This window comes from Leucoraja erinacea, chromosome 2 (genome assembly GCF_028641065.1).
Source record: "Leucoraja erinacea ecotype New England chromosome 2, Leri_hhj_1, whole genome shotgun sequence".
NCBI classification, from domain to species: Eukaryota; Metazoa; Chordata; class Chondrichthyes; order Rajiformes; family Rajidae; genus Leucoraja; species Leucoraja erinaceus.
The window spans coordinates 11795637-12083994 of NC_073378.1; the positions used below are offsets into that span (position 1 = coordinate 11795637).

Sequence of the window (288358 nt, forward strand, 5' to 3'; positions counted from 1 at the left end):
GGATCATTATATACAGATGTAACATTTCCATTTTGAGATCGGGGGGAGGGGGTGTTGGGGGCAAATATGCATCAAGCCGATAGCCTAATCGTTAAAGAGTTAAAAGACAGCCTAATCGATAACGAGCTGAGAAGAGGAATGAGAGCTGCCAAGGAAAGGTATTCTGAGAAGTTGAGGAGCAAGTTCTCAGCTAGTGATTCTTCTTCAGTTTGGAAGGGCATGCAAGAAATCACCAGCTATAGGAGGAAAGCCCCCCGCTCTTTGGACAATCGTCAGCTGACGAACGACCTGAATGAGTTTTACTGCAGGCTTGAAAATCAGAAACGTAACCCTGGTACCCCCTCCCCAACAAACACAGCCAGACCCCAGTCTGCAAAGAATGGACCCTGCACCCTCTCCTTCCCATTCACCTACCTTAATCATCAAGGGAAGACTCCAGTATGAAAAGAGTGGACCCTTTCCCACCCCAACCAACACTTCACACCCACTCACAGCCTGACCTCAGTCGTTTGGCCCATATCCATCTAAATCTGTCCTATCCATGTACGTGTCCAAATGTCTCTTGAACATTAGGATAGTCCCAGCCTTAACTACCTCCTCTAGCAGCTCGTTACATACACCCAGCACCCTTTGTGTGAACAAGCTACCTCAGGTTCCTGTTAATTTTTGAAATATTGGTCATAAATTTGGTGCAAAAATGCTCCCAAATAAGGCTCAGAATGCACCAGAGAGCATCTAAAACCCCTGAGCTTCCAGGGCCCTTAAGCGCGCCCTGGACCCTGGCATTGAAGGACTTCACGCTTTGCGCTCGTGATGTGCGCAGCGCGCACATTATTTCACATTAAATTTTTTGTAATCCTGTCATGCCACCCCCCTTTTTGAAAAGCTTCTTACGGGCCTGTGCAATGGTGCTTTATTTCGCCACATGTGCAAACACACAGGGAAATTATTTTCTTACATATAGTTCGATAAAGTACTGCCATACCGAAGCACATCCCCGATTAGAAAAGTGTACAGAAATAGTCTACTAGCTTGCATGTAAGAGGCGCCAAAGTCCAGTCTAATTCTTTTGAACCGTGCCCGATCCACGCAAGTCCGAGACTGCTGCGGGCTCCGGCCATTAGTCTCCTTGGACGTGTGGGTCGACCTGCGAACCAACGTCCCTCTCCACGCCCGTCTACCTTTGTGCCTCAGGGGCGCTTCCCACAGCCGACATTGGGTGCATCAGGCATTGATTCCCTCTCCTCTGTCACTGGCCTTGCTCCTCGACTGTCGCATTCGTTGTCACTGGCTCCATCCACCACTGGTCTTTGGTGAATGAGTAGGGGACGGCTCGATGGTTCCCGCCCTGCAGGTCGCGGTGTGCCAGGTTCACCTGACGTTCCTTCTCAAACTTATACTCCCCTCCTGTTCCATATCCTTTATTTCTCTTTGTGTCCAAAACACTGGGCATGAATATACAATGACTGAGGTGAATTCCTGACAAAATAAATTCCCTCAAATTTCTGCTGGAAAATTGAATTAAATTTGTCGTTGGTATTGTTGTTGTTGTTTGTCCTCCGTAGTCAAAGAAGACCGTGACTTCAGTGTTTTTGTTTGTGGGTCCGGAGGTGACTGGTGAGACCGATTCGGGCCCGGAAGGCTCGCCCACATACGGGACACAGTTGGGTGGGTGTTGCAGTAGAAGTGGCTCGAGCTTTGCGTGCGACGCGTTTCCTCTGAGCTTCTGCGGTGCGCATCTTCTTAGCTGCACGCGCTCCTGTGGTTATCTTGCTCCGCCCAGCTGGGTGGTACGGGTCCTGAAGTCATGACTTGGATTAAAGTGGGGAAGAAATGCGCAAATCGTCAGCCTCATTCTCTCGTCCGGCCTATCTGGATCCAGTGGCAAGACATAACCAAGACGGCTGGTGATAGGTCAGGATGCAGTGGATGGCCACCAGTGGTCTATGTGAACAATGTGCCCTAATTGCGTTCCACCACGCTTTGCCGGGTCCAACTTCCTACCTGTTGGACCGCCAAATGGTGGTCTCCTCCGCATATTCTGCTGGATCCAGTCTTTCCTGAATAAGGTAATAGCCAAGGCAGTGGAGGTTTGCATTTGATGTTTTCCTTCACCCCTCCACGGTGCTATATGTGCGTGACTTTGTTTAACGTAGGGAGACTGGTGCACAGACAGCCACCCCATGGTCCTTGACAGATCTGGGTCAGGATCCAGCGGCATGGAATCCAAGACGACCGGAGACCGTTTTCTACTGCAGCCTTCATCCGCCTTCCCAGCCGTGGTGACGCTCCACAAAGGTCAGTCATTGTCCTCTGCCTGTTCCACCATTGAGGTCTTGGTTGGATTGCTCTTTGCAAGAACCAATACAAGGATTACTACTGCAAGGACTACACTGGTCTAAGGTTGGGGATGGCAATCAAGACACGCTTTTTCTCCACAAATGTTTATGGAAGTGTTGAGGCCTCTTCAGCAAAACACTGCAGATGTCACGTTAGTAGAAGGTTCATGATTTCTTAATTTCCTTATTACTGGCATTGCCAGATTTCATTATCCATTCCAAGTTACTTCTGAACTAAAGAGTGTTGGAGGAAACCGAAGATCTCATAGAAAACCCGCACAGGTCATGGGGGAGAACATACATATTCTGGAAAGACAAGCACCCATAGTCAGGATTGAACCCATGTCTCTGCCGCGAGACAGTAACTCTACAGCTTACAGTTTTCAAGACAGAGTTAGATTTAGCTCTTAGGGCTAAGGGAATCAAGGGATATGGGGAAAAGGCTGGAACGGGGTACTGATTTTGGATGATCAGCCGTAATCATATTGGCTCGAAGGGCCGGATGGCCTACTCCTGCACCTATTTTCTATGTTTCTATACTATGCTACAGTAATTAAATGTTTTCAATTCACTCGCCATATGTCATTGTTTTTACCAAGGCCCACATTTGTCTTCAATTACTCTTCTGTTGGTAAGTTTTCTTGAATCACTGCAATCTGTACGATGAAGATACAGTGCCTGACTTGGAGCCAAAACTGAATCTGAAGTGGTGGTACTTCCATTTGCCTGCCACTCTTGTTCCATGTGATCGGGTTTGTAGATCTGAGATGCTGCCAAAGAGGAACTGGCTTATTGGAGCCACACATTTCATAGATGGCACAAACTGCAGCCATGGTACATCAGGAATGACGGCATTGGGTGTGCGGCACGACTCATGCCACAGCGGCCACTGCAATCCGTCTGTCTTTTAAAAAATGTTTTGTCTCGTTTGAATGTAGTTTAGTGTTTTTTTTTAAAACTGGGGATGTGTGTGTGGGGGGGGGGGGGGGCTTTTAAAATCTCTTCCCTGTAAGGAGAACCTGACCTTTTCTCTGTCGGGTCTCCGTTGTCGTTGGGGCCTAGCACCGTGGAGCTGCCTCCAACCGGAACGACCTGGGGCTCCAGTCGGGCCGAGATCGGAGCGTGGAGAGCTGTGGTGGCGCGCTGCTGCGCCCCGACCCCGGAGATTCGGAGGCTCCAGCCGCTGGTCTGGTGGACGGTGACACCGGGAGCCCGCGGGTCCCTGGTGGGAGACCGCTTTTCGGGGCTTCCCAACGGCGACTTCTCCCGCCCGAGTTGCAGGGTTGACAATTACCTGGAGCGGGGCCTTACATCATCGCCCGGCGCGGCTTTAAATGGCCACGGGCCTTGCTAGCTCCCGCCGGGGGCCCTAACACCAAGACCCGGAGCATGGCCTTGCATCGCCCGGCGCGGCTTTAATGGTCGCAGGACTTACTTACCATCGCCCGCCGGTGGGCTTTGACTCTGACATCGGGAGGAGAATGAGGAGTGCAGGGGAGAGATAAGACTTTGCCTTCCATCACAGCGAGGAGGAGATTCACTATGATGGATGTTTGTGTAAATTGTGTTGTGTCTTGGTTCTTTTTCTTGTGTGTATGACTGCAGAAACCAAATTTTGTTTGAACCTCAATGAGGTTCAAATGACAACAAATAAATGGTATCATTGTATCATGAACATTGCCTGCCATGTGTAAGCTTTTGTCCTAAATGGTTTTGAGTCTTGTTAGAGCTACAGGCAAATGGAAAGCTTTCCATCAGATTCGTATTTTGCACAAAATGGATGATAGCAAGATTGTAGCAAGATGACATTTTCTCTTATTAGCACTTGCCTGAACATCAGGCCGCCGTGGTGGCGACTGTGGAGGGCTCAAGGGCCCCGACCACGGGTGAACAAAGAGGAAGATGACTGAACTTTATTGCCTTCTCTCACAGTGGGAAACGTTGATTCCTCTGAGTGGGGATGTTCATGTGAAACTCTATCGTGTATTGTGTTCTTTTTATTCATATGGTTGTATGGCAACTCAAATCTCACTGTACCAATTGGTGGACGTGACAATAAATGTAACTTGAACTTGACTTGGAGTGTGAGAGGAAACCAAAGATCTCGAAGAAAACCCACGCAGGTCCCGGGGAGCATATATACGAACTCCATTCAGACAGCACCCGTAGTCAGGGTCGAACCCGGGTCTCCGGCGCTGCATTTGCTGTAAGGCAACAACCTTACCATACTTGAACAACTTGTCTCGATTTGCTGTGTTCCAGTTCACACTATATGCCGTGGGTCTGTTTCTTGCATGAACTTAATTACTGGTCCTTCAGTATCCACCCCCGTAATTTTTAGACATCTGGCAGATTTTACACAGGTGCAAAGAGGTACAAGTTCAGCCACCTCCATCAACCAAGCTGCTATCAAGATAAACCGTGGGTGTTCAGAGTAGTTGTGCTCTATACATGTTATCAATGTGAAACCTGGATCCTGTACCATTGGTCACACAGCAGTCAGAAAGATTACATCAAAGGCATAAACCATCGTTCATGAAAACCAAGTGGTGAGGCAGAGCAAAGAAGAATAAAGTGTTACCACATAGCAACACATAGTGAAAGACAAACAGGTGCAACCTGGACATCTCTACAGATCAGAGGACAATCTTTAGACTTTACTCTAGATTTTAGACTTTAGAAATACAGTGCAGAAACATGCAATTCGGCTCAATGAGTCCGCGCCCACCAGCGATCCCCATATGCCAGCACCATCCTACATAGAAACATAGAAAATAGGAGCAGGAGTAGGCCATTCGGCCCTTCGAGCCTGCACCGCCATTCAATATGATCATGGCTGATCATCCAACTCAGTACCCTGTGCCTGCCTTCTCTCCATACTTCCTGATCCCTTTAGCCACAAGGGCCACATCTAACTTAAATATAGCCAATTAACTGGCCTCAACTACCTTCTGTGGCAGAGAATTCCAGAGATTCACCACTCTCTGTGTGAAAAATGTTTTCCTCATCTCAGTCCTAAGACTTCCCCTTTATCCTTAAACTGTGACCCCTTGTTCTGGACTTCCCCAACATCGGGAACAATCTTCCTGCATCTAGCCTGTCCAACCCCTTAAGAATTTTGTAAGTTTCTATAAGATCCCCCCTCAATCTTCTAAATTCAAGCGAGTACAAGCTGAGTCTATCCAGTCTTTCTTCATATGAAAGTCCTGCCATCCCAGGAATCAGTCTGGCGAACTTTCTCTGTACTCTCTCTTTGGCAAGAATGTCTACACACTAGGGATAATTTACAATTTTTACCGAAGCCAGTTAACCTACAAACCTCCATGTCTTTGGAAACCAGAAGACGCAGAGAAAACCCATGGTGGTCATGGGGAGAATGTACAAACTCCCTACAGACAACACCATAGTCAGGATCAAAGCCGGGTCACTGGTATTATAAGGCAGCAACTCTACCGCTGTGCCGCCCAGGCACATTCGTGCTGAGCCACATTCTGCAAACAGATGATAACAGAGCCAAATATCCGGGCTACCCTTGGCGATGATACAAAGAATTATAATTAACTTAGTGGAAATTTATGGATGAAAGATCATGTAGCCTGAAAATCTATTATGAAGGATAATACCAAAGGTAACATTTGCAACACAGGCAAACAAATCCCATAAAACTTCACCATTCCTTGGCAGCGAAACTGATGGCTTTCAATATGTGCTGTCCATATGTGCTCGATATTGGCAATGACTTTCAATTTTCACTCTTTCCCTACTGCCTCAATTCCCAGTGAAAATTGCCTTTCCTTACTTTGCTCGCCAAAAAACTATTATAATATTGAAGATTGGAGAAAACACAACTGTACCATCAAATTTGTTCCAGTCCCCGCCCGGTCATATTAGTTAGCATTAAGAAGGAATGATTTTTTAGTAAAGGCTTTTTGATCATATCACCTGTTATTGGATTTCACTGTAGTAAATTACAGTCCTATAATGATAATGCTGTTACATGGTGTTATAAGGTCATAAGTGATAGGAGCAGAACTAGGCCATTTGGCCCATCAAGTCTCATCCGCCATGACTGATCTATCTCTCCCTCTGAACCCCATTCTCCTGCCTTCTCCCTATAACCCCTGACACCCGTACTAATCAGGAAACTATCTATCTCTGCTTTAAAAATATCCATTAATTTGACCTCCACAGCCTTTTGGGACAAAGAATTCCACAGATTCACCACTATTCTGACTAAAGAAATTCCTTCTCGTCCCACACCAGGAAGGTCTTGAGGCTCTTCCTTGAACATAATTTCCTTCTATGGCCTTTGTCCAACCATCTGCTAAAAATCCATTTCACTTGTATCAACCTATTACCTGCCAGGCTCCCCCCACCCCCCCTGCAATCACTGACGAAGGGTCTTGACCCAAAACATCACCTATCCATATTGTTCAGAGATGCTGCCTGACCCGCTAAGTTACTCCAGCACTTTGTGTAAGCTGCTGATCTAGATTTATTTAAAGAGATGCAACACATAAATAACAATTCATAATTTTATATTTGGAACATGACATTTAGTACATTTCCTCAAATTTGCTAGCTAGTGGCAGATTCACGCGTGAATTTTAAGTGGTTACAATTCTTACTTGTTAAATTGAACAATGTGAAGGAAATGCACAAAAGTGTGCTTGGGTGCATCATTCAACAAATCAGAAAACACTAAAAATGAGTTTAAAGTTTTTTTTCCATGTGAAATATAACATGACACTTGAAATGTATTCCAAGTTGTTAGAATAAGTTCAGAGCATTAAAACGTTACAAAACAAAATTACCAACATTACAATCTTCTACTTTGCAAAATGCACTTGGCAAACATCAATACAGCACAGCAGGAATTGCTTTGAATCTTGCTTCACCCATTTTAGGAAATAATCTAATCTCTTAGCAGGAAGGTATTGAAAGTGCATAGCTTATTTTGAGCTATGCTACTCAGTTAGCTGCATTAGTAATTTGCATTCCTTCAACTTTGTCTTCATTATGTCTTTACCAGGCTTCGTGAGGAAGGTTGAAAGCAGGTGAGCTGTAGGTGCATGCTACTCTTGAACTTGTTCAGGAGCTCCTCTAGTAATCTAAAATGAAAAGACAATTAGTTCACAGGCCACAGCTAATAATGAGCCAGTATATTTTCTTTTAATGAGCTCTCTAACAGACAGACAACTATTGTCAAGTCAAGTTTAAAATTTAAATTTAATAATTTAAAAATAAATTGGATAGTTATATGGATGGGAAGGGAATGGATGGTTATGGTCTGAGCGCAGGTATATGGGACTAGGGGAGATTATGTGTTCGGCACGGACTAGAAGGGTCGAGATGGCCTGTTTCCGTGCTGTAATTGTTATATGGTTATATGGTTAAGTTTATTTGTTACAACACATCATTGTTGACTCATTAAGAAAAGCAAATTGATTAAAATATTAAGTGACGAGGGAAATTGAGGCATTAGTCAAAAACAAGAAGGACGCATGGGACAGGTACAGGCAGCTGGGATCAAGTGCATCCATGGAGGAGTTTCAGGAACTAAGGAGTAAACTAAAAAAGGAAATCAGAAGGGAAAAAAGGGGCCAGGAGACAGCTCTGGCGGGTAGCATTAAGGACAATCCCAAAAGATTTTATAAATACATATGGGGGGAAAGGGTAACTAGAGAGAGCGAGAGAGAGAGTGGGACCTCTCAGGAATCAAAGCTGTCACCTCTGTGTGGAGCCACAGGAGATGGGCAAGGTCCTAAATGAGTATTTCTCCTCTGTATTTACCGAGGAGAAAGACAGTAGGACGGAGGAGATTGGAGCAGTCACTGGATGTGTCTTGAGAGCAGTCAGGGTTACTGTCGAAGAAGTACTGGAGGTACTGTCGTGTTTGAAGGTAGACAAATCTCCAGGGCCTGATTTGATACATCCGAGGACATTGCGGGAAACTAGAGAGGAAATTGCGGGAGCCCTGGTTGAAATTTACGAGTCGTCCTTAAATACAGGAGAGGTGCCGGAAGACTGGAGGGTGGCAAATGTTGTACCTCTTTTCAAGAAGGGCTGCAGGGAAAATGCTGGGAACTATAGGCTGGGGAGCTTAACATCTATAGTTGGTAAGTTACTGGAAAGTTTTCTGAGGGATAGGGTATACAGGCATTTGGATGGGCAAGGGCTGATTAGAGATAGTCAACATGGTTTTGTACGTGGATAGGTACTTCAGAGGAAAACAAATGCAAGGCTGTAAGAAGGAGGGGAGTGGGACTATGTACTGCCTGGGGCTCAGCCATAATTTAGCCTACATCTCAGGACCCCAGAGTAGGGAAGACCAGTGAAATTGCATCTTCACATCTGGCTTAGATAAGTGTGGCTGTAGGCCATCAATGTACAGCCTATTCAGGTTGGGGAATTGATCCAGCATGATTTTGCATGACAATTTCAATATCATGAGCAATCTGACAGTACCCCATTCCTGCTTTCTCCCCATATCCCTTGATTCCGTTAGCCCTAAGAGCTAAATCTAACATCTCTCGAAAATATCCAGTAAAATTGACCTCCACTGCCTTCTGTGGCAGAAATTTCCACAGATTCACAACTCTCTGAGTGAAAAAGTTTTTCTTCATCTCAATCCTAAATGGCCTATCCCTTATTCGTACACTGTGACCCCTGGTTCTGGACTCTCCCAACATCGGGAACATTTTTCCTGCATCTAGCCTGTCCAATCCCTTAAGAATTTTATATGTTTCTATAAGATCCCCTCTCTTCCTTCTAAATTCCATCATATGTCAGTCCCGCATTCCGGGAATTAACCTGGTGAACCTACGCTGCACTCCCTCAATAGCAAGAATGTCTTTCCTCAAATTAGGAGACCAAAACAGAACGTAATACTCCATATGTGGTCTCACCAGGGCCCTACACAACTGCATTAGGACCTCCTTGCTCCAAGACTCCAATCCTCTCGCTACGAAGGCCAACATGCCATTTGCTTTTTTCACTGCCTGCTGTACCTGCATGCTTATTTTGTGACTGATGTACATGGACACCCAGGTCTCGTTGCACCTCCCCTTTTCAAAATCTGACACCATTCAGATAATAATCTGCCTTCTTGTTCGCGCCACCAAAGTGGATAATATCACATTTAACCACATTATATTGCATCTGCCATGCATCTGCCCACTCACCCAAACAAACCAAGTCACCCTGCAACCTCAGAGCATCCTCCTCGCAGCTCACGCAGCCTTCCAGCTTTATGTCATTCACAAACTTGGAGATGTTACATTTAATTACTTTGTCTAAATTGTTAATATATATTGTAAATATCTGTGGTCCCAGCCTGAGCCCTGCGGCACCCCCTTAGTCACTGCCTGCCATTCTGAAAAGGACTTGTTAATTCCTACTCTTTGCTTCCTGTCTGTAAACTAGTTCTCTATCCATGTCAATACCCTACCCCCAATACCATGTGCTCTAATTTTGCACACCAATCTCTTATATGGGACCTTGTCAAAGTTTTTTTGAAAGTCCAGATACACCACATCCACTGGCTCTCCCTTATCCATTCTACTTGTTACATCCTCAACAAATTCCAGAAGATTAGTCAAGCATGATTTCCCTATCATAAATCAATGCTGACTTTGACCGATCCTGTCACTGCTTTGCAAACACGCAGCTATTACATCTTTGATAGTCCCAAGCATCTTCCCCACTCCCGATGTCAGGCTAACTGGTCTATAGTTCTGTTTTCTCTCTCCCTCCTTTCTTAAAAAGTGGGATTACATTAGCTACCCTCCAATCCACAGGAACTGATCCAGAGTCTGTGGATCTACGATTTCTAGGACTACCTCCTTGAGTACTCTGGGATGCAGATCATCAGGCCCTGGGGATTTATCCGCCTTCAGTCCCAACAGTTTACCTCACACCATTTCCTGACTAATGTGGATTTCATTTCCTTCAGTTCCTCCCTCCCACTAGATCCTCGGTCCCCTATCCCTAGAGAAGTCTGAAGAAGGGTCCTGGCCCAAAATGTCACATATCAATGTTCTCCAAGGACGCTGCCTAACCTGTTGATTTACTCCAACATATTGTGATTTACATATCCCTTCACCTCCTTTCTCACCACCATTCAGAGACCCCAATAGCCCTTCCAGGTGAGACTTCCTTTGTGTGGTCAAGAGTGTTTAATTATTATATGTATCGGCAATGGCACAACAAAAGTCTTTCTAGTTGCAGTGTAACAGTTCTGCTAATGCAATAATAGAGATAAATGTGTAATAATCATAATACAATAAATTAATTAAGGTAACACTAGGTAACCGTGTGACAGCACAGTGGGGCATATGTAGAGCTGCTGCCTTACAGTGCCAGAGACCTGGGTTCGATCCTGACTACGGGAGCTGTCTGTATAGAGTTTGTACGTTCTCCATGTGACTGTGTGGGTTTTCCCCAGGTGCTCTGGTTTCCTCCCACACTACAAAGACTTACAGGTTTGTAGGTTAATTGGCTTTGGTAAAAAAAATTGTAAATTGTCCCTAGTGTGGAGGATAGAGCTAGTGTATGGGGATCGCTGGTCGACACGGACTCGGTGGGCCGAAAGGCCTGTTTCCACGCTGCATCTCTAAAAAAAATCTTATAAAAACTAATCATAATAGTACAAAACCAAAGTCCGTTGAAGGCAGTCCATAGTAGATTGTAATGGCTAAAGTTAGTGTTGTGAAGTGTCTGAGAGCCTAATGGTGGGATATGTATCTTAGCATCTTGCTTTAATAAGAACATTCCACGAGGTTCATTATAAAATTATCCATAAATTACCACAAGTTGTTGGACAGTAAAAAAGTAGTACTATCAAATTCAGGAAACATTGAATTCATCTTCTCACTTTATTTTACTGGATGAGTTTTGAAATGCACTGAGTGTATATTGTGTTCTCCGACAAGTCTAGCAGACTTTGGGAATTTCATTAAGTGTAGATATTACTTCAACTCAAGGTACATTGAAAGATCTTTGAATCAGTGAAAGTAACATAGTCTCTTCTATATAACATTCCAGTTGTTGTGACCAATCTAGCTGCTTCTTTAGCAAATACCCCACAATAATTTTGAAATTATTGTGGGGTATTTGCTAATGAAGGTAATACGACAAAGAAACAGGCCCTTCAGGTCATCAAGACCATGCGAGCCACCATACAACTACTACAGTAACCTGTTATACATTAACATCATAATTATCCATTAAGAACAAATTCTTCCTACATTCCCATCTGTTGGAATATTAATTTGCTTGACCGTGGTAGGAAAGCACATTTACAATGAATTTCAAACCAAGAATATAAGGAATGGGTATTGGTAAATGACTACCACTGTTCAGCAACAATCAATTGGTATACATTTGAAAAACTCTTAAGTTCTTCAATGATAGTAATCATAAAACATTTTCAAAGCTTACTTTTTATGTGCTCCATTGGGAAGCTGAGGCAGTGTTTCAAGAGCTTGTTTGAAGCTAGAACTAGGAAAACAAAGACAGAAAGTTGGATTTCCAAAGAACTGTTAAATATTAAGTTGAATTGTTCAAAAAATCGTTCTAAGTATATTAGTATCTACACGACATCATACAAAATAAAAAATTAATTTGTTAATATTGCCTTTAATTTAATGTACTTTCACATCAGTCTTCCTTGCTGAATATCAATCATAAAATAATGAGTTATATAATAAATAGTGGTTGTTACAGCGCCACCGTGCCACCCTCAAATATGTTGCATTACAGCGCTTGCAGCGCCGGAGGCCCGGGTTCGATCCCGACGACAGGGGCCGTCTGTACGGAGTTTGTACGTTCTCCCCGTGACCGCGTGAGTTTTCTCCGAGATCTTCGGTTTCCCCCCACACTCCAAGGGCGTACAGGTAAGTAGGTTAATTGGCATGGTGTGTTTAAATTGTCCCTAGTGTGTGTAGGATAGTGTTAATGTGCAGGGATCGCTGGTCAGCATGGACTCGCTGAGCCAAAGGGCCTGTTTCCGCTCCGTATCTCTAAACTAAATTTGTAAAAGCAGTTGTGCTTGCTCAGAATTTACAATATTTTGCACAACATGGGCTACTCTACATATGGCCATATATTATTTAAATGCACCAGCTCCTTCTTAACAACTGATATTTGAATGTCGCCATGAATATAACTATTTAAAGGGCCTGTGCCACTTAGGCAATTTTTTAGGTGACCACAGGCGTCTAGGCTGTCGCCTCATGGTCGCCGGGGTGTCGCCTGTATGGTCGTGAGTAGTCTCCTCAGTTGCCCAAAGAGTGGTAGCGTTTTTCTGGCCGCCGCTGGATTTGCAACATGTTGAAACATTTTCAGAGACAATCGGCGACAGTGGGTTTGACGCCAATGAGCGTAGCTTGACTTCTCCTGACGTAGGTGCTGCCGTAGTTGTCGTCAGGTTAACGTAGGTTGTCGCCGGTGCTGAGTTTGTTTTTTTTTGTTGTTAAAGTAATGATTCTGTTTCAAATTTTATGTCGAAGGGGGGTCCAGTAGCCGGTTTTGCGGTGACCTGCTACGACTATGACAGTCGCCGGCAGTCGCCTAAAAATAACCTAAGTGGGACAGGCCCTTAAGCAACCCATTAATACAATGCCTGCATCGTTCTCATCACATTGCTATAGAAGGCAACATCAGAGATTTTCTTTACTTTTTCCAGTAACTGGTTGATGTAAACGTTGTTGGATTGTGTCACTACTTCCTCAATTTAAAATGTTTTTATAATTAATTGAACTATTTTTCCCCCCAAAAATCTCTGCTGAATGTCAAGTAAACAAACAGAAAAATAGTACACATTGAAGTTCCTTCTTACATGCTGTCAGGAGTCAGGAATGAGGAAACGGCATCTCTCAGAGCACATATTTCCAGCTTGGCCTAAACAAAGAAAAAACATCTTACAACATAAGAAACAGAAGCATGTGTAGCCAAATTGCTCCTCCAGTCAGCTCCACCGTTTAATAAGATCAGGATTATTCGGTGAATGCACCACGATTATCTCCTTTGAACCCCTCATGTACAAAAGTCCATCAATCTTGACGGATGTAACAGCAGAGCATGCACCACCCTTTTCAGCAAGAGAATTGCAAATGTTTAAACCCTTTTGGCTAAAACAAATCTCTTCCCTGTGCTCATGGCTTGCCCCTAGTTTGAGGCTGTTCAGTTAGAGTAAACAAACAACTTCTCAGCATCTATCCTTAGAATCTTGTTCATTTCAATGAGAACACCTCGAAGAAAATAGGAGGGTTTCATTCTATTATTGTTTTTTTCCCCCTATTATGAATATATGCTGTTCTGACTCTAGCATCTGTATATGCTTTAGGGAGGAAGGCAATCTGAGAAAAACATACTTTTGCATTCCAATTCCCTTGCAATATAGGGCAACATAACATATGAAAAAGTTACTGTTTTAAAAGAAATATATGTATTTTAAGATAAAAGGAAGTTTAACAGTTGGATTTTTTTGCATTTTTGGGTATTATCCAATGATGCACTGGCCATTGCAAAACATCTCAGTTTGCATATCGCTCAATGTTTAATATGCAACTATAAATTTTTCAACTTCATCCTAGGATTACCCAGCTTGAAAATAAACTATTAAACCCCATCTTCAGTGTAATTCATTTAAAATATATGGATTTATTTCATAGCCCTGTAGAATACATGGCTAGTATAAAGTAGACTCACGGATCAAAGTCTACAGGGACATTTTAGCAGGTTGCATATCTTCCATTGAGAAGAATTAACATGTCACTTGAGGAATAACTATTGACATTTATAGACAGAGCAGATTTTAGCTACATTCTCCCACAAGGCGAGATCTTGATTTTAACTACAAAATGAAAGGCAACATAAAAGGAAGATAGATACTTTTCACTGGGAGGAACAATGCACAGGAAGAAAGGAAAGCTGGGGAAATTAGCCAGAGCTAGTTGTGCACACTTCTAATGGTCAATTCCATATGTCTAACTAACAATGCAAGAGGAATACAAGCAGTACCAGCAAATTTGGTATAAGCAAGTTGAATCAAATGGAGAGCTTTCAGCTAATTGAAGTTCAAGCAATCTATATTCGGGATTAACGGTACATAGCAACATAGAAAATAGGTGCAGGAGTAGGCCATTCAGCCCTTCGATCCATTCGGCCATTCAATATGACCATGGCTGATCATCCAACTCAGTATCCTGTACCTGTCTTCTCTCCATACCCCCTGATCCCTTTAGCCACAAGGGCTACATCTAACTCCGTCTTAAGTATAGCCAATGAACTGCCCTCAACTACCTTCTGTGGCAGAGAATTCCAGAGATTCACCACTCTCTGTGTGAAAAATGTTTTTCACATCTCGGCCCTAAAAGATTTCCCTTTATCCTTAAACTGTGACCCCTTGTTCTGGACTTCCCCAACATCGGGAACAATCTTCCTGCATCTAGCCTGTCCAACCCCTTAAGAATTTTGTAAGTTTCTATAAGATCCCCCCTCAATCTTCTAAATTCTAACGAGTACAAGTCGAGTCTATCCAGTCTTTCATCATATGAAAGTCCTGATATCACAGGAATTAGTCCGGTGAACCTTCTCTGTACTCCCTCTATGGCAAGAATGTTTTTCCTCAGATTAGGAGACCAAAACTGTACGCAATATTCCAGGTGTGGTCTCACCAAGACCCGGTACAACTGCAGTAGAACCTCCCTGCTCCTATACTCAAATCCTTTTGCTATGAATGCTAACATACCATTCGCTTTCTTCACTGCCTGCTGCACCTGCATGCCGACTTTCAGTGACTGGTGTACCATGACACCCAGATCTCGTTGCATCTCCCCTTTTCCTAATCGGCCCCCATTCAGATAATAGTCTACTTTCCTGTTTTTGCCACCAAAGTGGATAAACTCACATTTATTCACATTATACTGCATCTGCCATGCATTTGTCCACTCACCCAACGTAACCAAGTCACCTTGCAGGCTCCTAGCATCCTCCTCACAGCTAACACTGCCCCCGAGCTTCGTATCATCCGCAAACTTGGAGATGTTGCATTCAAGTCCCTCATCCAAATCATTAATATATATAACCATATAACAATTACAGCATGGAAACAGGCCATCTCGGCCCTACAAGTCCGTGCCGACACAACTTTTTTCCCCTTAGTCCCACCTGCCTGCAGTCATACCATAACCCTCCATTCCCTTCTCATCCATATGCCTATCCAATTTATTTTTAAATGATACCAACAAACCTGCCTCCACCACTTCCACTGGAGGCTCATTCCACACCGCCACCACTCTCTGCGTAAAGAAGTTCCCCCTCATGTTACCCCTAAACTCCTGTCCCTTAATTCTGAAGTCATGTCCTCTTGTTTGAATCTTCCCTATTCTCAAAGGGAAAAGCTTGTCCACATCAACTCTGTCTATCCCTCTCATCATTTTAAAGGCCTCTATCAAGTCCCCCCCTAACCTTCTGCGCTCCAGAGAATAAAGACCTAACTTATTCAACCTATCTCTGTAACTTAGTTGTTGAAACCCAGGCAACATTCTAGTAAATCTCCTCTGTACTCTCTTTATTTTGTTGACATCCTTCCTATAATTGGGCGACAAAATTGTACACCATACTCCAGATTTGGTCTCACCAATGCCTTGTACAATTTTAACATTACATCCCAGCTTCTATACTCAATGCTCTGATTTATAAAGGCTAGCATACCAAAAGCTTTCTTTACCACCCTATCTATATGAGATTCCACCTTCAAGGAACTATGCACGGTTATTCCCAGATCCCTCTGTCCAACTGTATTCTTCAATTCCCTAACATTTACCATGTACGTCCTATTTTGATTTGTCCTGCCAAGGTGTAGCACCTCACATTAAACTCCATCTGCCATCTTTCAGCCCATTTTTCCAAATGTCCTAAATCACTCTGTCGACTTTGGAAATCCTCTTCATTATCCACAACACCCCCTATCTTGGTATCATCTGCATACTTACTAATCCAATTTACCACACCTTCATCCAGATCATTGGTGTACATGACAAACAACAAAGGACCCAACACAGATCCCTGAGGCACCCCACTAGTCACCTGCCTACAACCCGATAAACAGCCATCCACCATTACCCTCTGGCTTCTCCCATTCAGCCACTGTTGAATCCATCTTGCTACTCCTGCATTTATACCCAACAATTGAACCTTCTTAACCAACCTTCCATGAGGAACCTTGTCAAAGGTCTTACTAAAGTCCATATAGCCAACATCCACTGCTTTACCCTCGTCAATTTCCCTAGTAACCTCTTCAAAAAATTCAAGAAGATTAGTCAAACATGACCTTTCAGGCACAAATCCATGCTGACTGTTCCTAATCAGACCCTGTTAATCCAGATGCTTATATATATTATATATTCAGTTTATATTTCATCTATTGTGAAAGCCGTAAGGATATCAGCAACACTGCACATTGAGACAAAATAGGCACAAAGTAGAATAATTAAAACATGAAAATCTCTTTAGTGATGTTCCTGAATACATGCATAAAATAGTGGCCTTTAAATACTGTTGCAGCATAGTGTACATATTCATAAAATGTTAGAAACCATGCGCCGTACTGTTTCCAAATTTCTGATAAGTATTTGTTAACCAAAATATAAAATCTTTATTATACAGTGTCTTCTGTTCATATGCCTTTTAATCATTAGCAAATTTATTCCTCAATCGAGATCAATAAAAATAAAATTCAGGACATTGCAAGATCCTGGAGTTGCAAGAGTTTTTTTTAAAAACTTTATAAAAGTTTTCAAGATTAGAAATTGTATCCATATTAGATCTTAGACGGTTAGTCAAACTGTAATTGATAACTGCAAATATGATCAGATAATGACACATTCTGTAATCAGGGTTAGATATCAAAGGCAAAGACATCTCAATTGGTCCCATTTCACAGGTGTATTCATTTCTAAATTGTTGCTGCATATGCAGCTCTGATACTGCTCAGTCTGCAAGTCTCCAGATCATAGCTGCACCTGACTTACAAACCCAAGCTAGAAGGTGAATATTGGCTCAAATTCACAGCACCACCAATCGGATATCCAGTATTTATGACATAATTTCATATCCATGACTGACTCTGATGGGATACCATTACACTGTTGATGAATACATGCATAAAACATTCATCTTTAAGTGCCATTGCAGCATTCAGTACATACTTAAGGATGGGAGAAATCATAAACTATACAGTACAGTTTCCAGATTTCTGATGAGGAAAGCTTTAAGGGGTATTCGATATTTGGCATTCAAAGTCTGGCATGAAGATTCTGTTCATAACTATTTAAAAAAAAATCTATTTCAAACTCATTTCAAGCCTTGCAGAAACAAGTGATTTCAACTTTGCTGCAACTTGTGCTGGATTAAGTTATTTTGAAGAGCGACTGTCACTTTCAGTTTCCCACCCAAAACATGACCAGATGTGGCCTGATAAGTCTCATTCATAGTAATTTCTGTCATTAACTGCTTTATGTTAAAACCACTGTCAGATTAATCCGTTGCTTTCTGCTGACTTCTACAGGGGATAAAAGTTAGATTTTATTACATTGCCTAGAAAGGTTTGAGCAAATGTTACCAAGGACATTGGTGTGAATCTTGTGCATGCTCCACTAGACATTTTCATCCATTGAGATACCATACTTGGTTTAATATCTTGGTATAAGAAATCATCCAAAAGATAGCACTTCCGTCAAAGCACCCCTTGTTCAGAACAGTATAAAAGTGACAACACCGTTGAGCACTGAAGAATGCAACCACTAAACCAATGTTAATACCAAGAAAATGGGAGCATTAAAGAGCAAATACACAAAGTGCTGGAGTAACTCAGTGGGTCAAGCAGCATCTCTGGAGGACATGAATAGGCAACGCTCTAGGTCAGGACGATCATGACCAGAAATGTTGTCTATCTTGAGTCAAAAGAGGGGCTCTGACCCAAAACATTGCCTATATATAGTCTGAAGAAGCATCTGACCTGAAACATAAACTGTCCATGTCCTCCAGGGATGCTGCCTGACCCGCTGAGTTACTCCACATTTTATTGTGTTTTTTGCTCGAGACACAGAATCTGCAGCTCCTTGTGTCTAATTAAAGAGAAAAATGGCACAATGTCCTGAATTGAAGCAGGACTTTCCTTAGTTAAGTAGACATTGTGGAAGGAAAGAAAATTATGTTGCCCTTTAATCAACAAATCAGAAGATTTTGTCACCAGTAGCCCATTGGGTTGAAGATATCACCATCTGAGAGAAGGGGAAGCAGGTAGTTTGTTAAATTCTGGACTATTCATTGATATAACTGAGGAAATGGGTTGGCCATCAGAATCCAGGCTTTGTTACTGAACTCGCAGTGTAAAAAAATTCTGATACGAAGGAAGAAAATCCAGGCTATAGCAAACTGTTTTAGTGATTATAAATTAATTACACTGGTCAAAGAACTGGATTGAATAGAAAAATTACATAAAGGACCATACAAATGCACTATTACCACAGGTGTCATAAAGTTTGAGTTGATGAGCTGGTCTATGTACAAGTGCACTGAATGTTAGCTGCATCAATGCATTTGACAACATCTCATGCCATGCATTGATGCACAGACCAAAACTCTGGTTTCATATTGGATTATCCACGCAGATTTGATGGATTGTGTGGGGATGTGTTTAACATTTCACAATTTTAAATGTTTGAATTTTGTGCACTGAAAAGGAAAGAAAACCACCCCAAGTCTTCAAAACAGCAATGTAATTTTGCAAGTGGACTTAGAACAGAGAACCCCTGGAGTGGAGCTTCGACCGCCGGCCCTGCGGTCTACGGTGCTTCTGGCTGCGGCGCTTCTGGCTGCGGCACGGCGGGGACTTTAAATCTTCGACCACCGGTCTGTGGCCTAAAGCCACAGGTCTCCTGTGGGGAAGAGCCGACTCTGGACTTACCTGGACTTTTACCTGCCTGCACATCTGGACGCCCGCAGCGACAGCTGAGGAGGGTTGAGGTCCCGACCATGGGGGAAAATGGAGGAGGACTGGCCAATTTTTGTGCCTTCCATCACAGTGATGAATGCTGTGGTGGATGTTTGTGTTAAATGTTTAATGTGTATTGTGTGTTCTTTATCATTGTACCGCTGCTGGCAAATTAATTTCACTTGCACTATATGTGCAATGTGAAAAATAAAACCGTATTGTATTGTATTGTATTGTATTGAGAACAGTACAGTACAGGAATGGGCTCCGTTAAACTTCCCCCGTCTCACCTTACAGTTATGTCCTCTAATGTTGGACATTTCCACCTTGGGAAAAAGGTTCTATCTACACCACCTATGCCTCTCATTACTTTGTATACTTCTATCAAGTCTTCCCTCAACCTCCAATCATCTCTTAATGAATTATCATTTTAGAGATGTATCACATTCATTTTACTCACCTATTGACATTGTTTTAATGAAGGACTGGAGGAACAAATGACACACCAACTTAGCCATAATGAAACAGCTCCCACATTATGAAATGTTTATAGCTTAATTATTACAATTAAATAGCCATTCTGAATCAGTGATTATATTTTTTATCTTATGCACATGGCTGAAGGAAAAGTACGTTTAAAGAGACAATACCTGCAATGCTCCATTTTTACTAAAAGATGATACACACTGCATCAGTCGGCTCATTTCTTCAGCAACCGCCTCTATAATATGTGAAAGAACTCTTGGGACAAGGTCCTTAGAAATTGTAAACACCTGTAAGTTCACAAAATAGATGGTGTTAAAAAAAGATACAGTGGTATCTCATGTAATCACACAATCAATCACAATAATACTTTATTAGCCAAGTGTGTTTTGCAACAAACGAGGAATTTCATTTGCCAAGGCAGTCATACAAATGAAAAGCAACGGAACACACAAAAAATACATTTTGACATAAACATCCACCACAGTGACTCCTCCACATTCCTCACTGTGATGGAAGGTGAAAAAAAGAACGTTTCATAAAATGCAAGCAGAATTAGGACATTCAACCCATGTGTCATAGAGTGATACAGTGTGGAAACAGGCCCTGCGGCCCAACTCGCCCAACAATGTCCCAGCTACCCAAGTCCCACTTGCATGCGTTTGGTCCATAAACCTCCAACCCTTTCGATGTACCAGTCCAACTGTTTCTTAAACAATGGGATAGACCCAGCCTCAACTACCTCCTCTTGCAGCTTGTTCCATACACCCACCACCCTCTGTGTGAAAAACTTACCCTTCAGATTCCTATTAAATCTTTTCTATCTAGTCTACTCCACCATTCAATCATGGTGATCTACCTCCGCCTCATAACCAGGTTTTCCTGCCTTCTCCCCATAATCCCTGACACCTGTACTAATCAAGAATCCATCGCTGCCTTAAAAATATCCATTGACGGCCTCCACAGCCTTCTGTGGCAAAGAATTCCACAGATTCATCACCCTCTGACTAAAGAAATTCCTTCTCATCTCCTTCCTAAAGGGACGTCCTTTAATTCTGAGGCTATGATCTCTAGTCCTCGATCCTCGAGTGGTAATATCCTCTACACGTCCACAATATCTCATGATCTCATGTTTCAATGAGACCATCTCTCCATTTCTATGACGTGTGAAGTCTGAGATGATAAATCTTGGCAGCAAGGACAAGAGGCAACAATACAGGACATAAGTAACAGGACACGTCAACACAGCAATTAGTAAAATATATCAGATTCTAAATTTCATAGAAGCATAGAATACCATAAGACACCATAAGCCATTTGGCCTATCGAGTCTAATTCACCATTCGATTATGACTGATCTATTTTTCCCTCTAAACCCTATTCACCTGCCTTCCCCTCACATCCTTTGACACTATTATTAATCGAGGACCTATCAATCTCCGCTTTAAAATTACCCAATGTTGTGGCATCCACAGCTATCTGTGGCAATGTATTCCACAGATTCACCACCCTCTGGCTGAAGAATTTCCTCTTCATCTCCATTCTAAATGTACACCCTTTTATTCTGAGGTTGTGCCCTGTAGTTCCCGACTCTCCCATTACTGGAAAACATCCGTTTCACGTCCACTAAATATAAAAGTGGGAAGGTTAGATTGAATTTATATGAAAGATTGGTTTTTGCACAAATGGAATGCCGTGTTATGTTCTGACATTACACTTGGGAAGAATTAAAAAATGTCTGAGACACAGAAACATTTCAATGGTTCCGGGGAAGAGGGGTTTTAGTAAATGGGGAAATTGGAGTTGTTTTCTATGAGAATTAGAGGAGAACTGGCTAGAGGTGCACAAGATCCAGATACATTTAGACAAGTCAATACAGAAAAGTTAATCCTATTAACATATAATTCAATGTTCAGGGAGTCACAGATTTAAAGCAAGGGGTTAAAGGGGTTCCAGGAGAGGAAACGTTTTTATAATTGCAGAATAGTGGTGATCCAGAACTTCTAGCCTAAAAGGGTAATACAAACAAAATCAAGGAAGTTTTCAAAATTTAAATTTAGTACTGCTCAACAATGTGAAAGAACTGATGCAAGTAAACTCTAACCACAGAAATCCATCAGATGCTTCTTGGTTCCTGCTACTGAGGTGATATTACTTTGATACAGTCAGTATTCGTAATAAAACGTCAAATATTGCATGTTTCCAAATAGATCAAGTTTCTGAAGTAGAGCTAAAATTACACTGCTTTACAAGACATTTTGGACCTTGCCATCACAAAGATATGAAATACGTAGACCTGAAATTAAAATGCAAATTGTAACTATGTTTTAATTGTACCTTAGTTTTATGATCTTACCTCTGCATGCACAGCTATAATATTAACCAAGGCTTCTTTTAAGTAAGTTCTGACACCTAGAAAAATGAATTGAAACAATGTTTAATAAAATACCATGTCAATCATAATTGATTAAACTATTTGATAAACCTATGTATTGAACCAAATGGAAAAAGAAAAGTTAATTCAAGGTGTAGAATTGTTTGTAACAGAGTTATGAGGACACAACATGTTCTCTTATTCTGGGCTCAAGGACTTGAGGTAAATCATTTCCATCCAGGCAATTTGCAATGCCATTTTTTTTTACCCCTCAGCAAACTACCAAAATACACTGAAGTTTTGTCTCGGCAAAGATGTTCCGTATTAACCCATAAAACAAAAATACAAAACAATGGCCCTTATTATTTTGGCCAAGAACAGAGGAGTATTTTCTTTGGAAGCACAAGAACTAGAGAATGGCAAAAGATCAGGTACTATCTTGTTCACCTATCTTCCTGGTAACTACATGATAAAATCAACCATAATAGAATTTCTATCTAATGATAGTATTCAATCCAATCATATCGATCTCCATCAATTAGTCCACACGTGACAGAAATTACATGACAAAAAACACAGTGATGGAGAGACTTTTCCTTCATTGATATAATTTGCTATATTTTGTTTAAAAATGGAAATCACTGTTAATGTGAACATTTTTCTCGCTGTTTCTGACCTCAATATATATTTTCTCAATATTTCCTCTGAAGGAAACAAACAGAACTTAGGAAACCTGCTAACAGTTACCTTTCATGTCGTCAAACCATCAACACTATAAAACAAGTGATAATTTCTGAAGCAATCCTTTCTTGAATAATGCCTAAAAATATGCTGACAATTTCCTTGGTTGCATCTATCATACAATGTGGCTAGCATAAGAGTTGCGGCAGCTGATTAATAGAATTACTGGGACTTAAAAGCTTAAAATGATTGTATAAACACTGTATCCAATTACAAAATACGAGGCATGAAAAAGTAGGTAATGGCACAGTTTTCATTTCAAGATAAAAGTGCAAGAAAGAATATGATAAGTTCATAAATTCATGTTACAGAAGCAGAATTAAGCCATTTGGTGCATCGTCTACTCTGCCATTCAATCATGGCTGATCTATCTTTCCCTCTCAACCCATTCTCCTGCCTTCTCCCCATAACCCTTGACACCCATACAAATCAAGAATCTATCTATCTTTGCCTTAAAAAATATCCATTGACTTAGCCTCCACAACCTTCTGTGGCAATGAATTCCACAGATTCACCACCCTCAAACCAAAGAAATTCCTCCTCATCCCTTCTTAAAGGAATGTCCTTTTATTCTGAGCAATACGGCAAGTTTCAATGAGGTCCCCCCTTATCCTTCTAAACTCCAGAGGCCCAACGCCATCAAACCTTCATCATAGTTAACCCATTTATTCCTGGGATCATGTTCATAAACCTCCTCTGGACCCTCTCCAGCACCAGGACATTCTTCCTCAGATATGGGGCCCAAAATTACTCAATACTCCAAATACGGTCCGACCAGTGCCTATTAAAGCCCCAGCATTACATCCCTGTTTTTATATTCTCGTCCTCTCGAAATAAATGATGGCATTGCGTTTGACTTCCTTACTACCGTTTCGACTTACAAATGATCTTTTTGTGAATCTTGCACCAGCACTCGCAAGCCCCTTTGCACCTCCAATGTTTGAATTCTTTTCCCATTTAGAAAATAGTCTACGCCTTTATTCCTGCTATCAAAATGCATAAATCTACACTTTGCATTGCTGTATTCCATCCGCCACTTTTCTGCCCACTCTCCCAACCTGTCCAAGTCCTTCTGCAGAGTCCCTGCTGTCTCTGCACTACCTGCTCCTCCACTTATCTTCTATCATCTGCAAACTTGACCACAAAGCCTTCAATCCACTCATCCAAATCATTAGCATACAACGTGAGAGTAGTGGCCCAAGCACTGACCTCTGCAGAACACCGTTAGTCATTGGCAACCAACCAGAAAATGCCCCCTTTATTGCCCCTCTTTGCCTTCTGCCACCCAACCAACCTGCTATCCATGTTAGTATCTTCCCTTTGTTTTTCAGAAGCGACATAGTAAAACACAGTAATTTCTTGATTCATGTTCAACTTTTAAGATTGGCTCTTCGGTGGGCAACGACCAAAGGAATAGGTGTTTCTCCCTCGATGTCAGCAAGACCAAGGAGATTGTGATTGACTTCAGGAAACGAAGAGCTACACATACACTGATAGTGCTCAAGTAGAGATGGTTGAACGCTTCTCGGAGTAAATATCACCAGCAATTTGTCCTGGACTACCCATATCGTAGAATGCCCAAGAAAGCACACCGACGCCTCTACCTCCTTAGAAGGCTTAAGAAGTTCAGCAGGTCCCCAACAACTCTCACCACCTTCTCCAGATGCACCATAGAAAGCATTTTATCTGGATGCATCACGGCATGGTTTTGGAACAGCTCCATCCAAGACCGCAATAAATTACAGACCTGTTGACGCAGCCTAGTCCATTAGGCAAACCAACCTCCCTTTCATTGATTCCATTTACGCTTCACGCTGCCGCGGCAAGGCCAGCAGCATAATCAAGGTCCGGTCTCACCCTGGTAACTCCCTCTTCACCTCTCCACCATCAGGCAAGGGGTAGAGAAGATTGAAAACGCAGATTCAGGGACAGTTTCAACCCAACAGTCATCAGGCAACTGAACCGTCGTCCTCTCACCAACTTGAGCACAGTCCTGACCTCCCATCTGTCCTATTGGAGACCTAAGAACTATCTTTAATCATTTTACTGGACTTTATCTTGCACTAAACGTTACACCATATTATCTGTACAGTGCAGGATAAAGGGAATCCTAACTAGTCATTACTTGATAAAGTCGCTTTCGCTATTTCATTTTGAAGAATTCAAAACTGCCCACCTCCTTAGTAATTTTGTTCTTCAGCAATTCATTGATCAAATGTCATGATTACGAACACAAACGAGTGAAAGATGCAGCATAGAAATGGTTCCATAGGCCCATGTTCATGCTGATCATTAACCCATTTACCTTAACCCCATTAAAAAAAATTCATGCCACATTCTCATCAACTGCAGCCAGAATCTACCACTGACCTACACACTTGGGTCAATTAATCTACCCACCCACAATAGACAATAGACAATAGGTGCAGGAGCAGGCCAATTGGCCCTTCGAGCCAGCACCGCCAGCCACTGTGATCATGGCTGATCATCCACAATCAGTATCCCTTTCCTGCTTTCTCCCCATATCCCTTGACTCCGCTATCTTTAAGAGCTCTATCTAACTGTCTCTTGAAAGCATCCAGAAAATTGGCCTCCACTGCCTTCGGAGGCAGAGAATTCCACAGATTCACAACTGTCTGGATGAAAACGTTTTCCTCATCTCCATTCTAAATGTTCTAAATACCCCTTCTTTTAAAACTGTGGCCCCTGGTTCAGTCCTCCAACATTGGGAACATGTTTCCTGCCTCTAGCATGTCCAATCCCTTAACAATCTTATACGTTTCAATAAGATCCCCTCTCATCCTTCTAAATTCCAGTGTATACAAGCCCAGTCACTCCATTCTCTCAACATATGCCAGTCCCGTCATCCCGAGAATTAATCTCGTGAACCTACGCTGCACTCCTTCAATAGTAAGAATGTCCATCCTCAAATTTGGAGACCAAAACTTTAGGATGTGGGCAGACACCATGCAGCCACAAAGAGAACATGCAAACGCCACACGGACATCACCAGAGGTCTATATTGAAGTTTGTTCTCTGTGTACATTCAGAATTATTGGGAACAGCTGCTGTAACTCTGATTTCAACATAGAGGCAAACCAAGGCTTCCTTTTTGTGACAATGGAATGGAAGGGCTCTGAAATAGTGCAAAAACAATAGGGTTGCAAAATTACGGCAAGTAATGTTTAATGTCAGCATACTGTTCCAAACCGTCTTGGTATTCAACACCATGATCAAGTTTAGGATCCTGTTTATTCAGGTTACCCACAAATAAATACCATTCAATATAAAGAATATGTAGCATCTGTAATGAGCCGAGTCATACAACGTCAGGGTACAACACATGTTTATTAAAGTTCACTCACAGCATTCTTCTGCAAGGTGTTACAGTAAACTAGCAGCTACACAGACTAATTACTTCAGCAGGCTTCTGATAATATAAACCACCGCGTAGGGGGAGCTTCTACTAACAAGCACTACAATTGGTTAGTAAGAAATAACCAATCTACATCTTTCCTTGTAGAAACAAAATAAAGCATTGATACATGGTGGTCAAATAATACAGTAGTCGAAACGCTAATAACGCATGTGGGGAAGTATGGCTGATTACACAAGATCTCCATATCTAAGGGGTGGTCTGCGTGCGTGCGTGCGTCCGGCGTGCATGCGGTATAAATCGCATCTCCTCCTTTCACCAGTGAAGCGACCGGGGAAGTGACTGGGGTCGGCACCTGAGACCAGCGGAAGTGGCAAAATAGGCGAGCTGGGCGCTGAATGCCGTGGAGAGACCACGAGGGACACAGTCTGTTGAGCAGTCGGCCCAACAGTAGGAGGGTATATAAAACGTGTGACCTTTGGACACGGAGCAGCAGGACGTGGTTCCTTCACAGGAAGGAGATGTCGACGAAAGCATCTGTAAATACCCCCCGCCTGCGCTTACCGGGTTCTTTAGCAGGGCTGTGGATGTGACCCCCTCGGTCATAGCCCTTGTTGGTCTGGCGACGAACAACCTGTTGACTGGAGAGAGGTTTAAGTGGCTTGCTGGACTTGTCAAAAGATTGTTTTTGTGCATCGCGCTTCAATTGTAGTTGTTTCTGGACCGCGGGTGGTGAACGGACCTGTGGCAGCAACAGCTGCTGGGGTACGGGCAGGGCAGCACGGGTTTGGCGAGACATCAGTCGTTGGGCTGGAGAAACAATATGGGATCGGGGTCAATGTTCCTCAAGTTGAGCAAGTCTTGATAGATGTCGGATTTGGCAAGATAAGAACAATTAGTTGTTTTGCGCTTCGGACAGCCCATTCGGAGAGTCTGTTGGACTGTGGAAACTCAGGGCTGCTGGTGTTATGTCGAACGTCCCATCATTGAACCAAGTTTCTGAAGAGCTGACTGGTGAACTGACTGCCCTTGTCGGATAGGAGGCGTGCAGGGGAACCGTGCATGGAGAAATGGCATCGCAACTTCTGGATGACTGCTTCAGATGTGATGGTTTGGAGTAGGTTTCAAACCAACCCGAATAAGAGTCGACGAGAACCAGATAGTGTTTCCCATGCCATTCGAATATGTCAGTGGCTACCGTGGACAGTCACAGTCACCTGAGGTCATCCAGCTGCTGCTCCAGTTCCCGAACATGTTCATTCAGGGGCTGCGCCTGGACACAATTTCTGCCGGTGTCGTTGTCAGAAGCACCAGCAGTGTCCCTGACCTCCCACATCTTGCAGAAAACACACTGTACCAACTTGCCTGCCATTTTGTTCAATGGACAAAAAAAATCACAAATTTCGAATCAAGTGTAGTCCTCATCAATATCGACCATTCGAATATGGTACATACAAATTACTTCTCATCTGTAATTATGAATCTCTGGAATACTATCCTGAAGGGATATTCAGACAAGATACTTGGAAGGCATTTAAAGAGGAACTCCACATTTTATTTGAAATATTGCGTAATCTAGGACCATTGTGAAATGGCACGCATGAGATGAGACCTAGCGTAGATCAGCTGAGATCATATGGAATGGTTTGATGGGACAAGTGGCCTATTCCTCTTCCTAATTTATTTTCATTTGATGTATGTTTTACCACATTTATGTTTGCTTTATTTAATCACTTGTATGACTATAGGACCAGTGCAAGGGTGACTGCCAAGATCAGCACAATCTGGCCAATAATGGTTTGGAATGTCCTGGGAGCAGCTCGCCATATGCCTCACTGCTAAACATATTTTTGCCAAGAGTGGACCCTAGCAGAAATTTGGCTCAGGGGCGCTAAGTGGAGTCATAGAGCCACACATATGGAAACATGCTCTTTGGCCCAACTTGTCCATTCGATCAAAATGCCCCCATTTAAGCTAGTCTCATTTGCCCACCTTTGGCCATATCCTTCTTAACCTCTTTGGTGACCCTCGGACTATCCTTGATCGGACATTGCTGGCTTTACCTTGCACTAACATTTATTCCCTTATCTTGTATCTATACACAGTAAATTATTTGATTGCAATCATGTATTGTCTTTCTGCTGACTGGCTAGCATGCAACAAAAAGCTTTTCACTGTAGCTCGGTATATTCTTTATTCAGTTCCCAACTGAGATGTCAGATGAGACATCTGATTCTTGTCCTTTACCAATAAAAAACAAAATTAACCACAAAATGATTTCTAATACATCTATTTTGATTCTGCCCGAGTCTGCTCAAGCAAAGGAGTATCCAATTGACGTAATAATCCACAGAAATCAGACTTTCCAATATGAGAGATCATGAGTGTACAGAGAGCCTTGAGTAACTAAAATGTTCTCTTTTTTCATGTTTTGAAACTACATTAGGTGCTTTTCTTTAGAAAAAATAAGGAACAGTGAAGAGATAATGCGTGCACATCCAAAGAGCACTAAGATCATCTGTCGCTTGAAATTTTGCCCACTTCCTTTCCACCACCACTGACTACATTAAGCTAGTTTTTGTATAGTTACATACTACAGATGCACAACCTTTTATCCGAAAGCCTTGGGACCAGACACTTTTCGTAATTCTGAATTTTTCGGCTTTCAGAATGGAAGATTTTTAGCGTAGATTTTAACGGCTGGCTCAGTGGTAGAGTGCTCGGCTCATATCCACAAGGTCGCGAGTTTGCACCTCGATCCCGGCAGTTACTCGATCGCGAGTTTGAGTCTTCAATGTAGTTTTTTCTTGCAGAATAGGAGAGAATAGGGAGGGTTAGGCTGGGATCATTCTCTGCGAGATGATCTTAGTGCGGGAGACAAGTTAGGAGAGGTGTACTGCTGTGGGAACTGGAGTGTTGCCCACCATTCTGATCTGAGATCTCCAGTGCTTGCAGTGGGCCTACGGCGTCAAGTGGCAGTTCGCCCACAGCCACAGCCCGAGCTGCGCCACCCCAAGAACAAGACGTACCTTGCACACCATCAGCTTCTGCCCCTACGGAGAGCGTGTTCCTCTGGAGTTCGAGCGGGGCTGGGCTGGAGTTGCTGATCTGAGATCTCCGTGCTTGCAGTGGGCCTGCGGGTCGGTGTCCCGATGAGGGGGCTGTGGGCGAACTGCCACTTGTCGCCGTAGCGGCTCATCGGAGAGCGGCTTCTGGTGGTCCCGACGTCTCCGGCCAGTTTGCAGTTTTCCTCTGGAGTTGGAACGGGGCTAGGCTGCTGCTGGCTCTGGGTCTCAGGGATCTCTGTGCTTGCAGTGGGCCTGGGGGTCGGTGTCCCGTTGGTCCTGACGTCTCCGGTGACTGGCACTGACCTGCTGGCATCGCCGACGTGAAGACAGTGCAAAGCCCCCGCGCCGGTGCAATGGGCGGGGAGCTGGAGAGGGAGGGAAGGGGTCACACACATGGCCGGGAAGCAGAGGGGTGTAGGTGGGGTGAAACTGAAGGGAGCGACAATCTGCTGCTGCCTGTCCGCTGAGTTAAAAAGTTCCCAACCAAGACTCACGATACACTGTGTATCGTGAGTCTACCGTGGGAACTTTTTAACTCAGCGGGCAGGCAGCAGCAGATTGTCAATTATTAACCCTCCCGCGCAATATACCCTCACCTTCTCTTTTATGAATGGGGATTTAGTTCCCCTTTCTTCGAGGACCGACCGGAGGTTCCGCTGTCACCTCTGCGGGCCACCCTCGGTGAACGTCTTCAAGGACCTTTCTTCAAGGACCGAAAAAATGTCCACTATTCGGAGCTTTTCGTTATTTGGAATTTCAGATAAAAGGTTGTGCACCTGTACAATGCCGTATTAGTCACTTTTCTTGCACATGTATCAAAGAAGGAATATTGATAGGGACTCAAAGAAAGAAGAGAAAAATGTTAAACACGACACTGGAAAGAAATCTAAGTGACTTGTTGAATTGCAGTACACAGTTCTGAAGTGGCTGTTATGAACTGACAAGGGCTGTCTCCCCACAGAAGCTATTTACTTCCGCAGAGAGCTTGGGAAAATCCTGCATTCTGTGACTTCTAAAGACTGACAGAACCTCACAAAAAAGAGCAGATCAACCCCCTGTCCCTGAGTAATCATGCGTACTCATGATAGGAAGATATTTAAGCAAACGACCACAAAGCATTACAAGAATCACTTAAAAATACATGGTGGATAACTTTACATAAAAAAATCAAATACATATATCACCCTCGTCTTAGCTGCTGTGAAAGTCCTTGATAGACATTGTTGCATGACATTTTACTTTGTCTGCTTCAGACAAAGTGTCCCCACCCACACAACACAAGCGCCACTATCTTTGGTATCACATGTGTAGTAAACCCATCAAGCCACTGACTGGAAATTCCTTGTGGACATACTAATGATCATTGTACACACCAGTGACCCAATGGAAAATCAGAGTTAGTCTGAAGACTGCCCCTAAACACTACATTTACAGGAACAAGGGGTCATAAGCCTCCACATCATCCAGTAACCCACAACCTCACAACATATGAATTGCAAAGTGTCATGTTTGTACAATAAACACACATAATTCACACAAAGCAATGAAGGGATTTTTAAGCAAGAGATACAAATGCAACATTGACAGCAAAAAAGGTCACTAGAGTAGGTTGATTACGGGAACTTCAAATCTAAGATGCATAATCCAGCATGATACATAATTGGTCAGCGAAACAAAGTCATGTGCTTGATTAAAAGTGCTAAAAGAACTCTAGATCAGGCAGCATCTCTGGAGTGAATGGCTAATGAGCCTTTAATGTTTCGGAACTGCAGATGCTGGTTTAAAAATACACCGAAGATAGGCATAAAATGCTGAAGTAACTCAGCGTGACAGGCAGCATCTCTGGAGAGAAGGAATGGGTGATGTTTTGAGTCTATCTTTGGTGCCTTTAATGTTGTTGGCTCCAAAGAAAAATTGCAAAGGCTGCAAAGAAGAATAGACAATAGGTGCAGGAGAAGGTCATTCGGCCCTTCGAGCCAGCACCGACATTTAATGTGTTCATGGCTGATCAACCCCAATCAGTACCCCGTTCCTGCCTTCTCCCCATAACCCCTGACTCCGCTATTTTTAAGAGCCCTATCGAGCTCTCTCTTGAAAGCATACAGGGAACCTGCCTCCACCGCCCTCTGAGGCAGCGAATTCCACAGACTCACAACTCTCTGTGAGAAAAAGTGTTTCCTTCTAAATGGCTTACTTCTTATTCTTAACCTGTGGCCCCTGGTTCTGGATTGCAGCGGGATTGTGATCAACTGGTAAATGAGCCAGGGAATGGCAAATTGAATTCAGGTTATTGCGAGGTGCAACATTTTGGGAAATCAAACCAGGGAAGAATTTTCACAGTTAACTGCAGGGGCCTGGAGAGCGTTGAAGATGAGGGATCCAGGAATACAAAACATAGTTCCCTGAAAGTGACATTACGTGATGGAGGAGACTTTTAGCATGCTAGCCTTCATCAGACTGGGCATTGAGTATAGAAGTTGGGATGTTATGTCAGTGAGGCCACACTTATGCCTTAGCATCTACAAACTTCTATGGACTGTGTCTTTGGTGCACTATGGACTTTGTATTTTGTCACTAGTTTTACGGCTATTCATTTATTTAATGTATCTGTGTATTGTGTTTACGGACCTGTTAAGCTACTGCTAGGAGTTTCATTGTTTCAATGTTGGTACTTATAACAATTAAACACCCTTGCCAAGGAAGACTGTGTTCAGTTTTGGTCACCTTGCTATAGGTAATATGCCATTGGGCTGGTAAGAGAAATTATTCTTGACGATGTTGCCAAGATTTGAGGTCTTGAGCGATATGGAGAGGTGGATGGGCTAGACCTTTTGTTCTTGGACCACAGGAGGCTGAGGGGTGATCCTATAGAGATATATAAATCATCAGTGTATAAATGAGGTGTATAAATTATAGAGTAATGCACTTTTTAACCTAGGATGCGAGAAACAAGAACAAGAATGCATAGGTTTAAGGTGAGAGGGGGAAGATTTTAATATGAAGCAGCAGTGCAACTTCGTCTACATAGAGGGTGATGGGTATTTGGAGCAAGCTGCCAGATGAAGTGGATGACGTAGGTACAATAAACCCATTTAAAAGTCATTGGACAGATACGTAGAAAGGAAGGTTTTAGAGGGGTATGGGTCAAACACAGGCAAATGTGACTCGTTTAGATGGGCATCCATGAGCTGGGCCATGTTGTATGCTCAATGTATCTTTGCCCAATGGCTTATTGGAGAAATGCTGCAATGACCTTCCTGAATTTTACTGGATAATCGCTTTTTGGAGGGTAGTGACAATGGAAGATCGCTTGAAGATGAAGAAAAGAGCTGGCCATATACAATCTTCCACTTGTAAAACAAATATACTAACACCTTCCAATTTCCTTTTCATATATGCCTAAATCATATTGCTTCAAAGTACATTTTAGCAATGTTGGAGAAGTGACAGATAATTTGAATATAGCAGGCTGTAATGGTAGATAATCTTGCTTAGCAATGATAATGGAAGGATATTCTCGCCTAGTCCCATATAATCTAGGACAAGGGGATAAACATTGCCTTGGAATTTTTACACAGCTCTCTCATCTTTGCTTCAGTTTCAAGTCTCATCTGCCTAGATCTAGCCTTCATCCATCATAACAATTTGGAAAGTCATACTGAATTGAGAGTTAAATTGAAATATACAGCATGGAAACAGGCCTTTGGGCCCACCTCATCCACGACTACCGATCATACACCTATTCACACTAGTTCTATGTCATCCCACTTTCGCATCCACTCCCTACACAATGAGGGCAATTTACAGAGGCCAATTAACCTGCAAACTTGCATGTCTTTGGAAAGTGGGAGAAAACTGAGCACCCAGAGCAAACCCACGCGGGCACATGGAGAACGTGTAAACTCCATACAGCTACCACCCAACGTCAAAATCACACATGGATCTCTGGTGCTGTAAGGCAGCAGCTCTAATAATGTGCCACTGTGTCACTCTGCCCTGAAAATTTTAGGACAAATCATGAAAGAAATACAAAATACAATACTAAGAGAACCCCTGTGTAAGGGTTATATTTATGCTATTTGGCAGTCTCAAATGCAATTTGACAGTCCCAAGTGTAAAAGAAAACACTGTTCAGAATGAGTGATCTCTTTCTCCAATATAAATAATATAAAGGCTAATGTTATGGAATCGTGTTTATAATCAGATCTCTTTGGGAAAGAGCGCCCTCTAAAGCACACAGGGCAAACTGCAAGATGATCTTTACAGAAAAATACTTACCTTCCACAAATTAGCAGCTGAATTTCTCAATTTAGCAGACATTGAAATGATAACTGAGGAACTGCAGCATTCGGGAAAAAATAAAACAACTATGAAACAAAAAGAATGTAAATGTTGCTCAATCTCTTAAAAATGAAAACCCAAATAAACCAGCAGTATTTTAAATATTATAAAAGTGGAACTTCAAGAAAACCTTCTTGAACACAATTTCTGAAGCTAGTTTCAAGATGAGGCAAAGAAAGGTTGGGAAAGAAATAAAAGTTAAAAATAACATATTTTACAACATTACTTCCCTCAGTGAGAAAATACAAAAACAATTCTACACCAATAAATTAAGTTTAAATATTTCACGATATTTTCACTTCAGGTTCATTATTATGTTCAGATTCAATTCAACATTTTCTGGATCCATAAGCTGCCCCAAATGTTGTTAAAAAAAAACATACCTTGCTCACCACTTTCTGATCCACAATCCAGACCCTAACATGGGGTATCTCACTCAATTTCAACCAAAATAAAAGATTTGCTTCCAATGCATCAAACATAAAACATTATATAAGAACTACTGTACGAACGTAGTTGCAACAGGCAGCTAAACCACCTAGATTAAGCTAAATGCCTATTGTGGAACATGCCTAGGATCTGAAGAAGGATCTCAACATGAAACATCACCCATTCCTGCTTGGCCCACTGAGTTACTCCAGCATTTTGTGTCTTTCCTAGGATCTTCATGCCTACTGTACACTGTCTGAGTGTTAATCCTGGCCAAATTGGAGAGGCTAGGACCCTAAAATTGAGTAAAGGCTTCTGGGCTGCTAGGCCATTTGGTCAATTTAAAAGTGCTTTCTGTAGAAATGGAGACAAACTGCAGAATGGTGCCAGTTTGTCCAGAGCCTAGATCAGAGCTGTAGGAAGAAAATGGGAACATCTGCAGACCCTGACAATTAGGTGCAAAATGGATAGAATGGATTGGATGAATGCAAACCAGACATACACATTGTACGTAATGTTGCAAAGCTTTACTTTGCTGGATGTTGATTGGATTAAATATTGAGCCTTGTCCGGTTTTCTTGCATATCAGGGCACATGTTGCGATGTTCGTTTCCTCAGAGAAACACTGTTTAAATACAATGCATTAGCCACTGTATTATTGGGTTAGGGAAATGTCTGCCATGTACGTGGTTAATCGATATCTGTTATTGAACTATAAAGAGACCACCCCTATGTGGTTCGGTCCCTCGAGGTCTGGGTACCTATAAAAGTCCGCTACCACGAGGTCCTGTGTCGGTCTTCTGGGAGAGCGCTTAGGACTGCGTGACCTTCTGGAGTGTCTCTGTTTGAGCGAGGCCAAGAGGGCTTGGTCAGGCAGATACGAGGATCGAACCCACGGTGGTTAGGTACAGTAGTTGAACTGTAATTGTGTTTTGTCAAAATAAAGTTTAGATGCGCAAGTGCTTGACTCAGTGATTTATGACTGAAACTGGACTGGGGGGGAAGCTTAGAACGAGGTATTTACATGAGCAGCACCAATTCTGAGCCAGAAAACGTCCTCAGGTAACTTTCTAACTCATTGTGTTCATAAGTTCATAAGTTCTCACATTGCTATTTTGCATTTTTGAAAAATTGTGCAGTTGAGTAAATAGTGCTGGCGGAACTGAGGTGAGGAATCTCCACTTAATCAACAGTTATGGGCCTGTCCTTAGACTTTTTCGGCGACTGCCGGCATAGCACGTAGCAGGTTGCCGAAAAATTTCAACATGTTGAAACATGTGGCGACCAGAACAAGGTACGACTGTTTGGGCGATTAATCACGACAATACAAGCTTCAACCCGCGACATGTCGCCGGGGTGTCGCCTGTATGGTCATGAGTAGTTTCCTCAGTCGCCCAAAGAGTCGTAGTATCTTTCTGGTCGCCGCTGGATTTTCTTTCGGTGACTTGCAACGACCTATGACGGGTGCCAGCAGTCGCCGAAAAAGTTGCGTAAGTGGGACAGGCCCATAGCTGCTGCAATGACCCATTACTCATCCCATTAGAGAAAGTTCTGAATGACAAAATGTCACCAGCTCATTTTTGCAGCAGCAAGGGAATTTTCAGGAAAATGCACTGTTTCATCAAGGCAAACAGCAGTGACAAAAGGGCAGATAGATTGCAAAACCAATAATTTCATTTGTGGGAAGCTCATTCTTTACTTGTAGTTCTGTAAAATGCTATTAAATTACAATTAGATCAAGCAGACACAGCCTTGAAATATAGTAACTTCCTCATGGGCTTTCCAATAGCAGCCACATTCATGAAGATTCACACATGTTTTATGGAAATCAATTATCTGTCAAAGGTGAAGTTGCTCTGGTGAATCAACACACTTCCTCAAACAGATTTCTGTGAAAAATGTGAATAAAATAGATTGGAGGCACTACATGAATTTACAGCCTGGTCATAACAATTGTCAGTGTTAAACAAATATGATAAGTAAGTACATATTGTTTCTGGCTTGAATTTTATGTATTTGCCTAGTTTTCTTTTATACAAAAAAATCTTAATGTTGATTGTAGCAACTGTTTTTTTCCTATTTTCCCTGTAGTATGCATTAACTATATATATGAATTAAACATCTTCCAAAATATGAAGTTGGGAAGAGATTGACATATCCTATTTTTAAATACATAGTTGAAGTGTGTACCTTTCAAAACCGGCCAAGATAATGTAATGAACAGTTAACTTTTTGCAGCATGGCCAAGCTCAGTAAAGTGACGTACGGTATGGTGTCACTTTTGTGATGTTGGTACAACAATATAGTGGTAGTAACTATTCAGAACCATTGCTGCAGATTTAGATGGTCTAGATGTTGTGGGAAATGCACTACCTTTAACATTATTGAGGTCTTTCATCAGAGTTTGTTCCTTAATTAAAATTGGGCTGTTTTGTTTACAATCACATAACAGTCTGAAGGCAAAGTCACTGAATAGATTTAAGAGGGAACTAGATTTCTGGGATAATTGCCAAGACTGTGTTGCTAGGCGCAGCAGGTTCAGAGGGACGAAAGGCCTAACCACATTCTTATTTTTTATTAAAGGGAGAATTGATGGTTTTAGAGGTTATCATGACTAGCTTAGTGTCTTCCAGTCCTTTAATTCTCATGTTAAATCTAGACCTAGTTATCTTGCTATAACCTCCCTGTATCTAGATTGCTTAGAGCCATTAATTTTAAACCTGCACAGTAATGTAAACTCTGCATTGCAAACAGTAAATGAGCTACACAGTGTATTTTAGTAATTTACCTCATATTTATTGCCCTTCTACCTGCTTTCTATTCAGAGGTAGAAAGTAATCATTTTCAGGCCAGTTATAAATTATTTGTTTGGAAATTGGCAAATAAAACACGAAGATCTCTAACTTTATGTAACTCTCTTATTCTGTTTGTATATCAGAATGAGGGAATTTCTGCTGTAACTCACTCATTCACCTGTGCTTCTGACTGAGGTTTTTCACCCTCCATAATCAGAGCCTGACCTGACAGGCACATCCCAAAGCCTAGTTATTAACAACATATCACAGACAAAGGAGAATAATTGCCTTCTAACTGACCCCTTCCTGCATATGACCAGGTCTTTTCTAAAATAGATATTCCTTTTGACCTATCTATTCCTGTCAACAACTTCAAATTATCACTTTTTGTTTCTCTATCTTAGTTCTGACAAAGGGTTACTTACCTGACTAGTTCTCTTTTTATTGCCTTACATTCTGCCTATTCTGCTGAATGTTTAAGTCACTGGATGGATTTAAGAGAGAGTTAGAAAGAGCTCTAGGGGCTAGTGGAGTCAAGGGATATGGGGAGAAGGCAGGCACGGGTTATTGATTGGGGACGATCAGCCATGATCACAATGAATGGCGGTGCTGGGTCGAAGGGCCAAATGGCCTCATCCAGCATCTATTTTCTATGTTTCGAGAAGATTCTGTTTTTATCTAAAATATTATTACCTCTTTAAAAAATTAATAACAGGCCAGATGACCAGAAACTACTAGCACCTACACAATTTAATATTCCAAACCAGATTATGTAATCCCCCCCCAAAAAATTACTTGTAACCAACCTAAAAGGTATTGTCTTCCGACACTATAAGGTGAACAGTTAGCAAGGCTGGATGAAAATAAAGTTAAGACAAAGTTAACATTTTTCCTGACAATTCACTGCTTGGGGGAGTGAAACTCTGTCTCCGCTGGTTCATTTCTAAATATTCAAGGTTGACTATCATGAGCCACGTCATTAACAGGATTTTCTACAGCATTATCTATTATCTGTAAATGGCTGTATGAGGAATAATTCAGAGTATGATAATGTAACTAACAATGTTATAGTGGAGAGCACAGTTAATGCAGCAATACAAAAACAACTTCCAGGTAATTTCTGCATTGTTGCTTGAATCAAATGCGTTTCGATGCTACACTGTTTTACCTAGACTTTGTTGCCATGATGTATCATATTTCACACTGTTTGAGGATGGTGTTGGAGCCATCAAATATTTGAGTAACATTGCAAAATCCATATCTAATAATAATAATATCTTTTATTGTCATTGCACATAAGCGCAACGAGATTTGGTTTGCAGCTTCCATCCGATGTCATAACATAAATAACTAATAACATTTGGATTTAGATATCCTGGATTGTAAAAAGAACAGTAAAATAGTCAAAACAGTTCAACAGACTAAAGTGCAGATGTGTCTGTGCGACGTGACCATCTGAGGGAGACAGTCCAGGGGGGATGGGGGGCACTCAGCAGGGCCGGTTCAGAGGCACTATAGCTCTAGGAATGAAGCTGTTCCTGAGTCTTGAGGTTCGGGCGTAAAAGGCCTTGTAACGTCTGCCGGAGGGAAGTAGTTCAAACAGTCCATTACAAGGGTGTGACGAGTCTTTATGGATGCTGACGGCCTTCCTGAGGCACCGTGTGTGGTAGATGCCCTCCAAGGCTGGTAGCTGTGTCCCAATAATCCAATGCGCTCTGTGGACGACGCGCTGAAGAGCTCTCCTCTCCGCATCCGTGCAGCTGAGATACCACACAGAGATGCCATACGTTAATATGTTCCCTGTGGTGCAGCGGTAGAAGGTTGTCAGCAGCTGTTGGGGCAGACCAGTCTTTTTTAATGTTCTCAGGAAGAACAGTCGTTGCTGTGCCTTCTTGACCAGCGCAGCGGTGTTGGTGGACCATGTGAGGTCCTCTGAAATGTGAGTGCCCAGAAACTTAAAGCTGGACACTCTCTCCACACTTTCCCCGTAGATGGAGATTGGGGCTTATTCTCCATTATGGGACCTCCTGAAGTCAATAATCAGCTCCTTGGTCTTGGAGGTGTTTAGTGACAAGTTGTTATGTGTGCACCAGTCCGCCAGGTTCTGCACTTCCGCTCTGTATTTTGTTTCATCACCGTTGGTGATCAGACCAATCACTGTTGTGTCGTCTGCAAACTTCACAATGGTGTTGGTGTCGAATGCAGGAACACAGTCGTGAGGTGAAAAGGGAGTAGCTCATGGGGTTTAGTACACAGCCCTGTGGTGTGCCGGTGCTAAGGGTGATAGTGGAGGACAGATGCGGAACTCTGAAAGGTTTAACTCTTCAATTGGACAGGAACACGTGCTCAATCAAATACATTCCCATAATTGATTGTGAAGATGTTCTCTGCATTTGTAATCCATAAAATTATATCAATAATTAATTTTATTAGATTGTTCTTAAAATATTACATTTATTATATTAAAATATTGCGATACTTAATAGAAATCAGCAATATTTTTGGTATACGCTGGTTTCTGGAATTTGGTTCTCAGAACTTAGAGAAAATACAGAGATTACGGTGAAATTTAGCTGAATGACACCTGAGATGGCCAAGTTCTGCTATGTGAAGAGTAAAGGGGCTGTCCCACTTTCACGACCTAATTCACCATTTTTACTCGTGGACATTTTTCATCATGCTAGAAAAAACGGCACAACCTACTTGATGCCACGAGTGCCTACGACTAGCATCACGGCCTGCTACGACCTACCTACGACCTCCTACGACCATGCCTCGAGCATGAGTCAAGGGCAAACTTGGCAGAGGTCGTGAATTAGGTCGTGAAAGTGGGACAGGCAAAGCATTTTAAGGAGAAGCATTTTTTTAAATGAAGTTTAAATGATCCCTTTCCCCAAAGCCTATATGTAATCTCTGGTTACCTGCACCAACCATGCTCAACGTCTGTTGTTAAATCTGCCCCTGTTTCCCATTCCGACTGCATCCACCAATCCACCTCTCATCACTTGGTTCCACCCGTTACGTACGTTCCTGCCCCACTCCCTCACTTCTTTATACGCACTATCTTCCCTCCACACTTTCAGTCCAGAGGAAGAGTCTAACACTGAAATGTTGACAGTCAATTTCTCTCCACAGATGATGCTTGACCCACTCAGTTCCTCACACACTGATTTTTTTGTGCTAGTTATACAGTAAATGCCATGACGCAAAGCAACAGTTTCTTTGAGCTTACACGAGTCATTTGACTTGAATTGCGAGGGAAAAACAAAAACTTAGTGCTCAAGGCATCTCAGTCAATGACACAAAATTCCAAGAGATCATCTGGTCCAACCAGAAAAAGGTTTGATCACAAAATACCCAGTTTATCATTCCAGCGACAAAGTGCTCACAAACTAAATCAGAGAATGAAAAAGGGGGAAGATTAGAACTCAGGGAATGGACCATATGTGACGCAATTCAATCACTCTTCCTCTCACTGGATGCATTGAGGGCCCTTCACTTCTTCTTTCGACGCTGCCCTGTCAGCTGTCCTCCACCATGACCTTCTGACCCTTGGATGAACTTATTTGCATATTGAGCACTCCACTCATTTCTTCCAAATTAAAGGTGCAACGATGGGAATCTGCGTGAATCCAAGAAATATGTAGAAGGGTCTTTGCGTCAATAAAGTCTCCATCCTCACCCCTTTTCTTATGACCCTTTTCACACAGAGAGTGGTGAATCTCTGGAATTCTCTGCCACAGAAGGTAGTTGAGGCCAGTTCATTGGCAATATTTAAGAGGGAGTTAGATGTGGCCCTTGTGGCTAAAGGGATCAGGGGGTATAGAGAGAAGGCAGGTACAGGATACTGAGTTGGATGATCAGCCATGATCATATCGAATGGCGGTGCAGGCTCGAAGGGCCGAATGACCTACTCCTGCACCTATTTTCTATGTTTCTATATTTCTATAGCAAAAGGATTTGAGTATAAGAGCAGGGAGGTTCTACTGCAGTTGTACAGGGTCTAGGTGAGACCACACCTGGAGTATTGCGTACAGTTTTGGTCTCCTAAACTGAGGAAAGACATTCTTGCCATAGAAGGAGTACAGAGAAGGTTCACCAGACTGATTCCTGGGATGGCAGGACTTTCATATGAAGAAAGACTCGACGTACTCGCTAGAATTTAGAAGATTGAGGGGGGATCTTATACAAACTTACAAAATTCTAAAGGGGTTGGACAGGCTAGATGCAGGAAGATTGTTCCCGATGTTGAGGAAATCCAGATCAAGGGGTCACAGTTTAAGGATAAGGGAGAAGTATTTTAGGACCGAGATGAGAAAAACATTTTTCACACAGAGAGTGGTGAATCTGCGGAATTCTCTGCAACAGAAGGTAGTTGAGGCCAGTTTATTGGCTATATTTAAGAGGGAGTTAGATATGGCCCTTGTGGCTAAAGGGATCAGGGGGTATGGAGAGAAGGCAGGTACAGGATACTGAGTTGGATGATCAGCCATGATCATATTGAATGGCGGTGCAGGCTCGAAGGGCTAAATGGCCTACTCCTGCACCTATTTTCTATGTTTCTATGACCCTGAAGATTTAATTTTTGTTGTTTCCCACACTCAACTTTTACCACCTATTTCCAACCCTGCTTGCACTTTCAGATGGCACATCTCTAAATCTCCCCTTCACCTTTTCAACTTTTTTGAGGATAAGTTTGCAACCAATATCCTTTATGAGCCCACAGACTTCCACAACTATCTTGAGTACACGTTGTCCCAGGCTGCTATAGGCAAGGAGTCCATTCCATTCTCCTAGTTTGTTCAGTGACAATGTAACGGTTTTCTGATGATGACATTCTACATCAATTGCTTCACAGATATCTTACCATTTCCTTAATTGTGGGTTCCTTATGATTATTATTTGTTGGGCTCTCAAATATGTCTTTTCCATTTTGTGAACATCTATTTTACCAATCCTCAATATCCTTGACCAAAGATCGAGTTCCTCTTCTCTTAGCCTTCCATCTCACCGGCCACCACATTCAATAGATGTTCCTTCAGAATTTCCAGCACCTGCATCAGAATGCTTTGTAGGTCATCTCCACTTAGTCCACATGAGAGCACATGAGGTTATTGTCACTTTAATGCTCTCCATTCCTACTCCAAACCATCGCTGTCTTTGTCTTCCTGCACTGTTCCAACTAAAGCCAAATGCAAGCTTGAAAAACAGTTTTTTTTTTCTTTCAACTCGGCATGTTACAGTTGACAAGACTCAGTAATTAATTAAATAATTTCAATCAAGCAATCTTTCACTTGACAACAGAACTGTTCAACAGAGCTGCCCAATTCTAATGAAAAGTCAATTACCTGGTCACTAAGAATTTCCATCAATATCCTTTTAATGGTCAAATTTCCAATATTTGCAATTTTGCTTAAAGTATTACTGATGCTTTACAGAAAGACAACTTTTAACATTTCATTTGCTGTGTATTATTGAACTTTCTATTTTGTTCTGATCAAAACTAGATTAAAATAATAAACACAATTCTGAGAAATACATTCCAAAGAGAAAGCAATGCTACCATTTGTCAGTAGAATGGTTTGAGTTTTAACATCTAGGCTAAATCACCATATCAGCATTTAAAGAAATTGTCACATTGACGCATACATTAGACTATGGCAATGCGATTGGAAAGTTGCACTATTTCATATTTTGTTCTGTTATCAGGTAATTATTACTGAATTGAATTATCCAGAAAATGTGTACAAGCTTAGAATAATCTGGCTGGGAATGAAAGGAACCAAAGCAGCTAACTTGTCAGTTTGTTACACTTAACAGCTTTGAAGTTTAGAAAGTTGTGGGAAGACCTCTGCTCCAAATTAGTCCTGAAGGACATCTGCAGTGTTGGAAATGCTACGGTTTGAAAATATTAAACTATGATCTGCCTGTTGTGGAAAGTACAGTGGGACATTAAATGGTCTATGGCATTGTTAGGACGTCACAAGAAATATATTGTGTCATTCAACGCATTTAAAATTCACAGATCATGCATTCATGCTGTGTTAAATGTACAGTCGTTGCATGCATAATCATTCCACTTTGAGCTGATCAATAAGAAAAGGTTCTTTTGGTATGCCAAGATGCAAAACAAATGCATTTTTTCTTCTTTTTTTATCACAAAAAAACAATTGTTGGAAATCGTGAGGAAGATAACAAAATAACCACAATGTTAACTCACACATGAACAAATCTTTCCAAATTCCCAATAATTCATATTGTTTTTGCTTCTGCATGATCATTAAAGCAACAAAGTTGTTGTCTCAGATGTGATCTCATTAACAACCACTAGAGGACAGATTTCGCCCACTGTACTTAACTATGGCCATCAAATTACTGTAGACTCCCACACACTGCTAATTGGTTCACATTTCCAGTAATTTCCTCTTTCAGTATGAGTGGTCAGTTATGTGGAATCCTATTCAAAGCAATATTTCAAACAGATAGGAGAGAGAATCTACCATCAAATGCAGATCACCTGCACAAGTTCTAGGTAAAGTAGAATGAGGCACTGAGTAATTTGTCAGCAAAATAAAAATTGTTGAAAGTTATTATTCAGCATAGAGGATATGAATGAATAATCACTCTTCTCAACTGCCAAGAAGGGGAATGCGTTCAATTAATTATAGAAAGCAAAATTTGGGTTTTGACTTCCTTGGCACAATTATAACTTTTTGCATTCATTTCCAAATACAATTTTGTATTTTCTTTCAAAAAACATTATTCATAAAATACATGACATCCTATGAAAGAGTCTGTTGCACCAAATTTTAACTACTTCCTTAGAAAGTTTAGAGGGGTGGAAGATTGCAACCTTCACGTGGTCCGTCCTGTTTCGACAAATGAAATCAACCCGGAGTGCATTATCAAATAAGATCAAATAGAACAAGTTGCCCTACAACTTTAGGATGTGCATGCCATACGCAAGAAGAAGAAGAAGAAAGTTTGGAAAGTCTGGCATGTCCCCAACAACCCTCACCAACCTCTACAGATGCGCCGCAGAAAACATTTTATCAGGATGCGTCACAGAATGGTTTGGGAACAGCACCATCCAATAACGATAGAAATTTCAGAGAATTGACGATGTTGCCCAGACCATCACGCAAAACAACCTCCATTACATGGACTCCATCATTGCTTCACGGTGCCTTGGCAAAGACCAGACTCACCCCGGTCACTCCTCCTTCTCCCCTCTTCCATCAGGTAAGAGTTACAGATGTTTGAAATCTGTCCCAGATTCTGGGACAGTCCTTTTGTCAGCCAGGAACCTTTCACCAGTGTGGTCCTGACGTCCCATCTACCTCATTGGAGACCTTTGAACCATCTTTAATCAAATTTTATCTTGCATTAAATGATGTATCCCTTATCCTGTATCTACGCTGTGGATGGCTTCATTGTGATCACGCAGTCTATTTGTTGACTGGATAGCACGCAACAAAAAGTTTTTCCCTCCAGCTCAGTCCATGTGACAATAATAAACTAAACATGACATAGTCACATAGTGTGGAAATGGGTGCTTTGGCCCAACTAGATCATGTCAACTAGCATGCCCATTCTACATTAGTCCTACCTGCCTACGTTTGGCCCATGTCCCTCTGAACCTATCCTATCCATGTAACTGTCCAAATGCTTTTTAAAACATTGTGATAGTACCTGCCGCAACTACCTCCTCTGGGAGTTTGTTTCATATCCTTCCACCCTTTGTATAAAAAAGTTGCCCCTCAGGTTCCTATTAAATCTTGCTCCCTCACCTTGAACTGAAACCATTGAAATTGCATGGAATTTTCTCTGTTAAGTCATGGATTTCTGCACCCTTTTAAAAGTGGACTATTTAGCTTCTCTTTTCCTGCCTCTCATTGTTCTTCGTAGCAAAATGAATCATTGCACACTTCTCTGCAATCATCTTTATCCGCCATACATGCTGTCATTTCATCCTTCTTTCCTAATAGACTCTTCCTTAATAGGTGTTTTAAACCTGACATGTCCATCAACCACAATGCTCTTATCAACTCTCTCTGTTACTCCATCATAGAATTCCAGCTGTATCAGATGTGATTTAATTTGCTATTAATGCCTCTGTCTAGACTTTATTGACATATTCTTGGCCACTGTATTTGTGACAATTGTATTTGTTTCAAATGGCATCTTGAAATGCTTCCTCAACATCAGCTCTTAACTAGATTGGCCTTCAATGGCCGAGTGCATGCTTCAGTTTAACAAACAATGTAACAACTGCAACCCTGCTGTTTGACTCCTATGAACATAGATGATTGTAAAATTAAAGCAGAGGCTCTGGAACCACTACATCTCCTTCTATCAGCAACGTACAATGTATCTTATCAGGACCCAGAAAACATTTCCATCTCAATTGTTATGAGATTTATCCACCTTTTAATGTAGCATTATCTAATCCAATTTCATTCCCATGTCTATCTTACTGTAACCAGACCTTATTCTCAAGTTCTAGCTTTGGATGCCCTTTGGAGACATACAGACATAAAGCTATACAGCACAGAAACAGGGCCTTTGGTTGGCCTTTACATGCCTACAGAGTTGGCATACTGGGCTGGTCCCATTCACCTGGATTTGGCCCATAACCCGCTAAACCCTCCTGTCCATATATTTGTCCAAATGTCTTTTTCCACCATGGCAATGTGTTTGATCCCTATGCAATTTCACTTTGAAAACCTTTGAATGCACTACCCATCGATTTTTAAAATCCTAATCCATGTGAACCAAGACTCATTGTATTTAGAAAATGATGGACTCAACTTCCTGGACATTCCACAGGGATAGGAGAGCTATCCAGGAAAGAGGCGTGTCCACCTTTTGTCTTTTCATCTCTGTCCTTTGTCCAACCAGCTGTCTATCAAAAACCACCCTCACCTGTGTCCACCTATCACTTACTTACCACTTTATCCTTCCCCACCTCTTTTCCAGCTTTCTTCCCCCGACCACAATCAGTCGCAAGAAGCATCCCGATCTGAAACGTTGCCTATCCATCTTCTCCAGAGATGCTGCCTGACCCACAGAGTTACTCCAGCACTTTGGGTCTATTTTGTAAACCGGTTTCCGCACTTCCTCCTGCCTCCAAGGAATTGCATATGCGCAGCCATGACCGCCCCCCCCCCCCCCTTCCCCCCACAAAAAAACCATGAGAACCATTGGCAGCAAATGTTTAGAAATTGGAAGAAAATTAAAAAATAAACACATTGAAGAACTTTGACAAAGTTTAAGACTTATTCCACGTTTTCTCTCTAATCTTATACATCGATGGTGATCACGACTAAGCATTCCACAAAAAGCTTTTGTTATTTTTATAAGCCACATACTAGTGTATTGAGTCAAATAAACAATATTTGTTGCCAAACTACTCTTCTAAGAGCATTCATAAAATGTACCAGGAATATTTGCAGCATCAGGAAAAAAAATCTAATATTAACAAAGCATTTGCTTTGCAAACGCTTTAACACTATGCACTACAACTGCCAACACAAGTTTAAAAATCATCTTTTGGATCAATACATTCTAAATAGTGGAACAATTGGATGAGGGAAAACGAAAGGTGCTCAATCTGCTTGATGAAATGCTAATTCAGAGACAGGAGTCCTTCCAGTTAGAAGATTAAAATCGTTCTGAAATCTCACACTTACAATATGGACACTGCTTAAATTACCCCAACAAAGCATGACTTATACAATAAACTTACAGCATCAAAATGACTCCTAGTATTACCACCGCATAAATGCTTGACAATTTCTTATATCACGATTTTAAAGGTACTAATCTAGTTAAGTTAAATGGAGTTAATGTCTATACTAAATTCTGCCAGACGAACCAAACTTAATTGTCACCCACATTTGCACTAGTAATTTCAAGTTGAAAAAATATTAAGTCTAACAGTTCATTAAAATTTACATGCACAAGAAACTTTTCTCAAGTACTATCATAAAACATTGCCGGTAAATTAATAATGGGTAGACATTATATTAAGATTTATTATTATTTTTTTTTTTTGCAGAAGTACAGCAGTAGAATATTGCATACCTGTAGGCGTAAGACAATCCTTCCAGTCAAAATATCCAGCATAAATCCCAGGCTCAAGAGAGCCAACAATTGGATCTGATTTTAGTTCAATATAGGTTTCAAAGAGTCTCTGGTCCAGATTCTTCACATCATCAATGCTAATCTGCAAACATCACATAATAAAATCTTTAGAGTTTAGCAGCATTTATCATAAATAACATCCAAGATCAGTACTATATACTTATAGCCCAATATCTTAAGTGATGGTGATCCTGTGGCAGGACTAATATGCCTCAGCAAGGGAAGGCCAACCAATCAGTTCCTTTTTTAATGAAGCATGAATGAAAAAAAATGCATTAACATATATACTCCCATTCCGAATCTGACCTTGCTGTCCTGGGCCTCCTCCATGGCCAGAGTGAGGCCCACCGTAAATTGGAGGAGCAGCACCACATATTTCGCTTGGGAAGTTTACACCCCAGCGGTATGAACATTGACTTCTCCAATTTTAGGTAGTCCCTGCTTTCTCCTCCCCTTCCCAGCTACCCCCTCAGCCCACTGTCTCCGCCTCTTCCTTTCTTCTCCCCACCCCACCCACACATCAGTCTGAAGAAGGGTCTCGACCCGAAACGTTGCCTATTTCTTTCGCTCCATAGATGCTGCCTCACCCACTGAGTTTCTCCAGCATTTTTTATCTACCTGTTCTTTACTCCATGTCTCATTAAGAAAATCATACATACCTTGTCTATCACTTTGTGCAAGAAGGAACTGTTGATGCTGGTTTAAACTGAAGATAGACACAAAAAGCTGGAGTAACTCAGCGGGGCAAGCAGCATCTCTGGAGAGGAGGAATGAGTGACATTTTGGGTCGGGTCTGATGAAGGGTCTCGACCCAAAACGTCACCAATTCCTTCTCTCGAGAGATGCTGCCTGTCCCGCTGAGTTACTCCAGCATATAGTGTCAATCTTCTTGTCTATCTCTTTGTGTGGAAGCTCCAAATATGTCAAGGCAAGAGTGTTTTATTTTCATATGTCCCAGATAGAACAATTAAATTCTTACTTGCTGCAGCACAACATAATATATAATCATAATAAATAATATAACAAAAACTCAGAAATAAAAGAGCAAGCAATAACAATGCATTAATTATAATAACAATCTATTGTAGTTCATTGTAGTGTTTAATAGCCTGATGGGTGTTAAAAACATCATTGGGTCTCTGCATCAATACAACTGTTCTGCCAACAGGCTGATTTTTCCACCACAGGAATTTGTGTTGATGCTCAGAAGCCAAGCTGGCCAATGAAGGTATAATTGCGGATCAGAGGTTTTTCCAGTGTGCTGTTTATTGCAGTAAGAATGTGCTGCACTGTTTAAGCCAAGCTTCCTCCAACGCTAAGCTAATGAGATTTATCCTATCTTGCAGGAACTGCATAAGCATGTGTTAAAGCCAACCTAAAGGGCCTGTCCCATTGACGCGACCTTTAAGCGACTGAGAGAAGGGGAGGGAAGGGGAGAGAAGGAGTGGAGACACTTTTAAGAAGCCAGACAACTTTTAATAAAGTTTAGCGGGCGTTTAACCTAACGGTCGGTTTTCCTTGGTCCTGAGAACTCCAATGAGCCAATTAAAATGCCCGGTCAGCGAAGGAGATTGCCTATGGCTGCCTTTGCCTGCAACTACATAGCAACCCCACTACCACTGCACTAGGAGTTCAAAAGAACCATGCCCACCAGTTTTTACTTGCGGAAAATTTTTCAACTACAGGTATCTGAACATTTTTCCTCGACCAAACTAAGGCTGCGAGTATGCGGGAACTTCCCTTGAGCATGAAGGAGAGTTCCAGTGACCTCATAAGACCCCCTAGGACCACGTGTCGACCATGCTGCCAGTTTGAGTCGAGGGCAAACTCTTCTAAACTCGCAGATTAGGTCGCCGCAGTGGGACGGCCCCTTCCTTAATCATCCTAATCTCACATATTGCTTGCACCTATTCACTCTGTCTCTCCTCGCCGTCTCAGTTTATACAGATTGCTGAACAGACAGATTTCTTATCATTGCACTCATCATCCAGGATAAAGAACAGGATTAATATCCAGAAATGTAATGATACCAGCCACATAAATACTGTGGTTAGAAGAGCAGATAAGGGGCGAGGCAGTATAAGACTAATTCCCCCAAGGCCATTCCAAAGCACACAACAAACAAGGCAGCAGTGTGCTACCACACAATTTCCACTAGTCTAGGTGATTGTGGTGGCAGCAATAATTAGGAAACTTTATGTTCCGTTTTGAGACTCTTGCTGTCATCACTCTTTCCCTCCACCACTAGGTGAACCGCGGTCACGTGCATTTTATAAGGCGCTCATTGTGGTTTGGCAAACTTTTACAAACGTGATCTTCTGCCACTTAGAAAAAAAAAAATATTCAGGTGCATATTAAAACTGCACCTCCATTTTCCTGCAAATCACACCCAACCCGTCATTTAAAATGCATTACATAAAACATAGAAAATTACAGCACAGGAACGGACCTGCAGACCACAATACCTGTGCCGAGCATGACGCCAACCTAAACTAATCTCATTAGCCTGCACTTGATCCACACCCTTCCATTCCCTGCACACCCACGTGCCCATCTTAGAGCATCTTTAATGCCACTATTGTATCTACTTCCACACTGCCCCCTGGCAGCACGTCCCAGGTATCTTAGGGGTAAAAAAAACCAACTTGCCCCGCACTTCCCCTTTAAACTTTACCCCTTTCACCGTAAAGCTAAGACTGAAGAAGGTCCATCTGTCTCCTCAGATTCTGGTGAACTTCTACCGCTGCACCATCGAGAGCATACTTACCAACTGACCGGAAAGCACTGCAGAGGGTGGTGAAAACTGCCCAACACATCACCGGTTCCTCGCTCCCCTCCATTGAGTCTGTCCAAAGCAAGCGTTGTCTGCGAAGGGCACTCAGCATCGCCAAGGACTGCTCTCACCCCAACCACAGACTGTTTACCCTCCTACCATCCGAGAGGCGCTACAGGTCTCTCCGTTGCCGGACCAGCAGGTCCAGGAACAGCTTCTTCCCTGCGGCTGTCACACTACTCAACAATGTACCTCGGTGACTGCCAATCACCCCCCCCCCCCCCCCCCCCCCCCCCCCCCCCCCCCCCCCCCCCCCCCCCCCCCCCCCCCCCCCCCGAACACCTCCTCCCACAGGAAAACACTATGACTGTACTCATGTAAATAGATTTATTTATTGAAATCATATAATCAAATCGCTCTTCCAGGGAGATGCTAACTGCATTTCGTTGTCTCTGTACTGTACACTGACAATGACAATTAAAGTTGAATCTGAACCTAAATCTGAGTCTACTACAGAGACAACGAAATGCATTTATGACATTTCCACTCTGGGGAAAAAGGTTGGACTGACTATATCTATGCCTCTCATAATTTTATATACTTCTATTAGGTCTCCCCCGAGCCTGTAACACTTCATAGAAAATAATGCAATGTTTGTCCATCCTCTAGTTACAGCTTATATCCTCTAATCCAGGCAGCAGTTATAGTAAACATCTTTTGTACACTCTCCAAAGACTCCGCACTTTTCCTGTAATAGGGCAACCAGGCAATATTCCAAATGAGGCCTAACCAAAGTCATGATTTCCTTACTCATATACCCATTGCTCCGACTCATGAAGGCAAGCGTACCATATGCCTTCTTTACCACTCTATCAGTTTGCGTTGCAACTTTCAGTGAGCTATGGACTTGGATCCCTAGATCCTTCTGTGCATTAGTGATGTTAAGAGTCTTCCCATTAACTGTATACTTTCCCCTTACATTTGACCTCCCAAAGTGCAACACCACATAGTTAGAAACATAGAAAATAGGTGCAGGAGTAGGCCATTCGGCCCTTCGAGCCAGCACCACCATTCAATATGATCATGGCTGATCATCCAAAATCAGTACCCCGTTCTGGCTTTTTCCCCATTTCCCTCGATTCCCTCAGCCCTAAGAGCTAAATCTAACTCTCTCTTGAAAACATCAAGTGAATTGGCCTCCACTGCCTTCTGTGACGGAGAATTCCACAAATTCTCAACTCTCTGGGTGAAAAAGGTTTTCCTCATCTCAGTCCTAAATGGCCTTAAACTGTTCTTAAACAGTTCTTAAACTGTAACCCCTAGATCTGGACTCCCCTAACATCGGCACGATTTTTCTTGCATCTACCCTGTCCAATCCTCTAAGAATATTATATGTTGCTCGGCTTAAACTCCGTCTGTGATTTCTCCACCCTTGTCTGTAGCTGTTCTATATCCCACCGTATACTTTGACAATCTTCCTCAAGATCCACAACTCCAACAATCATGGTGTCATCTGCAAACTTACCAATTAACCCATTCACATTCAAGTCCAAGTCATTTATATTTATCTCAATTGCAATCAGCCATTTGACCTCAAAATTCTGGATCTCCTTGCAGAACGGTAAAGATGGATGTAGCTCAATTAGATGGCTCATTTCCCCCCCCCCCCCAAAAGTTATTATAGAAGAAAATACATACTGGTCTTGTCAGCAATTACCTCGCCCCACAAATAATTGAATGAATAGGTAGTCCATTTTATGACGACTGCATTTAAATCCAGGAAAATGTCAGGATTGCATTTTTATTTTCATTCAGTTAAAACTGAGCTTTTGTTACCTTCCCTTCTTCCATAAAGACATTTATTCGATACATATTTAAATATTGGACAAAAGATAAAGCGCAGAATCTGGAAAACTTTACTTTAAAGGTTCAAAGGTATTTTATTGTAACGTGTACCAATTAAGGTACAGTGATATTCGATTTACCATACAGCCAAACTAAAAAAAGCAACAAGACACCCAACAACATAAAAGTTAACATAAACATCCACCACAGGATTCCACATTCCTCACTGTGGATGAAAGGCAATAAAGTCTAATCTTCTTCCCTCCTTACAAATTGTAGGAGTGCAAATGATTTAAAACTCGCTGCCATTAAGGACAAAGGAAACAGAGTTGATCAGGCTCTCAAAAGAGATTCTATTTGGAGTAAGCGGAGAAATGCAAATGACTGGAGTCTTCAACCAAGACCGGCATGATAGACCTAATAGATTCCTATGATTCTATGGTGATTCAAAGTTCAATTAAATATAAATTATTCCCTTTCAGTGCAGGATGTAAGTTAGCAAAGTTACAGAAGTATTACTTGGATCGTTGGGCAAAATATGGCAAATGATGATAGTAACTGTACTGGTCAGAAGCAAAAAAAGCACAATAAGTACGGGAGTCACTCAGCAAGTAACTCTGGAGAACCTGGATAGGTGACGTTTTCAGGTCAGGACTCTTCTTCAGACTGATTACGGTGGGGGGGGGGGGGGGGGGGGGTGGTAGAAGACTGGAAGAGAGATGGGGGCAGGACAAAGTCTGGCTAGTGATTGGTGGATACAAAAACAAGGAGGGGGGGGGGGGGGGGGGGGGATTACTGGAAAATGGCTAGATAAAAACCAGAGATGAAAACACAACAAGTGTGAGATGACGAGATAGCAGTGGAGCAAATGGAGCAAATTTTGAAGCCAGAGGAAGGCGTATAAGTGGAAGGAGATGGGGGGGGGGGGGGGGGGGGGAAGAAATGGGTCTGCATCCAGGTGGGCAAAGGGAAGAGAGTGAGGAAAAGATGGGGGCTGTTGGTACCTAAAGTTGGAGAAATCAATATTCATACTGTTAGGTTGTAAGCTACCAAAGCAGAATGAGGTTGTGTTCTTCAGAGAAACTAAGGGACTCCCCCATCCTCTCACAAAAAAAACAGTCCAGCCGCAACTCCTGCTCAGTCATCACACAATGTTTTCCATGAAAGAGGGGGTTGCAGTAATTCATGATTCAGAGAGTAATTACAGTTTAACATGCGTTACATTTTCAAAGTAATCGATGATAATAAGTCACAATAACAGGATCTGGTTTAGGTTAATCAGATCGTTAGTAGTCGTTTTTTTGAACTGCTTTCACCAGAAGTAGCACTTCCAGTATTAAGCCCACGTTCACACAATTATTCACCACAAATTCTTTCCATTTCAGTTGAAACAGTTGTTCGCCATATCATTCTCACACATTGCTACATTTTTTGACTGGTCAGGTCGGGATGATTAGCTGAATTTTAGCAATCATTTAAAATTAAGCTGGCTTTATAACTTTCTGTGGCAGATGTAGCCAATAGGAGTCTGAGAGGTTACTGGTTCAGCAATGCTAAAATTGGCATTTGTAAAATGAATTTTTTTACAGTTTTTAATATAATTAACAAAAGTTGACAAAACAAAAATCAAGATTTTTAAGGTCATCTTCATAAAGTTGATGCTTAGCAGGTGCAATATTTTTTATTAGTTACTTTTAAAAATTGAAATATAAATACAATCAGTAAATTAATGAACACCAGGAATCATCTTGTTAAACAGAGACAAAGGTGTCCAAGCCCATTATTCTCTGAAAGTGGCAACATATTTCTAAACAGTGACAAACATGGCATATGGTCCACCGTATGCCTTCATTGGTCAGGGCACAGAACAGAAGAGTTAGGATATGATGTTGCAACTTAACAAATCACTGGTTAAGCCACGCAGAGTATCGTGTGCAGTTCTCGTCACCAAGCTATAGAAAGGATGTGATTGCACTCCAGAGAGTACACCAGAATGTTGCTGGGTTGGAGGGCAAGGTTGGCTAGGCTGGGCGTATTTTCCCTGGAATGAAGGAGGCCGAGGGGTGACCCGAAAGAAACATGTAAGATTATGAGGGGTAAAGATACGGTGGATAGTGAAAATATTTTTTCCAATTGTACGGGTATAGGGAACAAGAAGGTCTAGGTTAATAAATTTTACATGCTTAAGGTGAGAGATAAGAGTTTTAAGAGGGATCTGAGGAGTAAGCTTTCAAAAAATCCCCAATAAGTGGTTGATATCTGGAACATGCTAGCAGAGGAAGTGGTGATATCAGATACAATCACTATTTAAAAGAAACACTACCAGGGCAAGGGCATAGAAGGACACGGTCTTTGTGCTGGAAAATGGGGTTAATGTAGGTGGGGAAACTAGGTCTGCATGGACATGCTGGAAATCAGATAGCTTTTATGGAAAGATTACGGGTGCTATAGTTTGCACGTTCTCTCTGTGATAATGTGGATTTTTTCAGAGGGCACCAGTTTCACCCACCTTCTGAAAATGTGCAGGTTTGTAGGTTAATTTGTAGGTAAATTGCCCCTAGTGTGTCGGATGGAAAAGTGGAATAACATAGAACTCGTGTACAGCGATCGATGGTTGGCATGGACTCCGTGGGCCGAAGGGCCTGTTTCCATGCTGTATCTCTGAACTAAACTAAATATTTCCCTCATTTACCTTTGCAACCAACCTTTACAAACCCAATCAAGGTTTAGGTTTAGGTTTATTATTGTCACGTGTACCAAGGTACAGCGAAAAGCTTTGTTTTGCATGCTAACACGATACGAGGGGAAGAAGTGGTTACTGAGACTGGTGGTGCGAGTTTTCAAGCTTCTGTACTTTCTGCCAGACAGGAACAAGGAGTAGGCCGAATGATGAGGAAGGGACAGTCTTTGATTATGTTCACTGCTTTTCTGAGGCAGGGTGAAGTGCAGATGGAGTCAATGGTGGAAAGTCTGGTCTGTGCGACGAACAGCGCTACATTCACAACTATCTGCAATTTCTTGTGGTCTTGTGCTGTTCCCAAACCAATCTGGATGCAACCCGAGAGTATGCTTTCAATGAACCATTAAGCTATGTGCAAGATGAAAGGCCATATACAAGGAGTATCCATACCCACAGAATAGTGAGATTAATTTCTGCTCTTAGTCTCAGTGCTCTCCAGTGGCAGAGCTCAAGGTCAGATTGTCTGGATCCCAAGTCCAAAAAGTTCTTTGTTTTGTGCCATAATGTGCAGGCATGAAAGTCAGGAACACACAGACCCATGCAATACTGGGAGTGGAAGCATGAACCAATTCAGTGCTGCAGCTGATACCAGAACAGCAGCACAAAAACAACACAACAGATGTTTGGCAGCACTGTTCACCGACTACACCAAACTAAAACACAGGCCCATTTAGATGTGCAAGACTGTATTGTTTTTAGATATTGGTATGAGCATAACAAAATATCACTAATATATGAAGTATCAAACCAAAGGATTGGAATTCTATTAATCTGTAAAATGTACTAAGTGATTTCTATGAAGCAAATGGTAAACTGGCAATGATGGCTGTGTAAGAAGGAACTGCAGATGCTGGTTTAAACCAAAGATAGACACAAAAAGCTGGAGTAACTTAGCGGGACAGGCAGCATCTCTGTAGAGAAGGAATGTATGGCGCATCATAACCAAAGATAGACACAAAAAGCTGGAGCAACTCAGTGGGACAGGCAGCATCTCTGGAGCGAAGGAATGGGTGACATGTCGGGTCGAGATCCTTCTGCAGACTGAGATTCAGGGGAGACGGAGTCTAGAGATATGGAAGGGCAAGGTGAGAAAATGACAGATCAAAGCAGACGATGTTAAAGGAAATGTAGAATGGTTCATTGTTAGCTGAGGGAAAGGTGACAAGGAGGAATACAAACAGTAAAACTAATCAGAAGGACAGAGAAACTAGTCAGAGAACAAGCATGGGGGTGGGACGGAAAGAGAGGGAAAGCAAGGGTTACTAGAAGTTTAAGAAATCAATATTCATACCACAGGGTTGTAAGCTGCCCAAGTGAATTATGAGCATGACATAGTGCAAAACTATTGTTTTGGGCTAAATAGTAACGTGTTGAGTCTTTAACATAAGTGTAAGAAGTCAATAAATTATCAAAGTTAAAGAAAGATTACTGCACTGGAGTGAAATGTCCATCTTATTTTTAAACATAAAACTTGTATTTTTGGAAACCATCATAACGAAAGTCATAACATAAAGACGGGAACGTGTTTCATTTAACAGAAAATGATTCATTTTTATGAAGAAAGGAGTAAACACCATCATTCACCACAACATTTTTTTTAATTTGAAAATCTACTCGGACAATGATATTGCTATTGCTGTTGTACTAAATGAATATCACTGCCAACGTTCAAAAGAAGACTGCTATTTTTGCATTGACATTGTCAAGAAAATGCTAACAACGTTTTGGAACTTACGAGGAGGGGAATTCTAGATAAATTCAAGGAGGATAAAACATATTTAGTCATGTATGATGAGAAAAGGTTAATTATGGTTAACTAAGGTTGATTAACAGACTACAGGGCTTTTAGGAAAGAGTGAACATAAACTGATAGAATTTGACAGTGATAAAGCTTCCTTAATCAACATATAGAAGGTCCTACAGGAGAGAGCATAAAGGGCCTGTCCCACGAGCATGCGACTGCATGCAGCAAGCGCGACCAAACCGGAAGCGGGGGCCGCGCGGAGGTCGAATGAGTGACGTGAAGTTCGAGCGAAGTCCGCGGGAAGTTCGCGCGTAACTTACGAGGTCAAGACGCTGTGTACGCCGTCAAGATGCTGCGTATGCCCATCTGCATACGGCTCGTTGCCTCACGGAATTTTTGAACACTGTCAGTTTTCCGCGCGATGTTGGGACCAGCTCCGCACAACTCCATACGGCTCCGGCGATCGAAGTGGGACCGGCCCCGCGTGGGCGTACGGCTCAAGTGACCACGTTAGGTCGCTATTGCCGCATGCAGTCGCATGCTCGTGGGACAGGCCCTTAATATTGATCCTTCTCTTAGGGAACGAGGTAAGTGACTGTCAATGGGCAAGCAGTTTGGGACCAATGACCATAACTCTGTTAGCTTTAATGTAGTTATGGAAGAGGACAGGACTACCAAGGTTACTAGAGAGTATTCTGAGGGTTAGATACTCATGTATTCAGATTGACAACGACTGAGGAGGGATAGTCAGTACAGTTTTGTACGTGGGAGACAGTGACTCATGAATCTGATTGACTTTTTTGAAGATGTGACCAAAAAGGTTCATGAGGGCCATGCTGTAGATGGAAATATTGATTTCAGTAAGGCTGCTCAGGAAGGTTAGATCACCTGTGATTCAAGGTGAGCTAGCTGACTGGATAGAAAATTGGTTTCATGGAAGGAACCAGAGTTTCTTTCTACGCTGGAAGATTCCAGGTTGTTTTTTCGGTCCGGAGGCCTGTGGCTAGTCGTGTGCCAGGTTTTGGTGCTGGGCCAATTGTTGTATGTCATCCATATCAATGATTTGAATGAGAAAGTACAAGGCATGTAAGTTTACAAATAACACTAAGGTGAATAGTATTGTAGATAGTGGTTGTCAAAAATTGTAGCGGGTTCTTGATCGGTTGAGCAAGTGGGCTGGGGAATGGTTAAAGAGTCATAGAGTGATACAATGTGGAAACAAGACCCTATGGCCCAACTCGCCCACACCAGCCAACAACGTCCCAGCTACACTAGTCCCACTTGCCTGCGTTTTGGTCGATATCCCTCCAAACCTGTCTTATCCATGTACTAGTTCAACTGTTTCTTAAACGATGGGATAGTCCCAGCCTCAACTACCTCCTCTGGCAGCTTGTTCCATACACCCACCACCCTCTGTGTGAAAATGTTACCCCTCGGATTCCTTATAACCATATAACAATTACAGCACGGAAATAGGCCATCTCGGCCCTACAAGTCCGTGCCGAACACTTATTTTCCCCTAGTCCCATCTACCTGCACTCAGACCATAACCCTCCATTAAATTTTTTCCCCTTCACCTTGAACCTATGTCCTCTGATCCTCGATTCCCCTACTCTGGGCAAAATACTCTGTTCATCTACCCGATCTGTTGCTCTCATGATTTTGTATATCTCTATAAGATAGACAATAGACAATAGGTGCAGGAGTAGGCCATTCGGCCCTTCGAGCCAGCACCGCCATTCAATGTGATCATGGCTGATCATCCACAATCAGTACCCCGTTCCTGCCTTCTCCCATATCCCCTGACTCCGCTATCTTTAAGAGCCCTATCTAGCTCTCTCTTGAAAGTGTCCAGAGAACCAGCCTCGACCGCCCTCTGAGGCAGAGAATTCCACAGACTCACCACTCTTTGTGAGAAAAAGTGTTTCCTCGTCTCTGTTCTAAATGGCTTACTCCTTATTCTTAAACTGTGGCCCCTGGTTCTGGACTCCCCCAACATTGGGAACATGTTTCCTGCCTCTAGCATGTCCAAATACTTAACAATCTTATATGCTTCAATAAGATACCCTCTCATCCTTCTGAACTCCAGAATGTACAAGCCCAGCTGCTACATTCTCTCAACATATGACAGTCCCGCCATCCCGGGAATTAACCTTGTCAACCTACGCTGCACTCCCTCAATAGCAAGAAAGTCCTTCCTCAAATTAGGGGAGCAAAACTGCACACAATACTCCAGATGTGGTCTCACTCGGGCTCTGTACAACTGAAGAAGGACCTCTTTGCTTCTATACTTAGCTATAATAACCTGGAAGCAACATAACTTCCTCAAACTCAACAGCGATAAAACTGAATTCCTCCTCATAGGCTCCAAATCCACACTCAGCAAAATCAATAACCCCACTCTCACCATCGACGGCACCACTGTCTCCCCATCTCCCCAGGCCCGCAACCTTGGCGTGATCTTTGATTCCACTCTCTCCCTTGAGCCTCACATCCGCCATGTCATTAAAAACTCCTGCTTTCACCTCCGCAACATCGCCAAAATCAGACCCTCTCTCACAACTCCCGCTGCTGAAAGACTCATCCATGCCTTCATCTCCTCCCGACTGGACTACTGCAACTCACTTCTCCTTGGCATCAGCTCCACCTACATCAACCGACTCCAACTGGTCCAGAACGCAGCCGCCCGACTCATCACCCACACCAAATCCTGGCATCACATCACTCCAGTCCTCAAACAACTTCACTGGCTTCCCATCTCCTACCGGATCACCTACTAAATCCTGGTCCTCACCTACAAAGCCCTCCACCATCTGGCTCCCCCATATCTTACTGACCTCCTCTCCCCCTACTAACCCTCACGGTCCCTCAGATCCACATCAGCCGGTCTCCTCTCCATCCACAAGTCCAACCTCCGCAGTTTTGGGGACAGAGCTTTTTCCAGGGCAGCTCCCAGGCTTTGGAACTCCCTCCCCCAACTGATCCACAATTCCGTGTCCCTCACCATCTTCCAGTCCCGCCTCAAGACCCATCTCTTTACCTCTGCCTATCCTTAGCCCCACGTCCCCCTCCCTTTTCATCTGTGCTTGAATTGCCTCATACAGGTGCACAACCTTTTATCCGACAGCCTTGGGACCAGACACTTTTCGTAATTCGGAATTTGTCGGCCTTCGGAATGGAAATTTTTTAGCGTAGATTTTAATGGCTGGCTCAGTGGTAGAGTGCTCGGCTCATATCCGCAAGGTCGCGGGTTTGCGCCTTGATCCCGGCAGTTCCTCGGTCGTGAGTTTGAGTCTTCAATGTAGTTTTTTCTTGCAGAATAAATGTCTGTATGAAATGCAGTGTGTTGAATGAATTCCTGAATTTGTAAATGTGCCCGCAGCATTGAATCACCTCTCGCACTCATGTCACCCTAGCGGGGCTACATGCCCTTAGGCGGCCTAAGGCGACATTTTCACACACTTATATCCGTGTGCAGCAGAGGCAACGTGCGTTTGGCGCCAAACGTGAGCTTTGGTGTGCAGATGACATCCTGGAAAAAATGTCCGGTTTCTTCCAGGTAGGCGATATACCCTCCCGGGCAATATGCCCTCCACTTCTCTTTTATGAAGGGGATTTACTTCCCCTTTTTTCCAGGACCGACCAGAGGTTCCGCTGTCACCTCTGCGGGCCGCCCTCGGTGAACGTCCTGTCTCCCTGTCCCTGGGATAGCAGGGGGCGATCAAACAGCACAATACCCCCCTCCCCCTCCAACTCCAGAGGAATCCATTCCCCGATGGGCCGCTACGGCGACAAGTGGCAGTTCGCCCACAGCCCGAGCTGCGCGACCCCAAGAACAAGACGTACCTTGCACACCATCAGCTTCTGCCCCTACATCCAGCCCAGCCCCGCATGTTCCTCTGGAGTTGGAGCGGGGCTGGGCTGGAGTTGTTGATCTGGGATCTCCGTGCTTGCAGTGGGCCTGGGGGTCGATGTCCCGATGAGGGGGCACAGCTCGGGCTGTGGGCGAACTGCCACTTGTCGCCGTAGCGGGCCATCGGGGAGCGGCTTCTGGTGGTCCTGATGTCTCCCACTAGTTTGCAGTTTTCCTCTGGAGTTGGAACGGGGCTGGGCTGCTGCTGGCTGTGGGTCTCTGGGATCTCGTGCTTGCAGTGGGCCTGGGGGTCGGTGCCCCGTTGGTCCTGACGTCTCCGGTGACTGGCATTGTATGCTGGCATCGCAGACGTGAAGACAGTGCAAAGCCCCCACGCCAGTGCAATGGGCGGGGAGCTGGAGAGGGGAGGGAAGGGGTCACACACATGGCCAGGAAGCAGAGGGGTGTAGGTGGGGTGAAACTGAAGGGAGCGACAATCTGCTGCTCCCTGCCCGCTGAGTTAAAAAGTTCCCACGCAAGACTCACGATACACTGTGTATCGTGAGTCTACCGTGGGAACTTTTTAACTCAGCGGGCAGACAGCAGCATATTGTCAATTATTAACCCTCCCGCGCAATATACCCTCACCTTTTCTTTTATGAATGGGGATTTAGTTCCCTTTTCTTCGAGGACCGACCGGAGGTTCCGCTGTCACCTCTGCAGGCCGCCCTCGGTGAACATTTTCAAGGACCTTTCTTCAAGGACTGAAAAAATGTCCGCTATTCGGAGGTTTTCATTATTTGGATCTTCGGATAAAAGGTTGTGCACCTGTATTGTGTTTTGATTTGTCTTTAATTTGTGTACTAGTCATGTCTCTACTATTTATTTCATTCCCCTTACATATTTTTCCTCTATTTGCTAAATTTTTGTAAGGTGTCCTTGAGACTCTTGAAAGGCGACCATAAATAAAATTTATTATTATTATTATTATTATTATTATACTCGACTCCTCTTGTTATAAAGGCCAACATGCCATTCACTTTCTTCACTGCCTGCTGTACCTGCATGCTTATTTTTCGTAGACTGATGAACAAGGGCCCCCTGATCCCGTTGTACTTCCCCTTTTCCCAACTTGACGCCATTTAGATAGTAATCTGCCTTCCTGTTTTTGATACCAAAGTGGATAACCTCACATTTATCCACATTAAACTTCATCTGCCATGCAACTGCCCACTCCCCGAACCTGCCCAAGATCTTCCCTCATCCTCCTGCACTCCATGGAATAGAGACCCAGCCTACTCAACCTCTCCCTATAGCTCACACTCTCTGGGCCTGGCAACATCCTCTTAAATCTTTTCTGAACCCTATCAAGCTTGATAATATCTTACCTATAACATGGTAATATATATGTTACCTCCCAACTTCTGTACTCAATACTCTGGCTGATGAAGGCCAAAGTGCCAAAAGCCTATTTGACCACCTTATCTACCTGCGACTCGACCTTCAAGGAACCATGCACCTGTACTCCCAGATCCCTCTGGTCTACAACACTATCCAGAGGCGTACCATTTACTGTTACTGCCCTTGTTCGATGTCCCGAAATGCAACACCTTACACTTCTTTGTATTAAATTCCATCAACCATTCCTTCGCCCATCTGGCCAATCGATCCAGATCCTGCTGCAATCGTTCACAACCATCTTCACTATCTGCAAAACCACTAACATTTGTATCATCAGCAAAGTTGCTAATCTTGCCCTGTATGTTCTCATCCAAATAATTGATGTAGATGACAAACAGTAATGGGCCCAGTCCCAAATCCTGAGGCAAACCACTAATCTAACCTTCCACCATTACTCTCTGCTTTCTTCCATTGAGCCAATTTGCAATCCATTCAGCTATCTCTCCTTAGATCCCATGCGATATAACCTTCCAGAGCAGCCTACCATGCAAACCTTATCGAACAACTTACTGAAGTCCATGTACACAACATCTACAGCTCTGCCCTCATCAACCTTTTTGGTCACGTCTTCGAAAAAATAAATCAAATTTTTGAGACACGACCTCCCACGTACAAAACCATGCTGACTATCTCTAAACAGCCTTGCCCATCCAAATGCCTGTATATCCTATCCCTCAGAAAACTCTCCAGTAACTTACCACCTATAGACATTAAGTTCACCGGCCTATAGTTCCCAACATTTTTCCTGCAGCCCTTCTTGAAACGAGGTACAACATTTGCCACCATTCAGTCTTCCAGCACCTCTCCTGTATTTAAGGACGACTCGTAAATTTCAACCAGGGCTCCTGCAATTTCCTCCCTAGTTTCCCACAATGTCCTCGGATGTATCAGGCCCCTGGAGATTTGTCTACCTTCAAACACGACAGTACCTTAAGTACTTCTTCGACAGTAACCCTGACTGCTCTGCTCGGTAAATACATTGGAGGACTACTCATTTAGGACTTTGCCCATCTCCTGTGGCTCCATGCAGAGGTGACCGCTTTGACTCCTGAGAGGTCCCATTCTCTCTCTCTAATTACCCTTTTCCTCCTTATGTATTTATAAAATCTTTTGGGATTGTCCTTAATGCTACCTGCCAGAGCTATGCCCAGACCCCTTTTTGTCCTTCTGATTTCATTTTTTTAGTTTACTCCTACGTTCCGAAGCTGCTCCATGGATGCACTTGATCCCAGCTGCCTATACCTGTTCCATGCATCCTTCTTGTTTTTGACCAATGCCTCAATTTCCCTCGTCAGCCAAGCCTCCTTACACTTGCCTGCTTTGCCCTTCACTCTAATGGGGACGTACACATCCTGAGCTGTCTTCCGTACACTTTTAAAAACATCCCACTTGGCCGATGTTCCTTTCGCCTCCAATAACCTGCTCCAGTCAACTTGATCGAGCCCTTCTCGCATACCCTTAGTTCCAATTGAGCATTTTAACACGTGGACCCTCTCCGTCCCTATCCATAACTATCTTAAACCTAATCGAACTGTGGTCACTGGTCCCAAAAATCTCCTTCACACACACTTCATTAACTTGGCCTTCCCAATTTCCCAATACTAGATCTAGCATTGCCCTCTCACCTGTGGGGGCCTCCATATGCTGCTTAAGAAAACTCTCCTGAACACTTTTGAGGAATTGCACCTCATCTAAACCCTTCATGCAATGATTTTCCCAGTCTATATTGGGAAAGTTAAAATCCTCTACTACAACAAACTTATTTGACCTGCAGCTGTCTGCAATCCCTCGGCACGTTTGTTCTTCTAATTCCTGTTGACTATTCGGGGGTCTGTAATACACCCCCAACAAGTTGATCATCCCTTTCTTGTTCCTCAGCTCCACCTATATAGCCTCTCTCGACGAAACGTCCGTAATGTCACTTCTGAACACAGCCGTTACATCCTCCTTAACCAACAATGCAACCCCCCCTCCTCTTTTTCCCTCACCCTGTCTTTCCTGAAGCTCCTGTACCCCGGAACATTGAGCTGTCAGTCCTGCCCCTCTCTTAACCAGGTTTCAGTCATGGCTGCAATGTCCCAGTCGCTCGTATCTATCCCTGCCCTCTCATCTGCCTTACCCTTCTTTTTGTGTCTATCTTCAGTTTAAACCAGCGTCTGCAGTTCCTTTATACACATTATGCTTTCAACAACTCTTCAAATATATATATATCGTACCTGAGCAATTTTCTCTGTGCCTTGGAAACTGTGTTTCACGAACTGTTCAGCCAAATTGTTGAAGGTGTGACTTGCCAAGTAATCACAGTTGCTAAGAACAATCAGTAATCTTTGTTCCTAATGGAATTAAACAAAATATTTAAAGTACTCACCATAAATACGCAGTGACTAATGTTAAAAATTATCCCGTTTTACAAACTCAAAAATTCCTGAGCTTTTTTCCAGTGCTAATTTACTTTCAGTGTTCACAAGAATGTTCATTGCTCTATGGAAATTCAAGGACCAGCATTTTATTACCCACTAGTGAGAGACAAAGGTGCAAATGTAGTTATTTTTGTCAACGGAACAACAACATGCTGTTTAAGTTCTTAAACTAGTTTTCAGGAGCATTCATTATTGATCGGGAAAGGAATGTTTAAATCCAGAAGTGTCAGCTGATGAATTTAAATACCAAGTTTTTAAACCAGTTGGAATATTAAGCTTGTAGCGACAAACATGAAAACTCAAGATTTTTATAAAAATTCATTTGGTTCACAAAGTACCTTCAGGGAAGGATATTTATAACTTAGGTCATTACCTAAAATAGCCCAGCAAGTCAAATAGGAAAAAAAATGGAATGAATAGGAATGAACAATAATTACTGGTTTACATTTCGTTAATGAAGAAAATAAAATCTTGTCTGAAGACTACATATTTTGGGAATATATCAGTCAGCAAATATTAGCAGTATTTCAAAGGTTATTTGAAATGAAGTAACTGCCCGAAGGGAGCCCAATTCAAAGTTGCTGTCATTTCATGTCTGTGTCGTTCTACTCAACTGAACACACAGCATGTGGTTTCTTGCATAAAATGAGTTCTTTTGATCCACCTTTTTTCTTTTACTTTCTAAAGCCATTGTTCAAACAGTATATGTAGACAACAATTAATAGATTTTGTCCATTTCATAATTAATTTCAATTGTAGTTGAGACCCCAGTGAAAAAAACACATCAGATTAGCAACCCAATAGTCTGCACTTCAGAAACGTATTAATATCCTACAATATTTATGCTTAGGAGCTCTAACACACATTAATGTCAACCAACTACCAAACACCTGTCCACAGCAGCTTGGATGAGAGTAAGTGTTGACCACATACCAATGGACAATCCATATTTCTTTTGAAAAACTCAGTTTCTTTATTAAGTGGATGGAAAAGACAAACCATTTCAAATTCATTCTAATTTGTGATTCAAGGATGTAACAAAGCTGATGTTCTGAGAAGAGGAGCTTATTGACATCGGGGCATGAACATTTCATAAACGTTGATGTATTTCAAATCTAAAACAAATTAAAACATTGTCTGCTGGTTGATTGCTTGTTTAACATTATTGATCTCTCAAATTCCTTATGGTTGTCAATGCTTCACATTTTTAAATACAGTTGTTCTCCATTTACTTTCTAACTGCAGTTTTCCTTAGCAGTAACTTTTTGATCCTCTAAATGTCTAACAGTCTTTTTCTTTGCATCTCTATTTTGTTTTGTTCATTAAATTGCTATCCTAATTTATTTTCCGCATCAAGAGTAATAAACCTTGAGTTAGCAAATATCAAGAAGTTAGTTCATCCTGAAACATCCACAATTTTCACAACTATCACATATATATTAAAAAAAATTCTGCTTTGAGTTATATGTATATAGACCTATCCACGTGACTGTGTAGCAAGACACAATTCCCATGTCATCTTTAAATTTGCCAACAATGTCACCATGGTTGGACGAATAACAGCTAACAATGAGTCTGAGTACAGGAGAGAATTGATGACCAAGTTAATGGTGCCACAGCAATATTCTTGGTCTCAACATTAGCAAGAGCAAGGAACTGATTTTTGACTTTAGGAATGGAAAAGCTAGGGATCACAAACTTCTCTTCATCAGCGAGAGAGAGATGGAGCTTTAAGATTCTGGATGTGCACATCTATGAAGTTCTGTCTTGGATCCAGCAGACTAATACAATCACAAACAAATCTCATCAACATTTGACCTTCCTTAGAAGATTTGGTATGTTGCTGACTATCATATTTCCACAGTTGTACAGTAGAGATCATAACAAACGGTTGCCTTATGGCCTGATTTGGAAACTCAAATGCTGAGGAACAAAAGGTACAATAGAGGACAGTAGACACTGCCCGATTCATCGCAGGTATGACCAAAGGGATCTATACGAGGAGCTGCCTCAAAAGGGTATCCATTCTCACCGAAGGCCCACACCACTCAGGCCAAGCTCGTAGATCACTCCAACCATCAAAAGAAGATTTGGGAATCTCAAACGCTGACCACCAGGTTCATGAACAGCTACCATCAGGCACTTGAGCACTGCCAACACAATCTACCACCTCCACAACTACGGTCTTCTACAGATTGTGTTTTTGGTTGCACCATGGACTTTCCTTTTGCACTTTTATGGTTACATAATCTCACTGTTATTAATTTATTGTATTAGTATGATATATTTATTGATGTGTTATTGCATTAATTGGACTGTTCCTGGCCAATGATTTACTCAAGGTAAGGGGTGCACTCTTTCCAAACATTACATGATCTTTAGGTGGGAATGATGGAGCTTCTAACCCAAGAACACCTAATGTTTGTGATTAATTTTCACATTGATCGCCTGGCTATCCTCAACAAACTAGTCCTGTCAGCGCTGTAAGGCAGCAACTCTACTGCTGCGCCACCGTGCCTGCCCCCAAAAATGATCAAACATATTTGCAGTCCCTTGCTTGTGCAATGAACAATGAAACAGATGTCAGTGCTTGGACTGGATGTATTGCCATTACTTATTTGGAGTCGACCAATGGTAAATTAAATTGATTGGACATGATTTGGAAAGGCACACACCATCCCACAGTTGACAGTGCATGTCAGAACGAAAACCAAGCCATGAAGACAAAGGAATAAACTGACTGCATTCAGAACAGAACAATTTTACTTATATTTGTTAATGTTTTGGGAGATTTTAGAAAGGTTACGAGCTGATAATTTACATCAACTGAATCAATTTAGATTATCATTTGATGTTTAAAGAAAAAAATAATTTGAACTGAATCTCTGGGCAGAATATTTTTAAATAAGACAAAGAAGGAAGTTAATTACAATTATGCTTGTTTTTACAAATAATGAACTGCAGCAGTACTTACTGGGCTAGGAATGAAGTTCTCGTGCAAGTTTCCAAGCAAGTCTGGGGATGAAATATCTAATGGGAGGCTGGTGAGACTAGAAAGAGAGGAAAACACAAATGTTCTTATAATAAACTGGTTAACGTTGCCCAGATATATGAATAAAGAGTCAAAAAAAGCAGGCACCATTGTTATCCATTAAAAAAAAATCTACTCCACTGCTATTAGCCAAACTTATTTGCTGTACAGATACAGAATAATTACTGTTTGACACACAACTACAAACATTTATCTATGTCTACTTTAAATACTTCTAATCATCTCGCTCCCACAACCTATTGGGGTGAAGGATTCTAGAGATTCACCACTGTCCTAGGCAGCTCAGCCCCATAATGTTGAAGGTATGTGCGTTCATTCAGGTTCACTCACCTATAGTGTAAACATTCTGACACCTACCCTGTCGTGCCCCCTCAGGATTACTAATAGTTCAATAAAATCACTCTGCATTTTCAAAAACACCACAGAATATAGATCTATTCTCTTTAGCAACACATGACGGATATCTACTTTCTTTAACCACTCGTGTGGTGAAGAACTATTTTTCTTCAAAATAATGTCACAGTAGACTTTAACATCCCACAAATAAGCTCTTGGAGAATAACAAGTTCCCAATGTAGAAACATAAACTGCCAAATTAGATTTAGTTCTCAACTTTCAGTTTTAAAGAAAGGAATCTAGTGCTAAATAAGTCATTCCTTTTTAATCTTTCTTTCTATGGAGAATAATATGCTATAGTTCTAATAAATAGGCAAAAGCAAAGATTTATGTGTATGCCCCTGTCCCACTTAGGAAACCTGAACGGAAACCTCTGGGGACTTTGTGCCCCACCCAAGGTTTCCTGCGGTTCCTGGAGGTTTTCGTTAGTCTCCCTACCTACTTCCACTACCTGCAATCTCTGGCAACCACCTGCAACCTCCGGGAACTGCATGGAAATGTTGGGTCGGGCGCAAAGTCTCCAGAGGTTTCCATTCAGGTTTCCTAAGTGGGACAGGGGCAATAAACTGCAATAGTGGATATTTTATCAAGCATTAGATAACTTGATCATTATTATCTTCACCTAAATATAAAAATACTCACTGTGTACTTTCTGGATCCCCTTCAGTTTTTGTACTCAAGTGCTCCAAGGAATAAATAAAAACCTAACAACGAAAAGTAATAAGGATGGACATTATTTAAAAAAAATGCTACAAACCGTTCGCAAGCAACATACAGTCTAACTGGGCAATCTTATTTACACAATTTGCATTTTACAGCTTGCGACAGGCATTTCAATTTTTGTGAAAAAAATAAATATAGATGTTTGAGTCTTCTATGTAAAAGATGTTGACAACTACAAAGACCTAACAGGCACAGAGAGTGGTGAATCTGTGGAAATCTCTGCCACAGAAGGTAGTTGAGGCCAGTTCTTTGGCTATATTTAAGAGGGAGTTAGATGTGGCCCTTGTGGCTAAAGAGATCAGGGGCTATGGAGAGAAGGCAGGTACGGGATACTGAGTTGGATGATCAGCCAATGATTGAATGGCGGTGCAGGCTCGAAGGGCGGAATGGCCTACTCCTGCATCTATTTTCTATGTACTAATATTTACTTACAAATTCCATCTCTAACATCAACAATTGTCATTACATATATATTTGTCTGTCACCTAATTATGTTTAACTGAGTTTGCAGAATGGAGTCATCCAGCATAGAAACAAACAGTGCTGCCTACCATTACAAACGCCAAGCTCCCATCTACCGATTTCCTATTAATTTAACCCCCCCCCTAATTTCAAATTAATTCTCCTGCCCCCCCCCCCCCCCCCTCCCCCCTCCCCCCCCCCCTCCCCCCCCCCCCTCCCCCCTCCCCCCCACCCCCCACCCAACGACAGTTACACCCAAGATTCTGCTATGTTTTAGGAGTGATCTTTCATGTTTAATTTTACTGCAAGTGCCTTGGTGCTAAACTGAAAATTGACTCTGCCAAATTTCCAGAGCTAAAGGCATTTGTATATCTGAACCAGCAACATTACCTTAGCTAACTTTTGAATAAATGAAAAAATATGAGCGGTAGTCACCTGCATTTGTGGCTTAACCCACCGCTACATACAGTCTGAAGCAAGTCTTGGGCTACCTACTTTGTGGTGCTTTTGGCTGCACCTTGTCTTCCTCGCCAAATACAGTACTAATCTACCCAAATAAGTCAGATTCCTATCCTATTCCCAGAAATCTATTTGTACGTACAAATCAATAAATATACTTTGCCACTAAAATGTTTACACTGCTTTTATATTTTCAATAAAATGTATCCAGTTCATTAAACCCAAGAGACCCATAATGAAAGCAGTAAATGTAGGTGGTCCTTAAAAGTAGCAACACAACTAGAGAGAGTAAATGAAGCATAAGGTATGCTTGCCTTCATTGGTCAGGGCATTAAGTGTACAGTGCATTCAGAAAGTATTCAGACCCCTTCACCTTTTCCGCAATTTGTTACGCTACAGCCTAATTTTAAAATGGATTAAATTATTTCATTTTTTATCATCAATCTACACACAATACCCAGAATGAAAAGGCAAAAACAGAAATTTTTGCAAAGTAATTGAAAATAAATAACTGAAATATCACATTTACATAAGTATTCAGGCCCTTTGCTATGACACGCAAAATTGAGCTTAGGTTCAAGCTGTTTCCATTGAATATCCTTGAGATGTTTCTACAACTTGATTGGAGTCCACCAGTGGTAAATTAAATTGATTGTACATGATTTGGAAAGGCACACATCTGTCTATATAAGGTCCCACAGTTAACAGTGCATGTCAGAGCAAAAACCAAGCCATGAAGGTGAAGGAATTGTCCATAGGCCTCCGAGACAGGATTGTGTCGAGACACAGATCTGGGGAAGGGTATAAAACAATTTCTGCACAATAGCAGGTCCCAAAGAGCACAGTGGCCTCCGTAATTCTTAAATGCTAGTACTTTGGAACCACCAGGACTCTTCATAGAGCTGGCCGCCCGGCCAAACTGAGTAATCGAGGGAGAAGGGCCTTGGTCAGGGAGGTGACCAAGAACCTGATGGTCACTCTGACAGAGCTCCAGAGTTCCTCTGTGGAGATGGGTGAACCTTCCAGAAGGACAACTGTATCTGCAGCACTCCACCAATCATGCCTTTATGGTAGAGGGGCCAGACGGAAGTCACTCCTCAGTAAAAGGCACATGACAGCCCGCTTGGAGTTTGCCAAAAGGCATGAGAAACAAGATTCTCTGGTCTGATGCAACCAAGATTGAACTCTTTGGACGGAATTCCAAGTGTCACATCTGGAGAAAACCAGGCACTGCTCATCACCTGGCCAATACTATACCTACAGTGAAGCATGGTGGTGGCAGCATCATGCTGTGGGGATGTTTATCAGCGGCAGGAACTGGGAGACTAGTCAGGATCGAGGGAAAGATGAACGTAGCAAATTACAGAGAGATCCTTGATGAAAACCTGCTCCAGAGCGTTCTGGACCTCAGACTGGGGCGGAGGGTCACATTCCTACAGGATAACGACTCTAAGCACACAGCCAAGGCAACGCAGGAGTGGCTTCATGACAAGTCTGTGAATGTCCTTGAGTGGCCCAGCCAGAGCCCGGACTTGAACCCGATCGAACTTCTCTGCAGGGATCTGAAAATAGCTGTGCATTGATGCTGCCCATCCAACCTGACAGAGCTTGAGAGGATCTGCAGAGAAGAATGGGAGAAATTACCCAAAAACAGGTGTGCCAAACTTGCAGCGTCAAACCCAAGAAGACATGAGGCTGTAATCACTGCCAAAGGTGCCTCAACAAAGTACTGAGTAAAGGGTCTGAATACTAATGTAAATGTGATATTTCAGTTATTAATTTCTAAACTGTTTTTAGATTAGATTAGATTCCTTTATTGTCATTCAGACCTATAGGTCTGAACGAAATTTTGTTGCCTGCAGTCATACATAATAATAAATAACAAAACATACAATAAACACAAATTAACATCCACCACAGTGAATTCACCAGGAACATCCTCACTGTGATGGAGGCAAAAGTCTTAAAGTCTCTGTCTCGTCCCTCCTTGTTCTCCCTCTGCGCTGAGGCGATCCAGGCCTCCGATGTTTGCTTTTTTATTATGGCGTATTGTGTGTAGATTGATGATTTAAAAAAATGAATTTAATAAATTTTTGAATAAGGCTGTAACGTAACAAAATGTGGAAAAAGTGAAGGGGTCTGAATACTTTCTGAATGCACTTTAAGTGTCAGGAAATCATGATGCTGCTTTGTAAGACTTTCTTTAGGCTGCATTTGGAGTATTGTGTACCGTTCTGGTCAACCCATTACATAAAGGCTTTGCAAAGGGTGCAGAAGAAGTTTACCGGAATTATGCCGAGATTAGAGGATATTAGTTGGCATCATGTTCGACACAAACATTGTACACTCTGCTGTACTCTTCTATATTTTGATTACAGGGAGAACAGACTTGAATTGTTTTCTCTGGAACGCCAGAGGCTAAAAGGGACACCTAATAGAAGTGTATAAACTCATGAGAGGCATTGATTAGATAGACTGTCAGAACCTTTTTCGCAGGATAAAAAAATCAATTAAAAATAGGCCTAGCTTTAAGATGAGTGGAAAAGTTTAAAGGAAAGGTGTGGGATAATTTTTTTTCACGCAGTGGGTAGTGAGCATCTGGAATGGGCTAATGGGCATGGTGATGGAAATAGATATGAAAGTGGGAGACTTTTGGATAGGTATATGGATATGAATATAGTATAGATATGGTATATGGATATGAATGTAGGAATGTGTAGTATATGCAGGCAGGTATGAGTTAGTGGTGGCATCTTGTTCAGCACAGACATTGGGGGCCAAAGGACCCATTCCTGTGCCATACTATTCTACGTAGAATAAAAATAAAGGCACAACAAATGCTGCACAAGAAAACACAATTATCTTTTGATTACTCACCTTCATAATTTTAATGAAAAGTTCATGTACATGCCGTTGGTTCCTCTCATGATGAAAAATCTGAAATACAAAAATAAACACCTGTGGAATTCTTTGCCACTGAAGGCTGTGGAGGCCAAGTCAGTTGATATTTTAAGGCCGAGATAGATAGATTTTTGATTAGTACAGGCATCAGAGTTATGGGGAGAAGGCAGGAGAATGGGGTTAGGAGGGAGAGATAGATCAGACATGATTGAATGGCAGAGTAGACTTGATGGGCCGAATTCTACTCCTATCACTTATGACTTTATGACCAAACGGGCTGCAAAGCAAAAGGTTCCACAATTTCATAGAAATAAAATTGATGTCATTGTAAATTTAAGGCCGGGTTATTCACACGGGATGAAGTAAAAGACAAAAAAAAAATATTAAATTAGAAAAAGGAAATAATAAACTGATGTCTTCGTGAGAAGTCCAGCAATGAAGCACAGTCAGTAATTATACCATAAAGGGAAGTGTGCAAGTTAATGACTTTCATATTTGTGTGGCAATTCTGAAGAACAACCATCTCCGCCTCCCAGTGTAAAATATCAGTTATTCTTTTCCGACAGCTAGCATTCAGTCCAAACTGATTTATCTTCAAGTATTAGATCAGTTATAACGATAATCACTCCCAAACAACTTTATCTCTGGTCCTTTCTGTACACACATCACTCCACTCTCACTATGCACCAACCACAGCAACCAACACATCTGCACACACAGCAGCCCGTGATAACCATAAACTAATCATAAAGTAGCTAATTGAATGTGTAAAGACATAGCAGAGGCAATATAATTTGCAAACATGTGATACACTTGGCTGGATAAAACTGGAAGACCAAACATGTTTTGATAGTTGAGAAATTGAAAAGACTTGGTGCTCATAGACGCACGTATTGGTGCACGAATCATCAAAAGCTAATATCCAGGTTCAACAAACAATTTGGAAAGTAAAGCATATTAACCTTTTACCTTTCATGTAATACGACTAGTTCACCTTCAACCAAGGCTATCCATTAACCAAGAAGTTTTGTAGGCAAGTATAGACATTTTGCTCTTATTATACAGAACCCTGAAGAGACTAAATTTGGACTACTGGATACATATCTGATATCCCTGGAAATTTGGTAGCACAATGGTGCAGCTGGTAGAGCCGATGCCTCACAGCGTCAGAGTCCCAAGTTCGATCTATGGAGTTTGCATGTTGTGCTCTCGCTTCCCCTGTGACCGCATGGGTTTTCCCCTGGGTGCTCTGATTTTCTCCCACATCCCAAAAGATGTGTAGCATGGTTGGTTAATTGCCTCTGGTGTGTCAGTACGCCATAGTTGATGAGAATGTCGGATGAATTAGATAGAGAATGGGATTAATGTAGGATTCGTGTAAATGCATGTGGTTGATGACCAGTGTGGTCTCGACCGGCCAATGGGCCTCTTGCCATGCTGTCTCTCTCAATCTCTAGATTGACTATTGAGAAGGTAGGGTTTGTTGCATGAAGAGAGATTAAAATGACTCGCCATGTAGTCATTTGAATTTATTCAATTGATTCATTCTTATTATTTTATTGAGTCACGTTATGCCTAGATTCCTTGAGGATTTGATAGACCAACGTTCAATTAGCTAAAACATTTTTTACTTCAAGTTCATTCAGAAGTTCATTCAGAATTTGTACTTTCTTTAAAGATGGTAAAAGATGGTAAAGATGTTTTTTTACATCACTGTGTGAACAAAAAATAGTCACCACGGAGAAAGCGTGTGTGAACTTATTCCCCTTAAAGTGATGTTCTTGATTTTAAATCGTCTGATCGAGTTTTGGATCAAATTAAGACATTCTTTCACCTGGAGAACAATGCATGGCTAAATATAACATACAGAGACAGAATGAAAATAAAAACAGAATCGCAAGAAATGTTTCAAGCGACATCTCTCCAGATATGCTTATTATTTACACTGATCGAGGGGAAATTGCTCGCCAACGCTCGAATATTATCCAGAAATGTAACTTACACTGGTTTCCCCAGGCTTGCAATTTATGGTTTCTTTGAGAGATTGGAGGGTTTGCACAACTTGGTGTTCAAACTGAGCAGGCTGGAAAATAAAAATATCACTTTTTCCATTATGTAAACATTATGTAAAAGAGGCAATTATTAATAATTCAGATATCACATTCTCTTATTTTAAATACTAACAACTCCTTCCCTTAATAAATACATACAATTTATTTGGATTTCTTAATATTATCTGCCACAGCTATATGCTGCCCCTTTTGCTCCTCAGTTTCCAAAATTCCTCCAGGGATACACTTGATTACGGCTGCCTATACCCGTCCCTCGCCCTTTTTCCTGACCAGAGCCTCAATTTTTCTCATCATCCAAGTTTCCTTACTCCCACCTGCCTTACCCTTAACTCTAACGGAAACATGCATACCCTGAATTCTCGTCAACACACATAAAAACATATATGCACATTTCTCTGACACATTTATAGTTTTCTTCTTCAAAAAAGTTAATTATGCTTGCTTTACTTTCCAATAGACTTAAAATAATCCGTTTCTACTAACCAAAGAAGTAATTCCTTCATTGTCAACAACCCAATCTTCTTTCTCTGCAAGCCTTTTAACATCTAAATAAGAAACAGATTAATTTAGACATCAATAAAAGAGCGCATCATGCTTTAAAGACCAGACATTTTCCTTGAAACTAAAGAAAAAACATTCATAATGCATCTTATTTGAGAAATTTGAGAGCATTTTAACTTCAGTACTATTTCACATGTTAAAGGGATGCTTATGTTTTAGTTTATTGACAGTCATTCTTTAAGTGACTCATTCACCATGTCATGAGGGAGGACATTCTTGCTATTGAGGGAGTGCAGGTTTACAAGGTTAATTCCCGGGATGGCGGGACTGTCATATGCTGAGAGAATGGAGCGGCTGGGCTTGTAGACTCTGGCGATTAGAAGGATGAGAGGAGATCTCATTGAAACATATAAGATTGTTAAGGGTTTAGACACTCTAGAGGCAGGAAACATGTTCCGATGTTGGGGGAGTCCAGAACCAGGGGCCACAGTTTAAAAATAAGGAGTAAGCCATTTAGAACGGAGACGAGGAAATTTTTTTTCTCACAGAGAGTGGTGAGTCTGTGGAATTCTCTGCCTCAGAGGGCGATGGAGGCAGGTTCTCTGGATGCTTTCAAGAGAGAGCTAGATAAGGACTCTTAAAAATAGCGGAGTCAGGGGATATGGGGAGAAGGCAGGAATGGGGTACTGATTGGGGATGACCAGCCATGATCACATTGAATGGCGGTGCTGGTTCGAAGGGCTGAATAGCCTACTCCTGCACCTATTGTCTATTGAACACATTGCTTGTCTTACCCGCAGATTTAAGCGAAATTCTCAGTAGCACTGGTAAATTATCACTCTTTGGAAAGAAGAGGAATCAGCAAATCTTTGTCCAAACAGCTTTGTCATTCTGCAATTCTTTTCCTAAAGCTTACCCCCCCTAGTTCAGTAAAACACTGTCAAGCACTGGATCAACTAACTCTTTGATCTCACTCAGAAATGAACTCCCTATACGATACCTAACCAACACCGCGGGTCCGATCCTTGTCTCTACTCGTTCAAGCCCTTCAGTCTCATGCAAATAGACACCTCCAGACAGTCAACACAGTCCCAAGTGCATTTCCAGAAGATCCATTTCCTCCGATCCATGTAGAGTCCTTTATTTTATACTGTATCGGACCCGTGGCGCGAAAATACATGGGGGGGGGGGGGGGGGGGGACAACCCCTACACGCCAATCACAAATAAAGATAGTATAATACATTTATTGGCAGTTCCCTAACCCAATCACATAGTACCCCATTACATTGTTTCCACTGAAGGTTCTAGTTGGAAGACACTTCTCCAAAGTAAAGAAACATTTCGCCAGGTAGTATAAACAATTTGAGCAAGGCTCCATGCTTTAAACCAATCACAAGATAACAGTGCAAATACTCTGCAACAGAATTAACAATACTTTACAACACCCCATTCTATAACCAATCCTGATCATGCATTTGCAACCCTGCTCAGCTCTTTCTGCAAAACCCTCATACATGTTAACTTCCTCCCGGGTTCCAGACACACTGGAGCCATCGGACTCATGGCTTTGCAGCTTTTCACAGAAAGAGGACAAGCAGGCTTTGCAAATGCAGAGATCCTCCATTTTATGACATATTTATTTGGCCAATATTATCAATTCAAGGGCAATTCCTCTACTGTCCCCACAGACACTTTGGGGGTGACTACTTTAGATTATATGGAATCCACAGCTTTTCTTTCTGAATAACAACAACTGGGATCAGAACATTTCAATGTACTTGGAATATTCTATGGTTCCACATAATATCAATACCAAACAAAACAACGTTCACCTGCATGACAAATGTCATGTCAACCACATAAAAACAATTTTATTCAATTTTATACATTGGCTGCAAGTCATAACAAACCAATTATTTATATACTTTATGGAGGAAAATACATTAAGTAGTTGAATTATTGGATAGTTCAATTTTTATAGTGTTTTAGAGAGGTATAGTATGGAAGCAGGCACTTCGGCCCACCAGGTTCAGGTCCAACCCCCACCACCCCCCCCACACTAATCCTACACTAATCTAACCCAATGTTATTCTCTCCATGCTGCCATCAATTACCCTCAGATTCTACCACCCACTTATAGATAAGGGGCAATTTACAGCAGCTAATTAACCTACCAACCTACGTGTATTTGGGATGTGGATGAAATCAAGGTCACAGAGAGAATGTGAAAACTGCACACAGTTAGCACTGGAGATTAGGATTGACCCCAGGTCTCTGGCATAGTGAGGGCAGCGCACAACAAGCTACGCCACTGTGCTGCCCCTTCGTTTAAACTAAATGTTGTTTATAATCAATAAACATAGAAAATAGGTGCAGGAGGAGGCCATTCGGCCCTTCGAGCCAGCACCGCCATTCATTGTGATCATGGCTGATCGTCCCCTATCAATAACCCGTGCCTGCCTTCTCCTCATATCCCTTGACTTCACTAGCCCTTAGAGCTCTATCTAACTCTCTCTTAAATCCATCCAGTGACTTGGTCTCCACTGCCCTCTGTGGCAGGGAATTCCATAAATTCACAACTCTCTGGGTGAAAACTTTTTTTCTCACCTCAGTCTTAAAAGACCTCCCCTTTATTCTAAGACTGTGGCCCCTGGTTCTGGACTCGCCCAACATTGCATCTAGCTTGTCCAGTCCTTTTATAATTTTATATGTTTCTATATAATCCCCCTCATCCTTCTAAACTCCAGTGAATACAAGCCTAGACTTTTCAATCTTTCCTCATATGACAGTCCCGCCATCCCAGGGATCAATCTCGTGAACCTACGCTGCACTGCCTCAATCACAAGGATGTCCTTCCTCAAATTAGGAGACCAAAACTGTGCACAATACTCCAGATGTGGTCTCACCAGAGCCCTATACAACTGCAGAAGAACCTCTTTACTCCTATACTGAAATCCTCTTGTTATGAAGGCCAACATTCCATTAGCTTTCTTCACTGCCTGCTGTACCAGTAAGCCAACTTTCAGTGACCGGTGTGCAAGGACGCCCAGGTCTCGTTGCACCTCCCCCTTACCTAACCTAACCCCATTGAGATAAAGAACCCATTGGTCTGAAGAAAGGTTTCGGCCCGAAACGTTGCCTATTTCCTTCGCTCCATAGATGCTGCTGCACCCGCTGAGTTTCTCCAGCATTTTTGTGTACCTCCCATTGAGATAATAATCTGCCCCCTTGTTTTTGCCGCCAAAGTGGATAACCTCACATTTATCTACATGTTCTATTAACTGCTAACCATATATATAATTATTCTGAACATTGGTTAATCTTTTGCTACAGTGCAGTAGAATACACTTTATGGGATTTTGTATTATATTTTAGTTGAAACTGTAACCATAGGTGGAAACACCAACCACATAAATGAGATGTAGATTTGTCCAGAATCTATCTATGAGACAATCTGGCTGGTCAAGGATTTACTTAAGGTAAGGTGTGGGTACAATACCAGGTGGGAAGTAAAAAAGCATTCTTTGAGCTTACCATCAGCAGTCTGCTGCAATGTAATCATCAGACAATGCACTCTCAAATCTAAGATTAGTTCTTGAATTATTTGCAACAGATCATTTGGTATTTCTAGCGCTGTCAGAGATTCGTAATTGAGCCTGTTATTCAATCAAAAGAAAAATAATTAGACAGACTTTCAACCAATTAACCAATTATTTGTTTTCTCAATCAAAGCAAATTGATAAGGAAGGAATCAGCATAAATAGAGCCAGATAGGAAAAAGTGAATCAACGCATGTGTAGACTTCAGCTTTTATGAGGAAGGAAAGAACTGGGGATGAGAGCTGGAAAGATGTTAGATCCTCATTTTAGCAAGCAGAAAGGCTCATAGTGGAAAATGTGGTATTTAGAGCCATGATAAAAAATGGAGAACATTCAGCAAACCAATAACTACAGTGGCATTATAAAATCAGACAGCAAATGAAGAATTCATTCAGCTAATTAATGCTGTTGGCTCTTTGAAAATCTCTGATTACCCAATCAGCTCCATTCACTTGCTCCTTCTCTCACAGCCTTGATAATTTTTCCTTTTTTAAGATAGAATTAATTTCCCATATGCAAGTTACTTTTGAATCTAAATCTACCTCTCTTTTAAATCAAAATATCTCAATGTTTAAAAAAACAAACAAATTTTCATGATTCTATTTTACAATGATCTGAAACAAATGTTAATTCTCAAAATGACAACTTTTCTTAAATTTTATTCCAAGAACATAACCAGTAATTTACTCGACCAATCAAAACAAAAAAATAGATGCTAGGTTTAGATTTATTATTGTCCCGTGCACCAAGGTACAGTGAAAAAGCTTTATTCTGCAAGCTATCCAAAAAAGATCGGATATGGCATAAGTACGTACAAATAAATCAAACTCAATTGCAAGGGAAAGATACAGAATGCAGAATATAGTACCCAGCATTGTAGCGCACCAATTCTATAGATAAAGTCTGATGTCCACAATTGTGGAGAGAAAGGGGTGGAGGAGGGGAGGAAGATAATAAAGCTGGAAGAGAGGAAGGCAGGGCCGTCTGGCAGATTCTACATTGTCCTCTCTACCTGTATTTGTCCAAACAACTGATGGCATTCTGACATTCCCTGATTTTAACATTGTACATGGCAGAAAGAGTTTGGGTATCAGGAGGCGCGACCCTTACTGCACTTGTAGCTACAGTGTATGTATGACATATGGAGTGAACTGAATTTCCTGAAAACTGGCCTCTTTGAAGGTGTGGATCAATATGGAAGGAAGCTGAGATGAATCATCTGCCAAATACTTCTGTTGAAAGTAGCTGCAAATGACTCAGCCTTGTCTTTGCTTCAAATTCTGGCCCCGCCGCGACTCTCCCTCCCATTAGCTGTTTAATTATGTACCGCCATTCATGATTACATGCAGCTAGAATGTAGAGTTTTGATCTTATCTTTGTGTGCTGTATATTCATTTTGTTCTGCAAACCGCATGCTTAAGTTCTGTACTGTAGAGTAATTTCACCATAATGGGGCATCCATTTTAGGTATACCTGGTGCTGTCAGAATTAAAATTATTGGGCCATGAGTTCAGCAGTAGAGATTCAAGAGTTAAATTTATGAACATATCTTCATGGTAAACATTTAAATATCATGTGCATATGTGGCGAAATAAAGCATAATCTGTGATAAAAGTAGAATTCATAAAGAACAACTTGGATGGCATGAGTAGGAGGTAAGTACATTTCACTCATGCCTACTAAAGTACCCTCAGTAGACTTGTTAAAGTGTCACCACTACATTTCTAATTTGAGGAAGGACATTCTTGCTATTGAGGGAGTGCAGCATAGGTTCACAAGGTTAATTCCCAGGATGGCGGGACTGTCATATGATGCAAGAATGGAGCGACTTGGCTTGTATTGACTGGAGTTTAGAAGGATGAGAATATATCTTCTAGAAACATATCAAATTATTAAGAGATTTGACATGCTAGATGCTGGAAACATGTTCCCGACGTTGGGGGAGCCCAAAACCAGGGCACGCAGTTTAAGAATAAAGGGTAGGTCATTTAGAACTGAGACGAGGAAAAACGTTTTCACCCAGAGAGTTGTGAATTTGTGGAATTCTCTGCCTCAGAAGGAGGCCGATTCACTGGATGCATTCAAAAGAGAGTTAGATAGAGCTCTTCGGGCTAGCAGAATCAAGGGACATGGGGAGAAGGTAGGAACAGAGTACTGATTGTGGATGATCAGCCATTATCACATTGAATGGCGGTGCTGGCTCCACGGCCCGAATGGCCTACTCCTGCACCTACCTGTATAGTCTATGTATCTATGGGTTTTTTTAAAGCAATACTATTGTACTAATTAATTCATGCTTATTAAATGATTTGTGGGACCCAATGCTCATGGGTTTGATCAAGATCAGCATCCAGAATAAAATATTACAAAACCAACAGCGTTATAATTTGCTCAGAAATAATTTGATTAACGATTTTCATTCTGACCAGTCCAGACCACTTCCCAAACTTAGTCCAAGCAGACATCAGAAAGGTTAATTCTAGAGGTGCACTGAGAGTGACTGCACTTGGTATCAAAGTGGTATTTGCCCCATTGTGGCCACAAGGAATCCTTGTAAAACTGAAGTCAAAGGGAGCGTCAAAGTTCTAAGAATAGTCTCCTTATAGTAACAACACTGACGGAACCTACAAATGAATGCGATGGGTGTGGGAATGAAAATCAAGAACCCTCTTGAAGTTACAAAACTGAATCTGTCAATGGTAGTCTCAATCAGCCTTACAAAAGGCATACTATTATTGATCCTGAAAGAACATCGAAAAATATTAATGTTGTTTGCTCTCTTATACAAGAGAATAGAAAGTTGTGATTGTATATATGAAAAGACTTACAAGCATTCTTATCATTTCCTGGCTGCAGTTTATTAACAAATTCAACGCAAAGGATGGCAAGTCAGATTATAAAGTTGGTATGACTTTGTATGTGTAATTATGTCTCACAAAAGTTTTTCTGAAGTGGTGACAGAGAATTGACAAGGGTAAGGTGATAGATTTTGACAAGGTCCTGCACGGTAGGCTGGTCTGGAAGGTAAGATTGAGATAATGGAAGTGAAGGATTGTTTTTCAGATTAGCAGCCTGTGACCACTGGTGTGCCACAGGATTGATGTTCCAACTGCATGACATTGGTCAGGCCCTATTTGGAAAATTGTGTACAGGCTGATTACTCTGCTACATGAAATATGTCATTCAACTGGAAAGATTTTCCAGACAGATTTAGATAGATTTTATCTGGTCTGGAAGGGTTGAGTTATTGGGAGAGGCGGGACAGACTGGGTCTTTGTTACCCTCAGGCGTAGGGTACCCTCCCCAAATCACATTTCTCATCAGCAAAATGAAGCAATAGTGGTCCAGAAATAGTGTGCAACTCACACTGTTTGCACACTATACATAGGAAAGGTTTAGAAAGATATGGGTCAAACACACAGGCATGGAGTTTCTTGGTCGGCATGAGCAAGTTGGGCCAAAGGGCATGTTTCCATGCTGTATGGCCCTATGACTACAACTCATATTTTTTTGGTAAGGTCAAAGTAGATTGGAGGGAAAACAGGAATCAACACTCAAAGAATCAGGACGGCTATGATTTTGTGGTGCAGAACCTTCGACATCATCCACTTCTAGCTGTGATCCAGAATGGACAGAAAATTACGCAGTGCAAACTTTCAGAATTGTAATGGGGAACAGAGAATGGTAAATGGACTTTTACTTTCTCAATATTGCTGAATTTACCAATATTGAAATGTTTTTCTTTACAAGAAAACAATGATTTTCACCAGACAGCAAAACAATCCATTTTCAGATCTAACCTACCTCATAGTATGAATAATGTGGGTTAGCCACTGGCCGGAAAGTTCAACTTTTGCTTCCCATCCACCATATTGTTTCAGCTCCGCCTCCACTAGGCTAGATGGAAGAAGAGCTCCTCGGATGAGCTTCATAAGTGAACTTATTACCTCTTGGATCATTTTCTATTAAAAAAAATCAACGCATCACTTCTGCAAGCATGACATAGAAACATAGAAACATAGAAAATAGGTGCAGGAGTAGGCCATTCAGCCCTTCGAGCCTGCACAGCCATTCAATATGATCGTGGCTGATCATCCAACTCCGTATCCTGTACCTGCCTTCTCTCCGTACCCCCTGATACCTTTAGCCACAAGGGCCACATCTAACTCCCTCTTAAAAATAGCCAATGAACTGGCCTCAACTACCTTCTGTGGCAGAAATTACTGATATCATTCTTCTATGAATGGTATCAATAATTTGCTCTTTGCATGCCTGGACTGTCATGTACACACGCAAAGATCCATCCCAAAATACAGTACATAATGGTTTCTGTGAATTCCTTAGGCCATTTTGGCTTAGTAGCAAACCCAGGTAGTAACTCCATCAATATATTTTTAAGTTTGTACAAAGTCATCCATCGAACAACTATTTTCTCTGATCACTGCAACTAAACATTCGTAAAACGTAAGTGCAAGCTCTACAGGCAATACATTACAAAAAATTATATTTCCCTTAGGCTTATTAAAAATGACAAAAGCATTTAAAAACAAATATTTATATACCTTGAAGTCATTTTGTCGGGATCTGGCATTTTTCTTCAATTTCTCAACTTGTTCTGATTTTTCCCCTGTCTTTAGTAACAAGATAAAAGCTAAAATTAAGATGCTAATCAGAATTAAACGCAATTTTTTGAAGTTAATGAGCTGAAGCGAGCTGATGACGTCACAATGGCTCTGCTCCTCACGGCCACTGTTTTCCACGAGCTGCGATTTACGTAACCCCCCCCCGCGTAACACGCACTTGGCCAGCCGGCAGCAGTGTCCCGCCCTCTCCCCCCAGGGCTCTGGATTGAAGCCGCCAAACACGCAAGACAAATCAAGACTGATTATCACATATACGCTACTGGCATTTTAGGGCTTTTGGAAAGGCACCTGGATATTCAGGGAATTGAGAGAGAAGAATCATGTGCAGGCAGACAAGATTAGTTTAACAACATCATGTTCAACAAGGGCCTCTACTTGTGTTATGCTCTATGATTTTAAGCTTTTTTACTCCCACCAGAAGCAACCACTTGGGGGCAGACATAGAAACACAGAAAAATAGGGGCAGGAGTAGGCCATTTGGCCCTTTGAGCCAGCACTGCCATTCAATATGATCATGACTGATCATCTAAAAATGGTTTATGGTGCATCTGTTTGGTTTATTCATTGAGATCTCTATTCATTGATACCTCCAACAAAACTGTATCCTAGTCTCTCCATTAATACACGTCCTTACATTGTTCTGTTAACAATTTAGCATTAGCTCCAAGATATTTTTTTTTTCCATTTTTATGTTATAGCCTGGAAATTTTAATTTTGATACTGTCCCATGGCACTCAGAAAGTTATAAGACCCCTATATATGAAGCCTTCTTGTAAGGTCTGATGAAATGCATGTTCTTCAGTCAGCAGTCTTGTGGAGGCTGACATATCAGGACCCAGGTATTAATAAGTTCACAAAGTGCTTAACCAACTAAAATGGCAAAGCTTATCATAATTAAGCATTTGCAATGCATGTCCAGTTAAATACCTGTTAATGCATTGGCTTCCCAGGTTATCTAAACCTAAATTTTAGTAGCTACTTAAGTTATGATGTCGGATGGAAGCTGCATACCCAAATCTCATTGCACTTATGAGCAATGACAATAAAATGTATTATTATTATTATTATTATAATAATAATTATTATTATTATTATATTATTATTTGGTGATCAGTGGGAAGAAAAATGGATCCATTAATTAATAAAATAACAAACCTCATCACTAGTTAATAGTACTCCAGAATATCGATTTATCTGGCCTAGTGTGGACATTATACAATTTGCATAGAGGATTGACTTTGCTTCAAATTTATGTTGTTTTATTCAGCAGATTGGCAGAAGCTTCAACAAATATCCTTAACTGTCTTTCCAAAATGAAATAGTCAATGTTTTGTCAGGAGAAAACAAAAAGGACAATAGAAAATATCAAAATCATGCTAACAATACCCTTATTTCAGATATGAGACTGACTAGTGCTCAGACAGATGTACAGTGCCATTACAGTACTCTATAATGTTTGGGACAAAGACCCATCATTTCTTTATCTGCCTCTGTACTCCACAATTTGAGATTTGTAATAGAAATAAATCACAATGTGGTTAAAGTGCACATTGTCAGATTTTAATAAAGGCCATTTTTATACATTTTGGTTTCACCATGTAGAAATTACAGCAGTGTTTATACATAGGCTCCCCATTTCAGGGCACCATATTTTTTGGGACACAGCAATGTCATGTAAATGAAAGTAGTCATGTTTAAGGGCCTGTCCCACTATACGAGGCATTTCAAGAGTTCTCCTGAGTATTCCCCCAATTCTAATTCGGAGAATGTCCGTAGCGGGACCGTAAGAGTTCGTGAATGTCTCGTAGTGGCTCGTATGAGTAACGGTAGGTACTCGGGAAATCCGGTAAACTCGTGACGTTTTTTGTAACACTGTGATAAATGTCCACGAGTAAAAAAATACTTGTGATGAAAAAAATTGTTACTTTTTACTCGTTCGAGCCGCTACGAGACATCCACAAGCTCCTTTGGACCCGCTACGGACATTCTCCAAGTTCGAATCAGGGGAAAACTCGGGTGAACTCTTGAATTATCTCGTACAGTGGGACAGGCCCTTAAGTATTTTGTTGCATATCCTTTGCATGCAATGACTGCTTGAAGTCTGCGATTCATGGACATCACCAGTTGCTGGGTGTCTTCTCAGGTGATGCCCTACCAGGCCTGTATTGCAGTCATCTTTAGCTTATGCTTGTTTTAGGGGCTAGTCCCATTCAGTTTTCTCTTCAGCATATAAAAGGCATGCTTAATTGGGTTCAGATCAGGTGATTGACTTGGCCACTCAAGAATTGACCATGTTTTAGCTTTGAAAAACTCCTTTGTTGCTTTAGCAGAATGTTTGGGATCATTGTCTTGCTGTAGAATAAACCGCCAGCCAATGAGTTTTGAGGCATTTGTTTGACCTTGAGCAGATAGGATGTGTCTGTGCACTTCAGAATTCATTATGCTACCACCATCAGCAGTTGTATCATTAATGAAGATGTGAGCCAGTACCTTCAGCACCCATACATGCCCAGGCCGTAACACCCCCACCACCGTGTTTCACAGATGAGGTGGTATGCTTTGGATCTTGGGCAGTTCCTTCTCTCCTCCATACTTTGCTCTTGCCATCACTCTGATATAAGTTAATATTCATCCACAAATATGGTTGCCAGAAATGTGGTTGCTCTTTTCAGTATTTCTTGGCAAACTGTAACCTGGCCATCCTATTTTTGCGGCTAACCAGTGGTTTGCACTTTGCAGTGCAGCCTCTGCATTTATGTTCATGATGTTTTCTGCGGGCAGTAGTCATTGACAAATCCACACTTGACTCCTGAAGAGTGTTTCTGATCTGTCGGACAGGTGTTTGGGGATTTTTCTTTATTATAGAGGGAATTCTTCTGTCATCAGTTGTGGAGGTCTTTCTTGGCCTTCCAGTCCCTTTGCGATTAGTAAGCTCACCAGTGCTCTCTTTCTTCATAATGATGTTCCAAACAATTGATTTTGGTAAGCCTAAGGTTTGGCCGATGTCTCTAACAGTTTTATTCTTGTTTCTCAGTCTCATAATGTCTTCTTTGACTTTCATTGGCACAACATTGGTCCTCATGTTGATAAGCAGCAATAAAAGTTTCCAAAGGTGATGGAAAGACTGGAGGAAAGACTAGGTGCTGAGACCTCTTATAACTGCATTAAGGAGGCAATTAAACACACCTTAGCAATTACAAACACCTATGAAGCCATGTGTCCCAAACATTGTGGTGCCCTGAAATGGGGGGGGGACTATGTATACACATAGCTGTAATTTCTACATGGTGAAACCAAAATGTATAAAAATGGCTTTTATTAAAATCTGACAATGTGCACTTTAGTCACATGTGATTTTTTTCTATTACAAATCTCAAATTGTGGAGTACAGAGGCAAATAAATAAATGATGGGCCTTTGTCCCAAACATTATGGAGGGCACTGTAGCTGCCAGCTTAATTATACAGCATTTGTTTAGTTAGAGATTTCACTACATTGACGGTAACTGGGAAATATTGGACGCAAAGCCAAAGGAAATATGTATAACTGAAGAAAATATTATTTCTAGATCTATTGGCAGGACAAGGAATTAAGAAACCTGTCACTCAAGTTCAAATTTTGAATGGCAGTGATAAATTGTATATGAAGATATGAAAACTAAGTTATGTCCAGATTAAAATAAAAATTTGAAGATAGAAAACAAAGAAAAAATAGTTTTGCTTTAAATCCAATGTGGGAGAAGAGGAGGAAAATGTTTAATCAATTGTAGAAAGAGAGACATCAATGCCGAAGTATTTAATACAGTAAGTTTGAACAAATGAAAATTAATTCTACGGTATCTTTGTTTTAAGTTATTAACTAAATAATGGCAGAGGCTCGCTCATGTATGGTTTCTGTTCCTTGTCAGGCTAAAAATGACTGAACACCACGTGATTAAATAAAATCAGTGATAAAGTTTGCACTTTCCACCAAAAACTGCCTTCCAAGACATTTTGGCTATCATCTTCCTCTTGGGCTTTATTCCATGCTAGCACAGTGCACTATAAAGTTCAAATTTTTTTGGTCTGTTTTGTCAGGTGATATTCACAAAATCCAACAGCACTCTTTACGGGTTTGGAATACTTCTAAGATTGCGGCAGCTTCCTCATTCTTAATATTCCCAGTCGGTGAGTGAAGCTCAGCTCTGCTCATATATCACAAATATCACCTTTATGTGCAGTGTACCAGCAGGCTCCTAAATAGGCTCCAAAGGCCAATAAGCCACAATTGACACAATTTAGGGACTTTTGCAGCAGGAATTTACCTGAGGATGCTACAAATGTGAAGGGTTCTAATTATAAATTATGCCACAGTAGCCAATTGCAGCAGGACTAATAGTAAATAGTAATATTCGTGTTTATGTAATTAGTGCAAGATAATCCATAGCATTTTACATGGGAATGTAGAACTGAGAGTATTTATTTTCACATCTCACTTCTATTCTATGGCAGCAGGTGTACAGAATTCATTTTCTTTCTGTTTAATACATACAACAAATAATATATCAATGAAGTTCTGTATAACTTACTCATGGTCTTGCTCTGAATGTGCTATTTAATCAGTTTTACAAGTGTAAAATCACTCCACATCCAATAACTCTAACATAGTTCTCTGTATACCTATTAAGCTGCGGGGAATGACTCAACACCAATTTAGTTTGCTGCGGGGGGAAAAAAATCAATGGCTAAGGTTGGGATCTTGAGATCAAACGCATTAATTTATTATCAAATCCTGATGAAACTTAAAGCCTTCAATACATTTTTGCATGTACGTGTATGTGCAAATGTGTGCAAGATAGAGATAGGGTACACAAGGAATTGTAGATGCTGGAGTTTTCAGCAAAACACACAAAGTGCTTGAGTAACTCGGCAGATCAGGCAGCATCTCCAGAGGACAGATTTGGGTCAGAACCCTTCTTTAGACATTTTGTATTAGGGGTAGAATGTAGGAGATAGTGAAGACAAAAGGGGAGGGATGGGAAAGTTGGCTCACTGCTGGTCATTTATCTCTATTAATAGTGAATTATGTGTTCAGTTTGTTTTGTGACCCTTTACCAATAGATAAATTATCCACTCAAAAGAACTTACAGAGGCACAGAAAGATAGAAAGCGGGCTCCTCTTAATGACAGCGGAACAGCGACAAATGTATAACACAACAAAGAGTAGCCGGAAGCCAGAGGATTGGGAAACTTTCATAGGACAACAGAAGGAAACAAAACGGGCAATAGGGGCTGAAAAGATGAAGTAAGAAGGGAAGCTGGCCAGGAATATAAAGAAGGACAGTAAAAGCTTCTTTAGATATGTTAAGGGAAAAAGAGTAGCAAAGTCAAATATGGGGCCCTTGAAGGCAGACAGGGGTGAAATTATTATGGGCAACAAGGAAATGGCAGAAGAGTTGAATAGGTACTTCAGATCTGTCTTCACTAAGGAAGACACAATCAATCTCCCAGATGTACTGGAGGACAGAGGATCTAAGGGGGTAGAGGAAATGAAATAAATTTTCATTGGGCGAGAAATAGTAGTGAGTAGGCTAATGGGACTGAAGGATGATAAATCCCCTGGGCCTGATGGTCTGCATCCCAGGGTCCTCAGGGAAGTGGCTCTAGAAATAGTGGATGCATTGGTGATCATTTTCCAATGTTCAATAGATTCAGGATCAGTTCCTGTGGATTGGAGGATAGCTAATGTTATCCCACTTTTCAAGAAAGGAGCGAGAGAAAAAACAGTGAATTACAGACCAGTTAGCCTGACTTCGGTGGTGGGAAAGATGCCGGAGTCAATTATTAAAGAAGTAATAATGGGGCATTTGGATAGCAGTAAAATAATTAGTCCAAGTCAACATGGATTTATGAAAGGGAAATCATGTTTGACTAATCTTCTGGAATTTTTTGAGCATGTGACAAGTAAAATGGATGAAGGGGAGCTAGTGGATGTAGTGTATCTAGACTCTCAGAAAGCCTTTGATAAGGTACCGCAGGTGAGACTGGTGACTAAAATTAGAGCACATGGTATTGGGGGTAGGGTATTGAAATGGATAGAAAATTGGTTGGCAGACTGGAAGCAAAGAGTAGGAGTGAACGGGTCCTTTTCATAATGGCAGGCAGTGGCGAGTGGAGTGCCGCAAGGCTCGGTGTTGGGGCCGCAACTGTTTACCATATATATTAATGATTTGGAAGAGGGAATTAGGAGCAACACTAGCAAGTTTGCGGATGACACAAAGCTGGGTGGCAGTGTGAGCTGTGAAGAGGATGTTAGGAGGTTGCAGGGTGACCTGGACAGGTTGAGTGAGTGGGCAGATGCGTGGCAGATGCAGTATAATATAGATAAATATGAGGTTATCCACTTTGGCGGCAAAAAACAAGGGGGCAGATTATTATCTATCTTAGGATAGGTACGGGGGGGGGGTGGGGTGGGGGGGGGGGGGGGGGGGGGGGGGTGGGGGGGGGGGGTGGGGGGGGGGGGGGGGGGGGGTGGGGGGGGGGGGGGGGGGGGGTAGGATAGGTACGGGGGGGGGGGGGGGGGGGGGGGGGGCAGCAGCGAGACGGGTGTCCTTGTACACCAGTCACTGAAAGTTGGCTTACAGGTACAGCAGGCAGTGAAGACAACTAATGGAATGTTGGTCTTCATAACAAGAAGATTTTAGTATAGTATATTATTATATTATTAGGGACCCTGCTTTTCTCCCTTTATCTACTTCCACTGGGCTCAATTTTAAGAAGGCATGGCATCTCCTTTCACTTTTACGCGGATGATAGCCAGTTGTACATGCCACTCAGGAAAGAAGATAATTATTCCCTAAAATCACTTCTGTCTTGTCTTGAGGACATTAAGTCCTGGATGGCCTTAAACTTTCTGGGACTTAACGAAAAAAAGACAGAAGTGATTTTGTTCGGCTCTAATGGCTGCCGTGAACCTCCCTCTGTTGACTTGGGTCCACTTGCAGTGTTCGTAAAGCCAACAGTTTTAAACCTGGGTTTTATGATGGACGGTGATTTTAAATTAGATAAACAAATAGGCGCAGTGGTTAAGTCCAGCTTCTTTCACCTAAGGAAGCTGGCAAAGGTGAAGCCCATTCTCGAGCGGCAGCATTTTGAAACAGTAATTCACGCCTTTATTTCATCTCGGCTGGATTACTGTAATGCGCTCTACACTGGAGTCTCACGAGCTTCGTTGGCTCGTCTCCAGTTGGTCCAAAATGCTGCCGCTCGCCTTTTAATCGGAACTCGAAAGAGGGAGCACATTACGCCAATTTTGGCCTCCCTTCACTGGCTCCCAGTGCACTTTCGAGTTCATTTTAAAATTCTTTTATTTGTTTTTAAATCATTGAATGGCCTCGCCCCGCCTTACCTCTCTGAGCTGCTCCACCTATATGCTCCTACCCGGTGCCTCAGGTCAGCGGATCAGCTGCTCCTTGAGGTACCAAGGTCTAAGCGGAAGCTCAGAGGAGATAGAGCCTTTTCTGTTGCTGCCCTGGCACTCTGGAACACCTTGCCGCTGCAGATCAGACAGGCCCCTTCACTGTCCATCTTTAAATCCTCCCTAAAAACTCACTTTTATTCACTGGCTTTCGACACTGGCCGAGACATTGTTCCTGTTTTAGTGCTTTTAATGTCTTTTAATTTTTTACTGTTTTTATAGTCCTGTCGTCTTAATGGTTTTAGTAGTTTGTAATAACTTTTTGTTGATTTCCCATGTACAGCACTTTGTGGTAACTGATGTTGTCTAAAAGCGCTTTATAAATAAAGTTATTATTATTATTATTATTATTATTATTATTATTATTATTATAGGTTCTTCTGCAGTTGTATAGGGCTCTGGTGAGACCACATCTGGAGTATTGTGTGCAGTTTTGGTCTCCTAATTTGAGGAAGGACATCCTTGTGATTGAAGCAGTGCAGTGTGGGTTCACGAGATTAATCCCTGGGATGGCGGGACTGTCATATCAGGAAAGATTGAAAAGACTAGGCTTGTATTCACTGGAGTTTAGAAGGATGAGGGCGTATTTTATAGAAACATATAACATTATAAAAGGACTGGACAAGCTAGATGCAGGAAAGATGTTCCCAATGTTGGGCGAGTCCAGAACCAGGGGCCACAGTCTTAGAATAAAGGGGAGGTCATTTAAGACAGGTGAGAAAAAAACTTTTTCACCCAGAGAGTAGTGAATTTATGGAATTCCCTGCCACAGAGGGCAGTGGAGGCCAAGTCACTGGATGGATTTAAGAGAGAGTTAGATAGAGCTCTAGGTGCTAATGGAGTCAAGGGATATGGGGAGAAGGCAGGCACGGGTTATTGATAGGGGACGATCAGCCATGATCAAAATGAATGGTGGTGCTGGCTCGAAGGGCCGAATGGCCTCCTCCTGCACGTATTTTTTATGTTTCTAAATTACAATAAAAAAAAAGTCAAATCTACAAAATCACGTACATTGAATCTCGGCTTGTAACTTAAAAAAAATAAATTAATCTCTATCAGCCAGAGATAATGTTAATCTTGACTTTGTTTCAGAAAGACTGGGTTACTTTATGTGGTGTAACCATATAACAATGAAGACTATTTTGGTTTCCTGTTGCCGTTGACAGAGATTAATTATTGAGCAATGACAGCATGCACTGGCAATCAAATCTAGATGCAGTGATCTACACAGTTTTGATTTATTCTGCTTTATTCTGAAAGTCGTCAAAGGAAAGCATACCAGCTACTTTGTATCATTTAACGTCAGAAGGCCAATTTAATTATGACACGTTGCTTCTTAAGATTGCAAAAACTCAAGGTTACGGGCATCTGTATTTACCTCACTGAAAAGGCTTCCATTCACATAGGATATCCAGAGCTTCCAGAAATTTGGCAGTTGACTGATAACGATTTCTGTTAGATTATCAACAAATGTGACAAGCTGAGGGGCCTTAAAACGCCATGCTGAAAAACAAAACAAAAATGTGCAAACATATTGAACCAGCCTTCTTTTCAAAAATAAATATTTCAAAATATAATCTACGTTTTTTTTTAAATTAGTGTCTAAAACTATCTTGGGGCACATAATTTCACTTAGGTTATGTTTTTGTGATTTAATTTATTAAAATAAAATTGAAAGTCTTCATTCCCCCGATGAGTTCAAAAGGCAGTTTTATCTAAATTTATAATCAGACACTTTTCTTTTGGTCAAAACTCACTGGGCAAATTCTGAACAATAATAACTAACTTATTTCCTTTGGACTGAAACCAGTTTCCTATGGATATTAATATAAACCTGTTTTTTTAACCTTGTCATATAGCATTATAAGAAATTATAATCAAGATTACAGTTATTTGCAGAGCTAAATACATTTTCTCTTCAAAGCTATCAAAAATCTATCCATTATTCGGAGATCTTTTCAATGTGTGGTTCTGGAGCAAAACAAAACAAAGGCGATGGAAGGAAATTCGAGGCAAAACAAAGGAAAACAATTCAATTGATATTTTTTGTTATAATGAAAGTAAATATTTCTCCCTCTAAGTGCTGGTGAAAATTCATTACTCATTACACACTGCAAGCAATCATCATCAAATTATTGTCTTGAAATATTCTACAAATGAATAAATGTGAAAGCTGGTTTCCTGCTTGGAACACTAAAGCAAGAGAATACAGGTCAGATGTTATGTCCTATTGCCAGCACTAATGCGAAGATTTCTCCAGGTATCCCTGAGGGAATCTCGGTTTTTACTGCTGGCACAATCTGAATCGCCCAAGTGCTATTCTGGTGGAGTCCCTACACAGTCTGACAGGGTAGCGTCATTTTCCACGGGCCCTTCAGCTGAGCCTATGCCGTTAACCCCGATGCAAACATAGCAAGAAAAGTACGTAGTTAATCTTGGAGAACAGGAAAATGCTGGAATTTTAAACAAGAAAAAGCAAAAGGCTGGATGTACTAAGGCTAGTCAGCATCTGTGGAGGGAAATGGACAGACATGGGAAACATCATCTGTCCATTTCCCTCCATAGATGCTGCCTGATCCACTGAGTTCCTCCAACTTTTAATTTTTTTTAACATAATTAATGTTATTTTACTTAAATTTGTTTCAAAACTTTTAATTTAGCTTGAGTCAATGAATGCATTTTTAGGTTAAAATCAACTTTTAAAGGTTAAATTTTTTTTAAACAGATCTTTACAGTCGGTAACACCAACACCACTGACAGGCAATGAGTTGGGAGTTGAGTCTGACCCGTTCTTCATATTTCTATGAATTTTGTCAGCTGCCTACTGTACAATAGCCTCGTACTGTGCTGGGTCACACCAAAGTACGAGAGCTAGCATGCCAGTATAAAACTGTACTGAAAGCCATGCTGGAACAGAGAGCTTTTTCACTGCACCTCGGTTATAACTTAAACTACATGATAACTGTAGAGCTTGCTCCAGGGGCAGGTCAGGAAGGTGTGTAAGTTACTTGAGGAGAAGACAATGAAGGGGCAGTGATAGCATGCTCCTGCTGCTCACATCCATAATGGTGGTACAGGCCACGTTTGGGAATTGCTGTTGGATTAATTCAGGTTAGTGAATGCACTGCAATATGTAGGTGGTACACACTGCAGCCATGGTGGACTAATGATGGAGAAATTGACCGTGTAGGCAGTGGATGGGATACCCATCAAGTGGCCTGGATGTTGTCAAGTTTCTTGGCAAGAGGGGAGTATGTCGTAAACCTATTGTGGATTGTAAATGCAAGAAAGGCATTATGGTGTTAGAAATTGAGTTATTCACTGATGAATACCTAGTCTCTGTAGTGTGCTCCTAATGCCACTGTATTTATGTAGCTTGTCCAGTTGTTTTTCTGGTCATTCCTGATATCAGGATGCTGAGAGTGCAAGACAACATGATGGTAATGCCAATAAATATGAAGGGTCAATGATGAGATAGTCAGGTTGCAGATATCCATTGTCTTGCATTTTTTGAGTTGTGAACATGTCTGATAAGGTAGATAGTCAGAGCCTTATTCCCTGGGTGGAAATGTCCAACACTACAGGGCATAGCTATACAATGAGAGAGGGAAAGTTTAATGGACATGAGTGGAGCAGGTTTGTTTTTACACAGAGAGCCTGGAACACATCGAAAGGGGTGGTGGTGGAGGCAGATACAATGATGGCATTTAAGCGGCTTTTAGATCGGCACATGGAAGTGCAGGGAATAGAAGGATATGGATAGTGTACAGGCAAGTGAGATCAGTTCAATGAGGCAGGTGACATCAAGTTCAGCATTAACATTGTGTGCCGAAGGGCTCATGCCTGTGCTGTGCTGTTTAGTTCATAGAAAAATAGAAAATAGGTGCAGGAGTAGGCCATTCGGCCCTTCGAGCCTGCACCGCCATTCAATATGATCATGGCTGATCATCCAACTCAGTATCCTGTACCTGCCTTCTCTCCGTAGCCCCTGATACCTTTAGCCACAAGGGCCACATCTAACTCCCTCTTAAAAATAGCCAATGAACTGGCCTCAACTACCTTCTGTGGCAGAAATTACTGATATCATTCTTCTATGAATGGTATCAATAATTTGCTCTTTGCATGCATGGACTGTCATGTACACACGTAAAGATCCATCCCAAAATACAGTACACAATGGTTTCTGTGAATTCCTTAGTCCATTTTGGCTTAGTAGCAAACCCAGGTAGTAACTCCATCAATATATTTTTAAGTTTGTACAAAGTCATCCATCGAACAACTATTTTCTCTGATCACTGCAACTAAACATTCGTAAAACGTAAGTGCGTGCTCTACAGTTCTTACAATCATCACGAGAAGATTGAAAACTGCTGGCCCTTTTCACTGATGTGGTTTGACTCAGACGACTAATGGGAGAAGGCCGTACGTCACTGTCCAAATCCAGCATAGGGCCGTGGAGAACAGTCGCACCTATACAAACAAACAAACAGGATAATCAATGATGCTGATATCTGCAAGTTGCAACTATAATTTGAGAAATATTTATTGTCAAGGTCTCACAACCATCAAGTACTAAATCTGCATGACATTTGCTTGTTTCAAAACAGTAGTCCCCTGGAAAACCACAAGGTATTCTAATTTTGATCATTCAGAGATAGTAACACATCTTCAAGTTTCTGAACAGTGTGAATGCCATAATTTACTCTTAATTTTGAAACGTAACTTTCACTTTACAAGGAAAATACGGAGCATAGGAATGTGCCAAATGAACAGTTGTGTGTTCAAGATGAACAATAAAAATAACCCCTTTCTCCACAGATTTCAAAATAAACAGGCAAAGCTTCATAATAATCTCATAACCATATAACTAATTAATGATCTGAAGGTTAGGTTATATTATCTATGTCAACACATAGTCATCACAATTTTGTAAAACGTCATTAAATGCTTATTCATTTATTTTATAGTTAGCATTCAAATTTAAGTGGCCATCCAATTTGTATGTATTTCTTAAAATAAAACAAATCAATTCTGAAAATCTGCTTTTGGATTAGTAATTCTGGAGAATGTACTTGTCAATCAAGCTTATCCCACTGAGGTGGTCTTGAGAAGGAAATGACGGCAACATTTATAGTTTTGCAATCACAAAGCACAGTGAACAAATTGCCAACGTTTTCTTTAGCAGATGAGGTTTTTGTAATCGGAAACATTCATTACGACCTATTTTGACACACAAACACAGGTTAGATGATGCAAATGAGCTGAAGCAACTTGGGTTTAGGCAAGTAAAGGGCCTGTCCCACCAGCATGCGATTGCATGCGTCTAGCGCGACCAAACGTGGTGGCTTGAGGCGTACGGCCTCGCGAGGTCGATCCCACTTCTAACCGCGGAGGCGTCTGGAGTTGTGCGGAGCTGGTCCCGACATCATACTCACCAGCTGGGCAGGTGGCGGGCCGAATGAATTTGGACGTCGCACGGCGTCAGCCGGTGACTTCATCACACAACGGCACGCAGGGCCATGACGTCATCGCGCAACGCCACACCACACGCTAGGCGTAAGCCGTCAAGACGCTGCGTACGGCCTCAATGCGGCTGCGGGCCGACAGGCTGTTGTCGCGCGGGATTTTTGGACAGTGCAAGATTTTTGGAGCCCCGCGCGATGTCGGGACCAGCCCCGCACAACTCCATACGCCTCCGGCGATCAAAGTGGGGCCGGCCCCGCGAGGCCGTATGGCTCAAGCGACCATGTTTGGTCGCGCTAGACGCATGCTATCACATGTTGGTGGGACAGGCCATTAACTGCTCTAAACAGATGGATATGTAGATGTCGGGTTAAGGCAGAGCAATGGGCAACACAGTGGCACCGTTTTCTCCAGGTGTTCTGGTTTCCTCCCACACTTCAAAGATGTACAGGTTTATACGTTAATTGGCTTCTGTAAAATTGTGAATTGTCGTTAGTGTGTAGGATAGTGTTAGTGTAGGCAGTAATCGCTGGCCGGCGTAGACTGAAGGGCCTGTTTCCACGTTATATCTCTAAAGCAAAGTCAAGTCAATACCTGGTTCAGCATTAATGTTTCCTTGATGGTCTAAACAAGTTCAGGTTCACACGTATCAGGGATGCAACAAAGAAAATACGAGAATAATGTTCTGCACATGTTTTAACATGAGGCTACAGACTACTGTCTACACCCCTTGCAATCAATCTCATTTAAATTATTGGATATATCAATCTGATATCTCTATTGTAAGGACCAATATTTCCATTTTGCTATTATGTTCTCAACTCAGTAATATTTTACCCCATGCTATTATTTCGAACTATCAAAAAATTATAAAATCAATTTGTTGATTACATGCAAATAATAATTTAATAATTTGCTTTCTCATACGAAGAAAAAACAAATTGTATAATTGCTCAAAAGACGAGGAAGGTAACTGCAAGATTTTAAGAACAGATCATGAATATCAACCTTTATTTTCTTTGTTTGAGTTAATCCTTAAGACTTAAGACTGTGTGTCCAATATATCTCAGGGGAAATATGGTTACATTAACAGAATTCTTTTCATTTTGTATGTGATTATTTTTCATGGATCACAAGGAATGAACATCTAATAGAGAATAGCTGCACACAACTATTGAGCAGAGAAGCAGAACAAAAAACATGGCAAAATAATAATGTCCTGATTGTTATATTGAATATGCACTTTTGATGAACCAGAGTTATCTGCATTGTGTGGGTCTAAACTGTATTTCTTATTTGAGACATGGATAATACCAGTTTAAAAATGCTCTCCTGTTTCACAGGATACCACTGCACTAATTGCACTATTTTCAGATGAATTGTTTAATATGGAATAGTTTTTGATCACATTATATATTACCAATAACTGGAACCAGCCATATGGAACCACAACAACCCATGTTACCCTAAGGATTAATAAACATCTGGAACAAATCACCAGAACACGACTTTAACCCAAGATTAACCACAAGGTAGCGCTGAAACACTGCAAATGTAATGCATATCCCAAAAGCAGAATTTATCCCAGCTGCTACAAACGCACTTGCAATGTGTTGACTTAACATTGCCTGTATTGCTTGCAGTGCCACTCTCAATTTCCTCATGAGGTACACCAGCAACAGAAAAACAACATGCTTGCACCATTGGTGCTGGAACAAGAGGTCCAAATTTTTATCGACCCACCAAAGGTTACAGACTTTCATAGCACCCCAAACACCTTTGGAAATTGTTTCCTGTGCACTGTGACTTACTGCCTGTACTGTGTCCAGACCACCCATGGAATTATATTGGCCAAACAACCATTTTTCTTCAAGTCTGTCTCAATTCAAAATGCTAATATAAGATGCTAATATAATACTTTGGTTATCTATTCAGTGTGAACACCTTTGCAATGGGCTGAAGGGATGTGGTTCAGACATCAATGGTTCTCAAATACTGAAAGCTTCTTTGAAATGTACAGTAAGTACACATGTCGAAAACCAGTTGCTAGGATGACAAATTATAAAGGCATCTTCGAAAGTGAAACTGTCTACATTAACAATTGAAGCTGACATTGCAATATGAACTGTATATTTAGTATGAAATACTGAAATGGTGCCCTCAATCACTGCTTCTGTGTGCTAATTGCTCTAACACACAGTCGCTGATTTCTAATGGGCCTGTCCTACTTGGGCGATTTTTCAGCGGACTGCCGCTACTGTCAAGTTGCCGGCAGTCGCCTGAAGAAACAGCAATTGGAACGGCGACTGTCAGAGTGGAACACACACACACACAAACACATCGCTTCCTTCACCAGCCCGTGTGAATTTTTCAGACAGCACTCTCCCCGCTTGCCCTGTCTAAAAGATTCACACGGTGCAAAGCCAAGGTGATACAGACACACACCACGATGAACAGGAAGGTTGGTGCTGTAATTAAGACGGCTAAAGCACAGTGTACGGTACGTCCTTTAAAGAGAGGGGGGGGGGGGGGGGGGGGAAGAGGGTGGAAAAGGGGGGGGGAAGGAGTGGATACAACTTTTAAGAAGCCAGAGAAACACGGCTGTGAATCTCGGCGGACAATTAACGTATCCTTGGTTCTGAAAACTACTGCTTACCTTTTTTTTCCCCCAATGAGCCAATGAAATTCACCAGTCAGCACCGGCTACAACCTACCAGAACCTCTGAGAACCTTCGACCTCCTGGCAACCCACTAGGACCTCCTGGCGACCCACCTACGGCACAAGAATTATCGCTAATCTCCATGGCGGCTTCGTTCTAGCCGTTAATTTTTCAACATGTTAAAAAATTCACGCCGACCATAATGAGGCCACGTCTAGTTCCCAGAATGAGGGAACTCCTCACGACCATGAAGGCAACTCCCCGGAAACCACCCGTGAAGATGTGGCGACTGCATAGTCTCCTGCAATCACCTAAATGGGACAGGCCCATAACTCATAATGTAAAATGTCTTTTGGATAAAATATTGCCATGGTAAACATAATCTTATGCTGCTCAAATCAAAAAAGGTCTTTTTGCTTTTTTGCTTTGTTAATTACAGAAGAAATATATGTTTTCATGGGGAAGGAATACTAAATTTCTTATTCTTGAATTGTTGTTGTCGAAAGTTTGAAAATGATAAATAATTTGAGACTTAATTGGAAGATATACTGTAAATGCAACAGGCTAGTGTTTAATATAAATGGAATAGGTCATAGTAAAATACACGGTTTACATGAATACAACCATAGACATAGAATGGAATAGTTAAGAGAAGCTTGCTGTTCAGCGACTCTGATATATCATATAATCAAAATATGACAACATAGGCCATATTCCAGCTGATACCAATTACTGGATGATTAGCACCAGTAAGGACTGAAACTCACCGTCAACCTTTCTACTAATGGTGAAAAAAATCTCTGCATTGTCAACATCAATATAAAGTAGACGTGAACAAAGTTATGTCTACTATTTCATTGCAGAAGAGCATGGGATAGCAGAGGACATGGGGCACAGCCAATGGGATAATATATCAAGTTAAAATGCCATTTACATAATATTTCAATCCAGAAATGGGACATAACTTCATAGGTTAGGGCTTTATTCTTTGGAGCGCAGAAGGTTAAGGGGGGACTTGATAGAGGTTTTTAAAATGATGAGAGGGATAGACAGAGTTGACGTGGAAAAGCTTTTCCCACTGAGGGTAGGGAAGATTCAAACAAGGGGACATGACATGAGAATTAAGGGACTGAAGTTTAGGGGTAACATGAGGGGGAACTTCTTTACGAAGAGAGTGGTAGCTGTGTGGAATGAGCTTCCAGTGAAGGTGGTGGAGGCAGGTTCGTTTTTATCATTTAAAAATAAATTGGATAGTTATATGGATGGGAAGGGAATGGAGGGTTATGGCTGAGCGCAGGTATATGGGACTAGGGGAGATTATGTGTTGGGCACGGACTAGAAGGGACGAGATGGCCTGTTTCCGTGCTGTAATTGTTATCTGGTTATATGGTAGGTTGTCAGTGCAGAATTTGATCATTCAATCATTCCTTTGCGTTAAACAGAACATCTCAACTTGACATGGATAGAAAATTGGTTGGCAGACCAGAAGCAAAGAGTAGGAGTGAACGGGTCCTTTTCAGAATGGCAGGCAGTGGTGAGTGGAGTGCCGCAAGGCTCGGTGTTGGGGCCGCAACTGTTTACCATATATATTAATGATTTGGAAGAGGGAATTAGGAGCAACACTAGCAAGTTTGCGGATGACACAAAGATGGGTGGCAGTGTGAACTGTGAAGAGGATGTTAGGAGGTTGCAGGCTGACCTGGACAGGTTGAGTGAGTGGGCAGATGCGTGGCAGATGCAGAATAATACAGATAAATGTGAGGTTATCCACTTTGGCGGCAAAAACAAGGGGGCAGATTATTATCTCAATGGGGTTAGGTTAGGTAAGGAGGAGGTACAGGGAGACCTGGGTGTCCTTGTACACTGAGAGTTGGAGTGCAGGTATAGCAGGCAGTGAAGAAAGCTAATGGAATATTGGCCTTCATAACAAGCGGATTTCAGTATAGGAGGAAGAGGTTCTTCTGCAGTTATATAGGGCTCTGGTGAGACCACATCTGGAGTATTGTGTGCAGTTTTGGTCTCCTAACTTGAGTAAGGACATCCTTGTGATTGAGGCAGTGCAACGTAGGTTCATCAGATTGATCCCTGGGATGGCGGGACTGTCATATGAGGAAAGATTGAAAAGACTAGGCTTGTATTCACTGGAGTTTTGAAGGATGAGGGGAGATCTTATAGAAACATATAAAATTATAAAAGCTAGATTCAGGAAAAATGTTCCCAATGTTGGGCGAGTCCAGAACCAGGGGCCACAGTCTCAGAATAAAGGGGAGGTCATTTAAGGCTGAGATGAGAAAAAAAATTTCACCCAAAGAGTTGCGAATTTATGGAATTCCCTGCCACAGAGGGCAGTGGAGGCCAAATCACGGGATGGATTTAAGAGAGAGTTATATTAGTTAGAGCTCTAGGGGCTAGTGGATGATCAGCCATGATCACAATGAATGGCCGTGCTGGCTCGAAGGGCCGAACTGCCTCCTCCTGCATCTAGTTTCTATGACACTGCACAATATCTATTATGACATAAAATGAGATGATTATATAGAATTACTCCAAGATTATTTAGAAAATGCTTGGACGTTTTGAAAATTGTGGGATGATAAGTGATTCAATATTGGTCTAATCTTGTCAGATTATGTGCTTTAAGCATGGGAGCACCAATGGAATAGTGTTAATGCAATAGCAGTGTTTATTCCAAGGCATATCTTATCATTGCTGATTAAAATTAATTACTGGTCATTATATATGTCGATGGTGAAAAATGGAACACCATTTTTCATTCTGTTCTCAAAAAAATGTCTGCTTGAAAATAAGCAAATGCTCCAAGTTCATTTAAATGAAATAAATCATTTTTTGTCAAGGTTATCTACAAGTAGAAAAATTAGACAAAGATCTACGACCAATTTAAAAAGAACTCAACCTTATCACGTCAGGCTGCCACTGACTACTGAGAATACAAAGAATGGTTTATTTGAAAGAATTTTTCATTTAATAGCCACAAAAAAAGTATTGCTGCATCAACTGAGAAAGTTAGCTAATGTAATGAACAAAAATCAGAACTATTTTGGATAGGAACATAAAAATGTATAGCAAAAGAACAGGCCCTTCATTCCACAATGTCTACAGCAAATACAATGCTAAGGCAAACTACTTTCATCTGCCTGCATATCATCCATACCTCTCCATTCCCTGCTATCCCATGGATATCCATGTCCCTATCTAAAATCCTCGTAAATGTCACTATTGCATCGACTCTCACCGCCACCCGTGCATGGCAATATGCTTCAGGCACCGACCCCCCTTCAGTGTAAAAACACTGGTCCCATACATCTCCTTTAAACTTTCCCCCTTCCACCATGAAGCTAATCCGCCTAGTCTTTGACGTTTCCACCCTGGGATAAAACTTCTGACCGTCTACCCTAACTACACCTCCAACAGATAGACACAAAATGCTGGAGTAACTCAGGCAGCATCTCTGGATAAAACAGATAGGTGATGTTTCGGGTTGGGACCCTTCTTCCCCTTTCATAATTTTATATACTTCTATCAGGTCTCCTCTTAACCTCCGGCAATCCGGAGAAAACTATCCAAGTCTGTCCAACCTCTCTTTTAAAGCTCATAACCTCTAATCTTTCATATGAGGACTTTCATATGAAGAAAGACTGGATAAACTTGGCTTGTACTCACTAGAATTTAGAAGATTGAGGGGGGATCTTATAGAAACTTACAAAATTCTTAAGGGGTTGGACAGGCTAGATGCAGGAAGATTGCTCCCGATGTTGGGGAAGTCCAGGACAAGGGGTCACAGTTTAAGGATAAAGGGGAAATCTTTTTGGACTGAGATGAGAAAAACATTTTTCACACAGAGAGTGGTGAATCTGTGGAATTCTCTGCCACAGAAGGTAGTTGAGGCCAGTTCATTGGCTATATTTAAGAGGAGAGTTAGATGTGACCCTTGTAGCTAAAGGGATCAGGCGGTATGGAGAGAAGGCAGGTACAGGATACTGAGTTGGATGATCAGCCATGATCATACTGAATGGCGGTGCAGGCTCGAAGGGCCGAATGGCCTACTCCTGCACCTAATTTCTATGTCTATGTTTCTATGTTTCTAATCCCTGATAGTGGCAACACGAGTAGAGAGAGTGGTGAATGGAACAGTATGTGATGTCGTCTCCACGGCATTCAGCGCATTCCACTAGGAAGACTCAATATAACAAAATGCCACAGGATGCCACAGAGAAAACGATGAAAACGAAAGAAGCAATTGTGTGAAATGCAGAAAGTTATGGTCTGATCGTTCTGTTCATCCATACTACAAGTAAACAAAACCACCCACACTAGACCCTTCCTATTTGCAAAGATTCAATCTCTTGGGAGATCAAGGTCACTTCACCAAACAAACACTCCCTAAATCCCACTGTAATCAAATGAATTCCAGTAAGTAATAAGTATTCCAGAGGACCTTAAACAATTTTATTAAACAAATAGTACGATCCTGTTCCTGCAACATATTTTTTTGTATATCTTTTGTGTGAAACAATATCAGTCTCCTCAGGAAATTGTTCAGCTCCCTTTTTTAACTTTAAAGGAGCTTTATCCACGGCAAGTCATACATTCACTGGAAAGGTTAATAACACTCTTAAATAAAACTCCCACCATCATAGCAAGACCCGTGTTTATGCAGCTTGTGTCCAAGTGTCCTTTTCCCCCCAAAGTTTGTTCAATTCAATTAATCTATCTGGATGCAGAAAATGTCTAGTTTGTTCACTATTCTAAGTACTTTTATTGCTGTTTTGAAATCTATGCTTTTGAAGATTGTAAAATATCTTCATCCTTTAGACTGGACATTGATCTAACAGTCCCGTTAACTTAGGAGCATGGACTCAACTTATTATGTGCCTTAGTCTGTTTGTTTGAAAGGTGGGCCAAAATATTGGCCATTAGAATTTCACTCTGATAAAGGGCCTGTCCCACTTTCACAACCTAACCTCCGCCGAGTTTGCCCTTGACTCATACTCGCAGCATGGTCGTCACGAGGTTGCAGGTGGTCGTAGGAGGCCGTAGGTAGGTTGTAGGTAGGTCGTGATGCTTGTCGTCTGTACTTGTGGCATCAAGTAGGTCGGGGCGTTTTTCTAGCCTGATGAAAAATGTCCACGAGTAAAAAAGGTTGTGAATTAGGTCTTGAAAGTGTGAGTTGTTGCATTTTGGTGTGTCAAACCAGGCCAGGACTGACACAGTAAATGGTAGAGCCCTGGAGAATGTTACAGAACAAAGAGATTTGGGAGTGCAGTTCCCTAAAAATGGCAAGGAACTATATTGTGAACTCTACATATTCGCCTTTGTTCCATGTATTGTACTCGAGTCTGACTTGATTGTATTTATGTACAATGTTATCTGATCTGATTGGAGAGCATGCCAAACAAACCTTGTCACTGTACATCAGTGCACGGGACAATAATAAACCTAAACGACAGAAGACATTTGGCACACTTGCCTTAATCAGAAAGGGTATTGAATTCAAAGATTGGGACAGCAATCAATCAATCAATCAATCAGTTTTATTCGTCACTTGCACATAAAGTGCAAGTGAAATAAATTTGCCAGCAGCGGTACAATGAAAAAGAACACACAAAAACACAATAAAAATGTAACATAAACATCCACCACAGCATTCATCACTATGGTGGAAGGCACAAAATTTGGCCAGTCCTCCTCCATTTCCCCCGTGGTCGGGACCTCAACCCTCCGCAGCTGCCGCTGCGGGCGTCCAGATGAGTAAAAGTCAAGGTAAGCCCTGAATCGGTGCCTCCCCCACCAGAGACCGCGGCTTCAGGTTGGTGTAGGCCACAGGCCAGCGGTCAAAGATTTAAAGTTCCCGCCGCGCTGCAGCCAGAAGCACTGCAGACCCGGCAGTCGAAGCTCCCCTCCAGGGGTACCCGGCGAGGGACCCCGCTCCTGATGGTACGTCCCCGCCGCGCCCGCGGTAGAAGTTGGCCGCGGGCCGGCGGGGGAGCTTCTACTTCTCCCGGGTCCCCAACGAGGGATCCCAGGCTGCGGACGCCACGCCAGCTGGAGCTCTGCAGACCGCGGCTTCAGGCTGCCGCGGGCCAGCGAACGGAGCGCTCCCCTCCGGCGAGGGATCGCCCGCTCCATGCCAAGAGTCCGCGCTGCGCCCGCGGCTGAAGTCCCGGGGAGCGCCTCCGGGAAAGGCCACACCGATGCTCGATGTTAGGCCACGGGGGAGACAACATGGAAAAAGTCGCCTCTCCGTGGAGGAGCCGACCGAAGCGGTTTCCCCCTTACCCCCCCCACACCACCCCCCCACACAAAACACACAGAGAAACATTAAAAACATACAGTTATAAAACACACTAAAAAATTTTTAATAGTAGAAAAAAACTGACACCCTGCTGGAAGGGCTGCCGGCTTGCAGCACCCCCACCGATCATGCCACAGTTGTACAAGTAATTGGTGAGACCACATTTGTGGTACTCAGAAGTTTAGATTGCCAAACTGTAGGAAGGATGTCCCTTGGTTGTAAGGGGTGCAGGTGAGATGTAAGGAGAAAATGGAGCAGCTGGAACCTATTTAGTTAGTGAGTGAGAGGCTGAGGGATGATCTTATTAAAAACATAGAAACATAGTGCAGGAGTAGGCCATTCAGCCCTTCGATCATGTTCAATATCACTATCCCATTCTTGCTTTTTCCCCCAATCCCTTGATTCCTTTGGCCCTAAGAGCTAAATCTAACTATCTCTTGAAATTGAGAAGTACAAGATCATTAGGGGCATGGATAGAGTGAATATTCAAAGTTTTTTCCCCCAACGTAGTCATATCTGGAATGAGCTGCCAGAGGTAGCTATAGAAGAGGATACAATTATGACTTTTAAAAGACATTTGGACAGATATATGGATCAGAAAGGTTTAAAGGGTTATGTGCTAAATACAGGCAAATGCGTCGCCTAATATGTCAACAGCACGGACAACATGGGCAAAGTGGCCTGTTTCCACGCTGTACTGCTGTATGACTCTCATCAGGTAATGATACTTGAATATGCGGAGTGATTTAGGCAAAGACCTAAGTTTAGTTTATTGTTACATAGTCCAGGAAGCAATGAAATTCCTTATTTACCTGGCATAATCCAAATTTTATACAGGTACAAAATGGTGCTCTTTGTTGTGTCTTCCCTGATTATACATTCCAATATTATGCAATGCTATGCATCCAGTCTTTATTATAGTGGAATGATTGCAGGCCTTTAGCACCACAACCATATCTCTATACTTATAAACCTCTGATCTTGGATGTGTATGTATTTGTACGTGTGTGCGTGTGCGTGCGTGTGCGTGTGCGTGCGCGTGTGTGTTTCACATCTCCTCAAAAACACGACGCGCTAACGGTGATATTTTTACATATTCCGATAGAGATAGAAATTGCCTTATCTGAAAATGTTATGCCTTATTTCTCGAGTTTTTTTTAAATGTTCACAAATCTCGAATAATTTAGAAAAAAACCAAGATAGTCCCGCTGATGACGTCACAATGGATCTGACTGCCTGCCTCTGCTCGCGCTGTGAGTGACGTCACCCCTGTTCTGTCTTCTGTCTTGGATTCTTAACTTTTACTTCTTTGAAAACGTCACTTACCGTTTTTTAAAGTGCTGCTCAGGTCGTGTTGTGCACTCCGCTGGGCTCCTTGAAGTTCTAGAACATGGCAGCGGCGGTCGTTATCATCGTGCGGGTGAGGGTGCAGGGCAGCGCGATGGGAAGGTGACCGTGGCAGCCATTACTCCCTCTGGGAGAGACCGTCTATGGAGACTTGCGATTCCTCCGCCGATCGCAGGGACTCAGGGATCCCCGCTGGTGAACCCGATCCCACCTGGTGATCTCTGGCTGTCACGGGGGACGACCTCCTCTCCGTCTCCCCCGCCCGATTGTCTGTCATGCGGGTGGGCGGGCTTTCCCTCGCGGAAGCCACGATCAGCCGGCCCTCCGCTGCTTTTGACCGTCGTCAGATCGCGCCCGCCCGCGGCCTCCCTCGAGTCTCTGCCGCCCGCACGCTGTGGGCCTCCGTTGCCCGCTCCCCTCCCTCCCCCTCTCACCCTCCCTCCCCCCCGTGTGTGTGGGGGGTGGTTAGGGTGTGTGTGACACCGCATGCCCCCCCCCCCCCCCCCCCCCCCCCCCCTATGAAAGTAGAGGGGGGGACCCAGCGGGTCCCAGTGAAGTCTAATGAACAATAAAACTTCTTTACCTTTCAACAGGCCTACATGCATGCTTGATACTACCAGTAATACTAAGCATTACACGTTATTCATCACCATTCAGTAACATTCCACACTGCATCTAGATCAGGATGTAACGATTTTCTCCTCAAGGATTCTAATATAAACATGTCTTTAAAAAAAGTGAACATCCTTGAGATGTCAAAAATTCATTGAAACACGTTAAAATATCAATAAATAACAATGATATTAAAATATAGTTACTCTTGTAATGCACTTGATTTTATCCACATTGTCAACAGCATCCATAACAGGTTAATGGATACACCCATTCCTACACCAGCCCTTCCTATGGAAACCAAACTGTATCAGGATGCTTTTTTTGATTTCCATGGTTGGTTCAAAATCAAGTCCAGCAAAGGAGCAAGCATTCAGCTACATGCCAGTATCTTACTTACAGGATGTCTCAGATAGATGCCATGTGCATGAACTTTGACCATTTTCTGTGCCATAACAATTCCATGATTCCCTAATAGATTCCTAATTCCATTTCCCTTTGGAACCGTGAATAAAATTCAGTCATATGTAAGCGGCATATGTATCTATTTTGTCAGTCTATCTAAAACCGAAACAAAAATCCAACAAGCATATTCCAAATTTTTGAAGATTCTGCAGTAAACAATAGCTTCACTATCACAATAGGATTCTTTGCATTATAAGTCTTTGCATTATAAGCATTATAATATGGGGATAGAGTGCTGGCATGGATAGAGAAGTGGTTGGCAGACAGGAAACAAAGAGTAGGGATTAACGGGTCCCTTTCAGAATGGCAGGCAGTGACTAGTGGGGTACTGCAAGGCTCAGTGCTGGGACCGCAGCTATTTACAATATACCTCAATGATTTGCATGAAGGGATTCAAAGTAACATTAGCACATTTGCAGATGACACAAAGCTGGGTGGCAGTGTGAACTGTGAGGAGGATGTTATGAGAATGCAGGGTTGGGGAGTGGGCAGATGCATGGCAGATGAAGTTTAATGCAGATAAATGTGAGGTTATCCACTTTGGTAGCAAAAAAAGGAAGGCAGATTATTATCTAAATGGCGTCAAGTTGGGAAAAGGGGAAGTATAACGGGATCTGGGGGTCCTTGTACATCAGCCTATGAAAGTAAGCATGCAGGTACAGCAGGCAGTGAAGAAATAAAGGCAATAAAGGCTATTTTGACTTTGACTTTGAAAGCGAATGGCATGTTGGCCTTTATAACAAGAGGAATCGAATATAGGAGCAAAGGTTCTTCTGCAGTTGTACAGAGCCCAAGTGAGACCACACCTGGAGTATTGTTGGTCCCCTAATTTGAGGAAGGACATTCTTGCTATTGAGGGAGCGCAGCGTAGGTTTACAAGGTTAATTCCCGGGATGGCGGGACTGTCATATGCTGAGAGAATGGAGCAGCTGGGCTTGTACACTCTGGAGTTTAGAAGGATGAGAGGGTATCTCATTGAAACATATAAGATTGTTGAGGGTTTGGATACACTAGAGGCAGGAAACATGTTCCCTATGTTGGGGGAGTCCAGAACCAGGGGCCACGGTTTAAGAATAAGGAGTAAGCCATTTAGAACGAGGAAACACTTTTTCTCACAAAGAGTGGTGAGTCTGTGGAATTCTCTGCCTCAGAGGGCGGTGGAGGCAGGTTCTCTGGATGCTTTCAAGTGAGAGCTAGATAGGGCTCTTAAAAATAGCGGAGTCGGGGGATATGGGGAGAAGCCAGGAATGGGGTACTGATTGGGGATGATCAGCCATGATCACAACGAATGGCGGTGCTGGCTCGAAGGGCCAAATGGCCTACTCCTGCACCTATTGTCTATTGTCTAAGTCTATCCCTCTAAATTGAATTAAATCAGATTTAATGCACAAATATAAAATCATAGCATTCACCTGTTGGCCCATCACACCTGTGCTAGTTCTTTGATATAATCAATTGCCTTCCCTGCTCTTTCTCTAAATTGAATTCACTTCCACCAGCTTTCACTTCAGGTCCAAAACTATTTTTAAATTGAATTTCAGATTTTTCTCATTGCTGTAAATGCATTTTATTCTGCCATTGGAAACAAATTTCCTTCATTTATTCAACTATATACTTGGAAGTATACAATGATATACAAACACACATCTTCAATCCAAAAATTATTCCAATTATTTTAAATGCCAGATTCTGGATTCATAGCAAACATTTTTTAAAGAACAACCACGCAATTCCATGATTGTTTCTTTTTAGTGCCAGGATTCCACAAGCAGATATAACTGGTGTTTGGCTGACCTCTGCAGTTAGCCAGTGATGACAATTAAAAAGAAGGCTTTCACTGTTGGCCTTATAAGGCAAGGCCATATTTGTAGGTCGTCCTCTTGCTCATCACAGGCATGTAAAGACCTATGATAGAGTCGCTGAGCTGTAAAGCACAGAAACAGGCCCTTTGACCCACCTTGACCATGGGGTTATCAGGGTTCTATCATCTACTGTGCAAGGCCTGCCCTGGCTTGACATAATGAAGTGCAACATCAGATACTTCTCAGAATTAAATTTCATTTGCCATTCCTTGACCTACCTTCCAAACTGATCTAGATCTAGTCGTAAACTTAGCTGTCTTCCTTCGCTGTCTATGGAACTTCAATTTAGACATCGCCCGCAAATTCAAGGACATTTTCATCCAAATTGTTAATGTAGATAACAAACAGCAGGCGACCCAGCACCGAACCCTTCAGCACACCACTTGTCACAGGCTTCCAATCAGAAAAACAACTTTCCACAACTATCCTTCGACTTCCTCCTCCAAGTTAATTTTGTATCCAATTGGCTAGCTTGCTTTGGATTCCATGCAATCTAATCTTCCAGCCAGCCTACCTTGTCAAAGGCCTTACTAAAGTCCATACACGTCCACTGCCCAGCACTCATCTTGCGGGCCTCTTCAAAAATAGATTCATGTGACTTGATTTCTCATGGATGTAGCCATGCTAACTATCTCTAATCATTCTGTGTCTATCCAAATGCAGAAAGATCCAGTCCCTGAAAATCCTTCTGACAACTTACCCACAACTGGCGTCAGCCTATAGTTTCCTGGCTTGTCCTTGCTGCCCTTATTAAACAATGTAAACCATTAGTCACCCTCCAGTATTCCAGAACTTCACCTGCGGCAAAAGATGATGCAAATATCTCCGCCAGGGCCTCTGCAACTTCTGCCTAGCTCCCCACAAGGTCCAAGGTTGTACTTTTTAGGCCCTGGGGATTTATCTATGGTAATTTGTTTTAACACTGTCAATACCTCCTCTTTGATAATTTATAAATGATCCAAGATATCACAACCCCTGTGACCTAATCCCTTGGCTTCCATTATCTTATCAGTAAAAAAGGATGAGAAATATTAATGTCATATAGAAAAATAGAAACATAGAAAATAGGTGCAGGAGTAGGCCATTTGGCCCTTCAGGCCTGCACCGCCATTCGATATGATCATGGCTGATCATCCAACTCAGTATCCCATCCCTGCCTTTTCTCCGTACCCCCTGATCCCTTTAGCCACAAGGGCCACATCTAACTCCCTCTTAAATATAGCCAATGAACTGGCCTCAACTACCTTCTGTGGCAGAGAATTCCACAGATTCACCACTCTCTGTGTAAAAAATGATTTTCTCATCTCGGTCCTAAAAGACTTCCCTCTTATCTTTAAACTGTGACCACTAGTTCTGGACTTCCCCAACATCGGGAATAATCTTCCTGCATCTAGCCTGTCGAACCCCTTCAGAATTTTGTAAGTTTCCATAAGATCCCCCCTCAATCTTCTGAATTCTAGCGTGTACAAGCCGAGTCTATCCAGTCTTTCTTCATATGAAAGTCCTGCCATCCCAGGAATCAGTCTGGTGAACCTTCTCTGTACTCCCTCTATGGCAAGAATGTCTTTCCTCAGATTGGGAGACCAAAACTGTACGCAATACTCCAGGTGTGGTCTCACCAAGATCCTGTACAACTCCAGTAGAACCTCCCTGCTCTTATACTCAAATCCTTTTGCTATGAAATCTCCCCTATCTCTTGTCGTTCTGTACAAAGAAGGTGATGCTGATCTTTAAGACATATTCTTTCCATAGCTACCCTTTGACTCTTAATTTACCTCCAAAATCCTTTGTGATTTTCCTTTACCTTATCTGCCAGTTCTATTTCACGTCCTCTTTTTGCCCACCAGATTGCTTTCTTAAGTGTACTCTAACATTTTTTTATACTATGCGGTTTGATTGATCCCAACTGCCTAAATCTGATGTATGTTTCATTAATTTTCCTGATTAGAGCCTCAACGTTACTCTTGGACCAGGGTTCCCTAAACCTGCCAGCCTCGCGCTTCATCCTAACAGAGACGTATTGACCCTGTACTCTTGCTATCTCACTATTGAAATCCTTCAACTTGCCAGCCATCCTTTTACCTGCAAACAGATTTTCCTAATCGACATGTGCAAGTTCACACCCAATTACTCCAAAATCAGCCTTGCACCAATTTAGGACCTTAACTCATGGATATGTCATGCTATAGACAATACTACAATAAATAAAATCTAGTCATCAAATGGAAGTAACCTTTTAGTGATAAGTGCTTATTACTGATATAACTTCTCCAACATGGAAAATGAACTATTCCAAGGATGGTGTCTCTTTCCTTCTCGTATTAACTGCAGTTGGAAACTCTCAAAATTATCACATTTAAAATAACTTTTAAAACCTTTGACATTTTCCCAGAACCATCTCGAATGTCTTCAATCAATATCTTTTCTCTCTGTATTTTAGCTTTTCTGCCAGACCCAACATAAAATTTATCTACTCTAATTACATTACTTTCTCAATCTCCTACTGTTTATTAAAACAATACATAGTTGTCCGCCCTGCTTCTTACACTGCAACAGTATCAGTATGCACTTACAGCAGATCGCCATGAAGAATCAAATGTGCAGTAAAAGCTGACTAAGAGCAAATGCTATTACATACTTGCTGCAACACAATCTGGGTTATTGCAATCATACTCTACCATACACTGACTAAGCATGGATAATGCCATGAAAGATGGATATTTAGACTAATACTTTATAAATGGTTGCATGAGTGATGGACTCTTTCACCTCCCATGTTGAATTCCTCAACATGAAATTCAACTCGGGATACAGAGAAAACTGTTTATTTGTAAAGTATTTTCTCGATTAAGTCTTCAGCTTATAAAAATAAAATGAAGAACATGTGAAACAGTCAGTGGAATAAAAAACTATCCACTGTCACTTGCACCAAATATAATTGCACAGAAGTAATTGAAGTCAATAGAAGCCAAATATTGCAGCAGAGTACAATGCTCATCCATTATGTTCGGACATTACAGCGTTTGTTTAATGCAAGTGACCAAGGATGAAATTTGACCTCAAATGCTTTCATTATTTTACATTACGCAAAATAAAAATACAGATGGAACTATTGGCTTAACTAGTAAGGGCGTCAATGATTATGGGGAGAAGGTAGGAGAATGGGGTTGACAGGGAAAAATAGTTCAGCCATGATCAAATGGTGGAGTAGACTCAATTGGCCAAATGGCCTTATTGTCCTCCGACGTCGTATGGTCTTACATGTGAATGTCTGTAAATATAAACAGTTTGTCAATTTATGACTGAAAAAAATAGGCAAACTTATTTCAAAATTGGTCTATATTTTAATTCCAAAAGCTGTTGGGAGATGTTATCATCCAACAAAACAATGCCTTCAATGGTAAACAGACAGCAATAATTGTGCTGAAATGAAACTGACCATGTGGCAGATATGAACTTTATTCATAAGATAGACACAAAAAGCTGGAGTAACTCAGCAGGGCAGGCAGCACCTCTGGAGAGAAGGAATGGGTGACATTTTGGGTCGAGACCCTTCTTGAGACTAGTTAGGGAAAAGGGAAACGAGAGATATATATGATGATGTAGAGATAAAGAACAATGAATGAAAGATATGGAAAAAAGTAACGATGTAGTATGGAAACAGACCATTCATGACAGTTTAAAACAGCACTGCAACCTCATCTGCCCTATTTGCTTCATTTTAAATGCACTTTGACAATGAGTCAATGTACTTTGATCTGATGAGATTGTGACTTAAGTATAGATGGGCATTGCAGAACATAGATAAAGCAAACAATTTCAAAATCATTACGATACTGGCAAGCAAGTTTCTACAAATATTCTTAATATAAACCTTGGAGACAATTCCACATGCATATCCTCTACAAAATGTTGTAACAACAATGCACCAAATAAAACAATTTAATTAAAACTCTATAATTTTCAAATAAACTTACTCTTTTTCCCTTTCACATAATTCTCTCTGCAGCTCTGCATCAGTTGCAGGATCCACTTATGCTGGGCCATTATACACTTCCAGGCAGGGTCACCTGGTGTGTGAAGTTCGGATAGGTATCTGTGATCATGGTCAAAGCAATGATTAAAATCATGTTAAACTTCAAAACAGATAACAGTTTTCAAGCTGGATTCTTTATTTCTTTCTAGGCCACACACTCTTTGTAGATTTACCATACATTACAAATTGAACCACTGGCTGAATCTAGCAGGTCAGTGCTGCTGTACATACTGCCATTTTGGCAAATTACTTTCACTCATACACGATCATATTTCATGACGTATAGCCTGGCCAAAACAAAACCATATTCTGTGAAACAGCTTTCATCCTTCATGTTTAGCTAAATGATTCAACTAATTTCTGCCTTTACCCAGGTCACTATCATCAGAATAAACGTATAGAGTTATTTACCGAATAGTTTTTTACATAATTTTATACACGAACAAAATCTGAGGAAGAGGCTACAACTTTCTCCATGAAAATAAACACATTCAAGTATTTAGTGCATCTCAGTTTCTATTCAAGAGACCAATGTTGAATTTAACATTCAAAAATACTAGCAAATAGTGTTTTCTTAAAAAAATAAATTTTACAGCGCTTTGTTTAAACAAATGAAGTTCAGGATCATACAGGCTTAAGATCAAAGGTTTCAATCGCTGATTTGTATTGAGCAGGAGAGGAAATACTGGTTGAGCTAACACAGCATAGACAAGGAATGAACAAAGATCTCTTGTTGATCTCAATGCACTCAAAGACAACTGAGGGTGGTGGAAAAGGAGAATCATTAGGAGTTCCTGCTTCTGATAGATGATATTTTATGATCTTGCAAAAAACTAACGCATTTCTAGCAATATTTCACAGCTAGAATAATAAACTCATGGATAAAGCTACTAATCTTCCTTGAGGTCATTGCATTAATTATGCTGTTTTAATCAAACATTTTAAAGATAGTGAAGTTTATTAATTATCATTAATTATTAATTATTAACTATTATTAATACCAAAGGAGACCATGTAGATTGTGTAAAGGAAATTTGCAGAAGTGCCTCCTCTTGAGCACATTTCTCTCATGCAACATCAGAAATAGCACTGAGGTGGAAAAATGAAGTATTCTTATTGATTAGGAAAGATGCATAAATGTGGGAAAGATTAATTCTTCCAATATATTTTTTCCTGCCAAGATCATTTTTTGTAGATGATTTTAATGATTTAGATGGAGGAATTAAAAGTAACATGAGCAAATTTGCAAAAGACATAAAGCTGGGTGGCAGTGTGAACTGTGAAGAGGATGCTATGAGGATGCAGAGTGACTTGGACAGGTTGGGTGAGTGGGCAAATGCATGGTAGATGCAGTATAATGTGGATAAATATGAGGTTATCCACTTTGGAGGCAAGAACAGGAAGGCAGATTACTATCTGAATGGTGTCAGGTTAGGAAAAGGGGAAGTACAATGAGACCTGGGTGTCTGAGTACATCAGTCACTGAAAGGAAGCATGCAGGTACAGCAAGCAGTGAAGAAAGCTAATGGCACGTTTGCTTTCATAAAGAGTGGAGTTGAGTATAGGAGCAAAGAGGTCCTTCTGCAGTTGTACAGAGCCCTGGTGAGACCACACCTGGAGTATTGTGTGGAGTTTTGGTCTCCTAATTTGAGGAAGGACATTCTTCCTATTGAGAGAGTGCAGAGTAGTTCATGAGGTTAATTCCCGGGATGGCGGGACTGTCATATGGTGAAAGAATGGAGCGACTGGGCTTGTATTCACTGGAATTTAGAATGAGAGGGGATCTTATAGAAACAAATAAAATTATTAAGGGATTGGACATGCTAGACACAGGAAACATGTTCCTGATGTTGGGGGAGTCCAGAACCAGGGGCCACAGTTTAAGAATAAGGAGTAGGCCATTTAGAACTTAGATGAGGAAAAACTTTTTCATACAGAGAGTTGTGAATTTGTGGAATTTGCCTCAGAAAGCTGTGACCAATTCACTGGATGCATTCAAAAGAGGGTTAGATCGAGCTCTCAGGTCGGTGGGGGCGCTGTAAGCCGGCAGCCCTGCCAGCAGCTTGTATAATGTTTCATAGTGTGTCTTGTGTGGGGGTGGTGTGGGGGGTAAGGGGGAAAACGTTTTGGTCGCCTCCTTCACGGAGAGGCGACTTTTTCCCATGTCGCCTCCCCCGTGGCCTAACATCGAGGATCGGTGCAGCCTTTCCTGGAGACGTGCCCGGGGCTTCAGCAGCGGGTGCAGCGTGGACTTTCGCTGCGGAGCGGGCGAGCCCTCGCCGGGGGTCGCTGGAGGGGAGCGCTCCGTTCGCTGGCCTGCGGCAGCCTGAAGCCGCGGTCTGCAGAGCTCCAGCTGGCGCGGCGTCCGCAGCCTGGGATCCCTCATTGGGGACCCGGGAGAAGAGCTCCGACTGCCGGCTCGCGGCCTACTTCTACCGCGGGGGCGGCAGGGACCTACCATCAGGAGCGGGGACCCCTGGAGGGGAGCTCCGACCTCCAGCCCTGCAGTCTGCGGTGTTTCTGGCTGCAGTGCAGCGGGGTCTTTAGATCTTCGGCCGCCTGAAGCCGCGGTCTCCGGTGAAGAAGCACCGATTTTGGACTTACCGGGACTTTACCTTGTCTACTTATCTGGACGCCCGCAGTGGTGGCTGCGGAGGGTTGAGGTCCCGACCACAGGGGAAAATGGAAGACTGGCCAGTTTTTGTGCCATCCACCAAAGTGATGAATGCTGTGGTGGATGTTTGTGTTAAATTTTTATTGTGTTTTTGTGTGTTCTTTTTCATTGTACCCCTGCTGGCAAATTCATTTCACTTGCACTTTATGTGCAAGTGACGAATAAAACTGATATTGATTGATATTGATATAAGGCTACAGGAATCAAGGATTATGGGGAGAAGGCAGGAACTGGGTACTGATGGTGGATGATCAGCCATGATCATATTGAATGGCGGTGCTGGCTCAAAGGGCCAAATGGCCTACTCCTGCACCTATTTTCTATGTATCAATGTATCACTCTATTATTGTTCTTTCAGATAAAATTCTGAAAACATGGAAGTAATATTGGAAAATAAGGAAATATCTTTAAAACTTTTGCAGGTCTGCCTGTGAACAACCGATTCAGAAACATGTTAAAAAAAGTCCAGGTCACCTGCCATTTCCAGAACCATTATTTCACCCTGGAATTTCATACCCTTTAAAAAAATAAATGAACATTTGAAGGAAAAATATTTACTCGGCAAATTCTTTTCACAGAGAATACTCCTTTTTCTATCTTCAAAACTACCTTAACAGCCTTATTAATAAAATGAAGCTCACAAAATGTTATAATATTAAAGTTAGCCTTAAAGTTGAGTGCATCTAAAAAAAATCATATTCAATTGATTATGAACCATCTTTTTATGCATTGACTTTACTGATTATCAACTTACACAACAACACAGATATTTAAAGCTTTCAGCTTTCACCACTTCCAGTTTAAATTCCATTTGGAATATTTTGGAGGACCAAGAAACCAAGCTTCAAGTCACAAGAAACTATAAAATCAAAAAAGAGCTGAGATAAAAAATCTAACCAACCCATAAATTAATGTCTAAACTTCTCCAATATTTATTTTAGTAATATCTAATTTAGGTAATTTACTCTTAATTTATTTTATCCACAGACTAGTACACAGATCGAACCATTAGGAAGATGGATTAAGTTTCAGCTGATTTCACCAATAAACTTTCATTTTCTCTTCCTGCCGACTTATTCAGGCTGAATGATTCTTAGCAATATTTTTGATTCGAACCGAGCTCTGTAATGCGTATCTGTTCCATTTTAAGTTCACTTAATTCCACCTCCACAACATTGTCCACCACAGCCCCTAACTCGTATCCATGCTGCTAAAACTGAAATTAATTATCTTCCGGACAATTACCATAAAGCTATGTTTGCTTGCCTTTCATCATTCATCAACGACAGAGTTTAAACAGTTCAATTCATTTCACATCATATCAAGAAAATGCTATGGGATTGGACAACTTCTCAGGTGTAATTATGAAGACCCGTGCTCCTAAACCAGTTGTGCCTCTAACCAAGGTGTTTGAAACGTAGAAAATGGCTGCAGGAGGAGGCCATTCCGTCCTTCGATATGATCATAGCTGATTATCCAAAATCAGTACCCCGTTCCTGCTTTTGCCCCATATCCCTAGATTCCGTTCGCCCTAAGAGCTATATCTAACTCTCTCTTGAAAACATCCAGTGAATTGGCCTCCACTGCCTTCTGTGGCAGAGAATTCCACAGATTCACAACTCTCTGGGTGAAAAGGTTTTTCCTCATCTCAGTCTTAAATTGCCACCCCTGGTTCTGGACTTGCCCAAATCGAGACCATTTTTCCTGCATCTAGCCAGTCCAATCCCTTAAGAATGTGATATGTTTCTATAATATACCCTCTCCTCCTTCTAAATTCCAGTGAATATTAGCCCATTTGACCCATTCCTTCATCATATGCCACTCCTGCCATCCCAGGAACTAACCTGGTGAACCTTCGCTGCACTCCCTCAATAGCAAGAATGTCCTTCCTCAAATTAAGAAACCAAAACTGCACACAATACTCCAGGTGTGATCTCACCAGGGCCCTGTACAACTGCAGAAGGACCTCCTTGATCCTATACTGAAATCCTCTTGCTATGAAGGCCGACATGCCATTTGCTTTCTTCACTGCCTGCTGTACCTGCATGCTTACTTTCAATGACCGATGTACAAGATCAGGCAGATCTCGTTGCACCTCCTCATTTCCTAATCTGACACCATTCATATAATAATCTGCCTTCTTGTTCTTGCCACCATAGCATTTATCCACATATGGCCCATTCTTAGTCACGTGTGTGACCAAAAATGTGATAAATTGTGGAATGCATCTCTTCTAATACACAATACAACACACAATACAATTTATTTGTCACTTGAACCTCATAGAGGCTCAAGTGAAATGTTGTTTCTGCAGTCATACATACAAGAAAAAAAAAGACCCAAGACACAACACAATTTACACAGACATCCATCACAGCGCATCTCCACCTCGCTGTGATGGAAGGCAAAAAAAACGTATCTCTCCCCTGCACTTCCCTCTCCCCCCGATGTCAGAGTCAAAGTCAGAGCCCCCGGCGGGTGATAACAATTGTCCCGTGGCCATTAACGCCGCGCCGGGTGATGCAAGGCCGCGCTCCGGGTCTTGTTGTTGGAGCCCCGGGCGGGCGCTGGCAAAGTCCCGCAGCCGTTAAAGCCGCGCTGGGCGATGATGTCAGGTCCCGCTCCAGGTCATCCTCGACCCCACTACTCGGGCGGGAGAAGTTGCTGTTGCGGAAGCCCCGAAAAGCGGTCTCCCAGCAGGGACCCGCGGGCTCCCGGTGTCACTGTCCACCAGACCTGCGGTAAGCCTCCGAATCTTCGGGGTTGGGTCGCAGCAGCGCGCCACCACCGCTCCTCCCGCTCCGGACTCGGCCAGCTCCGTGATGGTGAGTAGCTCCGCAGCTCCGTGACTGGAGCCCCAGGACGTTCCTGCTGGAGGCCGCTCCACGGTGCAGCCCCAACGACAACGGAGACCCGACAGGGAAAGGTCGGGTTCTCCGTGCAGGGGAAAAATTTTAAAAGTTTCCCCCCCCCCCCACCCCCCGCCCCCCACACACACACACACACACCCCATCAAAAAAATAAAAACTACATTAAAACGGGACAAAAAATAACAAAAAGACAGACGGACTGCAGAGGCCGCTGCGACGTGAGTCGCGCCGCCCACCCAATTCTGAAAGCATTACAGGTATATTGTTTTGGACTGTATATATGATTCATATTTTTTCCAGTTCATCAAGTGAAATATTTATGTTATGCTGACAATGTTTGTTCAGAGTCAGAGGTCAAATATGACTGGTCACGTGTGTGACCTCACATGAAAGCATTTTTTTCCTTAACTCAGTTTTATCTTACAAACTCTTGTGAATTCTAAAAATCTAGAATGTTCGACATGCATTATAGTTCTGTTGGTAGGAAAACAGCAGTGAATAAGATTAATCTCTTACAAGAGTTTTTTATTGTATTGCTTTATGTGATGCCATTTGGTAACGTGTTTGACATTTTGGTTCACTTTCCAAGGAATGGCCTATATTTAGATATAATTATAATACCTCACTATCTCACTAACCTCACTATCATTTTGTCAAGTTTTGACTAGAAGCAGAAAAAGTCCAATCGGACCGATTACCATCTCGTCTAATCTCAATTATCAGTACATCGATGGAGAATGTCGTCGACAGTGTTATCAAGCAGAATCTACTCTCCAATAGCTTTCCCAGCTCGGGTTTCATGAGAATCACTCTGTTCCAGACCTATCACTGCCCTGATCCAAACATGGATTTAAAAAGCTGAATTGCAAAGATGAGGGACTGCCCTCAGCATCAATATAGCATTGGATTGAGTGTAGCATCAAGGACATCTGATGAAACCAAAGTTAATTGGAATCAGAAAAAAAAAACACTCCACTGGCTGAAGTCATGCCTCACACAAAGGAACATCATTGTGTTTGTCAGAGGTTCATCATCCAAGCTCCAGGGCATCACTGCATAAGTTTCATTGAGCAATATCCCTGGCCAAAACATACAGCTTCCTCAATGACTTTCCTTCCATCATCAATTTATTAATAGCTTGCACGATATTCAACCCCACTCGCAATTCTGCAGCACATAAAGCTGTCCATGTCTGCATGCAACAAGACTTGGACAACTTTCATGCATTGGCTGGTAAGTTGTAAGCAAAATTTACAAGACTAAAGTACCAAGCAATGTTCATCTCCAACAAAAGAGGGACTAATCACCTAGACCATATTCAATGGCATCCCATTGCTAAGATCCCATTCTAAGGCATCACCACTGTCCAGCAACTGAACTGGACGTGTCGCATAAATACATGAGAAGGTCAGATGTTGGGTCTTCTGACATCCCAAACGCTTTTGATCATCCACAAGATAAATTGCAAGAGATCTCTCCGCTTCCTGGATGAGTGCAGCTCCAAAATTCTCAAGTTCAAGTCTATCCAGAACAAAGCCATCCACTCCAACAAAACGTTCCAAACACACAATCTTCACGTCATGAAGGATAAGGCCAGCAGTCATCTGGGAACCACAGCCACTTGTAGGTTTCCCTCCACATCACATCATCCTTATTCACATATGGTTGATAAATGGCCGATTAATCTTTGGGATCTGCGAGCAAATTGAATCACCAGACGATACCCATGTGGTCACAGTCAGAACCTGACTGTTTGACCCCAGGTTTGTGGCTCTGTGAGGCACCAGTTAGAACATAGAACAGGAACAGGCCATTTGGCCCTTTGCTGATCATGATGCCAAGTTAAACTAATCTCTACTGTATGTGATCCATATCCCTTCATTCACTGCATATCAGTGTGCATATTTAAAAGCCTCTTAAACACCGCAATCGTATCCGCCTCCACCACCACCACCCCTGGCAACGCATTCTAGGCACCCCGCACTGTCTGTGTAAAAAACGTTGCCCGTACATCTCCTACAAGCTTGCCCCATCTCACCTTAAAGCTATGTCCTCTAGTCTTTAATAATTCTATTAATTACACCATTAGTTACACCAGTTACACATTACCAGTCCCAGGTAATCATTAATTAAACTGTAAATTAGAAACATAGAAACATAGAAAATAGGTGCAGGAGTAGGCCATTCGGCCCTCCGAGCCTGCACCGCCATTCAATATGATCATGGCTGATCATCCAACTCAGTATCCTGTACCTGCCTTCTCTCCATACCCCGATACCTTTAGCCACAATGGCCACATCTAACTCCATCTTAAATATAGCCAATGAACTGGCCTCAACTACCTTCTGTGGCAGAGAATTCCAAAGATTCACCACTCTCTGTGTGAAAAATGTTTTTCTCATCTCGGTCCTAAAAGATTTCCCCCTTATCCTTAAACTGTGACCCCTTGTTCTGGACTTCCCCAACATCGGGAACAATCTTCCTGCATCTAGCCTGTCCAACCCCTTAAGAATTTTGTAAGTTTCTATAAGATCCCCCCCTCAATCTTCTAAATTCTAGTGAGTACAAACCGAGTCTATCCAGTCTTTCTTCATATGAATGTCCTGACATCCCAGGAATCAGTCTGGTGAACCTTCTCTGTACTCCCTCTATGGCAAGAATGTCTTTCCTCAGATTAGGAGGCCAAAACTGTACGCAATACTCCAGGTGTGGTCTCACCAAGACCCTGTACAACTGCAGTAGAACCTACCTGCTCCTATACTCACATCCTTTTGCTATGAATGCTAACATACCATTCGCCTTCTTCACTGCCTGCTGCACCTGCATGCCTACTTTTAATGACTGGTATGCCATGACACCCAGGTCTCGTTGCATCTCCCCTTTTCCTAATCGGCCACCATTCGGATAATAGTCTACTTTCCTGTTTTTGCCACCAAAGTGGATAACCTCACATTTATCCACATTATACTGCATCTGCCATGCACTTGCCCACTCACCCAGCCTACCCAAGTCACCGAGCATCCTCCTCACAGCTAACACTGCCCCCCAGCTTCGTGTCATCCGCAAACGTGGAGATGTTGCATTCAATTCCCTCGTCTAAATCATTAATATATATCGTAAATAGCTGGGGTCCCAGCACTGAGCCTTGCGGTACCCCACTAGTTACTGCCTGCCATTGTGAAAAGGACCCGTTTACTCCTACTCTTTGCTTCTTGTCTGCCAGCCAGTTCTCTATCGACATCAGTACTGATCCCCCAATACCGTGTGCTTTAAGTTTGTATACTAATCTCTTATGTGGGACCTTGTCGAAAGCCTTCTGAAAGTCCAGATATAACACAGCCACTGGTTCTCCCTTATCCACTCTACTAGTTAGATCCTCGAAAAATTCTATAAGATTCGTCAGACATGATTTACCTTTCATAAATCCATGCTGATGTTGTCCAATGATTTCACCACTTTCCAAATGTGTTAGACTAACTGGTCTGGAATTCCCCATTTTCTCTCTCCCTCCCTTTTTAAAAAAGTGGGGTTACATTAGATACCCTCCAATCCTCAGGAACTACACCAGAATCTAAAGAGTTTTGAAAAATTATCACTAATGCATCCACTATGTGTGGGGCTACTTCCTTAAGTAGTTCCAAAGCTTCCAAATTACTCTCTGTGACACCTTCTTGATGGAACAAACAAGACGACGTAATGCTCGTCTCAACAAGTTTTCATATCTTATAAAGCTACAATTATGTATGTGCCACGCATGCACTCACCACACCAAAGTTCTGGAGTAAACTAGAGATCTAATTCATTCCTGGGTACTGACTCAGCCAAAGGCCTCCTGACTCTGAATAGTCATTGCCCCAAATGACCTGGATAAACCCAACGTCCATTCCTAATTGGCTGCCCTACAACCTTTCCCGACCCTCTCACTGAACCACTTTCACTTGTGCATTCTTCATCTAAATGATCCCGTTCCCACCATCTCCTTCTGCCCTTTGGTAAATAAAGATTTCCCTTTGTAAGGTATGCAGTTACATATATTTCCATACAGTTACATAGGATAACAATTATGTTATTGCAATAATTTCATAATTTCAAACAGTGACCCATTGGATCTTCCAATGAGCGACTACAACAAAGAGAATTCCACAAATTCACAACTCTCTGTGTGAAAAGTTCTAAATGGCTCCAGCCTGAAAGTAATCCCTACTTTGTTTTAGGAAATAGAAACATAGAAAATAGGTGCAGGAGTAGGCCATTCGGCCCTTCGATCCATTCAATATGATCATGGCTGATCATCCAACTCAGTATGATTGGGTTATAAAATTAGATAGAAGTATTAGGAGAACACAGGTCTATTTGGCATATTTTCAAGATGTTACATAATTTGTATGCCTTTCTGTGATAGAGCAGAGCTCAGAAAGATGCTCTCCACAGACCCAGCAACTTGGGTTCATTGCTGACTTCCAATGCTGTCTGTGTGGAGTTTTTATTTTTTCCTTGTGACGATGTGGGTTTCTTTTGGGTTCTCCAATATCTTCAGACATCCAGGTTTGCAACTTAATTGGAAATAGAAATTATCCCTCGTGTGTTGGTGAGTGGTGGAATCGGAAGGGATTGAGAGGGAGGTGGGAAAGTTGATGGCAATGGGAGAATACAAATTGTAGTGGGATCGGATTAAAATAAATGGTACATGATGCTTGATGTGGATTCAGTATACCTGATATATCTTTTCTGGTCAAGCAGAGTTGATGGCATCTCAAGTAACTTGTCCATCAGCAGGATCCTCAGTGCATCAATACGTGTCTCTACTTCGGCATAAACTAGTACAGAAGAAAAATGATGAAAAGCATTTATTATCAACCGACTACACTAAAACTGCAAATGCAAAGTCCAGTTAGCATTACACCATCAGAGGAGCAACATTACCTCAAAGGACTGCAATATCTCAAGAAGGTAAGACACTTTTTTAAATACTGAAGATGAACGGAGAATAGAGCATTATCTTGGTGGTACATGATCCACAAGTAATAAAGTACCATATGGGTGGTTGTATTACTCTTTTGTTCAACATGAAACACACAATCGCGGATGACTTAGACAGATTTTATTATATGGATCCCATTATACAGTATACTAATATTCTTCACATAATTGCATTAGAAAACTAATCTGCCATAAAGTGTCGTGTAATTACAGAAAATGGCTTAAAACACACAGATCTAAAGGTATCTGTGGGGAGAGATATAGGGTTAACAATTCAGGTTGGAACTAGACAAAGTTAGATGTTAAATATGTTTTAAGTTACAGGGAAGGAGTGAGGTGGAAATAACAAAGAGAAAACATGTGAATGGGGCGACCAGAGATTGAATAATAAAAGTGGTTTTGGTGCAAACTGAGAAAGGATGGTGGGATTGTGCATCACACTTTATCTGGCTGGAGGATGTGTAGATAGAAGTAACTGAATGAAAACAAAGGATAAAGAGAAAAAAAAATGTCAGTGCTGGATCCACCGTCTAGTGTAAAAAAAAAGATTCAGAGACAAAGATAGCGAGGAAGCTCAATGGTGTATCTGACTAAAATTTCACTGAGATGGAGACGTTGGAGAAAGGAGCAGAAGCCTCTCCTATGAAAAAAAGTTTGGGATCAGAAAGGGGAAATTCAGAAGGGATAGTGAAAACATAGTAATGGCAGTAGGAAGTTATTGAGTACAAATTGTTGAAGTGGTAGTCCTTGATGCTAAAACAAAGGGGAAATTCCTTTATTAAAGCACTAAATTAAGTCTGCACAGGTTTGAGAGCGAGTAAAGGGCCTGTCCCACTTACGTGTCCTTGGCACGCAAATTACGCTACCTCGTGGCCGCGTTGAGGCGCACAGCATCGTATGGCCACGCGGGGCCGGTCCCACTTAGAAGTGCAGAGGGGACGTAGTTGTGCACGACATCACGCGGGGCTCCGAAATTTTTCTAGTGAACAAAATCTTTGCGCGCCAACGGTCTGTCGTGGAACTGACGGCCAAAGTGGGACAGGCCCAAGACCCTTGCGCGATGCAACGTCTCCCCTTCAACAGCAGCAGAAGCAGGCAAATGATCACCGAGCTCGGCCTGGGGCTCACGTCCGTTGCGGTCCAGATCCGCCCCCACTTCTACTCCCAGAGCGGGGCCAATTGAAGATAGACACAAAATGCAGGAGTAACTCAACGGGACCGGCAACATCTCTGGATGAGAAGCAATGGGTGACGTTTCGGGTGAAGGCCCTTCTTTTCAGACTGAAGAAGAGTGTCGACCCGAAATATCATCCATTCCTTCTCTCCAGAGATGCTGCCGGTCCCACTGAGTTACTCCAGCTTTGTGCCCATCTTCAAATGGCGTCACGCGCTCCAGACGGCTGTGCGTACACATGGAATCGCGCCCGACCTTCACGGGACCATCTCGGCTCAACGCGACCACGAGGTCGCTTAATTTGCGTGCCAAGGACACGTAAGTGGGGCAGGCCCTTAAGTTTATGCTGGTTGGAGAAAGAGGTCAAGACCATTCAAGTGCTAATGCACGGAATTAAGTGTGGACCTAAGGATATGTCAAGAAAAATGACTACAAGTAATTTTCTGTAATTCACTAGAAACGGCCAAGATGGTCTGGTACCATGTAATGCAAGTACGTACATACTGAACATATGAGTCATGCAATGCCATTAACCTGCATCTCTACAGGTACATACATAAAAGGTTGTAAGATGCAGTAGATAGTCAACTATTATGGTAAATGACTCCTAAGGTTTATAGTCAATAACTCAAAACTATGGTAATGCCAATAATATCTTAGTACAATTGTTTTGTACAAAGTTCTATATATTCTTGATCAAGACTGATTATGTAACATTACGTAATTGATTATATCTCATTATGTAAAATGATGTGACTGTAAGGTCATCTCACATCATGGTAAGCATCACAGCTTTAAACATCAGATCAGTCACTAGAATGGTAATATATTTTAAATCCTTTAGTTATCGCAAGTAGGTTCAAAAAGCTGGTACATTGCTCTCTATAAAGATAAGCCACTGGAAATGTGAGGTGGAGATCAAAAATAATGATGGAATTTGACATTGAGATGAATGGATTTATTGAAATAGATAAGTTTCAATAAAAATAATGGCACCCCAGAACACTAATAGTTTAGATAACATGATCTTTGCGTCAAATGGCAGTAAAAATGACTATCTAAGAATTGAAATTGATGTGAGGCACCCATCCCATTATATCAATTAAATTCACTCTCAGTACTGAACTTTTAAGTTACTTGCAGTAACTTAGTTAAAGCAGACTACATATATCTCAACTTGAAATTCTGCTACCATCACTGTTCATAGAAACTAGATGCAGGAGGAGGCCAATCGGCCCTTCGAGCCAGCACGTGTTCAGTGTAGTATTTCAAAGCTTAATGATAAGCAAACATTAAAATAAGTTACATGATGTCCTGCACATTTCCTACCTTTTCCAGTACATGTTTTGCTGAATATAAACTACTTCTTACAAGATGGGACAAGTTTTGCAGCCCTTACCTTTTTGAAACACACGGACTTCAGTTTTCCCAAACAGTGACTTAGCCTTTTCATAGTCATTTATAACCACATCGTAATCACCCTGAGGAAACAGGTATTTATCATTTATAAAAGCAAATTAAAGAGGCATCTTAAGATTTTATTTTTAATTGTTACTAGACCAACGGGACCCAACGGGGGTGGGGGGGGGGGGGGGGGGGGGGGGGAAGTGGGGGAGAGGGAGGGGGGGGGGGAGAGGAAGGGGGGGAGGGAGGGGGGGAGGCGGGGAGTGAGGGGGGGGGGGGGGGATGGGGGGGGGGAGGGGGAAAGAGAGGGGAAGGGGAAGGAGGAGGGATGGGGGGGAGAGAGGGAGGGATAGGGAGGGAGAGGAGGGAGGGAGGGAGAGAGGGAGGGATGGATAGGGGGAGGGAGTGAGAGAGAGTGGGAGGGAGAGAGGGGATTGGGGGGAGGGAGGGGGAGGTGGAGAGGGAGGGGAGAGGGGGGGGAGGACGAGAGGAGGGGAGGGGGGGGGGGAGAGGGGGTGGGGGAGAGGAGGGGAGGGGAGGGGAGGGAGGAGGAGGGGAGAGGGAGAGGGGAGAGGGGAGAGGGGAGAGGGGCAGGAGAGAGGGGCAGGAGATGGGGAGAGGGAGAGGGGGAGGTGGAGAGAGAGAGAGAGAGAGGGGAGGAGAGGGAGGAGGGAGAGAGAGAGAAAGGGGGAGCGAGAGAAGGGGGACAGAGAGGAGGTGGAGAAAGAGGGGGAGAGAGAGGAAGGGGAGAGAGAGGAGGGAGAGAGAAACAATAGACAATAGGTGCAGGAGTAGGCCATTCGGCCCTTCGAGCCAGCACCGTCATTCAATGTGATCATGGCTGATCATCCCCAATCGGTACCCCGTTCCTTCCTTCTCCCCATATCCTCTGACTCCGCTATTTTTAAGAGCCCTATCTAGCTCTCTCATGAAAGCATCCAGAGAACCAGCCTCCACCGCCCTCTGAGGCAGAGAATTCCACAGACTCACCTCTCTCTGTGAGAAAAAGTGTTTCCTCATCTCCATTCTAAATGGCTTACTCCTTATTCTTAAACCGTGGCCCCTGGTTCTTGACTCCCCCAACATCGGGAACATGTTACCTGCCTCTAGCATGTCCAAGCCCTTAACAATTTTATATGTTTCAATGAGATGCCATCTCATCCTTCTAAACTCCAGAGTGTACAAGCCCAGTTGCTCCATTCTCTCAGCATATGACAGTTCCGCCATCCCGTTAATTAACCTTGTAAACCTACGCTGCACTCCCTCAATAACAATAATGTCCTTCCTCAAATTAGGGGACCAAAACCGCACACAATACTCCAGGTGTGGTCTCACTAGGGCTCTGTGCAACTGCAGAAGGACCTCTTTGCTCCTATATTAGATTCCTCTAGTTATAAAGGCCAACATGCCTTTCGTTTTCTTCACTGCCTTCTGTACCTGCATGCTTACTTTCATAGACTGACGTCCAAGGACCCCCAGATTACGTTGTACTTCTCCTTTTCCCAACTTGACACCACTTAGATAGTAATCTGCCTTCCTGTTTTTGCTACCAAAGTGGATATCCTCACATTTATCTGCATTAAACTTCATCTGCCATGCATCTGCCCACTCCCCCAAACTGTCCAAGTCACCCTGCACTGGCCTCACAGTTCACACTGCCACCCAGATTTGTGTCATCTGCAAATTTGCTAAGGAGGAGGGGGAGAGAGGGGGGAAGGGGGGAGAGCGAGGAGGAAGAGAGAGGGGGGAAGGGTGGAGAGAGAGGAGGGGAAAGGGGGAGTGGATTGTTGAAATCATGACGTTAATCTGTACCGCGATATGTGGGCAGCTCACTTTTGGCGTCGGCGGATCTGAATGAAAGGGACGGACACACACACACACACACACATTTAACAAGTACTAGACCAAGTGCAGACCCGTTGGGTCTGTTCCCGACATGCGCGGTTGCAAGGGGGGGTGGCCTGACTTCATCGCGCAACGCCACGCGCTAGGCTACGCCATCAAGATGCTGCGTACAACGTAAGACGTCGAGACGCTGCGTACACCCGTCGAGACGCTGCGTACGCTTGTCGAGACGCTGCGTAGGCCCGTCGAGGGCTGACAGGCCGTTGACACGCGGGATTTTTGGAGAGTGCAAGCCCGCGGGGACGCCGAAAAGCAGCGGGTGACCAGCCGATCTGTGCCTTCCGCCAGCATGACAAAGCCGGGCGGGGGGGGAAGTGGACGAGAGCCGGGCGGCAACAACGAGAATCGCTAGTGAAATGTGAAAAATGTCGGTGTTTTTGAAGTGCCGGCCGGCAGCAGCCGTTATGGTGGCTGGTCAGCATGATTTTATTAAAAATGTGTACAGAAAAATGTCTAAATGTAATGAGGAGTGGATATGTGAATGTAAAAGTGAAATCGCTAGCGAAATGGAAAAAGTCTTGGAGTTTTTGCCTGTGGTTTTGGCGGACCAAGGAATTAAAGGCCAAAAATCTAATCTGAAAATCTAATCTGACATACACCCACAAACAAACAAAGACACACACACAGTTTTAAAAGTATACAGATAGATTTTATAAACTTTACCTTTTGAATGTTCCTTTCAATATTAAGAGGAAGGTTAAAGAGAAATTTAAAGCGCTGTAGAACATTTAGTGCATTTCTTGTGGAATCTGCTTTATCCTTACGCCCCAAGACTTCTTGGAACAACGTATCGGCAGTATTACTCGCACCTGGAATGAAAGAAAAAAAAGTGAATGCACCCATACAGCCTAAAATACTGCCAGCTGCAGAAGGACAAAAAACTGTATAGTTTGTCAGAAGATAGACACCTTTCAAAATCTCCCAATCTGTGTAGGAAGGAATTGCAGATGCTGGTTTAAACCAAAGATAGACACGAAAAGCTGGAGTAACTCAGAGGGTCAGACAGCATCTCTGGAGAAAATAAATGGGTGACGTTTTGGGTCGAGACCCTTCTTCCAAACTTTTGAAGAAAAGTCTAGACCCGAAACATCACCTATTCCTTTTCTCCAGAGGTGCTGTCTGACTCGCTGAGTTACTCCAGCTTTTTGTGTTAATCTCCCAACCTACCACATTGCAGATCTTGCACTTTTTTTAAACCTGCACTTTCCCTGTAACTGTAACATTATAGCACTAAATGCAGCACTCTGGTATTTTGCTCTTTGCACTACCAGTTGTACTTGATCATACTCATATACAAAGTTTTTCCATTGTTTCTTGATAGACGTGACAATAATGAACCAATATTAATATCAAATGTACTCAAAACATGTTATAGTATAATTAATTTTGCAGTACAATGATCACTTCCATGAAAAGCAAAATAGAATTTGGGCTCACTCAGCAGTTATCATACACTTCAGTTTCCAGTGATCGCTATCAAATTACCATTCTAACAAAAGCAGTCAGGTAGAAATGTAGCTCATCATCTATGATTGCAATACCTCAAATGATGCAACTAAATGCCTCATGTTCATATCTCTAGTGAACAACAATACATCACATTTTGCAAATATTAACATGAACACATTTCCAATAGTAAAATCTCAATTATAAACACTGTATTCAACATTAAATTAGAGGTACAAGTCATAACTCTTTCCCAACTTCAGATCTTGCAATTTAAATCTGGATTCAGAACATCATAGAAATTAACTGTTATGTAGAGACAATTCCAGACAATTCTGAGCAAGAATCTCATTTTTGTCTGCTTCCAAGTCGATATTCCTTTAATTTTAAAATTACATTGCACAAGTTCAGTTTTGCTACAAAATAGAAACCAATTCAATCAGCATTAAGCTTTAGTTAAATTAAACTGTAATGCATTAGACAGACAAATAAAATAGCAAACTTAATATCTGACAAAGCTCATCTGTCTTAAATATGTATTCGGAACCAGGTGGTAAGTGCAGTTTAATGGCAAATCAGATGAAAAAAGAACAGTAACTGGAACTTAAGAAATGTGTTGCTTTCTATCTAATAAAAGGTTGTAATATTAAGGAACCTTGCTCAAAAGGTACAGTTTCTTCAGATTTTTTGCCAACACTTTTATTTTACATTAGGTTTAGTTGTCAATTTATATTTTTGCTGAATCATAAACCCATATCTGACTCAAGTATAAAAGAAAATAATCACAATCTGAATTGTAAGGTGTTTTTTACACAGTTCATGCATGTTTCTAAAGCATTTCCAAAAAGTCTTCCCCAATAGTCTCTTAAAAAAGCTATCAACAATTTTTAATACCTATTTTAATTTACTTTCAGTTCGATGACTTAAAACAAACATCTAAATTTGGAAAAGCAAATTAAAAAAAAAAGACTAAAATAGATTTGTCGTTCAATGTTTCCAGCAAGGATTGGCATTATTTGGTCTAGTGACTATACTATAAGCAAAGATAGGAGAAAAGCACATCGATCACACTGGGTGGCTTACATGCCATTTTCTCAGTCAGCTCTGTGGGTGGTCAGCGAAAATTTATATGTTATCTATGAAATACCCGCATTTATATTTAGAAGTGCATTATATGCAACATATGCATTGTTTGGAATTTTATGCGCTGTTAAAATAATGATAGAGCCATTTCAATGAAATGTATTTTTCTATAAAGAAACAATATTAACACTCCAACAAAGCTAACCTTATCATTTTGAACCAATTGCAATATTATCCACTTTTAAAGAAATCAGGCCATTTATATAAGTTTATTTACTTAAGTTAAAGTAAAAGTAGCTGTTTATTTACTGTACATTATCATGATTTATTTCTCTTCCAGCAAATTTTAAGAATGTTAAAGAGACATGTCAAATACAGTACTCCTATTTCAGGACAAAAATAACAAAGCCGTATCCACCAACTTCACAAAACCCAACTGAAGCTACAATTTCAGGTTTCCTTTGCCTTTATCTGAATGATTTTAAGACAATTACAAAAAAACGTTTAAAGAGATGGGGGTTTTTTAAATCGTGAACGGGCATTGCCAGGTACTCTGTAACTAAAAGTAAGAAATTACTTACATTTTTCACTTTCGTAAATGCGCTTATTAGCAAACCAGTGAGTGTTCTATCATTATTTTAGTAGCGAATAACGGCTCTGCTTGAATTTGATATCTAATAATATTTTTCACTTAAAATGCATTTCATTAATTTCAACTTCTCTTAACCATTAAAATAGTATTGCCCAGATCATAATATTGAACATAAATTTACTCTTCAGTTACAGCAGTATTAATAATCGAAATGCAAATTTAATTTATATCACAATTATAGTTGAAACGGCTGAACAATTTAACAAAACTATATTTTTCATGTGTTTATGGAAAATAACTCTTTAGGCAAAACACATGAAGAATGTCTCACCAATTATAGAAATTCTACAATACAAGATTCCATTAATTTGAAAGTTTTATATCTCTTTATATACATTATATTCTTACATGAAACATCAGAATAATCACACTTTTCAGTTTAACTACAAAATGGAGACCATTAGTATGGATACTGTTTAATGAAACTTGCTCCCATGCAAATGTATATAAAATTGACCGCATTTTGGTTAAAAATATATATTTTTAAATTATGACTGATATAGGCAATTTATGATTTAACACTTAATGTACGTGCAGAAATAAAAATACACTGTAATATTCATTGTAGTATTAAATGTTGGATGCATTTCTAAATACCAAGATTATAGGTCAGTAAATTGGAAAGTAACTCACCGAACAAAAACTTTTCTTATTTGATAAGTATTCTGTCTATTAAATTCACCACATTTTATCTCAAGGAAAATATTTTAAACACATTTAAAATGCGTTTAAAGTACTGATTTCTAAATTTGTTTACAAGCAGAGACCCAGAATAACAATGCCCATACATAGGTATGGTTGAAAAAGTAGAACTCACGGTTGAGTACATTCTCCAGTTTCTGCGTCATAGATCCTTCCACTTTTTCCGTACCATCCACTTCCAGTTTTTGATGAATAGCTGGAATGAAAAGTACAGTTCATTCAATAGGCAGTCATTTATTTCAAGGTGAAAAGAATATGTACTAGTTTAAACATTTTTTTCCACAAGCACTTTACATTACTTCACCACTTTTGGTTTCTGGATTTAATACAAAAATAATTTCCAATTTCCTTCAGGAAACTAACAAAATTAAGGTTACATAATCTTCAAAATTGTAAAATAACATCTAACAAAGAGCCGTTTTTTCTTATTACCCAAGTATTCTGCCTATTCATTCTCATCGGACAAATATTTTAAACACATTTGAAATGTAATTATGTACTGATGACCAATAATTTCTACAAAAAAAATCCACAGTAAAAAAGGACAAAGAATAAAATGAAAATTACAGATCAATTGAAACTAAAAAAAGATTAAAAAAAAAACTACAACTGAGCATTAAAATTCAACAGAATCCGAGTAGTCAAAAGATCTAAAAGATAGACTTCCCACCTGGTATAAATCCTTATGTAGACTCCCTAAAAGCAATGGAATCATGCTCAGAAAGTTTGTAGGTTTCAAGTAAATCCATGTGCTAATTACACATATGAAAACAACATTAAGGATTTTTCCCCAGTTAGTCGGTAGTACATGGGCTGTGACCGTATCAAAGCAACCAGGATTAATGCTATTCAAGCCAGCTTGTTTTTATCCCCTTGCCTCATGCCTTTTATGACAATATTAATAACTGCAAAAAAAGTTAGATAGGACAGCACTAAGCATTAAATGCTGGAAATATTCAATAAGCTAAGCAGGAACAGCAGAGAAAGAAATACAGTTGAAACATTAACACTCTATCTCTCGCCACAAATGCTGAATATTTACTGCATTGTTTGCTTTGATTGCAGAAGACCAGAATCCAAGATTTTTTATGTTAGCCACACAAAGTGTTACATTTATTTTTTCAGAGTTGGAATATTGGAGAATCTAACAGGATTTGTTAGGCAGCCTGCAGAAAGATAAAGTTCATGTTTCAGATCAAGGCCCTAACATCAGAACTTAAAGGCCATTGACTACAATCTTAACTATCCTTTGCTGCGCCAGATGTGCTGAGTACATCCACCATGTACAGCTTCCCACCCACTGTCCTATTTTGCTTTTGTATCAACATTTTCTATCCTTGCACTGTGAAACATGACAACAAATGCTGGCGTTAAACCATCACAAGTTAAAAAGGTAGTGACTGATCCAGAGATGCCTCCAAGCGTTGCAATGCTTTGGTGCATTTTGCACCATAATTAAAAATCTGGCATCTGACCTTTAGAGTCATTTCTTGCTGTAAAATATCATGAAAATGGTACTGATGTACAAAATGTATTGAATTTAAATGATGTGCTAAGTCATAGGTCCCAACACAAATTATTCTTGATTAAATATTTTGTAATGTAAAATAATATACATTTTTTAGAAATTTATTTTTCAATTTTTACTTTGATTTTGTGTAAATTCTAACCTTAAATTCAGGCCATGAAAAATATTTAAATTGATAATAAATTGAGCTTTTTCTTCACGGATAATTGGCTGTGAGCACGATTCAATGTGGCAGATTGAGCTCAGAGCCAGCTTGATGACATCACTGTTGCTGGATGGCAGTGCTCACATGTGAGAGAATAAAAGACCACGACCGAGGTCTGGCGATCATCTTAACTCCTTCCTTCAAGGTCAGTGGCAAACACTGTTGCCTTGCGAGAGACAAAAAACTGGAGTAACTAGCGGGTCAGGCAGCATCTCTGGAGGAAAGGAATAGGTGACATTTCGGGTCGAGACCCTTCTTCAGAGTCTGAAACATCACCTATTCCTCTTTTGCTTTTGAACCAGCATTCTCCATCCTTGTACTGCATTATGACAGCATTATGACAGCAAATGCTGGCGTAAAACCATCACGAGTTAAAAAGTAATGCCCCTGCCCCACTTAGGAAACCTGAACGGAAACCTCTGGAGACTTTGCACCCCACGCAAGGTTTCCGTGCGGTTCCTGGAGGTTTTTGTCAGTCTCCCTAATGGTCGAAAGTGGTTTCCGCATCTTCTATGTTCTGGCGATTATTTAAAAAAATTCAAAACCGGCCGCGACTAAAAATAGGTTGCCATTTTAACAATCGGTAATTTTTTAGTCGACGCCAGTTGCGATGCTAGTTGAATAGTTCTCAGCGTTATAAATTATAGCGATGTTACAAAACTTACCTTCAGCGGCTCTGCAGTTCTGCCACTGGCCGTGTGCTATACGTTTGCGCCTTTGGGGGGGGGGGGGGGGGGTGGCGGGATTAAAATGCCGTTTTCTCCTGCTTATCGGAGGCGGCTTTCCTCTGGCTGCTAAGCTGCTGAAGAACAATCGATCCCGATTTTTTTATTTATTTAATCGCGAGAAAATTTAATAATTACATTAAAATAAAAAGTGCCTTCTAATGCCCTCAATGTGACGGATCGCATGAGGGGGACAAAACATAATGTAAGTCGTTTATTTTACTTGTTTCTCGGGATGGTTTTAATCTAATTTTCCTCTGCGAAAATGTGATTTGGGCCCCATATGAACCAGTAGTGTTTTTCCTGCGATATGGGGTTCAAATTCACCACGAATGCAACGTTCCAATCGATCGCGTTCCAGAAAAACCCACTCGCAAGATGATTTTAATGCTCTTTATTTTGGACAATCATGTCATAAGAGCACCTAAATCATCTATATTTTGTGTTATTGTCTACCCATAGTCTAAATATCAGTTTTAGTCCCATGTATTGTGCAAAAAAAAAAAAAAATTAATTATATTGAGTGGATGTTTCTCGATTAATTTATGGGAATTAAACATTAAATTCCTTCCATTTGGCATATAAATTCATGGCAGTGAGATTTAAAAATCATGTTATATTGTGAATTCTTGTGTGAATGAGATTAGTTTGTTATTTGGATACTTTAAAAGAAAATCCTTTTCTTAAGAAATTGAATCTACAGGACATTCTTAATGGGAAAGTAGTGGACAGAAAGGCATGTCATGTGTGGTTTGAAGAGTAAAAACTTGTAGTTTACAATGCCAAAATTGAAATGTTGTGGAAAAACAAGGTGTACAGAGTTGCTTATTGGTTACAATCTGAGGAGTATGATGATGCTACTGATTATGATATGCCAATGTACCAGCTAGCAACTGATACAGTCTATTGCTAGAAATTGTCATTTATTTACCTATCTGTTACGTATTTACAGCATATAATATTAAAGTTCTGATCTTGAAAATATCAAATTTTTGAATTTTCAAGGCAGTCTGGGTGTTTATTACTATTTCCGTCACAACGGTCAATTTTGTAATTAACTACAATTAGGTAATTAACTAATTATATACTTTAATTTCAGGTAATCTAAGTAATTCAATATGATCATGGCTGATCATCCACAATCAGTACCCCGTTCCTGCCTTCTCCCCATACCTCCTGATTCCACCGAGTCCGCGCCGACCAGCGATCCCCGCACATTAATACTACCCTACACACACAGCCAATTTACACTTGTACTGAACCAATTAACCTACAAACCTGTATGTCTTTGGAGTGTGGAAGGAAACCAAAGATCTCGGAGAAAACCTACGCTGTTGCAGGGAGAACATACAAACTCCGTACAGACAGCACCTGTAGTCGGGATCGAACCCGGGTCTCTGGCACTGCAAGTGCTGTAAGGCAGCAACTCTACCGCTTCATCACTGTGCAATCCCTTAAGAATTTTATATGTTTCTATAAGATTCCCTCTCATGCTTCTAAATTCCAGTTCATATACAGTAAGTTTGAAACAAAGCTGGTACATAGAACAGTTTGGACAGGAACAGGCTAGATAGGTCTCTTAAAAATAGCGGAGTCAAGGGATATGGGGAGAAGGCAGGAACGGGGAATGATTGGGGATGACCAGCCATGATCACATTGAATGGCGGTGCTGGCTCGAAGGCCCAAATGGCCTACTCCTGCACCTATTGTCTTTGTCTATTTATCGTATACTTTCCATTTGTATTTGACCTCCCAAAATACAATGTCTTTCACTTGTCTGGATAAATCTTCAGCTCTCATTTCTCTGTCCATCTCTCCAACTGGCCTAAATTCAGTTGTATCCTTTGACAATCTTCCTCACTATCCACAATTCGACCAATTGTTGTGTCATGTGCAGACTTGCTAATCAGACCACCTACATTTTTGACCTTGCCTCCTCTTACCAAATTTACAAAAATATTGGATACTTCTGCTAATCTAAAGAAAAAACAACTCGCTCAATGGTCAAACCTTGGGATTTTAAACAAAGCACAAGCAGATCGATTGCGGGCACAACTCCTTATTTACAACATCAATGTTTTCATCTGCTTTCCTAACATGTTCCTATGGCAAGCTAAGGAGGAAAAAATGCAGAATGAAAATTCTGCAATTTACCAACTCGAATCAAGATATTTATCAGCAATAATTTCATTTGTTATTTTAATTCATTCAACTCAAATTACAGATTTGCAAAGGATTGAAGAAAAAAATTAAGTGTGCTGCTCTCAGCTGTATTGTTGCAGCATCCCCCTGATCATTCCACACGTTTCCTTTAACTCCGCATCTTCCCTCACCCCGAGCACCCCATTCACCTCCCCACCGAATTTAGCTTGATCCAATTCAAAGTCACTACTTTAGAGAATTCCTGAATTCAAATCCCCTATTTATATTCAAGGAAAATTTTAAATATTAAAAACAAACGGCCCACTTAAGAAAACAATTATTTGCCAACATTTCATTTTAAACAGGATTAGTAAAACTATTTTTAAACTATACAAGAAAATCAATTGAATGGCACGTATACACAATTTCCCAATACCAAATTAATCCTGCACTGCCTTCCTCCCAAAAAAGATATAAATTCCCATCCTTTTATTATTAGAAACACAAAGATTCCATGAGGTAGCATTTGCAGTTAATAGAATCAAAAATTTAAAACTCAGGAGCCTGGCTAACATGTACTTGGTAGCTGGAACACTTACGGTATCAGGGGTTATGGGGAGAACGCAAGCGAATGTGGTGTGGGAGAGATAGATCAGCCATGATTGAATGGTGGAATAGACTTGATGGGCCGGCTGGCCTGATCCCGTTTCCTATCACTTATGAACTTATGAAAACAATTAATCTTACCGTATAGCACAGAGCTGCAGGTCATAGCTTCTCAATTACAGATACAAGCATGTTTTCAATATTTTGCGTGTCTCTACCCCTACTACCATTGTAATTGTAATTGTAATTGATTTTATTAGCCAAGTATGACAACAAAACAAGTTTGTAAATCATATGAGCAATTTGATTTGCCATACAGTCATACCAAAAAAGCAACTAAAACACGCAACCACATAAAAATTTAACATAAACATCCATCACAGTGGCTCCTCCACATTCCTCACTGTGATGGAAGACAATAAAGTCTTATCTTATTTCCTCCCTTTTCTCCCGCGGTCGGGGTAGTTGAACCATCCGCACTCAGAACGATTGGAGCTCCCGCAGCCTGCGTTCAAAGCTCCCGCATCGGGACAAATGAAGCTCCCGTCATCGGATTGGTCGAAGCTCCTGCCGCTTGGAGCTCCCGAAGCCAGTCCCTAACCAAGGACCGAGAGCTCCACGATGTTAAAGTCCGCAAGCTCCCACGGTTGGAGCTTCCGAAGCCGGTCCCTAACCAAGGAACCGCGAGCTCCAAGATGTTAAATCCGCAAGCTCTGGCGGTTGGAGTTCCCAAGGCCGATCCCCAGCAACTCACCAGAACCTCAATGTTAGGCCGCAGTGCAGGCGGAGGTATGATAAGGAAAATGTTGCATTTCCGTCGAGGAAAGCGATTTAAAAAAAATTCCCCCACCCCCTCCACATAATACAAAACTAAATATACACTAAAACAACATTTAACAACAGACTAAAAGAACAGTAGAGAGAGAAAGGGACGAGACAGACTGTTGGCGAGGCAGCCATTGTACGGCGCCATCCGGTGGTCAAATGGATGAAAATATATTTTTTCATCTCCTGATTAATCCTTTGCCAATATCTTCAAATCTAGATATTGATATTGACCCCCCCCCCGTTAAGAAACGGAGTAAACAGGAAGAAACTGTACTTGCCACAAATAATTCTATGCACATCAATTAGCCCCCTGTCCATCAACTTCATTTGTTCCAAAGTAAACAACCTGATATCCAATCTTTCATCTTTACAATAATTCAATCCTGGCAATATCTCTGGAAATCACCTCTTCTGCGCATCACATATTTCCTGTATTGTTCCCAAAATGGCATAAAGTACTCAATCTGTGGTCTTAACTAGTGTTGTCCCTCAGCTAGTAAGAAGAAAGCATTCCGCACACCTTTTTGTCATCCTGATACCTTTAAGAATCTGTGAGTGTGCACTCGAATCTCAACACTGTTTCTCCAGATCAATTTGATAATTAAAGTATATTCCTTTGAATGAAACTTTGATCACATTTCCAATCCACTACCAAAAATGTAATCTTTGAGTATCTTTCCACATTGGCTTTCTGACATATTTTATTTATTTCCCTGATACGGATCAATCTACAATAAATGTTGGATAGAGGACGTATTCTTGTATGCAGTGCCAACTTTGGACAGAATATAAACATGATTGGCTTGCTTTTTGCTTCTATTACAGTCAGTTTGGCCAGAAACCATTGAACTAATGCCACATTAGGGAACTTCAAGCCAGATTCATTGGCTATTTTAAGATGAGTTAGAGTGGCCCTTGTGGCCAAGGGGATCAGAGGGTATGGAGAGAAGGCAGGTACGGGATACTGAGTTGGATGATCAGCCATGATCATATTGAAGTATTTGGTGCAGGCTCGAAGGGTTCCCTTGGCTACTCTGCACCTTTGAAAATGTTTATCATTTTATTTATTTCCCTGATATGGATCAATATACAATAAATGTTGATTTAGAGGACAGTTTAAAGGGATGCAGTGCCAACTTAGAGTTGACTGCAGGATAAACATTTTTGGCTTGCTTGTTTGTTCTAAGTGATGTCAGTTTGGCCAGAGCAAGTGTTGAATAATGCTGGCTCGGGAGGCTTTGGCAAGAAGGCTAAGCAGAGAGTGACAGCAAGAAAAGGTGAGGTATTTTCTTCGTAGACACAAGGAACTGCAGACGCAGGAAACTATGGCAAAACACAAAGTAACTCAGTGGGACAACAGAGCATCCCTTTGGACTCTGCTTTCTTTGAAAAGATGACAGTGTTGGGTCCATATCCTTCTGATTGATTTAAAGGTACACGTAAAAGCTGGATGAGGTCTGCTTAGAGATAAAACCAGGAGCAAGTGATTTTAGGAGGATACAGGTGTCGAGCCTTTGATTAAGTATTTGAGAAAAGGTGAGGCTCTGGCTCGGGAGACTTTGGCAAGAAGGCTAAGCAGAGAGTGACAGCAAGAAAAGGTGAGGTCCTTTTCGTAGACACACTATTTTCTCTGCAGGAAACTTTCTTCATTTACTCGTTTTCTGGAGTCACACAGTGGGACAGGGAGCATCTTTGGAAGGAATGGATATCTGACATGTTTTTTCTTATTCTTCTGATTTTTTAAGGTACAAAAAAAAAGAAGTTGTACATAAAATGTATTATGAAAATATATATTAGGGACTTTGGTGCCATATGAATGTGGTTACTTCTAAAAAAAAAAAAAATTAAAAAAAGGTTCCATTTAGAAAGGAGACAAAAGGACGCTAGAGGAGTGTAATGTAAATCCAGAGGGAGAACTACAGGTGGAGTAGGTTGTGGGTGAGGGTGCAGGGGGAAGGGGGATGTTACTTGAAAGTGGCGAATTCAATGTTAATTCCATTGGGTTATAGGCTACCCAAGCAGAATATTTGGTGCTGTTCCTCCAGTTTGCGTGTGGCCTCACTCAGGCAATGGAGGAGACCCAGGATAGAAATGTCAGCATGGGACTGGGAAGGGGAATTAAAACGATTAGCAGCTGGGAGATCCAGCAAACCTTTGCGGACTTGGTGCATGGGCTCGGAAAAACAGCTGCCTTTAATACGCTTGGTAGGTCTCGCCTCATATTTAAGAAGGAAATCAGGAGGGCAAAAAGGAGCATGAGATAGCTTTGGCAGATAAGATTATGGAGAATCCAAAGAGATATTAAGCAAAATAGAGTAACTAGAGAGAAAATGGTTTATAAGTCTCCCGGTCCTCACCAGATATATCCATGGATAAAATGAGAAGCTACAGATGTACCTATCATCGTAAGGCATAGTTGGTGCTGGAAGACATGAGAGTGGCTACTGCGCCTCTAATTACAAAGGGCGGCAAGGTGGGAACTATAGACCAGTAAGTCTAACATTGACAAGTTACTGTAGAGGAGTCTCAGTGATAACACATACATGCCTTTGGAAAGTGAGAATTTGATTAATGATAAGTCTGCATAGTTTTGTGCATGGGAGATCATGTCTCACAAGTTTGATTTGATTTTTTCAAAGTCGTAACCCAGAAAGTTGATAACGGCAGGGCCATTGAAGGTTGATGTGGGCAGGGCCATTAACGTAGTCTATATGGACCATCAAGCTCTCTGATTTGGTTCCATATGGTAGGCTGCTCTGGAAGGTTAGATTGCATAGGATTCAATGAGAGTTAGATAACTGGATATAAAGAATTGGCTTCAAGGTTAGAAGGGTGTTGTTGGAAGTTTGTTTTTCACACAATTTCCAGTGTCTAAGTGTATCCCTAAGTGGTCTTGCCCCGTCCTACCTATCTGTACCTGCCTCACCCTTATTCGTAGCCCGCTCTCTCAGGCCAGATGACAAGCTAGTGTATGACTAGTGAGCAATGCCTAAGCGGAAGGTCAGAGGGGACCGTCCCTTTGCTGTGTTGCTCCGAGATTGTAAATCAATTGATTTGGTTAATGAGCCCCATCTCTAGTGAAGGTTTTTATCCAGAATTGAAGCAGGATCTTGATCCGTGGCCTTTGTAGGCCAGTGGGCTGAGGAACAGTTTATTAACTTTTTAATTCAAATCTGCGTTGAGGCGTTGCATTTTATGGGAAGTTGAACAAGGGCAGGACCGTTGCAGTGAATGGTAGGGCCATGGGAAGTGCTATTGAGCAGAGAGAGATAGGAGTACAAGTAAATAGATCCCTGAAAGTGGCATCGCAGGTAGATAGGGTAGTGCAGAGGTTTTTGGCATTCCGGCCTTCATATTATCAGGAAACTGTATAGAACTTGGGACCTTACCTGTTCAAGTCGTACAAGTTGTGCCAAACACAACTAGTGTATGACTAGTGGCATGCCTCAGGGGTCAGTGTTGGTCCCATTGCTGTTTGTCGCATATAAATCAACGATTTGGATGAGCATCATGGAAAGTGAAGGTGGTTATCCAGAATTGCAGCAGGATCTTGATCAGCTAGGCAAGTGGGCCGAGGAACAGCTAATGGATTTTAATTCAAATCAGCGTGAGGCGTTGCAATTTGGGAAGTTGAACAAGAGCAGGACCGTTGCAGTGAATGGTAGGGCCATGGGAAGTGCTATTGAGCAGAGAGAGATAGGAGTACAAGTAAATAGATCCCTGAAAGTGGCATCGCAGGTAGATAGGGTAGTGCAGAGGTTTTTGGCATTCTGACCTTCATAAATCAGGAAACTGTATAGACTTGGGACCTTATGTTCAAGTCGTACAAGTTGTTAATGAGGTTATTCCTTAGAGTCCAGGCGGCCGAGGGGTGATCTTACTTACAGTGGTGTATAAAATAAAGAGATTAAAGGGTGAAAGCAAAGCAAGCATTCTCGGGTAAAGGATTCAAGAACCGGAGGGAATAGGTTTAAGGTGAGAGGGGAACAATTTAATATGAACCCATGGGGGCAACTTTTTAACAGCTGGGTATATATAATGTACAGCCACAGTTGAAGCAGGTACTATGACCGCATGTAATAGACATTTAGACTGATGTATGGACAGGAAAGGTTTAGTAGAATATAAGGACCAAACACAAGCAAATGGGACTAGCTTAGATGGGGCATCTTGGTTGATATGGATGAGTTCAGCGGAAGGACCTGTGTTATATCATTGTATGACTATAAGCAGACAGATATTTTTATTTGTATCTGCTGGTCAAAGGAAGTCTTCAAAAACAGTCTACTTTCATTCCAAAATATATTTTAAAACTTTCCAAGCATTTCTAATTCCGAACTAATTCCGATTCTAAAGTCATTCATTCGTAGTATTTGGTAAGTAAAATTCAAACTGAATCACAGAATAAAGGTATAATTATTAAAATATGACAGCATATTGGGTGCAAAAATACAAGACAATTAGATTTTGAATAACATTCTTAAAAATCTAAATGTATTGGATTTGTTTCCAGAATGGATACCTCAGAAAGCTGAAGCAGCAGCTAAATACCCTGAATGGACCAAAATTCTTTCACATCCTAAAGACATTGTGGCTGAGGTAAATTAGCTACTGTGAATTATCCCTAACGAAGGAAGATGTCAAGAGAATCAGGGGAGAGTCAATGGGCATGCAAAAGTGAATGTATGCAAGGAAACATGTGGAGGGATATAATTAATGGAATTGCTCGGAGAGCTGGCAGAAACTTGATGGGCCAAATGGCTTATTTCTGTTGCAAGAAGATATGAGAAATAAAATTTGAGTTGGACTTTTAGGTTGATGAAGTTCACATCCTTTTTAGCATCTATCTGAAACAATAGACAATAGGTGCAGGAGTAGGCCATTCGGCCCATCGAGCCAGCACCACCATTCAATGTGATCATGGCTTATCATCCACAATCAGTACCCCGTTCCTGCCTTTTCCCCATAACCCCTGACTCCGCTATCAAGAGCCCTATTTAGCTCTCTCTTGAAAGCATCCAGAGAACCCGCCTCCATCGCCCTCTGAGGCAGAGAATTCCACAGACAACGGCACAAAGTTAGAAATAATACTATGAAATTGTCAACCAAGCTAAATGACTGAATGATGCCCTGAGCTGGGTTTTCATTTTTTACTCGGCATCAGGTCAATATCTTAAATTCCTCCATAACCTCCTGGGATTAAATTATAAATTCACTTATTTTTCAGAATTTGTCAGGCATTTTAAACTTTTAAATACACTACTCTTTCTGCATTAAGATCTTTTAAATTCTGTAAATATTCAAACAGAGAGCACTTTAAGTTATTTTTTCACCTGTGCAATAACTTAATATATCAAACTCAAGAATGTAAATATGACTTTTTTTTTAAAAATTTGACACTATAGTAAATTGAATCATAGTTCATCTTTTAGCACATCGACTGTTTTGTTGGCAAAACTCTGGAAATGTCAAATCTATAGATCATTTTTTGGTAAATGTATGAAAGTTGGAGAGCTTGTGTTTTTCTGTAAAGTTCATTCCGAAGTTGAACACAAAGAAACGCTTTATTTCTAAACTCAAATTAAATTCCATTAGGTGTAAGTCTGCTCTGTATTTCTTCAGGCAAAGGTGATCTGAAGCCATGCATCAGGAATCTTGTGGTCTACAACATCAGTCTTCGCTGGAAATACTACAGCTGACCAGGCTGAGTAAAGCATGATCTCTGCTGCCATTTATCCTGACAGCCTGTTTATTTTGGCTAAGTCAACAGCTGCAAGGCATCCACCAGCCTTATGTTTCAGTGTCATGCAATGGGTAAATCCAAGCGTGTACACACTCAAACTTTAGAGGTTTAGAAGAATATGGATTCTCAATGAGGAAAAAGTATGGAATTCCTGGCAACATATTCCTATTTCCAAAATGGATCACACAGAAAACTGGAGGTTCTTAAAAAAAATGTGTTTACCTTTAAATCATGGGTAAAGCAGAATTATCTGATGTAGAATAGGTCAAGTGACTGAGACTTGGAAAGATAATAGCTTATTTCGACAATTAAACAGAGCCTAGAACTTGCTGAAACTCTGACTCTTGACCATTAAGCACATTTGTTCTGAACAAAGAATAAAAGCAAACAGTACAAGTACGAGCAAGCCAACCCATATATTCTTTTGAAGTATTTCTACCCAAAGACTCTCTCAGAAAGACATGAATTTTTTTTTAATGTGGAAATGCTGAAAGTAGCATCTGTTGAAACAGAAACAGAGTTTACTTTTCAGGTCAAAGAACTGTCATCAGAATTGCTATGTCATAAAAGCATGCACGTGAGCTGGAGAGAACAGTGGGAATATGGGATAAGGTGGTTCCTGGGGAATCTAGATGACACCAATGGTGTCAGTGGGAAAGGCTATCAAGAAAAAACATTAACAAATGGAACTGATTGGAGTTTGATTTGCATACTTCTTAATGTGTTTGCAAAACTGATTTCCACTACCCAGAAATAATATCATAAAAATATGAAGGATTAGCAGTTTCTTCCACTCCATCTATATTCAGAGTCAAATATGAGTTTATTACCCAAGCTATGTGGATAAATGTGAGGTTATCCACTTTGCTGACAAGAACAAGGCGGCAGATTGCTATCTGAATGGTGTCAGATTAGGAAAAGGGGAGATGCAACGACCTGGGTGACCTGGGTGTCATGAAAGTAGGCATGCAGGTACAGCAGGCAGTGAAGAAAGCAAATGGCATGTTAGCCTTCATAGTGAGAGGATTGGAGTATAGGAGCAAAGAGTAGTGCAGTGTACAGGGCCCTGGTGTGCCACATCTGGAGTATTGAGGGGGGATCTTGGGGGGATTGAGGGGGGATCTCATAGAAACTTACAAAATTCTTAAGGGGTTGGACAGGCTAGATGCAGGAAGATTATTCCCGATGTTGGGGAAGTCCAGAACAAGGGGTCACAGTTTAAGGATAAGGGGGAAGTCTTTTAGGACAGAGATGATTAAATCATTTTTTACACAGAGTGGTGAATCTGTGGAATTCTCTGATACAGAAGGTAGTTGAGGCCAGTTCATTGGCTATATTTAAGAGGAAGTTAGATGTGGCCCTAGTGGCTAAAGGGATCAGAGGGTATGGAGAGAAGGCAGGTACAGGATACTGAGTTGGATGATCAGCCATGATCATATTGAATGGCGGTGCAGGGCCGAATGGCCTACTCCTGCACCTATTTTCTATGTTTCTATGTTTATATTTTTCACCAGGTTAATTGCCAGGATGGCGGAACTGACATATGATGAAAGAATGGATCGATTGGGCTTATATTCACTGGAATTTAAAAGGATGAGAGGATATCTTATAGAAACATATAAAATTCTTAAGGGATTGGACAGGCTAGATGCAGGATCATGTTCCCGTTGTTGAGGGAGTCCAGAACCAGGGGTCACAGTTTAAGAATAAGGGGTCGGCCATTTAGGACTGAGATAAGGAAACACATTTTCATCCAGAGTTGTGAATCTGTGGATTCTCTGCCACAGAAGGCATTGGAGGCCAATTCGCTAGATATGTTCAAGGGAGAGTTAGGTATAGCTCTTAGGATGAACAGAATCAAGGGATATGGGGAGAAAACAGGTACGGGGTACTGATTTTGGATGATCAACCATGATCATATTGAATGGCGGTGCTGGCTCAAAGGGCTGAATGGCCTACTTCTGCACCAATTTTCAATGTTTCTATCATTGTACTCAATTTTAACAGTTAAACTGCATATTTTAAATCTTAGATGCACAAATGAAGCACATTTTTAAACAGAGGTAAAAAACACAAACAATAAACCTTGTAAGTTGGAGACCATGGGGACTGGCCTCAGCTGTTCCTTTTGGGCAACTGTCCTAACTTTCAAAATATTTACACCAAAAAAAGAATTACGAACAGTCTTGAAAAACATCAGCTATTATGATTAGCTTTGAACCTAAGCAACTGAAAGAATGCCACGAAACTCCTTCAACATTTCAGTGTTCAGCTCTGTTCACCTCACTGTTTTGTAGAATGAATTTCCATTTCATATTAAAAGCCTACTGTAAACTACAAATTTGGCATTTTTTTCAGTTCTATTTACCCAGTATTTGGGCAGTCACAGAAACAAAAAGGATAATTTGCTGTAATATAATGAAGCTTTGAAGAATAATATTAGAAAGAAATGAAGGCAAATGAGGATTAATATAAAGGTATGACCCTCTTGACACTACTGTATATGACGAATGCTAAAATATCCCATGTTGAGCTGTCAGATTTAAGAGTACCATTCGAATGTACATGGAAGGATTTGATCAACCTTGGAAGATAACAGATCTTTTACCAGCAACTTGAATACGCCCTCTCTGAATGCAAAATCAAAGGTTCTTTGAGGACAATGTAAACTTTCATTGTTATGGAAAATATCATTTGATCTGAAGTGCTAAACCTATTTCTCTTTCCACTTATGCTGCTGCCCTGCTAAATGGAAATTACATTTTCTGTTTTTCTTCAGACTATCAACATCAGCAATTTTTTCTTATTCCTTTTCAGTTCTCTTCATTTCACCTGCAGCTCAGAGTAAAGATCACATCAATGGTTGATTCTGCTGCATGGAAAATGTCCCTGAACGCAGGGTAAATGCTTTCTGCCAGGGGGGTCAAGCGTATTGAGTTCAACACTTGCAAATAGATCACCAGCTTTGGTGAGCAAGGAGATGACACAGTGGTCCTGTAATAATTCATGTTGCCCTCCCTTCATTGGCACTGGTTCTTGTTATTTGCTTCACTGTGTTCCTAGCTAAGGGTATTGTTAGCAGAGCATTCTGGCTTCGCTAAGTTGTGTTTGTTATCGGCAATGCAAATTACATAAATGACTAAGATCACGTTGCTTAAGTGAGTGTCTTGTCTTGTAGAAGCAAGGAATTGCAAACGCTGGTTTACAAAAATGGCACAAAGTGCTGGTGTAACTCACCAAAGTGCTGGTGTAACTCAATGGGCCAGGCAGCATCTCTGGGGAGGGGGAAAGGTTTATAGCTACCTAAAGTTGGAAAATTCAATGTTCATACCATTGCATTGTAAGCTACACAAACAGAATATGAAGTGGTGTTTCTCCAGCGTACATGTAGCCTCACTCAAGAAATGGACGAGGCATAGGACAGAAAGGTCAGTATGGGAAGATGAATTAAAATGGTTAGCAAGTTAGCAACCAGGAGATCCAATAGCAGTTGGCGATAAGCGCATGTGTTCAGCTAAACAGTCAATGAGTCTACTCTTGCTCTCACCGATGTACAAGAGGCCACATCGGAAACAATGCATTAGGTAGATGAGGCGCACATGAACCTCTGTCTCACCTGGAAGGACTGCTGGGGTTGCTGGATGGAGGTAAGGGAGGAACCCACGTTTAATGAAGAAAGAGAACTTGGACGCCCTAGCGGGTTCGAGTGTTTACCGTGAAGGTCGGAGAGAAGCAGCAGCCAGAGCAGTGAGAGCAAATATTGGCTGAAAGAAGGTGAGTCAGAGGGAACGAAGATTTAAAATGAGCGCCAAAGGCCCAGGTTCGAGTAATTTACAAATTTGCCCTAAAGTAGTTGATTAGGTAGCAGATGAAAATAAATGCAGCTATAGCGGAGCGGCCTTGTTCAGGTGAAGTGCCTTGGTGAGCAAAGTGCGAGTCTTTGGCTCGAGAGTCTTCAGTGAGGAGGCTGCGACGAGGAGGTGAAGAAGGTGAGAGGCACAAACAATTGGGATTTGACTACTGAAATAATGGCAGGCAAGTTGCTGCAGTGTGACTCTTGCAGGATGTGGAAAGTCAGGGACACTGCCGCTGGTGCCTCTGACAACTACACCCGTGGAAATTGTATCCAGCTGCAGCGTCAGGTAACGCCGCGGTGGTAGGTGACTCAATAGTGAGGTACGGACAGGAGATTCTGTGGCAACAGGCGAGACTCGAGGATGGTGTGTTGCCTCCCTGGTGCCAGGGTCCAAGACCTCAGACCGATTGTTGGGCATCCTCAAGGGGGAAGACGAACGACGTCGGGAAGAAGAGGAAGGAGGTTCTGCAACATGAGCTTAGAGATTTAGGAAGAAGGCTGAAAAGCAGGAATTCTAGGGTGGTTAGCTCTGGTTTGCTTCCAGTACCTCATGCTGGTGAAGGCAGGAACAGGGAGATAGGGGATCCGAATGTGTGGCTGAGGCACTGGTGCAGGGAGCAAGGATTTAGATTTATAGACCACTGGGATCTCTTCTGGGGTAGGATAGACCTGTACAAAAGGGACGGATTACACCTTAACTGGAGGAGGACCAACATCCTGGCAGGCAGGTTTGCATGTGCTACACGGGTGGGTTTAAACTAAATAGCGGGTGGGATGGATCGACAAATTGAAAGTATAAGGATGGAGTTAAAGGGAAAGAGACTACAGGAAAAGTTTCAAAATAGGAACCGGTGTGAGAGGGGAGGTGAATACTAAATTTAAAAAAGTTATATATGAATATACTAAGTATAAGAAATAAAGTGGATGAGCTTGGGGTTCAATTAGAGATTGGTAGGTATGATGTTGTAGAAATTACTGCACGAGGGCCTGAAAATTTGGGCTATACGTCCTATCGAAAAGACAGACAGGTGGGCAGAGGGGGTGGGGTAGCTCTGGTGGTAAGGAATGAAATTCAGAAGATGTAGAGTCAATGTGGATAGAACTGAGAAATTGTAAAAGCAAAAAGACCCTAATGGGAGTTATCTACAGGGCCCCCTAACAGTAGCCTGGATACAGGGTGCAAGTTGCATCAGGAGTTCAAATTGTCATGTAACAAAGGTGGTTATGGGAGATTTCAATATGCAGGTAGATTGGGAAAATCAGGTTGGTACTGGACCCCAAGAAAGAGTTTGTACAGTGCCTCCGAGGTGGATTCTTAGAGCAGCTTGTACTGGAGCCTACCAGGGAGAGGGCAATTCTGGATTTAGTGTTGTGTAATGAACCAAATTTCAGAAGGGAACTCAAGGTAAAGTAACCGTTAAGAGGTAGTGACCATAATATGATAAGTTTTAATCTGCAATTTGAGATGGTGTCAGTATTGCAGTTGGACAAAGGGGATTATGGAGGTATGAGGGAGGAGCTGGCCAAAGTTGACTGGAAAGGGACCCTAGCAGAGATGACGATGGAACAGCAATGGCAGGAATTTCTGTGAGTAATCCAGAAGATGCACAATCATTTCACTTCGAAGAGGAGGAAAGATCCTAAGGGGAGTAAGAGGCAACCGTGGCTGATAAGGGAAGTCAAGGACAGTTTAAAATTAATACAAGATGTATAACACAGCAAAGATGAGTGGGAAGCCAAAGGATTGGGTAACTTTTAAAGAACAACAGAAGGTAACTAAAAAGGCAATACGAAGAGAAAAGATGAGGTAAGAAGTACGAAGGTAAGCTAGCCAAGAATATAAAGGAGGATGGTAAAAGATTCTTTAGGAATGTGGAAAGGAAAAGATTAGGCAAGACAAATGTGGGTCCCTTGAAGACAGAAACTGGTGAATTTATTATAGGGAACAAGGAAATGGCAAACAAGTCGAACAGGTACCTTGGTTCTGTCTTCACCAAGGAAGACACAAAAAATCTCCTAGATGTACTGGGGGACAGAGGATCTAGGGAAATTCACATTAGTCAGGAAATGGTGCTGGGTAGACCGATGGGACTGAAGGCTGATAAATCCCCATGGCCTGATGGTCTGCATCCCAGGGTACTCAAGGAGGTGGCTCGAGAAATCATGGACACATTGGTAATTAATTTCCAATGTTCTATAGATTCAGGATCAGTTCCTGTGGATTGGAGGGGAGTTAATGTTATCCCACTTTTTAAGAAAGGAGGGAGGAAGCAGGGAATTATAGACCAGTTAGCCTGACATCAGTGGTGGGGAAGATGCTGGACTCAATCATTAAAGATGTAATAGCGGTGCATTTGCATAGCAGTAACAGGACCGGTCCAAGTCAGCATGGATTTACAAAGGGGAAATCTTGACTAATCTTCTGGAATTTTTTGATGATGTAACAAGGAAAATGGATAAGGGAGAGCCAGTAGATGTAGTGTATCTGGACTTTCAGAAAGCCTTTGATAAGGTCCCACAGGAGACAGGGCAAAATTAGAGCACATGGTATTGGGAGTGGAGTATTGACATGGATAGAAAATTTGTTGGCAGACAGGAAACAAAGAGTAGGAATTAACGGGTACCTTTCAGAATGGTAGGTAGTGACTAGTGGGGTGCCTCAAGGCTCGGTGCTGGGACTGCAGCTATTTACAATGTATATTAATGATTTAGGTGAAGGATTTAAAATTAACATTAGCAAATTTGCAGATGACACAAAGCTGGGAGGCAGTGTGTACCGTGAAGAGGATACAATGAGAATGCAAGGTGACTTGGATAAGTTGGGTGAATAAAGTGGATAAATGTGAGGTCATCCACTTTGGTGGCAAGAACAAGCAGGCAGATTATTATCTGAATGGTGTCAGATTAGGAAAAGGGCAGGGGCAACGAGACCTTGATTTTATAGAAACATATAAAATTAAGGGATTGGACACGATAGATGCAGGAAACATGTTCCCGATGTTGGGGGGGTCCAGAACCAGGGACCACGGTTTAAGAATAATGGGTAGGCTATTTAGAACTGAGATGAGAAAAAAAATTTCCACCCAGAGAGTTGTGAATTTGTGGAATTCTCAGAAGGCAGCGGAGGTCAATTCATTTGATGCATTCATAAGAAAGTTAGATAGAGCTCAGGGCTAGTGGGATCAAGGGATATGGGGAGAAGGCAGGAACGGGGTACTAATTGTGGATGATCAGCCATGATCACATTGAATGGCGGTGCTGGCTTGAAGGGCCTACTCCTGCACCTATTTTCTACGTATCTAGCATAGCTTCTTTCAAGTCAAGTTTATTCGTCACATACACATACGAGATGTGCAGTGAAATGAAAAGTGGCAATGCTCGCGGATTGTGCAAAAAAACAAACAAACTACAAACAGGATGAAAGAATCACATATTCACATATTACATATTTGTGGGAGGAAAAAAACAGCAATTTTAAAAAGACACCACACAACAGTAAAATGGTACAGTAAAGTTAGTCCCTGGTGAGATGGGAGTTTACATTCCTAAAGATAGCTGTGAAAAGGTGTTTTCCAGATAACTGTGGGAGTCAGTGGGCTTGCAATAGATGTCAGTAGATAGTCTGTCGCCACTATTGTATCTGCCTCAACCACCACACCCAGTAACACATTCCAGGCACTCACTACACCCTCTGTGTAAAAAGCTTGCCCTGTACATCTCCTTTAATCTTTGTCCTATGGATTTTTCCCATCCTGGAAAAAAATGTTGTGACATTTAGGTAAATGCCCCTATCAATGCCCCGACCTATGAATTGCTCCGTTTGCTATATGCCTTCTTTAACACTCTACACCGCTGGAACCTCACTACCAGAGCACACTGCCCTCGGGACGGCTGCTATGGAGAGGAGACGGTCGCCCACCTCTTTGCAGAGTGTGGATTTGCAAAAAGAGTCTGGAGAAGTATGCAAGGGTCCCTGGAACGATTTATCCCGAACAGCTCCGTCACAGAGAACTCTGTGATTTACGGACTGTTCCCAGGGACACATTCAGAGGCTGACATCGAGTGCTGCTGGAGGGTCATCAACTCGGTGAAAGACGCTCTTTGGTCTGCCCGAGCGTTGTTCACCACCCAGCAGAGTGAGTGTCCATCAGGGAATGTTGCCAACTGGCCCGCTGCAGACTGCAGGAGTACGTGCTGAGGGACGCACTGAAGCTTGGTGCAGCCAACAGGTGGGGGAGGACCACAGTCTAGGATCCTTCCGCTGCTGGTCATGGGGGGGGGACAGTATGGTGGAGACGCCCCTCAAAATAAGGGAAGGTATCCCACGCCAGGGGGCCACATGAGTGGCACGGGTGGGGGACAGTTTCGTGGAATTTAAAAGATGTATAAAATGTATTGAACAATTTGCATAGCCTCCGAAAATGTCGGATTAATTTTTCGCACGGTTCACACATTGTATATATTTATTACTTGGGCAGGGGCCACATGAGTGGCACGGGTGGGGGACAGTTTGGTGGAATTTGAAAAATGTAAAAAAAATTTGTATAGTCTCCGAAAATGTCGGATGAATTTTTATTTCGCCCGGTTCATGAATTGTATATATTTATCAATTGAATAAAGTCTATTTTGAAAAAAAACACAAAAAAAAAACTATCTACTTATGTTGCCACTTTCAGGGAGTTATTGACTTGGATCCCAAGATCCTTCTGAACATCAATGATGTTAAGGGTCAAATCATTAAGTGTACATTTTCCGTTTATATTTGACCTTACGTGTGGAATTAACCTCCATTTGACATTTGTCCGCCCAATTTTGTAGCTGATGTATGCTGTCCACGACCCCAGCAGTATTGCTGAGATCTGCAAACTTACTAACTAACCCATCGGTTGAGGTCCATGATGTATTGAGATGTCTCCATGGCATTATGAGGCATGGCCCAGAAGAATATACTGTTGATGTGGTAATGGCTAAGGTACAGTTCAAGAGATCTGTGTCTATTTTCATTTATTTTCCCAATGTCTTGGTGATCTAAGCAAGTGTGCCAGGAGTAGTAATCAGCATATATTCTCTTATAGTTACCAAACAGGTGGATTTGTTGGAAAATGGCTGAAGATGATTTCAAGTTTATTGTGAATCTTCGCCTTTGTTCAAAAATTCATAAGTTCCAGGAGTATAATTCAGCCATTCAGCCCATCAAATCTATTCCGCCATTCAATCAGGGCTGATCTATCAACCCCATTCTCTTGTCATCGCCCCATAACCTCAGACACCCTTACTTATCACAAATCTGTCAATCTCCGCCATAAAAATATCCATTGGCTTGGCCTCCACAGGCATCTGTGGCAATAAATTCCATGGATTCACCCCCTTCTGACTAAATAAATTCCATCTCCAGTGAGGAATTAAGCATTGGCAAGGGTTCACTCACCAAGTTAATAGGGCACTCTAACATTCACATGCAAAGTGCCAGGTTCTTTGCAATCCATTTTATTTTGTAAGTTTCAACTCACCCCCAGCAGCATGCAAGTCGGAGTCCGTTCCTGGCCAGGAGAAAGTAGAGTCTTTTTTCCTAATGGATTCAGCTAAATCTAGATGTACTACTTATAGAGGAGCTGTGCAGTCAAGAAGTCATTTCAACATATTGTTACTTTTGTCTATCTTACCAGCATCTATGTTTTGATGTCTTCCGACATGCCAGTTGACTTGCTTGTAGCATTCCAAATTTCAAGCCTGAGAATTGACTTATTTTATAATTTTATTTTGCTTGGTGCAGCGTTGCAGTTTAATTGCCAGTTTAACACTGAGCTTCACACAGCTCGAGAACCATGTGGACTGTAGAGCAAGCAGAACCCTACTGGCTGGGAACCATCCTTCTGAATGGGATTCAGAAGACCTACAACACCAGAGGCTTTATCTGTTGTCAGAGGTAACCCTTGGCACATAATTTCTCAGCCAATTGTGCAACTGATAAATGCTGCCTACTATGCTGTGTCAACACTGTAAAGCTAAGACGGAGTTCCTCTCCAAGTTGCAAGTCTGGATATTGAACAATTGAAGTCTTGTGTTGCCCAAGCAACAGGGCCAACCTCTATATGTCACTGTCATGATGTAAGCAGAATGGTAGGAATTAATACATCTTGGACCAGTTTGCCTGCAGAAGTGCTGAAAGGATTTCAAAACTGACACTGGATTATATCCAAGACTCCAGCTCAGATTTCTGCTAGAAGCTGCTTCTTTAAGGTCAGAGTTTGCCATGTCCTAGATGAGCAACCCACTTTGTTGCTAGCAATTAGGGATGGACAATAAATGCTGAGAACACAAAGTGCTGGAGTAGCCCAGCGGGTCAAACAGCATCACCAAAGGATGTTTCGGATCTCGATCATTCTTCAGACTGGATAAATATCGACATTGCCAATGATATCATCATTAATTAGAACAAAGCCCAGAATGAGAATATTAAATGGAATTCCCCATAGCCATGTAATGGAACATCGAAGCCAAACAGTGCACCAGTAGATAAACCAGAAAGGGGAGATATTATGGTCATAGTGCCATACGGCATGGAAACAGGCCCTTCATCCCAACTAACCCATGTCGACCAAGAAGCCCCATCTACAGTACTCTTATCTGCCAGCGTTTGGTCTATATCATTCTAAACCTTTCCTATCCAGGCACCTGTATAAATGATCTGGTTCCTATTACATCTTTCCCCTCGCACTTTAAATCTATGTAATCTGGTTCTTGATTCCCCAACTCTGGGTTAAAAAAAACCCTGTTCATTTACTCTATGTATTCTCCTCATTATTGTATAAATCTCTCTAAGATCACCCTCCATCCTCCGACACTCCAAGGACCAAAGCCTTAGCCTGCACAACATCTCCCTAGAGCTCAGGCTCTCGAGTCTTGTCAACCTCTTGTAAAATCTTCACTGCAGCCTTTCCAGCTTAACATCTTTTCTATTACAAGGTGACCAAAACTGAACACAACACTCCAAATGTGGCCTCACCAATGGCTTGTACAACTGAAACTGTAACTTCTCAATAATCTGACTCAAGGCCAATGTGCCGAAAGACTTCTTGACCACCCTATCTACCTGTGACGCCAGCTGCAAGGAACTCCATGCCTGCACTTTTAGATCCTTCAGCTCTACAACACTTCCCCAGAGCCCTGACATTCACTATAAAGTAAGTTGCACCTCCTCCACCCTCATCTACTGTATCCGCTGTTCCAGGTGTGAACTCCTGTACATCCGCGAGACCAAGCGCAGGCTCGATGATCGTTTAGTTGAACACCTCCACTCAGTCCGCCTAAACCTACCTGATCTCCCAGTTGCTCAACACTTTAACTCCCCCTCCCATTCCAACACTGACCTATCTGTCCTGGGTCTTCTACATTGTCAGGGTGAGGCCCAGCACAAATTGGATGAACAGCACCTCATATTTCGCTTGGGTAGTTTACACCCCAGCGGTGTGAACATTGACTTCTCTAAGTTCAAGTAGCCCTTGCTGTCCTTCTTTCTCCATCCCCTCCCCCTTCACCGTTCTCCTACCAGTCTCACTGTCTCTGACTACATTTTATCTCTGTACCGCGCACTCCCCTGGCATCAGTCTGAAGAAGGGTCTTGACCCGAAATGTCACCCATTCCTTCTCTCCAGCGATGCTGCCTGTCCCGCTGAGTTACTACAGCATTTTGTGTCTTTTTTCGATTTAAACCAGCATCTGCGGTTCTTTCCTACATAATCACTGTGAAGATCCTGCTCTGGTTTGACTTCCAAAAATTAACACCTCATAAATATCTGCATATTATATTTGACAAAAGCATGAAACTTGAAACACTTTCCACTTGAGTGAAGAGGGCGGAGAGAACACAAAGAAGATTGTGGATCATGGAATTGCAGATGCTGGTTTACAAAAAAAGACAAAGTCGTGGAGTAACTCAGTGGGTCAGGTAGCATCTCTGGAGAACATGGAGAGATGACATTTTGGTTCAGCATCCTTCTTCATACTGATCATTCTGAAGCAGGTTCCTGATTCAAAACATCACCTAATCATGTTCTCCAGAGATGTATGAGTGACTTTGCGTCATGTAATCTAGATTGTTTAAACAAAGAAAAGTTTTGAAAGAGTACACGGAAAAATACTATTTCATCTGGTTCCTCAAGTGATTTTTAAATTAGATTTATTTTTAAATCAAAAGGATTGTGTCAATGTTGAGAAAAGTCAATTGAATTGCTTGTTTGTTCATCTCTCCCCACTTCAGTCAGAGAAAAAAATGTTCTTGTACTGTATCTTAGAAAAATATATGAACTTGAGGAGAGGTTGTACCAAAACAATTACCTGAAAGAGCATCCTGGGCCTCAAAGAATGTACTAAGGCCTCCTTTCACGTAGGCTAAACTTCCCTCATTCTTCTTGTTTGCCTGTTTCCTCAAAAAAATTGCAGCAACTTTCAGCTGATCAAAGCTAGAATGTAAGAGAGAAGGATGCAGCATATTAATACAAAGGAAAATAAATCTGCTGACTGTAGATGGTAATGTGATAAATTGTTTTAGCCTTTCAACAAGCTTAATAGAAGAAAGGATATTTGAAGAAAAACAAATGGAAGCCAGTCTTTTCTTAAAATAAATTCGGTAAAGGAATTTTGTTGTAATCTCTACAAGCTAATGTATTCAAAACTTGTGGGACATTTAATATTTGATTATTATTGATATCTTAATTATTTGGCACCAAGAGAGAGAGAAAAAAAAAATATATATATATATATAAATATATATTTAAAGAAAACATTCAAGACATTACCATTTTTGGCAAGGTTGCTCTCAAAAGGTTAATGGTGGGCTGCCTTCTTGAATCATTGCCATTTGAATAGCGAAGGGTATTCCAATAGCATTGCATGGGGGTGTCACAATTCTGATCTATCAGAAATGAAGGGACAATATGCCCAATTCTGGATTATGCTTCATTTAAAAGGCGTATTTAGAGGTCATAGTGTTCTTATGCACCTTCTAATTCTGTCCTAGAAACTTAGCATCCTGGTTTGGTAAGTATCCACTCATGATACAAGAAGCATTTTAAGTGAACAAATTCCAGTTTTCACTTTAAAAAAAATGTTATTGTTTTCCAGTGAAAAGATCCCGGATAAAAGAAAAATTCAAATATCCCTGAAATTTACTGAAAAAATACATCTGAATAAATGAAGTCAGCCACATTCATTGCTAGTGTATCTCAGATACTATCTACCATTGTACACAGTTGCATTACTGCTTTTATTAGTTGAATCAAATTCATTTTATTCACCACTATACTCTCGTTCTTTAGTCAGTTAAATGTTTAACAAAACACATTGCTATTTTAATCTGATGCAGTCAAGCTATTATAGCAAAGTTATGGTGCCCATCATCTGCTTGCCACATCTTTTGTTGTTTTATAGGTGGCCGCAGCTAAGCCTGGACTTCCTCTTCCTTTTACCTGTGTTATAAATTTAGACTGTTGAACTCTATGTTTATACTTGTCACAAATTTCAAGCAGGAAATAAATTTTAAACATGATTCTATTTCCTTTATGGGAAGAAAACAGACAAAAGTTAACCAAAACAGAAGAAATCTTAAAGTTCTTCTTTCCCCGATACCTGGGTTTAGCTTGATATATATATATTTTGTTAATGAAACCCATTGTGGTTCAATTTCGAACTATTTTTCTTGCTGCAATACAATTCTCTATTGCACGTGAATTTGAGTTTAAGGTCCGGTAATCTATAAAATGGCTTTCAATTTTTCTTTCCTATTACTGAGAAAACAAGTTCCACAACTCAAGAACCCAGTATTTGCTTCTTCAGGATGGTTTCTGCAGGGAATGTCGTTTCAGGCGCAAATATTTTTGCGGGCAAGACAAAGTGATGCACTGCATAGAATTGAAATCACTTTTAAATTTGAAAAGTATGAAAATGAACAAGATACTGGTAACAATCTGGCAATTATGTAATTTTTCTGGAATACCATCAAATAATATGCAATGAAATGGACAACAATATTAATTTTATTTCTTGATAAGGAGTAATGCTTTGAAAACCATAAATATTCCTTCTATTGTTATTAAATCAGAGAAATTCCAGTTAAATATGTTGTCCAGAAACCACTCACATAATAGAGTGTCTAAATCACTCACATAATAGAGTATCTCGGCGGCGCGACTCACCCGTTGCAGCGGCCCCTACAGCCTGTCTGTCTTTTTTTTATTTTTTGTCTAGTTAAATGTAGTGTTTGGTGTTTTTTAATAGTATTTTTAAATGTGTAAATGTGGGGGGCGGGGGGGGGGAGGGGGAAACTGTTTTAAATCTCTTCCCTGTCCGGGAGACCCGACTTTTTCCCTGTCGGGTCTCGGCTGTCGTTGGGGCCTAGCACCGTGGAGCGGCCTCCAGCCTGAACGAGCCGGGGGCTCGGGAGACTGCGGAGCTGCGGAGCTGCGGACTACTCACCATCGTGGGGCTGGCCGGCCTCGGAGCGTGGGGAGCGGCGGTGACTCGCTGTTGCTGCGACTCGACTCCTGGGGCCCGGAGGCTCCAGCAACGCAGCCGCAGGTCCGGTGGACTGTGACATCGGGAGCTCGCGGGTCCGGGGAGAGAGACCGCTTCCCGGAGCTCCCGCAACGCGACTTCTCCAGCCGGTGTCGCGGGGTTGGAACAACCCGGACCGGGACAGTACATCACCCGGCACGGCTTCATGGCCGTGGGACTCACCATCGCCCGTGGGGGTTCCAACCTTGGACTTTCAGACCGGGAGCGGGGCCGTAAATCGCCCCGCGCGGCCTAAAATGGCCGTGGGACTTATCATCACCCGCCTGGGGGCTTGGACATCGGGAGAGACATGGAGAACAGGGGAGAGAAAAGACTTGCCTTCCATCACAGTGGCTTCACTGTGATGGATGTTTGTGTGAATTTAATTATGTGTATGTCTGTAAGACAGTGTCTTTGTTTGTATGGCTGTGGAAACAACATTTTGTTTGAGTCTCACTGGGGCTCAAATGATAATAAATTTGTATTGTATTGTATTGTAAACCAGGCTTTAGTTAACACTGCATGTTAATCTGAAACAGTACATATGGGAATGATGAGGAAAGACTCAAAATTATCAGGTCAATTAACCAATTTGGAAAGTACATAAGAAAGCAACGTAAGTGTGAACCTCTACACCACTCTGCTCATCCTTTTAGTTCATTTGCAATGAATAGGCTAGTCAAATCTCTGGGATCTTCCGACCATTCAAGGGAAAAGTCAGATGGACATCATTAATGTTGTATATTCGTGTAGTACTGAAATTAGTAAAAGGTCTAGGAGGAAAGTAACAATCGGTGGTAACATAAACTAACTAGTTACAGGTTACATAAAAGCTATCAGGGATTAAAAAAAATATCAAAGATTAATAATACATATTGTTCTTTTATTATTTAGTAATCCAAAAATAGTGCCAGAGCATGAATTTTGTATTTCACAAACAGGTACATTTGTTTGTACCCAGAAATATACTTCAGTCAAGTCAAAATAGGTTAGTTAATCCTTCGAGGACCATCAAAAGCACCTAGTAGGAACAGTTACAGGAAGAAAAGAGTTTGGTAGTATTGCAGAGATAAAAACATTTTTAAGGGTTACAAGTGCCATAGAAACTGGTTGGTAGAATTTTGAAGAAATATTGCTTTATAAATTCAGAAGTGTGTTTGAATACTCTTCAATTATTGACATACGTGCACCTCCAACTCTCAGACAGTTTGATATTGTCCAGAGCAAGCAGTGCAATTGATTGGTGTGCCATCCATTACTCTAAGGATTTCTTTCCTCCACATCTGCACATAACGGCTGCTCTGTGCACCATCTACAAAATACTCAGCAGTTACTCACTTAGGCTACTCTGACAACACTTCCCAAACCTGTGACCTCTTCCACCAAGGATAAGCGCAGCTGGCATATTAGAATGCCACTCGCCGCAGATTCCCCTTCAAGAGGCACACCATTAAGTCTTGGGATTAAATCACTGTTCTTTTAGCATTGCTCGGCCTAAATCCTGAAAAATATATAATTGGAATGAGGTCATGAGCAGAATCACAATGGTTCAAAGTGTCATTTTATTTAAGGGCAATTAGGGATGGGCAATAAATGCTGTTCTTGCATATCCCAAAAGATATATTTTTTAAAAATCCACTTTGGTGGGCAATATAATCTTGAAAACTCAAATTTTCAGAAGGACAGTAAGAAAATGTATCCCAATCATCTAGCATGATAAAAATAAGAGCATAAAATTTCAATGAGGAAAGTGCCTGTGTAACGTATATTAGGATTAGTCTGAGAAAAATGGTGCAAATCGCTGATTACAATCATTTTCAAGATTCTGTCAAAGTGATAAGTGAGTGTATTTAAGAAATGCCCTTATTTGCGATAATATTGGATGGGTAGGATCTTTTGCAAATACTTTGATATTTTCAATGAACATGAGAATTTAAGACATGGGACAGCTGCAAACTAAATGTACAATGCATGTCGCTCACCTTGTAGCAGAGTGATTTTCTATCAGATACCAGGTGGCAGAAAAGTTTTCACTTGTAAAATCACCACTCATACCTTGGAATAATCCTTCCAAGTCCATCTGAGGAATTTTGCCTCTGCAAAATAAATTCAAAGGATATATTCAAAGAAATTGTTAGCTAACTGTTAAACCCACACCAGCAAATGCATCACTAAAACAGGGTTCCTAAAATCATTTTGCAATCCATTATTATTAATAGACTGACATATTTTCACCTACAAAACATGCACGTCATAAAATATGTAAAGAATTAACTTTGCATGGTCAGAATTCTCAAGTGTAGCTGTAATAAAATGGTTATTCTGCAAAAATAACATTTACTGATATATTCCATAAGCACATGATTGCACAATTATCTTAGCAATGCAATTAAATGATTATCCATCTGAAGGTCAGCAGGAACATTTGTGAACTGTACCCTCAATAACACTGATGAATCCATACTGAGGCATGCAGTGTCTATGCCAGAAGGTCTGAGCCAGAATATTGAATTCAAATCAAAAACATTTCTGCTGTTAAGCACTCCAACAATAACTTTTAAATCTAGATAAAATTAAACTCCTGACTTGCAAAAGTGCTATAAAGATTCTTTGGCAGCAAGAAAAACTTGCACCGCTATTAAAAAATTATCCACCAGTCCCAACTTTTACCAGCCTGTATTTACTGCCGGCAATCACTGTAAACGAACCATATCCAACTTGTATTTTCAACCATAGCTCTGGGAAGAGCAAGGCAAATCAGACTGCAAAGTTCTGATAATCAATTTAACCACAGATATGTGCATATCAGAGATAATTATGTTTTAATCATTGAGAACAGTGAACGTTGATGTACGCTTTGTTAATTCATTATCATTTCATTCCCCAAGTGGACGATAGACCAAAGAAATGTAATTTCTCATTTTTGAATGCATGATGTTAAACTCTTTCCGGCAATTAAATAACCAACAAAGTTCTAGATCTTTCTTAAAGTAACACTAATCTAATGGTAGAAATGTGGTTTATCTTATCACTTGCTTTTTTTCCATTAGTATTGTTTGACTTGGAATCCAGTGCACAGAGATTGCTGTTTTTAAATGAATGTAGTAAAAAGTTACTTTCTTCATTATTCAAACATTGCAATTCATTTCGGATTGATGTTGGTTATTTAGTACAAATGTTAAATTCCCATATACTACCTACCAATAGGTGGCACTATGATATTAAATTTGATGTACAATCGTAAAATAATAAGCCTAGAATGATGAAATGATGTTTCAATGTCTGCAGGCAATGGGTGGAGAAAATGCTTGGCGGGTCTAAATATATTCCTTTTAAGCTGAAATACACTCTGATGTTCAAGTTTGATTTGTGTTAATGACCCATGCGGAAAACATGCCAAAACGATGACATATAATCCTATTAATGGTCACTACAGAAATGCATCTGCTTCACCCTAAAGTGTGAGCTTGCCATTATCTGCAAAGTATATTAATATTAAAACAGTTCTTAAATTTTCTGAACAACGTAGATCTAAATCTACTAAGAACTTAATTTCATTCATCCTTAATATATTAATTTAATATATAATTTTTTAAGTTTGCTAATTTTGGAAATGGAGGCATGAAGATGTCTCCAAGTTAAATTTTCACTATATACTTATTGTTCTTGTAATAATTAATACTTTCCTTCAGACATTGCATTTTTCCAAGTGCGCTATGATCTACAACTAATATTTTAGCTCAGAAATGCGGTATATCTGTGCTGTCTTCTTAGATAAAGCAATTTGCGAACATTTTCCACTGCTGGTGGCGGGTTTAAGGTGACTTAAACACATCTATATCTATCTATCTATTTATCTATATATCTATCTATATATCATATCATATATCTATAATGTAAACCTATGTGTATGTGTGTGTGTGTGTGTGTGTGTGTGTGTGTGTGTGTGTGTGTGTGTGTGTGTGTGTGTGTGTGAGTGTTGTGCCTTTGTGTGTGTGTGTGTGTGTGTCAAAAACAGTGTGAAAATGTGTGTGTGTGTGTGTGGAGATTTTCCCTTTTAAATGTATTTCGGTAGCGACTCAAAACGCGGAGATTTCGGATATTTCGGGTAGCGATTTAACTTACGATTTCGGAAGTCAACTCCTCTTTAAATTTGATCAATTTTTTCCCCAGATTTTTAATAAAGTTGTTCACAAAACAGACTGTTTTTAAAAAAATCAAACTGCTGCGACAGCTGAGGACGTCACAATGCCCTTGCTCGCAGCACTGCCCCCCCCCCCCCCCCCCCATCGATAAAAGCAGATGCTCTCATCGCGCAGGTGAGCTTTCCACCACCTCTTCCCCCCCCGTCATCTTTTAGCCTTCCGCTGTGCTGCGGAACAAAGATCCAGAGGGAGTAATGGCCGACAGGGCCACCTTCTCATCGCTTGCTCCACGCAAAGATAACGGCTGCTGCCGCCATGTTCTACGATCGGGTGGGGGAGACGGGGAGGTTTGACAAGCAAGTCGGTGGCCTCCAGCTGCCAGCGAGCGGCGCCTCGAGCGAGGGATGTTTTCTCGCTGCCCGTGCAGCTCGTGAATCCCCGCCCGCATGCTCACTCAGCCGCAGTCCCAGTGTGTGTGTCTCTCATTTTGCCTTGACATTGGTCAATGACATCCTGTCGTTGACCAATCTGACCTTTTTTTTTTAATTTCACAGCTGCCCAGCTGCTGACGTTAAAATAACAGTTATTTTTTTACATCTTCCGGTAGAAATTCTCCTTATGATTTCAAAAATCCAATCCTCTATAAATTTGGTCAATTATTTCCCGAGATATTAACTAAAATTTATCACCAAACTGACATTTTTTAAAAATATAACGGTTTCCCAGCTGCTGACCTGCCCCTTGGCCTCACCCCCCCACCCCCCAGCCTGTCTGCTGAGGGGATGGGTGTGCTGGAGGATGAGGGGGAATAGAGGAGGATAGGGGTAAAAAGAGGGATGGCGAGGCGCAGTTGATGGAGGGTTGCCGTGACTCATGTCACAACGGGGATCTCTGGCATCACAACGGGAACCCCTCAGACGCGCCTGCGCAGTTGGGGGCTTTGGGTCAGTGGTGGAATATTGCCTTGGGGGACAGGCCCAATGGGTCCTTACCTGGTCTAGTCATTTATAATTGCATTAACTTACAAGCTAATTTAGAGCAGTAAAATTGTATCTTGTGCCTCAGAAGTAAACATTAGTTACACCACAGAAGTCCTTGAAGAAAATATTGGTATTTAATTCCAAGAAATTCATAAAACATTCATAACATATATTTTATAAAGTGTTACAATTGGGAAAGAGATTGGTTTAGATAACTCAGCACTAATTTTACCAAAATATAATAATTGAAACAAATTATTACATATTGCAACCTGGGACCCTTGTGGGGTGAAATTGCTATGGATGAAAACTATACAGTAGCTTGAACCAAAGGAAGAAAATTAGTTTAGCAACAACCTTAAATTATATTTCGACCAGAATTGTCCCTAGTGTGTGTGGGATTGAGCTAGTGTACGGGGTGAGCGCTGGCCGGTGCAGGCCCTGGGGGCTGAAGGGCCTGTTTCCACGCTGCATCTCTAAACTAAACTAAACTTGGAAGCAAGATTGGTGGAATGCAGGCACGAGCCGTCAGGGTGGGCAAGGTAAGCACTGCCTACCCTGACTAAAATTATAAAATGGTAATTATTAAATATAAATAACAAAGGCATGGGAGAATAATGCATACCTAAGAGATCGATCTCTTAGGTAGGTATAATTCTCCGTGCCTTCCATCCGCAGTGCATGTAATATGTGAAGGTCTGTGCAGCCAACGTGCCGTCGATGATGCTTCAAGCCGTCAATTTCCAAGGGACTGAAGGCAGCTGAAATACAGTGCATGCGTAGCATCAAGTTTCTTGGCAGGTTTTTCAAACATGGATTGCCATTATCTTAAGAGTATCTTAAGAAACAAAGAGAGAAGAATGGAGTTTGTGTACTAATGATGTGGAAAGTAGATATCTTGGTGCTATATGTTTTCAAATACCTTATTTCCCGGCAATGAAGATGCTATTTTTTAACCAAAAATAAGGCACGAAAATGTACGTGTCTTGGAAGCCGAATTTGGAAGGTTGTTAGCCAAGAAAGATAGACTTGGCTTTCCCTCAGTACAGCAACATCAAGAACAATATTGTTGTACTGAGGGATAGCGAAGTCTATCCTTCATTGCTGGCTGCTGATGGGAAGCGGCTGTACAAGATACAAGATACAAGATAAATTTAATTGTCACGTGTGCCAGATGGCACAGTGAAATGAATTCCCATACAGCCACACAAAAAGGATAGGACTTGGCTTTCCCTCAGTACAGCAACATCAAGAACGATATTGTTGTACTGAGGGATAGCGAAGTCTATCCCTCATTGCTGGCAGCTGATGGGAAGCGGCTGTAAAAGGACAGCGCTGCCGGGGAGAGGAGAAGGAGGGGGTCGGGGATCATGCCGGCAACCCACTTGCCGTGACCCTCCGGGCGCGGAGCCACCACATTGTGGCCGGGGGGAGAAGTAGCTCGGGTCGCCACCTCAGCTCCTCCTGCCGGCCCCCGCTCACCTCTGGCAGTGCTCTCCGTCTGAAAACCTCTCTTCTGCCGTTCGCCGGCCTCACTCATGCCAGCCGCTTGCCGCAAATCCTTAAATTCCGACAGTGCGATCAAGGGACCAATTGAGGTTACTCGGTTGTCGGAATTTAAGGATTTGCAGGAAGCGGCTGACATGAACGAAGCCAGCGAGCGGCAAGTGAGAGATGTTCAGACGGAGAGCACTGCCAGAGGTGAGCGGGCCGGCAGAAGGTACTGAGGTGGCGTCCGCTGTCTGGTCCCAGCAGCCGCTTTGCAACCACCCGAGCTACTTCCCTCCCCGGCCACAATGCGGTAACTCCGCGCCCGGAGCGCCGTGGGAGCGGTGAATGAGTGAGTTACTGGCATGATCCCCGACCCCCTCCTTCTCAATGCTCCTGCTCTCCACACAACTTTACCCCTGACCAGACTCCCCACACACTGTGAAAGGAACTCTCCCCCCAATTGGTCCCTTGAACAAGTATTGTCATTCAATAAACTCACAACTGATTCAACGTCCCAGTTTGTGCTCCTGTTTTTCCCACCATCTCTCCACCTGCCGTCACCCTCCACCCCCCACCCATTCAGTAATTCAGAATGAAGGAGATTTGGAAGCCTTGGGCAAATTGCTTTCTTTATTTTTATTTTTATGAGCATGAGAAATTCTATGTCCCACCAGCCTTCTTTCAAAATTTAGCAACTCAAAATGGGGGTGCGTTTTCATTGCTGGGAAATAAGTAAGTAAGTAAGTTTACTGGCCAAGTATTTACATACAAGGAATTTGCCTTGGTGCTCCGCCCACAAGTAACAACATGACATACCGTGAGCGTTACGAATGACTAAGAAATCACTAGATATTAATAATAATAAAACATTAATGATAAAACACCATTGATCAAGCATGTGAACCAACAATACGGTATTTATTAAGAGATTTCGCTTTTGAAGACTTTATAAAAGTTGACTGACAGCTAACGGAGAGAACAATCTGCGCATGCGCGGTTTAAGATTTTTTTTAAAGCCGACTGACTGCCTACCCTGAGTAATTACTCACGGCATGTGCCTGGTGGAATGGTACAGTGTTTTTAAGTCAGGAATCAGTCAGTCAAGATTCTCTTTGATATCTAAACCTAAAAGACCTCTCCCTGATGTTTAAAATACATTTGTTCAGTTACATTGTTTAGTAGAATATGGGCCAAATGCAGACATAACAGACCTGCATTGCAAGGAATCTTGGTTGGCATGGATGAGTTGGGCCGAATAGTTCCCGTGGCACCGTTGGATAGCTAGTTACTGTCTGCTCACATTAAGTGAGTAAACATTAAATAATTGCACATATGGCTGGGTTAGGCTGTGTGACAATGGGTTTGGTATGAAGGGTCATTGGTAAATGCTCACTTCAGGGAAGGTAAGACTGAGTGTTTAAGAAGGAACTGCAGATGCTGGAAAATCGAAGGTACACAAAAATGCTGGAGAAACTCAGCGGGCGCAGCAGCATCCATGGAGCGAAGGAAATAGGCAACGTTTCGGTGTTGTGGTTAGCAGGAAGGCTTGAAGCTAAAATATAGAAACCACAGATTTGGCCAGGTTTGGTTGCAGTCTCCACTTCTAGAATCTTTCAACTACACAGAATGTCCTCCATTTCCAAGTCGTTTTCACCCATGTTGCAAATGTCATATTATTTTGTTATAAGATTGCTAAGGATTTGGACACACTAGAGGCAGGAAACATGTTCCTGATGTTGGGGGAGTCCAGAACCAGGGGTCAGAGTTTAAGAATAAGGAGTAAGCCATTTAGAACAGAGACGAGGAAACACTTTTTCTCACAGAGAGTGGTGAGTTAGGTCTTTATTCTCTGGAGCGCAGAAGGTTAAGGGGGGACTTGATAGAGGTCTATAAAATGATGAGAGGGATAGACAGAGTTGATGTGGACAAGCTTTTCCCTTTGAGAATAGGGAAGATTCAAACAAGAGGACATGACTTCAGAATTAAGGGACAGAAGTTTAGGGGTAATATGAGGGGGAACTTCTTTACTCAGAGAGTGGTAGCGGTGTGGAATGAGCTTCCAGTGGAAGTGGTGGAGGCAGGTTCATTGGTATCATTTAAAAATAAATTAGATAGGCATATGGATGAGAAGGGAATGGAGGGTTATGGTATGAGTGCAGGCAGGTGGGACTAAGGGGAAAAAAAAAGTTGTTCGGCATGGACTTGTAGGGCCGAGATGGCCTGTTTCCGTGCTGTAATTGTTATATGGTTATATGTTATATGGTCTGTGGAATTCTCTGCCTCAGAGGGCAGTGGAGGCAGGTTCTCTGGATGCTTTCAAGAGAGAGCTAGATAGGGCACTTAAAAATAGCGGAGTCAGGGGAGAAGACAGGAACGGGGTACTGATTGGGGATAATCAGCCTTGCTCACATTGAATGGCGGTGCTGGCTCAAAGGGCCGAATGGCCCACCCCTGCACCTATTGTCTATTGTCTATTACAGGACGAAAATTGAGATGGAAGATGATAATTTCTTACAGACATCTTGTTAAATGGAATTTTAAATCACCAAACATTTGAAGGCTTCTTGGTTAGCAAACAACTTTCAAACCATTAAATCTATATTTGAGACTTTCGCCGAGTGAATGTCTAAACTGATAAGGAAGCTGTCCAGCTGTAAACAAACACATTTCATCCAAGGCCAATGGGGCCTTCATGCATCACTGTGCCCAAGCCAAGAAATAGGAGTGACAACAGGAAGCAGCAACTTTCATAAGGCAAGGGGTAGAAGTATTTTAATTACCACACATCATGCAGGGGTACAACAGTGGCACAAGAGACTGCACATGTTGGAATCTTGAGAAAAACAATAGTTGGGGGCACTGAGCAGTTCAGGCAGCATCTCGGGAGAGAACGGACAGAAGTTATTTCGTATCGGGACCTTTCTTTAGACTGATGGTCCCCACTGTAAGTGACTAAGCCATTTTTGAATGGGAGGAATTATTTTAAATGCAATAATTAAGATTAACCTTTCAGTCGAGTAATTTGTGCGAAGATGAAAGTTGGTGGGAATGACGCATTATTATGAATTAACCACAGTGTACATATATGGTATTCTGAGAAATTGATGATGCATTATAAATTGTGGTTCATACTTGGGGCGATTGCCAAAGGACCAAAAGACAGAGACATTTCACAAAAGCAGAATGCTGCAGCTACTCGAAATTGGAAATAAAAACCAAAAATGTTGGAGTAGTCAAGCAGCATCTCTGAAGACAGAAACAAAGCTGATGTTTCAGATTAATGAACTGATGCAAATTGACCGACCAGAAACATTACCTTTTTTTTCCACATCCTAACTGAAGCAAATTAACAGAGAATCCAAAAAAACATTGTGCAAAGAATGTAAATCATATAATTACAAATGGCTTTCCTCAATGCTTAATTTTTACTTGAATATTACACAGGAATGGGCAGGTTTGCTGGAGTTGTGTATACTGATCTTACAAATAAATCAGAATCGACTATACAAACAGCTAAAACTATTTTGAAGCCATTCTGTTCTGCTACATTTTATCCTGTCAGAAATAGAATAAGATGAACTAGGTACAGAATAAAACAGAATATGTACAGTGGGAATTTAGGCGAGTTAGAATATCCTTAAAATAGACGTTGGAGCACCAGAGCAACAAATTAAATCTAAAGATATCAGATGTGTGAATAAGCGTTGCAGTAGCGAAAGGTTTATGTGGTAATATTTTGGAGGGAGCAAAACATTTCTGATTGGAAGATGTGGGGCTTTAAACCTCAGGGTTGAAAATGAACCCTCAAACTATGGACCCAAGCAAACAATTGAACACCAATAGAACTATAAAGAACAGGGAGCTTTCACTGGGAGCCGAATACAATTTTTTTGATATTTCTAACATACAATTGAAAGAAATCCTGTGATATTCATGAATTAATGTCAAACAAAACAAGCAACATGTCCGCAAATGATGTTGCTCTAGAGTAACTTTAAAATGGGTAAAAGGAGGACATATGAATATCTTGAATGAGAAGTTGAAACTGGAGATGTACTTGCATACAGAGACTTACAGGAATAAAAGCTCAAGAGTAACTTAGAAAAGCCCCATGGAGAAAAAAAAACATTCATAGCGTAAACTCAGCACTGACTAACTCTGGAGATTGTTGTTTAGAGTGTGGTTTTAATGATCTCTTTCAAGATTTGAATTGTGTATCTTGATTTAAAATCTATACGAAGTCTGCCGACATTATTGTTGTTCTGTTTATTATGATATATGCCTACATCATCAGCATGTCTCATTGTAATGCCCATAATGTAAATTCTTTTATCTTAAATTCAGGATATAAATACTATTCACCTTACTCACGAAAAGTAAAGTAAATAAGCTTGCTCCCCTTGCAAAGTTAAGATCGTTTCTGTATGTACATGCTATAGATATACAGTTGCATCAGTCTGTTCCTTACATGTACCAAAAATAAATGGCAAATAAATAAACAATTTGGGCTCACCATGTTAAAAGAAGCTCTATTGTCAGAGGACATTAGCTTCTATTGCTGGTAGATGGCAAGAGAGACTTTTTTTGTAAATATTTATAGAAGTCTATGTACTGTATATATGAAAAATAAAGAGTGGTCACATAACTTGATTTGACTACACACGTCATTGGCATTGCATCTGCACTTTGTGCATGTTATAGTCACATATTGCAATCCATTAAATTAAGATTAATTAATGGTACTTCAACATTATTATTGCAGTGTATCCTGACAAATCAACTGTATCAACTGCTCACTTTTCATGGATTGAAAACTTCCTCCAATTCCCATCAATTCAACTCCAAAAGTGGGAAATCACAGTTGTCTCATTGCTTACTAATATTTATAAATGCAAATAGTTAGTGTGACATGTAATTGCAGACATGGCCACTTGTTTTTGTTTGGAAGTTCCAAATAAAAAATCTTGTCTCTCTCCACACTCAGGAAGGAGATGTCTACCATCCACTCCCTACCCCTCCTTTCAGAAGAATCAGATCACTTAGTATTTCATTTAAAGCAATTATACGGACACTATCAAATGCAGCATTTGCCAAAGTGCCTGTTAACTGGGAAGAATAGGCTGGGTAGGTCACTTCTCCCAGCACAAATCTCAAGTATATTTCTTGAGAGCATTACTTGCCTTTTAGTTGTATGGTACGTATTCCAGTGATAAGTCAGAACCTTGTCCAACCTCATAGCCACTGCTAGTCTTAAATCAGCATCTCTATAAGCCTCTAGTTACAAGAATGATCCCGGGGATGATGGGTTAATGTATGATGAGCGTTTGGCGGTTCTGGACCTGTACTCGCTGGAGTTTAGAAGTACGAAGGAGGACCTCATTGAAACTTACCAAATATTGAAAGACCTGAATAGAGTGGGAGAGTCTAGCTCCAGAGTGCACTGCCTCAGAATTAAGGGACAGACTAATAGAAAGGAGGATTTTCTTCAGCCAGAGGGTGGCGAATCTGTGGAATTCATTGCCACAGATGGCTGTCAAGGTCAAGTCTTTGGGTGTTTATTAAAGTGGAGATTGACAGGTTCTTGAATAGTAAGGGTGTCAAAGGTTACAGGGATAAGTCAGGAGAATGGGGTTGAGAGGGAAATATAGATCAGCCATAGATTGGAAGAGTAGACTTGATGGGACAAATGGTCTACCCCTGCTCCTATGACGAATTTATCATCATATTTTCATTTTCCTACTCCCACCACAAATAAAAAAAATTACTCAGCTGTCCTAAGCCAGGACCACAGGGTAGATAGTCAGTACAAAAGAAACCTCAGAGAATTTTCCATACTTGCTTCATCAGGCATTTAACCACACCTTTAACAAGATCCCTAAATTAAAAAAAAAAGTATTTACAATACTGACTTACCTCCAATGTTCTTTTGATTCATTTGCTGTACATTAAGTACATCCATTCAATTAACAAACATTTATCAAAATCTGTTAATAGCAGAATTTATTACTCACTTGTGTACGTCGATCCCAAGAGGATTAGCTGGACGCAGAGATAAGGGAGAAATCCCTTTATTCCTATCAGTCCGCATGTCATAATAGTTCATTTCTTCAACCCAAACTGCTGATTGATCCAGGATACCTGGAGAAAAACAAACAAACGATAAGAAAAGAGGTCTAGGATTAATGACTAAATGCTTTCTAACTGTTACTGTCAGAATCCATGTGTGGCGAAAAAATTAAACGGGGAAGGCGGCTCAACCGTGGCTGACGAGGAAAATCAAGGATAGTGTTAAATCCAAGGAAGATAAATATTAATTGGCCAAAGGACTGGGAGAAATGTAAAATTCAACAGAGGACAAAGGGGTTAATTAAGAGGGGGGGGGGGAGAGAACAAAAGAAAGCTTGTGGGGAATATAAAACTGACTGGAGAAGCTTCTTTAGATATGTAAAAAGGAAAAGATTAGTAGGTCCTTTACAATCAGAGACAGGTGAATTTATAATGGGAAACAAGGAAATGGCAGACAATTAAATGAGTACTTTGGCTCTGTCTTCACCAAGGAAGACACAAACAATCTCCCAGAAATTCTAGGATACCAAGGATCTAGTGGGAGTGAGACGCTGAATGAAATCCACATTAGTCAGGAAATGGTGTTAGGTAAACTGTTGGGACAAGGCAAATAAAACTCCAGGGCCTGATGGTCTTCATCCCAGGAAACTCAAGGAGGTGGCCATAGAAATCGTGGATGCATTGGTGATAATTTTCCAATGTTCTATAGACTCTGGATCAGTTCCTGTGGACTGGAGGGTCGCTAATGTAACCCCACTTTTTAAGAAAGGAGGGAGAGAGAAAACAGGGAATTATAGACCAGTTAGCCTTACATCGTTAGTGGGGAAGATGCTTGAGTTGATTATTAAAGATGTAATAGCAGCGCATTTGGAATGCAGTGACAGGATCGGTCAAAGTCAGCATGGATTTACTAAGGGAAAATCATGCTCGACTAATCTTCTGGAATTTTTTGAGGATGTAACAAGTAGAATGGAAAAGAGAGAGCCAGTGGATGTGATGTACCTGGACTTTCAAAAAGCCTTTGACAAGGTCCCACACAAAAAATTAGTGTGCAAAGTCAGAGCACATGGTATTGGGGGTGGGGTATTGACATGGATAGAGAACTATGTCTGAAGAAGGGTTTCGGCCCGAAACGTTGCCTATTTCCTTTGCTCCATAGATGCTGCTGCACCCGCTGAGTTTCTCCAGCTTGTTTGTGTACCTATGGATAGAGAACTGCTTGGCAGACAGGAAGCAAAGAGTAGAATTTAACAGGTCCTTTTCAGAATGGCAGGCAGTGACTAGTAGGATGCCGCAAGGCTCGGTGCTGAGACCCCAGTTATTTACAATATTAACGATTTAGATGAGGGAATTACCATACGATATGGTTATGGAGGGAAGTTGGTCTGCCGACAGTCACAACACACAAGGTATGCAAAAACCTGAGCTTAAACGTGAAAACAAAAAGAAAAAGACAGGCGACTGTTGGCTGGCTGCCGTGTGCACAGAGAATTCACTGGAACAAATGAACAAACAAACACAGACTTATGCCCTGAACAGAGGATTCTAAATATAACATCTCCACGTTTGCGGATGACACAAAGCTGGGTGGCAGTGTGAGCTGCGAGGAGGATGCTCATGAGGCTGCAGCAGCCTGCACCGCCATTCAATATGGCTGATCATCCAACTCAGTATCCTGTACCTGCCTTCTCTCCATACCCCCTGATCCCCTTGGAACTGGTGGCAGAGAGTTTCCAGAGATTCACCACTCTCTGTGTGAATAGGTTAGGCTTGGACAGGTGGGCAGATACATGGCAACTGTAGTATAATGTGGATAAATGTGAAGAACAGGATGGCAGATTATTATCTGAATGATGACAGATTAGGAAAAGGGGAGGTGCAACGAGACCTGGGTGTGCTTGTACATCAGTCACTGAACGTATGCATGCAAGTACAGCAGGCAGTGAAGAAAGCTAATGGCATGTTGGCCTTCATTGTGAGAGGATTTGAGTTTAGGAGCAAGGAGGTCCTACTGCAGTTGTACAGGGCCCTGGTGAAAACACATCTGGAGTATTGTGCACATTTTTGGTCTCCTAATTTGAGGAAGGACATTATTGCTATTGAGGGAGTACAGCGTAGGTTCACCAAATTTATTCCCGTGATGGCGGGACAGACATATGATGAAAGGATGGGTCGGCTGGGCTTGTATTCACTGGAATTTAGAAGGATGAGAGGGATTCTTGATGATGGAAACATAAAATTCTTAAAGGGTTGGACAGGCTAGATGCAGGAAAAATGTTCTCGATGTTGGGGAACTCCAGAACCAGGGGTCACTGTTTACGAATAAGAGGTAGGCCATTTAGGATTGACATGAGGAAAAACATCTCTTGGGGTTAAAGGAATCAAGGAATATGGGGAAATAGCAGGAATGGGCTACTGATTTTAGAAGATCAGCCATGATCATATTGAATGGCGGTGCTGGCTCGAAGGGCCGAATGATCTACCCCTGCACCTATTTTTTTATGTTTCTGATGAAAATACTCCATTGTTGATTGTGCTTTTTTTAAGCCAGATGTTTAGATAAATTGAAGGTGTCTAATTTGACCAGGGTTTCTGAATATTTTGTCACTAGAAAAAGAGATTACAAAAAAATATGCAACCAAACTGAAGATCAAAAATATTAATTTTATCCATCAGCATGCAATTATTGAGTTGACTGGAATCCTTCATCATGTATTCCAACTCTTGCTCTTTTAAAATATGAACAGAAAATGCTGGTTATCAGGTAGTGCAAGTAGAAAAAGCAATGTCATAGGTCAATGCACAATCAAAATACCAAGAAGAGATTTATGCAGAGCCACAATGTCATGGTCAATATTATGGGTACTATACTTTCAGAAGATGCAGTCGGGATTTATGAGTGTGATATCAGAGATGAGGAATTTCTGTCCACAGAAGTTGCAACTGTTCTCCTTAGACCAGAGAATACCAAGAACACATTTGATAGGTCTCTTCAAAATCAAGAAAGATTCGGATTCAAAAAGGCTTAAGTGTTTCCAGTGACGGAAGCATAATGAAAAGGATACATAATCAAGACTGGTAAAGGATGACAAACTAGATTAAAATCAACGAGTTCTTCACAGGGGCACGAGTCCAGTCGTCGATGTAGCGGAGAAAGAGTTGGGAGATGGTGTACATTGGGAATAATGACTGTCCGACGTAACAAAAAGGCAGGCATGGCTTGGGCCCATTCGAGTGCCCCATGCAGAACTATTTTTGCACCTGTGCAGAACTCATTGATTTCATTAGCTCTAATTAAACCCAACCCTCAAATTCACTTGGACTATCTCCAACACACCTCTCTCCCCGTTCTTGACCTCTCTGTATCCAACACAGGGGACAGACTATTGACTACAAACCTACCCACTCCCCCAGTTATCTGGTCTACACTTCTGCCCACCCTGCCTCTTGCAAAGATGATATCCACTACTTTCAATTCATCCATCTCCTCCGCATCTGCTCCCATGATGTGATTTTCCAATCGAGGACATCCATTAAATGAATGTGGTTTCCCCTCTGCATTCATAGATGGATCCCTCACCTGCGTCTCCTCTTTGTCCCATAGTTCTGTCCTCGCTCTCCCCACACCTAGATGAAACAAGGATAGGAGTTCCCCAGTTCCTCACCTTTCATCCCACACAACTTCCTCTGACATTTCCAGCATCAGCAACGTGATCCCACCACATCACATATTCCCATCTCTACCCCTTTCCGCAGAGATCGTTCACTCCGCATCTTGTTCACTCAGCCCTTCCCATCCAAACCACCTCCTCCCCAGGTACTTTACTCTGCAACCACAGGAGATGTATCACCTATCCCTATAGCTCCCCCTCGCCTCCTTCCAGGGAGCCCAGCAGTCTTTCCAAGTGAGACAGAGGTTCACGTGCATCTTCTCTAACCTCATCTACTGCATCCGGTGTTCCTGATGTGCCCTCCTGTGCATTGGTGAGACCAAGCATAGACTCAGTGACCGAACGGTTGCACTGGGTCAGCTAGGGCCTACTGGATCTCCCTGTTGCTAAACATCTTAACTCCCCTTCCCATTCCCATAGTTACTTTTCTGTCCAACTCTCCATTGCCAGAGTAAGGCCACATCCAAACCTCTCGGACAATTCACAACCCAATGGTATGAGCAATGAATTCTCCAAGTTTAGGTAACGACCCCACAATAGCCCCCTTCCTCCTCCCCCTTTCTTTCTGTCCCATCGCCAATCCATGTTCTCCAGAGATGTCTCCTAACCCGCTGAGTTACTCCAGCATTTTGTGTCTTTCCTCAGTAAACCTGCATCCGCAGTTCCTTGTTATTACCTTAAAAATTGGCACTTGACAAGTGACATGAGAAAAATATTGCAACCTCAATGTCACCGAGATAACTAAATGTTTGTGGACAGGCAGCAAAATCCAGGCTATCATGATCATAAATGGAATAAACATGAAACATAACAACAAAGAGAATCCCTTCACTCTTAGAGTTATAGTCAGAATCATATAGCCTGGAAACAAGGCTTGCCCACACCGATCAAAATTACACTATCAAGATTACACCAATCTACACAAGTCCCACCTGCCTGCATTTGGTCCATATCCCTGTAAACCTAACCTATCCATATACCTGTTTTAATGTTTCTTAACTGTTGTGATAGTACCTGCCTCAATTAACTCCACCGGCAGCTCATTCCAAACACCCACTACCCTTTGTATAAAAAAGTATACCTCAGGTTCCTATTAAATCTAATCCCCCTCACCTTAAACTTGTGGTTTGCAATTCCGCTACTCTGGGCAAAAGACGGTGCATTTACCTTATGTATTCCTCATGATTTTGTAGAAGATCAACTCTAATTCTCCTGCACTTCAAGGAATAAAGGCCTAGCCCGCTCAACTTCTCCCTCCCGCTCAAGCCTTTGAATCCTGGCAACAACCTCGTAAATCTTCTCTCTACCTTTTCCAGCTTGACAACTTTTTCCTATAACATGATGACCATAACTGAACACAATACTCTAAATATGGCCTCACCAATATCTAATATAATTGCAACATGACCTCCCAATCTTCTATATATTGTCCTCAGACTGATGGCCAATGTGCCAAAAGACTTCTTGACCACCCTTTCTACCTGTGACACCACTTTCAAAGAACTATGTGCCTGTACATAGATCAATTTTAGGGCCCCTGCTTTTCCCACTGTACTTACTTCCTCTGGGTTCCATTCTTAGAAAGCATGGCATCTCTTTTCATTGTTATGCTGATGATAGCCAACTATATATGCCGCTGAGGAAGGAAGATGCCTTTTCTGTCAAATCACTTCTGTCTTGTCTTGAGGACATTAAGTCCTGGATGGCCCTAAACATTCTAGGATTTAATGAAAAGAAGACAGAGGTGATATTGTTTGGTCCCAATGGCTGCCGTGAACCTCCCCCTGTTGACTTGGGTCCCCTGGCACGGTATGTGAAGCCAACAGTTTTGGACCTTGGTTTTAGGATGGACAGTGATTTTAAATTAGATCATCAGATAGGCGCGGTGGTAAAGTCCAGCTTCTTTCACCTAAGGCAGCTGGCAAAGGTGAAGCCCATTCTTGAGCGGCAGCATTTTGAAACAGTAATCCATGCCTTTATAACATCTAGGCTGGATTACTGTAACGCACTCTATTTTGGAGTTGCTCGATCTTCACTGGCTCGTCTCTAGTTGGTTCAAAATGCTGCTGCCCGCCTTTTAACTGGAACTCGAAAGAGGGAGCACATAACGCCAATTCTGGCCTCCCTCCTCTGGCTCCCGGTGTACTTTCGAGTTCAGTTTAAAATTCTTTTATTTGTTTTTAAATCTCTAAATGGGCTTGCCCCGCCTTACCTCTCTGAGCTGCTCCATCCATACACTCCTGCCCGGTGCCTCAGGTCAGCTGATCAGCTGCTCCTGGAGGTACCGAGGTCTAAGCGGAAGCTCAGAGGGGATAGAGCATTCTCTGTTGCTGCTCCGGTGCTATGGAACTCTCTGCCGTTGCACATCAGGCAGGCCCCCCTCACTGTCCATTTTCAAAACCAGTATTAAAACACATTTATATTCCTTGGCTTTTGACCCTGCTTGAGACTTTTCCTCCTGTTTTAGTGCTTTTAATGTTTTTTCTTTTATTGTTTTTACTATTTCTTTTAATGTTTTTATTGTAGTGTAATAATTTCTTGTCCATGATTAGTCATGTACAGCACTTTGTTGCAACTGTGGTTGTTTTTAAAGTGCTCTATAAATAAAGTTATTATTATTATTATTATGTACTCTTAGATCCCTCTGCTCTGCAACACTCCGCAGAGCCCTATCATTCACTGTGTAGGCCCTGCCCTTGTTAGCCTTCCCAAAATGCATCACCTCACATTTCTCTATATTAAATTCCATAAACCATTCTTCAGCCCACCTGCCCAACGATCAAGATCCTGCTGTAATGTTTGACAACTATCTCTATGATTTTCTAGGTTTCTATCTCACTATCTACAATACCATCCACTTTAATGTCATCTGCAAACTTGCTAATCTTGCCATGCATGTTCTCATCCAAGTCATTGTTATTGAGGAGAAACACTAATGGGCCCAGCATCAAAACCTGAGGCACACCACTTGTCACGGGCCTCCAGTCCAAAAAAACAACCTTCCACCATCACCCACTGCTTCCTTCCATGAAGCCAATGTTCTATGCATTCAGCTATCTCTCCTTGGTTCCCATGTGAACTAACCTTCCCGAGCAGCCTACCATGTAGAACCTGATTGGTATATGGACGGGAAAGGAGTGCAGGGTTATGGTCTGAGTGCAGGCAGATGGTATTTGGGGAAAATAAGTGTTCGGCATGGACTTGAAGGGCTGAGACGGCCTGTTTTCCGTGCTGTAATTGTTATATGGTTATATGGTTATAACCTTGCCAAATGCCTTGCTGAAATCCATGTACAGTCTAACCTCTGCCCTCATCAAATTTTTTGGTCATATCTTCAAAAACTCAGATTTGTGAGACACGACCTCCCACGAACAATACCACGCCAACTAGCGGTGCTGGCTCGAAGGGCCAAATGGTCTACTCCTGCACCTATTGTCTATTGACTACCTCTAATCAGCCCTGTCCATCTAAATGCATGTATATTTTATCCCTCAGAATACTCTCTAGCAATTTTCCAACCACAATTGGTAAGCTCACTGGGCTGCAGTACCCAGGCTTTACCCTGCACCCCTTCTTGAAAGGAGACACAACATTTTCCCATATTTAATGGCACCTCACCCGTAACTCGTAAATATCAGCCAGGTCACCTGCAATTTCCTCTCTACCTTCCCACATTGTCCTTGGATATATCGATCAGGCTCGCGAGATTTGTCTACATTCATACATGTCAGGACGTTCAGCACCTCGTGGACCGTAATACTAATTGCTCTCGAGATTCTCCCATTGACCATCCCAATAGGACCTTGCCCATGTCCTGGCTCCACACAGAGTTGACCACATTGATTCCTGAGGAGTTACCCATTTCCCCTTTATGAATATAAAATATTTTGGGATTATCCTTAATGTTATCTGCCAGAGCCATCGCCTGCCCGCTTCTTGCCCTCCCAATTTCCTTTTTTAGCTTGCTCCGTTCTTGACAGAAACAAAACATCCAACCATTAAAAATGAGCAGTTACATTCTCCAGTTACTCATTCCCTCTGTAGGTCAGTACCTCGCATTGATGAGGCACGACCTCACAAGTGGCAATGACTTTTTAAGCATCTTACCGAGCCGTTGCTTTAAACCTGTGATCTGGTGCAAATATTAACAAGTCATTCAATCATGGGGAAATGGAAGCCAGACTAAACAATGTTCTCACTCGATACGCTTTCTCAGCATTGAACATAAGTCAAAAACAGACTTCTCCGCTCCAAACCACTGGGGGAAGCTCCAACAAATATTGCATCTTTACATTCATGTTAATGTCATAACTCAATATTTAATACAAATTCAATTTTGTAAACTATACCTTCCTCGTTAGGGTATAACTGATGTGTAGAAAGCTACCATGTGAATGCTATTTTCATACCTGACAAAGCTTATTTGGAAAGTAATTCTGTTTCATATGCACAATGGGTCATTTTAACCCTTGGACACAATAATACTATTTCTGTAAAACCTCTGAGTTAATTATTTAAAAATTCAGTATATAACACATGTATACATGCATAGGAATTTTAAGCAGACACAGACAAGGACAACATCAAATTGTTAATTGGGAAACAAACTGTATATATTTACTTTGCCAAGCTCTAAATTAGAAAAATGGTTTGATGTGGCTTTGAGTAGAATGCAAATGAAGAACCAAAGCAAAATAGCAGACAGTACCAGAATTTGCTTACAAACAGAAGATATACACAACTAAATCTCTCAAGCCCTGCAAGTTTGCAAGAACAGATGAATGTTAGGAATGGAAGTAGACTACTTGGCTGCCTAGGCCTGGTTTGTCAAATAGATCATGTTGGATCTACATCTTAGCAACATTCTCCTGCCTTACATCTATCTCAATTGATGCTGTTAGTGAATGCAAAAATCAAATTCCGTGTTAAACATTTCATATCTCCAAACATCCACAGCTCTTGCAGTAAGAATTGGACAATTCTGAAAATGCATCCTTATTTTGATCAGAGGACCCTAATTCCATTCCTTCCCAATTCTTCTTATCGGCCAATGAGGGAGAAAACAATTCTACCATATCTATCTTAAAATTATTTTAACATTTATGCTCATTGCATGCCTCCTCATTTTCTTTTGACATTGATATGAATGTAACCTCGGATGAGGCAATGTGTTCACACGATTTAACTAAGGTTAAGGCATCATTCTGATGAATTTGCTTAGCACCTTTTCATGTACTGTGCATCTTCCCTTTTCTACAGTGCTGTAATTTGAATCTACTAGTTAGATGACTCCTGACCAAGGGTTTGTAACAAACGCAAAAGCTTCCTTTCCTGTGTTTAAGAAGGAACTGCAGATGCTGGAAAATCGAAGGTACACAAAAATGCTGGAGAAACTCAGCGAGTGCAGCAGCATCTATGGAGCGAAGGAAATAGGCAACGTTTCGGGACGAAACGTTGCCTATTTCCTTCACTCCATAGATGCTGCTGCACCCGCTAAGTTTCTCCAGCTTTCTTTCCTGTGTATTCCGCCCTTTTTGGATTGGTATGTAAGAAAATAAAGTAAAGCTCGACTTATTCCATCAAAAATTGATATTCCAGTCATGTATTTTCCCACATGTTCTCTACACCAAGGAGAGGGCAAATATTTAGAAGGGACCTTTAGGGCAACCCTTTCCACACAGAGGGTGGTGAATATATAGAACGAGCTGTCAAAGGATGCAATCTTTTAAACAATGTTAACAAGTCGATATCAAGCAAATGGGACTAGTTCAGAGAGACATCTGGGTCAGCATGGAGGGCTGAAGAGGCCCGTTTTCGTGCTGTGCAACTTTACACTCTGCATTCCTACTGACACGCATTTTCGTTTTGTGTAGTTAAGTTTTTGGTTTTTAGGTTGTGTTTATGTGTGGGGGAGGGGGGGGTTGAAACGGGGCTTGCTGTCTCTTCCTTCGGGGAATGCGACTTTTTTGTCGTATCCCCCTTCTCTGCCTCCGTCTGCGCTGAGGCCTAATGGCGGAGCTGGCGACCTCGAGGCTCCAGAGGCAGTCCGTCAGGCGCTCCCATCAGGGCGGCCCAGCTCGAGGGTGGAACGGCGCTCCCGTCGGGGTGGCCCAACTCGAGGGTGGAACGGTGCTCCCGCGAGGGCGGCCAGGCGCGGGGCTGAGACGCTCACGTGAGGGCGACCCGGCTCGGGGCTGGAACGGTGCTCCGGTGGCTGAGACGGCGTTCTGGCGGCGGTGACCTGAGTCCGGGGTTCGGCCGCGGGCCAGTGGACGACGTCGTCAACAGCTGCGTCCGCTGGACTGGAGGGTGGCAGCTTCGACCACCCCGGGCCGCGGTGTTTGAACCGGCCCGTTCGCGGAGCTCGGTGAGCCGCGGGACTGATTTATCGTCCCCATACCATCGCCCGGTGGGGTATCGCCTCAGCGCAGAGGGAGAAGAGGAGGGAAGAGACTGCAGCCCTAAGATTTTTGCCTCCATCACAGTGAGGAGGTGCTTGGTGGACTCACTGTGGTGGATGTTAATTTGTGTTTACTGTCTGTTCTGTTGTTTATTATTGTATTATTGTATGTATGACTGCAGGCACGAAATGTCGTTCAGACTGAAAGGTCTGAATGACAATAAAGGAAATTCAATTCAAATTCAACCATTTTTACATCACTCAGTCCAAATGACGAGTGTTAATGTGCGGGGATCGTTGGTCGGTGCAGCATTGGTGGGCCGAAGGGCCTGTTTCCGCGCTGTATCTCTAAACTATAAACTAAACTAAATGCTACTTTATTGCTTTAGAGTTTGCAGAATGGTAAGATCTTTAGGCAAAAAGTAGAAAATTCAAAACTAAGCTTCCTATCAAGGTTGACAACCATTTGTCAGTGAAAGAGAGTGTCAAGCATTACAGTCACAATAGAAATGATCCATTAAAAGGGGACATTTAAAAAAAAGACAAATATAGATATAAATCGACAAATAATTACCGATTTTCTCTTGCTTCATTAGTCTAAAGGAAACAGTTGAAGTTCCTTTGCCGCCTGATTTTGTGGTTACAATGATGTCTCCCTTATCATTTTTTGCTGGGCCAACTCGGCAGACTATTTTACTCGCAGACATCCATTCTGCAGTCAGCAAACAGTTGTGTCCACAAATTGACAGTCCTTTGAAAATAAATTAAAATTTGAGTTATTCATTTGAAAATATTGCTAACATATAAAGACTTACATACATAATACAAGAGTGACAAGGAATTTTAAGACAGAAAGTTAGCCTAAGGGTTCAGAAACCATCATGATTTTTAAAATTTTAAAACGTGAAAATTAAATAAGGATTTTAAAATCACAGAAATCACAATTTGCTGCCCTCACACACTTCTACTTCTGCTTGTTTACGGCACAACTGCCAACAGCTGGGTTATCTTGTGCAGGCTACACTCGCATGGGCACTGGTTGCAAAAGGGTTATTTAGATTTTTATGTGGCCAAGTTTGGTGAGATGATCCATGTCCAAGTTGTCGAGCTGTGACTTGAAGAGTGACAAGGTTGGTGCACACCTGGCGGTGTTGGGAAGGATGTTCCACTCTGGGATAGTCCATGGATATAGTGGCTATAGATAGCTATTTTTGTTTGCTCTAATTCTAGTATAAATAAAGTGACCTGAGGAACGGTTTGTAGATTACTGGGTATTGGATTGAATGCGGAGAGATATGTTACCGGGGATGATGCCGTGAGTCTCCTTGTAGACAGTACAGAAGCGGGCTTTGGTGCGATTCCCAGCCAAGGCGATTTAACACATTGGAAACACTTGACTGTCTTGAGTAGTCATTGTTAACAAACCGGGCTTCACGCCTATGAATCTTGTCAAGGGTGTCAATGTTATTTTCCAGGTGAAGGTCCCATATTGTCTGGCAATATTCCAACAGCGGGTGGACAAGTGTGTTATACGCTACCTCCTCAGTTGGTTTGTCACAACGGATAAATTTCTCTGGAGAAGGCCCAACGTTTTGTTTGCTTTTGTGGCAATCTGGTTTATGTGTCTGTTCCAGGTGAGGCCAGATGTGAGTTCAACTCCCAGGTATGGGTGGTGATCAACTTCTTTAAGCAGGCTGTCTCCCATCTTGTACCGGTTCATGATTGGCTTGGCATTATGAGTAACTCTCATGAAAAAGCATTTGGTGTGATTGAAACCCATTTGCCAAATGGCTTCTCAATTGCAAAGACGGTTTATGTCATTTTGAAAAACCTTGGCATCTTCGGCAGATGATTTCTCGATACATCATACAGTTGGCTGCAAAGAGTCTCACTCTCAAAGACAGGTTGTCAGGCAGATTGGTGATGTAAATCAAAAGCAGCAAGGGCCCCAACACCGTTCCCTGTGGCACGCCGGACTCGACTGGAGATTGTTGTGATGCTCACCGTCTATTACAACCTTTCGATGACGTTTGGTGATGAATGAATCAATCCAGGAGTAGATGTTATTACGGATGCCAACATGGTGAAGCTTGGCCATCAACCCACAGTGGGGAACGGGGAACACATACACACTACAGAGGCACTATCTATCTCTGATGTCCCTCAGACTATCCTCGACCTGACTTTATTGGCTTTACCTTGCACTGAACGTTATTCCTGTATCATGAATGGTATAAATGGCTTGATTGGATTCATACATTGTGTTTCTGCTGACTGGTTAGCATGTAACAAAAAAGCTTTTCACTCAGTACACGTGACAATACACTAAACTGTACATGTTCATTAACAACTGAAATGTAATAGCAAACAATGTTCAGAACTTGAAACCTTGCATCAGAAATTATTTACACGTAGTTATGACACTGGAAGTAAATTGACATATTCATGCCATCACTAAAATATCCTAAAATACAACCTATTTTTGGACATTATTAATTAAATGGTGTAAAAGGAATAATGGAGTCATAGCTACTACTTGTTGAATAACAGACTAACGGTTTAGATCATAATAAGCTTAGGTCGCAAATAATATCATGTCACCACAGAAAATCAATAAACAAAAGTTAGGTGGTATTTCATTACGGGGAAAAATTGCTGCTATCAATAATTTTTTTCTGTAAATTGGCCACAAATAGGAGATGGAAAACTTAAATGAAAACACTTTATTTGCAATAATTATGGTAAAAATGAGAGCTTGGTATTCCATGGTCTGTGTGCCTCAGTGTCTACAACATCTATATAAAACTTCTTATTGTTCACTTAACAAGATGCATAGCATTAGCATAATATATAATGACAAAACACAACATTTATCTCTTAATGTGCATGTCTTGATGTTTTCACTGTTGACATGGCTTTGCGTCACGGACTGTTTTCTTGAAACGCAACCCCTCCCCTGCAATGTGGGATCACCTGTAGAATTTTTTACCCATTTGATTGTGGGCACCTCAAAGAGGAAATAAGTCTGTGACCAGTTCTTATCAATCCGTTCCTCAATGTTTTGCTCCACGAAGAGATGGACTGCTTCATCTTCTCAGGATTTCCATCCTGCACTCAAATTCACTTGGACCATCTCCGACATCTCCTTACCATTTCTAGATTAATACAAACCCACTGACTTCCATAGCTATCTAGACTACACTTTTTCCCACCCTGCTTCCTGAAAAGACTCTATCCCCTACTCCCAATTCCTCCGTCTATGCCGCATCTGCGTCCAGGGTGAGGTTTTCCATGACAGGTCATCGGGGATGTCCTCATTCATTAGGAAATGGGGGGTTCCCCTCTTCCATTATAGATGAGGCTCTCACTAGGGTCTCCTCGATTTCCCGCAGCTCTGCTCTTGCTCCCCCTTCGTCCATTCGTAACAAGAACAGTCTCCCTTGTCCTCACCGTTCGCTCCGCAACTCCCTGGTCAACTCGTCCCTTTCCACCCAAACCACCCCCTCCCCAGATACTTCCCCCTGCAACCGCAGGAGATGCAACATCTGTCCCCTTTACCTGCCCCCTCGACTCCATCCAAGACCACGACAGTCTTTTCAGGTAAGGCAGAGGTTCACTTGCACCTCCTCCAACCTCATCTACTGTATCCGCTGTTCCAGGTGTCAACTCCTGTACATAGTCGAGATCAAGCGCAGGCTCGGCGATCGTTTCGCTGAACACCTCCGCTCAGTCCGCCTAAACCAACCTGTTCTCCTGGGTTGCACAGCACTTTAACTCCCCCTCCCATTAGCAATCTGACCTTTCTGTCCTGGGACCTCCTCCATTGTCAGAGTGAGGCCCAGCTCAAATTGGAGGAACAGCACATCATGTTTCGCTTGGGTAGCTTACACCCCAACGGTATGAACATTGACTTCTCTAACTTCAAATAGCCATTGCTTTCCCTCTCTCTCCATCACCTCCCCCTTCCCAGTTCTCCCACCAGTCTTACTGCCCCGACTACATTATATTTCTGTCCCACCTACTCCTGACATCAGTCTGAAGGGACTCGACCCAAAACGTCACCTATTCCTTCTCTCCAGAGATGCTGCCTGTCCCGATGCTGCCTCTCCAGCATTTTGTGTCGACCATCGATTTAAACCAGCATCTGCAGTTCTTTCCTACTAATCTTCTCAGGAGCATAGCATAATCATCAGCAAACAAGTAGGAGCAGAAATAGGGATTCTGTTCTTCTGACATGCTGCACCATTTAATAAATTCAGAGTTGATCTGATGTAACATTCCTAAACCTGAAATAATCTTTCAGACCTTTTCTTATGATGTATCAATAAACCGCTGCATTAAAAATGTAATACGTTTCTGTATCGCAATCCTCTGGGAAAGAATTCCAAAAGACTCACATTGCTCCAGGAGAAATATTTTATCTCACTCATCTTAAATGGGTGACCTCTTATTTTTAAGCAGTGACCACTAGTTCTAGATTTTCCCGTTAGAAGCATCTTCTATACATCCACCTAGTTGGGGTGCTGGAGTGCCCCTCCCTCCCAGAGTGGACCGTCCTACCTTGCGAGTGCATTGTGACGTCACTCAGAATTTCTTTTCCAAAATGGGTGAGTTTGAAGAAATCGGGCTGTTTTTAAAATGACAACGATTAATAACTGGAAATATAGGTGGAAATGCAATGGGAAGATGTTTGTCGCCACCACGGGGAAAATGTGAGTAGGATGTGTGAAAATGGAAAGGCTGTGGCCTAGCGTTTGGAAGAAGATAGGAATTAACCAGGTTGACACACACAGAGACACATCGTGGGCCGTGGGCACAAACAAGACAAAGACTTTTAGTTATATAGAGATGGGCAAAACGCAGATGGGACATGTTGGCCGGAGTTGGCAAGTTGGGCTGCAGGCCTGTTTCCACACGGCATGACCCTATGACTATCTCAGAACTGCTACAGTGAGTAAGTGCTGCTTAATAGCATTTATGAATGAAATTCACACCACTTTGCTGATGATTAAAAGTAAATTGACAGTATGAGCAAAAAAAAGTGCATCTATGGAGGGAAATGGACAGGTGAAGTTTTGGATGAGGACCCTTCTTCAAACTAATGGAGTAGAGTTAGAAAGCTGGTAGAGCAGAAAGAGAAAGAGTAGGGCAAAAATTTGCAAATGATAGGTGGATCCAGGTGAGATTGGGTGATTGGGTGGAGATAGTAACAAAAGAGAGGTGAAATGGACACAAAAAGGTGCCATTTAGGAATGATAATGACGACGCACAGAGTCTCTTGCCCAGAGTAGGTGAATTGAGGACCAGAGGACATAGGTTTAAGGTGAAGGAAAAAAGATTTAAGAGGAATCTGAGGGGTAACTTTTTCACACAGAGGGTTTTGACTGTATTGAACAAGCTGCCCGAGGAAATAGTTGAGGCTAGGACTATCCCAATGTTTAAGAAGAAGTTAAACAGGTACATGGAGCTTCACCAGCGTCTCTTCTTCCTGAGGAGACTAAAGAAGGTCCATCTGTCTCCTCAGATTCTGGTGAACTTCTACCGCTGCACCATCGAGACCATCCTTACCAACTGTATCACAGTATGGTATGGCAATTGCTTTGTCTCCGACCAGAAAGCACTGCAGAGGGTGGTGAAAATTACCCAACGCATCACCGGTTCCTCACTCCCCTCCATTGAGTCTGTCCAAAGCAAGCGTTGTCTGCGAAGGGCGTGCAGCATCGTCAAGGACTGCTCTCACCCCAACCATGGACTGTTTACCCTCCTCCCATCCGGGAGGCGCTACAGGTCTCTCCGTTGCCGGCGCAGCAGGTCCAGGAACAGCTTCGTCTCTGCGGCTGTTACATTACTTAACTCTGTACCTCAGTGATTGCCAGTCACCCCCCCCCACCACTCCTACCCACAGAAAGAATTGCACTACGACGACTGCATGTACATAAATATATTCATTGCTCATATTCTATGTTCGCTCATCTAGGGAGATGCTAACTGCATTTCGTTGTCTCTGTACTGTACACTGCACAATGACAATAAAGTTTGAATCTGAATCTGAATCTGAATCTGGATAGGACAGGTTTGGAGGGTTATGGACCAATTGCAGGCAGGTGTGACTAGTGTAGCTGGGACATGTTGGCTGGTGTGGGAAAGATGGACCCAAGGACTAGTTTCTACACTGCATCACTCTAACATGGGTTCAAATATTCTAGTACAATTATGTTACAGTCTACTTTACCTATTAACACTGGTTGAGTAGGTGTTTTGCAATGACAGTGCATTTGGCTTTTCAGTTTTAAACTGAAGGAAACAAAGGGAATTCCAAGATTGAATGTTAAACAAAAGAACTTTGGATGATTATTAGATAACTATACAAGGATGTGAAGGGAAGCCATTGTTAGAGATGTCTGGTTTGCAATCAGATATGCAAGAGAAAAATTAATATAGTGCATTTAATAATTAACAGTTCTGCCCAGGAAATGAAAGCCAAGAATTGTTTTCAATTATCTTGTGCTGATTAAATATCCAGGACATTTCTACTGCTGTGCCAGTAAACATAGAAACATAGAAATTAGGTGCAGGAGTAGGCTATTCGGCCCTTCGAGCCTGCACCGCCATTCAATATGACCATGGCTGATCATCCAACTCAGTATCCCGTACCTGCCTTCTCTCCATACCCTCTGATCCCCTTAGCCACAAGGGCCACATCTAACTCCCTCTTAAATATAGCCAATGAACTGGCCTCGACTACCCTCTGCGGCAGAGAGTTCCAGAGATTCACCACACTCTGTGTGAAAAAAGTTCTTCTCATCTCTGGAGCTGGAGCTCAAATCTTTGCTTTGTCTAAAGGTTCCACAATTCTACACCTTCCATCCTGCTATTATGCAGAGAAAACTGCAGCCATTGGTAGGTTGTATGACAATTATTACACAGCGCACAAAAATATTTTAATATTATCAACTTTAACTTATGAAGTTGCTTTCACTGCACACAATCAAACATTCTTACCTATAAGATCTGTGGCTCCTGTTCCCAGATTTTCTCCTCGGATTGTTACCTTTGTCCATGGAAATCCTTCATTTGGAGAAATCCCAGTGACAAGCGGCGGTTCCCGTGTTCGAGACATAATCAGTCTTCAATTATGGGTCACAATATTCCAAGGTACAACAAGCTGCAAAATACATTGGAAAAAAGACAACTATGAGTGTCTTCTATTTGTTTCCCCAGGGGAAGTAGGTACAAGTAGCACTGATATTGCATAATAAACATAATTTTTTAAAAAACTTAATGAGGGCATTCTAGAGTTACATATTCAACAAACATATTCTGATTTCAGTTTACTTATTATGAAAGGTTTCATAAATATACTACTACCAAATATACGGATAATTTAATTGCATGCTTTTACTCATCCTTGCTAAAGCATTGATCATTGTAAACAGAGCCAAATAAATTAAGTTGAAACTTAACAGCACTGCGCAAATCCTGAACTTTTGTTATACTGTTCTTGTGTTTACAGTTAGGGACAGCAAATTGAACGGATAGAAATCACCACCCAATACTAAAACCAAATATTCTTCTGCAGTGTCTCGAACGCTTAATTGCTGCACAGAAAATGCATGAAATATTTCCTCTTACCCTGGGTCAATAAACATCCCTCCTAATCTAAGTGATGTTGTTAGCACTTTATTCAGAAAGCAAAAGATTATAAACTCACAAAATGTTATTTGTGAAAAGTCCGTTTTACTCATGCAAGTTGCAAAGGAAACTACCCTTATAATACTGACTTTGAACATTTGTTTGGGCTTATCATAAATAATTTTGCATAAAGCAAGAGAAAAAGAAATACTGGAGCCCATATTTACTATTGGATCATTAAAGAGATGTATTTGTATGGACCAAAAGGTATAATTTTTCACTATGTTTGTTTTTAAATCGTTTTTTTTTTAATTATTTAGAGAAAACAACTCATGACTGACAAAGTATTTTCAATAATTCAGCATTTGCGATTATTTTATCACAGAGAGAATGAAACTAAACCAAATGTTATACTTAAAGAACGAATGTTGAAAATGCTAAACTACGCTGTTAACCAAAGCACTTTTTTTTTTAAATACGTCTCAGTGCACGGTACAGTGAAAAAAAATTAAATTCCAACTTGCAACATTACACCTCAATTCCATTTACAACTTAGATTAGCTTGTCTGTGACATTTTGAAATTGATCTATGAGCTGTAAGGGTGATTAGCACAGCCCAGCCTTTCAGACTGTTGCAGCAGCTGTGATGGACTGGCCGCTGCTTATGGAAGCCGCACACCAGAAATGTTGGACAGAGTTCCTGCGTCCAAGCAAATTAAAGTAAACAGACAAGGTCTTTCTCATCCACCCTGTTAGCAGCCTCTCAGCCAGCCTGGAGACCACACACCCAGACCACACAGCGCCAGCTGAATTCACTTGCACGCAAAGTCTAGGAGCTGTCAGCTAGCCGGGATGGTGGGAAGGTGGGGGTTGTGAGGAAAGGCACTGGGCTCCTATCATTAGGCTTGGGGGGAGGTTAATCCATCCCTTGCTGGGGTAACACACTGGTCATGGCCTTTCACCATTCACTCTTCTCCCTCAGCTAACCAAATGACTGATGAATGGTGATTCTAACACTTGCATCTACTCCACCTCACAAATTACAGGAAAAGCAAGCTGTGTGTGAAGGAGAGACGTGCTGAAGAGCAAAATTAACATAGCGTTCCATAGCTGCAGTTAACATTTTTGGAATAAATTACTCCAGCACTGAGATGCATTTGTACTTCATTCAAACAACAGTCCTATAAACAAAAGAAAGTGAACTATAAACCTCTATAAGTTTGTAATGTGGAACATTCTGGACAATGACTAATTCTATAAGACATAAGTCAATTTTAAAGAAAAAATATTGATGAACTGTGATCTTTTATGTGCACAGAGGAAACATTTAAGAAAGTAGAGCTTCTTGACAGATTTAAAATTTCTAATGTTATTTTATCAATTCAGTCAAATGTGCAATTTCTCAAGCTTGAAATAAAAGATCCTACGCTAAAGAACATTGCACATTTCACAATATTTTTCTGTTTATACATCAGAAGACATGCAAAGACCTTAGAAGGCTAAGACAGAAAATTAAAATTTAGACAGTCCAACGCATCTAGACAGAGTGTGTCGGAAAGAACTGCAGATGCGGGTTTAAATCAAAGGGAGACACAAAATGATGGAGCAACTCAGCGGGACAGGCAGCATCTCTGGAGAGAAGGAATCTGTGACATTTCGGGACGAGACCCTTCCTCAGACAGAGGTTCGACTAATTCTGCTCTGAAAGTATCAGAAAAGAGGTAGCAGGAAAAGAACCAAAGTCAAAAATGCTTTCACAAATTCCCAGTCATGCTGTGGACAACCTCAAGAAATAAATATGTACGTTGTCGGTTATTTTCAAACTCTTTCCAAACAGTTAATTCATTTTGAAGTGGAGACATTGATGCACATGGGTAAACACAACAGTTAATTTGTGCAATCCAAGGTCCAACAAACAGTGATGAGATAAATACCGAGAGGTTTTGGTTGAAAGATACACACTCGCCAGAACATTACAAGAACTTGCTGCTCTTCTGCCAATAATGCAGGGGAACTTTTCAAATCGGCTACACTTTAACTTTTCAACTATACGATGACATCTCTGGCAATGCTGTGCTCTCTCAGAATTGGAAACAACCGTCAGCATGAGTCCCATGGGCAAAGTTTCAGTCCAAAATGCACTGCCAAAGGGGCAATATGAACTATCACTTTGTCAAGCCAACATCAATATTCCTTAGGAATTTCAGTTTTGATGTTACATCTTCGAATTCAATGGAGTCACATATTATCAACCAGTAGCGATGTTGCTTAATTGTGATTGTTAGCCTATTGCCCATTACTTTCCTTGCAGAAATTAATTATTTTCAAATATAACATTTGTGATGAAAAAATAAAAACACTGAATATTGCAAACTGCAAATTCACAACTATCATTATTACAGATTAACCCAATAAGATTGGATCTGAAATACTCTGAATTCACCCAGACACAATTTTAAAAGTGTGATTTGGAAATGTTTAATATAAAATAAATGACCGACACGGCTTAGGTGTACGGGATGGCTGTGGTTGTCAATGTAGGCTAAGGCTTATTTGGAGACATCTCAGAAGTACACTAACCTTCAGGGATTTATTGTGAAGAGTTATGAGGTAGATGAAAGTTGCATATTTTGGAATTGTCATTGGTGCTGAGGAAATGGACCCCTGAAAATCATTCCCTCCTGTGCTTACTCAGAGTCACAAGATTCATGGCCTCCTCCCTGGTATCAACAACTTCCATGACAGGGACTATTGAAATGTTACTTTTTCCATGTATGACCAATCATTTTTGTGTAGTTTTATAGTTGCTGTTATTGTGTATGTGTTTTAAATATTTTATATTGTCTTAATTCAAATAATGAAGTTGTTTTTATTTTTTAAATATCCTTTGGGCAGCCAAACTTAGCTAAAAAAAAAATTTAAAGGCCGGTGCAATTTGTACAGTTACAGCACCATTTACATGAAATAACATGCAAATTTATCCATTTATCCATTCCAACTAAACTCATTGAAAATAGAATTCCCATTCAATTGAATCATTTCAATTAGAACAATATTTTGTGCAACTAAAGTGCAAAGTTTCAAATGATCTAAATAAACAGAGACAATAAAATTGAGGTCAACACCTTCATGCTGCTTGCTAGTGACCAAAGATGTATTTTAATTCCTTTAATATTCTCACCACAAGAGCACATGTTGCTATATTGAACTGTGCCTCTGGAAGCCAAAAATGAGGCTTCTGCCTCCATGCACTCAGCACATTTCCGCCAGTAGGTCTGCCCGTCAATAAAGGTGACATCGATATCTATTGCCTGGATAGAATAGTAATTATAATTTGTAGCATGCCGACTAATAGCAGAAGTAGCCGCCAATGGTTCTTTTCAATCACTGTTCTTTGCCTAAATCCCCAACTCATACTATTTTTTTTCATGAATTAGCCAGCACCTTTAAGATAACATAAACGATTGTCTGTACCGATAATCCACTACAAAATCATAAACTAACATGATAAATATGTAAGAAGGAACTGCAGATGCTGGTTCAGACAGAAGATAGACAGACAGACACAAAAAGCTGGAGTTACTCAGCGGGACAGGTAGCATCTCTGGAGAGAAGGAATGGGTGACGTTTTGGGTTGAGTTTTTCTAGGCAACGCAGTTTTTCCAGGCAGCATGTGGGCCATTGTTTACTGCTATGCAGAAACTGTATTTGGTAATTTGGATAAACTTTATTTTAAAACAAAAAGAACTACTCAGCAGCTCAGGCAACATCCATGCAGAGAGAAACGTTTCAGATTCCTAACAATTTCATAAGAACTTTAGATTTTATGGGTATATACACCAATAATCTGCTGCCATCACACTCATAACTTCAAAAGTAATCGGAGCAGAATGAGGTCATTCAGCCAATCGAGTCTACTTCACCATTCAATCATGGTTGGTCTATCTTTACCACGCAAAACCATTTTTCTGCCTTCTCATTGCAACCTTTGACAATGATGATATAGCTAGTGGAACCAAAACAGAGGATTATTACACATAGGTATAACTTTTATAATGATCAAGTCCTGAAATAAGACCTGATCCCTTAACTTTCTAGTTCAGATAAGAGAGCGCTTATAACTGAGCCAGGTTAGCACAGCAAAACGTGAACAAAATACAAATCCAGTTGGAAACTAATCTTTGTCAGAATAAATAGAAGCGAGGCCATGCAGCCTACAAAAATTACCTCAAGAAACGTTTCACAATATACAATGGACAAAGACCCATCATATGTAGGTAGCCAAAATCCTCAAAGACCCACACCATCCTGGCCACACACTCATTTCACCATTGTCATCGGGAAGAAGGTACAGGAGCCTGAAAACTCTAATGTCCAGGTTCAAGAACAGCTTCTTCCCTATAGCCATCAGGCTATTAAACCCAACAACAAATAAGCTCTGAGCTCTGAACTGCAAAAGACTATATTATTAGTGCACTATATTTGATATTTATTGATCTTTTTTTCTCTTGCCCCGTTATGTACTATGTTTACATATTCACATATTCTGTTGTGCTGCAGCAAGTAAGAATTCCATTGTCCCATCCGGGACATATGACAATAAAACACTCTTGACTTGACTCATTTTATTTGCTTCTGTACTCTACAATTTGAGATTTGTAAAAAAAAATTAAATCACGTGGTTAAAGTGCACATTGTCAAGATTAAAGGATATTTTTATACATTTTGGTTTCACCATGTAGAAATTACAGCTATGTGTATACATAGTCCCCTCCCCCCCCTCCCCATTTCAGGGCACCATAATGTTTGTGACACATGGCTTCACGGGCATTTGCAATTGCTCAGGTGTGTTTAATTGCCTCCTATTGCAGGTATAAGGGAGCTCTCAGCACCTAGTCTTTCTTCCAGTCTTTCCATCACCTTTGAACCCTTTTATTGCTGTTTATTAACATAAGAACCAAAGATATGCCAATGAAAATCAAAGAAGCCATTATGAGACTGAAAAACAAGAATAAAACTGTTAGATACATCAGCCAAACCTTAGGCTTACCAAAATCAACTGTCTGGAACATCATTAAGAAGAAAGGGAGCACTGGTGAGCTTACTAATCACAAAGGGACTGGCAGGCCAAGGAAGACCTCCACAGCTGATGACAGGAGAATTCTCTCTATAATAAAGAAAAAACCCCAAACACCTGTCCGATAAATCAGAAACATTCTTCAGGCATCAGGTGTGGATTTGTCAATGACCACTGTCCGCAGAAAACTTCATGAACAGAAATACAGACGCTACACTGCAAGATTCAAACTATTGGTTAGTCGCAAAAATAGGATGGCCAGGTTACAGTTTGCCAAGAAATACTTAAAAGAGCAACCACAGTTCTGTAAAAAAGGTCTTCTGGACAGATGAGACAAAGATTAAATTATATCAGAGTGATGGCAAGAGGAAAGTATGGAGGAGAGAAGGAACTGCCCAAGATCCAAAGCATACCACCTCATCTGCGAAACACAGTGGTGGGGGTGTTATGGCCTGGGCATGTATGGCTGCAGAAGGTACTGGCTCACTTATCTTCATTGATGATACAACTGCGGATGGTAGTAGCATAATGAATTCTGAAGTGTGTAGACACATCCTATCACCTCAAGCGTTCAAGCAAATGCCTCAAAACTCATTGGCCGGCGGTTCATTCACCAGCAAGACAAAGATCCCAAACATACTGCAAAAGCAACAAACGAGTTTTTCAAAAATAAAAAATGGTGAATTCTTGAGTGGTCAAGTCAATCACCCGATGTGAACCCAATTGAGTATGCCTTTTATATGCTGAAGAGAAAACAGAAGGGGACTAGCCCCCAAAACAAGAATAACCTAAAGATGGCTGCAATACAGGCCTGGCAGAGCATCACCAGAGAAGACGCCCAGCAACTGGTGATGTCCATGAATCGCAGACTTCAAGCAGTCATTGCATGCAAAGCATATGCCACAAGATACTAAACATGACTACTTTCATTTACATGTCATTGCTGTGTCCCAAACATTATGGTGCCATGAAACGGGGGGGCGATGTATAAACACTGCTGTAATTTCTACATAGTGAAATTAAAATGTATAAAAATGGCCTTTATTAAAATCTGACAATGTGCACTTTAACCACATGTGATTTTTTTTTTCTATTACAAATCTCAAATTGTGGAGTACAGAAGCAAATAAATAAATAATGGGTCTTTGTCCAAAACATTATGGAGGGCACTGGATTTCCCTTCGAGAAATGCTAAATAAGTCACACAAACAGAATATTAAATAATTATCTGTTTAATGTATTTGATTACCTTTACCAATTAAAGGATCATAGTACTGAACTTTATGGCCAATGTAATATATAAATTATCATAATTTATTCTCACACACAAGCGCACAAATAATGCATCAGCGCATGGAAATTTTCCTGCGAGCTTTATTTGTTGAGATTATTATAATCCATAAAAAGTAGCTTAAGTGCAAAATGTAACCTAACATACAAAATTCTAATAAAAACAGAATCCAAAAATGCTTAGTACCCCTTAAATCATACATTCCTGTCAAATCTCACGACTTTCAGAATTCCTGAAATCTGGGTTCTGGGAATATCTGGGTTCTGGGAATCTTTCCACATGACATGCAAAAATCAGAGGGCTAAAAATACTTATAATGCTTTATTACAGGATTTACAGACTATCATACAATCATGCAAGTCCTGAAAGTTTTGTGATTGAAAGGATTTATTCAAAATATTACATTTAATCTGCTAAAATCGTGAAAGAATTACATTTCCACATGCAATGGCATTGGTCCTTAGCTCTTCCTTACTTCAAATAATCCATTAAAAGTGATATACATTGACTTGAAATTAAAATTTACAATGCTCTTGATACGAGTAGAATATTTCAAAAGAGCAAAACAGCCCTTGTTTCCTCTTGAAAAGGCTTATCTGTGGTCAGGAAGCGAACAATTTAAACAAGGGTCTCAAAGTTATATTCACACCATAAATGTTTCACAAAATGATTGTTCTATATATCTATAATAACTACTGATAAGATGTTACCAATATTTAAAAAGGTGTTGAAAATACAATCTTAAAATGTTATTCAATATCTTACTCAAAATTAAACCATGGCCCATTTCTGTGTTAGTTTAATTATTCTAGTTTGTAAGAAAACACAATTAAAAGTTAGTTTTTAATCCCATTGCATCAAATGAAAACAATATTCAAGTTTCTTTCAAAGATAAATATTTTAAAACAATCCTGCATCCTTTCCCAAATTCAATTTTTTTTTTCATGAAAAATCAGAAAACATCTAGTCTCTCGATTTATTATAACATCTAATTGAGTTTCTGGATCAATAAAAGTAAGAATTAAATGAATTCTTAATAATTATAAAATATATTTAGAGGTTCACATTAAACTGGTATGCTACTACTTTAAAACATGTTCGCCAACAACAGGCAGTTGCCTGCCCCAGTTCAGTATGTATAATTAACTTATTTTACAATAAAAATTAAAACTATAGATTTGCCTATTAATCAATTGAAAGCAAATACAATATGAACTAATTCACCAAATATAACAATGCATTTTCAGTGATTCAGATCAAAATAATTAAATACATAATTTAAACATAAGCTTTGAAAACTAATCAAATATGTACGTATTATGCACATAATTATGTAACACGGAATTTCTCCTAAGTTACCAAGTTATTAGAGTTATGCTTTTTGCAACTGGAGGCAAAGAAACAGCTTACAAATATTGAGCAGTACAGATGTACAGCTATTACATTAGAATCAATAGGATTTTTCTGCAATATCAAAATAGTTAAACATTGGTTTATAGAGATAAAATTAATTTATAAAATTAATCTCCATGGGAACTGCAATGTCAACAAAAACATTTCTCCACTCAGAATCCATCTGCACTAAAACATACCAAATATTTAAAATTAAAATTGAAAGCACTTTTTAATTTAATGTCATGATGTACATTACTGATTTCCATTTCTTTATTAAAGCTCATGAAACTAAGCAAATGCAAGCGGAAGAAAAAGAATCTGCTACTTGGATGCATTTGAATACTTGGACATTTTCTGTGTTAATTTCCATTAATTGTAGGTACACTATCACAGCACAATATGCCGCAAGGCAAACCTTAAAGATTTCAAGGTCACAGCATACGTTGAAAACTACTTCAAGTCATATTTAAATAGATATGACCTTCCAGATAGACGAGGCTAATGTGCTATTTCTTGTGTGGCATATGATGTGAAAATTTAAAAAAATCAGATAATACATAAACTGCAAATACAAAGCAGCTAAAGAAATAAATGGAATTTATAGCAAGAATAAAAATCACAATGAATCCAATTTTAATTCATGGGCAAAGTAATTTTTAGTAACCAAGTCTATTAAGATTTTTCAAAGCAGTTTATTTCCCAAACTACATTAATAGTGTTTAATTATCTTCACAATACATTGTTGAAAGTACACCAAACAATCCGAACATTATTAATCAACATTGGTATCTTGCAAAAATATAATTTGGAAGCTTACAACAACAAGTTGGCTTTATGGTCTTAAATTAACTCTCCTCTCTCCTATTGAACCAATATAATGCAAATAAAAATGTGACTAAGTTAAAGGGAGTACCTTGGGAATAAATAACTAAAATTAATTCACTTAAATTTGAAAGCTCTGTGCACGGTCAACCTTCAGCCTTAATCATATCCAGAAAGTGTATACATTGTTTCCTTCTTTACAGAGTGATTACACTCCAAAACTACTTCACTGGCAATAACATATGTATGGCATCATAAGTTTGTGAAAGGCAAAAAAAAAAAATCACTCTCTTCATCTGTAGATTTAGAGATGTAATATTTAAACTATAACAACAACTCTTGGATTATTAAAGAGTTCATCTAATGAAAATACATCTTTAACACAAAACAAAATATTTGGTAAAAAGGGGTTATGTTTTGATACTTAGTGCATAATAATAGTGCCTGAAATCCTCTCAATGTGAGCAGCAAAAATATGTAACTCAACTTAACTTTTCATCCCTTTTTAAACGGCCACGAAAATTAAAACAATTACCACGACACAAAACAATTGTATAAGTAAAGCATTCTGTAAAATTGTAGAACATCAGAACTTTTTCTTCAATTCTTTCTAAAAGATTCTAAAATGTATTTCAGCACACAAGCACTGCAAAACATCATAGGGCAGCAGCAACAAATTACATTATATTTCTGTACTTTGTTTAGTGAAGAATATTTTATCTGCAGATTATAGAAGTGGACAACATAGTGTTCAAAACAATGAACAGAACAGCAACAGAACACATCCAATTGAAGCATGAAATAACCAATGCCTCGTAAATAAACGTAACTGTGGGCAGAGTAACTTTATCCTGAATTTTGGCTTATGTAAACGGTCATCTTGATGAATTAAATATTGTTATTAAACTAAAGAATACTGATTGGTTCTACTTATTAATACGGAAACTGACAGTGAAAAAAAAACACCTCCTCATCATCGGAAAATAGCGTCAGCTTCAAGCTTATTTGGATCTTCAGATGCTAAACTCCCATTTCAAAATCTATTAAATTCATTAAAGAATCTCCAGCTAATGTTAAAAACCAACTAATTACTTTTTATGTGTAAAAAGGAACTGCAGATGCTGGTTTAAACCGTAGATAGACACAAAAAAACTGGAGTAACTCGGCGGTTCAGACAGCATCTCTGAAGAAAAGGAACAGGTGATGTTTTGGGTCGAGACCCTTCTTCAGATTATTACTACTTTACCTATTATTAAATTACTAATGTTAAATACTTATTCATACTTTGTCACTAGCAAAAAACCTAGAAGCTGAGGAACAACATTAGAATAAGGGAAACAATGATTTATTTGCAGATGCCTTTGCTCCTGTGAACATACTAGATCGTATGTAGCCCGTTTAGGTGACAGTCAAGTAGCCAACCATCAAGCTTTGCCACTGCAATGTGAACAGCTAGATTACGTGGTCCAAACAAGAGTTATACGTCCCGTCCCCCCCCCTGCGTGAAACTATATCGCCTGCCTCTGGATATTCATGTGGGACATGGGAAAACAAGGAAATAACAGGTGTTAAACCTTCCCCACTCTATGCCTCTATTTTTAAAAAGTAAAATGAAGGTACCCTCAGTGTATCGGCAATCTTTGTGTTGCAACTCTACACAAATGGAAAAGATTTAATGTTGAGGAAAATAAATAAAATACATAATGCACGCTATCTTGCTCAGACTTAAGGAGGCTTCAGCACGTAAATAGCGATTTTTATTAAAGACCACAATAACAGCGATCGGCTAAATCCAAATGGGACAAGGGGATTAGAAAAAAAATATTTATTATTTTAGTATTTATCAATAACTTTGAGGAATAATTGTGCAAATGTGTTTTTTGATCTCAAATATCCATACGGTCTTATAAATTGATTGTGATAACAGAATGTTATTGCAATGGTACTCCTAATACACAATATTTACAGAGTGCTTTTGCTCATTTTAAAAGTAAAATAACCAACACCAATATAACAGCACTCCTTGCAAATATTGACCTGTTCTGGTATGGTTTTCAATAGTTTTAAACACAGTGATGTTGCAGCATTCCATATTTACTGAAAAACGGTTTCTTTGTTTTCTTAATAAACCATCATTTCAGTATAGGTTTCAAGAACAAAATATTTTATAATACACAACCATGACAACATTATAGCACTCTCAGCAAGCAGCATAATTGCAACAGTCATTACAAACTGAGAATGTGACAGGGCTGGTGAAATGAACAAGATGAACAGAACAAGGTTTGAACAACAAAATAGAAGAAACGGAATTATTATTTTTTTTACATCTACAAATCAAGTCAGGCAGCACCTCTGGAGAACATGGATAGGTGATATTACGGGTCGAAACCAGAAACATCACCTGTCCATGATCTCCAGAAACATTTTGATTAGTTTGAACCAGTGAAAATCATGGATAATTTACTGATTTACAAAAGGCTGCTAAATTTACCTTTTGTTTCAAACAGGTTAAAACAGTAAGGTATAAAGATATGATTAAATTAAAGAAGATTGATTTTTATTTTTTTTTAAGTATTAAAATAGGTTAAAAATAGAAATTTCTAAACCAGTCAACAAAATAAGCCTCAGTAAGACTCCTCATATACCTAAAAGAAAACTCATTGGCCCCATAGACACTTAATGTTCTGTTATTGTAATGTAATAGTTGAATTTAAAAGCATTTCCTGAAAAGTGAAAATTTGAAATTAAATCAGACCCTGCCTCCCATTCAGATACAAGATCGTTTGTTCAGTTAAAATGCCTTATTCTTACAGTGAAGGGTGACATCTCAAATATACATTTTAAAATAGTGCTTAAATGTAATCTACATACTCTGAATGTATTAACAATCAAAAATGTGACAACTTGCAGCAACCAGATTCTTCATAAGAACCTCTCAGGAATCAAAACGGAGCCACGGGAGATGGGCAAGGTACAAAATGAGTGGTTCTCCTCTGTATTTACCGAGGAGAAAGACAGGACGGAGGAAATTGGAGCAGTTACTGGAAGTGTCTTGAGAGCAGCCAGGGTTACCGTCGAAGAAGTACTGAAGGTACTATCGTGTTTGATGGTAGACAAATCTCCAGGGGCTGATCTGAAATATCCGAGGACATTGCGGGAAACTAGAGTGGAAATTGCGGGAGCCCTGGTTGATATTTATGAGCCGTCCTTAAATACAGGAGAGGTGCCGGAAAACTGGAGGGTGGCAAATGTTGTGCTTCTTTTCAAAAAGGGCTGCAGGGAAAATGCTTAGAACTATAGGCCGGTGAGCTTAACATCTGCAGTTGGTATGTTACTGGAGTGTATTCTGAGGGATAGGTTATACAGGCATTTGGATGGGTAATGGCTGATTAGAGATTGTCAGCATGGTTTTGTACGTGGAAGGTCGTGTCTCACAAATCCGATTGATTTTTTTTGAAGACGTGACAAAAATGGTTGATGTGGGCAGAGTTGTAGATGTTGTGTACATGGACTTCAGTTTAACATTCAACAAGGTTCCGCATGCTAGGTTGCTCTGGAAGGTTCGATCGCATGGGATCCATGGAGAGATAGTGGAATTGATAGCAAATTGGCTCCATGGAAGGAAGGCGGAAGGTTGCTTCTCGGACTGGAGGCCTGCGACTAGTGGTGTGCCTCAAGGTTCGGTGTTGGGCCCATTACTTTTGTCATCTACATCAATGATTTGGATGAGAACATACAGGGCGAGATTAGCAAGTTTGCTGATGATGCAAAAGTTAGTGGTTTTGCAGATAGTGAAGATGGTTTTGAACATTGCAGCAGGATCTGGATCGATTGGCCAGATGAGTAGAGGAATGGTTGATGGAATTTAATACAGAGAAGTGTAAGGTGTTGCATTTTAGGACGTCGAACAAGGGCAGGACCTACACAGTAAATGGTAGGCCTCTGGGTAGTGTTGTAGAGCAGAGGCATCTAGGTGTACAGTGGCATGGTTCCTTGAAGGTCGAGTTGCAAGTAGATAAGGTGGTGAAAAAGGCTTTTGGCACTTTGGCCTTCATCAGTCAGAATATTGAGTAAAGAAGTTGGGAGGTCATGTTGCAGTTGTACAAGACGTTGGTGAGACCGCATTTAGAATATTGTGTTCAGTTCTGGGCACCATGTTATAGGAAAGATATTGTCAAGCTTGAAAGGGTTCTGAAAAGATTTACAAGGATGTTAGCAGGGCTAGAGGGTGTGAGCTATAGGAAGAGGTTGAGTAGGCTGGATCTCTATTCCATGGAGCGCAGGAGAATGATGGGAGATCTTACAGAGGTATACAAAATCATGAGAGGAATAGATCAGGAAGATGCACAAAGTCTTTTGAGCAGAGTAGGGGAATCGAGGATCATAGGACATAGGTTCAAGGTGAAGGGGAAAAGAGTTACTAGGAATCCGAGGGGTAACGTTTTCCACACAAAGGGTGGTGGGTGTAAGGAACATGCTGCCAGAGGAGGTAGTTGAGGCTGGGACTATGCCATTGTTTAAGAAACAGTTAAGACAGGTGTTGTTTAAGAAAGAACTGCAGATGCTGGTAAAATCAAAGATAGACACAAAATGCAGGAGTAACTCAGTGGGTGAGGCAGCATCTATGGAGAGGAATTGGCAACGTTTTGGGTTGAGACCCTTCTTCAGACTGATCTCAGGGGAGGGACAAAGATAGAATGTAGGCGGGACAGTAAGGCTGTTGGGAGCACTGGAAAGGAGATGGGGATGGGGAGAGAAAGCAAGGGCTATCGAAAGCTAGAGAAGTCAATGTTCATATCGCTGGGGTGTAAACTACCCAAGCAAAATATGAGCTGCTGTTCCTCCAATTTGCTCTGGGCCTCACTCTGACAATGGAGGAGGCCCAGGACAGAAAGGTCAGATTGGGAATGGGTTAGGGAGTTAAAGTGCCGAGCCACTGGGAGATCAGGTATATGGGGATATGGACCAAGCGCAGGCAAGTGGGACAAGTGTAGCTGGGATATTGTTGGTAGAATGGGAGAGTTGGGCTGAAGGGCCTGTTTCCACACTATATCACTCTATGACTTATTCAGGACTGGTTTCCATCATCTTGTTCACTATTAAAATCTACAGTGATTAATAAAGACGCACCACTCCTGGCATCAGGAACTATGTGAAGAATTACAGAACAAACTAAGGGCTTGACATCTTGCAGCAGTGTCTATATATTAAATAATTTATTGAATATTTGCTTTACATTATGATTTATTAAAGAGATCCATTGGTGGTGTTGCAGAATATACATGGCACTCTTGGCTCCGTTCCATATAAAAACTATCCAGTGTGGCCTCATCGCCATCAAAGGTGGTCCAACAGGCTGTTGACCACCTGAAGAACATCAAGGCCTGGAAATATGATATGATATGATATGATATGCCATTTATTGTCACTATACATGTACAGTGAAACTGAAAGCTGCTCGTACTCAGTGCATACATACAATTTAGCACAAAAAACAAGAGACAGAAAACAAAAAACAGAAGGGAGATGGGGGGGGGGGGAATAGGTGCACAAATTCTGCGGCGCTACATTCATATATACATATGTACAGATGGAAGTCCGTGTTGGGCGGTGTAGTCAGTGCATGTGTGAATTTGAATTTATAGTAGATATAATTCTCGGAAAGCAACTATTCCTGAGTCTGTTTGTCCTGGATTTGATGCACCTATAGCGCCTTCCAGAGGGCAGCAGGTCGAACAGTCCAAACGCAGGATGGGAGCTGTCTTTGATGATCTTCTTTGCCATGCTAAGGCAGCGGGAGGTGTAGATGTCCATCAGGGAGGGGAGAGGGCAGCCAATGATCCTCTGCGCTGTCCTGGTTACCCTCTGAAGCCTCTCCCTGTCTGCCATGGTGCAGCTGCCATACCATGCTGTAATGCAGTATGTCAGCAGGCTCTCGATGGACGAGCGGTAGAAGGTCAGCAGCAGGTTAGAGATGGTATGATGGTATATATAGATGGTATGATGGTATATATAGATGGTATAAATAGATGGTAACCCCAATGAATTTCAAAAAATTATCAGGAAGAATCGTCTGGCACAGATTTAGAATCAGTAAAGAGATCTGTCCTTCAACAAAAGGAAACAATTCCAATTGTATTGACTACAGAGGGATCTTCTGCTGACTGTGACAGAAAAAAACATTGCTAAAATACGCCTCAACCACCACCTCTCAGTGGCCAAAGAACTACTCCTGCATCTAGAACTGCAATGGACATGACTTTTACCACAAATCACCTCCAACAGAAATACATGGCATTTCTAGATCCACAAAGTCTTTGATTCCATCAATCGTAAGGGATTGTGAAGCCGCCGGCTCAGGTGCGGCTGCAGTCCTCTTTTGTTCCAGTAACACGATGACATGCAAGCCATGATTTTGAGTAAAATGCCCACAACTGACCTATTCTCGTTCCAGACCATCTCAGGAGTATTGTGTGCAGTTTTGGTCTCCAAATTTGAGGAAGGACATCTTGCTATTGAGGGAGTTGGTTCACGAGGTTAATTCCCAGGATGGTGGGACTATCATATGTTGATAGAATGGAGCGGCTGGGCTAGTATACTCTGGAATTTAGAGGCATGAGAGGGGGTCTTATTGAAACATAAGATTATTAAGGGCTTGGACACGCTAGAGGCAGGAAACATGTTTCCGATGTTTGGGGAGTCCAGAACCTGGGGCCACAGTTTAAGAATAAGGGGCAAGTCATTTAGAACGGAGATGAGGAAAAACTCTTTTACACAGAGGGTTGTGAATCTCTGGAATTTTCTGCCTCAGAAGGCAGTGGAGGCCAATTCTCTATAAGCTTTCAAGAGAGAGTTGGATAGAGCTCTTGCAGATAGCGGAGTCAGGGGATATGGGGGAAAGGCAGGAACGGGGGTACTGAGTGTGGATCATCAGCCATGATCACAATGAATGGCGGTGCTGGCTCGAAGGGCCAACTCCTGCACCTATTGTCTATTGTCAAACACTTTACTCAATCAGCCTCGCTGAATTAAGGGCAACAGGGTCGGGCGGAAGGTGCAAAGTTACGCAGCCTGTAGAGGGAAGCCACTGAGTCGGCCCCTGCATGCCCACTGAGGATCGAAGAAGCAGAGAGGAGGATGGAGAGTCGGTGACAGCAGTTGCAAGAACATGATCAAGTAAGAGAATGAACCGGGGTCTTACCTTCCTAGTCTTCTAGGTCGACTGCAGAAGCACTCCTGGGGCACAAAGGCTGAAGGTAGCCGGCAAGGAGAGGTAAGATGGGTCATTGGACAATCCGGATGGTGGCGATGGCTAGAGGCTGGAACTCACTTGGATCAGGCGTCGCTCCAGAAGACCAAGTGCGCGGACCGGACTAGACGTTGAAAATGGCGCCAAAACTTGCATGTGGTCTCAGTGGAATAATTTCATTTGCTTTGTACTAATTGTGCTTAGGTATAGCAACACTTTACTGAACTATAGACATAAAAAGATTGTATGTATGTACGTACATGTAACAATAAAGAACCATTGCACATTCAAAAAAAGTTGTTCCTTGTCTCACACAAACGAGCTACTGGAGCCAAGTCGATGTACACGATGAATGGGAATCTATGCAACCTACATCACCTGCAATCCCGATAAAAGTTTGTTCCAACTTCAGTTACGGTAATCTCATGACGCTTGTGTATGCGCACATGCAAACACCAAGCACAAAGTCATCAAAGAGAGAAAGGGTCTTACACTAAAGTACACAAAATGAGCTTTCCTCTGCAAAACACTGCTCTCTGTCGGACACCAGAGTCGGCCCCTTCCTACCGGAGTCAGCGGCTTCCAATGTCCGTAGGCCGCGACGGGTGGAGACCTGCTGCTGTAGGCCCTCTACAAGGCGCCCCAGGACTCCACGATGGCTGTCAGCGCCGCCCGCGTTGGAAGCTCTCCACACCAGAGCTCCACGATGTTGGAGCAGCGGCCCAACGCTCCGGAGCTCCAAACGGCGACCCAGGTAGGCATCGCCCGCTCCGCAGTGACTCCAGCGCTACGCCGCCGCTGTAGCAGCCCTGGTCCGGTTCCCGATCCCCGGCAGGAAAGGCCGCTCCGATCCAGCTGGTAGGCCGTGAGGTGGGGGGCGAGGACGCGACTCGGAGAAATAGTTGCGTCCCCGCCAGGAAGAGGCTGAGAAACGGTTTCCCCCTTACCCTGCCCCCCTCCCCCACATAGAAAAGTAAAAGTTTCCCCCTAAAACAGACTTTGGACTAACTAAAAATAAAAAAAAGATAGAAATGACATACAGGCTGTAGGTAGAGGCTGCTGCCAGTGCAGCACCTCTAGTGGATTAGTGGATGTGAATCCCTGATCAATGACCAATGATCAAGGAAGCATTCAATATGCCACTGAGAACCAAATCTATTGATCAAGAGCACACAGAAATATAGAATAAATGGTCTATGGGATTCAGTATCGCCCAACCATTCAATTTCCGTTTGAAGCAGGATCCCGACCAAAACATTGTTGATCCATGTTCTCTAGAGATGATGTCTGACTCTGAGTTATTTTGTGTATTTATCTGACTCCAGCATTTTTTGTATTTCCCCCCCCCCCCCCGAATTATCTGACGTATTTCTGTTGCTAGGATCAAATATGTCTCGGAGCAGCTGCGGGAAATAATAAAAGGCAAGGGTAAATATCCAGAGACTGGTCTCCATATTGGCACGAACTATGCAGATGTATGCATTAACTCGGTGGGCCAAAAGGCCTGTGTCTGTGTTAATGACTGTGGCCATGTCCCGCATTGGTCTGATTAGGCATCTCACAATCCAAGGGTCTGCACTGAATGCAATACACTTCCAACCTCAGGGATTAACTTTGTAGAAGTTTCACAAACAGAAAATAAGTTTGATGAAAAAAGTTCAATAACAGAAATATTAAAAACTCTTTGCTACATGCAACATTATAAGGAATTAATTACGCAAAGTGAATACTGGGGGAATAAGAGACGGAATAACAAATCTGAAGTAAAACGACCCGTAATTTTCAATTTCAGACTAAGCTTAATCAAACAGGTAAACATCAATTTCCAAAAGGATGATCATTGAACTATCAAATAGTGAGCTTTGAGTGTTTCACCTTTAGGTATTGCACGTGAATAGTTTCTGTAAAATAAAGACACTAAGAACTAGATGCTGGAATCTTCACAGTCATGCAGCATGGAAACAAGCCCTTTGACCCAACTTGCCCATATGCCCCGATATGCCCCGTCTAAGCTAGTCCCACCTGCCCACATCCCTCTAAACCTTTCCTATTCATGTACCTGTTCAAATGTCTTGTAAATATTGTAAATGTGGTGCTGGAGTAACTCGGCTGATCAGGCAGCATCTGTGGAGGAAATTGGAGTGGTTAACCTTAATACACTACTTATGAAATGCTCGGAGAAGGAGAAAGAGGTGCAGCGCACAGCCTTGAACCTGGTGGGACGTAGGAGGAGCCCGGCCAGGACTGACTCCACAGAGCCCAGTCGCTCGTCTCCCAACCCCTGCAGAGTAGTTAATGAGATGGCTGATCCGTGGACGGTTGCTGCTGGGACGCAAGTCGGGGTCTGATCAACCCCGGCTGGGTCGCCTGGGCGAGGGTGTCTGATGTTGTGAGACCCGAAATACCCAATGACCCCAGGTCACATCACTGAGGAGATGTCCCAGCGCATCTAGAAGATGTATATTTTTCACAGTTAACCTCTTCCACTTAATGTATTTTCCTTTCCAGCGAAAAAAAATCCAAGATTGCAAAATTTACAGAAACAAAAACTTTATCAGGTATAAGGAAATCAAAGCATACTGTTAAAATTGAGTTATGTAACAAGTTATCATGTTTGTCATTGATTCATACTGTGGATAAATAAAATCTAATTGTTCAGATATCTTCCCTCTTCCTGGCCAAATCGAACCTCAAGTATTCTTTGCATCATAGCCCCATTCCTCACAATAGTAAGCTGTTTCTTTATATGGTTTTCAGCTTTGAACTCATTGTTTTAACAATGAAACTTCAAGCACAGATCTACAGTGCAGCCTCTAAAGTAATGCTATGGTGGTTATGGGAGATTTCAACATGCAGGTAGACTGGGAAAGTCAGGTTAATACTGGACCCCAAGAAAGGGAGTGTGTGGAGTGCCTTTGAGATGGATTCTTAGAGCAGCTTGTACTGGAGTCTACCAGGGAGAAGGCAATTCTGGATTTAGTACTGTGTAATGAACCGGGTTTGATGAGGGGACTCATTTTTTGCACAATCCGCAAGCATTGCCATTTTTCATTTCACTGCACATCTCGTATGCGTATGTAGACAAATAGGCGACTTGACTTGAAGGTAAAGGAGCCATTAGGAGATAGTGACCATAATATGATAAGTTTTAATCTGCAATTTGAGAGGAAGAAGGGAAAATCGCAAGTGTCCATATTACAGTTGAACAAAAGGGACTGTGGAGGCATGAGGGAGGAGTTGGCCAAAGTTGACTGGAAAGGGACCCTAGCAGGGATGACAGTGGAACAACAATGAAAGGTATTTCTGGGAATAATAGAGAAGATGCAGGATCAGTTCATTCCGAAGAGGAAGAAAGATTTTAAGGTGAGTAAGAGGCAACCGTGGCGACAAGGGAAGTCTAGGCAGTTTAAAACTAAAGAGAAGAAATATAACATAGCAAAGATGAGCGGGAAGCCAGAGGATTGAGAAACTTTTAAAGAGCACCAGAAGATAACTAAAAAGGCAATACGGGGAGAAAAGATGAGCTACGAAGGTAAGCTAGCCAAGAATATAAAGAAGGAAAGTAAAAGCTTCTTTAGGTATGTGAAGAAGAAAAAAATAGTTAAGACAAATGTGGGTCCCATGAAGACAAAAACAGGTGAATTTATTATGGGGAACAAGGAAATGGCAGACAAGTTGAACAGGTACTTTGGATCTGTCTTCACCAAAGAAGACACATAAAATCTCCCAGATGTACAAGTGGCCAGAGGACATCGGGTGACGGAGGTACTGAAGGAAATTCACATCAGGAAGAAAATGGTGACTGATGGGACTGAAGGCTGATAAGTACCCTGGGCCTAGTGGTCTGCATCCCAGGGTACTTATCACCACCACCAGAGACGGTTAGATCCTGACTATGGGTGCTGTCTGTATGTAGTTTTACGTTCCCCTTTGACCACGTAGGTTATCTCAGGGATCTCCGGTTTCCTCCACACTCCAAAGACGTACAGGTTTGTAGTTTAGTTGGCATCGATAAAATTGTAAATTGTCCTTAGTGTGCAGGATAATGCCCATGACCTGCGTGGATTTCACTTCACTGCCTGCTGTACAGGGTGATCGCACAGGGTGATTGCTGGTTAGCACAGACTTGGTGGGCCAAAGGACCTGTTTCCACGCTGTATCTGTAAAGTCTAAAGTCAAATCATAGCTCTTGGATAATTTTATAATGCTGACAAAACAATGGTCAAACTAGGAAAATAGACAATAGGTGCAGGAGTAGGCCATTCGGCCCTTCGAGCCAGCACCGCCATTCACTATGATCATGGCTGATCATCCACAATCAGTAACCCGTTCCTGCCGGCCCCCCATACCCTTTGACTCCGCTATTTGACAAAACTTGCACATCAGTCGGAACGCTAAATACCCACAAAAAATTACAACTATTAATAAATAGTGTTAAACGTAATGAATTTCTGTTAGCTTAGTACCTCCTTGAGCTTATGTGGTCTGCGTCAATACTTCATTATGGCATAAACTAACAAGTATATGTTGTACAGAAGGTATGTTTAATGCAAGTTTCTAAATGTAATTCAAACGTGGAATCCCAGCTCATTGGCTTGGCTACTGCTAAGATGATTGATTCAATATTTCCACTCTGTTCTGGGCCATCTGGATAACAGTTACGTTTATACGTCAGACTGCTGTTCAATGACTATAGATCGGCATTCATGATGATCATCCCCTCCAAATTCATCAACAAGATCCTAGTAGGGTCTTTGTATCTTTCTTTGCAACTGAATCCTTGACTTCCTCGTTGCCAGACCTCAAACAATGCAGATCTGTAACAACATCTCTAAATGTCTAGTTTCATATACTTTAGAGATGCAGTGCAGAAACAGGCCCTTCGGCCCACCAAGTCATAGAGTCATGCAGCGTGGAAACAGGTCCTTCAGCCCAACTTGCCCACACCGGCCTACATTTCCCTGCCACTAGTCCCACCTGTCTGCACTTGGTCCATATCCCTCCAACTACAGCTTCAACTACCTCCTCTGGCAGCTTGTTCCATACACCCACCACGCATTGTGTGAAAATGTTACCCCTCAGAGTACTATTAAATCTTTTCTCCTTCATCCTGAACCTATGTCCTCTGGTCCTCGATTCCCCTAATCTCGGCGAGACTCTGTTCATCTACTCGATCCATTCCTCTCAAGTCAGTGCCAACCAGTAATCCCCGCACACTAACACTATCCTGCACTAGGAACAATTTACAATTTTACCAAGCCAATTAACCTACAGACCTATATGTCTTTGGAGTGTGGGAGTAAACCAGAGCTCCTGGAGAAGATCCACGCAGGTCATGGGGAGAACGTACAAACTCTGTACAGACTAGCATCCGCAGTTAGGTTCGAACACGGGTTTCTAGCGCTGTAAGGCAGCAACTCTACTGCTGCGCAACCGTGCCACCCAATCTCTCAATGCAGGAAGACTGTGCGGCAAGGCACTACTCCACAGTACAGCTATAAATTCGGCACTGGCTCCACAGACGGTGGCAAGTGGTGAACACTCAGCAAAAAAAATAGATATAACACCTGACTGAATGGTACTGAAACACTGAAGCTCTCGCTCCTAATTAACAAAACCAAAGAACTAATCGTTGACTTCAGAAAAGGTAGGGAGCCCACGTGAGAGCTTTCATTGATGGGTCATTGGTGGCTGAAGAGCAGGCAGCTACTAGTTCCTGGGTGTTAATATCCTGTATAGATGTAATCAAGAAGGTAGTGAGCTGTGCCTCTACATAATTAGAATTTTAAATAACTTCAGCGTGTCACTGAGTATTAAAACAAACTTCCACAGATGCACTGTAGAATGTATCCTGACTGGCTGTATCATGGCATGGTACAATTTGAATGCACAGGAACACAAGAGACTGCAGACAGTGATGGACTCAGCTGGTCCATCACGGACATCAAAAGCATCTACATGATACACAGCCTCAAGAAGCCAGCATCTATCATCAAGGATCCCCACCATTCAGGCCATGCTCTCTTCAGGTGCTGTGGTTGGGCAGAAGGTACAGAAGCCTGAAGTCCCACACTACAAAGTTCAACAGCTATTTATCTACAACCGTCCGGTTCATGAACAAATCTACACAACCAGAATCATATCACAGCAACAGACTTCAATGGATTACCTTGTTTCACAATTGAATATTTTTGCACTTATGTCTTGTTTTTTGTTTTGCAGTCTTTTTTTTTTGCACTGTTTTGCAGATTTTTTTTAGTTTAGTTTTGTTTAGACATACAGCACGGAAACAGGCCAGCCCACTGGCCAGCGATCCCCGCACCTTAACACTATCCCACACCCACTAGGGACAATTTTCACATTTACCAAGCCAATTGACCTACAATCCTGTACATCTTTGGAGTGTGGGAGAAAACCGAAGATCTCAGACAAAACCCACGAAGGTCACGGGGAGAACGTACAAACTCCGTACAGACAACACCCGTGGTCGGGATCGAATCCAGGTCCCTGGCTTTGCATTCGCTGTAAGGCAGCAACTCTACCGCTGCGCCACCGTGATTTATGGATAAGTTACATTTTTGTGTGTTACCCGAGTCTACGTGAATGCAAGATTTTCATTGGACCCGTACGTCAATGCAACTGTGCGTATGATAATAAACTTGACTTTAGTCGGCAACTTAGCTTTAGCTTTAACAAAGAATATAATGTTAATGAGGTCTGCAATTCAACAAAGAGATATCTCAACAGAAATCTGCCACTTGCTGCAGCTGCAATTGCAATCTTTAAGTGGATCTGATTTGAAGTAGCTGTTAAGATGATCATTATAATTTAAAAAAAGTAAATGCTAGAAACACAAAGCAGGTCAGTGTATCAAGAAAAACACAGCTTATGTTATCAACTGTAACTCTTTTCAATGCCATACTAAGATAGTGAGCTGAACAACTTCACTGGCATGAAAATCGAACTTTCCACCTGTGAATTCCACTTCCCTCAAAATAACATTTTCAAATTGCACAGCTACAATATTGAAGAAAAAGGCGAAAAGGTATGATTTGACATGTTTTTGCAATTAGAGCAAAGAGAGCAAATTAAAAATGATTCATATCCAATGTTTCTAATATTGTGCAACAATATCACTTGATGTTTATTCCAATGTTAACACACTTCACCTCAAAATAGTACCCCAAATTCATCCAAGAGCCATTCTGGTGGTAGTGTAAACTTATAATTGGAGGGATTAATTTTGGGGAAAGCACAATGTTCCAGTTGAGTTCTGCTTTAACAGGAAGTTCTAACATTGTATGCTTCAGTATATAACAGCCGCGCTTGCAAATCTTGCTGTCACTAAAATTAACATTGTTTGGGCGTTTAATTAATATTTCACAGCCTTCACTACCATACACAAACCATTCATTTCAAATGATATCTATAAAATATTTATTTACTGGACATCACAAACAAAAGTATTTCACTAATCTGCCAATTTAATCTTTTATGATCTTAGCCCTCAACAAAATGGTTGTTCTGCAAAGAACAAAAATGCTTATGTGGGGATCTGCACTATATTAAGAAATGTTTTGAAAGCTATGACCTCTACAACTGCAAGATTAGAACCACGGGCTAGCTGATCCTACAAGCTGCATTGGATGTGAAAATATGCAGGGATTGTGGCACGGCCTAACAATGTACCCCTGACTGAGCTTACATCTTGAAATCAACTTGAGTATTTCAATTATGTTTTTAATAAAACAAATCAAATGAGAAAACTGTTAAACCAACTCCATCAACATAACAGTATATAGTAAACATAGCAGTGCTTCTATCACAACCAGCCACTTCCCTTCATACAAGAGCACACCATAAAATTATCAACATACAGATGTATTTTCATTCATCTCCTTGTGACTCTATACCAATCTCCATTTTAACTCCTTTATTGTTACTTGGGTGAAAGCATACCCATAACAGACTACAGAAACCAGCTCCAGTAAAGGATCTCTCCTCTCACTGACGCGGGTCAGTAAGAATATTGAATCAACTCACTCTTTAATATAATGCATTTAATATTCATCAGAACCACTCTGGATCTTGCAATACCCAATAAATTCACACTCTGTTACAGCTAAAATATTTACAACTTTCTTCCTTTAATACTGCTTTTAAATATATTTTCGAAAGCATGACAATTGACATGTAATACCCACGGTTAACTCTGTTTGGCAGCTCTCTTTCCTTAACCTTGTTCAATACAGTGTATTTTGTGCTCATATAAATAATTTCCTTTTCTTTTAAACTGGGGAAATGATAATTAATACGTGACAATATTAATACAAAAATCAATACCTTGAACTTTCTAAATACATCATGTGCAAAAAAAAAAGTTTAAATAACATGCAAGAAATTGAAGCAAGCTTAGCAGATCTGAATAAATGAATAAAATAAGTGAATATCAGAGTAAAAAACTCGGGAATGCAGTGGATCAGGCAGCATCTATGGAGGGGAAATTGACAGATAATGCTTTGGGTCAGGACACCTTCTTCGGACTGATGGAGTAAAGAGGAGAAAGTTGGTAAAGCGAGGAGCGGGGAAGGGAAGGGACTACTAGTAGGTGGATGCAAGTGAGGAGAGGGGTATTTGGGTGGAGACAGCAATAAAGACAAATGGCAAAATAAAGACAAAAAGGTGCCAGACAAAGGAAGAGGGAGAGTGGTGAAACATCAGAGGGAGGGATACTGGGTGGGAGGAAAGGAGTAAGGTGACGGAGGTGGTGCGAAAAAGGTGAATGCATGAGGTGGGGTGAGAAACAAAACAGGATGGATGAGAGGTTTACCTGAAATTGAAGAATTCATCATTCATGCCGTTGGATTGCAGGGGACCCAAGCAGAATCAATACCCCAGAATTAAATGCCTGAAGTTCAAATGGTTTATAGCCACTATGGACACACAAAGTTGTGTGTGTTAGTATGGCACCAACAAAACCAAAGACTCAAAGCACAGGAGTTATTTGACCCACAATATCTGTGCCAATATCTGTGCCAGTTGTTAGGTTTGATAGTGCCAGTTATAGCAATGTTACAAAATTTTGAGATTTAAAAAATCAAGTCTGCAATTTATCCCATCAGATAAAGCATAACAATAAGTTTAATTTTACACCTAATTCACTTTCATATCTCAAGTATTTAAAAAGTTATGGCCATTTTCATACTCGGAAATTAGCATCTTGTTCCCTATTGATTTTCTATGGACATAACAAAAAAGCTGTGATCGTGGACAGTCAAAAGCCCATAACTTTCTTAAAAATTAAGAGAACTGAATGAAATTTTCAGTTATCATAGATTGAAGCATTCTGAAACAAATATAAAATAATCTTACTTGGATGACCTGAAATTAAAGCATATAATTAGTTAGTTACCCAATTGTAGCTAATTTCAAACTTCAATTACTAGATCTAAACATCTATCCATTTCTTAATAAATGATTAACATTTTTAAATAACCTAAATGTCCAAATAATATTCACAAATAATTCACAATAAAACATGATTTTTAAGTCTCATTTACATTAATTTATAGGCCAAATGGAAGGAATTTAGTGTTCAATTGCTGTAAATTAAAGTCCATTTAAATCAGCTTTCTAGTGGGATCCTGTGAACGCGCTGGTTTAGAACGTTCACATTGCGGTGGATTTGTGCCCTCAAATGCCCAGAAAAATACTGCGGGATATAAATGGGCCCAAAATTAGCTACTCGCAACTTTAAACTTTGTATAAAGGGATCTTAAGAACCCCTTTTTAACGTAAAAATAAACAGCCTACCCGTTTTCCCCTGTATGAGATCCGGCCAGTTGCCGGCGGTCGGGGGTTTAGAGGTTAATTTTTAACCTACTATAACAAGTATAAAAAGCCCTTAAAACTAAAAATAGCTCCAGCTACGGAATCTTCCAGCGATTTTTCGTTAATAATTAACTAGGCTGAAAAACCTCGATTTGAACAGCCTAGTGAAAAATCGCGTTTTAAACCCGCCCCCCTCTAAACGGCGCCAAAATCGCGCACACGGGCTGGGACAGATTTTCAGCGACACTTCAGGTAGGCTTTGCAACATACCTACCAGTTAGGACTGATAGTGCCTGAACTGTGCCAGTTATTAGGTCTGATAGTTCCATTTTAGTTTTGAAAAAAAAACATTGTACAGTTATGAGGTCATATGGAACAGGAGTAGAATTAGGCCATTCAGCCTATCAAGTCTATACCATTCAATCACGGCTGATCTATCTCTCCCTCCTAACCTCAGTTAAGCTGCAAATTAAATGCAGAATCATTCCTAAATTATTCAGTATCCCCGGCAATGTCGGTAAAATATTGATTCTATTCTGTGCCAAAATCTAATATGAAATGTGCTGAAACAAATTAAGTACTGAGAGCATAGTCCAACATTCATTTTTAGCTGCAGGTTATTGCAAGATAGTTTCCCGCCTTGCTCTCATCCCTCAAGAGATTTTGTTTCATATACATACAGAACTTTTTGTTGGTGTTTATTATGGGTTTACAGATTACTATGTTTAAATATCTGTTGTACTGCTGTAAATAAGAATTTCATTGTTCCATTTCGGGAAATTTGACAATTAAATACTCTTGACTTGACTTGACTCTTGACCCTAAATTCTTTCCATCCACAGATGCTTCTCAACCTGCTGTGTTCTTCCAGTTTGATGTCCCACCCACCGAAACTGCAAAGCATGATAGAATTCTTCCACATCAACACGAAGGGGACAGTGCAGTTCAATGGCAGCTTCTCGGAGCCCTTCGACATCCGCAGTGGCGTCAAACGTGGCTGCGTCCTCACTCCCACACTCTTTGGGATTTTCTTTGCTCTGCTCCTGAAACATGCCTTCGGCACTGCAACAGAGGGGATCTACCTGCATACTAGATCATAGATCTTACTCGGTGGGCGGCGCGACTCTCGTCAGCAGCGGCCTCTGCAGTCCGTCTGTGTTTTTATTATTTTTTTGTCTCGTTTTTATGTAGTTTTTGTTCTTTTTTTTTTGTCGGGGTATGTGTGTGGGGGGGTGGGGGGGAGGGGGTAACTTTAAAATCTTTCCCCTGCACGGGAGACCCGACCTTTTCTTTGTCGGGTCTCCGTTGTCGTTGGGGCTGCAACGTGGAGCGGCCTCCAACAGGAACGACCTGGGGTTCCAGCTGCGGAGCTGCCGACTACTCACCGTCACGGGGCTGGCCGAGTCCGGAGCGGGTGGAGCGGTGGTGGAGCAATGCTGCCACCCGACCCCCGGAGATTCGGAGGCTGCAACTGCGGGTCTGGCGGACGGCGGCACCGGGAGCCCGCGGGTCCCTGCTGGGAGACCGCTTTTCGGGGCTTCCGCAACGGCGACTTCTCCCGCCCGAGTTGCGGGGTTGAAGAGCACCTGAGCGGGGCCTTACATCATCGCCCCGCGCGGCTTGGAATGGCCGCGGGACTTTGCGAGCGCACGCCGGGGGCTCTAACAACTAGACCCGGTGTGCGACCTTGCATCACCCAGCGTGGCTTTAATGGCCGCGGGACAATTGTCATCGCCAGCCGGGGGCTTTGACTTTGACTCTGACATCGGGGGGGAGAGTGCAGTGGAGAGATAAGCTTTTTTGCCTTCCATCACAGCGATGTGATGGATGTTTGTGTAACTGTGTTGTGTCTCGGGTCTTTTTTTGTTTTGTAATGTATGGCTGCAGAAACGACATTTCATTTGGACCTCAAGGGGTCCAAATGACAAATAAATTGTATTGTATTGTTGTATTGTAGATCAGATGGCAGGCTCTTCAACCTCATCCGCCTCAGAGCAAAGACAAAAGTACGTGAAGCGCCCATCAGAGACATGTTGTTTGCCGACGACGTTGCATTTGTGTCCCACGCCCAGCAGGAACTACAGTCACTGATGGACCGCTTCCATCGGCTTGCAAAGACTTCGGGCTGACCATCAGCCTGAAGAAGACGAATATCTTGGGGCAGGGTACAGAGCCGCCGCACAACCTCTCCTTGAACACAGAGATTGACAAGAGGATCGGGAAGGCAGCTACAACTCTCGCTCGACTCATAACTCGAGTGTGGACCAACCCAAAGCTGACAGTGAAGACAAAGTTAGCAGGCTACAACGCCTGTGTCATCAGCACGCTGCTGTACGGCAGTGAGACATGGACTACCGCTTGAACCAACATCTCAAAACGGGAGAAGAGAAACTGATGAATGCAGCGGCAGACAAGCGGGCACGCAGAAAGGAGCGCAGCAACTTCAACAAACCAGAGACCACACACAAATGTGACCTTTGCCACAGAGACTGTCACTCCCGCATTGGTCTCTTCAGCCACAAGCGACGCTGCTCTAGCCGAGGTTTGGAGTAAGCAGCCACAACTAGGATGCATCACCCATGGTCAGTCATGACTGTGGATGGGGGGAGTGACTTTGTACTGGATAATTAATTTTGCTATTTCTCCCCAGCAACCTCTTGTCTATTATAAGTCAGCTGCAACAAACAAGGGATTAAGATAGACAGGGGAGTTATGCAGCCCTGTCCCACTAAGGAAACCCAAAACGGAAACCCCTGGGGGAGACTTTGTCCGCCCCACCCAAGGTTTCGAGGCCTCCACAGTCGCGATTCCCGGAGGTTTTTTGTCGGCGTCTCCCTACCTGCTGCCAGGAACACTTACCTGAGAACGCTCCAGCCAACCACCGCGCGCCACATGCACACCTGGCCCGGCGGAACCGCACGGAAACCTTTGGCTGGGGCTCCACAGAAAGTCTCCAGAGGTTTCCGTTCAGGTTTCCTAAGTGCGGGACAGAGGCATAAACAAGCACAATCAATGCCGCCACCAAAGATCAGGTCCCCTTTTAAGTCCTCCAGGCTCGAATAGTGGTGGGAAATCAAATAACTCATTCAAGGAAGAGGCATCAATACCATGGTCATCCTCAATGATGATAGGGCATGGCATGTGAGTGACAAGACAAAACTGAAGCATTTTCTTATTTTGCCAAAATATTTCCTCATAAGAGTTCTGTCTAACAACATCATACAACTGGCTTCTCAGAAATACTGCAACAGGTCAAGATGATGGCTTACCATCATAGTAACAAAATTAATCAGGGATGGGGCATTGGGGATGCCAGTGTTACCTATACTCAAAAGAATAAGTAAATAAAAACTCTATTTAGGGAAAGATTGCTTGTTTTGTATCAATGCCTTTCACTTCTCAACAGACAATACAGCAACAGTGCAAAGATGGCTGTGGGGTGGGGTAAGAGGTGTCCAACTGCACCTCAACAAAATGAAAACATTATGCATTGTATTTATGTGCTTTTGAAGTTAAATTTCTGTTATACTATCTGAACTATGGTAGCCAATTTGCTCAAAGCAAGAAGCCACAATGTTTTGAGAGATCCATACGCAAGGAGAACCATGTAAAACTCATCTATTCTACCTCACATTATAGTAATAAATCTTTTCCGATGATGAGAATGTTCAGAAACAATGTAAAATGTAAATTAAATTATGTTGGGGTGTCTGGGTCAACAAAATGAAAACATTATGCTATTTGTTTGTAATGTATGGCTGCAGAAACGGCATTTCGTTTGGACCTCCAGGGGTCCAAATGACAATTAAATTGACTATTGACTATTGACTAACAAAGAACTGCGGATGCTGGACAATACACAAAATCCTGGAGTAACTCAGCGCGTCAGGCAACATCTCTGGACAATATGTATACCTGATGCTTCGGGTCGAGACCCTTCCTAAAACATCCATAAAACATAATGATAGACCCCATAAAACATCAGCTCTGTAAAGAGGCAATTTGTTCCTCATATGGTTACTAAGTGGAATTGTGTTGTCTTGCACAAAACTATTGTATAATAAAACAGCACATTAGAAAGTAAACTATTTTTGTACACTTTGCTAATCGGGGACGTGCATAGGTATGGCAATACTTTACTGGACTGTATGTGAGAAAATAATGAGCATAATAAAAGCACCATTGAACCATTGAAGGGGAAACCCTATAGTCACATCATCACCCTGTCCCGCAATTCACTCGGATTCTGGTCGCTCCAATCATGGTGCCAACTCTACCTCCTTAGTTCCTCACTTCAAATCCATATAAAACAATTATCGACCTCAGCTTTTAATAAATTTACTAATTCATACTCTATACCTTTGGGAACAGGACTTCATATATTTCAAAGAAAATAAGTTTCTATCTTAAGCAGGCAATTGAGAAATGTACCTGGGAATGGAAACAGTCTCCCAATATTGACTATATCTCATAATCCTCCAAATTCTAGCAATGCCACTTCTCGTTCTTCCAAACTCTGATGAGACCCAGCCCACCCTGCTCAAGCTTTCCTCACAAGACAAACCCTTCATCCTTGGGATTTTCTAAACATTATGATATGTTTATAATACAGAAAGCCAAGTTGAATATCACTCTAGCATACCAAATATCTCATTTAATAGCAACAAATAAATGTGAATCCCAGCATCTGCAATTTTTTAGGGAAAATATTCCTCTTAGCTTACTGAAATTCTATTTAGGTTTTGTTTTGATTTTTATTTAGATTCCTATTTAAATGTTAGGCTACATAAAGTGTTTTCATGAATCATTACATAATTTACCAGTGACTTCAAGGTCTTTCGAATCAAACATTTAAAAAATTCACATCAAAACGCGTAATGCACTTAAGCTCCACATAACAGCTCTGTTGATTCAGAAATATAGTATAATTCAAATAACATTGCAAGCCTTAAACAAAACAGAGGTTGTTTGTGTTGTGAGGGAATTTACAGAAAGGGTTTAAATGAAATAAAACGCCTAAATCAAATTAGGCCTCATAATTCCATTTTTTAGCTTTCAGCGATCTGGAGACTGAAATGCTGCACTGCTGAGAAACTACCATGAAAATATAACCCAGTGCATTCCTGCAAAATAAATAAGCAAGGCCACCCAAATTTTCAATCAGTGTTGGTGGAAACCACAGGAAATGGCTAGCTCTCCGTCAAAAGACGCCCTAGGCTGGGTTGTGGATACGGAATAGTGACAGGAAGACTTCAAGCAGGAACACAGGCTCAGCGTGAAAATGGCTTGTTTCCAATGAAAACGGGATGCTAATAGGTTAATACACATTTCCTTAAACATACAGCCTTGACACCACTGATGTATAATTTAATTCAGTCAAAGATTACAACCAAGCTCCCGATTTTATTGAAACACCACCCAAAGGACTACATCAATATCATTTTTATTTGGGAGAGTTAGTGGAATGGGGAAATGAACGGGCAGCGAATAAGCTGATGAAATATTTTAACTGCTGACTATTACTGGGTCTCAAAATATTGTAACCCTAAATGCAGGTAAACATGCACCATGTCATTCCTACCACCGAAGTACACCTTCGTAACAGGGGACAGAAGGAGAATAGAGAGGGGTTGTGTTGTACGAGACAGAGACAGGGGTATCAGGGGGAGGAGGTGAAGGGGTAGCGGGAAGGGTAGGAAAGGTTTTGAGGGATATGGGCAGATACGGTGTCTTTGTCATGAAAAAGGAATCAAGGCATCAAGGAATCAAGAGTCAGATAGAAGGCAGCTGGGATCAACAGTATCCATAGAGGAGTATTAAGAACTAAGGAGCATACTTAAGAAGGAAATCAGGAGAGCAAAAATGAGCCAACTCACCCCCCTCCCAGGTACTTTCCCTTGCAACCGCAGGAGATGCAACACCTGTCCCTATACAGTGCATTCAGAAAGTATTCAGACCCCTTCACTTTTTCCACATTTTGTTACGTTACAGCCTTATTCTAAAAATGGATTACATTCATTTTTTTAAAATCATCATCTACACACAATACCCCATAATAAAGCGAAAACAGGTATTTACAAATTATTGCAAATTAAAAAGAAATAACTGAAATATCACATTCACAAAAGTATTCAGACCCTTTACTCAGTACTTTGTTGAGGCACCTTTGTCAACAATTACAGCCTCAAGTCTTCTTGGGTTTGACGCTACAAGCTTGGCGCACCTGTATTTGGGTAATTTCTCCCATTCTTCTCTGCAGATCCTCTCAAGCTCTGTCAGATTGGATGGGGAGCGTCAATGCACAGCTATTTTCAGGTCCCTCCGGAGATGTTCGATCGGGTTCAAGTCTGGGCTCTGGCTGGGCCACTCAAGGACATTCACAGACTTGTCATGAAGCCACCCCTGCATTGTCTTGGCTGTGTGCTTAGGGTCATTATTGGAAGGCGAACCTCCGCCCCAGTCTGAGGTCCAGAACGCTCTGGAGCAAGTTTTCATCAAGGATCTCTCTGTACTTTGCTCCGTTCATCTTTCCCTCGATCCTGAATAGTCTCCCAGTTCCTGCCTCTGAAAAACATACTCACAGCATGATGCTGCCACCACCATGCTTCACCGTAGGTATGGTATTGGCCAGGTGATGAGCGGTGCCTGGTTTCCTCCAGACGTGACGCTTGGCATTCAGGCCAAAGAGTTCAATCTTGGTTTCATCAGACCAGAGAATCTTGTTTCTCATGGTCTGAGAGTCCTTTAGGTGCCTTTGGACAAACTCCAAGTGGGCTGTCATTTGCCCTTTACTGAGGAGTGGCTTCTCTCTGGCCACTCTACCACAAAGGCCTGATTGGTGTTGTGCTACAGATATAGTTGTCCTTCTGGAAGGTTCTCCCATCTCCACAGAGGAACTCTAAGAGCTCTGTCAGAGTGACCATTGGGTTCTTGGTCAATACCCTGACCAGGGCCCTCCTCCCCCGATTGCTCAGTTTGGCCGGGCGGCCAACTCTATGCAAATTAAAAATAAATAACTGGAATGGAAGAATTCCAAAGTTCTTCCATTTAAGAATGACGGAGGCCACTGTGCTCTTCGGGACCTGCAATTCTGCAGAAATTGTTTTGTACCCTCCCCCAGATCTGTGGAAGGGTTTATACCCTTCCCCAATCCTGTCTCGGAGGTCTATTGCGGTTTTCATCTCTATGGAGATCTTCATGACTTGGTTTTTGCTCTGACATGCATCGCCAACTGTGGGACCTTATATAGACAGGTGTGTGCCTTTCCAAATCATGTACAATCAATTTAATTTACCACTGGTGTACTCCAATCAAGGATAATCAATGGAAACAGGATGAACCATAGCTAAATATTGAGTGTCATAACAAAGGGCCTGAATATTTATGTAAATGTGATATTTCAGTTATTTCTTTTTAATTACTTTGCAAAAATTTCTAAACACCTGTTTTCGCTTTTTCATTCTGGGGTATTGTGTGGAGGTTAAATAAGGCTGTAAAATAATAAAATGTGGAAAACGTGAAGTGGTCTGAATATTCTCTGAATGCACTGTACACCCCCCTCGACTCCTTCCAAGGACCCCGACAGTCACTTCAAGTGAGGGAGAGGCACCTCCTCCAACCTCATCTACTGTATCTGCTGTTCCAGGTGTGGTCGATTCACTGAACACCCCCGCTCAGTCTACTTGTACCTACACTGATCTCCCGGTTGCTGGATACTTTAACTCACCATCCCATTCCCACACTGACCTTTCGGTCCTGGCCTCCTCTATTGTCAGAGTGAGGCCCAGCACAAATTGTAGGAACAGCACCTCATATTTTGCTTGGGCAGCTTACACCCCAGCAGTATGAACATTGACTTCTCCAACTTCGCTCTCCATTCCTTCCCCATCCCAGTTCTCCGACCAGTCGCTGTCTCCAACTACATTTTATCCCAGTTTGCTTTGTTGTTAGCTTCTCCCAGATAACAATGATCAATTATACATTTTCCTTGATCCCCATTGATCTCCATTCCCTTTGCCGTGTTTTCACACCTTCGCTCTTCCTTATCTATCTATCTCCCTCCCCCCTGACGTAAGTCTGAAGGGTCTCGACCCGAAACGTCACCCATTCCTTCTCTCCAGAGATGCTGCCTGTCCCGCTGAGTTACTCCTGCATTTTGTGTCTTTGAGCAAAAATGAGCCATGATCGAGCTCTAGCAAATAAGATTGAGGAGAATCCAAAGACTTTTATGTATATTGAGGGGGGAAAAGGGCAAATAGAGAGAGAATAGAGCTCCTCTGAAACCAAAGTGGTCATCTCTGTGTGGAGCCACATGAAGTGGACAAGGCCCTGAATAAATATTTCTCCTCTGATTATACCACGGAGAAAGAGTCAAGAGTGTTTTATTGTCATGTCCCAGATGGAAAAATGAAGTGTGTGTGCGTGTGCGCGCGCGCGCACACGTATACACACACAATAAAGGTTGGGAGCTTGGAAGAATTCATGGCGATGGCTTGAGGACAGTCCACCAGTCGAGGAGCATCTGGCCGTAATTAAAAGTCTGAAGGTGGACAAGTCTTCCCGAGCTAACCAGATATATAACCAGTAGCGGTATTCAATACAAATACCTTTTGTGAAAATCTCTTTAAGTTAAGAGGCGGTTGATGAGAGGGATAGACAGAGTTGATGTGGAAAAGCTTTTCCCTTTGAGAATATGGAAGATTCAAACAAGAGGACATGACTTCAGAATTAAGGGACAGAAGTTTAGGGGTAACATGAGGGGGAACTTCTTTACTCAGAGAGTGGTAGCGGTGTGGAATGAGCTTCCAGTGGAAGTGGTGGAGGCAGGTTCGTTGGTATCATTTAAAAATAAATTGGATAGGCATATGGATGAGAAGGGAATGGGGGGTTATGGTATGAGTGCAGGCAGGTGGGACTAAGGAAAAAAAATTTGTTCGGCACGGACTTGTAGGGCCGAGATGGCCTGTTTCCATGCTGTAATTGTTATATGGTTATATGGTTATAGGCATGAAGGTAATACTGCTATGAAGCATGAAAATAGATCTATTGACCAAACTCATGCATGCTGACTAAGATGCCTGACCAAGCTTGTCCCACTAGCATGTGCCTGGCCCATATCCCTCCAAACCTTTCATACCCATATACCTATCCAAGTGTAGATACATCACTTGAAAATCTTGAGGGCAAGTTGACAATATTGGAACAATTATCACAGCAAATACTATTTAAGTCTATATTGTACACTGAATATTCGTGGTAATTTAAACCAAAGTGACTATATTGACTACACGGGTCATGATCATAGGTTTAAGGTGAGGGGGGAAAGATTTAATAGGAATCTGAGGAGTAACTTTTTTTTTACACAAATGGAACGAGGTGCCGGAGGAGGTAAACGAGGCAGGTACTATTGCAATGTTTAAGCAGCATTTAGACAGATACATGGTTTTGATAGATATATAGGAGGGATATGACCCAAACGCAGGCAGATGGGACTACTGTAGATGGGGAATATTGATCAGTGTGAGCAAGTTGGACCAAAGGGCCTGTTTTCACTGTATGACTCTATATATTTCAACCTGTAGTCACATTTTTTTAATACTGTTTTCAATATAAGAATTTTCTATGAAAAATGTCTGGTTCTACCTCTCCAAGTGCTAACATGGCTGATTAAATTACTAACAACACTCCTAGTTAACCATAGCAGCCTAATTCACACTTCAAAGCATCAGCTATCAATGTAGTTCAGAATATGCCATGGTTCAAAGTAAGGCCAATATAACACTACAATGCTGAATTTTCGGAAGGAAATCCATGACAATGCTTTACAGTTCTTATGACTACAAATCTACTCAAAGCCTTATACTTTCATAAAAATCCACAAGTTTAAAAGGAGAAAGACAAAACATTAACCAAAAATTTCTCACTTCATTTTTATGTGTAACTAGAGACTGGCAATAGTGCAGCTTCTTTGAGTTAAGAATTCTGTGCATAAACTTAATAACCTCTGCTGCGACAGTGTCTGGCTGATATACAAGGAACTTCCTTTAGTGTAAAATGATCAATGATCACAACACTACCACAACCCACCCCTATTCCCATTTCTCAAAGATGAAATGTTACGCTATTCTTTTTAGATACCAGTCTAACAGAGCAGAGTCCGATTCTCATATCTTTCAAGGGGGTGGGAGATTATCCGCCCTGTTTCGATGAATGCAATCAACCTGGTGTGCACCATCAAGTATGATCAAATAGAACAAGTTGTCCTATAACTTTAGGCTGTGCACGCCATACGCAAGAAGAAGATATCTTTAAGAAACAAGAAACAGCAAATAACAATTTGATAGGATTCTACAGAGCTGACATTTGAAGCTTACATAGTTTTACTGATTTATTCTTCAATTGTGCCGTAACTCAATGGGTAGCTCTCTCTCCCAAGCCAAAACTGTAAATTCTAAACCCACAAGGGAAATATTGTAATATTCTACTGAAGTGGGCATGAGATACTGTCACATATTCGTGAGGGTCTGTTCAGGTGAACGTAAAACACTGCCTTTTTTTCCAAGGACTTCTCCACCATCCCATCAGCTAAACCAAGCAAAACAATTTAAAGGTCTACTTATCGTGTTACTTTTGTTTGACCTGTATAACTGTGACCAAACATCAAAAACTGTACAGAAGGAAACAAAATGCTACAGCAGGTCAGGCAGCATCTCTAGAGCACATGGATAGGTGATGTTTCAGGTGGAGACCCATCAACACACTGATATTTTTTTTTGGTGGGGGGGGGCAGGAAGAAGAGAGCTGGAAGAGGGCAGAGGAGGGACAAAGCATGACAGGTAATAGATGGACACAGTGGAGGGGAGGGGGGGCGGAAGGGTTATGGGGTGCTAGGCAGATGGTTGGATCAAAGGCCAGGGATAAAAGCTGAAGACGTGATAAACAATTGAAGAGTTATGAATTGTGAAGCCAGAAATAAGGAGGAAGGTAGTGGGAGATGAGTGGGTGGGAAATAGGTGGGAGTCCAGATGAGCCACAGGGGGAAGGAGAGGGTGAGATAGGGTGGGTGGGGGTGGGAAAAAAAGGAGGGGGACAATATGGGGGGGGGGGGGGGGGTTAGTTAAAAGGTTACCTAAATTGGAGAATTCAATGATCATACCACTGGGTTGTAAAATAAGTTTGAAGCGCATTAATTCTAATTGGTAGGGCTGCTGATTCAGTTACAGACCCAGGCTAGATCCTGACCTCAGGTGCTGTCGACGTGGAGTTTGTACATTCTCTCTTTGACCACGTGGGCATCCTCCAGATGCTCCACTCTCCTGCCACAACATATCGACGTGCTGGTTTATAAATGTATTGGCCTCTATAATTCCCCCCCCCACTATGTAGGAAGTGGAGTGAAAGTGGAATAACATAGAACTAGTGTGAATGAGTGATCGGCGGTTGATGTGGACTCGATGAGCTTGTTTCCATGCTGTATCATTCAATTAATAAATGGTCTCTGAATTGTGGCATTTTAAATATTGAGTTAATGCACATATTATCTATGATCCAACTGAATCACCTAATGGGCAGAAAGGGCTAAATGAGGAAATCAAGTTTCTTTTTGTTGTCTATTTGCACATTTTTGGTCCAGTGGCTGTTGAAACAGGGAAGCTATCAGTGGAAACCATTAATTTATTTTTTATCCACTGCATTCTTCAGATTAAATTACTTTTGCACCGTATTATCTCAAACGTTAAAAATGGCATTGCAACACAAGGCATCACTGAGCAATGACATTTAAAGACTGAACATAGCAAACAAAATAGTCAGGTGACTGGGTCAACATCGAAAATAAAGAGGAAATTATTTAACTGAACGGAAGAGAGAACAAAAATAAATTCTTAAATCACCAACAAAAAGTTCTGGATGTCCACTCTTGAATGTGCATTAACAAATGATATATAAATTACTGTGTGGTGTATGTGTGGTCCGATTACTATGTCCTGTTGCAATGATTTTGAGGTATTTTGCTATTAATATCTGCCATTCCAAATTACCATCAAAATATAATGCAATTACAGAGACTTCCCACTAAGTGGCGCCTCAGAGGGCATTTCAGAGATGTTGCCCCCAATTCAATCACGACAAACATTTATTGATTGACGGAAACATCTGTGAATTTGGTTAAAATAATAAGCTATCTTTAAAGCACAATAACAATAAAATAAGAGCAGAATTAGGTCAGGCGGTCCATCAAGCCAACTTAGTCATTCAATCATGGATCTATCTTTCCCTTTCAACCCCATTCTCCTGCCTTTGCCCCATAACCCCTGACACCCTTAATAATAAAGAATCTGCCAATCTCCGCCTTAAGAATATAAGCACCGCTGTCCAAGGCTGCAGCAGCATCATGATCGTGGGAGCTATCTTCAGGGGTTTCCTCTCCCAATCTCCATTAGATAGCACCTCAACAGCACTTAGCTTTGGTTATTAACCTTGAGGCAGACATCAAAATCCACTTCCCTGAAATTAAGTCAATAGACAATTCCAGTGAACCTGCTTGTTTTGACAACGATGGGTTTGAATTTGCAACATTCAATATTAATACTCTTCAAGATCACAGCAGAAGTCTATTTATATATTATGCACAAAAAATGAGCTCTTGGAGGACATTGCATTTGTAGAGAGAGATTTAATTCTCAAATGTGAAATATTTTGACAATAATCATTAATGTACCTGGTAGGTTTCTACATAGAAAAAGGGAAAGCAAAGACTTCCACACCCTCAGGGCCATCTCATCTCAGGACCACTAGGCAAAATGTGTAAAGCCTGCTATCAATTGGAAAAGTATTGCAATGTTCCTCTTTATCACACAATGGCAATGTATCCATTAATTCTGTTGTCTTTCTACTCCGCAAGCAGTAATTAACTTTAAATTTAGAATGCTCTCCCTATTCAGGTTTTTGCATGTTCTCTATTTGAAGAAGTAGAAACAAAGAACTGCAGATGCTGGTTAATACAGAAAAGGACACATAGTAGATCAGGCAACATCCCTGGAGAATATGTATAGGTCATGTTTCGGGTTGAGTGAAGAAAGGTCTCGATCTGAAACATGACCTTCAGGGATGCTGCCTGACCACCGAGTTACTCCAGCACTTTGTTTCCTCTTTTTGAAGAACTTCAGCGAACTCATTCACATTTCTTTAATCTGTTCCAGAAAAATACTTTCTAACATCACACATAAAGTTACATATGAAATGCCTAACCTGCAAAGGCAAGTTTATTTTTATTTAAATCAACCCTTTGGCTAGAATGCTAAACAAGGTTTATGGAATTAATTTCCTACACTGTAAGCATCTAATTTCAAACATGCTTTTCCAAGTAAGTACCAAGTATACACAATGTACTTCCCCACAAGGAGGGGAAAAAATAGAAGCTGAGAATAACAAACATACAATTTCAATGTAAAAAGCAAAAACATCAGGAACAGGTCCGCACTCCAGTCCCAGCAGCAAGACAGGGAGCAAACAAAATAAGAAAAACACATCTATGTGGTCATTGCCAGGCAGTTTTAACAATAATCACATTTGTAAGCCTTCCGCTTTGAGCTGATGTTTCCCAAATCCAAATTAATTGAATGCAGGGATCAGTTTCCTAACATGAAGGAACAAACATTGCTCTCAGGACTCTCACTCATTTCTGGAAACACAGTTGCTACATTAGCAGCATATTACCTAATGAGGTAGAAGGTGCTATGATATAACATCTTTCATATTCTCAATATCTCAAAAAAAAATTAGCCAGATAATTATCATTTAGCATAAATCCCACAAAACAATTCATGAGATTTGAAAATGTTAGTCGAGTTACAAATTTAAGCCAAGTCTCTAGAAGCATTCTTTCATGATTCCTCTAAATAAATCTCCACTTTAATCTTTTGTTTGCCTTTATTCAAAGAGGGTATGGCTCATTCCAATATTTTTTGGGCTCCGAAATAAGGGACTGCAGATTCTGGTGCAGGAGGACAGAGGTAGGTAAGGGTAAGGGTCGGCAGTAGCATCGGTTACGGCTCTTTGAGTGGCCAGGGAGGTGGCAAGGGTCCTCTACAATCAGTCTGAAGGGTCCCGACTCAAAACATCACCTATCCATGTTCTCCAGGGATGCTGCCAGACCCACTGAGTCACTTCAGCATATTGTGTCTTTCCTTTCTGCTCTGAAGCTTGTCACAACATCAAATATTACATTGTACATGCAAACCATCTGATTCACATTCATCCAAGAAAGAAATCAGCTGAAGGGAAATGTAGTTCGTTGCATGGTTGGTAAACAAATATTTTAAAATATTTAATTAAGAATATAAAGATACAGTATCAATCAGTAGGAAAGGTCTGCCGATGCTGATTTAAATCGAAGGGAGACACAAAATGCTCGAGTAACTCAGCGGGACAAGCAGCATCTCTGGAGATAAGGTATGGATGACGTTTCGGGTTGAGACCCTTCTTCAGGCTGTATAAATCAGGATGTTGGACCAGGAGACCACCTTCAGGTGTGGTTTAATTTTTCAGCAAGATGAAAAGATGTTGTTACAGCAATACTATTGTCCATACTAAGTATGGATCGACTATATGTAGACTGAAGGGCATTTGTTTTCATTCATGCAATATGAAGACACAATGTGCACTATGATCCCATCCTTGCCGGTGTTACGAAAGTGCCCACATTGCAGAAGTTGGTGGAAGCACTGCAAGCCCATCTGGCCACCCTCCCAAATGCTTGATCGTGTGTATAGATTATATGTGAGTCGGGCATTCGTAACCTGCGGAGGATTTGTAATTCTCCATCTCTATTCAGGGCTGGAGGTTTGGAAACATGCTGCAGAGTTGTATGTGTATTTATCATGCACAACGTGTCAATATATGACACTTGTTCCAACTGTAACTAAACAGCTTAATAGTATGATTATCAAGATTCATATTTTTATATCTTCAAGACCTGTTCAAAAATTTGTGATTTAATTTTATCACAACCTATCGAACATAGGATGTTACAATAAACAGAATGTATTTTAAAAAATGCATTTCTATCTAAACACAGGCGTTCCCTCACTTCCCAATGCACTTAAAATTCATGTTAAATGTTTTCAGCTGTTCAAAACTCAAGTTAATAACTTGTCACAATGCTTCGGAGAGCTTTACTGCTTATGAATTATACAACACTATAAAGAAGTTTGGAGAAACACGTAAATATTTTTACAAAATAAATTGCCCAAATTTCAGATGACAGAGCAGTTTATAGACTCCCATTAAGTGAAATGATTATGTTATATCAAGTCTAAAGAAACATTCAGTTCTGAAAAAAAGTTTTGATCAGCTTGGCATCTAACTCTAAAGTTACATTTCTGAGCCAACAATGCAAAGGCAGAACAAAAAAATTAAAGTGTTCCATTTTTATTTTGAATTAAAACAATTGTGGAAAAGGCAGAGATGTTTTTTTTTAAATGGACTTGGCATTAAGCTTGTGACCAAAAGAATAACTTTTACTTCATTATGTTATTTCAGACCACACAATGAGTACTAGTAACACCTGTGAGGTATTTAATATGAAGACACAATATTGAAAATGACAAGTTTACATTCCCTTCACCTTTGAGAAGTTCAAGTAACTATAAGTAGTGCATAGATACACCCAACATTTTCTCCCCCCATTTAAAGAACAGCAAAAATAATTAGATCATTCCAAATATAAATTTATTGAATATATTGCTGGACCAACATGACAAGTTCAGTGTAGTTCCACTTCGGGCTAAAAGCTAACATCTGTGCTAATCATGCTGCTAAATACACCAGATGTTCCTGATTATTATTAAGAATGTTTTTAAAATTATACGTATAGGTCACAAACCTGGAAACACAAAGGTCAACAAAGAACTCTCAAAGCCATCGTAAAACATGAAAAGAAACAGCAGGCATTTTCTTAACCTGAAATTGAAAATAATGCTCATTCTTATTTTCACAGGACACTTTTCAAAGGTATTTTTGGTAACTGCATTTATAACATCAAATTGAATACCTTTCCAACCACCCAATCTTTCTCTACCTCCCAGGGGGAAAGAAACAGAAATTTAAACTTTGTCAGCCAATTCTAAATGGAAACAATTCCATCAAGATCGCTATGTCCACTGCTCACTTCACTGTTGGATACTGAGTTGGATGATCAGCCATGATCATATTGAATGGCGGTGCAAGCTCGAAGGGCCGAATGGCCTACTCCTGCACCTATTTTCGATGTTTCTATGTTTCTATGTTGAGGGCATATACTGAGAAAAAATATGGTGCATGCAAGGAGTGCCAACCAGAACAAGAAATAAAAATGCATTGATAAAATCTAGTCCATGCTTAAAGGCCAAAGAGCTAGGCACTAAAATATTTGTTTGCATCCACACATTGCAGGCAAAACCTATACCCTAATGCTTTTCTGAATGACAACAGTGGCAAAATTATAGATAGTCTATAATTAGTGTCTCAAAAGCTCTTTAGGAAATTGTGAAAGGCATATCCAAGTCACTCTTTTTGGATCTTACATTCGCAACAAGTAATTTTAATACAGTTTAGATTAGAGATACAGAGCAGAAAAAGGCCCTTCAGCCCACCGAGTCCGCGCCGACCAGTGATGCCCCGTACACTAGCACTATCTTACACACACTGGGAACAGTTTTACTAAGCCAATTAACCTACAAACCAGTATGTCTTTGGAGTGTGGGAGAAAACCGGAGCATCGGGAGAGTATCCACGCAGGTACAGGGAGAATATAACTCTGTACAGACAAACACCCGTAGTCAGAATCGAACCCTGGCCTCTGGCGATGTGAGGCAACAACTCCATCGCTGCGCAACTGTGTCGCCCCTAAATCCAGGTATTCTAGATACAATTATTCTCACATAAAAAACTGTAACAGCCATCATCCTAAGCCAACAACTGATTAGGTCGATCCAGCATTATGATGTATGACATATACCTTTACCGAGGCTTGGCTACAATCTCTACACATTACGGGTTGAACATTCCAGGAAGCATGTATAGGACAAGGGCTGATTAGCGATAGTCAGTATGGTTTTGTACGTGGGAGATCATTTCTCACAAATCTGATTAAGTTGAGGTGGTTGAAGCATGTACTATCACAGCGTTTAAAAACATTTATACAGGTACATGAATAGGATAGGTCCAGAAGGATATGGGCCAAATGCAGGTAGGAAGGACTAGTGTAGATGGAACATGATTGTCGGTGTGGGTAAGTTAGACCAAAGGGCCTGTTTCCACGTTGTAGGACTCAATGGTCCTTGGATAGAACTAAACAAATTGTACAAAAAGCAATTATGAAAAATCCCTGTTGGAAGAAGGCCTTTAATTGATTGATCAACAAATGGAAACTGCTGACCAGAGACACGGATCAGAAATGGACCCATAATTTTGGTAAAATACAAGTTGTCTACAGACATCCTCAATTGGGCGGTGGGTGTATGGAATGAATTGCCAGAGGAAGTTGTTAAGGAGGGTACTAGAAAGATTTAAAATGCATTTGAATAGGTACATGGATAGGAAAGGTTTAGACGAATATGACAAAACGTGGGTAGGTGGGACTAGTGTAGATGGGGCATCTTGGCCGGCATGGACAATTTTGGCTGAAGGGCCTGTTTCCATACACTATGACTCTTTTATTAAGTACTGGGAGGGGCTTGGTGATGGGGGACAGTATAAGATCAGGAAAGTATGGAACAAAACCGATAATACAGAGATTGTGCATATCCAACGTGGAGCTCAAGCTCCAAAGCACCACCTACGTGGGCACAAGGCTTTCAGACTTTAAACATCCTGAAAGCAAGTCTTCTACCAACCCATTCCCCATGGGTCAATATGGCACCCTGACAATCAAGACACATAAAATAGTTTCCCAGGGTTTCACTATATCTCAGGGGCCACCTCTCAAGGAAAACACTGATTAGAGACAAACTTCAACACTGGCTCTAGAACTTTTGTTGACCAAAGAAATTAGCAAATTTGCAGATGACACAAAGCTGGGTGGCAGTGTGAACTGTGAGGAGGATGCTATGAGAATGCAGGGTGACTTGGACAGGTTGGGGGAGTGGGCAGGTGCATGGCAGATGAAGTTTAATGCAGATAAATGTGAGGTTATCCACTTTGGCAGCAAAAACAGGAAGGCAGATTACTATCTAAATGGCGTCAAGTTGGAAAAAGGGGAAGTACAACAGGATCTGTGGTTCCTTATACATCAGTCTATGAAAGTAAGCATGCAGGTACAGCAGGCAGTGAAGAAAGCGAATGGCATGTTGGCCTTTATAACAAGAGAAATCGAATATAGGAGCAAAGAGGTCCTTCTGCAGTTGTACAGAGCCCTAGTGAGACCACACCTGGAGCATTGTGTGCAGTTTTGGTCCCCTAATTTGAGGAAGGACATTCTTGCTATTGAGGGAGTGCAGCGTAGGTTTACAAGGTTAATTCCCGGGATGGCGGGACTGTCATATGCTGAGAGAATGGAGCAGCTGGGCTTGTACACTCTGGAGTTTGGAAGGATGAGAAGGGATCTCATTGAAACATATAAATTGTTAAGAGGTTGGACACGCTAGAGGCAGGAAACATGTTTCCGATGTTGGGGGAGTCCAGAACCAGGGTCCACAGTTTAAGAATGAGTAGGCTATTTAGAACGGAGACGAGGAAACACTTTTTCTCACAGAGAGTGATGAGTCTGTGGAATTCTCTGCCTCAGAGGGCGGTGGAGGAAGGTCCTCAGGATGCTTTCAAGAGACAGCTAGATAGGGCTCTTAAAGAAAGGGGACATGGGGAGAAGGCAGGAACGGGGTACTGACTGAGGATGATCAGCAATGATCACATTGAATGGCGGTGCTGGCTCGAAGGGCCAAACTCCTGCACCTATTGTCTATTGTTCAAGAACTGATACTTTAACACCATTGCAAAAAGATGTGTTCTACACCCTCTAGTTTGCTTCAGAATCATGTAGAATGCATAGTAGATGCAACAAAGCAGTAAAGACTTTATCAGGAATAAAGTATTTGCATTATACTGTAAACATAGAAATAGAAAAAAAAAATCTCTTGCTTTGAGAAGAAACACGGGTCTGAAGAAGGGTCCTGACATAAAATGTCATCTGTCATCCAGAGATGTTGCCTGACCCGCTGAGTTACTTCAGCAATTTGTGCCCTAGTGAAGCAATGTCAGCATTGACTTCCAGGCCCAAGACCACACAAAAATGAATTCCGCTCTATCTCAGTACATGTGACAAATAAAATACCACACCTTAGCATTTACAACAGAGCATACAACATCCTAAATGTTGCTGACTCTTACACAGTTCATGACACTGACCAAGCAAGTCACTCAGCCATATCATTCCAGGTAGTTCTATATACTGCAAATTGGATACAACTCGATTGGGAATTAGGAAGCACTATGTGGGATGAATCGGTTATAATGTGATTTTGATCGGGAAGGAGAGAACTAATTCAAAGTTACTTTGGAAATTGCCAAGCGGAGAAAAGCTGGCTTGCAGAAGAAGGGTGGTTTTCTATGCAAAGTCCCCTTAGTAACTAATTAGACATAATTGACTCTTGAGAACAGTCAATCAGTTTCACTGCAGAAGGGCATTGAAATTGACAAGCAATCACTTCTATTGACTCTTGTGAATGATACTCGATTAAATAATGTAACATGCAGCTTATAGTATTTTAGCTTGCAGTAACGAAAATAAACAAAGCAATCAAAATGATCTTTACATTTGAAAATCCTGCTGGGAAAAAAATCCTTGGTTGTTGCATATCTGAATTTTTTTTTACCCCTAACCCCATTGACACAATGGTTTTCCTAACATGATTTCTGCAGCATGAGGTTTCTTTGGAATTCAGCTATCACAATGTCGCAGAACTACCTGCAGTGCTGAATTTCAACAGCAAAAGAGTACAATCACATTAGCTATTGTGGTATCAAATACCGGCTGAATTGACCTTGCAGTTCTCCTCACAAATAGCTTAGCACCAGTATCTAAATTGAGAGAGTATGGCACAGTCTGAACTGGACTCTTCTGCTATCTCATAACCCAAAATGGAATAGAAGCAAATCATGCTCAATTTGGAAGAGAAATTGAACACAGAAATTGAACACATTACAAGACATGGAACAAATAGTGTTCTCATTGTTTCTGTCCCACAAATATACAAATTCTCCAGGTACGAATGATTAGGATAACAAGGTGATCAAGAAACTCAAAAGAAATACAAGGAACTGCTGATGCTAGAATCTTGAGCAATACACAAATTGCTGAGTAACTCAATGGGTCAGGTAGCATCTGTGGAGAAAATTAATCTGAAGAAAGGTCCCAACCTGAAAAGTCACAGCCTGGCCCATTGAGTTAGTCCAGCACTTTTTGTTCTGATTGAATTGGCTGAAAGATTGATTGAAAGATACGGCATGGAAGCAGGCCCTTCGGCCTACCAAATCAACGCCAACCATCGATCATCTGTTCACACTAGTTCAATGTTATTTCAATTTTGCATTCTGTCCCTACGCACTCGGAGCATTTTGTAAATGCCAATTAACCCACAAATCCTCACTGTTTTGCAATGTGGGAGGAAGCCGGTTCTCTACTGCCAGGCGGCAGCTCTACCTGTTGTGCCACCCTACCGACCTTGTTTTATCCAGGAAACTCAGACTGGCATATCAAGGTAAACAATGAAACAAATCAATATAATTGATTATAGTAAGAAATAATTGCAATAGTAAGAAATTATTATTTCATTAAGCTCATAATATTTTGCAATTTCACAAACGTTAGTTTAAAAAAAAATTAAACCATCAGAGATTCCATGTCGCAAATAATGTAAGAGAATTAAAAAGATACATAGCCTGATCAGATATTCCAGGGTCTGATCAGATATATCCGAGGACATTGTGGGAAACTAGAGAGGAAATTGCGGGAGCCCTGGTTGAAATTTACGAGTTGTCCTTAAATACAGGAGAGGTGCCAGAAGACTGGAGGGTGCCCAACTTTGTGCCTCTAACCATGAAGGGCTGCAGGGAAAATACTGGGAACTATAGGCCAGTGAGCTTGACATTTTTAATTGGAAAGTTAATGGAGAGTATTCTGAAGGATAGGTTATACAGGCATTTGGATGGGCAACGGCTGATTAGGGGTAGTCAGCATGGTTTTTACGTTGGAAGTCGTGTCTCACAAATCTTATTGAATTTGTTGACGTGACCAAAAGGCCAGAGCTATGTTGTATACATGGATTTCAGTAAGGCATTCGACAAGTTTTTGCATGGTAGGCTGCTCTGGATGGTTTGATCGCATGGGATCCAAAGAGAGACAGTGGAATGGATTGCAAATTGGCTCCATGGAAGAAAGCAGAGGGTAATGGTAGAAGGTTGTTTCTCAGACGGGAGACCTGTGACTAATGGTGTGCCTCAGGGTTCAGTGCTGGGCCCATTACTGTTTGTCATCTACATCAATGATTTGGTTGACACATTCAAGATTCAAGATAGATTTAATTGTCACGTGTGCCTGATGGCACAGTGAAATAAATTTCCATACAGCCATACAATAAAAATCAACAGGACACAACACACTATAGGGTTTGACATAAAACATCCCCACACAGCAGAATCAAAGTTCCCCACTGTGTGGGAAGGCACCAAAGTCAGTCTTCTTCCTCCACTGTTCCCCGTGGTCAGGGCCTCCCCGTGCCCTCCGCAGTTGCCACTACGGGCGGCCCGATGTTCAGGACCGCACGCCGGGATGTTAAAAGTCCGACGTCGGGGCTGCGGGACATCCTCAGCAGCGTGGACACAGAGTCGGCCCCCTCCTACCGGAGTCGGCGGCTCCCCAAAGTCTGTAGGCCGCGCCGGGTGGAGACTGCTGCTGCAGACCCTCTACAAGGCGCCCCAGGACTCCACGATGCCGTTCAGCGCCGCCCGCGTTGGAATCTCTCCGCACCAGAGCTCCACGATGTTGGAGCAGCGGCCCAACGCTCCGGAGCTCCAACGGCGACCCAGGTAGGCATCGCCCGCTCCGCGGTGACTCCAGCGCTGCGCCGCCGCTGTAGCAGCCCTGGTCCGGTTCCCGGTCCCCAGCAGGAAAGGTCGCTCTGATCCAGCTGGTAGGCCGCGAGGTGGGGGGCGAGGACTCGACTCGGAGAAATAGTCCCGTCCCCGCCAGGAAGAGACTGGGAGACGGTTTCCCCGCTTACCCTGCCCCCCTCCCCCACATAGAAAAGTTAAAGTTTCCCCCAACACAACACTTTGGACTAACTAAAAATAATAAAAAAGACAGAAATAACAGACAGGCTGTAGGCAGAGGCTGCTGCCAGTGCAGCGCCCCTAGAGTCCTGGGGACCATATGCATACAGGGCAAGATAAACAAGTTTGCTGATGATACAAAAATGGGTGTTTTTGCGGAGAGTGAAGATGGTTGTGAAAGATTGCAGCAGGATCTTGATCGATTGGCCAGGTGGCCTGAGGAATGGTTGATAAAATTGAATACAGAGAAATGTGAGGTGTTACATTTTAGAATATCTAACAAGGGCAGGACCTACACATTGAATGGTAGGCCACTGCTGTAGAGCAGAAGGATCTAGGAGTGCAGGTGCATGGTTCCTTGAAGGTTGAGTTGCAGATAGATAAGGTGGTCAAAAAGGCTTTTGATACATTGGCCTCCATCAGTCACAGTATTGAAAATAGAAGTTGGGAGGTCATGTTGCAGTTGTATAAGACGTTGGTGAGACCGCATTAATAGTATTGTGTTCCATATAGGAAAGATATTGCCAAGCTTGCTAGGGTTCAGAAAAGATTTACGAGGATGTTGCCAGGACTAGAGGGTCTGAACGCTAGGGAGAGGTTGAGTAGATGTGCCTCTATTCCTTGGAGCGCAGGAGGATGAGGGTGATCTTGTAAATTGCTCGTTCTAAGCTTCCCCCCAGTGTAGTTTCAGTCAAAAACACTGAATCAAGCACTTGAACAACAAATCTTTATTTTAGTAAAACACAATTACAGTTCAACTACTGTACCTATCCCACCATAGGTTTGATTCCTGTATCTGCCTGATCAAGCCCACTAGGCCTCACTTATTCTTATTCTTTTCTTGCAACTTGTATCTAGGCTCTAGACACACTGGCACCACTCCACAGCTTGTCCCAGTTCTGCAGAGAGCAATTCCAAGTTGACCAAATCTCCCAGCAGCCCGGAAACCTTTACCTCATTTTAAAGTCCTAGCCTCTGCAATTTGGCCAGGATTAACAATCTTATAGAGGTGTATAAAATCATGAGAGGAATAAAACGGGTAGATGCACAGAATCTCTTGCCCAGAGTGGGGGAATCGAGGACCAGGGGACATATGTTCAAGGTGAAGGAAAAAAGATTTAATAGGAACCTGGGGGTAAGTTTCTCACGCAAAGGGTGGTGGGTGTATGACAGAACTGGCTGGCAGACAGGAAGCAAAGAGTAGGAGTAAACGTGTCCTTTTCACAATGGCAGGCAGTAACTAGTGGGGTACCGCAAGGCTCAGTGCTGGGACCCCAGCTGTTTACGATATATATTAATGATTTGGACGAGGGAATTGAATGCAACATCTCCAAGTTTGCGGATGACACTAAGCTGGGGGGCAGTGTTAGCTGTGAGGAGGATGCTAGCAGGCTGCAAGGTGACTTGGATAGGCTGGGTGAGTGGGCAAATGCATGGCAGATGCAGTATAATGTGGATAAATGTGAGGTTATCCACTTTGGTGGCAAAAACAGGAAAGTAGACTATTATCTGAATGGTGGCCGATTAGGAAAAGGGGAGATGCAACGAGACCTGGGTGTCATGGTACACCAGTCATTAAAAGTAGGCATGCAGGTGCAGCAGGCAGTGAAGAAAGCGAATGGTATGTTAGCATTCATAGCAAAAAGGACTTGAGTATAGGAGCAGGGAGGTTCTACTGCTGTTGTACAGGGTCTTGGTGAGACCACACCTGGAGTATTTTGTACAGTTTTGGTCTCCTAATCTGAGAAAAGACATTCTTGCCATAGAGGGAGTACAGAGAAGGTTCACCAGACTGATTCCTGGGATGTCAGGACTTTCATATGAAGAAAGACTGGATAGACTCGGTTTGTACTCGCTAGAATTTAGAAGATTGAGGGGGGGATCTTATAGAAACTTACAAAATTCTTAAGGGGTTGGACAGGCTAGATGCAGGAAGATTGTTCCCGATGTTGGGGAAGTGCAGAACAAGGGGTCACAGTTTAAGGATAAGGGGGAAATCTTTTAGGACTGAGATGAGAAAAACATTTTTTTTCACACACAGAGAGTGGTGAATCTCTGGAATTCTCTGCCACAGAAGGTAGTTGAGGCCAGTTCATTGGCTATATTTAAGAGGGAGTTAGATGTGGCCCTTGTGGCTAAAGGGATCAGGGGGTATGGAGAGAAGGCAGGTACAGGATACTGAGTTGGATGATCAGCCATGATCATATTGAATGGCGGTGCAGGCTCGAAGGGCCGAATGGCCTACTCCTGCACCTATTTTCTATGTTTCTATGTGTATGGAACAAGCTGCCAGAGGAGGTAGTTGCGGCTGGGTCTATCCCAACATTAAAGAAACAGACATGGATAGGACAAGTTTGGAGGGATATGGACCAAACGCAGGCAGTTGGGACTACTGTAGCAAGGTCATGTTGGTCGGTGTGGGCAAGTTGGGCAGAAGAGCCTGTTTCCACACTGTATCACTCCTTGACATCTCAGTGGGCACACCAGCTCCTCATAAAGCAGCCCAAATTCTATGCCAAGACAGCATTAATTGGATGACAACAAAATGTCTTAATATTGTCACATAATAAACCATTTTAAAACACATATTTATGGGGACAATGAACAGGATCAATGAATTTCATTCGTGCCACCATTGGCAGAGGCATTCTGCCTTTATCAAGTAATTGGAAAGTAAAGACCAAAGACCAAATTATCAACTTGTCAGAAGATGAAATTAGAAACACAAAGTCAACATGTCAAAACTCGTCACTGAAGTGATCAAACCATTACTGTATTGGTTTAAACTTTCAACCGAGTAGTTATTTGTGAACTGTAACAATACACGACAATGAGAACTATCCAGTTGAAACAGACAAGCATGGAGCTGGGAGCAGAGTGCTGGCCCTCCCTCCGCCTTGGGTTGGCCCGGTGAGGAGGAGGAGATGGGGAGAAACCAAAGATACTCTAAGATCTTTGGTAGAAACAAAGTACAGCAGATGTTGGTTTCACCAAGTGCTGGAGTAACTCAGCGGGTCAGGCAGCATCTGTGGAGAAAAGGAATATAGGGGGGACGTTTCCAGTCGAGACCCTTCGAAACGTCACCCATTCCTCCTCTCCAGAGACGCTGCCTGTCCCGCTTAGTTCCTCCAGCTTTGTGTGTCTATCTTCGGTGTGAATCAGCAACAGCAGTTCTTTCCCACACGGTTCCCTCAGACTGATGTGGGTGGATGGAGATGGGTGGACCAAAGATACTCGAGGAGCTCCTCTATAATCTTTGGGCTGGACTGGGCTGGGCTGGGCTGAAGGAGGAGGAGGGGGATGGGGATGGGAAGGGGAAGGGGGGAGGGGGAGGGGGAGGGGGATGGGGAGGGGGATAAGGATGGGTGGAGGGGGATGGAGAGGGGGATGGGGAGGGAGGATGGGGGGACAGGATGAGGATGGGGAGGGGGATGGGAGGATGGGAGGGGGATGGAGGATGGGGAGGGACAAGGGATGAGAGGGGGGATGGGGGAGGGGATGAGGATGGAGAAAGGGGGATGGAGAGGGGGATGAAGAGGGGGATGGTGGAGGGGGATGGGGGGGGGATGGGGGAGGGGGATGGGGATGGGGATGGGAGGATGGGAATGGGGATGGGGATGGAGGGAGGAGGGATGGGAATGGGGATGGGGACGAGGGGGGGAGGATGATGGGGGAGGGGGAGGGGGATGGGGATGAGGATGGGGGGACACTGAGGAGGATGGTGGGGATGAGAGGAGGATGGGGAGGATGGGGGAGGAGGAGGAGGAGGGAGGGGAGAGGGGGAGCATTGGGAGGAGAGGGAGGGGGGGATGGGGAGGGGGATGGTGAGGGGGGATGGGTGAGGAGGATGGGGATGGGGGATGAGGGGGGGGATGGGGATGATGGAGGGGGATCGAGAGGGGGAGGGGGGGGGGAGGGGAGGGGGGGGAGGGAGGGGGGAGGGGGGGAAGGGGGAGAAGGATGGGATGGGGGGATGGAATGGGGATGGGGATTGGGGATGGATGGGGAGGATGGAGTGGAGGGGGGGAGGGGGAGAGTGGGGGGGGATGGGGATGGGGAGGAGGATGGATGGGGATGGATGAGGGAAAGGGGGATGGGGGGGGGAGGGGGATGGGGATGGGGGGGGGATGATGGAGGGGAGGAGGGGATGGGAGGGGGGGGGGAGGATTGGGATGGAGGGGGGAGGGGATGGGGGGGGGGGATGGAGGGGGGATGATTGGGGGATCTTGGGGGAGGGGGATGGGGATGGGGATGGGGGGGATGGGAGGGGGGGGGATGGGGAGGGGGGATGGGGATGGGGATGGGGAGGGGGAGGGGGAGGGGATGGGGGATGGGGGATGGGATGGGGGGGATGGGGGTGGGGGGGGGGGGGGATGGGGGAGGGGGGGGGATGGAGGAGGGGGGGGGGGGATGGGAAGGGGGAGGGGGGATGGGGATGGAGTGGGGGGATGGGGATGGGGGATGATGGGGGGGGGGGGGGGGGGAGGGGGATGGGGGGGATGGGGGGATGGGGATGGGGGATGGGGATGGGGGGGATGGGGATGGGGGATGGGGGATGGAGGGGGGATGGGGGGGGGGGGGATGGGTGGGAGGGGGGTGGAAGGGGGGGGGGGGATGGGGGGGATGGGGGAGGGGGATGGGGGATGGGGATGGGGGGATGGGGATGGGGGATGGGATAGGGGGGGATGGGGGATGGGGGAGATGGGGGAGGGGGGATTGGGAGGGGGGGGGATGGGGGGGGGGGGGGGGGGGGGGGGGGATGGGGATGGGGGAGGGGGGGGATGGGGGGAGGGGGGGGGGAGGGGGATGGGGGATGGGGAGGGGGGGGGATGGGGGGGGGGATGGGGGGGGGGGATGGGGATGGGGATGGGGGATGGGGGGATGGATGGATGGGGGGGGATGGGGATGGGGGGGGGGGATGGATGGGGGGGGAGGGGATGAGGGAGGGATGGGGATGGGGGTGTGGATGGGGGGGATGAGGGGAGGGGGGAGGGGGATGGGGGATGGGGGGAGGGGGGGATGGGGGATATGGGGATGGGGATGGGGGGGATGGGGATGGATGGGATGGGGATGGGGATATGGGGGGATGGGGGGGGGGGGGGGGATGGGGGGGGGGGGGGGGGGGGGAGGGGGGGGGGGAGGGGGATATGGATGGGATGGGGGGATGGGATGGGGGGGGGGGATGGGGGATGGGGGGGGGGGGGATGGGGATGGGGATGGGGGGGGGGGATGGGGGATGGGGGGGATGGGGATGGGGGGGGGATGGGATGGGGATGGGGATGGGGATGGGGGATGGGGATGGGGGATGGGGGGGGGGATGGGGGATGGGGGGGATGGGGATGGGATGGGGGGGAGGGATGGGGGGGGGATGGGATTGGGGGGGGAGGGGGGGAGGGATGGATGGGGATGGGGAGGATGGATGGATGGGGATGGGGGGGGGGGATGGGATGGGGATGGGGGAGGAGGGGGGGAGGGGGATGGGATGGGGGGGGGATGGATGGATGGATGGAGGGGGGGGATGGGGGGATGGGGGAGGGGGGATGGGGGATGGGGATGGGGGGGGGGATGGGATGGGGGAGGGGGATGGGGGGGGATGGGGGGGGGGGGGGGATGGGGATGGGGGGGGGGGATGGGGAGGGGGATGGGGGAGGGGGGGGATGGGGATGGGGGAGGGGGGGGGGGATGGGGGGGGGGGGGGGGGGGGGGGATGGGGATGGGGGGGGGGGATGGGGGGAGGGGGGATGGGGAGGGGGGGGGGATGGGAGGGATGGGGGGGGGGAGGGGGAGGGGGAGGGGGATGGGGGGGGGGATGGGGGGGATGATGGGGATGGGGGGGGATGGGGGATGGGGATGGGGAGGGGGAGGGGGAGGGGGGGGGGGGATGGGGGGGGGGGGGGGGGGGGGGATGGGGAGGGGGAGGGGGAGGGGGGGAGGGGGAGGGGGATGGGGGGGGGGATGGGGGGATGGGGATGGGGAGGGGGAGGGGGGATGGGGGGAGGGGATGGGGGAGGGGGATGGGGGAGGGGGATGGGGGGGGGGGGGGGGATGGGGGATGGATGGGGGATGGGGGATGGAGGATGGGGATGGGGGGGGATGGGGGGGGGGGGGGGGGGGAGGGGGGATGGGGGGGGGATGGGGGATGGGATGGGGAGGGGGATGGGGGAGGGGGAGGGGGATGGGGATGGGGGGGGGGGGGGGAGGGGATGGGGGGGGGGGGATGGGGGGGGGGAGGGGGATGGGGATGGGGATGGGGAGGGGGAGGGGGATGGGGGAGGGGAGGGGGGATGGGAGGGGGAGGGGGGGGGGGATGGATGGGGATGGGGATGGGGGATGGGGGATGGGGGATGGATGGGGATGGGGATGGGGGAGGGGGAGGGGGGGGGGGGAGGAGGGGGGGGGGGGGAGGGGGATGGGGGAGGGGGAGGGGGAGGGGGAGGGGGATGGGGATGGGGATGGGGATGGGGATGGGGATGGGGATGGGGGATGGGGATGGGAATGGGGATGGGGGATGGGGGATGGGGGATGGGGGGGGATGGGGGATGGGATGGGGATGGGACAGGGGCCGGACAGTGAGGGACGGCAAGGCAAGAGTCCGTTGCCAGCCCCACACACGATGACCGTGTGCCCGCACCCTGGGCTCAGACACAGACACAGACCAGACACAGACACAGACTCAGACACAGACACAGACCCCGCCGCCGTCACCAAGCGACACTTCATCATTCAACGACCACGGGCCTCACTCACCTGGTCTTCGCTTCGCCAGCGGCCGCTGACGTCACGGGCTGCGAAACAACATCCGGGTCAGGTGGGACGGACGGACGGTTGGTGGGCGGTTGGTGACGGTTGGTGACGGTTGGTGGCGGTTGGTGCGCGGGCGGGGTGGGACTTCCGGTGTCCGGGAGACAGTCACCATGGTGACGGCCCCGCGACGATGCCGCGACCGACACAACATGTTGCACTAACTGTTCAAGAAGGAGCTGCAGATGCTGGAAGATCGAAGGTACACAAACATGCTGGAGAAACTCAGCGGGTGCAGCAGCATCTATGGAGCGAAGGAAATAGGCAACGTTTCTTCTGTTGGAGTAACTGAGGGCCAGGCACAGAAATATGGGAGGGTAAGGAGTAGCAATGTTACAAAATTTTGAGATTTTAAAAATCAAGTCTGCAATTTATCCCATCAGATAAAGCATAAAAAGAAGTTTAATTTAATTCACTTTCATATCTCAAGTAATAAAAAAGTTATGGCCATTTTCATACTCGGAAATTAGCATCTTGTTCCCTATTGATTTTCTATGGACATAACAAAAAAGCTGTGATCGTGTGCTGTCAAAAGCCCATAACCTTCTTAAAAATTAAGAGAACTGAATGAAATTTTCAGTTATCATAGATTGAAGCATTCTGAAACAAACATAAAATAATCTTACTTGGAGGACCTGAAATTAAAGTTAGTTACCCAATTGTAGCTAATTTCAAACTTCAATTACTAGATCTAAACATCTATCCATTTCTTAATAAATGATTAACATTTTTAAATAGCCTAAGTGTCCAAATAATATTCACAAATAATTCACAATAAAACATGGTTTTTAAATCTCATTTACATCAATTTATAGGCCAAATGGAAGGAATTTAGTGTTCAATTGCTGTAAATTAAAGTCCATTTTAAATCAGCTTTCTAGTGGGATCCTGTGGAACGTGCTGGTTTAGAACGTTCACATTGCGCTGGATTTGTGCCCTCAAATGCCCAGAAAAATACTGCGGGATATAAAGAGCCCAAAATGAACTACTCGCTATAGTAAACTTTGTATAAAGGGGTCTTAAGAAGCCCCTTTTAATGTAAAAATAAGGTAAATACCTTTAATTGTTTGATTTATAAAACCCTGGGGCTGCGAGAGGTCGCAGGTTGAGAGAGTGGTTTTAAAACTATTATAACTATTATTCGAGGCCTATAAAACTAATAATACCTTTTGCGACGGGGTCTTTCAGCGATTTTTCGTTAATGATTTACTAGGCTGAACATCTTCGATTGGAACAGCCTAGTAAAAATCATGTTTTAAACCCGCCCCCTCTAAACAGCGCCAAAATCGCGCACACGGGCTGGGGCAGATTCTCAGCGACGATTCAGGTAGGTTTTCGAACATACCTATAAGGAGGGTGTGAAAACGACAGATCCGATGCTGTTCACAAGGTCGTGTGATAGTAGCAGAATTAGGACATTCGGCCCATCAAGTCTACTCCGCCATTCAATCATAGTTATTCTATATCTTTGTCCTAACTTCATTTTCCTGCCTAAACCTATCCCCATCTCTCTCTGCCTTAAAAATATCCACTGGACCTCCAGTTTAAATTGCATTTGGAATATTTTGGAGGACCAAGAAACCAAGAAACCAAGACCTCTACAGCCTTCTGTAGCAAAGAATTGCACAGATTCACCACCCTCTGACTAAAGACATTTCTTCTCGTCTCCTTCCGAAAACAACGTCCAGCCATGACCTCGAGTCTTAGATTCTACCACGAGTGGAAACATCTTCTCCACATCCATTCTATCCAAGCCTTGCATGTAAGGTCCATGGGCGTGGCGCACGGAGTAGCTCAAGCCTTCTGGAGTACTAGGCAGCACCAAGGTGTAAGCGGCCGAAGGAGCGGATCCCTCTGGAACAGCCCCCACTCTCCCCCCGGGGTCAGCGCTGTCCGACTGCGGCCGGCCTCCGCCCCGTCTCCCCCTGTACAGCCACACTGTCACAGGCTGTGGGTCGGCAGTGCACACACACGGGGCCGGGTGGAGCGGGACCGCAGCTCCGGGCAGCGGCACACGGGGCCATAAACCCGGCAACGTCCCTGTCAGCTGTAACAGAGTTGGGCATAGTCTGGTCCCTCCGCCCACCCAGAGTCACTGACTGCGCTGCACCGGCACCAGACCTCAACCCCCACACCGGGGTGATTCAACCCCCCCGGACCCCGACCCACACACGACACGCCGGGTGATTCACCCCCCCCCACTCCCACCACCACACGGGGTGATTCAAACGCCCGACACCCACACCGGGTGATTCACCTCCCCGACCCACGACCCACACACCGGGCGATTCACCCGACCCCCAGACGGGGGGACAAACGACCCGGGGTCCGCGAGTGTGGAACCAGTCAGCGTGGAGTCCGGATGCAGGACAGAAGACGGGCCCTGCTGCACTGGCAGCCATAGTAAGAGCTTACCTGACATTCACCGTTTGTACTCCAGAAGACGTTGCGTGGCAACAGTACGGGTCACGGGTCGCGACCTTGACTGCCGTGCAACCTCCCTATTCTGTATGTTTCAATGAGGTCCCTCCTCATTCTTCTAAACTCCAGTGTGTACAGGCCCAGGGCTGACAAACGCTCATCATAGGTTAACCTACTAATTCCTGGGATCATTCTTGTAGACCTCCTCTGGACCCTCTTCTGAGCCATCCCATCCTTCCTCAGATATGGTGCCCAAAATTGCTCACAAAATTCCAAATGCATCCTTACCAATGCCTTGTAGAGCCTCAGCATTACATCCCCGTTTCTGTTACAAGCCCTCTTAAAATAAATGCTAGCATTGAGTTTGCTTTCTTTATTGCCGATTCGACTTGCAGATTAACTTTCTAGGAATCCTGCACCAATACTCCCAAGTCCCTTTGCACCTCAGATTTCTGGATTATCTCCCCATTTAGAAAATAGTGCATGTCTTTATTCCTACTACCAAAATGCATGACTCCACACTTTGCTACACTATATTCTATCAGCCACTTCACTGCCGACTCTCCCAACCTGTCCAAGTCCCTCTGCAGAATCCCTGCTTCTCTACACTACCTGCCCTTCCACGTATTTTTATATAATCTGCAGACTTGGCCACAAAGTCTTCAATCCCCCTCGTCCAAATCAATCAAAAGGAAATGATAAGGTTCTTTGGTGGCTGAGGAGAAGGTGACAACGAGGAGCTGAAGTTCAGGTGAAATCACAGAAGGGGAGCAGCGAGAGAGGGTTGCAGAACTCTTGACGGAGAGGAGAACTTAGTCAAAGTAGGCATACCTTGAGATTTTGCAGTGGAGCAGACAAATGCACAGATCGACTCTATTGCTTTCCATATTTATGGCTGTCTTGGCGCCATAGCAGGAGAAGTTTTCTATTAGCAACAGTCGGGCCAGGGGATTGCAAAGTGCTTTGAGCGGCTGATCTTGGCTCACCTCAAAGCCAGCCTCCTCCCCACACTGGACCCCCATCAGTTTGCCTACCGGACCAACAGGTCTACAGAGGACACCATATCGGCGGCCCTACACTCTGCCCTGACCCACCTGGACAGCAATAACACCTACATCAGGATGCTGTTCATTGATTTCAGCTCTGCCTTTAACACTGTCATCCCCGCTAGCTTGATCACCAAACTCAGCGGACTTGGCATCTCCACCTCCCTCTGCAATTGGACACTGGATTTCCTCACCAACAGACCACAGTCTGTTAGGGTCAACAACCTCACCTCCTCCACTATAACACTGAACACCGGCGTGCCACAGGGCTGTGTGCTCAGCCCTCTCCTCTACTCCCTCTTCACCCATGACTACATCCCTAAGAATGGCTCCAACGCCATCATTAAATTTGCCGACGACACCACGGTGGTAGGACTGATCAGTGACAACGACGAGTCAGCCTACAGGGAGGAGGTCCAGCACCTGACAGCCTGGTGTGCCAACAATAACCTCGTCCTCAACTCCAAGAAGACGAAGGAAATTATTGTTGACTTCAGGAAGAACAGAGGGGGCAGACATACCCCCATCCATATAAACGGGACTGAGGTGGAGCGCGTCTCCAACTACAAATTGGAGATCGGCAGGTAGCACAGCCTTGATGGCTGTCTCTAGATTGTCCCTGTCGAAGCGGCCATAGAAGTGATTAAGCTCCTCAAGGAAGGAGGCGTCGCTGGATGTGGGGGTGATGTTGGAGGGTCTGCAGTCCGTGATGGCCTGGATGCCTTGCCACATGCGTCGGGGGTCGGAGTTGTTGTTGAAGTGCTCCTCAATCCTGAGCTTATGGCACTGCTTGGCCTTCCTGATGCCCCTCTTCAGGTTAGCACTGGATGAACTGTAGGCTCGAGCATCGCCTGACCTGAAAGCGGTGTCCCGTGCTTTCAGCAGTAGCCTGACCTCGCTGTTCATCCATGGCTTCTGATTCGGGTATATGGTCACCTGATTGAGGGAGGTGACACTATTGATGGTGGAGTTTATAAAGTCCAGAACAGAGGATGTGTAGGAATCAATGTCCGTGTGAGAGTCAAGGGTGGCCTGGGCTGCAAACGCCTTCCAGTCAGTGTTTCCAAAACACTGCTGAAGTGTGAAGTCCGCTTCCTCTGACCAGACTTTAACTGTCCTCACAGTTGGTTTAACCCGTCTGATGAGTGGGGAGTACTTAGGGAGCAGGAACAATGAGACGTGATCAGACTGACCAAGGTGGGGGAGGGGGATGGCTTTGTAAGCTTCAGCCATATTGGTGTATACTTTGTCCAGTGTCTTGTCTCCTCTAGTGGGGAAGGATACATGTTGGTGGATCCTTCCCCGCTAGACCCCAGTCCGTGAGGTTAGACAAGCACACCTCTTCAACCCTCACCCTGAACACCGGCGTTCCACAGGGCTGTGTGCTGAGCCCCCTCCTCTACTCCCTCTTCACCTATGACTGCACACCTGTACATGGTACTAACACCATCATCAAGTATGCAGATGATACAACGGTGATTGGCCTCATCAGCAACAACGATGAGCTGGCATACAGGGAGGAGGTCCAGCACTTAGCAGCATGGTGCGCTGACAACAACCTGGCCCTTAACTCCAAGAAGACCAAGGAGCTCATTGTAGACTTCAGGAAGTCCAGAGGGGGCACGCACACCCCCATCCACATTAACGGGACGGAGGTGGAACGTGTTTCTAGCTTCAGGTTCCTGGGAGTCAACATCTCCGATGACCTCTCTTGGACCCACAATACCTCTACTCTGACAAGAAGGCTCATCAGCGTCTATAAATTCCTGAGGAACGCTTGAAGAAGGTCAGCATCTAGGTCTCCTCAGATCCTGGTAAACTTCTACCGCTGCACCATCGAGAGCATCCTTACCAACTGTATCACAGTATGGTATGGCAACTGCTCTGTCTCTGACCGGGAAGCACTGCAGAGGGTGGTGAAAATTGCCCAACGTATCACCGGCTCCTCGCTCCCCTCCATTGAGTCTGTCCAAAACAAGCGCTGTCTGCGGAGGGCGCTCAGCATCGCCAAGGACTGCTCTCACCCCAACCATGGACTGTTTACCCTCCTACCATCCGGGAGGCGCTACAGGTCTCTCCGTTGTCGAACAGCAGGTCGAGGAACAGCTTCTTCCCGGCGGCTGTCACTCTACTCAACAACGTACCTCGGTGACTGCCAATACACCACCCCCCCCCCCCCCCCCCCCCCCCCAGCCCCCCCCCCCCCCCATGGGGGACATATTATTATTTATTCAAATGGGTTTGTTATGTCGCTCTTCAAGGGAGATGCTAAATGCATTTCGTTGTCTCTGTACTGTACACTGACAATGACAATTAAAATTGAATCTGAATCTGAAATTCCTCGGGGTACACATCTCGGAGGATCTGTCCTGGTCCCTCAACATCTCCAAGCTGATCAAAAAGGGGCAGCAGCGCCTTTACTTCCTGAGGAGGCTCAAGAAAGCTCACCTGTCCCCCCAGATCCTGAATAACTTTTACCGCTGTACCATCGAAAGCATCCTGACCACCTGCTTCACGGTACGGTACAGCAGTTACACTGTAGCGGACAGGAAGGCACTACAACGGGTGGTGAAAACCGCTCAGTACATCATCGGTGCCCCGCTCCCTGCCATGGATGCCCTCCACCGAAAACGGTGTCTGAGACGGGCCTGGAAGATCATCAAAGACCCCTCCCACCCTAACCATGGACTGTTTGCCCTCCTCCCATCAGGGAGGCGGTACAGGAGCCTCAGGTCTCGTACTAGTAGGATGAGGAACAGCTTCTACAACAACACTATCACATTGCTGAACTCGGAGTCCCGCCGATAGATTTCTTCAGTCTCTCCGTCCACATTGTTTGCTTATTCTGTATTTTTATTTCAATATTGCACTATTACTACGGACCGACGCTAAACTGCATTTCGTTGTACCCAAACTTGTATCTGTGCAATGACATTAAAGTTGAATTGAATAAATTGGCAATTTTACTGTCTCTCTGCCTTCCTATCTGCGACTGAACCCCCTCTCCAATGATACACGATGGCTTATGCAACGTCTCTATGCAGAACTGTACAGCATAGGAACTAGCCCTTCAGCCCACATTGTCTGTGCTGGACAGGATGCCAAAATAAACTGATCTCATCTGCCTCCACATAATCCATATCCTTCCATTCCCTGCATATCTATGGCATTCTCACCCCCAGATTTACGATTCATCATTAAATTTGGGTAAGGTGCCGAAAGACTGAAGGGCTGCAGGGAAAACCCAGGGAACTGCAGGTCAGTGAGCCTAACACCTGTGATCGGAAAGTTACTAGAGAGTATACTGAGGGACAAGATATACATGCACTTAGATGGACAATGGGCGATTAGCGATAGTCAGCACGGTTTTGTACGTGTGAGGTCATGTCTCACGAATCTGATTGAGTTTTTGGAAGATGTGACCAAAAAGGTTCATGAGGACAGAGCTCTAGATGTTATATAAATGGATTTCAGCAACGCATTTGATAAGGTTCAGCATGGTAGGCTGCTGTGGACGATTGGGATCCAAAGAGAGATAGCTGAATCGATAGAAAATTAGCGATGCAAGCAAGCATGGTGGAAGGCTGTTTTTCGGTCCGGAGGATTGTGACTAGTGGTGTGCCGCAGGTTTCGGCATTGGACCTATTGCTGTGTAATCAATGATTTGGATGAGAACATACAAGGCATGATTAGCAAGTTTGCAGATGACACTAAAGTGATCTATACAGAGAAATGAAGTGTTGCATTTGGGAAGTCCAACAAGGGCAGGACTTACACAATGAATGGTACAGCTCTGGGGAATGATGTAGAGCAAAGGGGTCTAAGAGGTCAAGTACAAAGTCCCTTGAAAGTGGCATTACACGTAGATAAGGTGGTCAAGAAGGCTTTCAGCGCATTGGCAATCATCATTCAGAGTATTGAGTATAGAAGTTGGGAGGTCATGTTACAGTTATATAAGACATTGATGAGGCAACATTTAGAGTATGGTGTTGAATTTTGGTCACCATGTTATAGCAAGGGTGTTGTCAAGCTGGAATAGGTACAGAGAAGATTTACGAGGATGTTGCCAGGATTCGAGAGTCTAAGGTGTAGGCAGAGGTTGAACAGGCTAGGACTTTATTCCTTAGAGCGCAGGAAAATGAAGGGTGATCATATAGAGGAGTAAACAATCATGAGTAATAGATTGGAAAAATGCCTAGGTTTTTTACCTAGAGTGGGGGAATTGAGAACCAGAGAACATAGGTTTAAGGTGAGGAGGAAAATAAGAACCTGAGAGGTAACCTTTTTACACAAAGTATGGTGGTTGTGTGGAACCTGCTGCCAGAGGAAGTAGTTGAGGCAGGAACTATCACAACATTTTAGAAACATTTAGGCAGAAACATGGATAGGATACGTTTAGAGGGACATGGGCCTGTTTCACTGCTCTATGCGTCTGTGTCTATCTAAACGTTCTTAAATGCCACTGTCGAAGACCCGAAGACATAGGAGCAGAATTAGGCTAAGGTCATTGAGTCTACTCCGCCATTCAATCATGGTTGATCTATTTTTCCCTCTCAACCGCATTCTTCTGCCTTTTCCCCGTAACCTTTAATGCCATTCATAATCAAGAATCTATCAATCCCTGCCTTAAAAATACTCCGTGTCTTGGCCTCCACGGCCATCTGTGGCAATGAATGGGTATCTGCCTTTCCTAACAGAGTGAGGCCCAATGCAAATTGGAGGAACAGCACCTCATATTTCACTTGGGCAGCTTACAACTCAGCAATATGAATATTACTGATTGTATACCATATTGTCACCTTTCTCTTAGTTAACAATGAACCATTCTACATTTCCTTATCATCGTCCACTTTGATCTGTCTTTTTCATATCTGACCCTTCGATATCTCTCTAGACTCCCTCTCCCATGACTCTCAGTCTGAAGAAGGGTCTCGACCCGAAACATCACCTATTCCTTCTCTCCGGAAATGCTGCCTGTCCGACTGATTTACTCCAGCATTTTGTGTCTGTCTTTGGTGTAAACCAACATTTGCAGTTCCTTCCTACACATTCCTCACAACTATCCTGTTGGGCATTTCAGGCACCCACAATCCTCTATGAAAAAGATTTGCCCCACATATCTCCTTCAAACTTTGTCCCTCTCACCTTGAAGTTCTGCCCTCTAATCTTTGGCATTCCGACACCCAGAGAGGGCTGTCTACCCTATCTTTGCCTCCTATAATCCAAGTTTGCACAACCTCTCCTCAGAGCTAATACCTTCTAATCTAGGCAGTGTTCTGGTAACACACTGTAATTTCTACTTACATTCACCTGTCAAAATGCAACACTTCACACTTGCTTGGATTAAACTCCATGCTTGTGAGAAGGTGATAAGGTAGGCAAGTGCTGATGGTCTGCAATACAATCTCATGTTTTTCTGGGATTTTGCAGTTAGAGCCATCTGCCCCTGCCTTTCCTGCAGGAGTCATAGAGTTAAGGGCCTGTCCCACCAGCATACGATTGCATGTGTCTAGCGCGACCAAACTGAAGCGGAGTTTGCGGTAAGTACGTGACGTAATTTACGTCAAGCTCACCAATCAGCTGGGCAGGAGGCGGGCCGACTGAATTTGGACGTTGCACAGCATCGGGCGGTGATGTCATCACGCAAGTGACGTCATCACGCAGTGACATCATCGCGCAACGCAACGCGCTAGGCTTATGACGTCAAGACACTGCGTACGACATCAAGACGCTGCGTACGCCCTCAATGCGCCTGTGGGCCGACAGGCTGTTGGTGCGCGGAATTTTCGGCAGTGCAAGATTTTTGGAGCCCCGCACGATGTCGGGACCAGCCCCGCATAACTCCATATTACTCTGCCGATCGAAGTGGGACTGGCCCTGCGAGGCCGTATGCCTCAAGCGACCACGTTTGGTCGCGTTAGACACATGTAATCGCATGCTGGTGGGACAAGCCCTTTATACAACACTGGAACAGGCCTAATATGACGAGTATTTTAATTTAAAAAGCCTGCTGGCATATAGCTATAAATACACCTCCAAATATTTCTGATGCATGTACCTGTCCACGTGTCGTTTGAAAAGATGCAACTGGTAGAGCTGCTGCCTCCCAGCACACGATCCTGATCTCAGATGCTATCAGGGAGTTAGCACGTTCTCCCTGTGTCTGCGAGTGGTTCCTCTAGGTGCAATGGAGTGATAAAGCTTGAAAGCACGCCCTTCAATCCAACTCGTCTATAGCGACCATGATGCCCATTTGCCTGCATGGAGCTCTTATCCCTCTAAACCATTCCTATCCATGTACCTGTTCAAGTGTTCTTTAAATGTTGCTATAAACATGCATCAACTATCTCATCCGTCAACATGTTCCACATATCTACCACCCTCGACATGAAGAACTTGCCCCACAAATTCCTATTAAATCTTGCCCATTTCATCTTAACCCTATGCCCTCTGATTTTTGATTCCCCCACCCTGGGTAAAAGACTGTACATTCAACTAGTCAACCCCCCCTTGATTTTATACACCTCTATAAGATTAACCATCGGCATCCCATGCTCAAAGCCTCTCTTCTCCATCTGGAAGAAACAATAAGTAAAGTTAAGGGGCTGTCCCACTGTGGTGACCTCATCCACGAGTTCAGAAAAGTGTCTTCGACCTTCAAGCTCGAGGGCACTCGCCTGAAAAACCTTGAGCTGGATCGACCGTCAGCGATGAAACCGCGAGCTGGATCGACCGACGGCACACACACACACACACACACACGCAAACACATCGCAAAGGCGGGGGCCAGGGAAAGCGGGGCAGCTGAAATTCACACTGTGACAAAGAGGAAGGTAAAATACGGCTGCACAGTGTACGGTAAGTCCTTTAGAGGGGGGGTGGGTGGGAGAGAAGGGGACAGAATGGGACAGAAGGGGCGGAGAAGGCGTGGAGACACTTTTAAGAAGTCAGACAATGTTTAATAAAGTTTAGCGGACATTTAACCTACCGGTCGGTTTTCCTTGGTCCTGAAAACTCCAATGAGCCAATTAAAATTAAAATGCTCGGACAGCGAAGGAGATTGCCTACGGCTGCCATCGACTGCCTGTAACTACATAGCGACCCTACTCCACTGCACTATGAGTTAAAAAGAACCATGCCGAACAATTTTTACTCGCGGAAAACATTTCAACATGCTTAAAACGTTTCCGTGACCTAGCTGAGGCCGCGAGTATGCCTAGTTGGGCAGGCTAATACTTACCTCCTTTGAGCGCAGGAGGATGAGGGGTGATCATATTGAGGTATATAAATTCTTGAGGGGACAATATAGGGTGAATGCACACCGTCTTTTGCCCAGGGTAGAGGAATCAAACACAAGCAAACATATGTTTACGGTGAGCAGGGCATGATTTAGTTGGGTAACCTGAGAGGTCACTATTTATCTCAGAGGGTGGTGGGTATATGGAATGAGCTGCCATACGATGTAGGTGAGGCGAACACTAGACATCATTTAAAATACACTTGGACAGGTACAGGGAAAAGAAAGATTCAGCGGGATATTTGGGCCTAACAGGATTAGCTTAAATAGGGCATCTTGGCATGGATAAGTTGGGCTAAAGGGCCTGTTTCCGAGCTGTATGTCTCTATAATTTTAAATAGATAGAGTGGTAAAGGTGTATGATATCCTTGCCATCAGTTGGGCAATTGAATACAAGAGCCAGGAAGTCATGGTGCAACTGTATAAAACTTTGTTTAGGCCATATTGGAGTATTCTGTGCAGTACTGGTTGGGGCATTACTGGGAGGCTTTGGCGAGGATGCGCAAGACATTAGTCAGAATGCTGGCTGGATTATAGGATTTTAGCTATAAGGAGAGAATGGATAAACTTGGAATCTTTCCTCTGATGTATCCGAGGTTGAGGGGAGACCTGATGGAAATATATAAAATGATGAGAGGCATAGAGTAGATGGTAAGATTCTTTTTACTTGGGAGGAAATGTGAAAGACCATTGGGTAGAGATGGGCATTAATGTCAGAGCTGTGCGATGCAAATATTTGATACAAAGCCGGGAATGTTAGGAATGATGGCAGCAGATACAACAGTGGCATTTAAGAGGCTTTTACATAGACGGATCAATAGAGAATGAAGGGAAAAGGATCACATGTTGGCAGAGGAGATTAGTTTAACTTGGAATCATCTTAGTCATCTTTGGCACAGACATTGTTGCACTATTCTATGTTCTAACTGTTTCTTCTGTAAATAATAATGCATTTGCTGAGGAGGACGGATTAGAAGACTTATCTTCTTGTTGCATTAAACAAAACAAAACCTAATGGATTATTTTGGGGAACAAATAGCATTTTGGCAAAACATCAATGGACTTGGTCCATCCTAATTCTTATCTGACCGTGTTTTAGATGAGCAATTCTGTTTGGGCCTGGATGGTGCAGTTAGTTTGAATACTGTTCTTTTAGGTGGGGCCCATTTTGAAATTTAACCAATTTGATCAATTAAAAGTTTCTTCAGCTGCATGGCAGCAAGTGAAATATATTTGTTGGTAATTTGTATAAATTTCATTTTTCACAATTAGACAAAGTTATAAGGGTAATTGAGATAAGAAATTAAAAGTTTGCAATGACGCTGCCAAGAAGCCACGGCCTTTGAGAAACTGGACAGCGGGTCCCCGTGGCCTCACTTAGGGTCGGAGTTCGCGGGTTCAGGGGGAAGACCATCCAGCTGGACCCGCAGCCGAAATCAAGGTCCGTGACTTCAGGGTGAAGCCGCCGAGCTGGTCCCCATGATCGCACTGAAGGTCCAGTGGATCGTAGCTTCAAAGAAGCTGGTCCCGCATGGCCGAAGGGAAGACTCGATGGATCATGTCCTGCAGGAGGAACTTGCTCAGCCTGCAAGAAATGAAGTCCAGCTGCAGTGGCACTGGACGCAAAATCCTCCCTCCAACACCGGGACATAGTGGGCCATGTCCAACAAGGCCGAGGGGGCTTTGGCTTGGGAGCAATGAAACCGACCTGGTAAAAAGCTACTCCAGCTGAATGTCGGCACCTGGTGCTGGAGGAGGTGCGTCACCAGGAAGAAGCAGCCAGGTGTGCCAAAGCCATATCCCAAGCCAAACAAGGCCGCTGGATGAGGTGGGATGGCGTTGAGAGGAGGAAGATCACATGGAGAGAGCTGTGGACCATGGAGTCACATGTTGAGCTTCATTATCAGAGCCACATATGACGTTCTTCCCTCTCCCTCAAATCTAAATCATTGGCTGGGAGAGGATCCAGCCTGCCCCCTGTGTGCAGTTCCAGCAAACCTCAAGCACATCCTGGTCGGTTGTAAGACCAGCCTAACACAAGGCAGATACACCTGGCGACACAACCAGGTGCTGAGGTGTTTGGCAGCTGAACTCGAGTGCAAGAGAGTTACCACCAACGCCATGCCTATCAATGCCCAGACAACATTCCCTCAAATACCATTCTTCATCCGGGAAGGAGAGAAACGGAGGACTAACCCCTCGCCTCTCAACTCATGCCCACTGAACGCAGCCAGGGACTGGGAAATGCGTGTTGACCTAGGCCAGAGGCTTTCGTTCAAAAGTGGAAATCGCAGCTACCAACCTGCGACCAGACCTCGTTCTCTGGTCCAACTCCTGTCGCCGTGTTTTCATCATTGAGCTGACGGTCCCCTGGGAGGAGGCTGTGGACGAGGCTTATGAAAGGAAAAAGCTTTGATATTCAAACCTTGCAGCAAAGGCAGAGGAGAGAGGTTAGAGTGTAAGGGTGTGTCCAGTGGAGATGGGGTGCAGGGGCTTTGTAGCCAGTTCCACCGCAAGGCTCCTGAGGGAAGTAGGAGTCAAAGGGCAGGCACAAAGGAGGGCAATAAAAGAACTTGCCAATGCCGCCAAACGGAGCAGTCACTGGCTGTGGCTGAAGAGGAAAGATGCTGTCTGGGCTGCCACATGACCATCTAGAGGCTAACCATAAGACACACACCCAGGTCTGATCACCCTGCGATGGGCCTGCCTCGACTGAGGGTGTCTTGTGATAAAAGGCTGAAACACCCAGTGATGTTGAGGTACACAACTGAAGATGTGTCTGATTGTTAGCAAATTCACCTAGTGGTCATACCCAAAAATGTCAATTGTAGTGAAATCTTAGGGATTGTAACACCCGGTCCTAGAAATCAATCAGAGGGATATTTGGGCCTAACTTGGGACTATGTTAAATAGAGCATCTTGGCATGGATACGTTGGGCTGAAGGGCCTGTTTCCGTGCTGTATATCTCTATAAATTTAAATAGAGTGGTAAAGGTGTATGATATCTTTGCCATCAGTTGGGCAGTTGAATACAAGAGCCAGGAAGTCATGGTGCAACTGTATACAACTTTGTTTAGGCCATATTGGAGTATTCTGTGCAGTACTGGTTGGGGCATTACTGGGAGGCTTTGGAGAGGATGCACAAGACATTAGTCAGAACGCTGGCTGGATTATAGGATTTTAGCTATAAGGAGAGAATGGATAAACTTGGAATCTTTCCTCTGATGTATCCGAGGTTGAGGGGAGACCTGATAGAAATATATAAAATGATGAGAGGCATAGAGTAGATGGTAAGATTATTTTTACTTGGGTGGAAATGTGAAAGACCATTGGGTAGAGATGGGCATTAATGTCAGAGCTGTGCGATGGAAATATTTGATACAAAGCCGGGAATGTTAGGAATGATGGCAGCAGATACAACAGCGGCATTTAAGAGGCTTTTACATAGACGGATCAATAAAGAATGAAGGGATAAGGATCACATGTAGGCAGAGGAGATTAGTTTAACTTGGAATCATCTTTGACACAGACATTGTTGCACTATTCGATGTTCTAACTGTTTCTTCTGTAAATAATAATGCATTTGCTGAGGAGGACGGATTAGAAGACTTATCTTCTTGTCGCACTAAACAAAACAAAACCTAATGGATTCTTTTGAGGAACAAATAGCATTTTGGCAAAACATCAATGGACTTGGTCCATCCTAATTCATATCTGACTGTGTTTTAGATGAGCAATTCTGTTAGGGACTGGATGGTGCAGTTAGTTTGAATACTGTTCTTTTAGGTAGGGCCCATTTTGAAATGTAGCCAAATTGATAAATTAAAAGTTTTTTCAGCTGCATGGCAGCAAGTGAAATATATTTAAGTGATCTCACCCAGGTTAGAAATTTGTATAAATATTAATTATTCACAATTAGACAAAGTTACAAGGATAATTGAGATAAGAAATTACAAGTTTGCAATGACGCTCCCAAGAAGCCACAGCCTTTGAGAAACTGGACAGCAGGTCCCCGCGGCCTCACTTAGGGTCGGAGTTCGCGAGTTCAGGGTGAAGACCATCCAGCTGGACCCGCAGCCGAAATCAAGGTCCGTGACTTCAGGGTGAAGCCGCCGAGCTGGTCCCCGTGATCGCACTGAAGGTCCAGTGGATCGTAGCTTCAAAGAAGCTGGTCCCGCATGGCTGAAGGGAAGACTCGACGGATCGTGTCCTGCAGGAGGAAGTTGCTGAGCCTGCCCCTTGTTCGTCTGACCCAGCAGACCACATGCCTGGAAGGACGTATCTGCTGTGCCGGTCCCTGCTCGTTAATAAACAATAGACAATAGGTACAGGAGTAGGCCATTCAGACCTTCGAGCCAGCACCGCCATTCACTGTGATCATGACTGATCATTCACAATCAGTACCCTGTTCCTGCCTTCTCCCCATATCCCTTGACTCCGCTATCTTTAAGATCTCTATCTAACTCTCTCTTGAAAGCATCCAGAGAATTGGCCTCCCCTGCCTTCTGAGGCAGAGAATTCCACAGATTCACAACTCTTTGGGTAAAAAGTTTTTCATCATCTCCGTTCTAAATGGCCTACCCCTTCTTCCACCGGAGACCAGAGACTAGGAAGATTGAACCAGTGATAGCCGGGCAAGGAGCGAGGCCTGGTTGGAGAGGAGAGGCAACCGTGGTCTGGGCTACCGCACCCTTGTGGTCGGCTGGGACAGGCACCTCGGGGAACAAAGGACGGGAGGGGAGAGACGTGGCATCCAAGGAAGGGGACGGCTGGAGAACCAGCAACAACCTGGGACTTGCCTGGCACAGACTACGCTCGTAAGCACTAGAGCATGGAATTTGAATATGGTGCCAAAATATGGCGCCTCCACAATGTGACTCTGTAGATTATTCCTGTACACTTGCTAATCGGGGGTAATGTTATACTCTACAGGGCTAGTTGTAAGCAAAACAATTTCACAATTAACATATGTGACAATAAAAAAGCACCATTGACTTGACTAGAACAAAAAATTATTATACGAATTAGAACTCTGTTTAGAAGATTCTCAACTTGCTAAAACAGATTTTCAGGTAATTACTGTGGCAATTTGGCTAATGTATTTCCTACATTATTGTGGTAACTACATTTTAAAACATCTTCATGAGCTGTAAAAGCCTGTCAAACATCTTGTGGTGTGAACTGCATTACAAACATGCCTTAAACATCTTTATCAGATGACTCAAATATATTCATGTATGGGATTGTCCGTTATGCCCCTGTCCCAGTTAGGAAACCTGAACGGAAACCTCTGGTGACCTTGCACCCCACCCAAGGTTTTCCATGCGTTGCCTAAGGTTTTGGTCACTCGCATGGAAAGCCTCCACCGAAGCGTGAGCTGCATCTACTGACCAAAGATCCCACAGGATCTTTGCTACCGACCGCACACACACAAACACATCGTGGAGACAGTTTTAAGATGTTTAATAAAGTTAGTGGGCATTTTACCTTCCGGATCTTCTAGATCCTGAAATCCAAATATCCTACAGGATCTTTGCTGAAAACTCCAATGAGCCAATCAAAATGGGCGGTCAGCGAAGGAGTTTGCCTTCGACTGCCTGTAAGTAAATAGCAACCTCACTCCACTGGCTTCGACCAAACGGCAACCTATTTTTAGTCGAGGCCGGTTTTGAATTTGTTGAAATAATCGCAGGAACGTAAAAGAAGCCTCGACTACGCGGAAACCACTATTGATCATTAGGGAGAGTGACCAAAACCTGTGGGAACCTCACGGAAACCTTGGGTGGGGCGCAAGGTCACCAGAGGTTTCTGTTCAGGTTTCCTAAGTGGGACAGGGGCATTAGTGGGTCAGGGGCATTACTCCTATCAGATTCTCTTCCCATGGGGCCCACACTTTATTTACCTAAGTCCTAAGAGATAACATACAGATTGGCAGATATAACACTTAAGAATCACAAAGTGTGCGCTGAATTACATTTATATAGGCATATGGACTAGTTCGAAGGTTATTGTTAACCTTGGACATCACAGTGGCACAGATGGTAAAGCTGCTGCCTCACAGCACCAGAGACCCGGGTTGCTGTCTGTGTGAAGTTTGCGCGTTCTTCCAGTGGCCACATGGATGTCCGCTTGGGTGCTTCAGTTTTCTCCCAGTTTGTGGGTAATTTGGCCTCTATAAATTGCCCTGAATGTGCAGGTAGTGGATGCGAAAGTGAAATAACATGGAACCAGTCTGAATGGGTGATTGGTGGTTAGCGTGGGTAGACAGCAATGCTGCATAATAACAATGGTTACCATGGACTCGGTGGACCAAAGGCCTGTTTCCCTCTTCCGACCATTTAAAATCAGTGAGCTGGAGTCAAATGGGAAGCTGGAGTCAATCCTCAGCGACAGATCTTTGCCAGCACTCTCCAGTATGCCAGACGGACTAAATACCATAGGCTGCAGGTCTTTTTAATTTCAGCGTCTAATTATTTACCACGCAGTAAGAATAGCATATACCAGCAGTTTGCAAAAGATGCTTGGCTGATGTAGGTTTATTTTAGACCACAGAGTCGTATTTGTAGTATCAAATGCTGGGGAGTGTTACAAATAGGCAGCCCTATTCATGTTCTCATTATTACATAACAAGGTTAGAATCTGCTGCTTAAAGTATGTTGTGGTGGCCAAGTAGCAGTTTTATGCAATGTCAGTTCTAGTGGTGAGAATCATATCAGTCGGTTTTTAAAATTGTGCCCACTAATCATAAATCTTTGCCAGGTGAACTGTTCTTAGGCTTAGAGTCAGACAGCACAGAAACAGGCCCTTCGGCCCACCCAGCCCATGCTAACCAACAATGCTAGATTATGAAAACATCTGAAGGGCTTGCTCTTCAATATCCAAATTCCAGATACTTATGTTATTTGTTAAACTAGAAGTAAGTAATGCCCCTGTCCCACTTAGGAAACCTGAACGGAAACCTCTGGAGACTTTGCGCCCCACCCAAGGTTTCCGTGCGGTCCCCGGAAGTTTTTGTCAGTCTCCCTACCTGCTTCCACTACCTGCAACCTCCGGCAACCACCTGCAACCTCTGAGAACCGCACGGAAACCTTGGGTGCGGCGCAAAGTCTCCAGAGGTTTCCGTTCAGGTTTCCTAAGTGGGACAGGGGCATAACTCTATTCTGTTATCTGTCTTAATTGAAGTTTCATTTTAGGTAATTAAGCCCCAGCTGTACTGAACTCTCAATTATTTGAAGGGTCCCGACCCGAAATGTCACCTATCAATATCCTCTACGGAACCACTGAGTTCCTCCAGCACTCTGTGTTTTCTCAATATTTCAGCATCTGCAGTTCCTTGTGTCTCATTTATGTTCATGCACGTTCCAAGATATGAGCAGTGCTGGCAAAGCCACCATTTTTTCCCACCACATAGTTTTCCAAGTAGATGGTAGTGAGCCACCTTTGTAAATCATTGTAGTCCTTTACTTGTGCTTACTCCCACAAAGCTGTTGAAAAGAGAATTTCAGGATTTAGATACAGGGATAATAAAGAAAGGACAACATTTTTCAAACTCAAAGTTACGCATTGGTGATAATGTTCTTGAATGCTTGGCCCTCTCGTTGACTGTGGGTATGGGTTTGAGAACTGCTGTCAGTAACCTGGGTAATGAACCACAGTGATTATGTACATCGCACGCACGGCAGCCTCTGTGCGCCAGTTACGGAAGGAATTCATGGTTTTGATGCGGCACTAATCAAGTAGGCTGCTTTTACCTGATAGGTGCCAATCAGAGCCCATTCTTGCAAGTTCAAAATATTCCTTCACATTCCTAACTTGCTGATGGTAGAAAGGCTGAGAGGTGTCAGGAGGTGAGTCACTTCTGACAGCACTGGATACCGAGCCTCAGGTTTGTTCCTGTAGCCACAGAATTTTAGCAGTTGGTCCCATTGAGTTTTGTATCTGATGACCCCCAGGATATTGATGATGACAATCTTTGAAATAGCAATCCATTGACTATCGAGAGGGTGATTAGACTTGCCACATATCAGCCTCTGCTTGAATTTTGTCCACCTTTCTAAATGACTACTTTATTTGCAAATGCAATCTAACATTGTGCAATCATCAGTGAACATCCCCACTTTGGTTTGGTTGGTTTATTGATTGTCACAAGCACAGAGCTACAGTGAAACGCTTGTTCTTCATGCTATCTAATCAAATCATACCACGCATAAGTACAAGAGATCCTCTTCTGGAACGGGGTGCAGGAAGTCTCCACTTTCCAGCACCATAATGCAACTTCCAGGTCTCTGAAAAGTATAAAATTGGTCTAAGGTGTTAGGCAATTTGTTATATTCTCACTATAAAGCCTGGATCAGTGAAATAGGGGTCGGCCTGGCCCAGTGCAATGCCATCGGCCGCTTCCACCACTTCCTTTTATGCAGCTGCTACAGTTTGTGCTGAATTCAGTTATTCTCCAAGCTGCTGTCGGGACACTCACTGCAATTTTCATCTAAACCATGACCTACGTCCACCACAAATGGTCCACCCTTCGCCTCCAGCAGCCATCCCTCTACTCCAGTGCACCATTGTCCAATTTCCCTTGCTGATCACAGAAATTTAGGGTGAATTCCTGATATAAGGTGAGGTAAGGTAGCATTGACGGTTTGGCATTAAGAAGCCCTGGCACATCCTTTAACAGTTCAGCTCTCTTGATGGACAAAGTCATGAAAGAAGCAGTGTCCTAGGACACTATCCTGAGGAACTCCTGCAATGGTGCACTGAGGCCAGTATGACTGATCTCCAACAATGATAACTATCGTCTTTTTGTGGAAGGTAAAGCTCCAATCATTGGATCTGTTTTTCCTTTGATCAATATTTACCAGAACTCTTTGATCCCACTTTGTCAAATGCTGTCCTGATGTCTAGCCAGCCACTCTCACTACAAACGGGATATCTAAGCAGTACTAACTATTTTGTAGAGTAAATTTCACAGGAAGCCAGTCTTTAATCGGAGGTACACAAAAATGCTGGAGAAACTCAGCGGGTGCAGCAGCATCTACGGAGCTAAGGAAATAGGCAATGTTTCGGGCCAAAACCCTTCTTCAGGCTGATGGGGGGTGGCAGTGAGACGAAAGGAAAAAGGAGGAGGAGGAGCCCGAGGGCTGAGGGATGGGAGGAGACAGCCCGAGGGCTGAGGAAGGGGAGGAGACAGCAAGGGCTAACAAAATTGGGAGAATTCAATGTTCATGCCCGCAGGATGCAGGCTCCCCAAGCGGAATATGTCTTTAATCGGACTTTATTGACGTTATCTTGCACTAAATGTTATTCCATTTATCCAGTATCTGTACACTGTGGATGGTTTGATTGTAATCATGTACAGTCTTTCCACTCACTAGATAGCATGTAACAAAAAAGCTTTTCATTGTACCTTGATACACAGGGCAATAACCTGAACTAAATGAAAAAAAGAGGAAAAAATCTATAATGCCTTTCTATTGTTTAGCAATGGTTCTTGCACCCCAATCCAACATTTATTAACCTCTTCAGTTTGGACCCCTTAATCACGTAGAAGTTACCCCTGGGAATCCTCTGAAAATGCTTGTCAAACCCTTCTTGCTGGTGTCATCCAAACTTCATTTACTCTCAGGATTTCACACCACAAATCTGGCCCTCAACACATTACCCACAACGTCACCCCACTTTCTTAACACCTTGCTTTAAATTGTTTTAGCACTTCTTTACTTGCTGAGCCGAAATGTATTTCAAGTAAATGTCCTCACTGAAGCCTGTGCCCTACCCACTGCTGCAATCGCTAAATAACCCTGGTGTTATGTTTCTTGCTGAGATTCATTTACATCCTTGCATAGTACATTGTGGCTATTCAAATAACATTGCTTGACATTGCCTCTGCCCCGAATGCTGAAATTCTCTTCCATGCCTTTGTAACTCTACTTTAGAATATCCGGATCTGTTCCGGAATGGCCGTTAGTCTTCCACCTGTTGATGCCTTAAGCTTATTTAAAATTGTGTGCTTGCATCCTGACTGATATAAAATACTGTTTATCTGTTATTTGTATGATTACTGAATGACGTTAGATTTTCATTAAGCAGTGCCTCGACATGATAATTGCTTTCCTCACTGTCAGGAGTGATACACTCATGGCCTCATCATTCCAAACCTTATGTCCTATTCCATCTCTGCCCCTTTCCAAGTATCTGCCTTCTTCCCAATCGGATGTCGCACATTTACCCCGTCACGTCTAAAGCCATATGCTCTAGAATTCCTTCTCCGGTTCTCTCTGCCTTCCTATCATCCTTTATTTGTATGATGTAAAATGAAGGTAGAAGCAATAGGTAGCAAGGTGAAAAGTAAAAGTGGCAGGCAGACAAAACCAGGGCAAAAATCAAAAAGGGCCACTTTTCAACATAATTGTATAAGGGGTAAGAGTGTTGTAAAAACAAGCCTGAAGGCTTTGTGTCTCAATGCAAGGAGTATTCGTAATAAGGTGGATGAGTTGAACGTGCAGATAGCCATTAATGATTATGATATAGTTGGGATCACGGAGACATGGCTCCAGGGTGACCAAGGCTGGGAGCTGAACATCCCGGGATATTCAATATTCAGGAGGGATAGAGAGAAAGGAAAAGGAGGTGGGGTAGTGTTGCTGGTTAGAGAGGAGATTAACGCAATGGAAAGGAAGGACATTAGTTTGGAGGATGTGGAATCGGTATGGGTAGAGCTGCGAAACAATAAGGGGCAGAAAACGCTGGTGGGTGTTGTGTACAGGCCACCTAACAGTAGTAGTGAAGTTGGGGATGGCATCAAACAGGAAATTAGAAATGCTTGCGACAAAGGCAAAGCAGTTATAATGGGTGACTTCAATCTACATATAGATTGGGTGAATCAAACTGGCAGGGGTGCTGAGGAAGAGGATTTCTTGGAATGTATGCGGGATAGTTATCTAAACCAACATGTAGAGGAACCAACGAGAGAGCTGGCTATTTTAGACTGGGTATTGAGTAATGAGGAAGGGTTAGTTAGTAGTCTTGTTGTGCGTGGCCCCTTGGGCAAGAGTGACCATAATATGATTGAGTTCTTCATTAGGATGGAGAGTGACATTGTTAATTCAGAAACAATGGTTTTGAACTTAAAGAAAGGTAACTTTGAGGGTATGAGACGTGAATTGGCCAAGATTGACTGGCAATTAATTCTAAAAGGGTTGACGGTGGATATGCAATGGAAGGCATTTAAAGACTGCATGGATGAACTACAAAAATTGTTCATCCCAGTTTGGCAAAAGAATAAATCAGGGAAGGTAGTGCATCCATGGATAACAAGGGAAATCAGGGATAGTATCAAAGCAAAGGATGATGCGTACAAACTAGCCAGAAAAAGCAGCATACGGGAGGACTGGGAGAAATTCAGAGACCAGCAGAGGAGGACGAAGGGCTTAATTAGAAAAGGAAAAATGGATTATGAAAGAAAACTGGCAGTGAACATAAAAACTGACTGCAAAAGTTTTTATAGATATGTGAAAAGAAAGAGATTAGTTAAAACAAATGTAGGTCCCTTGCAGTCAGAAACAGGTGAGTTGATCATGGGGAACCAGGATATGGCGGACCAATTGAATAACTACTTTGGTTCCGTCTTCACTAAGGAAGACATAAATGATCTGCCGGAAATAGCAGGGGCCCGCGGGTCAAAGGAGGTGGAGGAATTGAGTGAAATCCAGGTTAGTCGGGAAGTGGTGTTGGGTAAATTGAATGGATTAAAGGCCGATAAATCCCCAGGGCCAGATAGGCTGCATCCCAGAGTACTTAAGGAAGTAGCTCCAGAAATAGTGGATGCATTAGTAATAATCTTTCAAAACTCTTTAGATTCTGGAGTAGTTCCAGAGGATTGGCGGGTAGCAAACGTAACCCCACTTTTTAAGAAGGGAGGGAGAGAGAAAACGGGGAATTACAGACCAGTTAGCCTAACATCGGTAGTGGGGAAACTGCTAGAGTCAGTTATTAAAGATGGGATAGCAGCACATTTGGGAAGTGGTGAAATCATTGGACAAAGTCAGCATGGATTTACGAAAGGTAAATCATGTCTGACGAATCTTATAGAATTTTTCGAGGATGTAACTAGTAGCGTGGATAGGGGAGAACCAGTGGATGTGGTGTATCTGGACTTCCAGAAGGCTTTCGACAAGGTCCCACATAAGAGATTAGTATACAAACTTAAAGCACATGGCATTGGGGGTTCAGTATTGATGTGGATAGAGAACTGGCTGGCAAACAGGAAGCAAAGAGTAGGAGTAAACGGGTCCTTTTCACAATGGCAGGCAGTGACTAGTGGGGTACCGCAAGGCTCAGTACTGGGACCCCAGCTATTTACAATATATATTAATGATCTGGATGAGGGAATTGAAGGCAATATCTCCAAGTTTGCGGATGACACTAAGCTGGGGGGCAGTGTTAGGTGTGAGGAGGATGCTAGGAGACTGCAAGGTGACTTGGATAGGCTGGGTGAGTGGGCAAATGTTTGGCAGATGCAGTTTAATGTGGATAAATGTGAGGTTATCCATTTTGGTGGCAAAAACGGGAAAGCAGATTATTATCTAAACGGTGGCCGATTTGGGAAAGGGGGAGATGCAGCGAGACCTGGGTGTCATGGTACACCAGTCATTGAAGGTAGGCATGCAGGTGCAGCAGGCAGTAAAGAAAGCGAATGGCATGTTGGCTTTCATAGCAAGAGGATTTGAGTATAGGAGCAGGGAGGTTCTACTGCAGTTGTATAGGGTCTTGGTGAGACCACACCTGGAGTATTGCGTGCAGTTTTGGTCTCCAAATCTGAGGAAGGACATTATTGCCATAGAGGGAGTGCAGAGAAGGTTCACCAGACTGATTCCTGGGATGTCAGGACTGTCTTATGAAGAAAGACTGGATAGACTTGGTTTATACTCTCTAGAATTGAGGAGATTGAGAGGGGATCTTATAGAAACTTACAAAATTCTTAAGGGGTTGGACAGGCTAGATGCAGGAAGATTGTTCCCGATGTTGGGGAAGTCCAGGACAAGGGGTCACAGCTTAAGGATAAGGGGGAAATCCTTTAAAACCGAGATGAGGAGAACTTTTTTCACACAGAGAGTGGTGAATCTCTGGAACTCGCTGCCACAGAGGGTAGTTGAGGCCAGTTCATTGGCTATATTTAAGAGGGAGTTAGATGTGGCCCTTGTGGCTAAGGGGATCAGGGGGTATGGAGAGAAGGCAGGTACGGGATACTGAGTTGGATGATCAGCCATGATCATATTGAATGGCGGTGCAGGCTCGAAGGGCCAAATGGCCTACTCCTGCACCTAATTTCTATGTTTCTATGTTTCTATCATTTAGGACTTAGATACACAAAAAAGCTGGAGAAACTCAGCGGGTGCAGCAGCATCTATGGAGGGAAGGAAACCTTCGATTTTCCAGCATCTGCAGTTCCTTCTTAACATAGAAACATAGAAACATAGAAACATAGAAATTAGGTGCAGGAGTAGGCCATTCGGCCCTTCGAGCCTGCACCGCCATTCAATATGATCATGGCTGATCATCCAACTCAGTATCCCGTACCTGCCTTCTCTCCATACCCTCTGATCCCCTTAGCCACAAGGGCCACATCTAACTCCCTCTTAAATATAGCCAATGAACTGGCCTCGACTACCCTCTGCGGCAGAGAGTTCCAGAGATTCACCACTCTCTGTGTGAAAAAAGTTCGTCTCATCTCGGTTTTAAAGGATTTCCCCCTTATCCTTAAGCTGTGACCCCTTGTCCTGGACTTCCCCAACATCGGGAGCAATCTTCCTGCATCTAGCCTGTCCAACCCCTTAAGAATTTTGTAAGTTTCTATAAGATTCCCCTCAATCTCCTAAATTCTAGAGAGTATAAACCAAGCCTATCCAGTCTTTCTTCATAAGACAGTCCTGACATCCCAGGAATCAGTCTGGTGAACCGTCTCTGCACTCCCTCTATGGTAATAATGTCCTTCCTTTAAGACTTGTTTATTTGGCCAAACCATTGGTCATCTGCTATAAAATATCAAAATGTATACATGTGTCAAATTTTAATTGACATGGGTATTATGAAACACACTGGAACATTTAAATTTTATTTTTTTTACTTAGTTCTGGAGATACAGGCCATTTGGCCCACTGAATCTGCACCGACCAGCGATCCCCACACATTATTAATACTATCCCACACACACACTAGGGATAATTTACATTTATACCAAGCCAATTAACCTACAAACCTGTATGTCTTTGGAATGCAGAGAAAACAGAGGATCTCGGAGAAAACCTACGCAGGTTATGGGGAGAACGTACAGCAGGTTATGGGAGAACTCTATACAGACAAGCATCTGCAGTCAGGATCAAACCCGGGTCTTTGGTGCTAAAAGGCAACAGCTCTACTGCACCATCATTAAATTAAATGAATTGTCATTATTATCAAGTACATTAAAAGAAATGGAAATTACGCAACAAGAATTAGAGGATATGTATTGTTAAATGTGCAAACTTCATGGATACGACTCTTTTGGCATGACTTCCTGTCATCCGATGCCTGAAAGTTCAGTTACAATGTGTTGTGCAGCTGGAAAAGCTTGCATTTGAGAGTTGGGTGCATGGTGAGTTTGATGGACAGCTGAAAACCTTCAAGGGCCCTTGAGTAACTCTCCCCTAAAAATTCTATAATCTTTTAAACTGAGGGTATACTCAAATTACATTTGTTCCTGCATACTAACGCAGAGAAAATTCCCGATCTTGATATACAATAGGTCAATGTAAAAATAGTAAATGTACAAAGGCTAATACATTGCGGGTCTAACAATTACATAAGAATTTGACATTGCATCTAAGACTTTTTTTGGTGAGTTGTTTTTGTTGGGATGCCAGTGGTTACTTTACTAAAGCGACTGCTAGAGGCACCAAAACTATTAAAGCTAACGACGGAGATAAGAGATGCATTTTATTTGTTCCCATGAAGAGAAGCAATGAGAATACAATTTGTGGTAACTGCAGCAGAAAATGGTGGTTAGAATCATTTAACCGTACACAATTATGGTCAAGAATCAAAGCTTATTTCCCCGGATTTGGACAGTAGCCTCATTTCATTATCATATTTTGGCTGAAGCAGTTTTTATATTCCTTGGCACAGGCATAACTGAGATACATAATGAGGAGGATTTTTTTTTTTTAATAAGCTTTTTTTAAATGGCCTCAGAGATTTGTAACAACCTTCTTCCTTTCTCTTCAGTTCTCTTCATTATCTGGTATTTTCCAGCTGAGAGGAGACTTAAAACATCTCAGTCCCAGCATATGTGAAATGGATTATTTGCTTTTTTATCCTTGTTGCTTTGTAACTTGGCTGCCCATAAATGTTTTCAATAATGATTACATTCTAAGAAAACTTAATTGGATGTGCAGTACTCAGATATTGTGATTGAAAGCTGCTTGAAACGCAAGTTCCACCATGCTTCCATTCATATCTTCCCTACCAAGTTAATTACTGGTTAAAGTACGTTCCTTGTCTTAATATGTGTAGGTGAAGAGGTGAGGTAGAACAGATTAGAAACTAGTGATATTTGCCCTTGATTACAAAGTTTGCAAGGACATGATTGGGAACAAACCTGGCCCGGCTCATAAACTGGTGGAGCTAGGGTAACAGACAGGACTATGTTGGAGGACATGTTAGTGTGGAAATGGTAACAAGCATTGGATAGGGTTCCTCAAGTCTCAATATTTGACCCATTACTAATACTACTTTACATTAAATAATTCGAATCAGAAACACAGTGCAAAGTGGAGAGGTTTGCAGACAAAATAAACCTAGACTAGGTTGTGAGGAAACAAAGTTGCCCAACAAATTTATGAATTTATTTGGAAAAGATGTGGCAGTGAGCAGAACTATGACAGCTAGCATTTCATGAAGACAAGAGCAAAGCCGAACACATTGGAAAAAGCAGTTTGTGACCCTCTTCATGCATGGGAGTCAAACTAAAAGAGACCATAGAGTTTCATGAAATCATGCATGTCCATCTAAATCTAAGCAATATTCGACAACACCAGGTATATTTATTTCTGCAATCTTCCGTCATTATACGAATGCTTTTGATAAGTTTATGAGATCAATGCTTGGTTGTCTCTCTTTCACCAAACAGCAAAGGTGGAAGCTGTAGAATTTGACTATCACATTCTTTGACATATTCCATTAATTTGCCGATGTTGTTCAGGACTTCTGAATTCGTAGGAAACATATTCCTCGTGGAACATAACAAACTTTTTTTTAAATTAATTTTAAATGAAAATAGAAAAGTTTGGATTTCACACATGCACAAACACCAGTGAAAAAAGCGAAACATTTAGTAATTCTTGTTTATACACAGCTTCCCAGAATCCATGGTATTATTTGTTCCATAAAGAAAAGATGTTCACAGATGTTCTGGAAGAATGAATATAAAATGTGTTCACCAACTCTCCATCTAAGTGAGAATATAAATCTCATGGAATGTTTCTGTTGTGTACTTACAGAGGTCTGGGTATTGACTGTTTAGCCTTGGATCCATTATGTTGCAACATCCTGCTCCATACTTAACACCATCCATCCAAAGTGTTTTTTAATCCCAAAAATCCCGATCTAACAAAAACATATCAATCATTAAAATGCATCTGAGAGAAGATTTCAACTGACTGTTGTAAAAATATGTGCTTTCTGACATTCCACTCAGGTTAAGATTATTCTCCGTTGTTCTGAATTCCTCCACCAGGGAAATGGTTTTGTTCCGTCTTTCGGATCAAATTATTTTAATCGTCTTGAATAATTAAGTTAGATCTTGATATTTAAGGAATACAAGACAAATCATTTAAACTAAGGTAGACAAAAGTGCTGGAGAAACTCAGCGGGTGCAGCAGCATCTATGGAGCGAAGGAAATAGGCAAAGTTTCGGGCCGAAAGAAGGGTTGAAGAAGGGTTTCTGAAGTCGTCTGAAGAAGGGTTTCGGCCCGAAACGTTGCCTATTTCCTTCGCTCCATAGATGCTGCTGCACCCGCTGAGTTTCTCCAGCACTTTTCTCTACCTTCAATTTTCCATCATCTGCAGTTCCTTCTTAAACAAAAATCATTTAATCTATTTTGGTAACACTCGATTCTGGTGAACTTATATTTTTAATGCGTTCTGACATATCTGTATTGAAAGCACATACCATCAGACTCAGGAGCAGCTTCTCTGTTTGATAACAGACTTTTGAATGGTTCGTCCGTAAGCAAGAGTTCCAGAATTCTGTATTGTACATCTGATCTGTTTGGATAGCATGCGATACTGAAAATGTCACTGTACCACGGTGCATGTGACAATAATAAATCTAAACCTTTTTGAATGTTCTGTGCCCAGATGTTAAAACAGTACTCCAATGAAGAGGATTTCCAAAGTCTACAGAGTGATTTAGGCCATTTGGAAGAATGGGCAGAAAGATGGCAGATGGAGTTTAATGCTGATAAATGTGAAGTGCTACACTTTGGCAGGACAAATCAAAATAGGACGTACATGGTAAATGGTAGGGAATTGAAGAATACAGTTGAACAGAGGGATCTGGGAATAACCGTGCATAGTTCCTTGAAGGTGGAATCTCATATAGATAGGGTGGTAAAGAAAGCTTTTGGTATGCTAGCCTTTATAAATCAGAGCATTGAATATAGAAGCTGGGATGTAATGTTAAAATTGTACAAGGCATTGGTGAGACCAAATCTGGAGTATGGTGTACAATTTTGTTGCTTGGGTTTCAACAACTAAGTTACAGAGAAAGGTTGAATAAGTTAGGTCTTTATTCTCTGGAGCGCAGAAGGTTAAGGGGGGACTTGATAGAGGTCTTTAAAATGATGAGAGGGATAGACAGAGTTGATGTGGATCAGCTTTTCCCTTTGAAAATAGGGAAGATTCAAACAAGAGGACATGACTTCAGAATTAAGGGACAGAAGTTTTATGGGGAAACATGAGGGGGAACTTCTTTACTCAGAGAGTGGTGGCTGTGTGGAATGAGCTTACAGTGGAAGTGGTGGAGGCAGGTTCATTGGCATAATTTAAAAATAAATTGGATAGGCATATGGATGAGAAGGGAATGGAGGGTTATGGTATGAGTGCAGGCAGGTGAGACTAAGGGAAAAAAGTTGTTCGGCACGGACTTGTAGGGCCGAGATAGCCTGTTTCCGTGCTGTAATTGATATATGGTTATATAAGATACAACCAGAGGTCCATTCGGTTTTAATGTAACTTCTATCTCTTTGTATTCTAGGATTCTATTCAATTATTTTCTGCAGCTTAGCTAACTTTTTATGTTCATAAGGTCAAAAGTCATAGGGGTTCAAGCCATTCGGCCCATCAATACTACTCCACCATTCAATCATGGCTAAATCTATCTTTCCCTCTCAATCCCATTCTCCTGCCTTTACTTGACACCTTTACTAATCAAGAATCTGTCAATCCTTTCCTTAAAAATACCCAATGGCTTGAACCCCAAAGCCATCTGTGGAAATGATTTCTACAGATTCACCGTGCCCTCACAAAGGAATTTCCTCCTTTTCTCCTTTCTAAAGGTACATCCTTTGATTCCGAGGCTATGCAACAACGAATCACAATACCATCTAACAGTCGATAGCGCAGTCAAATGGTGCACAGACAACAACCTCCAGCTTAATACTTCAGCCATGATCATATTGAATGGCGGTGCAGGCTCGAAGGGCCGAATGGCCTACTCCTGCACCTAATTTGTATGTTTCTATGTTTCTAAAAACCTTAGAAACTATCATAGATTTCAGACGCAATCAAAACCACAAACCCCCGGTCCATGTCAACTCTCACCCCATAACCTCCACGAACTCATTTAAGTTTCTAGGCACCTATATCTCCAATAATCTAAAATGGCACATCAATGCAGACCACGTCATCAAGAAAGGTCAACAACGCCTATATTTCCTCAGACAGCTCAAAAAGTTCAGAGTCCATAAACACCTCCTGGTCCGTTTCTATCAATCAATCATTGAAAGCATCATCACCTCCTCAATCACAGTCTGGTACGGTAACACCGATAGTCACTCACTACACAGAATACAACGCATTGTCTCCAAGGCCTCCAGGATCATCAACTCCCCCCTCCCCTCAATCCATTCCATTTATCTCCAACGTACCTCAAAACGGGCAAAAAAGATCATCTCGGACCACTCCCATCCAGCAAATCACCTTTTTCAGTCTCTCCCTTCAGGGAGGCGCCTCAGGTCACTTGCTACTAAAACCACCCGCTTTAAAAACAGTTTCTTCCCCTCAGCAATAAGAACTCTCAATTCCGTCCAATAATCAGACAATAATATGACTTTTGATGTATGCAGTGTCTTGTCTATGGTCTTTGTTTGTTCTTTTGCACCATGTAATGTTGGTGAGATGTGTGATTTGTGATGTGGTATGGATGCACTTTGTTACGGTGATCTGTGTTATTAGTGGTATGTAACTAAAGCATCATGTACCGAACCCAAATACCACCAACCCTGGTTGCGTGGCAAATAAAGATTCTATTCTATTCTATTCTATTCTATTCTATTCTATTCTATTCTCTTATCCTAGATGCTCCCACCAATGGAAACATCTTCTCTGCATCCACTCTATCCAGGCCTTTCACTAAGTTTCAATGAGCCCCCCCCCCCCCCCCCCCCCCCCATCCTTTTACATTCCAGCAAGTACAGGCCCAGTGCCATCAAACAATAGACAATAGGTGCAGGAGTAGGCCATTCGGTCCTACGAGCCAGCACCGCCATTCAATGTGATCTTGGCTAATCATCCCCAATCAGAACCCCGTTCCTGCCTTCTCCCCGTATCTCCTGACTCTGCTATTTTTAAGAGCCCTATCTAGCTCTCTCTTGAAAGCATCCAGAGAACATGCCTCCACTGCCCTCTGAGGCAGAGAATTCCACAGACTCACCACTCTCTGTGAGAAAAAGTGTTTCCTCGTCTCCGTTCTAAATGGCTTACTCCTTATTCTTAAACTGTGGCCCCTGGTTCTGGACTCTCCCAACATCGGGAACATTCTGGACTTCCCCAACATCGGGAACATTCATCACTCATCAACGCTCAGTAATGATTGCCGTACTTGTACCTTAAATCACTCACCTCATCCATTGTGTCAAACTTTTTATCACTTGTAAAACAATAAAACAATCTGTGAAGGGGGCGCTGTTCTGGCGGCAGCCATCGCAGCAGCGCGTCAGCCTTTCAATTTTATTTTTTATTTTTAGTATGTTTTAAAGTGTGTATTTAGTGGGTTTTTTTGTGTTTTGTGTGGGGGGTGGTGTGGGTGGTGTAAGGGGGAAACCGCTTTGGTCGCCTCCTCCATGGAGAGGCGACTTTTTCCAGGTCGCCTCCCCCGTGTCCTACCATCAAGGATCGGCGAGGTCTTTCCCGGAGACGTGCCCGGGGCTTCAGCGGCAGACGCAGCGTGGACTTGACTTGGAGCGGGTGAGCCCTCGCTGGGGCTCGCCGGAGGGGAGTGCTCCGTTTCACTGGCCCGGGGCAGCCGGCAGCCTGAAGTCGCAGCCTGAAACCGCGGTCTGCAGAGTTCCAGCTGCTGCGGCGTCTACAGCCCGGGATCCCTCGTGGGGGACCCGGGGGAAGAAGAAGCAGCCATTGCTGGCCCGCGGATAACTTCTACCGCGGGCCCGGCATGGACTTACCATCACCCCTGGAGGGGAGCTTCGACCGCCGGCCCTGCAGTTTACGGTGCTTCTGGCTGCGGCGGGGACTTTAAATCTCAACCGCCGGCCTGCGGCCTACACAATCTTGAAGCCGTGGTCTCCGGTGAGGAAAGACCGATCCTGGACTGGACTCTGGACTCTGATCTTGTCCACGGGGGGGGGGGGGAAATGGAGGAGGACGGCCAAAATTTTTTGTGCCTTCCACCACAGTGATGAATGCTGTGGTGGATGTTTATGTTACATGTTGTGTCCTGTTTATGCATTTTATTATTTTGTTAACCCATCTTTATGCTTTGTATGGAACTGATTTTTAAATTATGTAAAGCACTTTGGGGTCAATGAAAATTGACTATAAATGTGCTATATAAATAAACTTATTATTATTATTATTATTATTATTATTATTATTATTATTATTATTATTATTATTATAATGCATCTTCAAATGTCATGCAAACAAGAATCCTGAAGACATCAGCAACTTGAGGAGAAATGAGTGGAAGCAACCAGCAATTTTGAGAATCCAAATACAGGATGGCTTGTATCAGTTAAGCATGAAGACAAAAAACAAGTACCTCAATGAGACAGGCAGCATCTCTGGAAAGAAGGAATGGGTGACGTTTCAGGTAGAGACTCTTCAGACTGGTTAGGGATAAGGGAAACGAGAGAGGTAGACGGTGATGTGGGGAGATAAAGAACAATGAATGAAAGATATGCAAAAAAGTAATGAAGATAAAGGAAACAGGCCATTATTAGCTGTCTATAGGGTGAAAGTGCGACTTGGGTGGGAGAGGGATGGAGAGAGAGGGTAGCTAATTTCAAACTTCAATTACTAGATCTAAACATCTATCTATTTCTTAATAAATGATTAACATTTTTAAATAGCCTAAGTGTCCAAATAATATTCATAAATAATTCACAATAAAACATGATTTTTAAATCTCATTTACATTAATTTATAGGCCAAATGGAAGGAATTTAGTGTTCAATTGCTGTAAATTAAAGTCCATTTAAATCAGCTTTCTAGTGGGATCCTGTGAACGCGCTGGTTTAGAACGTTCACATTGCGCTAGATTTGTGCCTCAAATGCCCAGAAAAATACTGCGGGATATAATGGGCCCAAAATTAGCTACTCGCAACATTAAACTTTGTATAAAGGGATCTTAAGAAGCCCTTTTTAATGTAAAAATAAACAGCCTACCTTCTGTTGTCTGCTCTATGCTAACCCTGATGGCTGCCGGTGGTCGCGGGTTTAGAGATTGATTTTTAAACTACTATAACTATTATACAAGGCCTTTAAAACTAATAATAGCTTTTGCGACGGGGTCTTCCAGCGATTTTTCGTTAATAATTAACTAGGCTGAACATCTTCGATTGGAACAGCCTAGAGAAAATCGCGTTTTAAACCCGCCCTCCTCTAAACGGCGCCAAAATCGTGCACACTGGCTAAGACAGATTTTCAGCGACGCTTCAGGTAGGCTTTGCAACATACCTAAGTAAAGATGAGGGAGTGGGGGTTCGGAAAGCGGAAGTCATTAAAGAGATGAAGGGCATGTGAGGTATCTTGGACATAGGCCTGGAGAAATTGGACCAGGGGAGATAGGATGGAGTGGAGGTACGTGGAAGTCATTTCTGTGGGACAGGAGCAGGCAGAAACAATAGGGCAGTTGTTTTTGTGGATTTTGGGGAGAAGGTAAAAACGGGCTGTCCGGGGCTGGGAAACAATAAGGTTGGAGGTTGCGGAAGGCAGAAATGATGAAATCAGTGATTGCGTTTGAGATTGAGGCCTGGTGTTCATCTGCGGGATCATGGTCCAACGATAAGTAGGAGGTGTCTGAGAGTTGTCACCTGGCCTCAGCCCGGTAGAGGTCAACACGCCAGACTCCCGCGGCACCTCCCTTGTTGGTGAGTTTGATTATAATGTCAGGTTTGCTGCAGAGTGAGCGGAGGGCTGTACATTCAGAGGGGGTGAGATTGGAGTAGGTAAGGGGAATGGAAAAGTTGAGATGGTTGATGTCACGCCGGCAGTTTCAGCCGGGAAGGCGGTGAAGGTCGGAGAGGCGGTGGATGTTGGTGTTGCTCCTCGTGGTGGTAATCTCAGCCTCGTGGTGTTAGGCAGGTGGCGCAGTCCAGCGGTGGAGCCCCGGACCCGCGGGCGGTCGAGTCAAGGAGTGTCGGTGGATGGACCGGCCTGGAGGCGGGCAAGCTTGTGATCCTTGGTAGATTCCAGGTAGGGGAGGAAGCATTTGTTGTGGGCATGGATCTGGCGTCGAATTAAGTACAGTTGGGGTCCACTGCACATCTGGGTGAGTGAGGCCCGGAGCTGCGGGAGAGTCAGAGCGAGGGCCTGATGGTGCAGGCGCATCGCAGCCAGTGTAGATCGCAGGGCCCGGAAGGAGAACTGTGGAGAAAAGCAGCAGATCAACTGTCGGTACCTGTAATCTGGGTTGGATCCGAACTGGGATGTCTGGAACCAGAGCTGGAATCCACGAGGTGGAAGATGGAGGCATAGGCATGCACCAAGAAAATGCACGTGGCTGTGATAGCAGTCTGGATTAAAATGTGGTCATAGTTAAACATAGTCCAGTTCCACCCAGTTTCTTCCTGGCTGTTATCAAGAAACTGAAGAGCCCTCTCATCAGCTAGAGTGCAGGCCTGACCTCCCATCTACTTCATTGGAGACCATTGAACTACCTTTATCAGACCTCAATATTATATCTGGCAATAAATGCTGTTCCTGATATTTATTTACCTGTGCACAGAGGACGGCTTGATTGTATTCCTATATAGTCTTTTCTTTGACTCCATATCACACAAACAAAAAGATTTTCCACTGTACCTCAGTACATGTGACAATAATAAACCAAACAAAACTAAAACACTTCCAACTGCTAATGAAGTTGATGCACTAGGATTTGGAGAAATATTCACTGAAATAATTTGTTGGAAAAAAGAAATCAAAGACATTCCAATTTATATAATAGAATTAGAAGTCAGCAGCCACCTGTTTTAAAGAAATAACGGTCAGTGATTTAAATGATGAATTGATGCTAATTTCCCTTTATTGTGGCATCTAACCCATTTTAAATCGCAGTAATGCTTTAAAGTAAATAGGCTTTCATCAGTATGAAGCTTCTTTCCTTTTTGATGTGAAATAAAATAGTTTAATGTTATTCAGTATAAATATTTTTACTTTGCGAGCAGTTTTTTTGTTCTTTCCATAGAGACTTCCTTTTCACAGCTTCAAAGATCTGAAACTGTTTTGGGAAACTGTACAATGCCATTACAGTGATGATGGTGAAGACCACCCAGAAGCATAACAAATGAATGCATAGAAATATTCCTACTTAATTGTGCATTTACCTTATAATAGATAATGTAGCCTCTTGAGGACCTGCGTTTCCCAAGTATGACTATTTAATTTGATAAATGTTTGATCTAAAGCTGATAATACAATTGGCAATCTCTCTATCGCACTATTCAAGCACCACAGATGATTGTAGTTAATCAGAATACTACTGGGGCTATTTGTGAATGTAAACATATAACTTATCCTAATTACTCTAGAGAGAGTTTGTTATTGCCTAAATGCTAGGACAATAATTGTGCAATTCTTTGAGGACTTTGTTGTAAGTTATCAGATTTAAGGATCAATCAACACAAATGTGTATTACAACAATTACAGTGGCTGACTGAGGCTGGGACAAAATGTCAGCATGTCTCCTAACTACTACCTAACAACAGACTTGTAATTATGAGCCATGTGAAAATTAGATTTTTCACTACTCTCTAAATTTTAAAACATTATCCATTTCTCACAATTTCTACTCTTCAAAATATTTTCCTTTAGTTACTTTAAATTATATTCTCATTGCTTAGCACGGCAATTCCCATTTACTATTGCAGTAACCACTTTTAATGATCAAGTTATTGATTTTTCCAGTTGCATAATTTACAATGGTATTGCAATGGTTCCTGCAGCTGTATCTCATCAGTCAACTGAATCAATTACTGTCAACTGTCCAGGAAAATTAACCCTGTGTCTACCTGATTTATTAAAAGGAGATTTTTGTTTTACAGTGCTATAGTACGTGCATATATTAGAATAGGAAACTAGAATTGTCTTAATGTCAATTAACATATCAATTAAAATGAACAAGTTAATTATTCCGTGTAGGAAGGTGATGCTGGTTCCCAATGAAAAATGTTCCCAATGTTGGGCGAGTCCAGAACCAGGGGCCACAGTCTTAGAATAAAGGGGAGGTCATTTGCAGTGGATGTTGTATACATGGACTTCATTAAGGCCTTTGACAAGGTTCATCATGGAAGGTTGGTTAAGAAGGTTCAATGGTTGGGGATTCATGGAGGAGTAGCAAGATGGATTCAACAGTGGCTGAATGGGAGATGCCAGAGAGTAATGGTGGATGGTTGTTTGTCAGGTTGGAGGCCAGTGATGAGTGGGGTGCTACAGGGATCTGTGTTGGGTCCACTGTTGTTTGTCATGTACATCAATGATCTGGATGATGGTGTGGTAAACTGGATTAGTAAGTATGCAGATGATACTAAGATAGGTGGGGTTGTGGATAATGACGTAGATTTTCAAAGTCTACAGAGAGATTTATGCCAGTTGGAAGAGTGGGCTGAAAGATGGCAGATGGAGTTTAATGCTGATAAGTGTGAGGTGCTACATCTTGGCAGGACAAATCAAAATAGGACGTACATGGTAAATGGTAGGGAATTGAAGAATGCAGGTGAACAGAGGGATCTGGGAATAACTGTGCACAGTTCCCTGAAAGTGGAATCTCATGTAGATAGGGTGGTAAAGAAAGCTTTTGGTGTGCTGGCCTTTATAAATCAGAGCATTGAGTATAGAAGTTGGGATGTAATGTTAAAATTGTACAAGGCATTGGTGAGGCCAATTTTGGAGTATGGTGTACAATTTTGGTCGCCTAATTATAGGAAGGATGTCAACAAAATAGAGAGAGTACAGAGGAGATTTAGTAGAATGTTGGCTGGGTTTCAGCAACAACGTTACAGAGATAGGTTGAACAAGTTAGGGCTTTATTCTTTGGAGCGCAGAAGGTTAAGGGGGGACTTGTTAGAGGTCTTTAAAATGATGAGAGGGATAGACAGAGTTGACGTGGATAAGCTTTTCCCACTAAGAGCAGGGAAGATTCAAACAAGGGGACATGACTTGAGAATTAAGGGACAGAAGTTTAGGGGTAACATGAGAGGGAACCTCTTTACTCAGAGAGTGGTGGCTGTGTGGAATGAGCTTCCAGTGAAGGTGGTGGAGGCAGGTTCGTTTTTATCATTTAAAAATAAATTGGATAGTTATATGGACGGGAAAGGTATGGAGGGTTATGGTCTGAATGCAGGTGTATGGGACTAGGGGAGAATACGTGTTCGGCACGGACTAGAAGGGTCGAGATGGCCTGTTTCCGTGCTGTAATTGTTATATGGTTATTATATGGTTATTTAATACTAAGGTGAGAAAAAACTTTTTCACCCAGAGAGTTGTGAATTTATGGAATTCCCTGTCACAGAGGGCAGTGGAGGCCAAATCACTGGATGGATTTAAGAGAGAGTTAGAAATAGCTCCAGGGGCTAGTGGAGTCAATGGATATGGGGAGAAGGCAGGCACGGGTTATTGATAGGGGACGATCAGCCATGATCACAATGGCGGTGTTGGCTCGAAGGGCCGACTGGCCTCCACCTGCACCTATTTTCTATGTTTCTTTGTTTCTATGGTTTAAACCGAAGTTGCTGGAGTGACTCAACGGGACAGGCAACATCTCTGGAGAGAAGGAACGGGTGACGTTTCGGGTCGAGACCCTTCTTCGGACTAGTCAGGGGAAAGGGAAACAAGAGATATCACTTTTTATCAAACTTAACAAAAAATATATAGTAATTGCAATTACCTTTTTACTACCGGTATTCACCCTATTTTATTGTCCCAGAGCAATATATTATTGTCAATGAACTTGGCTATTATTGCCATTTGGCGTCAAGATTTTGAGCTGCTAATTATATCTGAAACTGTGGTGGTCCCTGTTGGAGGTGAGAACTGAATACCGTGCCCGGAACCCTGGCAGGAAAAGCAGTATACAATGACATGCAAACCAAATAGAGCATAGGAGCAACTTTAAAAAAAAAAAGCTGCTTCTCTGAAAATGCCTTCTCCTTGCCTTCGGTTACGTTATAATCCCCAGTTACTTTTTGCAAATGCTCAAAAATTGTATACTTGTTTTCATTGCAAAGCATATATTGCCGACCATCTGCAGTCCTTATTTTAGCATAATCGGATCAACTAGACTTTGTGCAAGTTCATACATATAGGATCAAAAACTGGAAGCCAGATGGCTTAATGAGAATCATTATTATAAAACTATCAATATTGGAATATTTGATGGACTTCATTATCTAATTATGCCTGTCTTTTAAAGAAAGAAATTACGATTCAAACTTTTTCATACTGTTTGAATCTGCTTTGAAACCGATTAAGTGCATTTGTAGTATAATCTCAACCATACTATTGACAGAGATGTCAGTTAATTTCCAATAGTAAGGTCCAAACAATGGCATTGAAAATATGTTTTAATTGTATAGTTGATATGTAATCATCAGCCACCAACAAATCCCACTACAGTCCTCCATTTCACCAGCCTTTCTTTGACCTCAAGTCAAGTCAAGTCAAGTCAAGTTTATTTGTCACATACACATACGAGATGTGCAGTGAAATGAAAGTGGCAATGCTCGCGGACTTTTGTGCAAAAGACAAACAACAAAACAACCAAACAAATTATAAACACAATCATACCACACATATTATTTTACATACTGTGGTCATGGTGTGGTCATGGATCTTTTATAACCATATAACCATATAACAATTACAGCACGGAAACAGGCCATCTCGACCCTTCTAGTCCGTGCCGAACATGGATGGATGGGATCTTAGTTGAACATCTCATTTAATAGTTCATACATGCAACTCTTTAAGGTGTATACTGAAGTACATGCGTCTCTGAAATGGATCTAGAATCTAACTTGGTATTCAGGGGAGAATTGCCACCCTGAAGCAAGGTTAAATTTAACTTAAGATAGACACAAAGTCCAGGAGTAACTCAGCGGGTCAGGCTTGTTGATGTTAATGCTGTGAATGTAGTCTGAAACCTAATGAATAATATATTTGGGGGCTTCAAATTATATTGCCACAACCATGAGGAATTATATTGGACTTATACTAGAATTACATTGGCAAAAAATAGAATTATTTTTCTTATGAAGAATGGTTCTAGATCTCAGGATGTACATTCACTCAAAATGCTTTAGATTAATTCATAATGTCAACTGTAACCAATTGCATGAAAATTCCTGAAATTGAGATAAAAACCATTGACCAATTGGACTTTGAGAAACCACAGCAATGTTACAGACGGGGTATTAGGGTTTAAATCCCAGCTGCTAAACATTTCATTTCTTCATCTTAAAAATATGAGTATACAATTATTGATAAATATTGCAACATGGATTGTAATTTTCATCTTAATTCATAGTGGACAAGGGAATGTAATCTTGGGATTCATTGCTATGAGAAACTATATTGATAGAATGAGGACTTTATATGAAATTTGTACATACCTTTAATTAAAAATATATTTAAAATTCATCATTAAATTTTGGGGCGATTTTTCTGAATCCTTAAAATACTTTGCAAACACACGTTGGAATATTGCAGAACCACAGCCCTTTGTTCCTGTGTTTATTGAAATCAAATGTGTGCAACTCATTGTTTCCTAATGCAATTAGTGAATTAATTCTTGTAACCCTATCTTTTTATTGTGATTTTGGAGAGTAAGTAACATTGCTCAAGCTAAATGTGTAGAACAACAAAATGCATCACATGGGGAAGTCCATTTTGTTTTATTATCATTGCATAAGTTGTCAGTTGAATTCACAATAATCGTACAAGAGCTGGCTTACAAAGTAAATGTACATCTGTTATACTTTTATTGATCTTACTGTTAGTTATTTTAGTTTAATAGTACTTTATTGTCACATGTACCTAGTTACAGTGAAATTTATTTCAGTAAAAATCTTTCTGTACATATTTATGTTCAAGAGTATAAGAAAAGTAGAATTCTCTGAGGCAGTACGCAAGATTTGCCACATTTCCAGTGCTCACTTGTAACCTTCAAATGTAAAGTTATTAAAAATGTTCTCTTAACTGGCCATGAAGGCACTAGGTTTGGAGTTGCAGAGTTGGAGAGGATTGGAGCCATACTTCCACTCAGGACGCTGGCCTAACTCGAATCTCGCTTCTTCCCTCTCACATTCCAATGAAGCACAACTTTCCCATGCAGCCTATCTCTATCTTTTTAGACATGGGTTCAATTCTGAATTTAAATGTTATCTGTGACCACATGGGTTTAATCCAAGATTCCTCCCGAATGCCAAAGTGTAAATTGGCACTGCAGTCTGCCTCTGGTGTGTAGGTGAGTGGTAGAATCTGGGGTGAGTTGTTGAGAATTGAAAATAAGATTAATGTAGGATTAGCATAAATGACGTTGACAAGTTGAATGTTGACAAGGACATGGTGGCTAATTGGAATTAGGGCCATTGTGTACAAATGATGTGCAGTTTATACCCTGCACTCTCTAACACCCTGTTCTGATCCTTTGCTGCTTTACACTGGCAATATTTAAAACAAATAACTATTCTTACATATGTAAAAGTTTACAGAACAGAATTGTCCATGTAGATTTAGGCAAGTTGATTAGAAGTTGAACTGCATAGGGTAGCAGAGGGTAGCATAGGGTAGCAGAGGGTAGTCGAGGCCAGTTCATTGGCTATATTTAAGAGGGAGTTAGATGTGGCCCTTGTGGCTAATGGGATCAGAGGGTATGGAGAGAAGGCAGGTACGGGATACTGAGTTGGATGATCAGCCATGATCATATTGAATGGCGGTGCAGGTTCGAAGGGCCGAATGGCCTACTCCTGCACCTAATTTCTATGTTTCTATGTTTCTATGCACGGATGTATTTTGAGACTGAATCCTTGGAAATAATTTAAACAGTGGAGTTGGGACAGAAGCCCAAAAAACGGCGGCTAAAGGGCCTGTCCCACTGCGGCGACCTAATTTGCGACTTTAGAAGAGTTTGCTCTCGACTCAAACTGGCAGCATGGTTGACACGTGGTCCTAGGAGGTCCTAAGAGGTCACTGGAACTCTTCTGCACGCTCGAGGGAAGTTCTTGCATACTCGCGGCCTCAGTTTGGTTGAGGAAATATTTTCAGCATGCTGAAAAATTTTCCACGAGTAAAAATTGGTCGGCATGGTTCTTTTGAACTCGTAGTGCAGTGGAGTGGGGTTGCTAGGCAGTCGAGGTAGCCGTAGGCAATCTCCTTTGCTGAACGAGCATTTCAATTGGCTCATTAGAGTTTTCCGAACCAAGGAAAACGGACCGATAATGTCCCCCCCTCTCCGCCCTCTCCAAAAGGACTTACTGTAACTGTGCCAGCCGTCTTTTACCTTCCTGTCCATGCAGGTGTGAATTTCAGACAGCGCTCCCCCGCTTTCCCTGGCCCCCGCCTTTGCGATGTGTGTGTGTGTGTGTGTGCAGACGGTCGATCCGGCTCGCGGTTTCATCGCTGACGGTCGATCCAGCTCAAGGTTTTTCAGGCGAGTGCCCTCGAGCTTGAAGGTCGAAGACAGTCGCTGAAAAGTCACGTTAGTGGGACAGGCCCTTAAGAGAGCAGAAATATTAGGAGGACATTGTAGTGAGGGTCGAGTTGAGGCTGGACAGGAGGGAATATCTTTAGATGTCAGAGTCAGGAGGCAGGGCATAAGAGTGCATGAAGGGCAAGCAAAAGGTTCATAGGTGTTATGGGGAAATCTGTGGATAGATAAATCTGTGGACAGATATGAGAATTTTAAATGTAAACATCTGAAGAATTGGGATTTAATATTTATTTGTGGGAATAGGTGGAAAGAAAAGTAGTTTGCAATCGTGTGGTTAAATATTTCATACAGTTGTGCAAGTATAAAGTACCTGCATATATTTCTAAGTTGTTATGTTCAATATGTTTTACAAGAAAAATACGAATTAATTTTGCATAATTTTGCATAATTTTGCATAAAAGCTTTTCTGCCTATAATTGCCAAGGGTTTATCTAATCTCACTGTCTTTATTGTGAGAGTTTACAGTACTTACAGTGTGTTGGATGACACCATGACACAACTTGTACAGTTGCCAAGTCACAGCTCCAATATCTGAGTTCAATCCTAACCTCTGAAGCAGCTTGTGTGGTGTTTGCATGTTTTCTCTTTTACCTGTTAGGTTAAGGGATGGTGTATCGTTCAAAAGTTGGAAACAGGCCTTTCCGGAATGAAGTTAAGAAACATATGTTCATGCAGAGGATGATGGAAGTTAGAAATTCCACACTGTCACAGCCAACCTGTTTTAGGTTAAAGGTTCATTTTAAATCCACACTGGTGTTAATCAAAGGAATTAATGAAATGTGGGACAAAGGTACACGGGGCATGTAGTAAGGTCACTGATCAAATATGGCCTCGTTAAAATGTGGAGCAAATTAATGGATCAGAGCAACCTTCTTCTGTAACTGGCGCTCATAGTACTGAAAAATAATGTGAATATGCAACAATGATTTAATGTTTTCAATAATAATCCACATGCCTTTAATGAAAGGTGGTAAAGAAATTTCTCGGGAATGCATTTGTTAGTAATGATTTTGCATAACAGGATCTTAGGCCATCTCTGTTGCAGCTTTTGCCTTCTCTTGTTGGCAAATTGTTACATTTCTTTCTCGTGAACTTGCAGTCAACATGAGGATGTCAAGCTTATAAATAATATGCTCAAATCCTGTTTGCTCTTTCGAAATTCCAAAGTGGCCACATGAACTCTGGTTGACATATTTCCTTCCTTTTCCAAAGCTTCAGAGCGCATCCAATTGGCTTTCTACCACTAATATTCTTAAAGGTGAACTTAGCTTTATTATTAAAGCTTCACAACATGATCCAGTCTAAAATCCAGTCTACAATAGCTTGTAAAATAATCTATAATGTAACATAATGTAGACACAAAAAGCTGTAGTAACTCAGCGGGACAGGCAGCATCTCTGGACCCGAATCGTCACCCATTCCTTCTCTCCAGAGATGCTGCCTGTCCCGCGGAGTTACTCAAGCTTTTTGTGTCTAAACCAGCATCTGCATTACAAATGTAACATAATGTGTTCATTACGAAATATCCATTACATACTCTCCTTATCACGGACAGGAAATAAATAACCGGACTCCATAGTGTTTTGTAGTTGAGGAATCTAAATTTTGTGCAATCCAATTCATAAAATGAAATAAATACTGGAGTAATAAACCAACTGTAGTCAGTGAGCATCAAGAGGAAAGCATCGAACGGTTGGATTCATAACTGTTTCAGAGAAGGGTTGTTGTCAATTTTGGACATCAGTGATCATCGCTTTAAGACATCATCACTGGAGTTCTGGAAAAGCAATGTCCGAGGTCCAGCTGTTCCAGCTACTTCATCAATTATGTTTGAGCCGTCATAAGGTCAAAAGTAGGGATGCATAAAGTTATGAAATCTAGAATCATACAGCATGGAAACAGGCCCTTTGGCCCAACTTATGCATGCCAACCAAGATGCCCCATCTACACGAGTGCCACCTGCCTGCGTTTGGCCCATATCCCTTGAAACCTTTCCTATCCACGTACCTGTCCAAAATGTATTTTAAATGTTGTCATCGAACCTACCACAACTATCTCTGGCAGCCCATTCCATATACTCACCACCCTCTCTGTGTGAAGTAAGACTAAAGTTATTGACTATACCACTGTCAATAAAGTTATTGACTATGCCACTTCTCAAGTTAAATGAGGATGGGTGATAAATGCTAGCCATGCCCATGATGGCCAGAATCTGAAAAATGAATAAACATATATTTGCAAATCATTACTCAAGTTATTAATAACCCAGTTTTGCAGGTGAGTTAGCAAGACTGATGACAGACGAAGTATCTGTCACAGTAGAACCATTAATGATGAGCTCTTAAACAGAGGATAATTAACTTCATGGTTTGAAGGAGACGTGAGCAAGACCAGAATTTATTGTTGATTTCAACTTGGCCTTGAGATGGTGGTGGTGAGCTATCTTGTTACACTGCTTTAATCCTCCGGATGAAGGAATCTCACAGTGCTGTTGAAGCGTGAGTTCCAAGATTTAGTTCCAGCAAAACAAAGAAGTAAAGACAAAATATTTCCAAGTCACAATGACGTGTAAATTAGGAAGGAATTTGTAGGCTGTGACATATCCATATCCCTGCTGCCCTTGTCCTAAGTAGTGGTCAAGAGCTTGGAAAGTGGTATTAATGTATACAATGAGTACTTGCAGTGCATTTTGCTGATGGTATGCTCTGTGGTAATGGTATGCAATTGATGCACTGTGCATTTTCATGAAGGTTGATGATGGTTGAGACTAAAGAGCCTGTCCCACTTACAGGTCCTTTGCACGCAAATTACGCGACCTCGTGGTCGTGTTGTGGCGCACGGGCATCGTATGGCCGCGCGGGGCCAGTCCCACTTAGAAGCGCGGAGGGGGTATGTAGTTGTGCGCGATATCGCGCGGAGCTCCAAAATTTTTGTAGTGAACAAAATCTTTGCGCGCCAACGGCCTGTCGCGTAACTGACGGCCAAAGTGGGACAGGCCCAAGACCCTGGCACGACGCAACGTCTCACCTTCAACAGCAGCAGAAGCAGGCAAACGATCGCCGAACTCGGCCTGGGGCTCACGGCTGTTGTGGTCCGGATCCGCCCCCACTTCTACTCCCAGAGTGGGGCCAAGATGGCCATTCGCGGGTCCAGGCAGCGGGCAGTCGATGGCCGCACAGCGGTAGCCTGCCTGCCCCTTTTCCGGGGTTACGTCGGAGCTCGCGTGTCCCTAGAAAAGGAACATGCGGTGTCCATGGGGACTGTGGAGGCCTTCTGTGAACGCTGGTCACCTCAGGAGGTTGAATATATTATAGATAAAAATGCTAATATTTTAATTTGATAATTTTGTTTAAATTGCTTGAGCTTTTTCCGGGTCTACGTCCGTGCCCGCCTGTCCCTGGAGAGGGAACACGCGGTGTCCATGGAAACTTTGGAGGCCTCCGTGAATGCTGGTCGGCATTGGAGGTCGAGTGTTTTGTTGATAAAGTTGACGTTATATTAATTTGATGATCGTTTGTCTGTAAACTGTCAACATAGGCAGTTTTTGAATGTGTTAATACTCTATGTTTATTTTTATTTTTTGAATAAAAGTAGTTTCATAATAAAAAAAAGAAGAAAAAAAAAGAGCGGTGCCAAGAAAATTGAAGATAGACACAAAATGCTGGAGTAACTCAGCGGGACCGGCAGCATCTCTGGAGAGAAGCAATGGGTGACGTTTCGGGTCAAGACCCTTCTTTTCAGATTGAAGAAGAGTCTTGACACGAAACATCACCCATTGTTCCTCTCCAGAGATGCTGCCGGTCCCGTTGAGTTACTCTAGCTTTGTGTCCATCTTCAAATGACGTCACGCGCTCCAGACGGCTGTGCGTACGCATGTAATCGCGCCCGACCTTTGCTCGACCGTCTTGGCCCAACGCGACCACGAGGTTGGG

General features: G+C 42.4%; 1 protein-coding gene across 1 annotated transcript; it reads right to left on the minus strand.

The window, feature by feature from the left end:
• Positions 1-6860: 6860 nt before the first annotated feature.
• exoc2 (exocyst complex component 2) lies at positions 6861-243271 on the minus strand. The gene is made up of 28 exons (XM_055651664.1): positions 243128-243271; positions 187781-187943; positions 181353-181529; positions 170653-170779; positions 160008-160121; positions 155812-155936; positions 131957-132037; positions 128622-128767; positions 126049-126130; positions 123210-123312; positions 112893-113011; positions 94538-94663; positions 91572-91696; positions 82659-82727; positions 81901-82058; positions 78032-78153; positions 74479-74540; positions 73926-74006; positions 71900-71959; positions 68021-68082; positions 66905-66980; positions 63727-63843; positions 47035-47176; positions 22181-22236; positions 19992-20114; positions 13180-13241; positions 11781-11840; positions 6861-7450 (listed from the first exon to the last, which is right to left on the minus strand). Exons 2-28 carry the CDS (start codon positions 187896-187898, stop codon positions 7357-7359), a joined length of 2787 nt encoding a protein of 928 aa, XP_055507639.1. The 5' UTR covers positions 187899-187943; positions 243128-243271; the 3' UTR covers positions 6861-7356.
• Positions 243272-288358: the final 45087 nt, after the last annotated feature.

What these genes read in the sequence shown, in the direction of transcription:
- exoc2 (XM_055651664.1), bottom strand. Translation starts at nt 187,898, where the DNA reads ATGTCTCGAACACGGGAACCGCCGCTTGTCACTGGGATTTCTCCAAAT. An exon ending in ACTGGAGAATGTACTCAACC is followed by an intron (nt 128,768 to 131,956) that starts GTGAGTTCTACT and finishes CTTTCATTCCAG; the next exon opens with GTGCGAGTAATACTGCCGAT. An exon ending in GCACAGAGAAAATTGCTCAG is followed by an intron (nt 47,177 to 63,726) that starts GTACGATATATA and finishes TGATGTTTGCAG; the next exon opens with ATTAGCATTGATGATGTGAA.